The 220205-nt window shown below is 35.3% G+C and overlaps 1 long non-coding RNA gene across 2 annotated transcripts; it reads left to right on the top strand.

The window, feature by feature from the left end:
* The first annotated feature begins 55827 nt into the window (after positions 1–55827).
* On the top strand, positions 55828–207536 carry LOC140688791 (uncharacterized). Of its 2 annotated transcripts, XR_012063614.1 has the most exons (5): positions 55828–55980; positions 106251–106344; positions 181619–181679; positions 205156–205220; positions 206231–207536. It is a non-coding gene; the product is annotated as an uncharacterized lncRNA (long non-coding RNA). The 2 variants fall into 2 exon arrangements; XR_012063615.1 differs by lacking the exons at positions 205156–205220; positions 206231–207536 and adding an exon at positions 191864–192084.
* The last annotated feature ends 12669 nt before the right edge of the window (positions 207537–220205 follow it).

Genomic DNA, 220205 nt, shown 5'->3' with positions numbered 1-220205 from the left:
TTGAATTCAGTTACTGCTTAATTCTGAAAACTACAGGATTAGGTGTGTCTGGTATTTACAGATTGCTGTGTTCTGAGACTATAAAATATAAAACGATCACTTAAAGAGCGATCTTTAAAGGCATCAAGTTCCTTTATTATGCTTGGGCTGAGAATTTGAAGTCCCAGACTAGTGATTTTCCATCCACAGGCTACTCCTTATTGACAAAAGCAACCAGTCCACCTAGTCTCTCGTAGTCACTAATCCTTTAATACTGTTTTTTGTTTGTTTGTTTGTTTTTGTAACAGTTAGTCTCCCTAGGCTCGCCTTCAAAGAGCACTTTAGTCACACACACATGATAATTTAAAGAGTTACTTGGAATTCTGTGCCTTGGAAAGCTAGTAGGCATTTTTCACTCAGGATCATAATTCCCAATAAACAATTCCCAGCTGCCACCTTTGACACTCTAGTTCTTGGAAACATGGGTGCTCTATTCTGTTCCATTCATAGTTGTGTGAAGAATCTAGAAACTCTCTTAGGTACTTCAAGCAAAAAAGCATTTAATATAGAGAAATGATGCTCACAAAACCATTAGAAGTCTTAGATGAGTGGAAGTCTCTAGGTTACTCTGTGGGTTTTTTAGTTGTGATCTAAATAATCAGAACTTTGCTCTTATACACATGTCCTAAGTGATTGGAAATCCCTGCTGATTATTGCAACTACACTGATTATATCTGGAGTTAAGGGAGATTTACTTGAAACCTCTGTAATGTGTGGTTATAGGGATCACACAGAAGGGGAAGAAATAATTCTATTGAAATAAAAGGAAAATGAAAGAAAAGAAAAAGAAACCTCAACACTGACCCATAGTTGTTCTAGGGTTTTGATATAAAGGGACATGGAAAATATGATGGAGATTGTTGTATTTTGTTTCAGATTTTAATAAATGTTTTCCAAATGATATAATGATATATACACTAGTTAACTCTGAGACTGTCACAGCAAAGTAGCAAACGTTATCCTTTTCCTCCGGTATCGTGCTCTAGAGAGGAAGGCAGACAAGCAAGTAGAGCTACAACCTGATGTTGTAAGTGAATTGTTGATGAAGAGACAGAAAAGCAGGATTAGTTAGAAAGTTCAATTTTAATTTTAAAATCCTTCAAATTGCTGTTTTCATTTTTGTTTCTCCCTCACGTGGGATTGACTGGTTTTGAGAAAGGCCGGGTCCACAGACCGGTAAGATGTTGTCAGGACTCTGCCTGACACTTGCGTCCCATCTTTTCATTCTGTTTCCTGGCATTGGCTTCTTTGTGTAGTATTTTACTCTATCATTTTGGTAAAAATGTCACAAATTATTTTGACTGTCCATCCATGGACCAGACCCGGTCCCTTTTGTTGGAACAATCATTGACTTTGGGGAGATAAGAGACTCTTCACAGGTAGCCTGGCAAATACGCTTACCCAGGCGGATGAGGAACCACTTTATTATGAACAGACCCAGAATCGTACCGAGTGAGGGGAGGCACAGTTTACAAAAGGAAAAGTTCCACAAGGAGGGAATGGGAAAGGGAAACCGTGCAGACAACATCTAAAGATTGTCAACTGGAATCATTTCAGTGTTTTAGATGGCTTTCCAAAGTGTGAAAATGCTCAGATATTTGAGCTGTGAAGAGATGCTAATAGTTAATCTTTGAAATATAAGGCTCAAGGCAGATGGACAAAATAGTTCAGGCAGTCTGGACTCTATGAATTAAAGCAGAAAGCTGAAAGACAGAATTTTGTGAAAATCACAGCTGTGCATTAAGAAGGAAGGCAGAACCGAGATTAATATACGCTTTAAGTGAAAAATGATGCTGCACTGGATTACCAGACTGGAGAAACAGAGGTGGCTTTAAGAGCGCTTTACTGGGAAATGATTTCTTCTCTAGGCAAACTAGATGCTAACCACAATTACTATGCCCTTCCTTTACCCTGACCCCTGCATTTTAATTATTTTTATATTTATGCATATTGCCTCATCCTTAGAAGAGTTACGTATGAGGCTACCATAAGACCTTTATCTAATAACTCGCATTCATGTTTCTCCCCTCACTGTGGTCTGTTTTTCTTTTTGGTCCTTGCAAAACATTCGATCACTTTATATTCCATATTTATTTGCTTATCTGTTTGTATTTTCCATAATCCTTTTGGAAGCAAGATTTGACTACTTTGCTCACTGCTAGATCCCAGCTAGAACAGCACTGCGGCATGCTGCTTAGGAGAACAATGCCTCAAGTGGTGTAATCATAGGCTGCATCTCCAAAGACAGGCATTGCCAGACACCGAGGATGACAGCTAGTCATCGCCAGTGACGGGTGAGGGGCAGCCTCACCACCCCGTGGCTTCCCTTTGTCTCATGCCTGGAAGAGCTCCTTATGGCCAGTGGCAGTGGTGGAAAAATGACTTGGGTTTTCTGACCACTGGTGTTTCAGTCTTACCTCCCGTCGAGACAGCACTGTTCTGGTTCTTTGGAAACTCTGGTGACAAAAGTACATGAAAGGAATTCATCAAAATTGCTTTTAGTCCTCAGCATTGTGTGGGCAGAACGCGAGGATGGAAGGGACCCAGCAGCAGTGCGAGCAGGTCCCTCCACTCACAGCGGTTCTTCCCTGGACAGGAGGCAGAGGCGGGGACAGCCCCAGCAACCCCGCACCACAGTGCACGGATGACAACGGACCAGCTGTCGTGACTGGCACCTTGAAAATTAGGCAGTGAAGTCCTCTGCCTTCATTTCATATGGAAAATGACTTTTGACCAGCTTTTCTAAGCTCAGCGCTTTTTCAGGAACGCCTCCTCGGTTGTCAAAGTGTGCCTGGCTTTATCATACTTCGCTTCCCCCTATTTCCAGCCCTAAAGATCATTATTATGGATCTTCATTTCAATCCTTAATCCTGCTGCTTCAGAGACATTGTGTATTTACGGTTAGGCTGCAACTGGTAAAGGCCAAGCAAAGTCATACCAAAGTAGGAGTTTTTAAAGTATATTTTGAGGCTCTTTACTAAATGAAGAATTGATATTTTATCTTATATTCTTCAAGGAAGCTGCCTCTTTTCTCTCTTGCATTGATAATTGTTTATAATCAGAACTCATTTTATTAATTCTATGCCTGAATGATTATATGATTCTTATTGTCACATGTGAAAATAATATTTTCTTATAGCAAAAAATTCATCATGAATGCTGTGACTTTTTAGTAACTTGAATGTCAACTGCCTCTAAGCCGGTGAGTTTCAGAGCTCATTTTGAATAGGGTGTGTCTCTAACACCCTCTCCTATAGTATAGCTTATTAAACACATGCAACATAAACAGTGGTCTGGGGAGGTTTCTCATCTCCCAGCTTTTCAATAGTTTCTCAAGATTGTGTGCTTCAGTATGGCAACTGTCTTTTATGTTTTTAATTTTAACTCTAACAGCATTGTCGGGCTTAATTTGATTCAAATAATACTTCACTTTTTAAATGCCATACTGTCTTATCCTCAAATTAAAATATCATTATCTTATCAAATCTTCCAACAAAATATAACTAATTTCCTTTCATAATTATTGCAAATTAAGTCATCAAGGAAATATTTTGCTTAAGAAAAAAATACGTTTTAGGCTTCAACTATTCAAATATGAAACCTAACAGTGAAATACATTAGGGCTAAATTGAATTACTTGCAGTTTTGTAGACTCTGACATTAAAGACATTTTTATAAGTTTTGCTGCAATAATATTCTGCTATGCATATCTTAACAGATTTCATTCTTTAATACTACTTTAATCAGAATCAGCTATAATGTTCTTAATGAATTGATACACCTAAAATTTTTCAGGGATTCAAAACAAGAATCTATTCTGACTCTTTTCTTACAAGTGCGTGCATTAATACATTGAAATAACTCTAAATATGCTCAAAAGTAATGCCCTCTTTCATACAGATACCAGGTATTTTTGAAACATTCTAGTGGTAACCTAGTATCTAACAGTTCCTAATATTAAACTAATACCATAAATAATGCCGTTAGGTTAACTGTTATCATTAAGAATATTGAATTGTATGGAATAAAGAACACTCTATAGCAAAAGTGTATCAGTTAATAGCATCAGAAGAACTTGGCCAGCATCTGGAAGTCACGTTGCCTGATGCATGTATCTCATCGGGTGAGTTATAATCTTACCCATTTTAGGGGATTAAGGAAGAAAATATGAATAATGTTCTTCAGTCACTATGTGGAATTTCAAAGTTCTAATGGAGTATGTGATGTGACTTTACAAGTATCTCTCTGACCTCAATTTCCAACTGTGTTCTCTGGATTTCTGCCATTCACATCTCTGTGTATTTTTATTAGTGAAAACAAATTTTCTATACTTTATATAAAAGAAATACATTTGATTCCTGAGATGTGACAGCTTTCATCTTGCTTCTCTATCTCCTGAGTATGTCTGATTCTGCTGCCCCAAAAGACCTTGTGGTTCCAGAAGCTCATGGTTGTGTTGGCTCCACGCTTTGCCCAGGACCCAGGTCAGGGTGCTGGACCTCACTAATGCAGCCTGGTCCTCGGCAGCATGCTCGCCAAGCCAGCTGAGTGTGGCCCGACCGCTCTGACCTGCCTGGGTCTCCTTCCTTCACAGGATGCTCCTTTACCTTTTCTCTGTCTTCCAACTCTTTTCTTGCCCTTTTCAGACAAAACTTATCCCTCACTTGCCTGAATCATGGTTGGTACTCCTTATCTTCACCTTAGACAAGATCTCTTCTTTCCTTTATTCTTCTGTGATTGTTAACAATGTATCATTTGTTTATAAACTTATCAAAAATACACTGAAGCCCAATTTCATGTAGGAACTCCAGTTTCATGTATGTGTGGCTACCTCACAATGTCTTCGGATTCCTATTAGCAGACACTGCGGCCTCTTTGAGTGTGCAACTTCCTGTCTCTTTCCATTGAATTTCAAAGACCTAACACGGTTTCTGACTTTTACAAGTTATTAAATAACCATTTATATGTGTCAGGTATACATAGGTGAAACAATGTGGAGTTTTATCAAGGAAATAAGACTAATGGGAAGTAGTAAAAGGCAGAAATTTGTTTCAACATTTTTTTCTACTTGCATAGCATTTTAATGTAACTCGTTAGGGTAATGTTTAAAAAAAATTCTGCAAGGAGTTGAATTCTGCCACAACCACATGCACTTGGAAGAGGACTCCAAAGTTCCAAATGAAAATGTTGCCCAGATGACACTTTGACTTTGGACTTATGAGACTGAGCAGAGAATGCAGCAGTGAGCTGTCTGAACTACTGATCTATACAGCCGTGAAATAACGCATGTGGGTTACAAATCACAACGTGTGTGGAAATTTGTTATCTGACAACAAAACCTACTACACATGTATAAAGGAACAGTAAAAGAAGGAAAGTTGTGGGAGAAAGAGAAGGAGGGAGAAGGTGAGAGGAAGACTTAAATAGTGTGGAAAGAACTAACAATTCCTTCTGCATCTACTGAGGGAGATTCCAGCTGAGAGTGAGCAGGTGATGGAAGATACGAAGGCAATTCCTTCAGACATTCCAGTTTCTCCACAACTTTCACAGAAGGAGCTTCACACATTACTGAGACTGATCTTTTGTTTAAGAAAAGACACTTTCTATTAAATATGGTTGTAAATCCAAGCCAGTAGCATCATCTACTGTTTAAACTAAGACAAATTTATCTGTTTCAGTAATGGAGGAAAACAGGATTGAGTTGGATTATTAAGAAATGCACATGATTAATTAACACGAGGCCCGAGTATAGACACGCATTCAGTTTAGGTGATTTAATAAACTCTCAAGATAATTTTACTTAAACATACTCACTGCTTTATAAACTGAATTTATATCTATATCTTGAATTAGAGCTAACTTACTAGGGACCCGAGTCTTTTTACTGTTGTGAATTCAATACAGAAAGATGGTGCTAGTTAATTAAAATTATTTGTGTTTACAGAATTTATGAAGTAGAAAAAATATGTTGTCATTTTATGTGTAGAAAGACTCAAAATAAGCTCGAGAAGAAACATTTTTGCAGATGAATTTATTAATCTGTCTGATCAGAATGTTGTTTATAACTTGTTGAATTTTTACTTATTGACCACATTTAATGTGTCAGGAAACATTTTTCTAGGTCCCTGCTCTTGGTTAGGCTCTGTTTTATGTGTGTATGTAATGCGCAAACTTGTCCTGCCCTAGAACTCCTTACAATGTATTGAAATGACCTGTTTTCTTGATTTTCTCACTCACCAGGCTATAAGCTCATTGGGGAAAGGAGTCTGGTCTTGCTCACAACTGAATGTTTGACAAAAATATCCACTCAATACTCACTGAATGAGCATTATTTTAAAATTCTAAAATAAAATTTATCATGACTAATTTTTTAATTTTTAAAAATTTAAAAATTCTTTTATTTTTATTGCAGTACACTCAGTCTACAAATGTTGTGTCAATGTCTGGTGTACAGCATAATGTTTCAATCATACATATACATATTCATTCATTTTCATATTCTTTTTTATTATAGGTTACTACAAGATATTGAGTACAGTTCCTCGTATTATACAGTATAAACTTGTTTATCTTATATATAGTAGTTAGTATCTGCAAATGTCAAACTCCTAATTTATCCCTTCCCACCCCCTTTTCCCGCTGGTAACCATAAGTTTGTTTTCTATGTAGCATGACTTCTTTTTAATTGTTTGTTAATTCAGATATTTTCAGTTCAGTTCCGGGGGTAATGGGAAAGCAAAAAAGAATGTTACATTAGTTCTCCATTCAAGGTGCCATGGTCCCACACTTCAGTGCCATGAAGCTACAAATCAGGTTTGGAGCCCAGTTATAGTAAGTAGCTCATTCTAGGTGACTTGTAACACCCACTGCAATGTATTCACTTCGAACTGCTTCATGCAATTCCCTAATTAAATCATCTGTCAATCTAGCAAATGATTTCAAATCCTTCAGATAAGAGGCATGATAAAAAAAATTAAGAGATAGATTTAGTGAAATAAAGGGTACTGTGGCGAGATAATGTGCTTCCCTTGATTTATAAACCAGTTAATCTTGAATGAACATTTCGGTAACATTTCATCTGGTTTGTCACTGCATTTTACAAACACAAGGAGTTTACTTGGAAGAATTCTGTTGATTCCCGCTGGGTTTAAAACTTCAATTAAGTGACTACCATTCTACTTCCCATGAAAGTTAGCTTAACTTCTTCAATTTTTCTTCACAAGTCACATCTCTGAGAGCAGGAGCATATTGGTTGGAATAATTTTATATCCCAGTAGGAGCAATTATACATTTTTTCATGTGACTGATACTGCACACAAGTCTACTGGTGTAATTCCTTTAATTTCATTTATATTCAGCTGGGAGAGGAGCCAGATTTCTCCTGGCTGCCACACACTCGTTGATGGTTAGACGGTAAAGACGCTTTTAATTTTCCCCTCTGTAGTGGTAGGTTTGTCAGCTATAACACTTTCCTCTTTCTGTGGCATTTTCTGACACTACCTATTATTCACCAAGAATAATTTTTCTGCATATATCATGTTTACCCAGCAAACATTCTTATTCCATTACTTGCGAATGTAAGTTCATTTGAATCCCTTTTTAAAGAGCCTAGATTTGGAACCACAAATTAAAACTTCTTAAGATAAAAAAGTTGCCAAGAGGCTGTATTTTGGAAACACTGTATTTACTATGTATGTCAGAAATTTACATACTAGAGACTTGCTCCATTTATCTTAGCATCTGTTACCCAATTTCTTAACTATAAATGAACACATTTTAACTTTTCTGGCTGTTCTCCCTAGCAAACAGAGTGATTGATAGCTGGCCTTGTGATCTCGACTTTATAGGATGACATACCATTTTCATTTTTAATTGGGGTATGGCAGGGCTATAACTTGTATACGCAAACTTACTTATTTTTTGCTTTAGTTCTGCAATAATTTATAAATCTAAGCACTAGAAATAAATGTTATCTTTTCATACACACAAAAATAGCTTTGACTTACTAACATGATTACAATTTTCAACAGTAATTCTTGTGTTAAAAAACATAGTTTAACCAAGTGTGTCTGAAGATCTAAATGGCTATATTCAAAGATTCCTGAATCAGGGAGCGTCCCATCTAGTAGGGAGAAGGGAGCTCCAAGGAGCTTTTCTAGGCACAAGGGGGTGGAAAAGAAAGCTTTTAATAAAGAGTGGGCTGTTTCAGGCAAGGTCACCTTCCTTTGGAGGACGGTACCAGTCTATCAGGTAGGTTACCTCACTAGAGCTCACAAGGTCATTCCAGAGTCACAGGTTAAATTCCTTCCTGGGAGAGGCTGGAACTGTTAGGTACTAAGTCTTGGTTTGCTGACAGGGGGCTTAGCCCAAGTGGCTCCATTTTGGGCTTGTTGTTTCTTTTTGAACACTTGCAACTGAAACCTTTATGTAGTGTTTTTTCTTTATTTATAAAGTTCATCCTTTAGAAGTTTTTTACAGTAAAAGTCTACTGTTAAAAAAAATCTCAGCTCTTGTTTGCATTAAAATGTGTTTAATTTGACGTAAGTTTTGAAAGATAATTTCACGTAGTGTTGAACTCCAGAATGGCCGTTATATTTAAGTATAGTGAGGCTATTCTTTCATTCTTTTTTTTTTTTTTGAGAAAATATTCAACAAGGACAAATTATTTGTCTGCCTTTTACCATTCTTACCATCTTTATTTATTTATTTATTTTAACCTATAGACCTAAGCTACCATCATGTCTTTCCTGGTTTCCTGTGATAAACTTCTACCGTTACCTCCCCCTGCCCACCCTCTCCCCTATCCATGCGCTGTCTATTATCACACAGCAGTTGGATGGATCCCTTTAAAGTATAAGTCACCTCCCTGCTGAGAACTCTCCAGAAAGCACTCTCTTTTTCACACTGAGTCAAAACCAAAATCATTGCAAAGGTCTGGCCCCCACCTGCTTGGTTTCATTAACTCTCTGACCTTATTTCTCGTTTTTCTCTTTTGCTAACTTTGCTCCAGGCTCTTTGGCCTCTTTGCTGTTCCTTGACCAAGCTCTGTACACTGCAACCTTAGTGTCTTTTTACTGATTTTTCTTCTTCATGGATCAATTTTTGTTTCCCCAGACATGCAATGTTTAGCTTCTTCATTGCCTTCACTTAGAGTACTGTCCTGACAATGTCATGTGAAATCTCAATTTCAAATTTTTTACCACTCCCAGTATACCTGACCCTACCCTAATGTTACAGTTCTTACAGCCTTATAACCATATAATGCATTTATTTGTTATGCCTATAACTCATTCTCTTTCTCTTCTATATGCTGTGAGCTCCATGAGGGCCAGTTTTATCTATCTGATAATATTGCCACGTCTTGAGCAATGCCTGTCATGGAGTATGTAGTCATTAATTTGTTAAATAAATTAAGGAATGTTCAGCCTTCATCTTTATCTGTTTGTTTTTTTCCACAATTAGAATTGCTCAAGGTGTTTTTGCCACTATATCGAATTTTGAATCGTGGTTGAATAACCCACGTTAACAAATTCTTCCATGTAACCTCGTATCCCATCCACCCCTCCCATCCAACACCAACAAGACACATTCTCACACATGCAACTCCAGGTCTTATGGTAAACGCTAGCAGGTCCTACTACCCTTCCTTGTGTCAGGTGTCTTTCCAGAGCAGGCACTGCACTTCTCTGCTTGGGCTTCAGTTAAAACTGCCCTGGTTATTGGTTTATAGAAAGTGGTGTTTATGAAGATGGAGAAGAAAAAAAAAAAAAGCAAACCTCTTGAAACATCTTGCTCTGTGTTTTCCTGACAAAGGATGTCTGTTTTCATCACCAAAGGCAGAGGGGGACATTTTTGAAGCATTCACGGGAATTTGGGGATCAAATGCTTTTATTGCCATTCTGTTTCAGCAACCTACAGGTACCTTCATAGGCCTTGACTTTAACAGAGGAGATTATCATGCTTGAAAATTCTATCCCACTTGCAGTTCTGGGACCCTCATTATCATTGACCAAGACCAAGTACCTCCTTCATGAAGTTAAAGGCTGATGGACAAGGTAGAGAGAACTCAAATTATCCACTAGAAGAATGACAACTTTCCTAGGTGTTACAAGAGGGAGATAACTGTGCTCTCAGTATAAAGGTATTTGTTATGTAATAACAGTAGTAACCAATAACTATGATTTAGTTTCCACTATGTTCCCAACACTAGTCTAAGCATTTTATATGCAGTAACTCTTTCTTATCCTCAAAACAACCACTCTAGGAGGAAAACTGAGTAACAGAAATGCTAATATACTTACTCAAGGCTATCCAATAAGTAAACGGCTGAACTGGGAGCAAATCCCAGACATCTGCGGTCAGAGCCTGAGATCTTAAGAATTACCTAACACTGCATCAAAGCTGGTTGATGGCATCGGTGAATGTTTCTCTCAATAACAGTAGATGTGAAAGATGAAGGGAAAGTATTTAAGAAGAAAATAGGGTAATATATTTCAGGCAGGGCAAATGCTCTGTGCAAATGCCATGGGATGGAAGAGAACAAAGCATTTTAGAACAACTTAATGGAAAGAACAGCTGGTTGGGGTATCAGTAGAGTGGGACAAGCTGGGTGGGTTTAAGCTCCATTAGAGTCCCTCTTGAATAATGCACGTCTCTTAAAAGCCTGTTCTCTAGTCACTCCCTCCAATGCTATGTTTTACTGTTACTTATTTATATCTTGTACTTAATCACAGCCGTTAAGTAATCATTATCATCATCGATTTTTGTCAGTGTAATTGCCCCTCTTTTTCACATCACTACTTACTGCATTCCACTCCTGCATTTTTTAAAATAAAGAATATCTTTAAATATTTTTTTCAGATGCCAATGGTTATTATGGACTGTAGGATTTTATTTTTCCTTCACCTTAGAATGGTACTTTAGCACTGCATATAATTCTAGATTGAGTCCCAAAACCTTTGCCCCAGTCCCTGTGTGGGCAGTGGGGGCCGAGTACTAACTCTTGGATGCAGTAACTCCCCAGCGTAGCTGCAGGGACATTAGGTCTTAAGTCAAAGCCATGGCTTCCAACAGTTTATTTTTTTCTGAAATATGGGAATTTCCCTTTCTTTTGTAACTCCAGGCATACTTTTTTAATAGGCATTTTTGTTATATTTTATCTAGCATTATATATTTTTGTGAATATTACAGCGTGACATCATCTTCCATATTACAAGCACTGCAAGTCTCAGTAATACAATCTCTGTGAGGCTAAATCATGCCTATATAGTTAAAACAAGGTCACTGAGATGATACTTGAATATAAAAAGATATTGGAAGATAAACCATATTAACATTTTGATAAATCCTTTAAAACTTTTCTCTCTCCTGAAATATTAAAGTTATGAATTATTAGTACATTAGAATAATTATAATGGCACCCCAAATCCTACCCAACAATCCTCCACTCACTCCTAACTTTAACAAGAACACATTTGATAAAGTTAATTCTTATACTGGGACCCACAGAGTGGAGGCCCCCCGGAGGCACAGCCCACTTCACTAATCTAAACCTAAGTCGGCCCTGCTTACAGAAAACATCGCTGTCAAGGAAACCTGACACCAGTCACAATCCTCCAGGTCAGCACTAGCTGGCTCACCTTAGCCTAGAAAATGGGACCTCCCAGCCTTACCAGAAAATCGCGACCTTTTGGCCAATCATGCCCCATCTCCACGTTGCTTCTTGTCAGTCTCTGTGAAACTCTCTCTTGCCCAGAATCCCTCAGGAAGACCTCCCCACTGCTTGTGAGGAATGGTGCCCCCAATCCATGGATTGCTTCTCTTTTAATAAAGTACTTCAAATTTCTTATTAAATTGTGTTATTTTTGCCATTTGACACACCCCTGATGCTTTAAGAACTTAGGGAAAAGACCACATGTCAATACATATTTTCAGATTCTTGACATTACCAGCTATCTGAACATTTGCCAAGTCAGTGGTTGAGAGATGTTATTTTACTGTAGCCCTAGCGAGCATTCTCTTGCCTGTGTATCTTCATGAGGATGTTAGTCATGCTTTGGTAAACTGACTGTTCATGAGTTTTGTCAGTTATTTGATTGGTTTGTTTATATTTTCATCAATGTGTAGAATTTTTTCATTTATTTTATATATTAATCAATTTGTACCGTGTCTTAGAAAATATATATATTTTTGTATGGATCAAGCTCTCAGGTCTGATGTATAAAAGCAGAAAGCCAATTGTTCTGTGGCTGGAGTGCAGTGGGTTCTTAACCCTCCTTTTGGCTATTACTCCTTGTTTCCCACTTGTAATCAAATGACCCTGTCTGTCTCTACAAGAACAATTTTATTCACACATAGTCCACTAGCTGTTATGAAATGGTGCATGGAATCAGTGCCTCCTTCAGTTTTACTGCCCACCCCCTTTCAAATGCAGAATTTGTGAGCAAAATTTCTCTACAGACATTTTTCCATATGCCCAATGATCTTTCTTTTCTCCCACCTTTATTGAGATATAATTGTCACATAACACTGTGTAAGTTTAAGGTGTACAATATGGTGATTGAAATATGTTTATACTGCAAAATGCCTCCTGCAAACAAGATTAGTTAATACATCAATCACCTTATGTGGTTACCTTTTTTTTCATGGTGAGAATTTTAAGACCTATTGTCTTAGCAACTTTCAAGTTGACAATACGGTATTGTTAACTTTGAACAATGAAGGGGTTCATCTGTGTATAACTTAAAGTCAGCCCTCCGCATCCAAGGTTCTTCCACATCCTTGGATTCAACCAACCAGACTGTTTCTGTTTTCTATGGAACAGTATCTGTGTACAACTGGACCTGCACAGCTCAAACTTCCGTTTTCAAAGGTCAACTGTACAGTCATCATATTATACATCATATCCTCAGAAATTATTCATCTTGTAACTAGTAGTTTGTACCCTTTGCCCAGTAAATTGTGGCATCAATTTACCAAACACCATGTTCACTTCCTGAAAGTGACAAAGTAGCTCCAAATATACTTTACTTTCACCTTTAGAAATCTGCTTACCAGATTAAACTATTTTGAATTTCTATTTAGAAATGGACTTACATAAATCTGATCTATTAGTAATTTATATATTTGAGTCCTGTAAAATTATTTTACAAGGCTAGTCACAAAAGAAGAAAACATCTGATAGCAATTATGAGTTTAATGATGCAAAAAACACTTTTTTCAGAACTAATTAATAGTTTGGCATAAGATATAGTTGTAATATTGCTAAACGTCAAATATTGAGCTGCATTGTATTAAATAGTTACTATACACAGTGAAGTGGATTATTTTGTGTCGAAGTCAAATTCTACATGGAAAAGAGACAACTCATGTTGATGGAAATCAAATGACACTAACCCCACTAATCTAAATTCTACCAGCCCCTTCACTGTACATCTCATTTCAATACAATAATGTGGGGAATCTACAGAATTTTCTCTAATTCTTTTAATTGTAATTCTCTGATTCTCTTAAAAATCATTTGTATTTGAAGGCACAGTCCTCTCAGCTATTTACTTTTGTTTCTATCAGTCATGGGTCATAATTATTTAATTTCTTCAAGGAATGAACATAATGTTGTAGACACTGAAGCTAAAATTTATAAAATCTCAAACTATTTAAGTATACTTTTTAAAATGCAGTAAAATTTATCTCCTCACTACCAATTTTGAACTTTTAAATATGTTGGACAAGAAAGGATAAAAATTTCCCCAGATGTTACAAATAACTTGTAGACTGATATCTTCAACTCTGCATGTAATTATGAAGGATCTAAGGTTCTTACAAAAAAAAAGAAATCACCTATTTGCTTTAATTTTTCTCAACATATTCAAGTAGTCTTCCTTTTACTTTCAGCACCTGGCAGAACATGGGCGTGGTGGTGGAGACAGAGAGGGAAGAAGCCAGAGAATCATCATCTGTCAAATATTTTTTCCAGCAGTGTATCAGCGTCCTTCCTTAAAGGGACGTGGCCTTCCTCTTCATTTAGGGGATTCTTGTTCTATAAACTGGCTCAGTTCTGGGAGTTGACTGCGGGGTTGTGATGCTCTGTTCTTTTGATCTGAGTTAGACTTTTGCTCACTGGACCTAGAACTTTTCTGCTTATACAAATCAGGTAAGAATTTAGTAGGTTTTCCATCTGTTTCACTTCTGGGAACACTAATGATTAGCCGGCCAACATCAGAGGTCAGGCTATTATTTGCAGCTTTGACTCTGCGGTCCAGCATGGTAACCACGCCCACTCTGTCTTTGGTGGTTTCATGCCACCACTTGGCCTCTGCTGTCCATGATCCAATTACTCCCACTGCATTTAGGTCTCCCAGTTGAGTGGCTGCTGTTCCCACTCTAAGGTCTAGCCTACAGAGAAGAGTGAACACCGAGCTCTTAAAGTACGCCAGGACTGCCCTCGCAAACGTGTTTCTCAAAATATTGGCAGGAAGAATGTCTTCTGGATCCTCCCAGTGTGCACGAGGAAATCTGAATTCTAACAGTCCTATAATCCTGAACTGTAGAATCTCTCTCTCTCCATTAAGCCAACTTAGGTTTGGCATTTCCAGTTTGCTCGTGGTGGGCCTTCTCTTGGTCCATGCTTCAGCCAATCAACCAACCAAACTTTTGGAGTCCTTCTAAATCCCGGAGCTACATCACTAAATGACGAATCTCTGTTTAGAGCCCATATTAATCAGTTGACTTGATCCAACTTTATATTCCTCTCGCTGTTATTCTGTAGCCTAGCATCCCTTCCTGCACATATTCTCCAGACCTATGTTTGTAAAAATTGGAAAATTCAAGTTGCTCTTTTGGAGTGTAGTGCACTTCCTCATGAGACCCATTTGGTATCTCACCATTGAGGGTCTGCTTGAAGTTGAGGCTAGTTAGAAGTCTAGAAGCAGAGGGATAATAGGGGTGGGTCCTGCGGAGAATCTACACTGTCTAGCGTGGCAACTGTCTCCAAGGGAGCTATTACCATCTCCTCAGCCTATGCGTGGTTAACGCCCTCAGATGGAGGTGGGAAGACCAATACCACTGTAATGGATACACACTGTGCTTGGAGAAGCTGAAACACTGTGGGTGCAAAGCCAAGTTCTCTGAGGATGAGAAGTCCTCTTCCACTGGCAGAGAAGACTCAGCAGAATTTAGGGGCTGAACATTCCCGTCTTACCAGGGTCTTTAACCTGGTCGTCCCAACTTACAAGACCTCATTCTTTCCTAATTGATGCCTTCACTAACAGTTAATTCTGCAAGACTGAGAACTCAATTTGCATTGTAATTCAGCCAAATGCAGAATGAGGTTATGATTTTTTTTTTTTTAGCAATTTTAGCCCTGGGGCTACAGGAAATAAGGCTCTCTCCTTCAGGGCATTACCTAGAAGCTCTTAGGTCTTACATGGGGCTCTTAAGTGGGGAATGCAAATTCTTGAGCTCATTATTTTCCTTTTACCAATTTGTCCAGCAATATTAGGAGCAACCAACCAATATCATTATATTCCTTAGTTTTCCACCAATGTACAAACGTATCATATACAGATCACCTAGCTCATTGCTTCTCTTTTTAATTGAAGTATAGTCAGTTATTGGTGTTTTATAGGAGTAGTCAATACCAATATTTTGTGTATCTCTAAAACAGTTCACATCAAGGACAGTCAGTCTCTCTTTAATACTAGAAGTAGAAACATGAGGTTCTTTAAATCTAGTCAGACTAGACAGCTAATGCCAGAAAGCCCGGAACCAATTCAGAAAAATTCATCCTTAAAACTCACTTCCTCTAGAACCACTCTTGGTATCTTGCTCCAATTGTGTGTCTTGCTTCAACTTGAAAAGCCACCTCCTGTCATAAAGATTTGAGAAAGCTTACTTTTCCTTTATATAAGGCTGACTAGCAAACACAAACGGCTATGATCCATCCCACCCAAAAATTCTCCTACTCTTTGTTTCAGTGGATTTGAGTTCAGGCTATTTTCACACTAGCATATCTACTAAGTAATTTTAGAATTAAGGGGTTTATCTAGCAATTAAAAAAGCTACTTTTAAAAATTATCTAGATGGACAAAGCAAAATTGATGAACAAAATTATTCTAATGCTTTACTGTTGAACTTTATTTTGCCCATGAAGAGCAAATATTTAGAGCTCATTCATAGTGTATTTATATAATATAATCCAGTAAAAAGAAAACACTTATTTATTCAGTCAACTATATATTATTTTTATTTATCAATAAAATTTTTGATGAGGAGTTAATAGTTATCTACAAATTGCAACTTTTTTCCAGTAAGAATAAAATGATAATTTAATGTGAAATATGTATTATCATTCCTCCCTGAGATGGCCTTTTTATTGACTTTACTACAGGTTTCTTCCAAGTTACTAAAGCAACAGTATTGGTGTTTCATGATATGTTTATATTAGGTGAGCTAGGTTAGGCCTTAATTTTCATAATTCACTTATTTATAGATAATAAATATTTATTTGTATATGATACCATGAAAAAATGTTAACTACTTAAAATACTATATATGTAAGTATTGTGAAAGAATTTCAATCTAAAATGGAACTGAAGGATAAGAAATGGAGAATCTCATACATGCCCTCAAAAGAGTGAAACTTAACAACTTAAAGACTGATTTTCTATAAATGTCTGATTTTCAGAAGACCAAGACCTCTCTCCTGACCAATGAACACCTGCCAAGAAATCTCACCCCATCCTCAAGCCAAGGGACTTACTGCTTGAGCTCTGGCCAGTCTTCCCCTCTTCGCACTTCTTGCCCATAAACACAGCCCACCCCAAAACCTCAGCTGACTCCCTGGGTCTTGTTACAATATGCACTTCCCTTACTGCAGGTCCTTTCTTCTGGAATAAACTCAATTTCTGGTACTTCAAGTTTGCCTCAATTTACCTCTTTATTTAGGATGACAGAATATAGCATACTATCTATCTATAGATGGCAAGCAGAGTCACAGAAATGCGCTATAAAATAAGAAAATGCAGACTCTTACTTAGAAAAACCCAAGGAAGACAAAAGGGCACTTTTGGACAGTAAAGGAAAGAGTGATAGAGAAGACAAAGTAAATAGAAGAGTGAGAAACAAGCAAGTTTAGGAAAAAAATTTTTTTCTTCATGTATCTCTTGTGAAATAAGAAATGTGAAGTGACACTTAAACAACATAGCAGAGATTAGTCACTGTATTTCTATTTTTGATTTTCTCCAATGATCAACCAAGATATACATTTTAACTCCAGATAGAAAATTAACTTGCCTCTGTTAAAATGACATTTTTACTGCTGTAATATATGTTATATTATTTTAAACAATCATCAATGTAGGTCACATGTCCATTGCTATGAATTCCTTGTCTTAGAAGTTGATGTATTCAGCTTTAGAAAGTGGATAAAATGTACTACTCAAAAGAACTACATAAATAATGAATGAATTGAAATGGAACAAATGTATTTTTAATGGCTCTGATGAAATAAATATTAATTTGAAAATAACCCTCTTATTTTTCAAGTTTGTGAATGCATGCTGCATTAAATATCTTCAATAAAATAAACAGTAAGTTCTCATGTGAAGGTCAGAATACTACATTTGTATGGCATATACTTGTCTCAGTTTACTTTTTTGTATTTCTGAGATTTTCTGATTTTAACAGAGTTAGAGAACTATTACTGACAACAAAACAAACTAGCCTTTTCTATTATATATATATATTGATTAATAAATAATTCCTTATTCTGTATATTTTCCATAGCAATAGAAATCAAAATCCAGTCCTCTGAAAACTCAAAATTTTCAGATGCAATGCTTTTTTTCTCCATTAATATGTTTCAATAGAATCTTGTTTTATGCAGTATAATATCAATTATTGGAAAAAGAGTATTTATTGGTTAAAGGTAGAGTGCAGGGTAACAATTAAGCAGCTAGCCAACAACAATGATATTTACTTCTGTGAGTGCACCATGTTTCTTTTACTTACTTTTATATATTATATATATATGCAGCTTCATGTAACAAAATCAGTTTATATTACATAAATATATTCAAGAGTCACTGTGTCCTACATAGTGGATATATATGTGGATTTATTTCTGAGTTCTTTACTCTGTTCCACTGGACCATAGGTCTGTCCTTGTGTATGTGTGTGTTATCTAAAAAAAAGTTAAAAGAAGTAGAAATACTCTGATAATAATTACTTCCATTTGAGGCTTATCCACTTGGCCAAGAGATCAATCATGTTTGAGGGCAGAATAAAGACATTTTCAAATGGTCAACATCTCATAAACTAAATCCAACGTACATATTCTCTGGAAGTTAAAGGATGTGCTTAATCAAACCAAAGAGGAAAGCATTGGATCCAGGAAACAAAGAGAAATAAATGAAGATAATCAGAGATTACGTGTGAAGCAGAGCAAGAGAATAATTGGTCCAGGATTAAAGGGAAGGACAAAGAACTCCAGAAGTATGTCCCTAAGGAAAAAAAAAATTACAGATTAGTTGATTTATTTGATCTTATAAAAAAATAATTCCATAGCATTTGGCAACTACACAGAGGAGACTGCAAAAAACTAGTAACAGTTGTAAGCAGTCATACCTTCTTTTGTGGAGCTTAGCTTTACTGAGCTTTGCAGATACTGCATTTTTTTTTTGCAAACTGAAGGTTTGTGACAATCGTGCATCAAGCAAGTTTATGGGCATGATTTTTCTAGTAGCTTTTGCTTACTTTTTGTCTCAGTGGCACATTGTGGTAATTCTCAGACCATGTCAAACTTTTTCATTGTTATTATTTCTGTTATGCGGCTCTTTGATGTTACTGTTGTAATTGTTTTGGGACACCACAAACCGTGCCCGTGTAAGATGGTGAGCCTAATCAAAAAATGTGTTCCGACCGCTTTCGCTGACCGGCTGTGCCCTTCTCTCTCCCTCTACTCAGGCCCCCCTATTCCCTGAGACACAACAGTATTAAAATTAGCCCAATTAATAATCCTATCGTCCCAGGTGTCCAAGTGAATAGAAGAGTCACAAGTCTTTCATTTTAAATTAAAAGCCGGAACTGATGAAACTTCATGAGGAAGGCATGTCAAAAACTAAGGCAGAAATCTAGGCCTCTTGTGCCAAACAATTAGCCAAGTGGTGACTGCAAAGGAAAAGTTCTTCAAGGAAATTGAAAACACTACTCCAAAACAAACAAACAAACAAAAAATAAAACAAGCAAACAAAAAAGCGAACACAGGAATGATAAGAAAGCAAAACAGCCTTTTGCTGATATGGAGAAATCCTGGTCTTCTGAGTAGATCAAACCAGCCACATCACTGCCTTGAGCCAAAGCCTCACGCAGAGCAAGGATTTAACTCTCTTCAACTCAATGAAGGCAGAGCGAGGTGAGGAAGCTGCAGAAGAGAAGCTGAAGCTGGCAGAGGCTGGTTCCCTGAGGTTTACAGAAAGAAGCCGTCTCCATGACATAAAAGTGCAAGGTGAAGCGGCCAGTTCCCTATAAAGAAGCTGCAGCAAGCCGCCCAGAAAACCTCGCTAAGATAATTCATGAAGGTGGCTACGATAAGAAATAGATTTTCAATGCAGACAAAACAGCCTTACTGGAAGAAGATGCCATCTAGAACCTTCATAGCTGGAGAGAAGTCAACGCCTGGCTTCAAAGCTGCAAAGGACAGGCTGACGGCTAATGCAGCTGGTGACTGTAAGCTGAAGACAGTGCTCACTTACCATTCCAAAATTCCCAGGGCCCTGAATAATAATGCTAAATCTACTCTGCCTGTGCTCTGTAAATGCAACAACAGAGCCTGGATGACAGCACCTCTGTTTACAACATGGTTTACTGCATAGTATCAGCCCACTGTTGAGAACTACTGCTCAGAAAAAAAGATGCCTTTCAAAATACTACTGCTCATTATTAACGTACCTGGTCACGCAAGAGCTCTGATGGAGGTGGACAATGGGATGCATGTTGTTTTCATGTCTGCTAACACATCCATTCTTCAGCCCATTGATCAAGAAATAATTTTGATTTTTCAAGTATTATTTAAGAAATATATATTTTATAAATTATGTACATTTCAATAAAATATTCAGATAATACAAAATAACTTGCAGTCAAAAAATCTCAGTATGAAATTCAAAATTTACAAGAAAATCAACACGAAACATTTTTTTTGGACTATGTCAGTATTGCTGTATGATTTCTGAAGCAAACTGGAACTTTTCAATGATAGTTCAAAAATACAAAATTTAAACATATAGCAGAAGCATTTCCACACACCGGTTTGCACAATCCAGTGAGAAATACATTCTGCAAGGCCATGGCTGTTACGGACAGTGATTCCTTTGACAGATCTGGGCAAAGTAAATTGAAAACTTTCTGGAAGGGATTCGTCCTTCTAGATGCCCTGAAGAACATTCGTGATTCATGGGAAGAGGTTAAAAATATCAACACTAAGAGGAGTTTGGAAGAAGTTGATTCCAACCCTTCCGGATGAGTCTGAGGACCTCAATGTTTCAGTGGAGGAAGTCACTGCAGACGTGGTGGAAACAGCAAGAGAACCAGAATGAGAAGTGGAGCCTGAAGACGGGGCTGAACCGCTGTGATCTCAGGACAAGCTTTAATGACTGAAGAGCTGCTTCCTATGGATAAACCAAGGGAGAGGTTTCCTGAAACGGCACCTACTCCCGTGAAGATGCTGTGAAGGTTGTCGAAATGACAACAAAGGATTTACAATATTATATAAACATATTTGATAAAGCAGCAGCGGGGTTTGAGAGGACTGACTCCAATTTTGAAAGAACTTCTGCCGGGGGGCAGAGTACCATCCACCAGCACTGTGCGCTACACAAAAACCACCTGTGAAACGGAGAATCAACTGACATGGAAAACTTCATTGTCTTGTTTTTAAGAACTGCTGCAGCCACCTCAACCTTCAGCAACCAATACTCTGATCAGTCAGCAGCCACCAATATTCGGGCAAACCTTCCACCAGCAGAAAGACTATGACTCTCCGAAGGCTCAGATAACCTTCAGCATTTTTTAAGCAATAAAGGGTATTTTCAAAATAATAGTATTTTTAATAAGATGTGCACATTGCTTTTACAGACGTCATGCTACTGCAGACTCAGCAGACTACAGTATAAACATGACTTTAACATGCACTGGGAAACCCCCAAATTTGCGCAATTCATTGCAATTTTTTGCTTTACTGTGTATTTATTCTGGAAGCAAATGAGGACTATCTCTGAGGATAACTGTACATAGAAAATCAGCCCACCAGCATGAGAGGGAGACACATACAAGAAAAGGAGAGACTGTAAAGCTTCAGGGAAGATAAAATACTGTTGTTCTTTTTTTGAAAAAAGGAATAGTAATAAAAATTATCTCGTATTATTTGAGCAGTTATAATATTAACACAACTCTGTTGAGACATGTCCATCGTGGATACAGAGGATATACTAAGCAAGACAGGAAAGAAGAAAAAGCAAACCGAATACAACAAAAAAAGAAATACAAATTTATAGGTAATGTATAAAATGTATACATAACAATAGTACAGTATTTAGACATACTGAAATAAAGCCCAGAATAAACAACTGGAAAATTTTAAATAAAAGTCAAAGTGCCATTTAAGGTAGAAAAAACAATAAAAGTCCCTTGCCCCTTTCACCACGTCCAATTCTACTTCTTAGAGGTAACCATTTTAGCTTTCTACGTCCGTCTTCAGGCCGGTACCACACGATCGCTCTGTAATTTAAGAAGCTTGATTTTACTGTCACTAGTCATAAGAGAAATGTACATGGAAACCACAATGGGTTGTCACCTCACACCTGTTAGGACGGCTATTATCAAAAAAAAAAAAAAATCCACAAAAGATTACAGGTGAGAATGTGGAGAAATTAGAACCCTTGTTCTGTATTGGTGGGAATGCAAAATGGTAAAGCAGCAATAAGAAAGCAGCGTAGAGGTCCCTTGAACAATCAAAAAACAAACCTAGCCAATAATCCAGTAACTCCACTTCTAAGTATTTATTGAGAAGAACTGAAACCAGGATCTCAAGGACGTATCAGAACGCCCACGTTCCCTGCAACACCATCCGCAACAGCCAAGATGGTGAAACAACTCAAGGGTCCGCCGATGGACAATCGGATAAAGAAAGCGTGGTATACGTACACAGCACAATATTATTCAGCTCTTAAAAAGAAGAAGATTGTGTAAAATGCTACGACCTGGATGAAACTTGAAGACACATGCTAAAGGAAATAAGCCCATCTTAGAAGGACAAACACTGCATGATTCTACTTAAACTGGGCACCTAAAATAGTCCAACTCATGGGAGCAAAGGGCACAGTGGTGGCTGCCAGGGGCTGGAGGGAGGGGAAAAGGGACGGTTTGGTCCTCAAAGGACATAAAGTTTCAATTATGCAAGACTGGTAAATTCCAGAGATTAGCTATACACCACTGTGCTTATAGCTGTCAATACTTTATTTTACACTTAAAAACGTGTTAAGAGGGTATATTTCATGTTTTGTTCTGACCAAAATATTTTAATGAAAAAAATGCTTAATAAATGTGTGCATTGACACAACATTGTAAAATGATTATAAATCAATAAAAAATGTTAAAGAAAAAAATCAGGATTTTGTTGGTAAAAAATAAATAAATAAATAAATAAATAAATAAATAAATGGAATTAACAAAGACAAATCAGTTTGAAAATAACATTAATGAAACTATTTTTAAAACATGAATGTGTTCTCAAAAATGCATATTTCAATCTCATTTTCCTGAGAGAACATGTGCTTTTTTGAAATGTAATAAAGGAGAAAAACAGTTACACACACAATGTTATTGTCTTTCCCCTAAAAACAGATAACTTGTTAAAAAAAAAAAAGGAAGTAATTTTGTAATTAAAATTCAGCCCACCTAGCCATTGATAGAAAATTATTTTTCGGCCACATTCTTTAAATGATGGAAAATTATTCTAAGCAAGTACTGCATAGAATATTTGCACATTTAATTTATAGAAAAGGTTAATTACATTGCTCTGTTAGCATGGCCTGCTCGAGTGCTGAATCCAGGGAGCATAAATGATTTTTAAGTACACAGTGAGAGAGTGGATTCCCCTCAGGGTTATTCCTACGGCTTTTGTGCTCAGTCAACCAGCAAGAGATGGTACACATCTCCACAGTGATTGTTCTCAGCATCCCTGAAGTTTAATCCCTAAAGATCATGAGACAAAACTCAATAATAAATGGATTTCTGATGCTAGCATCCAAACAAAAATGGAGTATTACTGGCTTTCTTCCTCTTAAAAATAAAAAAAAAACACCTGTATCATAAACATAACTGTGGTAATTCCTTGGATCAATGCAATTTTATTCTTTTCCTTCAAATTATGAAGATTCTACTCTCCTCAAGATATTTTAAATTCTAATTGTATGTTCTTTCTTTAAGGGGAATTATTCTTCGGCAAAAATGTGGCTTACTGGAGTAAATGGAATTTGGGCTACTGTACATTACACAGCTGCTGCTAAGATTTAAGCATACAATTCCTGCCACTGATATACCTGACTTCATTGAAAATCTTGTATCAATATTTTTTGCCAGTGATTTTTTTTTTCTCGCCCATTAATTCTCCAAATCAATCCTGGCAAGTGATATGCTATTGAAAAACTTCGACTTTGAAACTTGGAAATTATATGAATTCAATGTGTATTACTGGAGGCAGGAATGAAAATACTAATTTGCTCCTTTTTTGGACTGTGGATCCTTCTTACTGTAATGACTTTAAATTGTCCACAGTGAACTTAAGGGTGTGATGAGCTGTTTGGTTGCGTGTTTCTTATGAGCGTATGCTGGATGAAGGGTAGCATCAAGAAGTCACAAATTTCATTATCATTGAAGTTTCTTTTCTGTATATCAAATCTTTATTCATGAACCCACTCAGAAAATAAACACACTTATTCTTAAAATATGAGACTTTTGCTTACCCACTAATCCCACATTAACTTTAGTTTCTTTTCTTAATGTAAAGAAGAAAATTGTAACATTGATCCCAGAAAACTTGTCTCTCTTTAGTGATACTTTAATCATCATATTAAAGATAAATAAAACATTCAAAATATATGATCAGTCTTCTTAGTTTTAGCCAGCTAGTGGGTGTTTTGTGCTATCATATTGAGAGTGTAATTTACATTGCCCTAAAGACATTGACCATTTTTCCATTTGTTTACTTGCCATGCATATATTTTTTGTTGTTGAAGCGTCATTTCAGATCTTTTATTCATCTTTGTATTGGGTTGTTTATACTCTCATTAAGTTCTAAGAGTTCTTTATATATGCCAGATGCAAAGCTTTTTTCAGCTATATGTTTTATAAATATTTCTTCCCAATCTATGACTTCCTCTTTCTCTTTCTTGTCAGAGATTATGAAAAGCAAACATCTTTTTAAAATTTTGATTAAATATAGCGTATTGATTTTAATATATGCTTCATGCTATGTGTGGCATATCAGGAAACATTTGCCAAAATGGAAGTCCCTAAGATTTTCTCTAATATTTAATTATAACATTCTTAAGAGTTTTAAGTCACGCATTTAGGTTTATGACCCACTGTAATTTTTAATTTTTATTTTTTATAACGTGAAGTATGACAACAAAATTGATTTCTATTCAAGGGAGTGATTATCATATTGAATCAATCAGTCTAGGGAGGGAGTGAGGATATGTGGAATGAATGTCTCTAATAAACTGTTATGATCAATGGATTTTTGGTTCCAGTGGAATTTTAAAATGTTCAGAGCTGGTTACTATAAACAGGCAAAAGGAACGATAGGAGGTCAAAGTCAGTCAGATGCTTGAAAGTGACATTATAGAGCAGAGACAGCTACTGGTAATGATGTGCCAAGGGCAATTTTTCTTAAACTTGCAGATGTGGGAAACACAGACAATGTTAATATTTACACAGCACAGAGGACAAACTGTAGGGGACTTCTGTTGTTATGCAGACTTGGCTAAATATTTAAAATGCACCTTAGATATTTAGAATGAGAGAAGATGCTAAATGTTATTAAATATTGAATTTGCAAACACTTCCAAAATTATATCTGAAAAATCTTAATTATAATCTGAAATCATTTTCATGAACATTCCCCATATCAAGTTTTTTACTTATAATATTTCCGAACAATAATGTAATCACGATCACTTGAAATTTTTGAAAATTTTCTTCTATATTATTTTTACAGAGAACAAAATACAAAATGGTAATCATTTCCCTTTTAAGTTGAGAAATGTAATTTTAAAATTTCTTGTGATAATGTGAGTTGGAAACAGTTGAAAATTTTCACATGGAGTATTTTAACTAATAACTCTGCAATTTACAAAATAATTAATTTGGAGCCATTGTCTTATATGTAGCCCAGAAGCCACGTAAAGCTGCACAGAGATCAGTGACTGTATGAACCACATGCTCACTTCTACTTCTTCAGTTCCCATCCCAGCTAGTGGTATACTGGGCATTGCTCTTCCTTCTTTAAGTGAATGGAAGTAAATTAACCCAGCCAGCCAGAGGCTTCTTTTCCATGCTGACCTACTGTCTGTTCTGCAGCTGTCTACTGAAGATACCCACGTTATAAGCATCTTCCTAGCCACACTCATAGTTTTTGCTGAATAAGTAATGCTGGCATTGGATGCTCTTGGCTACATCTTGGAACTATGTAACAGCATCATTCTCCCTCTGCTTAGACCATCCTTTTAAAGGGCCCTACAGGAGGCTTTTTGTATGCTCTGGACACCTTGACTTTTTCTATGTGCTCCCAAGTGTGAAGGAGATCACTGCATTAAAACAATGATTGGGACAATCTGGTGAGTGATGAAGTAAGTTATAATGCAAGACTTCTGAATAAAAAGAAGTTAAGAAACTGAGAAGCCCAAGGATGACCAATATGCTAAAATAATCAAGAAAGCTGACAGGCTATTTGCTGGAGCAATAGTAGAAATGTTATTCAGGGAACATAAGGTAGCGCCCCAAGGGGTCTGGAGACCACTGAGATGGTGCGTCCCCTTCTGAGTTTCTCTCGTAAGGATGACTACTTCCATTATTTCTCATGTGGCTTCACAGAGCTTTTTACTCCTCTAGGAGAAAGGGTGAATTTGTATAAATACTGCTTAACTCATGGTTCTCCCCACCTTGTCACAGTAAAATGGTGAACAAATGCTTAATAATGTTCTATAACATAACACATCAAATAATATTTTATAGCTGCCATTGTGAGAATGAAGAATTTGTCTTACGGAAAATACTTTTCTGGATTCAGACACATATATAAATAAACTGTTCTGGATATTGATTTCTTTTACTCCTCTTTGCTTTCACTTTTTAAAAAGTGTCTTTTGGAATATTGTTCTTTTCAAAATTAATAAGCAATTTATATTGCTTATTAGGAAGCTACACAACTGCAGAACTTAGAAATGTTAATGACAGTATGATGCAGATGTAGCTCACCCACACATGGGGTCTGCCACGGGCCAGTCTAAATGGTAATCCATCCAGTCTTCACAATAACCAAAATGGCATATTAGTATGGTTTCTCAATTTTGTAGGTGAGGAAACAGAAACACAGAGATAAAGATGTTTGCGTAAATTCACATGGTAGCATGAGGTGGGGCCAGGAATCAAATCTAGGCAATCAGTCCCTAAAGTCCATGTGTCCAAAGTCCCATTTTGTGGGGAGAGGGTATAGCTTAGTGGTAGAGTGCATGCTTAGCAAGCATGAGGTCCTGAGTTCAATCCCCAGCACCTCCATTAAAAAAATGCATATATATATATATATATATACACACACACACACACACACACACACACACATATATGTGTGTGTGTGTGTGTATGTATATGAAACTACCTCCCCCTTCAAAAAAAAACATATTAAAAAAAAGTCCCACTTCGTGACACTGCATCTCTAATATGAAAACCTAACAAGGCCTGAATGAAGACCTCCCTAACACAAAATTACTTTGGATACTTGAAATATCAAAATTGTTGAGAGAAAGAATATTATTTATTATATAGCTACTTCTTGAAACTTCTCTGTTAGAATTAGAGATATAATTTCCTGGACATTTTTTAATTTTAAGAAAAATAGCTAAGGCAGTCCCTTGGTTCTTGGTGTAGACAGTTACGAACTCCCCACCCATACCTGTTTTCTTCTTCTGTAATAAAATACACTTGGCATGGAAAATTGCTTTTTGTTAACTATTAAATTTTGCTATTAAGAAGTTTTATCTTTCCGTGTGGCTAGACATGTTTATAAGACTAACTTCTTGTTACTGAGCTGAGACGAGCAACAATTAGTGCTTAATATAGGATTTGTTTCTAAAATGATTGGTTTTTTGCTTCCCTGGTCCCTAGTATCTGCACTCAAATCCAGATGTTGAGAGTGTCCAAGTTCCAAAGTTACTGTCTTTGCGATCATTAGTATGCAGAATGCAAATCCAATCTATCAACATCTTTTCTATTTCTTACAATACAAATAATGAAGGAAACTTCTACACAATTTACTGCCTCTAACAGAGCTTCACTGGAATTTGATGTATTAGCAGTAGTGCGGTTTTGTATTCAGAGATGTATTAGAAGCAATCAGGAACTCAATTCTGCATTTGAAAGGTGTCACTACAAAAGGCAGGTAATTTTCATAGCTTTTAATCCATCATTGGTTATTATTCACAATTTGATGTCTTAATCAGAGGTTTATTTTTACTAAATACAGTGAAGTTGTGCTGTTTACGGATTATTTTCATATTTTTTTAAAACTCTATGCTCATTTAAGCATTTATTCTTTATTAGTGTTTACATTATCACAGGACTATGAAATCAAGACCATCAAGAAGCATGTTTTGATTGAAGTGAATCAAACACTCAATAGCAGCAGTGAATGAATTCAATTTGCCATTTACCCAAATATGTTTCATTAAGCTAAATTCACCACATTATTGAAATAAAGAAAAAAGAGTAGCAAACTTCTAATTTCCAAAGCATTCAAAAATGCATATATTTTATTTCAATCAATTGCATCATGGCAGTGTAACATAATCAGATATTTCAAAATCACCGTGGCATGTTCAACTCTATGCAGTATTGATTAGGGAGTGATGTTCTTGTTCTATAAAGTAGTGATTTGGCTTAGTCTGGAAAAGGGGACAAACTATGCAAACTTTGGTCTTCTGGATTCAAAGTATATTAGACGCCGAGAATGACAGAGAGAATGGGGGTGGAAGTCTTGTATCTACAAATGTGAACTAAAATAAGAGTATAAAATGCAAGAGATTTAGCTGTTTGCAGTCAAATGATTCTTCAAATGATTCGATTTATTTATTGTGGGGAGGCAAACTTTGCATTGGGAATTGCAGGAAACCTAGTCTCAACTTTCCAGAGCAGCCCATTTAGGTCAATAATGGCTCAAAATGACTGATGTGCATTATTCTAAGATCAGTAAGTGTGTGTGTATGTGTTCGTGTGTACATTTTAATTCTACATAAAGGGCAGATGCTGCCAATAATGTGATGAATATTCACTTTAGGATTAGGACACCCAAAGTCTTTTTTTAAAAGTCAGTTTCCTATTGGACAAAAGTTTAAGATAGTCAAAGGGAATAAAAAACATTAAGATGGATTTTGTTGGAAATTTTGATCGAACACTATCTACATTTAAGCTGAGAAATACAATAAAGGCCTATGCCTGTAGAGTGTACTGTGAATGAAACTGCCTTTGATTTTTAAGTATTCTTACATTAAAAAAAAAAACAGAAATATCACATAATTTTACAACGGCATATCTTTGGTCTAAAAATTAACTGCTGTCACTACGTTCCCATATCATGGATATTTCTTCATGTAGATTACTAAAAACAATTACTTGTCATTTGAGGGCACATTTCCCAAAACATAATTACTGGAAAAGTGTATTTCTTGACATGTAAAATAAAAAGAATCTTAATAATTGTAGTCTGATCATAATATAAGAGCAATGGGTATGCCTGATTCTTTGAGAACATTCAGTTTTCAGGTGAGCAAACAAAAATCCAAAACACCTCACTAATGAGTGGGTAACAAGCTAGGACCTTATCCTCTTTATTTTTGGAGCATTTTCATACCTTTATCTCAGAGTCATACTGTCCAAACCATAACCTGAGATACCCCATCACATTCACTGAAGTTCTCCAAATAAGATATGAAGAAATATCACAGAGAAATATTATATTTATAATCAATGGGAAGAGAAAATTCATTGTTTTCTAAAATGTTGATTCTCAAGCCAGAAGACCTTAATTGATCAACGTTTCTATTTCAGCATTTTACCCACTGAAACTTAAGGAAAACTTCAGTGATATGTCTCTGCTTAAAAAAAAACAGTCAAAAGTAATCAGAGTTTTGTTGTAAATCAACAATCAAAAGATTATTTTCTGAAAACCTCAAATGTAGACACATTGTTGAATTTACCCTAAACCCTTAATAGACTTCAAATATAAAATATTTATAGAAAGGAAATGTAAATGTCACATAAAATTTCATGGGTAAAAATTGACCATTTAAACTTTTCAAATTGAGACACAATTACAAATTATTTCAAGACAATAAGTATAAGTCATAATTGGGCGTGTAAGCGAGCAAACTGCCATGCAACATGTACATTAATTTGGCACATGTTATATACAAGGCGCTGTGTATTAAGCACACAGAACAAAATACGAATCAACGCCACACTTCACAGATTACAGAATGTCATCAACTGTTAGGATGCAGCATTTTTTTTTATACAACTTCGAAAGGAAATCCTCTGGTTACAGTACGATGTAGTACTTTAAAAAGAACCCTGCACAGCTAATGAACTGCCCCTATATTTCTCTCCCTGTTGTGAATTTTATTCCTTTTATCCCATAGACTTTCTAATTCATCTTACTTTGTTTGCATTGTTTATCATGTGATAGGCGATCTCTCTGCAGGTACCTCAGTAACAAAACATAACCCAGCTTTATTTACCTGAGAATGTGCACCTTTCTTCACTGACATAAACTCTTACTGTTTTTTTTTAATATATATGGGATTCTAATTAATTTTTAGAAAATAGATGTTTGCTTCAATTATATCAAAGTATGCTTCTTTGCTCTGCTTGCCTGACTTTTTATGCAATAACTCCCCATGATAATGGTTAAAGAGTCCAATCTCTTTGAAGGCTTAAATGTCAGTTTAATTTAACATGTTGACTGATGACAGTGCATGAAATTTAACTGAAGTCAGAATGACGTGAAGAGCATGTATGACCAACTTCACACATCACTCACATGCTTTTCAAACATAAAGAAAACTAATCTAAAATGCACACGTTTCCTCCTACATTTCTCTCCCAAATCGCAATATTCTCCGAACACCGGAGATGACTGCACCACCACAACCACAAGTCTAAAAAAATATCAGAAACAGAGAGTGACCATTGAAACAACTCTGTACAAAACATCAGGCATCAATTTGATTATATAATTACACGTTCAAAGAAAATATTCTCTGCTCTAGGAATAATAGGTACGTTAAGAGAGTTGTTACGACCTCTGTCAGACACATCTTCCTAGGCATGCTCGGAGGTGAAATTTTTCGACAGTTAAGTGCACCCTGGTTATGACTGAGTAACGCACAAACATCACAAGGAGAACCGCTGTAGAAGCCAGGTGAATTACAAACATGCTGACATTTGAAAGCCCCAGGAAGCACCCAAGACAGCTGATATTTAAGGGTCAATGCAGCACCAAGAAAATGCAGCAAGGTGAGCCTGATATTTTCTGCTGCTTTTTGCTTGAGACACATGCTGGCTCTTAATTGGTATGCAGCTTAGAGGTCAAGCAAAAGAAGATGAGAACTAGAGCTGCCTGACGTAGCCGGGCAAACGCTAGAGACCGAGGGTGTGCAGAAGCGCCGGACCTTGGGTCAAGATGCCCAAGAAAATGGAGCATCTGAAAGGTGAGCCTGACACTGCGCCTTAACTGTCTCCTTAAGCTTTTTTGTTATTTTCTCATATTTTGCTGCTCAAGAGCCTAATAAATGAAGCTGAATGTGATAATTAAGAAACTAGAAAAATCAGAAATGGTTCTGCTTTTGGATAGGATGAGGCAGGTGGCCCCAGACCAGCTACAGTGAAAATGACAGATTTCCAGAATGGCAGTGTCAGGTGCTTGTCAGACCCTCTCCCCAGTGAAATGAACATTTAACGGGCAAAAGTCACACATATGTAAAATGAGAGTCTCTGCAAATTGCCCTAAGAGCACACAGAAAGGAGAAACAAACATTCACACAAAAAAATCACTCAGTCTCAGTGACAGAGTCACGGCCTGCTCCCTCCTTCCCCCGCCCCTAGCTCAGTATGACAGAGCTCGACTCCAGGACAGAAGTGAGAACACAGAACTTCCCTGCCCCCAAGCTCTCAGTCTAAGGTTGCAGCCTGGCACCTTCTCAGAAACAGAGATTCTGTTCTCCTCCATGCCCAAATTAACGTCCCCAGCCATCTGGAATAGTAGCTGAACACGGGAAATGTAGTGAAAAAAGCTCAAAATATTAACTGTGGCAAGTTGCATAAATGAGGACTGCAGGTGGTCATGTGTCCTCCTCATCCCGTCTTATAAAGAGGTTGCATGCTAGAGGTGGTTTGCTAATCTTTGAATTACAGTATTAATAATCACCCACAGATGGATATAGTAATTAAAAAGACATTCAGATGTCCCTTGGGAAAATGTTTAAAGCATATGCGTGTGTGTGTACATGCTGGGAGGAAGTGCAGTGCCTCAGGTGGGAATGGTTGCTGTTTCTCTATATTGGCATTGTTGCATATGTGTAGCCTTCTGTGTAGACCTTCAGTGGGAAACCCAGTAGGATATGGCTCATTAATTCTCAGGATCCATTCTTATCCTCTCCTCCTGTGCCTTCCTGAACTTAGAGACTGATAAGCTCAAAATTATTACTTTTTTTTTCCTACTTGTGTCACGTCTGGAGAGATCAGTCCAGAGTAAGAAGCATGTGTTTGAGATCCAGAAGGAATGTTTAGGAAGAAGTGGAGCCGTTGGACACAGATGGCTTCTCTGGCAAGCAGGCTGGCATTTTGGTGGCCACTTTCTAGTCTGTTTACAAGCAAGCAGCTGAGGCTGTGATCTCTGGATCATAGCAATGACCATTTGTTCTTTTTATTTTAAAAAAAAATGACTAAATTTTTGGAAAAGTTTTAGGTTAAAAAATTTATAGGACGGCTTAAAGATATCTCTTTATACCCCCTGTCTCTACACGTGCGCAGCTTCGCCTACTGTCAACATCACTCATCAGAATGGTACCTATTTACCGAGGACGAGTCTACACTGACACATGGTAATCACCCAGAGTCCATCGTTTACCTCACAGTTCACTCTTGATGTTGTACATTCTAAGGGTCTGGACAAAAGTACAACGACACAGATCCACCATTATCGTATCACACAGGGTATTTTCACGGTCCTAGAAATCCTCTGTGCACTGACTCTGTTTCCCTCCACCCCTGGCAACTACTGATCTTTCTATTGTTGCCTTAGTTTTGTGACCATTTGTGCTTGAACTCATTAATTCTAGTGATGCGTCCTGATTCTCACACCTACGGATCATCTGTTGATTTTGTAAGTCTTATACATCTCGATATTAACACCACTTCTGCTTTTTACACTAGAATGTTTGTTTCCCACCACTTGTTTATACTGATACATGAGGGAAGAGCCCAGAGAACAGAGGTAATTAGAGAAAAACATGTAATTTTTAAGTATACAGCTATTGGACCCCCTAATTCAGCAAATTCCTTCCCATCTACACGTTGATGTGATAGGAGAGGAAATGATACAAAAGACATCATCTCAGGAACATGAATGGCTATTCATTTAATGATTGTGCATAACAAGAAACATGCATGGTTCTCCTTTGAATGAGCTGCTTTTGGAAATACTAGAATCAGTCAGAAATTCCTACTACCACATTCACAGACGAGAAGTAGAGCAATCAAAAATAAATTTTTAAAAATGTGATTTCTCTAGTAAAGCATTTCCATGTTTCCTATAGCAAAATACTATAATTATGAACCCTAGCTGCCTTCTTAGTGTCACATGTGAGGTGCCTTCAGGAAGCATTGTACATAATCTGTAAATCATTCCATTTCAGTATGCCAGTGTACCCTCTAAGTTCTAGTAATTACAATGCTGGGAATCTCGCCCAAGAGAAAAAAAACCGTAAGTATAAGTACGGCTTTATGCATCTCAATGTTCCTCCATTTCATTTGTATTAATAAAAGTGGGATTTATCTTTCAACACTCATAAATACGTTTGTGGTTAAGGAAGACGTAGGCTGATCCCTCCAAATTATGGAATCATCATTTTGAAATTGATATCCTGGGTTAGTAAGAAATTGTTATTCCAAATTGAATGAATATTAAAAGCGTGACAAATTGTATAAAGCAAAAATATTCTCATATGGATAACTGGAGGAAAGCATGATTTAAAAATAAAATGTATTCGTTTTTTTCTCATGTAAAATTGGCTAAACTGTTTTAGGGAAAATAAGTGTTTTGTTTTTAAAATAACTAGTTTATTGATAACTGGTATCATGAGAAAGATATTAAATATTACAGTAAATTTGACTCAGGCTGTCATGGAGCTAACAGTGTAGCTGGAAGAATGGACGATATTCAGACCTTCTCACAATTAATACAACTTTGATAAACAACCTGAGCGTTGACACGTGCTGTGAGATCATAAGTAAATTTTACTATCCACAAATGCCAAAGAAGTGTTCAGGAACAAAACGCGCTTAAAAGCATATTAAATTGACTCCTGAAAAAAGTACAGGAGGGCTCTGTATCACTTTCTTTAATTACCATTCTGTTGCGCCTCGTGTGTTTATTTTTAAGGTACGATCTGTAATCTGCCCGCTATAAACTTCTTGAGGGTAATGACCACCGACTCCATCTTTGTATCGTCTACAAGGTACAGTGTGGCTTCTACATACATTTGGTCCTCTATAATAGTGTTTGATTCAACAAGTTTAGACTTTGCAAGAAATATTCTAAATTGGATGCAAATTATGTGAGGGCAGATATCATACACTTTATTATCTCATATTCCCCTTTGGACCAAAACGGATTTTCTACATGATGCAAAATCTAGCAGAAACCCTCAGTATCTATTGTCTGCAGAGGAGGTGGTAATGCTTCCTGGTTGGGAGCACAGATCCCACGACCAGATGACCAGGGGACTTGAAAACTAATTTTACTGCTTTACTTGTTCTTTATCCCATGGAAAGTTGGCCTCTCCATGTCTCTGCACGCTCGTGTATAAAATGAGAATTACCAAGCACTTTGCTATGTAGGACTCAGGATCTGGTAAGGTGTAAATCTGTAGTCAAATTAGCCTGTAAGTAAAATTCTAACGTTGCCAAATAATTGATATGGGGTATTCTCAGAGAATATAGCTTATAAGGTGCATTTTTCATTAGGAAAATTGGGAGAAAACTAAAAAGCATATTTTCATTTTAGGGAACTCATTGTTTAAATAGCAATATGAGAATGCGTACATATGAATACAAAAGAAACTGGGATTTAAAAAAACTAATTTCGTTGAATTTTTCAGCATATAACCCATTGTTTCTCTTTGCCCATACTGATATTCATAAATAACAAAAATATAAATATTTTTAAAAGAATCTCAGTAGAGGTATTAAGCACCAGATAAAGCAACAGTTGAATCTGTAGGTAGCAATAAAACAATGACTTGGAATCCATTACAGAAAATTAAAAAATGTAAGTATGAAAGAGAAGTTAAGAGACATGATGCTCCAAGAAGTTCCAGAAGGAGAAAATCAAGAGAAAAGGAGATAGAAAATATTAAATATTAAAGAACACAATGTCAGAGAATTTCCTTGATTTTAAGGAAGTTGTGAGGTAGCAATAACAAAAACATGAGCACCTAAATCTGAATCAAATTCTCTTTCTGAGTCACCAATCAGATGCGACTCCAGCCTGAGTCTGAAGGATTCGTCTCTATCTGTTACCAGGCAAGGTGAGGATGCAGTATTCTCCGTCTCCTGGTTGTGTGTTAGCTGTACATACTGGATTTTTTCTCTCATCTCATGGTTGATCCGTTTTTCGTTTTGTTTTTATCATTTGAGGATGTGTTAGGAAATTCAGAATAAAAGAAAGTAGGGCTCCTTATAGAAGTGGCTCACCCTAACGGCTAGGCAGGGAGCAGGGGGCAGTCAGCAGTGTTACAGAGTTAAAAAGTGCTTATGAGAAAGCTTCCAAAGCTAGAAGAAGGTGAGCAACAAAACACAGTTCAAAATTATTTGCTTATAAACCAAAGAATAATATAAATAACTGTGGTAGGAGGATTTGGGCGCCTTTAATCCCCGTTGGCTGCAATGTGTTATGTTACATGGCAGAACAGAACTTGGCAGATTTAATTAAAGTTCTGAAACTTAAAAATAAGGAGATTAACCTCATTTCTCCAGATGGGCCGAATCTAATCACTTGAGCCCTCGACAGCAGAGAGATTTCCTCCAATAGGGCTGAGTCAGAGACGTGCAGCAGAAGAGGGAGGCAGAGAGACAAAGCACGAGAAGGACTCCACCACCACTGGGTTCTCAGAGAGGGACTCGGAGTCGGAAGATGCAGCTGGATGCAGGCGGAGAAGGACGCCTGGCTGACGTCCGGCAAGTAAACTTCAGACCTAAAGCCGCAGGACACTGAATCCCACCAACAACCTAAGTGAACTAGGAAGTGACTCTAAAAACGAATTCGGCCGTATGTGTACAACTGTTTTCTGTCTTGTGAGTCTTGGAGCAGAGGAACCAGCTGAGCTACACTGTGCCCAGACTTCCGACACACACAAACTGTGAGATAATAAATGGATGCTGTTCTAAGCTGCTAAATGTGTGCAATGTTTCTAAAACATCAATAGAAAGCTAGTACAATGAGTCCACCTGACTTAAATAAAGGGATAAAGGACAACTCTTCCTTACAAAACAATTTAAAACAACAAACGTAGAAGAAATGTGGGAAACAGAAAATGAGAATACCACACTAATGCTGCGGGCAAGACCAACAATGAATGTTAAAATTTGTGGACAAATATTTAAGGGGAAACAGTATATTTACAGAGCCTCAAAGTATCTACCAATAGATATATTAGTTTCTGTTGGTGATTTCAACACATCTACGGTTTTAATTATTCTCTCACCAGGATGGAGAGCTTAAGTTCCCCACTTCTTGAGTAAGGATACTTAAATATTGCATTTCCATTTTTGTTCATTTAAAGTAATATGTGATAAAATATAATTAAATAAACAGAACAAAATTCCACTGAGGCTGTACAGAACAGGAGAGATGATCATAACAGTAGAAACATATGTATAAAACCCAATGGGGTGCAATCTTAGTGTCATATATTAAAACCTGGGCCAGCAGTTACTCCTAAAATTTGGAATAATTGCATCATTAGGTAAGTAGACCAAAAATGTATCAAAGGCATCTGAAATCATGTAGCCCAGCAGTTGATGTAAACAGCTGAAAAATTATCACACAGCTTGAATAATGCTAAATTAATATCAAAGAGAACGGGGCCATGACAAATGAATTTGAGATGGGCAGTAAGAGAAACTGAGCATAACGGCAAGGTTAAGGTAAAGGTAGATGAAACACAAATGTATTAAAGTCACAAGTGTGTATGGCAGAGATTTGATCAAAAAAAATACCAAGCAAGTGTGCACAGCTGGTTGTAAATATAGAACAAGTAATATCAGTAGCACACCAGCAACAAAACGGAAAATATTTAAATAAATGAATCACAGGTCCAGCTGCTTATTTATTTTTCTTGGCTCCGGTAGATTTATCTTCACCTGAGGACTCAGAACTTGCAGTGGGATTCATTCTCTCAGTGATGTTTCAGGAGACCTTGAATGTATGTGGTGACCGGAAAAAATACATAAACACTATTGTTTAATGGGGAGTGAAACAACACTGTTAACCCCAAGAAAACGATGGAGAAAGGGACAGAAAAATAATGTGAAGAAATTAGTTTCAGCCATTGAAACAGGTTGGTTTAATCATTATATTAAAGTAAAATTAAAGTTAAATAGTCATTCTTATCCAGCCTTCTGTAAAATGTTGCAAAGGTCAAATAAAATCATACATAAACGATGCTTTTGGAAACTTCACTGTTTTTAAAATGAGGTCTCAGATATAAAATCTCCTCATCATTAATAAGATGTCCTTATTAATAATTGATTGAACTGGGAGCTTACTGTATTATTCAGAAACCCAAATCCCAGCTCAGGGGAGGAGCAAATTCTCAAGAGCCTATTGGGGATTTTTGTTGGCAACTAACAAGATTCATGGTCACTTAACAACCTCTGTAAGTCAGCTGGATGCGGAAGCCACTTACTAATTGCTGAGCCAGTACCTTTGAGGAGCGTTAATATAACAGGCCCTGATTCGTACCATGTACGACAGTGAACTCACAGCCATAGTGGAGATAATCCAGCCCAGGAAGCACTGAAGTGAGGCTCGAGCAAGTCTTACACATTTAAATCACCTCCTTTACAGAATGAGCTACAGTTACAGCTTGCTAAGTGGGAAAATGGCTCAGAGTTTAGAGGTCAGAGTTGACATCTGATTTTCTTTAATTTATTCATATAAAGTTTAACAACTAGAAGTTTGAGAAAAATCACAGTACATAGGTAAAGTCATATGTACCATACAAATAACTATATTGATATACATTTTAGAGCAATTCAAAATTTCTAATTTTAATAATACCTCACTGAACAGAGAGAGGATCATGGTTAAGAATTCATTTTATTAACACAGATTCCAATAGAAAAAGCCCTACCTTTTTATTAGCAACCATTCTTATTGTGTTATATAGTTTCAAATGCATAGGGTTTGATAGTTTTACTTTTTAACTGTTGCACTTAAGAATAGTAAAGATAAAATAAGTACCCAATATTCTATTCATACTTTACTCATTTTAAAGTGATTTTTCTTCTAATATTTGGGAAGTCGGAGCTATGTATTGGTATAAACACGCATCCAAGGGAGTCTTACACTTTGAAAAATGAATAATAATTATGAACCAGAATTCTCCTATTTTCCTCCATTGACATTCAGATTGACTTTTAGATTAGGGGTCATAATAAAAATAAACTATATGAATTAAAAATAAAATTATTATCATGTAGGCAAACTGCTATAATTTTTGGTTGAATGCATTTTTATTCAGAATTTACACTTCTGAGTTCTATGCATGATTTGTTTGGTTAATGGATTTTGTACATTCTTCCAGATTTATGTTTATTTATCTATTCATGTAATGCTAATGATGGACAGCTCATGAAAAGAACATTAAGACTTTGCCTAGTTGCCTTGAATAAAGATAAGTTCAGGATAGAAGATTAGACCTTCAAGACATAAAATATATTTCTGATCACAAAACTTAATTCCTTAGCAAATTGTAGAGGTTAAAAAGTTAGTCCTAATAATCCACAAGTGAATTAGAAATTCGTATTTTCATTGACTCAAAATTATACATTATAAAATGCTAGAGGTATAATATATTCCTTCAAGTTAAATAAAAACAGGAAGTAAAATATTGAAAACACAGTGATTTCTAAATAGCCAAGTCATTTATTCACAAATTTTTCTAGAAAATAGTGTCAATGTGAGATGTATCAATCACAGTTTATATAAAAAAATAAAAGTAAAGTTTTAACAAAAATTATTTAAATAGCAATTTGCATCTCAAAGTTTAAATGAAAGTAAATGGAATACTTTAAATTCCTGAGTATAAAGACAAATCAAAACATGAGATATATTCTGCATAAAAAATTACAATCAAATTGTACAGCAAAATGTATCTTGAAAGGTGATATAATTCATCTTTCATGTTAAGAATAGGAAATAGTAAATTTAAAAAGTTTTAATATGTGTTAGGACTCTTGAGTATGAAAATGTCATTATGAAAATAGTAAATATTATTGAAGTTACAAAGATTATATTTCAATTTTGTTTAATAATACCGATGGTAATTAATAAGTAATAGTAGATAATATACTATAAACTACAATATGCATATACTATATATTCCCATATTTATGTACTTATATATTCATAATTCTATGTATGCACATTGTAACACTTTGTCCATATGCAGTTCAGTATTATATGGATATATATTATTTAAGCATGTTAATATATTATAAAATAATGTTTGCTGATCTCCTGTATTTTGTTATACATTCTGAATTTTACTATCATTATATTTTTAAAAAATCTAAAATTCAATGGGATATGGGTTATCTGTAGCTATATTTTACCTTTGGGAATATTAGAATCAAAATAACAATTTTCTGGCCAGAAAGCCCATAAGCCGAGCACCTACATTAGAGGAAGGCAGTTTGACCAAATTACTCGGAGCCTCTGACTCTTATTTGCCACCTTTGCATAAAGGGTTTGAATAAAACAATGTACATTATTTTTAGGAAATCAGATATTACAGTGATTTTCACATTGTAGACAGATATCAATTACGTAAAACATTTTGAAAAATATGTTACGTGTACTAAGTACTCAATAGGAGAGCCACAATCGTAATTATTATTATTATTTTTGCTGTTAATACTCTTCTGGATCTTATTATACTCCTAGCCTAATGTACTATCATTTAAAATATATATAAACTAGATGAGTCATCTACAAAACAGAAACAGACCTGCAGACACAGTAAATAATCAGAGAAAGGGGATGGGAAGGGATAAATTCTGGAGTTTGAGATTCGCAAATGTTAGCCACTATATATATAAAAATAGATTAAAAAAATTTTTCTGAATAGCACAGGGAACCATATTCAATATCCTGTGATAACCTTTAATAAAAAAGAATATGAAAATGAGTATGTGTGTATATGCATGACTGGGGCATTGTACTGTACACCAGAAATTGATAGTGTAACTGACTGTACTTCAATAAAAAGTAAATTAAAATAAATAAATAAATGAAATATATATAAACTATATTTGTATTTAGTCATTTAATAAGTTTTATATAATATAAGCTATTTTAAAGCTTTTTAAACTATGGTGGGAGCAAACCTTTAGGAATTAAGATGTCTGAGTAAATGTCCAGATCCCCCTGAAACTCCTGACATCTTGGTCCAAGTTAAGTCTGTCTGACTGTAGCACAATAAAAATGAAAATTATTACAGTAGTCTCTTCGGGAGGGCTTCATCAATTAAAAGAAATAATGAAGCTTATTGTTAAAACCTAATGTCTTTATAATACCTATATTTTTTCTCTACTAGTTCTGGTCCCCAGTAAGTGTTCCAGTGTTGTGGACCTTTTTTTTTAATTGAATGTTATTTAAATTTGGTCATATTCTTTCTCTGCATCTTTTAAGAGGAATGACACCCACACACAACTACCCACACTCACACAAACACACACACACTAACGTAAAACAAATGGTGGTGGTAAAATAACATAAGGAAATCATGTACCTAAATCACTGTTAAATCACTGTCATGTATGTTCTAGATTATATCAACTCACTGTTCATGTATCATTCTCCTAAAGATTATTTTAAAAATATAAATGTCTAAATTTCAGGGTAATGCAATATATTTGCTATATGTAAAATTCATATATTTATAAATTACATAATTACAGGTTAAATCCATTTGTACTTTTGCTTCCACATAGAATGTAGTTGAAATGATTTGGAAAAAAATCACTTCTGCTGTAACCAATGGGAAAAACATAGGTTTAAAAACACAAATTAATCTAGTTTAACATATATACTTTATATCACAGCTTGAAATCAAGAATTCCAGGCTGGCAAAACTTTTCTGAAATGAGGTGGGATCACTATTTTTTTTCCCACAGGGGAATTTGTTTATTTGGGGCTTTGTCTGAAGATCTGTATTGATCATTTAGGGAAAGAGTGCAAAGCTGATTGAAAAACTCAGTTGAACTGGTAGTAGTCATGCTAAAAAAAAAAAAAAAAAAAAAAAAAGGTCTGTTTTTCCCCATGGGCATTTGCTAAATTCTGGGGTCTGAGGGAGAATAGGGACTAATGGAAATATTTCTTTTTTATATTTATTTACAAATTCACATATATATATATATATATATATATATATATATATTTGTGACAGCATATATATATGCACATAAAATTTAAGACAGGAAAAAAATATACTAGAGCAGATTTTACGTGTCTTGACTGATGTATAGTATACAACTTTCTGTCATGCTCAGTATTCTCTGATAAGCTTTTAATAAAACTTAGAAGAAGCCAAGCTCTTCCTCAATACAGGTTGCTTGCATTGTCACCCTATTTTGCACATGACAGGTGAAGAGGTTCAGAATGAGTCTCCCCACAACGTGTCATGTTTGAGGATGATTTTGAGCTAAAAGCAACTGAGACCCTGCAGATTCAAGATAATATTTGTGCACTCTTCGCGACCTCAGTTAATTAGCACTAGGGGTCTTTCCCAGAATAAGAGTTATTATCAGGGATAAAATTTATCTGAGTGGCAAACATCTCATGACCTGACATCTGCTCTTCTTACTGTCCTGCAAACTGCGTAACTTTCTGTCTTTGAATCTCTCATGTTATGGGTTCTTGTATGTTTGTTTTTTCTCCTCTTCGTCTGCCTCATGTCAATTTGATTATTTGAGCAAACAAAAGAAACTTTTAAGAGTGGAGAAGAATTCTTCCTCCCCTACATAGGTTTCTTTTCATCTTTAGACATTAGCTTTTCGGCCATATCATCTGAGGACCCTTTCTTGGTTGACCTATTTTTTTTTAATTTTTTTAACTGAACTTATTACAAATTGCATTGATTCCACACATAGAAACACTTTGTGAATGTTTCTCTACTGGATATAATACATTTTCAGAATTTGGCAATAGTATATGTTTAAAAATGTTATTTGATTTTCAGATTGTGAATGTTCTGTGTTACAAGTACAATTTCAATATTTGACTTTTATCACATGTTCAAAAATAGCATTTAATTTTTAGAATGTAAATGTAAAATGTAAGTTTTAGAATGTAAATGTAAAAATTCACATTTCAATTGTGTATTATCCACTGAATTTCTCCTGTGAAATGCCTTTTCAAGTCCTTTGAGCCTTTTACTTTTAGTTTTCTGAGTTATTTCCTTATTGGCTTATAAAGATAGTTTATATTTTTTGAATGTAGAGATGTGAAAGATTTGTCTACTTTGTGCATTACACATAAAAATTCACTTTTTGTCTTTTAAAAGTAACTTTTCATTTAACATATAATAGTTGTTAGAACCATCTCAACAAATATCTCAACTTCAATAGCTTTCAGGTTATGCGCTGCTATACCAAACCTTTACTTTCAAACTAACATAAAATATAAGTAGTTTCAAAAATATTTGTAAAAGTACTTTTGTGTCTATACAAATGTTTATTTTTATCCAAAATATTCATAACTAAAATACTGATTAAGACATATTCACATTATAATCTATATTAAGAGAAGCATTGATATGCATTCATTTTTAAATAAATTAACAAAAAATATAAACTGTAAAATTGTTTATGTGCATATTTCATTACTCAGAATATCACTTTATTGTGCATAATTACCAAATAATGAGAGATAATCTGACAGAACAGTATATTGTGATTACAAACTTTTAAATAGTGATTAAAATGGGAAACACCATACTAGCTGCATGATTATGTAACACTAGAATATGACATTTCCATAAAATGGTATAACTTATGTTTATAACTAATAGTAATACATTTCCTAGTCCAGTGGAAAGTAGAAGTATTGCAATTTCAAATATTAAGAATATCCTGAACAATGTTAGAGCTAGAAATTGAACATTCCCTCATTCTAAGGAATTGATGTGAGTTTGAAGATTTAAAGCAACAGATTGAAATTTAAGATCTGAAGCAAGTTACTAAATAGAATCATAGTAAGTTCTTTTCCAATGGCATTTTAACTTCACTGTTTGATCTAGTAACTTAGATAATTATTTCTTTTTGAGTATGTGTATTTACATCAAAATTAAATGAAAAGTAGAAAGCAAAGAATAATTTTTGATTAAATTGTAAGCAGAAATATTACCATAACAGTTCCTTGCTTTGTATGCATGTATGTGTACAAAATATTTATAATAAAACTCAGTTATAGTATGCATAGTAATTTATAATTTACACTTTCACTTTCCTGGTAACAATAAAATGCAAGTTTATTTCATTGCATCAATGGTTGTCTTTACAGAATGAAACTCAAAAAATTTAAAAAGGTATCATTGCAAATATCATGCCTTCAAGTAGATAAAATTTTTCCTCAAATTACAAACTACAAATTTATCTCCAAAACATCAATTGTAATGCAGTTTTGGGGCCAATAAAAGCAATTTGGGGTAAAAAAAAAAGGACAGAAATAAGCTTGTAAGTCAGCTAAAAATTTAACAGGGAGTTGTAGTAATCATGGTAGGATTATATTAGAATAATGTATAGCAAATTGACAAGGTTAAGTCTTTAAAATTTATATACATCAGCTTAATCACAAAATTGTAAAAGCTCTGTGTCCTTTTTAACATGATCAATTATTTAAATATATACTTATAAATCATGAATGATTAAATAGCTCACGTCATAATTTTTAATGGAGTACAAATGTATGAATGTGTTCTGAATCACAGAGGCCTGATACTTAAAGGTCCGTTTAATTTCCACGTTCATTTAATTTCTCATACAATTATTATATCCTGCTTAGACTGCGTGCTTAAACAGAAATGCATTCTGTGGACAAGAGGGTAATTGCAGTGTGCCAAGCAGCCACATGTTAAACACACAGGACCGTAGTCCAGGACATTGCAGTATAAATGCTCCCGTTGTTCCAGCCTCATTTCTAACACCTGTGGACACAGTTAAGGGTAAAGGAAGGGCTGAACTTATACTAGTGATGGGGGTGAATGAAGAAGTGACACCAGCAGGCCACCCACTGTCTCTTCCATTCAGTTCACCCTTTCATAACGACTGAGACTCTCTGCAGACAGCTGTCATGAATCCCTTTAAAATGTTAAGTAAAAAGCAATGTATGTCAGGAACTCACTGTAATTGTAGGTCATATTGGCGGCATTTTCTTTATTAGTGAATTTTCCTTTGTTTTTGCTCCTTAATGACCCGGAATATTAATGATAATTTTTAGTAAACATAATCGCATAAATTGCAAGTTCACTCACATACAATCAAGACACTCACAAAACGTAGCCATAAAAAAACCCAGTTAAAGTATTATTATATAAAAATTACATTTTTCATTGAGGATAGGATTAGTATTTGATAAGAAAAATCACATACCTCCATATTTCCTTTTCCTACCTTCTTTGAGTAGCCAAGTGTTATCTTGCTTTAAGGCAGGACCCCAAAGCACAATGGCTTCCTGCTGTAAGCTTCTGGAAGTACAGCTCTCTGAGCAGCAAACATTTTCAAAGCTATCAAGGAATTCCAGCCTTCTAAGCTTTATTTTTCTGAGTGTCAGCCATTGGCGATAATCTACAGAGAGCACAACGTTTTAAAAGAAAAAAATTAGTTTTAAATTAAAGATAAGGAGAACCAAAGAATACTAGGACCTGGGTCACCTTATAGATCATGCCTTCCTCTCCTGCAATCTTGCTGAAACAGAAGTGGTGTTCCACAGAGTCGAAATAGCTTGCTTGAAATAAAATGTACAGTATAATCATTGGCCAGGTCAGGAAATGTCTCCAGGATCCCGGTGCCCCTTTGCAATATTTCTTAAATACATGTACACACATATATTATATGTATTGAAGACTTTCTTGTCTCCCTGCTCTTGATATGACTCATGGAGATGACAAAAGGCACGTTTAATTTCTGTGATGATACAGAATATTGGCTGTTAATGCATTTATTTATCCCTTAAAAGTGCTTGAAGTCTAAATTCCTAATTGTTTTATTAAACTCATCAACTGGATCAACCACACAGTATTTCACACTGATCTCTCCAAAATGCTGATTTCCTGCCTTTTCTGTGGGTTTGCTTCTGACAGAAACAGAGCAAAATACTCTGTTCAAGAAGGAACTATCTTTGGCTCCCTTAAAAGACTTCTCTTTATTTCAAAGACCTCAAATGAATTCTTGAGCTCCAGTTCCACCTAAGTCATATACTCTTAATTTTAACTGACCAACTTGATATTTACCTCATTATGCAATAAGAAATGGAAGAAGCTATTTTCCAAACTCAGCAATCTAGAGTATATACTTTTATTCCCTAAAGCATTCAATCCTGCGTTTGAAATCTGCTTACTAATATTGAATGTTTACTCCCAACAACTCTTCTCTCTTATGTAGGTCAAGTAAAAGAAAATAGGTAACAGTTTTCCATTTGTGTTCTATTCTGAGTGAATCACAGCATTAAAATATTCAGTCACAAATTATGTCTTATTTGCACTATGTGCCGCCATGTACTATTAGGTCAGTCTTTATTCCTGGTGCTTCTACAACACTCCAAGCAGAAAGCTCAGACTCCAGATGTTACTGCTTCATGTGCTTTGGTGGTACATTATTTGACTGATATTAGAAGGTTTGCTAATATGGTTAGCGTTAATGAGTGCATATCCAAGTATGTGATTACTGGCTTGTATGGGTTATAAAAATAACACCTCTCTGTTGAGATTAAAAGTATAGGTAAACTGTTTAAAATATTTAGAAACATTTTTTATCTCTGAATGAGCAGACTTAAACATCTTGCAAACCATGTGGCATTTAACATGAGGAATGAAACCCAAGGCTTCATGACTACTTATTTCTGTGTCCAACCAATGGCTCTAGGTATTGGTGGCCCGATGTTGATCCTAAGGATAAGAGAATACTGTCTCTAGAATGTTTGTCCTCTTCTTAGAATGATTCACTTAAGCTTTGATCACAGCACATAAAAGAACAGAGTAATTGTTTTTAAATCAAGCTTCCAGAGTGGAATGTATGCAATGTTTTAATACCAGCTTTCTAAAAAATAAAGTGTGCTTAATAAATGTCAGCTCGGTGGAATGACTTGATACTCAACTTTCATTCATTAGTATCTGGAAGAGACTGTGGAGAATTGTAACTCAACACAGGCTATTTCTATGATATACAAACCCGACTCGGGCCAGTTCACAGCAGAATAACCTTGAAATCAAGAAACCAAGAAAGTTAATTTGTCCCAAGCTTCTTGAATCATGTTTTTTAGAAATAGGCAGAGAAGGCAGATACTATCAAGTATTTTCCTCTGACTCTGATTATTTCATGCAAATCTCCATTAAATAAATCCAGTATGTCCTTGAGGTATCTGCTTTCTGTGTTCAGAGGAGCAACAAAGCTACCACGATTTTCTAAGACATCAGTGGAGTCACGATTGTACAACAGGAATCATGTGAGAAATGAGGTGAGCGTGGGACCGTGGAATCATATTTAATGGTTAACTGGGGCCCCGTCTCTTAGTTGCTAATCCCAAGGCAGAAATCAGACATAATTGAAATCAATGCCATCGATTTACTGCACATAGTTAGGACGTTCCCGTCAACACAGCTTTATCTAAGTCTCTATTAACTGTGCAGATGCGCCGAAAGGCTGGGATAAATCCTCCTTCGTCCCAGCCACATTGCCACAACACAGGGTAAACTGACTTCCTTTTATAATGAAAACAATGCTTCAATAAAGTACGGGTTCAGAATGAGCAGTTTTGAGCTTTACTTTTAGTCTAATTTTTCTGTAATGTGCAAGACTTCGGGTTATATATGTATTTGATTAGTCTATGTTTTTCATTGGAATAAAATATATTTCCTTTTCACAAAGGGAATGCATAATTACTTTTAAGTATAAAATATTGGGGAATTTTTGTTGAAAATAAAAGAAAAATGACAAAATAACTAGGAAATATTTATCCTACATTTATTCCAGTATCATGAAAGTGAATGCACCTTCTTAAATAATAGAGAAAAATCATTATTTATTATTTCACCATAAATGTATATAATTCTTAAACACTAACGTGACATTTCCAGAAACAGCACCTGCTCCTTCAACTGGTTGTTTCAAACCTGTTTCTTCTAAATTAATTAAGTTCATTAAGTCTTATTTTATCAACAGATTCCCAAATTCATTTCTACTGAAAATATTCTCCCCTAAAGTTTCCCAAGTTCCTTTTTTGATTAAATACTCAAGCTTCACACATCTTACGGGAAAAGTTTAAAGTAATTAAATAAACACTGAATGATTTCTGACATTCTCTTGTTTAGAATGCGAGTTACTAGAACACAAACATATACTCCTATGGTTACTAATATGAAATCAGTACTCTTAATATTTGTAAAACTAAGTTCGTAGCTACTTTGCATAACAGACAAGAAACTGCATTTTACAGCACATACTATTTTCTTACTTGTTCTAGAAATCTATTAGTTATTTATGATATAAAACATATTACCTAATTTAATTTAGATTGAATCTGTAGAATGTTTGGAAATCTAAAGATTGGAATTTACTTGTAGGCATTAGCAGAAATCTAAATCAAGTGATACTTTATCTAAATGTACTAAGAAAGAGAAATATTAACTCCCCCCAAAATTCCATTATCACTGTTTCATCACTTCTGAATTAAGGGTTTGATTCAGATTAAAATTAAAATAGTAGGATGAGTAATATTTTTAACCAAGTATTAAACTCAAATTCCCAGCTGGTCCAAGCAGAAGTGATACAATACGTGAGTGAGGGTGAGTTTAGGAAACATAAAACGTATCAATCATTTTTAGAGCAGCAAATGCAAGAACAAAAATAAAACACCAAATTTATTTCTAGGATAGACAAAAAATAAGTATTTGCCAAATTTTAAAATCCACTCTCTAAATTATGAATAGCATTGATGTATAGCAAACTCTTTAAAAAAGGGAAAGTGCAATTTCTTTCTTTCTTTTTGGTAGATCTGTGAGAAGGTTCTGAGAGCTTTGTCACATGATTCTTTTGTTTGAAGAAAAAGGACTAGAAGAGTGAGGAGACCAGGGGAAAAGCCCAGTCTGAGGATTACTTTCACATTTAAAAAGCTTTAGTGAGGCTGGTATAAAACATGGGAGCCCAGAGGCTATGATTACTCTGACCCAAATGTTTTACTTAAAGTAATGAAAAAAAAAGTATGAGTTGATTCACGACACAGGATTCACTTATCTTTTCCAGAAGCAGCCTCCCTGGTAGATGACGGAACAGCCTACTGAGGTCTCTGCTAAGATATTACCTTTGAAATATCATTATGTTGGAGCGCTGCCATCTAGAATGCAGACTATGCACTGAATTGCCCACAGCCAGTGTGTGGTGTCCAACCCTAACCAGGAGCGAGGATCAAAGGAAAGGGCCCTGTCCTCCACAGACTCACTGCTCCATTAGGGATGCTCATTCCAACAACATTAGGGCAAGCTGGATTAGAAGTCCTGTTCCCTGGAAGTGAATTATTTCTGTAAGAAACACCACAGGAGGATACTGCCTGGAAGTTGCAGCTACCATCTGGAGCTCAATTATCAATAGGTAAATGAAATTATATTATTGGCTGGGGCACTCATCTGGCATTGCAATAAGGATCTAGGGTTTCAAATACAAAATGGGGCAAGGGGAACATGTCTGGAGTCTAGAAGGTTCCCTGGGGCCATCACTTCATATGTCATGCTCAGTGATAACTGTCAATGGATAACTACAGTAACCATAATCCAACAATGGCAAGACCTCGAGGCAACCCAAACCAGCAAAGTTACTGGTTGAAAACCAGGGGATACTATGATAGGTGGTAGAGAAAGAGATGAGATTATCAGTTATAGCCTCAGAACCAGTCGGCCTCAATAATTAATAGCTCAGAAAACTTTGTATTTGCTTTCCAGCTTTCTCGACTTCCTTTTTCCCTTTCTCCAGTCCTAAGATTATACCACACAATAAATAAAGCAACAAGATTAAGTTTTGTTTCAAGCTCTATTGTCTAGGGAACTCAGATAAAGACATTCACTAAGAATGAAACAATATTAGTAGATCGCAGTCAGTTCCATAACAAAGCACAGAAAATGAAATCCTATTTAGTATAAATCCAGTAGGTGGCAGCCTGGGGAACAAAGACTTACATTTAACTATGTTAATCAAACATCTGGTTAGGTATAAGACAGCTATAGTCTTAATAATCTTTGACATAAATTGCAGCAGTATCTTTTTGGATCTATCTCCTAGAGGAAGGGAAAGAAAAGCAAACAATTTCAAATGGGACCTAATTAAACTTAAAAGCTTTTGCACAACAAAGGAAACCATAAACAAAATGAAAATACAATCTATGGAATGGGAGAAAAAATTTGCAAATGATGGGACCAACAAGGGGTTAATTTCCAAAATAGATAAATAGCTCATACAGGTCAACATTAAAAAACAAACAAATAAACAAACAACCCAACTGAAAATTGGGCAGAAGACCTATAGAGACATTTCTTGAAAGAAGACAAACAGATGGCCAACAGGCACATGAAAAGATGTTCAACATCACTAATAATTAGAGAAATGCAAATCAAACCTACAATGATGTATCACCTCACATCGGTCAGAATGGTCCTCATCACAAAGTCCACAAATAATAAACGCTAGAGAGGACATGGAGAAAAGGGAATCCTCCTACACTGTTGGTGGGAATGTAAATTGGTGCAGCCACTGTAGAAAATAGTATATAAGTTCTTTAAGAAAAACCTAAAAATAGAGTTACCATATGATCCAGCAATTCCACTCCTGGACATATATCTGAAAAGATGAAAACTCTAATTCAAAAGTTACATGCACCCTAGTGTTCATAGCAGCACTATTTGTAACAGTCAAGACATGAGGCAACCTAAGTGTCCCTCGACAGATGATCGGAGATACACACACACACACCCACACCCACACACACACACAATGGAATACTATAAAAGTATTCAGCCATAAAAAAGAATGGAACAATGCCATTGGTAGCAATAGGACCTAGCAGTTATCATACTAAGTGAAGTAAGTCAGATAGAGAAAGACAAATGTCATATGGTATCACTTACATGTGGAATCTAAAATAGGTGGAATCTAAAAAAAAGACACAAAAGAATTCATTTACATATGAAACAGAAATAAACCCACAAACAGAAAACAATCTTATGGTTATCAAAGTGCAAAGGGGTGGGGAGGGATAAATTAGTAACTTGAGACTAACGGAAACACTACTTCGTATAAAATAGACAACAAGGACCTACTGTATAGCACAAGGAACTATATTTAATATCTTGGAATAACTCATAATAGAAGAGAATTTGAAAAAGAACACAGATATATGAATCACTTTGCTGTATGCCTAAAATATTATAAATCAACTATACTTCAAAGTATAAAAAAGAAAGCTATAGTCATTATTTATTAACATTCCTTACATAATAAATTCATTTTAAAGTTTTAATTCAAATATATTTGAAGCCCAGATTTTTTTAAATGTTCAATTTCAAGCACAGAAATTCTACAGAATAAAAAGCACATCTTCTATGTAACAAGCAAATCAAAGCATAATTAATACAGAACAGAAATGGAATCCTCTTTACAAAAGAAGTCACCTGGGATCATAAGTGCCTTTTTAACTATTGTTCATGTTATAATAGACTTCATTATGCAACCTCCAAAGATTTTTCTGAGGTCAAGAGAAGAGACTGTGTGTATGTGTGTGTGGGTGCTTTTCTTCCCTCAGCTTTTAAAAAGCTCATTTAAACTCTGTCCCCAAGATCTCTAGAGATTACATCCTGATTTAAGGGCTGATAAGAACTTTCATGTCAAATCACCTTATTGTAACACTCCACAAACATCCACTAATGCCAATAAAATGTACAAACTTTCAAGCAATTCTTTAATATTTAGAGTTAATATTTTTCAAGAATTAGGAAGAGGAAGAGTCAGAAAGTAAGGGAGGAAAAAAGGATAAAAAGTACATTTAATAACCTTAAGGATAATTTAAAAAGAATATGTCAAATAAAGCCCATACATATCTTTATATGGATAAATTTGCCATTAGAAGTATTCACCTGCAGAATATCCTGGGCATAATCTTTTATCATCTTGTTATTTGGGGAAGGATAGGAGTATCAGGTTATAATTTATCAACACTTAAAAAATTTCTTTCATGATTTGGTCTCCTTAATTATATATATTTTAATCATTTCAGTAACATATTTATGACAATTATTATTAAATAATTAAATAATATTTATTAAATTAAATTATTTAATATTTTAATTAAATTAAATAATTAAATAATTATTAACATAGGGCTATATAAAACATTTTATAATTACCATATTAATTTTCTTAACTTGGTATTATTTTCCAAATATCTTCTCATATTTCACATTACTAATTTTATCTTTATTTTCTCCATTTCTGGCTCTATTTATTCAATTGTATAGACTAGTGATTTTTTTCTTTAATGGTTTGTTTATCTGTAAATAGCATATTATTCAATTTGCTTTTCATTCCTTTTTGATTCATACGTTTATTTGAAAATGGAACTATAAGTGTATCTTTTGTCATATTATTCTAGACCCTGAAGATCAATGAATCTGAATTTGAATTTGATCAGATGAGAAGAATACAATGGAAGTGAGCGGGGCAGTAGCGAAATGTGTAGGTTGGCTGTAATGATAAGGAAGCTGGAAGGTCTGAAGCAGTGTTACAGAATCCATTTGAACTCTACCCTCGAAACTCCACTATATGATAACAAGATTTTTAAACTGAATAATTATAGGAGAAAATGTAGTTTCACAGTGAGTCTTGGTAGTGAAGTGAACGTAATTTGCATAACAATTATCAAGTAATGGCAGAATATGTAAGAACAAAAGATATGGCAGACAAAGGAAGTGAATTAAATGAATTAGGAGTTGTGGGGGGAAAGAAAAGTGTCATAGCACCCTAACAGTCAATAAGATACTATGCATTCTGTGGGGAAAAAAAAGTTTTTATGAACATTTTTGTCTCAGGAAAAGATTATTGAGAATTTGTAATATTATATTACTAAGGAAAGAGGAATTTGGCAATCCTCTTATCATGTTAGACAACTGAAGTCATTTTCTAAAATTTATAAATGAATATATAACAAAAAGCATATTATAAACAATAAATAATTCATCAGAAGAATGCGAAACAAAAGATATTAAAAGTACATTCTAAGTGAAGTAAGCCAGAAAGAGAAAGAAAAATACCATATGAGATCGCTCATATGTGGAATCTAAAGACTCATGGACAGAGAATACAGACTTGTGGTTACCAGGGGGGTAGAGGGTGGGAAGGGATAGACTGGGATTTCAAAATTGTAGAATAGATAAACAAGATTACACTGTATAGCACAGGGAAATATACACAAAATGTTATGATAAATCACAGAGAAAAAAATGTGACAATGAGTGTGTATATGTCCATGAATGACTGAAAAATTGTGCTGAACACTGGAATTTGACACAACATTGTAAAATGATTATAAATCAATAAAAAATGTTAAAAAAAAAAGTACATCTGGTGTGTAAGCTTAGGATTGGAGACGGAAGGTATTGGTCTATTCTCATCGCGAGCTCTTTTGTATCATTTGTCTTTGAATCTTGTGCATATATTACTTTGATAAAAGTTAAACATAAAAAAATAAACTAAAGTATACTGCAATCAAACACTTGTAAGGTGTTAAGTTTCTAGTGTGGATGGTTATATGTTTTTGTGGATGGTTATACCTTCTTGTGGATTTCAATCCATTTTCTTAACCTAAATAAATTCATTATTTAACTGATACATGGTAAAAATAAATTAATCCCACATGTACCTTAAATGGGTTTGTCAGATGCATTTATCCTGAAAAACATGTCTTTAAATTGCAATTAAAAATAAATCAAAATAATACATATATATTTAGATTATGAATTTGTATAAAATATTTGTTGATCACAACAGACTACAAATAGTCTTTTTTTACGCCTGATACCAAAATGCATTGTCAAAACAAACTGCATTTAGAGACTGTCTCCTCTTTTTTTGACTTCACAGAGCTCCAAAGATCAAATATGTATTTCAATATTACTTAACCTAGTGTAGATTTTAAAACTTTATTGTCCTATTATAGAAGTAATAATAGATTTTAATTATATACGTTTTTCTTGTTGTTTTCACTTAATGGCTCATATTAAATTTCACTAGAAAGCATTTATTTTTCTTCATTATTATGAACAACTAGAAACACTACTGAAAATGTCATATTGTGTTTACTTAATAATGTGATAACTTATTTAAATCCTATATATTTAAGTAAAATAATACTCTAATGAGGAACTGAACCTGTTATATTAAGTATATATATTATTAATTGTTATTATTATAAGAAAGCCATGGCTATATTACCATTCATAATTTATTACACATTAAAATACTCAAGTCAGTAAAACAGCCTTATAAGCATTTCTCTTGGCACAATATGTGCAAAGAAAGATGCAAATTACGTGGTTAGTTTTCTGCCAGTTCCCTTTAGCAAAGTGAGTAGCTTGTCCCTGTCTTATGTAATGACCAACTTTAAGTATGTGTTATTCAAATAAATAACCATTAAAATTTTTACATTAAAAGATATTTCCTTATAGCTATAAAATTTGAGCTGTGTTATTTAAGTACCAAATTTAAGCCAACTTTAAAAAAGTTCAAGATTTGTCACTGGATGAAATGTAAAACTTAATAATGTATTAAATGAACAAAAGGTATAATTCAATATATTAAAAGGTACTTTATCTTATGTGATGTTTTATCTCTATATTTTCTAATATTTATGTTTCATTGTTTTTCAAATGTATATTTCTTATTATGATGACATAAAATAATATGATGGCAAAAGTAAAACAGTGAGAACATCAGCAAAAATAGGGAGATATTAACCACTAATAAAATTGGAGGGTAGGTGGGAAGGATCAGCGAAAATAGAAATTTCTTTATTATATGAAAGAGGATAACTTAAGTGAGGCGGCACATGATTGACTTGTCTTTATTTCTGAGGAAGTGATGCCATGTTTGAGAATGATGGAGTTGATGGCAGGACAGAGGATTTGAGGAGAGAGTGTTAAATTTTTGGAACATGTTAGGGGTAACTGAAAAGTGTTATATAAAAAAGTGCTAAGTCATGATGTGGGTTAGGAAGAAATGAATTCAAGGTATGACTCCATGGACAGTGTGTGTGTGTTTGGGAGGGGGTGATGGAGGTGGGTGTTTGCAGGTATAAATGTGAATGTGTGTGTGTTTGTTTATGTATTTCCTTAGGATTTCTCATGTAAGTTAATTTCCATATGGTAGATTTTTATTAGGCTTGGGGTTTATTTGGGGGAGATAAGGTTTCAAAACGGCAGAGAGCAAAGGAGCTAAGGACAATACAGAGAAAGGATTGAAAAGTGTGATCTAGGCTACTTTGGGAAAGAAAAAAGATTAAGGAGAGACTGATTAGGAGAAAAAAAGGTGACATAATTTGGAGATATTGATGATGACAAAATATACTGAGAATAAGGAGGTTAGAAAATCATTGTCATTGTATTCAGAAATTAGAGTATTACAGGTTTTCAGAAGAAATGTGACAAAAATTAAAGCTTCTAAAGGAAGAGAAGGAAAATGTAATTGAAGTTACAAAAAAACTCAAGTAATGTGAGTCAAGGGTTTTTCTTTTTACCCTTACTTTATCACTCTTTAATTTTACTATTATTCTGTTGCAGGCCACATTCAACACGAAGATAGTGTATAAACACAATTCTCTTCTGTTTCAGAAGCAGAAGAGAAGTGGATATTGATGAACAATAGTATTAATGGCCACAACCAAGCCTCTTAAGATCCATGCCACCCAGCCTTTCCTTGCTGCCCAGAGAAGGCTTCCACAGCATTGACCTGGGTTCTCATCATGACTAAACGGGAAGCTTTCACAGTGTCCAGAGCCCGTGATACCCTCCAGTTCCCTGCAGCAGGAACCCACTCGGGTGGCATCAGCCTTGATTTCCAGATGAATCTGACACCCAGGAAAGGAAGAGTGATGGCCTTACCTCCTACGTCTGAAGACAACCTGGGAGAAGCTTCTGCTGGCAGCTCCCGCCTTTGATACCGATACTGAAAGCCGGGTTGCCGTTCTTACCGTGTCCTGCAGGAAGGCTGGCCAGCGAGCTGCGCTGACGTCGGCTGCTGCCCCGGAGCCACTGCGTCTGCTGGCCGGTCCCCTCGCCCCTGGAACCTCCCCAACCAGAGCGGGCAGCCTCCCGGGAGCCCGGACTTCCAGCGGCTGACCATCCGCTCAAGAGGCATCTTACGTTAACCCTCCCACGGCAGCTCTGGTAACGCAGACCCTGAGCTCTGCTGGCCCTGCCCCCGGGGCTACGACAGCGGAGCTGGGTCAGCCAGGGGGCCTGAGGCGGGGACGCTGGCGGGAGCTCTGCGCAGGCGCGGCCGCCGCTCCCGTCAGCACCCGCGGGGCCGTCCCGCTGGGTCGCTCCTCCTGCGGAGACTCTCGGGCGTCGTGAGCAGGAGCCAGCCGCGGCTGGCAAGGCTGTGGCTGGGCGGGCGTGGGGCGTGGGGCGTGGGGGCTGCGGCGGCTCCTGAGCTCACCGCTGCCGGGCCTGAGGTGGGAGGCCGGTCAGAAGGCGGCAGGTGCCCTCGGTGCCTGCTCAGCGGCTCCCCCTGAGGACCGGAGCCCCAGCCGGCCACGAAGACGGGCCCGCGGCTGCCACTGCGCAGGACGCTGAATGGGTAGGCGCAACCACTGCGTGGTCTTTTTTTTTTTTTTAATCGAGTTATAAATAGCATATAACGTTATATTAGTTTCAGGTATATAACATAGTGATGTGATTTTTTTTTTAATTGAAGTATAATCCTGAGGGAGGGAAATAGCCCAGTGGTAGAGCGCATGCTTAGCATGCATGAAATCTTGGTTTCAATCCCCTGTCCTTCCGTAAAAACTAAAAAAAAACAACAAACCCACACAGCTGAGGGATAGTTGCTATACAACGTGTTAGCTTCTGGTGTACTGCATGGTGATTCAGTTATACATATACATATCATGTAATATACATACACATATATATTCCTTTTCAGATTCTTTTTCGTTATAGGTTATTATAAGATGTTGACTATAGTTCCCTGTGCTCTACAGTAGGACCTTGTTGTTTATCTATTTCATATATAATAGTTAGTTTTCATATTTTATGTATTACACATTTTATATTTTAAATATTTTTATATATTTATATTAGATTTTCCTTAATCATTCATCTATTGATGGTCGTTTCAGTTGTTTTCGTATCTTGGCTATTACAAATAACACCACAAAGAACATGGGGGTTCATATATCTTTTTGAGACAGTGTTTTTGTTTTCTTTGAATAAATACCCATAAATTGAATTGCTGGATCATTTGGTGGTTCTTTTTTAAAATTTTTTGAGGAATCTCCATACTGTTTTCCATAGTGGCTGCACCAATTTACAGTCCTACCAAGGTGCACAAGTGTTCCCTTTTCTCCACATCCTCACTAACACTTGTTATTTTTTATCTTTTTGGTAATTGCCATTCTGACAGGTGTGAAGTGATATCTGGCGGTTTTGATTTGCATTTCCCTAATGATTAGTGATGTTAAACTTCTTTTCATGTACCTGTTAGCTATCTGTGTGTCTTCTTTGGAAACATGTTATTCAGATCTGCCCATTTTATAAATTGAACTGTTTGTGGTTTTTTGCCATTGAATTGTGTGACTTTTGATTTGTAATTAACATGGATATCAAAATTCTCAAGATGATGTGAACAAAACAAAAAATTTAACCAGGTTCTTGTTACATTAAAATTGCATCTTAAGCCTGTTGGTTGCATCAGCAGCCATGTTAAAAAAGAAACTGGTTCTAGATCTGCCTAAAAGATGTCCTGCTTGACGTTCACGCCACTTTACCTCCAAATCTGTCGCGGTCCTGAGCTACATCTAAGTATGAGGGAGGCTCTGATTCACCACTCTCCTGGTTTCATGGGAGATAGTGAAGAAGTTTCACTCTTTGCTGTATGGAAGCCTCCTCTTTTCCCAGTATTCCGCTACCACTAAATTCCTGGGGGTTCAGAGTTTCACTCTCTATTCTGGGCATCTTATAACTGATTCCTGGGTCACTAAAAAATATTTAGTCGACACAGGAAAACTGAATCAGTGGCCGAGACAGATCTCAGGACAAGGACAGGCTTCACTAATGAATGAAGTATACACTTCTGCTGAGAGAAGCCACGCATGACTCAGGGACATCTAGAATTAAGAAACCTTTGGCCAAGGTAAGGTACATTGAGCTCTAGGATGGAGACTAGTGGCTTCTAGACACTTACTCCTACAAGGCTCCCTAGTGTAAATCAGTGCTTGCTGACGTGGAACACTGAGTTCCTTCAAGATTATTACACCACACAGCCTTATTAATACTTCCTCTGAGGGCATTTTAAAGTCCTTGGAATCTTTATCTAGCCTCAAGGCAGAGAAAAATGACCTGATTTGTTTTGAAATATTTTCCATTTTATAGTTGGACCACAGCTCTAATATTTGGAAACCAAAAATGTATATGCTCTTTGATCTCTAGTTTTACTCTCATAATCTTTGCCTAAGGTAATATATGGCATAAATTCGTATGACTGGCTCAGGGCTCAGGGCAAGGATAAGTTAAAAAAGAAATCAGTGAAACACTCAAACACATTAGTTAATATTAATTATTAAAAATATAATCTTACCATATGTGTATTGAAGCTAGGAAAAAGAGAGCTAATTAGGATTGCTCTGAGTTGATATAATAGAAAAGGGTTCTACTGGGGTATTGTGCCTTGACTGATTAAGTCAAGCAGATAATGTAGAAGCCTTTGTCCCAAGGTGAAAGCCTCTTTTTAGCAGACTAGTAGTTTTTGGTTTCATGTCTGTTTGTTTCCTACACTTGAAGGACTACTTTGGAGATGCCACATTCAATGAGTACCTGGCTGGCTGAATACCCGCTCTGCTTGATGACTTGATTCACAGCAACGACGTAGGGGTTGGATCCAATTGATATTTGGACACTGGGAAGATAGGATGCCTTTGATAGGGTCAGGGAAGCTGTGAAGCACAGGTCTCAAAATTTTGTTTGTCCTGACACAGCATTTCTACAAAGAATACTGACAGAGACAAGCAGAACCAAGAGGTAGAGAGAAAGGCAGAAACTCCGTCATTATTTTGTGTTCTGGAATCTGGTTTCAGATCAGCTTGTCCTATCACTGGGCACTGAGGTTATTCATTCCAGGGCACACCCTTTACTGGCCAGAGTCAGAGTTGGATTTTTCACTTTGAACAGAAAACACTGTATGTAATATAGAAAACAGGTACATGGGCACAGATTGTGACAAGTGACAGACTTGAAACATATAACTGATTTGATTTGAGATACAGAGGTGACTGAGTATTGACGTTTAGAACACTGGAGAAATACGGGAAAATGTTGTGGTTGGTTAAGTTGCAGTATAAAATTTGGTCTTTATGAAAGCAGATCAAAGCACACAACAACATCCCTTTTTTTGTTTGTTTACGGCTAGGGATCTGGAATGGGTGCCAAATAATCATGTGACATAGAACTGATCTTTCCACTCCAAGATAAAGTTAGTGAGAGCAAAACTTCCAATGGGAATTGTGAGTGAGAGTGAGGGAGAAAAGTAGGAGCCAACGAAATGGAAAGGTTTGATCTCTGCACTGTCCTGTAATACCATACAGCCAGGGCTTCTGAGCACTTGAAATGTGTTTTATGTGTATGAAACACACTAGAGGTCAATAACTTTGGACAAACAAAGAATAATATGTTTTGTATTAGTTACATGTTGAAATGATGATATTTTGGAATTTTAGATATGTTGGGTTAAATAAAACATATTGGATTATATCATGGTTTCTAGACATATGCCAGTTAACTTTAGTTCTGGACGCAAACAAAAGCCAGCAAGCCAAGGAATTGAAAGGACAGAAAGGGCTGTGAAGGCTGATAATTAGAAATAAAACCACAAAGTTCATTATCAAGTTTCTGGTGTTGGTTACTAAAAGACAATTCCTGGCCTGGGAAAGAAATCTAGCTGAGATTCTAAAGGAGATGCCTTGCTGGAAAAACCCTCAAACTGTCAAATGTCTGACCCTGCTATGATCTGAATGTTTGTGTCCCCTCAAGATTGATGTGTTGAAATCCTCGTGCACAAAGGTGGTGGTATTAGGAAGTGCAATCTTTGGGAAGTACTTAGGTCAGGAGGGTGTAGCCCTCTTGGATAGGATCACTTCTCTTACCAGACTCCATAGAGGTCCCTCCCCCTTCTACCTTGTGAGAATACAGCAGGAAGGTGCCAGTTACAAATAAGGCAGACCTGCACCAGAGCATGATCATGCTAGTAACTCGGCCTTAGACTGCTCGGTTTCAAGAACTGTGAGGCATACGTGTATGTTGTTTATAAGCTACCAGTCTATGGCGTTTTGTTACAGCAGCCCGAACAGATTGAGACAATCCCTCTTTTCTCATCATCATGAAAAGTCAATATTCAACTGATATAACCCCAGGAAACAAATCTGGAGACAGCTAAATTCACTGATCAAAGCACCTACTATTCTATTGAGCAGAGAGGTATTTTTTTCCCCCCAGATTTCAGTAGAGAATGTGCTATAAGTTATTTTTCCCCCCAACTTCATTCTTTTTCCAAAGGAAAATAATTGCAGGTATTCTGTTCTCACTCGGCCATTATATTTGGGTGCATTGGGTAAGATGAAATTATCATTCAACCTTGGAATGACATGCCCATCAGAAATCACAACTTGCATCAAAACAGAAAGACTATGTTAAAATGCTTGGAGCCTTATAAAAATGTGCCTGCTATTCTTTAGGAAAGGATAGATATAATTTCCATTGCAGGTACAAACATTGTATTATGTTAGAAGTAAACATTATTGCAATTGAAAATAACCTATATGTGAAATGGAATGAATATATATTGGGCAGTAAGAGAGTAAAATAAATTCAGCTGTATTTTAAGTTATTTTTTATTTATTCAAGCAAACTTTCACTTTTGACTCTTCTAGTAATAGATATCTTCCCTTTCCTTTGAGCAATTTATGTTATAATCTATGTGTTTATACCTGTCTATAAATTGCAGTGCCTTCTTCTTTCCCAGGTAGAAGGCTGCACCCAAGCACATTTTTTTGTTATCTTCATCAGTTTGTATAAGATAGAGCTTATTTTTAGTAGCGTATATTAATATGAATATATGAATATATATGTCAGTATTTGGACTTTGCTTTGCCTTTTCATATAGGTACTAATCTAGGAAAGGTGGGGGAAAATAGACAAAGGAAAGAAGGAAGAGAAAAGAAGGAAGGAAGAGAGGGAGGGAAGGAGAAAGGGACATTTAATGAAGAAAATTCAACAAAAGAAAACTTCTAAATTGGTGTCTGTGGTTGCATAAATCATTCTCCTTTCACATATAATCAAATGGGTTCACAAAGGAGCCAATGCTGGTGATACCTCATGACCTCATCACTCCCTGAGGTCTAGCTGTTGACTTATTGAATAAAAGGTAAACCTTGCCCTGTTTTTCCAATTCCTTGCTCAGACTTATACAATTATATGACTGTGTTTTTGTATGTGAAAGTCTTATTACACATAAAAACTATGCTGTAACTAATTTAAAGTTGTTTTGTTACATTTCTTCGACATATCAATCCTTATGTTCTAGTAAATATTTCATTTCAGACAGCATCATCTTAATAGAGAGAGACTCCTAAAGAATTCATAAAAAAATCTGTTAAAAAAATGAACAAATTCAGTAAAGTTTTAGGGTTCAAAATCATCATACAAAAATTGGTTATATTTCTCTTTACTAACAACAAACTACCTAAAAAGAAAACTATGAAAACAACTCATTATATAATAGCACCCCCCCAAAAAAGTACTTAGGAATAAATTAAAGACATGAAATGTTTGTATAGTGAAAACTACAATACAAACAAATGGAAAGACATCTCATGTTCATGGATTGGAAGATTGTTAGAATGTTCATATTCCCCAAAAGCAATCTATAGTTTGAATTCAGGCCCTACCAAAATGCCAAGGGCATTATTTACAGAAATAGAAAAAACACTCTAAAATTCTAAACATATGGATTCATGTGGAACCACAAAAAACCTTGCCTAGTCTAAGCAATATTGAGTAAGAACAAATTTGGAGGCATCACACTTCATGATTTAAAAGTATATCACAAAGCTACAGTAATCAAAAACAAATATGGCAAGTAAACTCTAGAGTTTAACTGAGAGTGCAGTTCCAATGTGTTGGTTTTCTAGTTTTAACAAATGCTCCATGGTAATGGACACTGGTAACAGTAGGGGAAACTGGGTGAAAGGTACTTGGGAACCCTCTGTACTGCCTTTGAAATTTTTCTGAAAACCTTAAATAAATTCTAAAAAAAAATTTCAAAATAAAAATTTACTTAAAATTTTTTAAGCATAAAATTTAACCTTCTAACAAATATGAATGTGTGTGTGTGTGTGAGAGGGAGAGAACACAAAGCCTATTAAATCAATGTGATATTTGGTAATACTGAATAATAGTCAGGAGTCTACTTATTTTTTTCTAAAGATCTCTTGTTATCAAAGTTGCTGTAGCATTTTTGGTGGCTGCCCTTGAGTAGATGTCAAGCCAACATTCTATGTTAGATTTAATACTATCTCTAACCACTGACAGTTTTCATGTAAAAGTATATTGTTATTTTGGTAAATGATCCTTTTATGTACTGTGACTACATTCATCCAGTTATAGCAATATATATTTAATTAAATAAAGGTTCTTCAGATATATCATATTCTTTATATTTTCTAATAAACGGTATTTGAAATTTATAAATTACATTCCCTTCTTATTAAGTAGTGATTCAAAGAAAAATATATACTACTTTTTTTTGTCTTCAACATTCAAATTATTCAAAAACCTATTTTGAAATATAAGTGTAGGACACATTATATACTTCAGAATAAAATGTAAAGCCAGAGGAAAGAAAAAGAACTTTCAAAGGGTACTACTGACAAGTATCAGCCAAAAAAGGGCAGAAAAGGGGAAAAAGAGAGAATGGTGTTAATGTGAATATTGGGTTTAATAGCAGTAATGTCACCAGTAAGTCAAAAAAGAACTGAAATAGTTATTGAATTTAGCAAGAACAAAGTATTTGCAATCTTAGCAACAACAGTTTATGTGTGTTGAGAATTTTATTTGAACTGCAGTTAATGAGTTATTGGGAGGTGAGGAAATAGAGGAAGCACATGGTGAGTAGAAATGTGTCTAAAAGAGGAGAGACCCAGGACTTAGCTCCCATGTTAATTCTGACCCAGTCACACGTATACATAGTCTTGAAAATGTGCTGTATATATACATTTTCATAAAGAAAACACAGTGATCATCTTCAAGACAGTTCAAATAAAGACTTTTTCTGTAGTTAATATATTCAACTGATGTTTATCAAATTCCTATTTGCTCTAGACAGTATTCAAGTCTCTAGGAATTCATTAAGAAATAAAAACCCCCGTGAACAAACCTCTTTCTTTTTTGTAGAGATTACATTCTGGTGTTTGGGAGACAAACCATAATATAAATTATATATATATTATAAGTATAATATATAAAATTATATAAATACATAATTTATATATATTTATAATATAAATAAAATATAAAATATAAATAAAGATACATAGCTAATAATAAAGTGCGGTGATGATATATGCCATGAAAACAAATAAAATAGGGTAAGGGGCTCTAAGCAACAGAATATTGCTCATTAGGCTTCTGAGAAAAATTACCTGGAAAGCTGAGATTTGAGCAGGACCTGAGGAAAGTTAAGGCGTGAGTTATGAAGATCTGTAGAGGAAGAGAATGTCTAGAAAGAGAAAAATGCTAAGGCCCTCAGGTGGAGGCATGTGTGCTGAGATTCCTTGAATAACAGTAAAATCCTCATTTTTTAAGGCCTCTGAGGCCCCTGTAAGAACTTTGGGTTTTGCTCTGACAGAGACGCAAAGCCACTGTGGTGGCTCAAACCGCCGCGTGCTGTGACCCAGGGTGACACTGTGAACGCTTAGAGGCCATGTTCCCGCTCCGGCGTTGAAGAGAGCCTGTGGCAGGACGGAGGTGGGCAGGGGAGACCCGTCAGAAGCCTCTCCAGTAACCATTCCGGGGCAGACCCTGCGAAGTGGAAATAGGTCGGAGGAGATACCTTGAAACAGGTGTGGATAGGATTAGATGCTGGCCTTTGAAATGTGACGTAAGAGGGAAGAAACCAGAACGAGTCCAGTTTTGTTGTGGCGTTTGTGATGGTGGTTGTTTGTTTTCCGGTGAGAAGTAAGTTACTGTTTACTGAGATTTGTCAGACTGTGAGAAAAGTCTCATTGAGGTAGAAAATTAAGAATTCGGCTCAGCTTATTTTTGTGTGCATTCAAGAAAATGTTAGAGTCAGTAATTCACATATTAGTGTTTTGGAATGGGATTCTGAGATTCCAACACATAAAAAATATAAATAAATGCAAAATGTCTGCATTATGTATGGGAAAGGCTGCCTGCAAATTCATTTTAATAAAGCTGATAGGCCTAATAAAATAAACTCTCTTTTTAAGAGACAGAAGGGAGTTGGTTAACAACTTGAAAAGAACCTAAGGTGGGAGTTATATTTCTAAAGCTACACTGGAGGCAGTTGAATTAAAAATAGTATTTTTACCTTCGTTAAAACTTTACTATATATCCCTAGGTTTGAATAGCTTAGGAAATATGTATTATACTCTATGTTTAATATTACAGTTATGCATTGTATGTCTGCAATATAACATACAGAAATTTGAAGAGAGAGTGAGAATTTGTATCAATCATCACAAAATTATATACTCCATGTTTTACAGTTTTTAAATGTTTTCATATTAATTCCATTTTTCACTTGAAAAGTTAATTTATATAAATATGAGTATATTAGCAAAAAAATCTCCACATAATTGAGGACAAAAAAATTTCAACTTCCACATTTTATGTGCTCATTTAGTTTCCCTGTTGATAAAATACACAGATGATATTTTTAAACTGAATAAGCCTAAAAAGAAAAACGACCAGGTGCTTTTTACCCAGTTGCTTAAACAAGCCAGGTGAACCGCTGACATTCATAGTTATTATCTTATTAAAAACCAACTTCCACATTGATTGGTATATTTTTCTGAAGCTATGTTTGTATTCTCCATTAAATATAAATCATTATAAGAGACCCAGACTTTATCACCCTTTGAGGAATGAGCATGCTTTTGTTAATCCTCGAGTGAAAATTTATGAGGTAGGGGCTGATAAAACCGACATTAAATTACTTGAACAGCTTCTAGTGGATGTAGCTGTCTTCAGAGGCATGCTATATGACCATAGCAAAAAAGGAAAAGGAAAAGAAAAAAGATACTGAAATAATTACTTTATTTCACAAATAAATGTAAATCATGATATCACCATTTTATAATAAAAGTTTTTATTAATTCACAAAATAACAGAAAACAATACAATGGGGCTACTTACAAATATCAGATTCCTTCAAAGATATGATGTATTGTTAAGAGCAATATGCTTAAATTAGAAATGTATCATCTTTTAAAATTTTATTTTTATATAATATTCACATTGAACAATATATATACAAGAAAAATTTAGATATGTATATGACTATATATTTTTATATCTTGACAAAACAAAATATAAAACTATATTTATAATAAAATATACTTACAGAAGGCTTAAATCATATTGCTGGTTATTCTTAAATGTATAGATTAAATTATAAATTCTCTGCTCACAAATAAAGTACAATTGTTTAACTTGTCTTTTTTAAAAAATAGCTTTTGGGGCAACCGAGTTGAATTCATAATTCATCCTGACAGTTTTAATTTATAATTGTAGTCAGAAGTACAAAAATAAAACAACAAATATACCACAGAGTACACCTCACTTCTCAATGAGAAAAAAAAATCTCAGAGAGTAGAATATTGTACTACAATCATTAAATAAGTTATTATTATATAAAAAATAAATATTAAAATATATTAATATCTTTTACCTATAGTTTTTAACAGTTCCAGCAGGAAGGGTTTGTCAAAATATATACTAAAATAGCAAACTATGGAATTAAAAGAAGTGAATTATTTGTACAAAACATATGTTCATTCTGTACTTGAAATTTTGAGTGCTTGGCATTTTGATTTCCAGCTTTTTACAAAAGGAGAGTCAGATACAGGATAAGTAAGAGAGAAAAGGCACAGCCATGGTATTAAAAGTAACCGAAAACATGGTGCAGTCCTGATTTTACTCTTATGTACGGAACTAGATTAGATCGGGAGTTCAGGGTGGGGTAGTGGCTTAGTTCCACGGCATCATGGCATCATCCGTGAGGCCTCTATATTTTTGTACTATCCGCCTCTAAGTTACCATCCTTCTTTGCATAACAAGTTTTGACACTCTGTTGCTGTGTTCCAGCCCCTGGGGAAGCATAAAGAAAGTGAAAGAAGGAGACATCTAATCGTTTTAAGGGCATGCTTGAGAAATTACATATTTCAAATCCTTTCACATCCCACTGGCCATCATTTGGCCTTACTGAGCTGCGAGTGAAATGTGGTCTCAGTTTTGGTGTCCATGTAACCTACTAAATTTTGATGAGGGTTGTATTACAAATAAGGAAATAGGGGGAAGAATGAAGGTTGGAAGGTAGTGGGAGTCTCTGTCAAACTCTTTTCAAGTTCAAAATTTGTGTTTTTAAAGATATATAAACTTTTGTTTTGCACATGTGAGAATACATTATGCATTGATCCAATGTAAACAGTTAAGGACAGTAATTATATATCACAAAATTCCAGTCCAGTAGTAAAATACTAAATATCCTTAGAATGTATCAGTTTCTTATGGTTCAGTATTTATGAAAATTAAAGAAAAATAGTATACTTTGGAAAATAATGTTTCTTTAGGTGTTAATATAAGACAAAATAGAATTCAGGATAAAGAATGTTGCCAGATATTTAGAAGATGTATTAGTTTCATAAAACTTCCTAACAAAGTACCACACACTAGGTGGGTTAAAGAGTAGAAATCTCTTGTTTCAATTCTGGAGGCTGAAAGTCTGAAATCAGGGTGTCAGCAAAATTGATTCCTTTGGAGGAATGTGAGGGAGAATCTGTTCTATGACTCTCTCTTTGTTTCTGGTAGTTTGCTGGCAATTGTGGGCATCCCTTGACTTGTGATCGCCTAACTCCAACCTTCCAGTGACAGACGCTGTGCCTCCATGTCATCGTCCTTCTGTAGGTACCTCTTTCTGTGTACAGATTTCTCCTTTTTGTGAGGATGCTTAGTCTCATTGGATTAGGACCTGCCCTGATAACCTCCTTTTAATGAGATTATCCTTGTCAAGACCCTATTTCCAAATAAGGTCACATTCTGAGGAACAGGGAACTATGACTTCAGTAGATCTTCTTGGGAGTACACAATTCCAGCCATAACAAGGAGCATTTGAAACAATCATTTCATAATGATTAAGGATAAACTTTTCAAAAGTGACAGCAGCTGTCAGTGTGTTTTCACCTGTAACAGAGCTTCACAACACTTGAAGCAAAATCTAACTGAACTGAAATGATAAGTAGGCAAACGAACGATTATAGTTGTACTTTCAGCAAGTCTGAGTATGTGGACATACAAAGAAATAATAATAAGATGACAAACAACTCAATTAAAAATGATCAAAATAGACTAAAATAGGCAGTTCTCAAAAGAGGATATATAAGGTATATAAATGGCTGATAAGCACAGGAAAGGAAACCTAATATTTATCAGGGAAATGGAATTCAGATCACAATATGATTCTATTATACAGCAACTGGAGTGGTTAAATGGAATGGTGACAATACCAAGTGTTTATGAGAATGAGGAAGAAATCAGAGCACCTCTCCACTGCCGTAGGAAATTTACATCTTTAGAAAAAGCTTCTAAGAACTTGTAAGTGGGTAAGAAACTGCCACACTGTCTTACAAAAAATGTGAAAACTAGAACAACCCAATGTCCCACCAACAAGTGATTAGATAACAAACTAGGGTGTATCCATATCAAGAAATATTACTTAACAACAAGAATAATATACACTAAACCATGGATGAACTTCAGAACCGTCGTGCTAAGTAAAAGTCAAAAAATTGTACAGACGATATAATTTCATCCCTATAAAATTCTGAAATATGCAAATATAATCTACTGGGCCAGATTTGTCATATGGCATGCAAAGGACATGAGGGAACTTTTTTGGGATAATTAAAGTATTTCATATCTAGATTTAGGTGTTGTTACACAGATTGTATTCACTTTGTAAAATGTATTAAATAATACTATTAAATATTAAAATTCATGTATTTTATGCAAATTGTACCTAGATTAAGTTAATGAGGAAGAAGGAGCAGGGGTGGGGGAGGAGAAGAGGAGGAGGGAACAAGAACAAGGAGGAGTATATGGGTCACTAGGAAAGTAGGTGTTAGTAAATTAAAGGCCAAGTATATTGATTTTCTTGTACTCCTGACATTAGCTGCAATAGTCAGTTCATGCTTGAGTGTCAAACAATTTTTGCTTTAATACTCTCTTTTTCTGGGAGAAAAGACTTTTATTATATTAAACAATGGAATGTTTCCCAAACTCTAAATATAGAAAATCATTTCATGCTCTTGTGCATTTTATTGTATATTTTTGTATTTAAATGCATTGAAGTACAAAGGAAAATTCCAATTTCTAAGAACCGGGCATACATAATAATTGTATATAAAGTAATCTCTTAATATACTATGCATATTTTACAAAGGCCTTGTAGGCGGGAAAAACAAAATTTAATTCCTAAGTCTAAAAAGAAAATCTTTCATTTCCTTCTGCCAAAAATGCTGTGTTCTGCTGCGTCCTTCAGCCCTCCAGCAAAATAATCCTTCAGTTTGATCCTAGACAAGGACACATTATCTCAGAACATCGAGACCATTTGCAACCTGAAGTTTTATTCAAAACATTATGGTTTGTGGAGTTGTGTGTGTGTGTGTGTGTTTTAATTACTGAAACATTTCTTAAGGCATTTTCAATAGCAATTTTCCATTTTATTCTTCATATTATTTTTTTCCTTCCACTGAACAGGTCTCCTGATTTAATAACATTTTCACTAAGGGCATTTTTAAACTTTATTTGTTTTTCAGACTTTTAACTCTAAAGGTTGCAACAAATATAGGTGAAATTAGTTACAATAAAGTTAACAGGGAGGGTCTACAAAGAGCACAGGCAGATCTTGAAAGAGCTAGATTCACGCAGCCTTGCCAGAGATGAGAATAATCAGACCACCAGCAAGTTCTGTGTGTTCTAAGGCCGTGCTCTGAGGGGGATTTATATTACAGTGTGAAAACATTTTTAATCTTATTTTCTTATATTTTGAACTATGCCATGCAGATTTTTATATTATTTGAATAAATATAGACTATCTTAATTTATCAAACTTTATCTGGACTAATTGTCTTGTTATTATAAACAAAACATATATATAGTACTTATTCTGAAATATATAGTACTCATTACCAAAAAGTTGACCATTATCAGTACAACTCTATCAAGTATGCCAGATCTTAACTTAGCCAAGAAGACGCTGGAGTAACAGAGTTCCCATTGTTAACTGAAACATTCAAAACTAAAAGATTTAAAAAAAATCTAAAAACTAGGACAAACTGCTTTCTCAAGATTTTGCATTATCTTTACGCATTAATATTCCATCTTTTAAATTACTGTTCATATTGTTTGAAACAAAGTGATTGCCAAAGTGGCTTTTTAATTTAAGATACAGGCGGTAAACTTGAGTTACAAAGTCCAACTGCCTCATGATAAGTTATTACTATAGGACAAGAAGAATGAATCCATACATCTATCATTTATCTATCTAGCTATCTACCCATCATAACAAATACAGTACTTTTCATTAAAAAAAAACCTGCTGTTTTTATGGTATCCTTAGAGTGCCATGCTTTAATATTATAAAAAATATTGTCTAAATTAGAATTCATGTAACCATGTATTTTTGTGAACTAAGAAAATCAAATAGGTTTTAGAGAGTTAATTTTAACCTGAAATATAATATCAAAAAGCATTTCAGTACATACTCTACATTTGTTCTGCTCTAGTAAGTAGTATCTGTTCTATTTTATAAGTAATATCTATTCTATTTTACAAATACATACACATCCGAGTTAGAATGCATCTAGTCTTTGTAAGTAATGAGTGGTAGTACCTTGATCACAAAGTATTACTTTATTAAATCCCCTGCCCTATCAATGATCAGTTTTCTCTGTCACCTTAGCGAAGATCTATGGTTCCATATGTCAATGTTGTATCATCTATAAAAAGTTTCCTAATATGTAGTGATAATGGCATTTGTGCTAGCTCAAAATCTGCAATTACTCATGCAAGTTAACAAGCAAATACTAGAACATCTCAATGGTTATGCTTAACCTTTAAAAACCTTTACTTACCAGTCTGTCCCAAAGCTCAAGTTGCCTGGTATATAATGTCCTTTTAACATTCTTTTGTGGAAACTGTCAAATCAGAGTGTTTTGTGTAAAAATGTTGTTATCAATACCAAGTTGGCTTTATGTGCAACTATTTGTAGGAGAAAGCAATAAAATCAAATGCTAATACAAAGTTGGCTGTGTCAGCCTTGCTGAAAAAGTCATTGTTATAGTAAGTAAAGTAATGCTCAGCAATTTCATTAAAAAGCTGTCAGCTTAATAAGAGAAATAGATTTGAAAGTAAGTAAGTAGGAGGCAATAATAGCTAAAATAGATACTTTAAGTTTGTGATCAAAAGTAGTGTTTAGTTCACAATTGCTGACACTCTTGGTGAAGTCAAGAGTCAATAAAGAGGTAGTAGTATTAGAACTTAATGTTATATGGCAAATATAAACTTGGAAGTTTGGCAAGGATGGTGCAATCTCATCAGGACAGAAAACAAGCATCAAAGAAGGCAGGTAGGAAATGGCACAACACATCAACGAGAAACCCAGTTTACTTGAAAAGATTACATTGTGGATGAGACAGAAAATGTATTCGAATCCTATTCCTGCATCACAATAATGATACATACAATATTAAGACAAAAGATGGAGAATTAAAGAACACATAACTTAACTTTAACCAAACACATGATGTTTCATGTTCTTTGGTATGAATTTCTTAAGCCATATATTCTAATTTATGTTGCACAATTGCCCTCTGTATCAAGTCTCATGTGTTTTAAGACAATAATTAAGGTGTGACTGTAATGAGCATTTTTGAGGACCTTCTATCTGATAGATATAGTGCTAAGCTATTAATGTTTTACATTATTAATTATTAAGATGTATCTATGAAAAAGGTGTTATATTTGTATTTTAGAGTTAGAACATTTACTTATTAAGCATAAATAATTGCCTGTGGTTGCCTTGTTTATAGGTGAAATTTAGCAGGCCCATGATGACATAGCTGGTGTGTTTAAACTCAAGTGTATCCAATTCTAACTTTTATCTTTAAATATTAAATGAGACATATGTTCTGTCTATCATCACTTTGATCTCCATTAACATAAAAACATAAATAATTTAAAGTGTGGTTTAAAACAATCTAGGATTTGTCTGATTGTCACCTTTGACTTCTATTTTTCCTAAATCCATTTAAAGCAAATCAGTCCAAATGGGCATACTACTACAGAAGACTGGAGAACACAGTAGAAGAATCACCTCTTAAGGTGTAGTTTTATATCATCTTAGTGCAATTAAACTTTCTTTTGCAGAAGCATTATATTGCTAACTCAACTTCAGTGGACTTCTTTGCTCATAACGTATTTATTGAGCACGTACCATAGGTCAGGCACTCTGCTAAATATGACAGTAAACAAGTCAGTTATTTTCCCTCTCCTCATAGAGTTAGGAACAATGTCATCTATCTTGTATTTAGACTTGTAGACGTTGAGACCTTGAATGAGTTTAAGCAATCATAATCTAATCTTTCCATGTCATATTTTAGGATATATTAACTACAACTATTAAATACATTCCTAAATTATTACAGATTCCTAAAACCCAGACTTTTGACTCCCAGGTGAATTTTATTTCTTCTCTAATCCTTCTTTTTGTTTGTTTTGCTTCTTAGTAAGGGATTGGTGGTTTTTTTTTTTTTCTCCTCTCCTTAAGAACATGCCCTTTCACTTGAACATTAAAAAAATACTTTACATATTATTTTATAGATTATATTTCATATATGTCAGAATAATATTGAAACCAGAGGCTATTATGATGACTTAATTATGTAATTCTTAAAATTAGTAAAGATTTATGAAAGACTAAGGGAACAGCAGAAACATTGAACTATTTCTTTAGTGTGATTTGAATTTGGGGATAAAAAATAAATATAATAAAATTAGCTTTCTGAAATGTTAATATAAATGTGTTTTCAACTTTCAATCTTCTAGGTATAGATCCTTTAATTTGGTAGTTTAGAGTTATGGTGGAGTTGTAATCTATTAGTTATTTGCTGAAATATCTGCCATATTTAGGACACTGGATTTTGTGCTGTGAGTGAAGGTACATTGTGTAAAGCTGATTTGTGTTTGGTCTCCTATCTTAGACCATAGTAGTAGAGTTTGAAACCTCAATTTAGTTCATGTATTTAACTTATAAAAATAACACAAGTATCTCAAAACAATTTTCAATAATATAAAAGTCTAGATAAGTTAAAATGTGGCTTGAAAACTAAACATAGTTTGTCTCATTGTCTTAATTTGTTTTCTAAAAAAAGCCATGATATTTTATTTTTCTCAGAGACAATCATGAGTGTAAGAAACATTCTTATGAATGTCTTTGAGTGTAAGAGAGTGCATACTCTAAAAGCAAAGCATGTAGTTTTTACTAACATGCACCAAAGCATTTTGAGATATTGGGAAAAGAGGTCCTTTTGACAACTGAAAAACATTTAAACATCCCTAATTAAGCGGGTTTGTATCTTTCATTTTGTTTCTTTTGAAATACAAATAGAAACTTACTTATCCAATATTTTTACTAGAAAGTGAATGATAGGCTTTTTTAAAACGCAATGCCCAGAGATGATATAGTAAACTACGATGTAAGCAAAAACAGGAAACAGTTGCAAGGAGGAAACAAGTTGCAAACTAAGAGAAATCAATGAAGCAATAACACATTCTGCTGAAAATACACTGTACCTAACAAAGAGACCCACACATCCATTGATAATAATAGTAATAATATCATCACACTTTGCTGAGTTATGAAAGCAGATGTTTATTGGAAAGGCCTGGGACTCAAGGCTGTAGCTATCATGCTGACCATAAAAATCAATCTGAGATTGCATTTTGTATCATGCAAAGGAAAAAGACACATTTGAAACAGCTGAATAGTTTGCCTTCTTACTCGTGTGATTAGATCATGTTCAACCAAAATAAATGACCAACTTTTAAACTAGAGCTGTGTTATGTAAATAGGAATGAGATTATCTGAGAAATGTAATAAGATACGGACTTGAAGTTTGCAAACCAATATATAGCATACTATACATGAATTTACTGCCTGCTAAGCAAGCACTAAATAACTGGTTTATATTCATGAGTCTATTGAATTGGATTGTTCAGCAGAGCTGCAGTAAATGATACTATACTTGCAGCAATGTTGTGGGCAAAGCGACCCTGTGAAGAGCTAACAGGAAATAATTATTTATTCTTACTTCAGAGCAGTTTTAAGGTGGATATCATTAAAACTGAGGAAACAGAACAAGCACAATGATGACTGTTTCATTTACAGAAAGGAGACTGACAAGGTGATTGCTGATATTTCTAATTTTGAAAATAAAAATGAAAGAAACAAGAATATCAAGCCAAATAATTTTCAGTCTACATCAAGTAACCATTAATAAAAATACTGTGTTCTGATGATATACATTTTATAAAAATCGAATACATTTAAGTTTTCCCAGTTGGATATTGTTTGAAAACAAGCACTTTGTTGATGTTATTGTTGCTTAAATTGTCTCTTGATGCCTGTATGACCTTGCCTACAACTCTGGAACTAAAACAACCCATTCTGTTTTAGGGATAGCTCAGCTATCTAACCACTTTTAGGCAAAGTTTGTTATTTTGTTTTGCTTTTGGCTGGGCTGGGGTGGGGCTGTGTGTATGTGTTGTTTTTGAAACTGTTTGCCTGGAAGAGAACTGTATTCATCTTTTGGTTTTAGCTACTACTTATTTTTATGGTATGCATATAGTTGATGCTTAAAACTTAAGATCTTTTCATTTTAGATAGATAGATAGATAGATAGATAGATAGATAGATAGATAGATAGATGGATGAAATTTTTCATTTCAGAACAGATTGTTTTCCCCAACATTAGTTTAGTCTGTGGAGACTCCTGAAGAATGGTTGTTTTCATGCTCTGTGGGAGAGGGGATGATAACTCCAACTGTAGACCTCACAGAGCTTCAAAAGGTTGACTTGGTAGAGATTCTGGAACCTGAGACTCCCTTCCTGCTCCTCCTCAGGCTTCTCTACGTGTTTTCCCTTAGTGGTCTTTTTAAGATCTCTGATTCTAGAAGGAACCATTGAAACAACTGATAAAACTTCCAGGTCGTTTTGGGTACCGCCTGACATTCAAGCAAAACTCGATGGCATTTTAATGTTAAATCAAATACTTGGGAGCTTTTACTACTAGGTGGGCTACAGGGACCTTTTATTTTTGTGTAGTGCCCAAAGTAGGCTAATTATAACACTAAAAACATCCTGAAATAATTTAGTGAATGTAATTATTCCTTAATAAAATAAAGGGTTATTTCCATGAAGAAAGAATTATTTTTTCTGAACATATATGACAACCTATCTTTGAATTTTTAAAATATTTTCTTAAAAGATGAGGATTTAACATCACATATAAAATTGTTCTGCTCCAAGGAGACTGATTCTTTTTTTTTTAGTGGATTATATTCAGTGTATTGAACACTGAGTGAAAATTGATTATATTCAGTGAATTGAGAAACAATTGGGGCGTTCTCAAGTATTTCAAAACATACAAGTTGAATAATAAACATTTAAAATCATACAAATAATTTCTGAGTACATAATACTCAATGCATTTAATGTGCTAATTTGACATAAAATACGATGCTAATGCAATTAATATTACGTGGAAAAGATAAATCCCCCCAAATATGAAAACTCTAAATTTTCAATATTGAAGAATCAATTGATAACATGATTAATGGCAGGTTTCTTATACTTTTTTGGTCTCTGTTTTGTTTCAGTTTTTCTAACTTCAAACTTTCCAGTCAATTTGAAGTTGTAGGCTACAGAAAAACTGCTTGATTTATTTATTTTGAATAAATAAGTCATCCTAGAGCATCCAAATATAGTATTTATTGAGTATATAAATACATTATTTCACAAGGCTTATGAAATCCCATTTAGTTAGATACTATTATTACTCCTATTTCACTGAGGCTTAGAGAAACCAAGCAATTTAGCCATGATAATTCAAGCAACAAGAGGAACTGAAATTTGCAGCCCAGCTTAAGAGCTCAGACTTTTACCAGCTATGCTATGTCAAACGCTGCGATGTTCACATACTTTCACCATTGATGTTGGCTCACTTTTCCGTTTATAGATACACTGATTAGCTTATTTGGGTGATGTTCTTGTTAATAGTCAACACGTTAATGCCTCAGAGTTAAACATTAAAAGGGCTGCCGAATTTGACATATTTTACACTTTTTTCTTTCAATCATCTATGAGACCATCTGATTTCAGAGGAGATGAATAAGTCCTTAAAAATGCTTATTTTTAAAAAAGTTAGACTTAATAAACCATTTTGAATTACCATATAGTTAGTGTTTGATGAGAGAAAATTTTGTTTGAATATGCATTAACATTTCCCTGGAAGAAATACATAAAAATATTAAAACTGGCTATCATGATAACAGCTTTTTTAGTGTATTTCATACATATACAACTTTATTAAATTTAAACCGGACTCTCGTGTTACTTTTAAAATCAGGAAATTTTTTAATAGTTTTTTTTTTTTATATCCAACACTTTCAATAATAGGAAATTTGAATAAAGTGCACATGAGTGATCACTGGAATAAGAGAAACCACCTCCCTTGCCTGGGGTGATGTAACTGCTGTGTTTGGTGGTCAATGATTTGTTGGAAAATAGGAAATATTTTCAGAGACTAGATGATAATGCAGTTGGCAAATCCCCAAGTTGATTTGCTGCCAATAAATTCCTAAAATGGAAGTAAAAGAACGCAAGAACTTTAAGAATGAACGATCTTGACCTGGAAATACAGCTACATGTTGAAAAGCTTACTAATGTTGCTATTGATTTGTGGAAACCAAAATGAAAGTTACTGAATGGATTCATGAGTTTCTTGAGAGGCTATTATTTATTCAGAGCCTGTTTTTTCTTGCCAAAAGAATATCTATATTTGTTTTTAGCTTCCATGATACCAACAAATTATTAACATAATCATGGATATAATGATGATCTCTATTTTGATGCCTGTTTTATATATGGGGATTTGAAAAATCGTATCATTTAAACTTCAAATAGCCCTGTGAGTTAAATACTATTCTTGCATATAGTTAAAATGCTTATACACAGACACACACACATACACACTCACACAAAGAAACCAAAACCAAAACAAACAAAAAACCCTTTATTGTCAAATTTTGTTATACCGAATATTTCTCTATAACATTTGACCAGTCAACTGTCTATATTTCCAACAGGCTATTTTTCCTTATTCTATGTCTATCTTTTACGTAAAAGTAGCATTTTTGATTTGTTTCATGTATGGAACAAGCCCCAAAACAATGAGAAAGGACTGATTTTAAAAAGCCAACTTAAAGGCAATCTAGTAAGGCATAGAAAAAAGAAAGTTAGAATGTGTGTGTGTAGAAATTACCTCAGAGTGGTGAGGAGACCAAAAGGGCTGCATATCCTGGCTTATTTGGGGATGGGGGTGGCAAAGTGTTCTCCTCTGCGCCAGACTCAGCCAGCTGACCAGAGAAAACCACTATATCCCCACAGGCATAAAGCAGTATATCATTAGCCTCTTAGGTAAGACGTGTAATGTCCACGAGGCACAGAACACTGGAGTCGCGTCCCTAGTCATACAATACGCATAAAGAGAACTGCAGAGAATGGCAGGAGTTGCAAGTGGAAGCCGGAAGGAAGCCCGTGACATTTAGAAACAGCGAAGTCAGTCAGCCAAGGTGTTGTCTGTTCTGGTACAAAATGTTCTGGGCCAGTCTACAATTGAGGTCTTTCAGTCCTTAAAAGGATTTTTTCATTCGTCTTCCCACTAGCCCGTTGTCAGGGAGTTGAATTAGTTTCATGTTCACAGACAGGTGTGATCTTGCTAGTGAACAATGACCGAGAGCCAGGGGACCATCATTACTTATGTTTTCATGTCTTCTCTTAATAACGTTATTGTGCCCAAAGACAAAGGCTTTAAATTTCCAGGTATCCAAAAAGATTCTTCCATTTATCTCTCACAGAAGTTTACTCTTGGCCTAATTCTGTACTGCTCATGGGCAAGAAACAGAGGTGAAAATGTGAATAAACTCTCTTTTCCTGTTTATCCATTGTCACAAAGGCCATGGATTATAGTGTCACAAAGAAGCATCGTATTTTATTTTTAGTCTACCATCAGTAGCAGTATGGCCTTTTGAAAATTAATTTTCTCAGCTGCAATTTCTTTATCTGAAAGAGGGAGACATTCTTTTCCTTATAATTGTGAAATTCAAATGTCTAGCGTAGGCCCTGATACCCAGCTGTGCTAAATAAATGGTGGCTCTTCGTGCCATTAGATACTAAAAAAATAAACAGAACAAACAAATAAAATTAAATGTGTAATATGTTAGAATATGACAGTCTCCTATCTACACTCCCAGCATTATTTTATTTTAAAAAGTTGTCTTCCTTCTGTGAGAAGACTAGGAGTTACCAGGAAATTGTTTCCAAAATAAGGTTTCCTGAGGGGGGAAAAAAAGAGAGAGATCAGTCTATGGTTTGCACTTTATCTCAAAAGAATTTGACATGTTGTCGGGCCTAAATGCAGTGAAGGATGACAATGTTGCTTCATTTCACCCTGCGTCAAAAATGGGGCAGAAGAAAAAAAATTTTTTTTCAAATCATTAACCAGGCAGTCTTACAAATACAGAGTTACAAAAAAGTAGAGTTTGACACATTGGTAGCTTAACTTCTTCTCATTGCACAAGACCATTTGTCACTTTAAATGGTACATATACATAAATGGATTTTAAATAGAGACTCAAGACTATTTTTTGTTATAAAAAAGACTCAGACAGAAGCTGTCATGAATTTTCAAGAAGGTTGTGATTTTAGGAAGGTTTGACCTTTTATGTTAAAACATATTTTTTCTTTCTTTGAAGAGTCATATTCAAAAATTCTAGACTGAAGAAGTAGTTAAGAAACTAAAATGGTTCACTTGAAATTATAAATATACATTGCATCCATGGTTACAAGTGCACTGTTAATTTACAAAAACATGTGAGTGAAATAAGACACCATAAAAGCCTAATTTCTGAATTGCTCACATGTAGAAGTTACTGAATAGATCTGTGTTTGAAAGACTCTCTACTCCTTACATGTTTTATCTGCATTTTCCCTGATACGGCAGCTTATGAGTATATGCTTTTTAAGGATATATTTAAAGTTCTTCAGTATTTTCTTTGGGGGTAATATATGTTTCGAGATTTCTTCCAAATCATAACCACTTCTTAATGAAATCTGCTCTCTGTTCAACCTGGTCTTCTTATTTCCCCATGAGCCCCGAGGGCAGAATTTTAAATCAAGGAGGATTATTTCCAGGCCTTGAAACCTAATGAAGTTTTCCCTGCTTGAGTTTGAAGTCACTTGAGATCAATGACTCCTTTCTTGCCTTCCTTTTGGCAATGGGAATGTCTATAACTGTTAGCCTATGCCCGGCCAGCGTTGTATTTTAGAAGCAGGTAAATTTGTTTTCTAATTTCCTGGGCCCACAAATGGAGAAACAAACTGCCCCAGGATAGAGCATACTCAGAAACTTATCTATGCCTAAACTTATGATGCACTAATGGGTAGAGGCTTTTGGAAACTCTGGGATGGATTGAATGTATTTAGCACATGGGGGAAACATAAATCTTTAGGGGCCAGGGAACGGGCTGTAGTTGTCTAATAAATGCCAAACCCTCGACCCCCACGAATGATACTTGTGCTCTAATCCCTGAAGGCTGTGTATGTTACTTTATGTGGAAAAACAAATATTACAGATGTGATTCAATTAAAGCTCTTGAGCTAATCTTATCCTAGATTATCTGTGGGCTCTAAATGCAATCAAGTGTATTCTTTTAAGAGAGAAGAAGTGGATTTGACATGTGCATATGAAAAGGAGAAGGCAGTGGGACCTCAGAGACAGAGACCAGAATGATATGACCACTAGGTAAGAAGTGCCGGCAGCCACCAGAAACTGGAGGAGGCAAGGAACAAATTCTTCTCTAGAGCCTCTAGGAGTGTGGTGCTACCATCACAGTTCTTTCAGCACAGTAAAAATAATACCAAACTTCTGGCCTGCAGAATCATGAGAGGATGTATTTCTGTTGTTCTGAGCCACCAAATTCATGATAATTTATCCCAGCAGCCACAAGAAATGAGTACAGGGAGAGACCTGCCCAAATTTATGCTGCCTGTCTTTGCCCTGTGGCCTCAGCCAACCAGAGGCGATAGGGAGGAACAGGGGATCCAATTAGCCCCAGTCAGACACTCGTCCCCTGAAATCTGGCATAGGATCTAGGTAAATATCTAAGTTGATTCCTCCATTAACTGATCTATTTATTACGTGAGCATGGTAACTGAGACAAATGCTGCCACTTTGTCTAAGAGGGTTTCCATGCCCTATTTCTTGAGTAAATATTTCCGTAAACTGTAAAGCTCTGTGAGAGAAAGAGCTCACCTTGTATGCTTAAAGTTGAAAATATGTATATGTTCTTAGTAGTCTTTCTGTGTGGCTCAGATATACCTAATATACACATGATATTCAATCAGTAAGAGAGAGATTTGCAGGATAACTTTGAACCTGTAACTAAGGATATTGTAACAATGGAGTTGTCACACCCATCTCCAGAAGCAAAATAGGAAAGGTATGTGGCAACATCCAGTGTCTAGTATGGGTGGTGTCAGAGCGGTAGGTGTGGACTCCAGTATGATAAGGCAGTGGCAGTGATACCTTCACCAGATCAGTTCAGTTGATGAACTGAGCTCTGTTACTACTTTGACTGTGTATCTTTGTTTGTTCCTGTTTTCTAAGTCTCTTAGTACAATTACCAAAGCTTCTACAAAGAATCCAACCTCTTTTCAGTTGATTTCCTTTATTTGTACAAGTAGGAATCTAGGCTGATACAAGAGAGAGGTAGGGCCATACCACGCTTTCTGAACTATATATAGAAAAAAAAAAGTGTGCTAATAGAAAAGACTATGTCATTGAAAGATGAAAAAATTAGAGGCAAGAATCTGAAAAAGATAATTTTCCCTCTTCTGGTTATAGTTCCTTTATTTAAGGTACAACTGTACTTTTACATTGAGAGTTCTTACAAAATTTCTATACTCCTTAATTTTTAAGCTTATTTTGTTGGTTTCCATTATTGACATTTGAAGTGTGGTAACCACAATGGATTTTAAGTCTGAATTAGAAATGTAACTGCCTTTTACAATACAACTTTGTGAGATTGAGATTGTAGAATTTAAAATATAAAAAATCGATGTTCACCTACTTAGTAATTTTAACGGCTGAAACATTTAAAGTATAAAAAAATCAGGAAATTGCATTGCAATTTTGTAGTGATATAATTGTATGGGAGTGTCTACAGTTTTCAAAAATCACAATCTTCAGTTACTTTCATTTTATTTAAACATTTTATGGGCATATTCTTTTAAGTTTTAAATATTTTTTAAAAGTTTTAACTATTTTGTGATATCATATATCAAATGATTCAGTGTAGCATCATGTAGTAATTTTAATGAGATAATCCATTATAACAACATTGGGTGGAAATATTAGACTCAGGTACATCTTAATATGCTTATGAAATAGATTATTTTTGAAATAGCTTTCATTTCTTCAATTTATCATATAGAAATTATATTCGTATACACTTATGGATCCTGTTTTGGAGAAATATATTTAGATAACAGCTTTATCAAAAAGAGATAGAGCATGCTGTTGTTTTACAATTTTAAGTATTCAAAACATTTGATTTGATAATTTTATTCAAAATTGTGTTTAGTAAAACCTTTGAAAATGAACAAGAATGCAATTTATTTAAATTATTTCATAGATAACTAGTACATATATAATTAATAAATAATAGAAAAGTTCAAGTTATAAAAATTCAAACGTAAAAAATAATTATTTGGATTTTTGCTTTTTCTGGTTTTGCTGGTGGTGGTGGTAGTGGTGTGTGTGTGTGTCTGTGTGTGGCACACATAGAATCAAATGTGATAGAAGAAATAAAAATTCTTTCTAGAAATGCAGCTATTTTTGACTTTGTTCAAATCACTCAAATTCATGAAAATGTAAAAAGTGAGATTAAAAAAAAGACATGTTTGACTCAGATCATGATAGAAAAGTCACTAAAAAATGCATTTAACTGACAATGTCATGCTCTTGCCAACTGATTTTGGGCATCCTTGTTCAAGTGCTAGCCAGCTACTCTGGCAGTGATGGACAGGAGTAATGCTCAACAGTTCTAACGTGAGCTGAATGCAGTTGATGCTGAATATTTATCCTAACTTTAAGTTCTGTTGTATATTAATATTCAGTTTGTTTGCACAGAACGAAGAGATAGGTTTTATTCTTGACATGTTATTCTTTTTGATTTTAGAAAATAGTTCTTAAAACAGCTAAGAATACTATATAGATAATTTCTTTGTTGTTTCGTAAAGACCTGATACTATTCACGTTATTTAATTGAAATTTGTTATTTTTACCTGAGTTATTTGGTTTAACTGTCACCATAGCATGGAAAATTAGTTAATAAAATTATGACATTTTAAGATCCATGGATTAATATATTGTAGCCTTAAAAATGTTGTTTCATCAGAACAAAATTAAAAACAAACAGAAAATGAAATATAAAAGCATAAATATAAAGAAAGCGAACTAAGATTTCTTACCCAAGACAATACTAACAATTGGAGTCAATGAAATCTGTCAAGAGGCTACAGCCTAATCATTCACTAAGTTACAAGAGTAACTTCTACTTAGATAATTGAATTCATGTACAAGTTGTCATGAAAAATGACTGAAAGTTTATGATCTGAAAAGACCTGTCAGTCTGGAGATGGCTCAACTCTTTCCAGTTAAGTAAATGAGACTTTAGTTATTTCACTGTGCACAGTAGATATGAAAATGATGTGGATCTATGTAGGAGCAGAGATTTTATATGTCACTGAAGTTAAGTCAATGTCAATTCACACTAGATTTTGTAAATTTAGGGTATTAAACATAATCATACAGTCTCCATTTTAACCATTAAAAAATCTAAAAATATATACAAAAAAATATATGAAAAGGGAATGCAAACAGCTTGCTGAAAAAAAAATTAAAGTAAATATGAAAGAAGACAGTCCTGGAGAAAATGAAAATTGAAAATCATATAAGACATACAAAAATAGAAAAATGACAGACGTTTTTCTTATTGATAATTACATTAATGTAAATAGACATAATTCTTCAATCAAAAAACAGGAATAGGCATAATGAATTTTAAAAAGTGGCCCAACTATACTCTGTCTACAAGAGACACATTTTTAATCCAAAGACAAAATTAAGCTTAAAATAAAAGAATGAAAGAAGGTATTTTATCCTAATAGTAGTCAAAAGAGAGAAATAGTGCCTACATTAATATCAGAAGAAATACTCCTAATTTATCCCACCCTCTTGTTTCCCCCTGCAAGTTTTTTGTTTGTTTGTTTATCAGACAGATTCATGTATATCAATATATTGGTTCATGTTATTTCTGTCCTTATAAATCCCTGTACTTTTATACTACAAAGGAATTCATCTTGATATACCTCCTGTATTCTTATGGTTTCTTTTTATACAGATAATATTTTCTCTATTAAAATTTATTTGGTTTGTGGAATGACATATGATTACGATGTTTTCCCCAAAGCTTAGCCTCTTAATCAATACCTCTTAATATTCTACTATTTCTACCAATTGTACATGTCACTTTGTGATTAAGTAAATTATTACATGTGACTTTATTTTTAATTACTGAATCTTGTATTTTTCTCATGTTGCCAGTAACTGTCATATTCCCAGTAACTTTAATTATGCTAGCTTTAAAATGCCTTAAAATACCTAGTACAAAACATTTCCATGAATTATTAAGCTAGCAAGAACATATTCATTTAACATTCTTGCTGTAATTTCATTACATTTATATCTTAATTAAGAGTAAATTATTTCTTTAGAGTAGTTTTAAGTCCAGAAATATGATTATTCATGTCACTTTTTAAGATCCTTTGCAAACTTCTCTACTTTGTTTACGTAGATATTATACTTATGTTAAAGTCATTTCCAGACATTTATAGATTACTTATAAATTACTTTTTACTAGAAATTATTTACTTTTAGTTTGAGGACATGACTTTCCAATCAAAAAGATTTTTGTTATGTAACTAACTTTTTAAAAATTTGGGAATGACATTTACACTTTAGGAAATGATTTCTGGACAGAATGAACAGGCACATTTACTTTTCCTTGAAAGAAAATTGACAGAAAATTGTCTTTATAAAATGAAGTTTTGCAATATAAAAGTATCTATTTTAGACATTTATTTTATCTCTTAAGTCAAGTGTTAAATCTATAGTGAATGCTGTACAATGTTATAACCCACTATTAAATTTCCTGTCTTGAAGTAAACAAAACCAAATCTAAGCCAACAGTTTTTGCTGACCGTATAATCAACAAACCACCTTAAATCTGTGTCATAAAAGGACAGAGTTTAATGGAGATTTTAAATCAGATAGTCTGTTACAACAGCTTCTTTCCTGTACATCTGCAAGTATAGTCAGTTAGCCCTCCCACTCCATGAGTTCTACATCTATGAATTCAACAAACTATAGACCAAAAATATTTGAAAAAAAATTCCAGAAGGTTGAAAAAAGCGAAACTTGAATATGCTGCACATTGGCAACTGTTTACATAGCATTTACATTGTATTTATAACAATTCATGAGCATTTGCATTGTATTAGGCATTATAAGTAATTTGGAGATAATTTAAAGTATATGATAGATGTTCAAACGTTATAGGCAGACCTCATTTTATTGAGCTGTGCTTTATTGTGCTCAAAATATGTTACATTTTTGTAACAAATTGATGGTTTGTGGCCACCCTGCATTGTCAGATAATGATCAGAATTTTTCAGCAATAAAGCATTTTTACTTAAGATACGTATTTTTTAAGCCATAATGCTATTGAACAGTTAATATACTACAGTATAGTGTAAACATAGCTTTTATATGCACTGGGAAGCCAAAAAGTTCATGTGATTCACTTTATTGAGGTCTTGACTTTATGGTGGTCTGAAATCAAACCTGAAATGTCTCCAAGATATGCCTGTACATGCAAACACTACTGCTTTTTAATGTAAGGGATTTAAGCATCCTTGGAGTTTGGTATTCATAGGGGTCCTGGAACCAGTCCCCCCTGAATACAGCAGGATGACTGTATTTTCACTATCCAGTTATTCTTCTGATATATTCTTTCAGGAACAGTCCTTCAAAAGCATATTTCTGATTATGGCAATCTCTAGTTGAGAAAGTTCTACATGGGTTTCTGAAATAAGAACAAATTCTTTACTATGATACTTAAGTTGGCTACATGATAATTGTAATGAGTTTAGGTTTGTTTCTCATAATAAGCATCATTATGACGTCACAATGTGTCATAAAGATGCCACTGGTAGTGTCACTAGTGGTGTGTACAATAATTTTAGGTGAGTTCAGATAAATACTCTTTATGTACACATATACATATATACACATAAAGACATATATAATTATGTAAGTAAAAACTAGTTGATTAACGAAAACTATAAAGTAGATTTTGATACAGGTGTTATAAAAATATGTTCACTTAACATGATACTCAAAATATTTGTCTGTATGTAGTGATTACTGTCCTTTAATAACTCACCACTCCTAGAAGCTTATTTAGTTTCTGTCTTCTATATATTCTCCCTGCTTTCCTACTTCCAAAACTTTGATTATTACTCTGCCTGTAAACATCACCCTCTTTTATCACTACTCACCTGAACTTTATCTTCTTTAACCTTCAACAAACCCAGAGAACAAAGACGGCTTCTTTTATTAGCCTGGCACTCTGCCAAGTGCCTTACAGATATTAGAATCCTCAGTAAATGATTACTAAACTGAGCATATGTGTCAATATCCACGGTACAATTGAGCCAAATCCTTCTCTACTTTACAAGTTCAATGTCATTTCCCTTTAAACAAAGCACTGAGCCCAGATGACATCATTAGAAATTTTTATCAGAGAATTTGTGTTCTTTCAGAGCATGGAGGAGGGATAAACAATCTCAAGTCATCTGATGACATCAGTACATGACCAGACAGAAAATTAGGAGCCAACTATAGAAATATTCCTCCCCTAAACAGATGCAGTGATGCAATAGTGCCTACCGAATAAGCTAAATCAAACCCAGCAATATTCAGAAAGACGATATACCGCATTTAAGTCATTTACAATAAAATTAAAAAAAAATTAAGATTAATCACTTAAGTAAAGTTTGGCTTACTATTCAAAAATAAAGCAATGTAATTTAATATATCTCCAGGAGAAAACAGAAAAAAAAAAACCCATAATTATCTCAATAGATACAGAATGCATGTATGATAAAATTCAACACCATTCATGTTAAGAACTCTCTTTTGAGTTAGGAATAGAAGAGATATTCCTCAATTTCATAAACAAAATCTATGAAAAACCTAACTTCTTCAATGGTGAAAACCAATTTTATTCCCCCTCCAGGATTGTGAAGGAGACAGAGATTTCTGCTCTGACTTCTCCTATCCAATATTGGAAAAGCTAAAAAATGTAATAGGTGGAAAAATTTAGAAAGAAAAAAGGCATACAGATTGGAAAGAAAAAAATTCACCAACGATGTGATTGAGTACATAGAAAATTCTAATAATCCCACTCTAAAGATGCCAGAAATAATGGTTAATAAGGTCAGATATTGTCAGGCTCTGTAGCGCGATGGATAGCGCATTGCACTTCTAATAAGGTCAAATATTATAAGATCTCTATTGAAAAATCAATTGTTTCTAAAATACATTGGATTTAGTCAAGACAAATTTGAAAAAGAGCACATTTGAAGAGTTTGTACTACCTGATTTAAAGATTTACTTGAGACTAATCTTGACTCTTTAGGAATTGGTATAAGGATAAATATATTTAAAAATGCAATGTCTTAGTAAACCAAAAATTGAAAAGGATGATACTAATTTGGGAAAAAAATGAATGATTAAAAAAAAAAACAACAACCTCCCAAGACTCCTGCCCCCTAGTGTACACATCCTGTATAATCCCTGTTTTTAAGTATTTTCTAGAGCATTTTAAAATCCATAGCAAAATAAAGAGATACAGTTTTCCTCCTACCCCCATACATGCTTAGCTTCCCGCATTATCAATATTCTCCACCGGAGTTAACAATTCTCTATCCTTGACTGTGGATGGGGCATTGAATATGAAAAAATTCACTCTGGATTTATATGACAAAGGTGAAGGAATTTCACACAGGAAGATGTAATTCAGGTTTCAAATCCATTTACTTTTAGTTAACGAAAAAGAAATTTTCCTGGGAGCCTGAAGTATTCCAGTGAGCCTTTAGAGGAGACCGTGGCTTTCCTGTGGAAGTGATTCAGATTAGGAGAGTGTGTGGCAAGGATCTGAGATCTTCCCTGCAAGTCCTGCCAGCAGACAACTAGCACGAAACTGGGGGCTTCACTTCCACCACTGCAAAGAACTGAATTCAGCCAGCAACCTCGCTGAGCACAGAGCTTTCTCCAGTGGAGTTGCCAGATGACACAGTGGCCATCTCAGACTTTGATTTTAGCCTTGGGAGACCCTGAGCAAAGGACCCAGCTGAATCATGCTGGACTCAATTCCACAGAGACTGAGATAATAAATATGTGTTCTTTCAGGCCACTGAGTTTGTGGTAATTTGTTAAACAGTAATTGAGGATTAATGCAAGTATCAAAAAAAGTAAATAACACAAACCTATAGCAGACATCATTCATAATAGAAGAACATAAGGGATATTTATTTTTAAGACAGGAACAGAGAATCACTTTTTCCCAATACTTTTCTGGAGGTCCTACACAAGTCAATGAGTAAAGAAAAATCATTAGTCCTAATTAGGACTTAAAAAGGGACAGTTTTGTCATTATTTATAATATGAGTATCTTCCTGAAAAGGCTAAGAAATTTTATAAATGTATAATACTAAGTTTAGCAGGGTTGCTTGATTTATAGAAGGAAGAGACAGTGGCAAAAGTGGAATATGTTAAAACATAGTTTGACAAAGCAGCAAAGCCCATAATTTTCTGAGGAATGTATCTACATTACCTTATGGAGAAAAAATATAATATCTTATTAAAGACATTAAAGAAGCCCCCTTCAAAGTGAGAATAAATATAATGGCTGTAGATACCATGGCACATCAGAATGTTCCTTCTTCCCAAGTCAGTCTGAAACCTCATTGTAATTTTGAACAAATTCTAATGGGCTTTGACCTAGAGGCAAAAGAATAGTTTTTTAAAATAAATTTAGAATGTATAGGAGGATATCTTTATGACCTTTAGAGAGGAAAAAACTTTCTTAAACAAGGTATAAAACACATTCTGAGAAAAAATGTGAATACAGGCAAAAAAAAATTTTTTGTGAGCCAAAAGACACTGTAATAGTCACAGACTGAGAAAAAAATTGAAACACATGTAATTAAAAAATGATCAATAGCCAGAATAAAGCAGTGAGGATAAGACAGATATACACCTCTCTACCCACCATACTGTTGCCGATGATTAGGTTCTTGTCCCGTTGCAGAAAGAATTCAGAGACAAGACCTAGGTTAAGAAAGTCAAGTGAGGATTTATTAAGGGATGGACAGTACACTCTCAAGGGGAGAGTGGGTAGGCTATGGTGAGCGACTGCCCTGAGTTTCTTTGGCAAGTTGGTTACATGGAGTTGAAAAATGAATGGGTGAGAGGCAAGGATTTGGGGTCATATTCCCTGATTTTCATCTCAACTCCACCTTCCTGAAGGGAGGAGGGAGTTTCGTTCTTACTTAGTCTGGATCAGAAGTGTCATGGTATCAGTGCATGATGAGAACTTCTAATCTGCAAGGCTAATTTTATTGTAATGGGGGCATAATGAGCAACAGGTTACATTCAGACACGAGACTCCTGCCTTTTCCCGCCTTTCTTTGTCGGACTCCAGGCCACTTGTCAACCCAAAATGTGTGACCACTTACCAGCCCAGAGGTTCCTGCTTTTCTTTCCCTGCCCAGGGACCCCTGTTGTTTACGTGATGTGTGGTTTCCTGTATTTGGCCTGTGCCCTTCCTTTTTACCCAATTCTTGCCATTTGGCCTGCGTCCCCCTTTCTCTGCTCTATTCTAGCTATCTACCTGCTCTAACAATACATCATAAAGTTAAAACACAGCAAGAATTAATGTAAAGTTTAACCCATATCCTGCTGTGTGTGTATAAGTTGGAGTGACTTCACTTTTGAGAGCCAAATGTTGGTATCTCTTGCGAACTCCATGTTCAGTGACATCACCACGGCAGCTTGAAATTGGCCAGGGTGGGGTGGGGGAATATCAATTCAGGTGCTTGTTCAGTACATCAGGATCTCCTCCTAAACCACTCCCTCTGTCTCCCGTAGACTGGTATGAGGCGGGAAACTAGTAATATCAGCATGAAGAATTACAAAGGACAGTTTGCACTGTTGAGCTTGATATGAGCTTTGTCATTGCCGCACCAGAGGTTGTACAAGGGACTTGACCTTGTGACCATAGCTGGTGCTGGTTGGGCCAAAAAAGAAGAGAACTTCTCCTTTCCTTTGTGAGTCACTTGCTCTAGAGCCAAAGTTCATCTGACAGAAAGAGTGTAGGATGAGGGTTGATTCACTTGTATCACAGGGGCCCTCAAAGTGGTATTTTAGTTCCCACAGGTATAGCTCAACTTTGCCTCCAGTAAAATTCAGGAGTGAGGAATTCCCTAGAAGGAAGAGACTGGATGCCAGGAAGCTTAAACATGTAACAAATGCTTATCACACAATGAAATGTATATTAAGACCACAGGAGATACAATTTCACACCCACCAATTCAGCAAACTTTAAGAGTCTCATGTATCAAATGTAGCCCTGGGTATCGAATTTTGGAAAATCTCATATACTATGTGAGAGTGTTAATTAATATAATTATTTTAGGGAGCAAACTGGAAATACCTAGTAATATGGAAGCTGCTCAAAATGTATACCACGTGCAAAAAGAGGCATGTGTATTGGTCACAGTAGCATTGTTTGTAAAAGCAAATAATTGGGAAACATCCATCCAAATAGCTGTCTGCTATTGTAAGAGCATACAGTTAAGTTGTGATAGGTTTATGCAGTGAAATACTATACAACTATTACATACATCAGTAGGTATGAGTCTCCTTAAAATGATCAAGGTAATAAAGGAAGTTGCAGAAGAATATATGCAGTTTGATAACATTTTCATAAACTAATAAACAGCAAAACAGTATTATATGTAATTTATAGTATATATGCATACATATTATATATATTGGACATATGTACAGTAGGTCTGTTGCAGCCCTGAAAATAAGGAGACAAGATTATTCATCCGGGTCTGCATTTCCAACAAGGGGTTCCAGTTGTTCCTTACTCCTTGTTTATGGGGACTTGCAAGTGGCCAGGCTGTTGGCTGACATATTGTTCACATGTGACTTTTATTTTCCAGGTAGAGTTCCTGGTGGGGAGCCCAGGAACCTCCTCTGGGTCCCTTACGTTTTCCTTCCTACTCTTTTGTGATGTGAGTTTCATGTTTCTTGTCACTTTTAGGGTCGTTGTCTCTATATCCCTTCTCTCCAGTACAAGTTGCCACTCAATCAGATTTTAGTTTGAAGGGGATAAAAGCAGATGCCAGCAGGCATCTCTCCAAAATCTTCATCTGGCTATTAGATATGATATGTTTTGAACCGATTTTGCTTGTTTGTTTCAACTCCTGTCATTTAAGGAAAAAACAATTCATTATTAGTGAGATTTAAATGACTGATGTATACAGGTCAGTGAATCACACTTTGCATAATATCTATATTATATTAGACTGTGAGGTGACTGTGTTAAACATTTAGTATGAACATAAGTCATGTGAACATACAAGAAAAAACCAAACTAACAGCAACAGCAAAAACAGTAACAGCATGAAATTGAAAGTGAACCAGGCAGCAGAACTGATACACGATTAACATGCAGTTTCCTGAGGGCTATCTTAAGATGATACATATACAAGCATATATCAGTATAATCAATATGTTATCATTACTGCGCTGGATCTCTGCATAGATCAGATCATTGCCATTATAATCAGGGTAGAAACATTTAAAAACAGAAGGCCTGATTATCTAAATCATTGCTTGTGTCTTAATGAAAATCATTATTTTCAAAGGGTAAACATTTTAACTCTCTAAACTTTTAAAATTACAAAATAGCATAATTAGAATTAATCTTATAAATCAACTAACTCTTCTCTCTCATTAAAAGAATTCCTTATGAAAGATAGTTAAAAGATAACCATCCAACTTCCATTCTTTTTTGTGTGGATGGAAGAACTTAACATTTTGCAAGTCAATCCATCCTGTATTTTGAATTTTCCTATTGTCAAAATTTTTTTCTGATGAATCTAAATTTCCCTCGTTTGGACAACCACCTACAGATTTTAGATCTTCTTACCTAATAACCGAAGGAGTGGTAAAAACCCAGTGTTCTCCCTGTGCTCTATTGCCTGACTTACTATCTGTGCTTCTCCAGGGAAATGAAACATAAAAAATAGTTAGGAGCTAGAATTTATAATCTTAAAGAATCTTAAAGGTCATCACACATTCAGAACAACTAAAGAGTAACACATGAAAAGTCCAAATGATAAATAAAAACGTTCATAAAAAAAAGAAAGGTCAAAGCTCTTTGAAAGTAAGCTTCAAAAAAGTATTTTTATTTTCTTTCCATATGAACAGGGTTTATGACAATGAGAAATTTTTAATAAAGAGTATGATAATGAGGGTGATTGAAATGTCAAATAATGTATAAAAATGAGCATAGTCTTTCAGAAAACATTAATATTTTAATGTGATAGCTAGTATTTAGTAGATTCTTTATCTAGAGTATATCTAAATATTACAGTCTCTTAAATTGGATGGTATCAATAATGACTATTCTGGCATATTATAAAGCCTAAACATACACATTGCAGAAAACATCATAAAAATAAGTGTGTATAAAAAGAAAGTAAGAACTATTCAAGATGGCCAATACTAACTTTTTTACAGTACATGTCTTCATAAAGAAGTTTTGAGATAATACATTTCTGGGACCTCGCCTGTTTCTTCCAATAGCTTCTTTGAAAAACAGTTTGCTTCCTTTTGATAATTGTCTTTAAAGCAGTTAAAGACTGAAGGCTTCATACACATACACACACACACACACACACACACACACACAAACACACATCTACAGGTCTCTACAGATGCAACTAACTTGCAATAAAACAGTTTGAATTTAGGACTCTAAACCATGTTTGGTGTATTATTGACTGTTTTTTGAAATATATATTGTCCTGGAGAGGCTGTAAATGTCACTGTGTCACAGGCGCCATCTTGACACAGTTTTGAGGTCATGGCTAAAAACTCTCAAGTCCACTTGCACTTTGCAGTCAGTTTCCTAAATCTGCCCTTCAACCACGTCCCTTACTGGAATCTGATTCCTGGATTACAGCTTGCACACCCAGATGCCAAACATCTAGAACTAGGTATTTATTTCTTCAACCCGTGGAGATACTCGAAATAACCAATTCAGCTTGCCATACAGAAACCAGCTCCTTCAGTGCCAGCTTGCTGTTAACCCTTTCCTTGGAGACACCCCTCTGTGGTCTTCTGTGGCAGCCTTCTCCCCTCCAAAGCTGTGAGTGCTAAAACATTCTGCCTTTCATCTATCTTGGGGCCATTGTTTTGTGTCCAGTCTTCACCAGAATCTAACAAACACTGAAACAAAGAAAGAGTAAGGTGTCTCCCTCCAAATGCCTTGATAGTGTGGGAAGGGTGTGAGTTCACTCAGTTTGCCCAGTTAATTCTTTTTTTTCCCCCCAGTGTTTGGAAAGAGTGAAAATAGGATGAGGACACAGTACCTTTCTCTCTTTCACCTGGAGCAGCTTCTGCTACTAGAATGTCCAGTGGAAGTCCCTGTCCTTGATTTAACCAGAGACGTAGAGTTCAGCGTTCTAACAATGCGCGTGTCACTCACACAGCGCCGGTGCCCGGCCCCCTCTCAGCTATACGGAGGCACTAGGACCTGCTCGTGTAGAGTCCTAAGTCAGCGCTTCTCTTTGGCTGAGGATCCAGCCCAGTCTTTCCCAGTTTGTCTCAGCATGCTTAAGACACTAGAGCCGACCTATGTTTTTTCCAAATTCTGCCGATCTGTGATTCTGTGTGAAGCTTCATTTATCCAGGAAACAAACAAACACAAACACTACCCATTGTTTGCCTCTTCTTTTGAATAAGGAAATCCATCTTTAACAGACATTTGTTGTTTACGTATAGTTCTGTATATAGTACTGAAATTGGGACTCTAACCCTCTGTTCAATTTTGTATTCCTGTTTAATCAAATATTATGTGAACTTTTTTCATTTAAATAAGTACTCTTCAAAAACAGTTTCCATGGCTACATAGTGTTCCATCATTTATTTAACCTAACCTCTATTAATGAGTTGATTATACTTAGGTTTTCATAATTCTTCTTTCATAAAGAGTGATATAATAAATTATATTTAATTTTCCCTAAGATTTTTTTCTTTGAAATTGTATTTCTAGAAGTAGGTATACTGTGCTGTATATATTTTACAGCTTTTATAGTGTTTTCCAGGTAGATTGTACCCGTGTATACTCCCATCAGCAGACAGTAATGAGACTATCTTGAAGGTTCATTTTCAACTCATTTTTTATTCTAAAGTAAATGCTTGTGAAACTTAATAATAACCTCTCTTAAAAAAATACAATATGATACTAATGCTTAATATTAACAAGAAAAAAGGAGTTGATAAATAAGTACTAAGGACATGTTACCCTGTGTCTGTAGGTGACAAAATATGAGACAACTGTTTTCAAATAAGTCACAGACTCTATAGTCAGACAAACCTGGGAATAAATTTCATCACTATTACTCAGAAGTGTCTAACCTTGGATAAGTTGCCTAACTTCTTTATGCTTCAGGGTTTCATGTATAAAACTGATTATTCTAATCAATGTCATGAAATAATTGTCAGGATTAAATGGGAAAAGTTAGTGTCCCGGTGTCAGTCCTAGGTATATGGTAGTTCTACCACATCACCACTGTGAATTATTCAAAAGCAATACAAAAATCAATCTATAAAGTTTATCACCTTCTTCCGTGTAGAAAAATATCAACCACAATTGATTTGTAAACATTTCTCTCAGTTGCCGTAGAATGATGAACATGTTTATTTCTAACCTGGTGAATCCTTTTTTCTTTTCCTTTTAAATCCAGCATGGGCAGGGGTGGAGAATACAAGTGCTGGAAACACTGTGACAGAAATCATGCTTTCTTTTTCCCCATAACTCTCAGTAACTATGTTCAAAATCATTTCTAAAGTCAGTGCATTTGGGACAGATGAAAAGACTCAGATTCAGTGAATAATCACTCAGTCTGAATAATTATCCTGTGAAGGAGAATTCCATGTAGTTTAGGCACCATTTAAAAGTCAATGTTGTGTATAGATTTCAGGGGTCCTAATTTTCATCTCACTTCCTCCTGCTAGTATCTATTCAATTGTTTCTCACAAGGGTAACTTTATTACAAAAGAAACTTGCTAGAATTTCTACTGGAAGTGAAAACAGTGAAGATGGCAATGCACTGTCTGGTAATATGTCATTATTGTATAATTTGTTCATTTTGGAGGTTGTGAGAAGATTTGTTTTTCATACTGTTAACAAAAATAACCATTCTTTTACTAAAAAAGAATTTATTGAGTTTCTAGTGTGTGGTTATTCAGAGTAGAGCTGTAGAAACAATGTAAGTTCCCTCACATAAATGTGTCAACATGTTCTTGAGAAACACTGACCATAAAAATGAAAATACAAAACTAAAAAAAAATCAAACTTTGATAAATGCCATGAATGAAATAAACAGCTAAATGTAATAGAAAATAACTCATGAGTTGATCGGAAGTATGTTCTGTAGGGCAGTGACATTTTTGACAAGACTTCAAAGTACAGAAACAGCCAGCTCCTTAAATGGCCTGGGGAAGTGTAGAAGGTCATGAAGTAAGGATGGATTTGGTTAGGTCTAGAAGGAGAAATAAGATTAGTGTGATTGAATAATAGTGAATGGGTGAGGGGGTGGTAGGATGTGAAAGTTGAAGACAACAAAGTCAGAATAAAGTAAGAATGTGTTGGCAAAGGGAAAACATGCATTTTATTCTGATCTCAAAGGAAAGTCCTAGAAAGGTCTTAATCAGGAGAATGTCATGATCTGATTTGTTTATTGAGGAGACACTTCTTGCTGCTCTGTGGTAGATATCCCTTGAGGTGGGCAGGGATTCTAACAGGGAGAGCAAATAATGGTGTTGCATGGGGTGGTGTCCATGATGATGGAGAGAAGTAGAGATTCAAGACATGTTGTACAGGTGAGGCCAGAAGGGCTATGACAGACGACTTTTAGCAGTGACATTCACCCATTACTTATCTCCAGAACTATGTCGGCTTTTAAAACAGCAAAATGCATGGATACCAGCTGTATAGAGTCATCACTGTCTTTAGCTTCCCAAGTGTCTCCCTTCAATCACATTGAACACTCTCCGCCAGAACACGCCAGATGTCTCGATATTGCATCAAGGAAGCAGTAGTGTCTGAATCATTAGAAAGGCCAGCATCCTTTCTATAAGGTGTCGCTTCCACTCTTATTAAACAATCTCTGGTTATAGAGGAGAAAGCAAAAGGAGAAATCAATTAATTTTCAAATTTTAGCTTGAGAACTGAGTCCATGCATCTAGTGGAAAGGGAAGGGTTGAGAGAATTATCCCTTTAGGAAAATGAAAATTTACATTTGGGACCTTTTAGTTGACAGGATGAAGGTTTTAGAGAGTTGTACATGGGCCACTGATGCTTATGAAAGAGGTCAGGACTGTAGACATGATACCAGACAGGAAAACTGTCCACTCTCATGTCCCTCTTTGCTTCTCTTTTATTTATGTTGAATCCTAAAGGGATATATCTGAGTGGTGCATCTGGGTATACATAAAAAGGCACGATTCATCTACCCTTTAGAGGGTATCTAGTATCAATGAATTCTTTGTAAACACTCACATGATAACAAATGTAAGTGGCCAAGCAAAAAATGTTGTCTAGAGACCCAAGAATGTGGTAGGTTTGGGGTGCAGAGATCCTGAGGAAGAGTCATATTTAATTCCCCCTCTTCCCCTTTCCTCCTTGCTGTTTTCAGTGCTGTCATACGTTATCCCTGCAAATCAGTCCATGGAAAGTATAAGGAAGAGCTTGAGTTTTCCAGGCTGAACATGGAGCAGAGTATTCTCTAGACTACATAGCAGAGAGAGGGAAGGGGAAAATGACATACACCTCCTGACCCCAAACAGCATGCTGACAGGAAAAGGAACAGCAACAACCCCTCTTAGAAAGGGTTTCCATATCTAATGAGGAATTCCTATCAAGAAAGTGGTTATTGGTTCTTCCTTTCCTTAGTGAAACAGTCTATTTCAAGATTCTAGCACCCCCAGCTTTTCTCCAATTTGTAAAATTTTATCAGGCCACTATTTCATTTTATATTAGATTGATTAAGCATAAAAAATATGTCAGAATTGTGTAGCTTTTGTTTGCCTGTATCTTTGATAGGAGATATTCACTAAAATTAATGTATTCATAAGACATCTTCAAGGAATTTCTTATTATTCTCTGTTTATGAATCAAAACTTAGTTTGCAGTCAAAGAGAAGATGGAATTTTATGTTTTGGCATTATAACCAAGAAAGCCTTTATTTAAAGGAGAAGGTTTATGATAAATGTAATAGACATATACATCTTTGCATGATGCCTCAACAGAAATATATGTTGATGCTGGAGTTACAACTTGAAAACTAATCTCTGAAAACCTACATGTAGTACAATATCTAAGGAAATAAATAGAGTCCCAGTCTGTAATTCCAAAGGCATTTCAAGTAGTTTGTTGTCACTGACAACAGACTGAACCATCATTCAGCATGCAAACAGAGGAGTTTAGACTGTAGAATTTTGAGACAGACTAGAATATACTTCCAATGATATTTGAGAGTTAAAAGAAGGTAACAATGTTAGTGCTTTCATCGTATTTTGTCAATAGTTTCACCTGAAATTGGAGACTAATTCACAAACAGAATTAGAATGAAAAATAGCTCTTTACCTGAACTACATAACTTGGCAGAATAGTATGAAAGGACTTTAAAACGAAATCAGATATGAGTCCAAACAGGCTGCTGTCTGGCTGATCCAATAGGCAGGTACTGCACTTCTTTTTTTTTTTTTAACATTTTTTATTGATTCATAATCATTTTACAGTGTTGTGTCAAATTCCAGTGTTCAGCATGTTCAGCACAATTTTTCAGTCATTCATGGACATATACACACTCATTGTCACATTTTTTTCTCTGTGATTTATCATAACATTTTGTGTATATTTCCCTGTGCTATACAGTGTAATCTTGTTCATCTATTCTACAATTTTGAAATCCCAGCCTATCCCTTCCCACCCTCTACCCACCCCCGGTAACCACAAGTCTGTATTCTCTGTCCATGAGTCTATTTCTGTCCTGTATTTATGCTTTGTTTTTGTTTGTTTGTTTTTATTTTTTTAGATTCCACATATGAGCGATCTCATATGGTATTTTTCTTTCTCTTTCTGGGTTACTTCACTTAGAATGACATTCTCCAGGAGCATCCATGTTGCTGCAAATGGCGTTATGTTGTCGGTTTTTATGGCTGAGTAGTATTCCATTGTATAAATATACCACTTCTTCTTTATCCAGTCACCTGTTGATGGACATTTAGGCTGTTTCCATGTTTTGGCTATTGTAAATAGTGCTACTATGAACATTGGAGTGCAGGTGTCATCCTGAAGTAGATTTCCTTCTGGGTACAAGCCCAGGAGTGGGATTCCTGGGTCATATGGTAAGTCTATTCCTAGTCTTTTGAGGAATCTCCACACTGTTTTCCATAGTGGCTGCACCAAACTGCATTCCCACCAGCAGTGTAGGAGGGTTCCCCTTTCTCCACAGCCTCTCCAGCATTTGTCATTTGTGGATTTTTGAATGACGGCCATTCTGACTGGTGTGAGGTGATACCTCATTGTAGTTTTGATTTGCATTTCTCTGATAATTAGTGATATTGAGCATTTTTTCATGTGCTTTTTGATCATTTGTATGTCTTCCTTGGAGAATTGCTTGTTTAGGTCTTCTGCCCATTCTTGGATTGGGTTGTTTATTTTTTTCTTATTGAGTCGTATGAGCTGCTTATATATTTTGGAGATCAAGCCTTTGTCGGTTTCACTTGCAAAAATTTTCTCCCATTCAGTAGGTTTTCTTCTTGTTTTATTTCTGGTTTCCTTTGCTGTGCAGAAGCTTGTAAGTTTCATTAGGTCCCATTTGTTTATTCTTGCTTTTATTTCTTCTAGGAGAAAATTTTTGAAATGTATGTCAGATAATGTTTTGCCTATGTTTTCCTCTAGGAGGTTTATTGTATCTTGTCTTATGTTTAAGTCTTTAATCCATTTTGAGTTGATTTTTATATATGGTGTAAGGGTGTGTTCTAGCTTCATTGCTTTACATGCTGCTGTCCAGTTTTCCCAGCACCATTTGCTGAAGAGACTGTCTTTATTCCATTATATATTCTTGCCTCCTTTGTTGAAGATGAGTTGACCAAAAGTTTGTGGGTTCATTTCTGGGCTCTCTATTCTGTTCCATTGGTCTATATGTCTGTTTTGGTACCAATACCATGCTGTCTTGATGACTGTAGCTCTATAGTATTGTCTGAAGTCTGGGAGAGTTATTCCTCCAGCCTCTTTCTTTCTCTTTAGTAATGCTTTAGCAATTCTAGGTCTTTGATGGTTCCATATAAATTTTATTATGATTTGTTCTAGTTCTGTGAAATATGTCCTGGGTAATTGGATAGGGATTGCATTAAATCTGTAGATTGCCTTGGGCAGTGTGACCATTTTAACAATATTGATTCTTCCAATCCAAGAGCATGGAATATCTTTCCATTTTTTAAAGTCTTCTTTAATTTCCTTCATCAATGGTTTATAGTTTTCTGTGTATAATTCTTTCACCTCCTTGGTTAGATTAATTCCCAGATATTTTATTACTTTGGGTGCTATTTTAAAGGGGATTGTTTCTTTACTTTCTTTTTCTGTTGATTTGTCGTTAGTGTAAAGAAATGCAACTGATTTTTGAACATTAATTTTGTAACCTGCTACCTTGCTGAATTCTTCAATCAGCTCTAGTAGCTTTTTTGTGGACCTTTTAGGGTTTTCTATATATAGTAACGTGTCGTCAGCATATAATGACACTTTTACCTCTTGTTTTCCAATTTGGATCCCTTTTATTTCTTTCTCTTGCCTGACTGCTGTGGCTAGGACTTCCAGGACTATGTTGAATAGGAGTGGTGATAGTGGGCATCCTTGTCTTGTCCCAGATTTTAGTGGGAAGCTTTTGAGTTTTTCACCATTGAGAACTATGCTGGCTGTAGGTTTGTCATATATAGCTTTTATTATGTTGAGATATGTTCCCTCTATACCCACTTTGGCGAGAGTTTTTATCATAAATGGGTGTTGAATTTTATCAAATGCTTTTTCTGCATCGATTGAGATGATCATGTGGTTTTTGTCCTTTCTCTTGTTGATGTGATGTATTACATTGATTGATTTGCGTATGTTGAACCAGCCTTGTGTCCCGGGGATGAACCCCACTTGGTCATGATGTATAATCTTTTTTATGTGTTGTTGGATTCTGTTTGCTAAAATTTTGGTGAGGATTTTGGCGTCTATGTTCATCAGTGATATTGGCCTATAATTCCCTTTTTTTGTAGTGTCTTTGCCTGGTTTTGGTATCAGGGTGATGGTGGCTTCATAGAATGAGTTTGGGAGTATTCCCTCCTTTTCAATCGTCTGGAAGAGTTTGAGAAGGACTGGTATGAGTTCTTCTTTGTATGTTTGGTAGAATTCCCCGGTGAAGCCATCCGGTCCTGGACTTTTATTTGTAGGGAGGCTTTTAATTGCTATTTCTATTTCCTTTCTAGTGATCGGATTGTTCAAGTGTTCAGTTTCTTCTTGATTCAGTTTTGGTGGACAATATGCTTCCAGAAACTTGTCCATCTCCTCTAGGTTATCCAGTTTGGTTCTATATAGTTTTTCATAATATTCTCGTATGATATTCTGTATTTCTATTTTGTTTGTTGTAATTTCTCCATTTTCCTTTCTTATTTTGCTAATTTGTGCTCTCTCTTTTTTCTTCTTTGTGAGTTTGGCCAGAGGTTTGTCGATATTATTTACTTTTTCAAAAAACCAGCTTTTGGTTTGGTTGATTTTTTCTATGGTCTTGTTAATCTCTATTGTATTTAATTCCTCTCTGATCTTTATTGTTTCCTTCCTTCTGCTGCTTTTTGGGGCTTTTTGTTCTTCTTTTTCTAATTGATTCAGGTGGTGGGTTAACTTGTTTATTTGAGATTGTTCTTCTTTTTTGAGGAAGGCCTGTATCGCTCTAAACTTCACTCTTAGCACTGCCTTTGCTGTGTCCCATAGGTTTTGAGTGGTTGTGCCTTCATTATCATTTGTCTCAAGGTATTTTTTAATTTCAGCTTTGATTTCCTCATTGATCCATTGTTTTTTCAATAACATATTGTTTAATCTCCATGCTTTTCTTTTTTTCTCCTTTGTTTCTCTGTTGTTGACTTCCAGTTTCATGGCATTGTGGTCAGTAAAGATGCTTGAGATAATTTCTATCTTCTTAAATTTGTTGAGGTTTCTTTTGTGTCCAAGTACATGATCGATCCTGGAAAATGTTCCATGTGCACTTGAAAAGAATATATATTCTATTTTTTGGGGGTGTAATGCTCTGAAAATATCCACCAAATCTAGTTTTTCTATTGTAGTATTTAATTTCTCTGTTGCCTTGTTTATTTTCTGTCTGGAAGATCTGTCTAGTGATGTTAATGCAGTGTTAAAATCTCCAACTATGATTGTATTCCCATCAATATCCCCCTTTATGGTACTGCACTTCTTAACAAACCACCTCTTGACAAAGACTCTTAGAGACATTGTACGGAAAAAGGACATTTGAAAACATATTGCCAATCTTAAAAATAAGAAACAAGACAAAGACAAATACCTCAATTAAAATCAGTGAGAGTGATGCAAGGAAGGAAAAAAAAAAGCTGAATACTCTGCCTTACCCTTAAACATTCAAGGTGAATTGTCTATAAATATGGAAATTCAACCTCATCAATTTGCAGTAGAGATAGGTACTACTGGTCCTACTTTACAGTGCCACCTTTGCTTAACCTCTTCCTCAGAGTAAACAGACCATACAGGTCTTAGGTATTTCAGATAACTCAGATTTTCCCTATCTCGCAGCCCTCGATTGAAACACTTGGGGTCTTGGCAAAAATATATTTCTTTCTCCTCTGTGTTATATTCACTGAAAACTCAATAGAGAAAGACTTAACATTACAAACAAAATTGTAATGTTAAATACACAGCAGAGGGACAATTTTTTGAGATTCCAGGTAATTCCTCTCTTCATAAGCAAGTTATATCTATCTTGGATATATTATTGCCTTCTCCATTATAATTGATACACACTGCAGATGAAGTTGACAATGTACCTGACACTCTATGGACTGAAAAAAATTATTGCAAAAACTCAGAATAGCCAGCATAATATTGAAGAAGAGGAACAAAGTTTGAGGACTGTTGCCGCCCAACTTCATGACTTAATATAAATTACAGTAACCGAAACAGTGTGGTATGGGTAAAAGACTAGACAAATAGATCAATGGAACAAACAGGAAGCCCAGATATAGACCCTTCGAAGTATAGTCAACAGATCTCTGATAAAGTGCAGTGCAGTAAAATGTAATTAATATAGTGTCTTCAACTAATGGTGCTGGAGAAACTGGACATCCCATGGGAAAAAAATAGATAAATGAAAAAATTAGACCCTGACTTTATACTTTTTACACAAATTAGCTCAAAGTGAATCACACACATACATGCAAAAATGAAATACAGAACTATAACTCCTTGAAGATAACATGGAGAAAACCTAGATGATCACACTGTGGTGATGTCTTTTTAGATAAAACACAAAAGACATGACCTATGAAAGAAATAATTGATAAACTGGACTTTTTGAAAATTAAAAACTTCTGTGCAAAAGACAATACCAAAAGAATTAGAAGATAAGCCACAGACTGAGTGAAAGGCTCATGTAATAAATGACTATTATCCAAAATACATAAAGAATTCCTGAAGCTCAACTGTAAAGTAATAAACAACCTGATTAAAAATGGGCTTAAGATCTTAACAGATACCTCACCAAAGAAGACAGATAGATGGCAAATAAGCATATGAAGAGATGCTCCAAATCATATGTCTTTAGGGAAATGCAAATTGAAAACAACAGTGAGGTACCCCTGCATACCTACTGGAATGTCCAGAGTCTGGGACACTGATAATGGCAAATGCTGTGAGGCTGTTGACCAATGAGACATCTTGTTGAAATGGAAAACGGAAGACAGTTTGGTTGGAAGACAATTTTGATGGATTCTTACAAAATGAAACATATTTTTATCATATGATTTGGCCGTCTTGCTTCTTGCTTTTACCCCAAGGAATTAAAAGCTTATTTCCACACAGAAAGCTATTCAAAGATGTTTATGGAAGCTTTATTCATAATTGTTGAAACTCAGAAATAACCAAGATGTCTTTCAGAAAGGCAAATGAATAAATAAACTGTGGTATATCCAGAAAGTGGAATATTATTTAGTAACAAAAAGAAATTAATGATTAAGCCATGAAAAGACAGGGAGAGGAGATTCCTTAAAAAACTAAAAGTATTTCGGGAGCTGTCTCACATACCCCTGGAGTCTAAATTTTGCAGCTGTGACCTTCATGATGTTACCGGAGGGCAAGCATTAGGAGGTATGTTGGGTAGAAGAACTGGGTGACCAGAAACAGGCTCTGGTAGTCGGTTCTGTCATGCCTGGCATCAGACATTGTTGCCCTAATACCCACTCTCAGTGCTTGCCTGTATCCTTGATTCATTTGGCCAGCCATGCTTTCAAGAAAGATAGATATATATATGTGTGTATATATATATATATATATATTTTTTTTTTTTTTACTCACCCTGATACACAAATGCTCTTAAAAGTAGACTCCTAGGTGAAGGAAAATTTTAACCACATTATGTTCGAAGCCTAATAAAAGCCAAAGAAATACTAAACATCAATGTTTTGAAGCCTAAAGCAGATCCTAGAGATAATCTATTTGAAGCTAGATTTCTGTCACTTTTGACCAAAGAGTCCCAGTGACTGTATCCAGTCTTTTAGGCTGTTCTCATTGATCAAAACTTAGTTGTCCTATTTCCCTTCCTCTCAGAGTTCTACAGGTTTATCAGATCAGGAAATTGAAAATGATGGAGCTTACGTGGTTTTCTCAGTCATACACTCAGTTAGTGAAAAAACCTGGATTGGAATCCAGGTCTGTTGACACAGAGTGTACATTCCACTATACCATGAGTTCTATACTGAGACACTGGACTGAGAGAGTTATTGTCCAAGCTACAAAAAATTTTTGATACTAATCCTTTCATATATGTATGGTACTTAGAACTTCCCTGAGTACTTCTACATCGATTATTTAATTTCCAACTCACAGAAATTTTGTGAATAAATGATACCTATGATAAAGATTAAAAAATCATGTTTACCAAAAAAAAAAGTAGACTTACCACATGATCCAGAAGTCCCACTCCTGGGCATATATCTGGGGAACCTCTAATTTGAAAATATACATTTACTCCAATGTTCATAGCAGCACTATTTGTAATAGCCAATATGGAAGCAACCTGAATGTCCATCAACAGATGACTGGATAAAGAAGTTATGGTGTGTGTATCACAATGGGATACTACTCATTCATAAAAAAATATGAAATAATGCCATTTGCAACAACATGGATGGACCTGAAGACCGTCATTCTAAGTGAAGTAAGGCAGAGAGAGAAATAAAAATACCACAAGATATCACTTATATGTGAAATCTTAAACAAGGACACAAATAAACTTATTTACAAAACAGAAACAGACTCACAAACATAGAGAACAAATTTATGGTGACCGGGGGGAAAAGGGGTGGGGAGGGATAAACTGGGAGTTTGGGATTTACAGATACTAACTACTATATATAAAATAGGTAAGCAGTAGGGTCCTACTGTATAGCACAGGGAATGATCCTCAATACCTTGTAATGGCCTATAATGAAAAAGGATATGAAAAGAAATATATATATATATATATATATATATATATATTTATCTGAATCATTATGCTGTGTAGCAGAAATTAATACAACATTGTAAATTATCTTCCATAAAAATAAATAAATAAACATAAAAGACATGGAGAAAACTGAAATGCATATTATAGAGTAAAAGAAGCTAAACTGAAAATAATACAAACTGTATAACTGCCACTATATGACATTCCTGAAAAGGCAAAACTACGGAGACAATAAAAAGATCAGTGGTTTCCAGGGGTTGAGGGAAATGAATAGGCAGAGCACAGAATTTTTAGTAGTGAAATACTCTGATGTTACTATAATAGTGGATGTGTGTCATTATACTTTTGTCCAAACCCATGGAATGCACAACACAAGGTGAAATGTTAAAATAAACTATGCACTTTTAGGTGCCTATGATTTTAATATAGGTTCCTTGTTGGTAAAAAAAAAAATTATGCCACTCTAGTGAGTGATGTTGATAAGGGGGAAGGCTGTACATGTGTGGGAACAGGGGGATGTGGGAAAATCTGTCCATTCCTCTCAATTCTGCTGTAAACCTGAAAATGCTCTACAAAAATAAATTCTTTAAAAAATTTCATTGATGTAGAAAAAAAAATTGAAGCAGAATTCATTAAAGGTCAGATGGATCTTAACCAATTCATTATCCAAAAGTTCCTATTATCTCTTGAAGTCAGAAAAGATTTTGATTGCCTATGAAAAGGAAGTTGCTGATCATAGAAGACATGATCACTATAAAAAATTTCAAAGCATATTTAAGAATCAAGAGTAACATAAGTATCATTCAAAATAGCAATCAACACAGGTAATTGCTATTTGTTTTTGTGTATTTTTTTAGACATTTCTTGCAATGCAAAATGTCATCCTCCTCAATATACTATGGTTATCTTGCTTTTTTGTTATGTAATTTATGTTAGCATATTTCCTTCTATGAAATATTCTGTGAAATGTGAATTTTAAAGTATTTTACAGCATTCTATTATCTTGATGTGTCATGGCTTTTTTTTTAACGAAAAGTCGTGGTATCTGAATGTTGCTGTGTAAACATCACTGTCAGAAATCCAGAAGATGCCTTGCGATGAAGGAACTTGTGGGAGTGAGATCACTAGATGCTTGGTAACAGTTATGGTAAATGAAGGTCTAAACTGGCTAAGATATGCAACGCACTAACTTATTCATATTTATTGCCTCATAGGCTTTTTAATTACCATTCGTTTAAAGTTAGCAGCCGGAATTTCTTCCTACTTTTGGTATCTCCTTATTTTCACTATACTATCAAAGAAAGAGATGTTAAAACTAATCCATTCATCAACTTTAGACCATAAATGTGAATATAATAATAATAATGAATATGAATACAAATGCTATTATTTATGAGAAGCTTTTCAGTGAATATTCATTAAGGAGAAATTATTCATCTGAAAGTAATAACTATTAAGAACAATTATTCAGAGTATTGTGAGTCCAAAGTCTTCCAAGATGGATATTTAATGTGTTTTACTCTTCCACCATTTTGGCCTCATCAGTGAAATGAAGGAAAAGCGAAGTAGCACGTTCTTAAGTTTACGTAAGGGAGCTCTAGTTCTCTGGAAACTGTTCCTAAGGAACCGAGGGTCAGGGTACAGGAGTTAGAAAGAGAGCCGGGCAAGGGAGAATTGGGTCAGTTTTAAGGAAAAGATAGAACTTCCAGGGGAAATTTGGAAAGAGGGAAATATATTTATAGTGGACTTGTATGAATGTTATACACTCCAATTTTTTCATCTACTGTCTCCTTGGATTTCACTGATTAATGAGTAATCCTATATTTGTTTTAGAACATTGTGGATTTACGGTTCGGGTTTCTTTTGAATGCTTACCATGCCTAGCAGAGCCTTGATTTTCTACAGTTTGTATTTGTTGTAGAAAATTTCCTCTTTAGAATTTTATCAACCCAATGAAATAGAAACACTGACTTGCAGTTAATCTTGCTTACATTCCTGAGTTTGTAAATGTTTTCCTCTGTGATTAGGCCAACCATATTTGTAAATCGCAGCTTTTAGAAGTTAGAGTTCTTCCCTCCCACAGAAACTAGAAGATAAGGGTACTCCCTTCCTCGTTGATTACATTTCAAAGGGATGACTCCCAGACCACTGAGGAAGACAAGGGTTTTAAAACTGACATGGGGCTGGAAGAAGATTTATTTCTCAAAGAGACAAAGAAAAAATGTACCACTGAAAGTTTTTTGAAGTAAGGGCTTGAAGGAAAGGAAGTCAGCTGACAGGAAAAAACCTGTCTAACATTTAGTTAAGCTAAGAGTAATGTGAAGGCAGCTGTGATTGTGGTCAGATGTAGTAGAGTATTCTCTGTTCTGTCTTTGTTAACATGTGTTTTACGTTTAAATTGATCCATTCAACCATTATAGGAAGTCGTTAACACATCGAATTGCTTCCCTAAAACGCATTATTTGTAAAGGTTCCTTCAATTTCTACGTATTCACATTTTTTTAGAATTCCTGTTTGCTTCATGATCTCTGGACCTTCATGCGTTTCCCAAAATCTAAGTATGAGGCGGTGTCCCCCCAGTATAGAGGAAGGTAACCTTTATAAAAGGGGTCATAATCCACAGAAAGACTTTCACTTGACAGTTTTATGGTCCTAATTGTACTTAGACTTAGATAACACTTTTCCTAAGCATATGATAGCTGCGTGAGTGATTTTCACAATTTTGAAATCATGAGTAAGGAGAATTCATCCTTAGTTTTTACATTAGAAACAAATCATTCAATGATGCATAGCTGATAATTTTATAGTATATTTCAAGAGCATTGATCATCCACAACCAAAAATAATAGAAGACCCTTGAGACAAATACGGATAAATACTACCCTGCGGTACAGATACCACCTTGACTTTCTCAACTGTCGATTCCCTGACAGACGGCGAGAAAAACATGTTGATAATGTGTTGATCGGGGAAAACCGAGTTTACCTCCTGCTGTAAGGAAGGACATCAGCTTGACAGGGCGTTCAGGTAAGTCTGAAGCAGAGCATCAGAAGTGTGCCCTGCAGGGTTTTAGGTTCTGGGTGTGGCTGGTTCTAGTTATGTTAGTTTAGTGTGGGAGTATGATCAAAGGGTTTGCTATTGTTGAATGAAATTAAAATGTACCACATGAAAGTTGTGAGTTAAGCCTCATTGGAGGACCTTGTTGAGAACTACAGCCTGGGAGGCAGCCTCTCAGAAGGCTGGGAGGTAAGGGGGGAGCAAGGTGAGGACGGAGCTGGGATATATATATTTTTTTCTTTTTTTTTTTCCTCCTGAAAAAAAAGAGTCATGTAGTCGAACATCAAAAGATTACTGCTAATCACAGATCTCGAGTTAACGATTTTTGTGCTTTTCTGTGTATGGGAAGATGCACGAATTTGGGGTTGTTTGAAATGTTTTCCTTCGATATACATCTTAACTCTGTAAGAGCCCAGTTAATCCAAAGCCGAGAGTGAGTCCTGTCTTTCTCCAGCCTGAATCCCCCTCAGGGTACATCCATGGGTGACTGCAGTGGCTAATGGTTTGATCCTCGTCGGACTGGAACTGCAGGCAACTTCTCTTTCTTTAACTACTGAATGTTTAGGACTGATGGACATAGCGATGTAGGGGGCTTTCAAGGGACTCTTGTTTAAGTAATTTGTTTTTGATACGTCAGTGGTTTGCCCATGGAAGTGATCTGTTGTTCCTAGCAGATTTTTGTTTGTCCATACCATCAACTTGTTCCTCTGGGAATGTCTGTTTGAACAGTCAGATAACTTGATTTTTAGGAAGTTCTCAAAGTGAGCAATGAAGCTATCTACTGGTTTATAGTATAATCCTCCTGAGCAAGACTTTCTTGGAAAAATACTAAGGTCAGTGTTACATACAGGCAGTTTAAATTTTCAGCATTATCAGAATTATAGGTGGAATGCTCCATGGTGGATTAATATCATTAAAAATTTCTACATAGCCTGTGGTTTTAGCCACATAATTTGTAGTAATTGGTTAACTTTATAAATCTTAGTACTCTTATTACATTTTAGTGATTCCCAGTTATCGTACTTTATTAATAACAAACAAGAATCTGCAAATGAATATAATGGTTTTCCCTTTATGTGAATATCCTTTATATCCCTCTTTCTTTTCTCTTTCTCTTTCTGTGATATTTAAAACATATGAAGTTTCCACATTCATACACATATATTTTAACTGGTGACTGCAAAATAGCATAAAGCAATATAATCTTAAGTCCATTGAAACATTTATGAAACTTTTTATTTTCTTCTAAACAGATGTTATTTTTCCCTGAATACAGAGTTCAGACGTTTATGATATTCCTTAGTTCATATTTGCAAGTAAATGGTGGACATACATATATATGAGACAATTTCACAAAAATTGCTCAGTGTCATAAACAGAATGCAAAGTGTGCGCGCATAACACAAAGTCAATGCTACTAAAATGTTAATAAAATGGACTTTGAAATTGTGCCTTTAATTTCTCAGAGATATTCAAAATATGTTTGTTACTGTCATAAGATTTTTAAAATGATCTAAAGGTCCTAAAATGTTTACTTTTGATAGTTGCTTTATTACTCTTAAGGTGTGCATATAGAAAGCAGATTTGTCTTGCAAACAGCTCTTTTCTTTCTTCATACATTTATGGCATATTCAGTGCTTCCAAGGAGATTAAACTCAAAAGCCACAAGTTACTCATATGATGTCCCTTTATGGTTTTAAAACCCTTTGCTGAAGAACGAAATACAAAGAAAATAATGTAGATGTTTATTCTTTTTAGCTTAGCCTTAAGATATTTCTTCCAGTAGAAATCTTACAAATTAAAGTAGAACTTGTTGATTTTGGTTTGATTTGTTTTGGAGAGACTGTGATCTGAATTTTCCATACAGAGAGTTTACTATCTAGTTAAAAAGAGATCAAAAGCTACTAATTTATAGGAAACCAATTTCTGAACAAGGCAGATTTCTCTGATGCTTATTGGGCGATATATACAGCTAAACTCTAAAAAACAAAAAGAAAACAAAACAAAAATGAAACACATTGGCCCCCATTTAGACTATGCATCTAGATTTGTGGAGGGAGAATTAAAAAAAAAAGTCACATATCTCTTCCTATCTCTTTGTTTTATTTTTTGATATTTTCTAAAGTTCTTTTTCTCTCCATGTCAATTATATGTTTTTCTTGAGTGTCCTTTTCTAGATTTTTTTTTTCTATTCAGAGTCCTTTCCTACATAATCCTGTATACACCCAGGTCATATAAATCAAGTAGATACCTTCCATTTGCCACTGTCGATTCACCCTTGACCTGACTTCCTCTTCTCTGTTCTCTAAGAGGTTGAAATTCTATGGTCAGTGTCAACCCAGCTCTTTTGTTGTCCAGTATAGAGTTGGGTTCACCCTTCTGGAAGCATAGGTAGGTCAGAAAAGCAGAAGAGAAGTAACACCAGGTTTTTATTCCTTAGTTCTTGCTCTGCCAGGGTACTTTGGAATGACTGCACCTTTTCAGGCGTCCCTCCCTAGAGTTACTCTCTCCAACTTCCTGAGTCTCCCTGCCTTTTAACTCTTTAGGCCAGGCATTACTGACATTTTGAAACAGGTAATTCCTTACTCTGGAAGGGCAACACACCTACCTGGCCTCAACACCTTAAATACCAAAAGCAACCCCAGTGTTGCACAATCAAAAGTGTCTCCAGATGCCACAGGTCTCCTGGGGGCAAAATCTTCCCCTTTTGAGAATCACTGTTTTAGGCTTAGGGCTGTGCATTAGTCAGGGTTCCTGAGAGAAACAGGACCAACAGGAGATACATGGATAGGTAGGTAGGTAGGTAGGTAGGTAGGTAGACAGATAGATAGATAGATAGATAGGTAGGTAGATAGAGCAAGCGAGCGAGAGAGATGAGGTTTTCTAGATACATAAAGATTTATTATAAGAATTGCCTCACACAATTTGGAGGCCAAGGAATCCCATAGTCTGCCATCTGCAGACTGGAGAACCAGAGAAGCCAGTGGTGTTAATGCCGTCCAAGTCCAAAGGTCTAAAAAACAGGGTAGCTGATGGTGTCAAGATGTAGTTTGAATCCAAAGACTGTTGAAACAGGCACACCGATGTCTGAAAGCTGGGGAGGATGAATGTCTCAGCTCATGCAGAGAGAAGATTGGCCCTTCCTCCATATTTGTGTTCTATTCAGGCCCTCGGCAGGTTGGATGATGCCCACCCACACTGATGACGGTGAACTTTACACAAACGCTAATCTCTTTCTGTGACACTCTCACAGACACACCCAGAAATAATGTTTCACCAGCTCTCTGGTCATCCCTTAGCTCTGCCAAATTGACACATGCAAGTGTGTCCATCATAAAATGGTAATGATTCTTCTGATATTAGCACTGGCCTTTTTGTTTTCTTTGGTATCCTTAAACCTCCCTTGCAGCTTTGTAAGTTGTTTCTTAAGCTCTCTGCAAAGTTTCCCTTTGAGTGTGTGTTTCTTTTTTGAAGGGTCCATGGTAATGCAATAACTGACACCAGGACTGTCCTTGAGAAACATACCCTTAAAATGAGATTTACACATTTGGTGTTCACACAGAAAATGCCCTTGCTGGCTGTAAATAAAACCCTAGTCATCTGTGTGATTTAGTAGTATTTCTCAGCCCTGTCTGTGGTATTATGGGATAAAATGCAGATGGAAGGCAGGGACTTGGTAGACAAAGTGGAACTGGTACTTAGCACAGTAAATAAATAAGGGATTACAACAGCTGGGGTCAGCTGACTCCTCATGGTCTTAGAGATAAAAGGAAACATCGAAGTCCTAAAATGCATAAGTCAAAGCTTGAAAGAAAAATCAGGAAGCCTCTGTGACATCTTGAAAGAGTATTTCCATTTCTTTTATTAAAAAAATAAAAATAAAGAAGATGGTGAAGCCTAAAACCTGCTTTTGAGAATTACAGAATTACATCTCAGCCTTGCCAGGTGACATGAGTACAGTGGAGGGGGAGGAATGGAAGCCACTGATGAGAGGGATACGATTGAGATCTCAGTTAGCGAATTTCACTGACCTCGCTTATTGGAAAAGGAAATCATCCTCTGTACATCATTTTAGTTTTTGCTGTCTCAGACATTAACTAAAAACAAGCTAATTAATTTGTTAATTAATTGAAACCAATAAATAAAAACGTCTCAGTGGTGAAACTTAAGATAGATGCCTTCAGAAGTTGATGGTAATTTTCTTCAGAATTCAACTTCTCTCTCCTTCATTGTCTTTGGCCCTAAAATGAGAGAGAGAGAGAGAGGGAGTGTGTGTGTGTGTGTGTGTGTATACATATAAATAATGAGAGACACCGGCATAGCTCGGGCAGGGGAGTCTAAGGCCTACTCTATGGCAAGATAGTCTGTTCATCAAATAGCATCGTATGTTCACATGTAGACTTACGAGTTTATATGTTTGTGCAGACAACGTTACAGGACATCACCTGACAGTAAGAGGAAAGCTCTGGAGTACGTACACACATACAGGGGTAGGGTCTAAGGGCACAGACTCATAGCAGATCAAATACAAGGCTTTATTGGGCCAGATTTACCAGTTAGGAGATGCTTCTTCGAGATTAAGGATTTAACATTTTGATTTGAGCACCTGAGAGTGTTGTTACTAGTTTTCTAGTTTGGCTTATAAAACTCAGCTCATAGCTGTCTGTAGAAATTATGAAAATACCTTGGTGTGGAAGATGGACTCTGAAGGTGGCCTCATGATCACTGACTTCTTCTGTGCATGCCCTTCTGTGATGTCCGCTCCTTGAGTGTAGGTGAAACTGTCATGCATTTCTCATCTGTAGAATATGGCAAAAGTGACAGGATGTACTCAATTGTATGTCAATTGTATGTCAGTGGTTTATTACGTTACATGGGACTTTAATGTCAATCTTGCTAGAGTCTCAGTCTCTCTCTCTCTCTGTCTCTCTCTCTCTCTCTCGCTGGTTTTGAGTAAGCAAATGTCTATCTGGGTGAAACCCCCACCCCCATAGCAATGAAACGTGAGAGGCCCCTAGGAGCTGAGGGCAGCCTCTGAGCAGCACCAAGTAAGGAACTGAGTCTCTCAGTCCCGCAAATGCAAGAAGCTGACCGTGGAAGTGTCTTCTTCCTCAGTGGAGCCTCGGCGTAGGCTGCTGCCCTTCCTGTGAGCTTGGGAGCCTGCCGCAGAGGACCAGACCTATCCATGCTGGGACTCCAGTCCCACAGAAACTATGAAACAATGAGCTGTGCTGTTTTAAGCTACTAACTTCGTGGCAACGTCGTTACAGAATAGAAAACTAATCCTCTTGACATCCTGTGTGGAAATAAGTCTGAATGCTCAGGGAGATAACATGTTTGAAATAAATCAATTATAAGCAAATAATAGACTGCCCAGCCACCCTCTTACCGCGATGGGTCGGCCCCTAGGATATTTTAAGACTTTGAGAATTAATTAGTCCCAGAAACACTGGTACCCTCCAAGAGCTCCGAAGGGGCTTTTGTGCTAGAGAAGATGGCGAGGATGCTGTAATGGAATTGTTCTCTGATTTCAATGGGACGAATTGGATTTTTAAGTTCTAACGCAGCTTAATTGCCAGAGATAAGCCAGGCATCCCTTTCACCTTCATTGTCTTTTTCAGTTGGTGATTCAGCCATTCACCCAGTCACTTGAACAAAAAGCACAACTGACAGCTACTTTCCTTACCACCACGTTCAATCCATTCACATTTTTCAAACGTGTTCCACCTGCCCATCTGCAGTGCTGTTGCCCTGTGTGACTGCTTTCTGCTCATCAGTTTGCTAAGCTGAACTTTATCTCCTGAAATTATCTTCACTGAATGTTTACAAGTAAGTTTTGCCCACAAGAGAATTTTCTGTGAGATTTGGAAAGCAGAAATGGAAAACATCCTTTTTTATTTTTTTAATACTCTGAAGGTCAATGTTATGCCAAGTGCTTCTGACTTAACATGTTATTACTGATCTGCTAGCTTTCCTTGTTGGCGTGGGGCAGCAGCTGGTCTGCAGCTTCTCCAGAACCACCGGATCTTCTACATCAGCTCCTCTGAGTCCTGAGCCCGGCACGTGTGAAGTTCCGTAATAAAGGGCACCAGCTTATCCCTCCCAGTGGACAGGAGTTTGGGCGATGCATCTGATTGTTCATTTGCCTGAAGGGAGAGATGGCCAGATGCCTGGATCTAACGGTCAGAGACTCAGAGGATACTTGGTAACATGGAGGTCTGGCAGAGAGGTCTGTGTCTAGGTCATTCTGAAGGAGCAGAGAATATAAAGATATTTGCATTCCGTGTACATGCTCAAGAAAAATTAACAATTAAACAGGATAAATTATCCTGTGGATGAAAGTCAGACTTTTCCAGCTACCCCTTTCTTGCCTCTAGGGCTCATGTGCAGGATGGCCATTGTGTCAGGGAGGTATGTAATATATGGACTAAGCATAATGACTTCTAATCTCCAGAGCCTACCTAGCTACAACTGCTGCTCTATGTTCAACCTGCCAACATCAGAAAACAACTCTTAGGTTTCCACATCCCACCATCTTCCTAATGGCAGCTTGATAATCATAGACCAGTCTTATCACGGAAGGGCCATAACATTGTTCTCCTTGGAACAGACTTATTCTGGTTATAGTTTGTCTTCTCTTACCCAATCCTCTGTTGAAACCAAAGTCTGTGGACTTACAAAACACCATCTTAAGATTACACACAGGATAACTTCTGACCAAAAACTAACCTCCCAGCTAGTGAAGAGTGACAAAAGGATTGATAACTGTGGAGTTCACTGATCCTGCAATGTTCCCATTACCACATAGTAGCTGTCCTGATAAGCTGGAAGAACAGCTTCTCTAATAGTGTATACCCCCTGGGTGGAGAAACCTGGCTGGCATGAGGTAATGTCCCTTAGGATGCACCAATGTATGTGATGCCTTCCCTAGAGCTAGGATTCAGCAGTCCATGAGTCAGAGTATAGAAATTAGAGTGTGTCTTTTTACCACTCTCCGTTGATGTCATCATCTCAAGTCTGTTGGTCTAAAGTTCTTTGTTCCAAAAAGGAAAATTATTTCATCAGGGGAGCCAGCAAGAGTTCCATTAAGCTTGAAGACAAGACACCATCTGGCCAATTTGGCCTTCCCTTGACAGTGAATCAGCAGGCAACATGTTGACTACTATATTGGAAAGAGTGACTTATCCTTCCTAAAGGGAAACTGGATTGCTGCTACACATTGGAGATGGGAAGGATGTCTGGAATTCAGAAGATCCATAGGATGTCTCCAAATAATGTGGTTTCATGATTAGAGAAAATGGGAAACTATAGTAACCCAACACCAGGAGGACAGATAATAAAGCACGGGGTCAGCCCACCAATCAAGTATTTATGGCCACTGAGTTCCTTGTTGTGAGAAAAAGGAATATATATTGAATAGTAAAAGAAGAACGTCATAAATATCAACTGACCGCATTCCCAGTTGCAGAAATTAGGACTGTAATTGTGAAAATATTTCTTCCTTATTATGGTGAATATATTTAGACATATTCTAACCACTCCACCATTTTTTCTCTTCTTTCCATCTATCAGTTAATTTAAAACTGTAAATGTTAGGTAATTTTATATCAAGCATTTACATTATAGGCTATTAAAAGAGAAAGTGTAACTCAGCAGAGAAATGAACATCTGAATATCACGTAAAGAAAAGAACAAGAATTTGTATCTTTTGTGAAGAGGAGGTAACTGCATTTTGGTGATGTGTAGCCAAACTGTGTTATGTTAAGCAGAAGCATAATTCTTGTTTTCTTTATTTGAACACTAAGTTACAGTTGAAAGTGGTGGCTATTACTGGCAGGTTGACAAGTATGGACTTTGCTGGCTTTGTACTTTGTCGAGTTTGCTAAGCTGGAAACACATTTTCCAGAATTCCCTTCCTCACGGGGCTCAGTGTTAGAACTGGCCAAAAGGTTCACATGAGATTGAGAATGTGGACGTGGAATAGCAGCATTTTTGCATCCTAGAGATTGGTGAAGGCCAGACACCACTGCATTCTCATGCACTGTCACTCATCTGCTGCCTGACCTTTAGGCACGTGGTAGCTGCCAGATTCACAGATCCATAGATCCCACCAGATCTCCTTCCTTGGCTTCCCCAGATCCTGGGCCAACCACAGGACAGTGCAGTGGTGAAGGGTACCAGTTTAGTTGGTGGGTCACCTGAACCCCTGCAGTTGAAGATGGTGAGGGACAGATGCATATTTCAGTCTGTTCTTTTTGTTTCCAGATTGTCGTTGTGAGCTTTGGTGTATCCTTACTCTTCTGATTTTTATGTCCATCTTCCCTTTTCAACAACGGGCTCAGATTAGTTCAAGTCCAACACCAGATACAGAAGTAACATCCTTACCTAGGCTACTTGATCAACTCCCACAATGGTAACATGTTCCTTATTCCCTGTCACTCTAATTGGTTCCAATTCACTGATCAAACAGCAAAGGATATCCCCAATTTCAACTTCTCTGTCACCAGTTTTTTATAGCATCTCATCTCTGAATATTTAGGCATGTGTCCTTGTAGTGGGTAGAAAAGAGGAGGACGTATTCAGATTAATTCTGCTCTGGATTTTATGGGAAAGAGTAGTTTCCAGGATGAGTCTGTATCATTCCATAGTTATGAATCTTACGATACTGTTATTAAAATTATGCTAAATATCCCTCTGGCTCTAGCATCCCAGGATTTTACTATTTAATTATTCTATATCCCCTGTTATTTAGGCAGTCCTTAAAATTTGACCTTCACATGTGATTTGGTATATCAGTGGCTATATTTCAAATAAGAAATAATCATAATAAAATTTGGGGAATTGTAACTTTTTTAGTTTTTGTTTTTGTTTTCATGAAAATCCTTTGAATTTCTTAATCTTGAAATCACAAATTTTACTTCAGTTTATTTTTCCATTAAAAATGTGTTTGCTCAGAATACACCTACAGTCTATATAAAATCTGGGATTGTACCAAATGGTTACTGTTTTCATACTATACAATACTGGCTTCCTCTAGCACCACATTCTCAGACTTAGAGTAAAAAGATCATCTGGGGACCTTAAGAAACATACATTGTTCGGCCCTATCTCCTGAGGATTTGATTCAGTAGATCTTCTAGGGGTCCCGGATTCTGTATTACAGCAAACAACCAGGTGATACCAATGCACGCGTTCTGTGGGAACAGCTGAATCAATCAACTGAGTAAAGTGCATTAAATTTCTATTCAATTTTTTCCACTGCAATATGCAAAATTTCTATAAACACTACATCTGAAACTGAAAATAAAGGAGCCCATTGACTGTGTTTGTTTTTCTGCAACTTGCTCTCAATCCATACATTTTCGACAAAGGATTGAAATTAGAGTTGGTGAGAACACAATTTGAAGTAATAACTGTTCAAGGATAAAGGGAAAAATAATAAAGACTGAAAAATGTCCTTCTCCTAATACCAGTAACAAGGCCTTATATTTCCACGTGCTTTGTAGTTTTCAAAGCACTGTCACATATCATTTCATTTGATTCCCACAATTGAATAAGGTTAGGAATGGGGTTTGTATTGCTCTTTCTACGCCCCATGGGTGAAAAAGTGAAGTAACAACACAAATGCACTTCATGTCACCTTTTGGTGAGGGACCGAACCCATCCAATGCTGCAGGGCACCTCTGGGGACATACATGCATATATAGAAACAGAGACGTAACTTTTTTTTTTTTGGCAGATAAAAAACTTTGAAAGTCAGAGGCAGGCGGTTAGAATGTAACCTCCTTTAGAGAAGGGTGCTGAAAACAGTAAAATGATCCACCAATTTATAGAGAGCTAAGCGGGAGAATTTATGTTTCAACAATAAAGTAAGAAGATCACTGGAAAAGAAAATCCATTTTGATGTCCATTTTATAATTTATAATTATGTTACTAAAGAAGAATTAAAGATTGACAGTAAGCAGATTATATTTTGCGTAAGTGTGTGATTTATGATATACTTCTAATTACGATCTTTTGATAGACTGTATAGGTGAGACCACATAGGTGACTTGGTACCTCTACTTCTTTATTTTATAGTCAGTGTTAATGACTTGTTCCGAAGTGCAGTGGGAAAATAAATTGCATGAATTTAAGTGATAAAGATTAAAGTGTACGTAATTAAACTGATAACTTGGAGAAAAAAAATTGTGCTCTGTAGATTTTTAAGCATAAAATATATAATTTTTCAATATAATCATTTGTTCTTGAATAAAATATAGATTTCATAGGCTCATAATAGATGGAAAGATGGAAAGAATTTTAACACAAAATGACCCCTTGCAATAGTATTTCTAGGACTGAGTTTTGAAATATAAAATTATGTGAGAAATATTAGACTTCAGTTAATTTATAGAATATTATTCAATATGATTTAAAATTTTTTGTTTTCATTAATATTTGAGCTCTTAGAAAACAAATGAAATAATGACATTGGACAGGAAAATAAAAGCATTCTTTTTTTACTCTTAATTAGTACTAAAAGATTCCTAAAACAGTCCCAAAATTCAGTGTCTGCAAAATTTGACCTGTCATAAAAATAACTATTGATTTTCTCACACAGTTTAAAACTGTACAGATTAAAAATCAAATTAGGCTCTGTGAAATCTTTGAAACCATAAATGTCACATATGATGCAATTAAAGATAGCACATATTTCTGGATGATATTTACTATGTCCTCAGGAATTCTGTGAATGGGTTAAAGATCCCTAGGTTGTGTAAAGTGCGGCTTTGTTAACTGCAGGGCCCCAAGATTCCACTTACTGATTTAATAAAACAGAAATTCTTGGATCTCTTCACCTCTCAGTCAGTTCAGTTGTCTGAGTTCATTAAACCAATAAATGAACTAGTATTTGAATTGTGGATTTATGAATTCCATTTCAGTGTTCTTTCCAGGACACTCCTGTGGTTAGCAGAGAGCTGGTTATTCTGTATATATGGTGGTGCTCAACTTCAGAACCAAAAATCAGGGTGTGCTTTCCAATACCAGTCTCCCTATTCTTCTAATCAAGATGCCATTTTAAGTTGCAGTATTGTTATTGCATGGTAATTATCACACAATGCATCAATAAATTGTGAATGAGTCATTTTTTCCTACTAAATTCTGTCTCTTTGTGGTTAAGTTATGTTTTCTTTACCTTTGTGTTCTCAGACTATATTGTCCTTTCTGGAATATGATAGGGTATCAATAACTGCTTGTGGAATTAGTGAGTGAATAGACGTACAGAAATGAACTGTGTATTTGGGAGAGGAGTTACAAACTCGACAATCCACGTGATTTAGTTACTGGGAAAACTGGACTCTGCTTATTGAAGACACTTCTTTGACTCTTCCTCTGTCACTTTAATCACATGACTTCAGACACCAGACTGGTTGCCTCTACTCTCTAACCCAGTTATTCATTGTTTATCAAAATCAAATCAACAGGATCAATCTCAAATTATTTTCCTGTTAGGAAACCTCATCTGAATTTCTCTGCAGCCTGCTGTAATTCTCCTCCTTGAATACCAAAAGTGACATGTCACCAGAAGAACTCACTTACAGCCTAGTTAAGAAGAATTAATGACTATATGTGTCTGTGAGTGCTCCCCTTATGTGTGTTCACGCACACACACCCAGACACATATCATGGTTTGTTAAAGCTCCTTAATAACAGTTATCTTTTATGGCTTTCCATATTGTTCACTCATCTAGCTTTTTAAATAAGCCTGCATTACTGGATAATTAACACAAAAGAAGCTATAATAAAATTTGAGAATAGTTTTTCATGGGCTAAACATTTTTGAATGTTTATACTTGTATTTAAACGAGATAAATGCAATAGTTCTAATTTTAAAATGGGTTTTAGAAATCTCTGAGTAAAACTATGGATTTTTTTTCAGGGAAAAATAATTGCTATCAATTACATGTGATTACGTGGCTAAACATTATAACTCAATGTACTTTATGAATAGCTACCTAAACAGCTATGGAGTTTTTGTTTTAACTCACTGGTGCTGCATTTTAATTTTGTGTGTGTGTGTGTGTTTATACCCATTTGCCATATATCTTTTCCTATATAGTACCTGTATTCTTTTAGGAGCTTTTTAACTTTTTTCTTGCAATCTCTACATACTTTCTAATGACTAAACTGAGGTCATATATGTTTACGATGTCGCAAAATCAATCTGAGGTTCTTTTATGTCTCTACCTATAATATGAATAGCTTAGTTAAATAACTTTAATGTAAAATACTCACTCTGAGGGAATATAAAGACATTTCCCTTGTGACTTATTTTTCCTTATTTATTTGTCTTCTCCCACATTCATTCTTCAAAGTGTAGGCTAATTGTCACTCTTCTTAGAAGACTTTTCGTACCTTGTGCAGTGTAGAATACATGAACTTGCCCTGGGACCCCTTAGGAGGCTGTATTTGCCCCTATTACTGTCCCCAAAATATTCCCCGGCAGGTTTGATTGGACAGTGAGCCCTATGGCAGTAATGACTGGGGAGGTTTTGTTTGTTAGTAAAAGTTCACTCAACTGTGTAGTTATTAAGCAAAATATTTATAAGTAGGAGATTTATGTTAGGAAATAATAAAAGAGTTTTTTGATAGTGAAACATTTTTAAAGCTACTCTTTGCTGATAAATGATAAAGCTGTTCATTAGAATTCCTGCTCATTGTGTTATTTAATCAGTCTGCTTCCATTTATTGAAAAAATTTATTCCTGCCTAATTTAATCTAGTAAAAAGAAAAGAAAAGTATATACACACAGGAGATTTTCTTTTAAGTAAAGGAGAAAATGATATTAGGAGAAAAAAATATATTAGTTACCTATAACAGTCTTCTCTTTTTGCAAACAAGAATTTCCAAGGAAAAGGGGAACATGTTTTTCCAAGGAGACCTTTCTTCAGATAATAAATCCTGATACAAGCACCTTACTTGCAGTAGCATTTAGAAGACACTGGAACACAGAGTGATCAATGTCCTCAGCAGAACTAGAAATTATAGAGGTATTTTTGTGGCCCCTTCTGTGTGAATTTAGAGTATAATATCAAATATAGCTTAGTTAATGCAGAATTTAGGCTGAGTTAAATACCACGTTAACTTACTTTTTAATTGCCTCATTTCCATCTGCTCTTGAGCACTCAGGGACATCCAGCCAACAATTGCCCCCCTTCTGCCAGTGATCTTGCGATTTTCACTCTACTGATCATTGGCGTACAAATACAGATACGTTATACTAACTATAATCGTAATGTAAAGCAAATCAAGACAAAGCCTTCTGTTACCTTCAGATCCTCCTTTAGGTAGCTCATCATTTGTCTTCTTATGTTTACACAAAACTCCTCAAAGCATTTCTGTACTAAATTACTTCAATTTTTCTATTTCTGACATCTCTTGGACCAAAATCAGATTAGATTTTTTGTTCTATTTCCTGTCACTATGCTTCAACAGTTTTCTTTACAGTTACTTCTGACCTGAATGTTCTCAGTTCCAAGGTCAGTTCAGACCTCATCCACATGAGCCTTTCAGCATCACATGCCACTGTCTTTCCTTGCCTTTCAGGTCCCTATCTTCCTTTTTTTTTTTTTTCCTATCATAGTGGCAATTATTTTGACAGTTCCTCCTCCTTTCACTGAATTTCAAATGTCATCTTATTAAGGATGTGTCTTTAGACTTCTTCTTTTATCAATGTTCTGAGTAAATGGAGTCTCCTGGCTTTAAATACCATAAATGTCTACAAATTCCAAATAGTCCCAATTTCAAACACTGATGCTCAGATCATGTCTGCACTTTCAAATTTCTATATTCAGTTTCCTACTTGCGATCTCCCCTTGGATGAATAATAAAAGTATTTCACTTAACAAGCCCCCAGATGAACTTTGCATCTACTCTTATCCTAAAAAGTATGTTTTAAACATCTTCATTTTCACTCCCTTCACTGTTATAAGAAATGGCAATTATATACTTAAAGTGGGTCAGGCAAGGACACCAAAAGAAAGAAAAATTACAGACTATTCTCTATTGAATAATTTAGATGCAAAATCTTGAAACAATTAAATTGAATCAAGCAATATATAGGAAGCAGGACACCTCATAACCAAATGATGTTTATGCTAATAGAGTATATTTGTTTTAACATTTTATAACCATAAAGTTCAGTTCACTACATTAGGAGAATGAGGTAGAAATATCATGTGATCTTATCTGTAATAAGTATTTGAAAAGCTCAATGCTCATTTAGAAGAGAATGGAACTTAATTACTTAAGATTTCCTGCCAATCTCTACAGAACTGTGAAATATTGAAATTGAAAACAAGAAAGGTCACTGTCACTATTTTCATTCATCATTCTACTGGAGGATCTAACTACAAAATTAGTATAGAAAAAGAAAATAAAATGAATAATGATGAGAAAGGAAGAAATAAATGCCATTATTTTTGTTTCAGATGACTGTGTATATAGAAAATACAAAGAAACCTACAGGAAAAATATTCAAATAAATAAGTGGATTTGGTAAATTTATGGCTGCATATACAATATTAAAAAACTACATTTTAATACCAAGCGATTGGAAAATATCTTAAAAGTACAAATGACATTCATAATAGCATCAAAATGCACATTAGGCATGAGTAAATATTTGAAAAGTTGTGCCTGAATCTAGCAGAGATTGGACAGTCATTGTATAGAGAAGTCAAATGTGATGAAAAGTACATAGATCTAAAAGCCTATTATCATTGATTAAAAAACTTAATAACTTAAAGATGCTAATTTCTCACAAATTTATCTGTAAGTTTCTTGCAACCTCAAATAAAAACTCCTATCAGAGTTCTTTGTCAAACTGATTTAAAACATTTCATAGAAAACAAATAATCAAACTACAATGGTGGAGAAAAACCAGGAAAATAAACAAATTAGGGAAATTATATCTCCATAGATCAGGTCTTACTTTATAAAGTTTTCTTAACAGGTACATTATCATATTGCCAATAGAACAAGAATAGAAAAATAAGAAAACATGTAAGAACTAAAACTGTATGACTTAAAAGAATACAGGCATGTCTAAGAGATATTGTAGGATCAGTTCCAGACCAACCACAAGAAAGCAAATATTGCAATAAAGCAAATCACACAAATTTTTGGTTTCTCAGTGCATATTAGTTATATTTACACTGTAGTCTATTAAGTGTGCAATAGCACTACGTCTGAAAAAACAATGTACTTATCTTAATTAAAAATAATGCTGTTGTGTGGACAGAATAGAGAGCCCAGAAATAAACCCACACATTTCTCCAAAGAAGACGTACAGATGGCCAATGTGCACACGGAAAGATGCTCAACATCGCTAATAATTAGAGAAATGCAAATCAAAACTACAGTGAGGTATCATCTCATGCCAGTCAGAATGGCCATCATCAAAAAGTCTACAAATAACAAATGCTGGAGAGGATATAGATAAATGGGAACCCTCCTACACTGTTGGTGGGAATGTAAATTGTTGCACCCACTATGGAAAATTGTGTAGACGTTCCTTAAAAAAACTAAAAATAGAGTTGCCCTATGATCCAGCAATCCCACTTGAGAGAAAACTAATTCAAAAACATATCTGAATCCCAATGTTCATAGCAGCATTATTTACAAAAGCCAAGACATGGAAGCAACTGAAATGTCCATCAGTAGATGAATAGATAAAGAAAATGTGGTATATGTATATGTAAAATAGAATATTATTCAGCCATAAAAGGAGTGAAAAAATGTCATTTGCAGCAATGTGGATAGATCTAGAGATTATCAATACTAAGTAAAGTCAGAACAAGGCAAGTGCTGTATGATATTACTTACATGTGGAATCTAGAATATGACACAAATAAACTTACTTATGAAACAGAAACAGACTCACAGTCATAGAAAACAAATTTATGATTAGCAAAGGTGAAAGGTGAACGGGGAGGGATAAATTAGAAGTTTGGGATTAGCAGATACAAACTACTGTATATAAACTAGATATTGTTTATATTGTTTAGTACAGGGAACTATTCAATACCTGGTAATAAACCATAGTGGAAAATAACATGGAAAAAGAATATATATATGTGTACACACACACACACACACATACCTGATCACTTTGCTGTACATCAGACACTAACACAACATTGTAAATCAACTATACTTCAATAAAAAAATAAATAAATAAAACCACCACATCAGTAAAACAAACAAAAAATAATGCTGTTGGAAAAATGGCAATGATAGACTTGCTTGACCCTGGGTAGCCACAAACCTGCAATTTGTAAAAAACTCTGTATCTGCAAAGTGCAATAAAATGAGGTATATTTGTATATCAGAGTTTCTCTTCCTACGCTTGGATAGAAAAAGCCTTTTTATGTGTGATACCAAAAGCACAAGCTGCAAAAGACAAAAACAGATATATTGAGCTTCACAAAAAAAAAAAAAAAAAAAACTTTGTTCTTCAAATGACACCACCAAGAAACTGAAAAGTAACTCAGAGGATGGGTGAAATAATTTGCGAATCATGTATCTAAAAAGGAATTTGTGTCCTGATTATTTAAAAACACTTACAACTCAATAATAAAAGACAAATAACATAAGTAAAACATCATTAAATGATCTGAATAGAGATTTCTATAAGAATATGTAACAAAGACCAATACAGACATGAAAAGATGCTCAATGAAACATCAGTAGCCCTTAGGGAAATGCAAATCAAAACCATACAGAGACACCGCTTTACAGGCATTAGGATGGTGAAATAAGTAGTGAACTATGAACCTTCACACAATGCTGATGGAATGTAAAATGATGCAGCAGCTTTGACGTCTTACAGTTTCTTAAAAGGTTAAACAGAGCTGTTATGTGACCCAGCAGTGGCATTCCCAGGTATATACCTAAAAAAAATAAAATCATGCCCACACGAAAACTTGCATAGTCTATTATTTATAGCAGCATTATTCTTAATAGAAAAAAAAGCTCAAAGAGCTCAAATATCTAGCAACTTTTGGATAGATAAAGCATGAAATTCAGCTTATGTATTCATATTCATCCAATCTATAGTACAATTCCTTATAGAAAATACTGGTACCTTAATAGTATGATTAATTTAAATTATCTGAACACTTTAAAATTAGGGATGAGTTAAAATATTATCTTAATAATGACATATTTTACATATGAGTGAATACAAATTGAAGTGTTTTTGAATGCCATCAACTTCTTTCTTCTCTAAATGGTATTTACTGCCTTCAGATGATATTGAAGCAATATTTAATAACATTAATTCCTCTTATCAATTGAGCATCTACAGTGTGCTGTCAGTATCACATTAATATGATACCATGTTAATACTCTGTCCAGGAGGCATCAATAGCCCCATTTTACAAATGAGTAGAGTGGTCTCAAAAATTTACAGCAATCGACTCGAAACACAAATTGTCAAGTGATTGAGCGGAAGTTTACTAGCAGGGCTGTCAGTATCTAAGGCCCTGTATTTCCACTGATTAAGCTATGGTGCCTTTTAGAATATGTTTAGGAAAAGATCAGACCTTCACTGAGCTATACATATCAACTTAAGATAGTGAAAATGTATTCTTTATTGCCGCATAAAAATCCTTTTCATGTTTACTGAATGAATCTGTTTCACAATTTATCTTCACTACAGCTCATACAACTTTATAAAAATATGAGTTAAGACAATTTGGACATAAAAGTAAGTTACCTAGTGCCCTCTGCGACTTGTAAAGAGACAACAGCTGCATAAAGGAACTCATAATAAAGTTGGAAGGAAAAGAATACCATTCCTGACTTAATTTCCATCTTCCATTAATCATTGACACAGTTAAGAATGTTTTAAAACTTTCTTAATTATTTTTTATGAAAATAGGAGAAAGATATTTTTAAATATAAACTGTTCTGGAAAATGAGGTTGTTATGATCCTCAAACTCAAATAGCTTCCTTTGTCACACAGAATGAGAAAGCTCAAGAAAGAGAGACACAAGTTTGAATTAACATAATTGGAAGTTGCAGGCATCACATTTTTAAAGACATCTCAGCTAACAATACAGTTCCATTATTAAATTAAACAATAAAGTTTCCATTAAGCTTCCATCAAAGATATCTCCATTTTATGACCGTGCAGTAATTTCACTTATTCTGAGGGGACCACCTTTGTCCTGTCAATCTTTATTAATTGCTCACTGAGGCTTGCTCTTTTGAAAGGAGTTCTTTGATCTTTGCTGAAGTATGTCCCCATTTATACTTCCTTCTTCTGATTTACCCATTACACTATCGTTCCTTCTAATTCTGATCTCAGCTGGCAGATGGTCTCACGTTGTATTAACTTATATTAAGGTGACAACAAACAGGAAATTAATGCAGAAGTTCTTTTTTCCCTTTTTTTAGAAAGTACATCTTTGAGAGTTTCAAGAAGAAAATGTTAAAGTTCAGTCGTCTAATCCTTTCTGTAGATATCTCCATACTCACATACCTAAATTAGGTAAAAACATAGTGGAAGATGATTAATAATCTGGTTACTACCTAGATTCTCTTAAACAATAGTAGACAAAAGCCAAAGGTTGTGTGTGATAGTTCCTAAGGCTAGACTGACAAACAGGTGGATAATACAGAGTAGACTGCAGAATGAATAACAGGTCAATTGTAGTTTACAGCCTACTGTTGTTTGAGAATAACCTGATCAAGTAATTATGACATTCACAATGTAACTCACGTTGTATTCGGATTATAATTTAATATGGCATTGCAAAGTCTTTAGAGATCATTTTCATTCTTGATCTCCATATAAACCCATTTAAATGAGAGATGATATTTTTAGCATCAACATATTTGAGAATTTATTTGATCATAAGCTATTGAACATAAAGATATAATTAACTGACATAAGTGTGCTTTGTGCTTATAGTTTTTTATATACAGGTATAGGAATAATGCATAACAACAGGATATTTTAACAGCCAGTATTTTTAGGAAAATAAATCAACTAAGTTATTGAATTAAAATCCTCAATGCAGTATTAAATTTGGGTATGTACATCTTTGAATTGCATACTGAAAGTTATCATTTCAATTCGATTGAAACACATTTAAAAATAAGACTTCATAAGAAAGTTAATAAATACATTGACACATAAGACAAATCTAGGCAGGGGAGTGAAATCAGGAAGTATTGTCAACAAGAACTAATTATACTCACAGACGTAGAGAACAAACTTACAGTTACCAGGGAGTAAAGGGAGTTGGAAGGGATAAATTGGGAATTCGAAAATTGTACCTCTTGTGAAATGATAGAAATGTTAGCTATCTTAATTGTGATGGTGGCTTAATAGGTATATATACATCTATAAAAATTCATCAAGTTGTATACTTGAAATATGTGTAGTTTATGGTACAGGAACCATACTACAAAAAGGTGTTAAAAATAAAAATAAATAAATAACTCACTCAAAAAAAAAAAAAGAGCCAATGATCAGATATGAAATAAGACTGTTGAGGAAGGGGGCAAATTACTAAGACTACAAAAAACTGCAGGACATTTGCTCAAATAATTTTAGTGATTATGTTCTGAACCCATTTTCTAATCATTATAGCATCATATTTTGGTGATGTGCATGATGAATGTCAAAGTCAAAAATGAGATTTATTGGCTGAAAAAAATCATGGATCATCACAAAACAGTGCAATGAGGTCTGGTTAGCAATTGCAGGAAAGAAAATCCCTAACTTCCACCTTGTTTCAAACACCCCAAGAAATTACATATAGGAAACAGCCAACAGTGAGAACACAAAGGAAACCCAGAGGAGGGAAACCCATTTACCTAACAGACCTCTGAGGATGAAGTTTTTTCTGTGTTTCTAAATGATGGAAAACACTGTAAAGGAGATGACTAACAACAAGAGTTTCTAAAATTAAGATGCTGTAGAATTGAGAATTACCCTCTCCTCCTTTTAAGAGAAAGACTTTTTCTGATATATAAAAGAATTAATGTCTTTAACATAGCAAATTATTTTAATTAAAATATTTAAAAACTAAAAGCAATATTTACCTACAAATAAAAGGGGTTTGCCAACCTTCAAAATTAGAATTATATGTAAGAAAGTACCTGGAAAAATTTAAGCTTTTTATTAGAAAAACACATGTTAAAATAGGCAATATTTCAGTATTTTCTTGTAGTACTAAAACCATTGTACTAAATGTAGTTGAGGATATGGTAAAATAAAATTTATATTTTGCCAGTAATTTAGTTATTGTAAGTTGGACAACTCTTTTGAAGATCAATATGGTGGATCATTTCAATATCTAAAGTTATTTTGCAAGTTTTTGACCTCGTGAATTTTCCTAAGAAATCCTCATTATTATAAAAGGAAAAGATACAATCCTAATGTGACTAATAGCAAAAACATGGAAATCTTAAAGTTGCAAAATGTGCAATAGTGTACATATATTATGTTAGACTACAACTCAAGTTTTACAGACTTAAAGCATTATAGAAAATTACTTTTCATGTGTTGAGAAGAGAAAAATTTCTATATTTGCAAAAATTAAAATATAGCATTTTCGGTAAGGTTTTTCCCACCATTGTATTTAAAATTCCAGCTACTGACTCCAACACCACACACACACAGATGCACGCACACACACACACACACACACACACACACGGGCTTTCTTATCTTCTTACCTGCTTTATTCTTTTCCATAGTATTTACCACCATCAATAATGTTGAATATTTTACTTCAGATTTTGTGTATTCCGAACTTGACTCTCTGCCATGAGAGCATTATCTTTCATTTCCTGCTGGCTTTCCAGTCCCTACCATAATACCCAGCTCAAAACTATTGCTCAGTAAGTATCATTGATTTTGTAGGTGAAGAAATAGAGCAAATGGATGAAAGAACATTTCTTAGAACTTTAAGGGTAGGTCCACCAAGACAACTGAGTCTTAAGATAGTTTTTCAAATAGAAGTCGTTTAAAAAATCTTTGAAACTGTGCATATATTTTTGTCATTATGCAAAATTCTTAAAATTTTATATGAACTTATTTAGATAAAGCCAAAATAATTTGAAATATATTTATTTTTGATTAGCTAGGATTTGATTAGAAACTGGTTCGACTAATTCTTAGTTCAGAAGCCTGAGTGGTATATGTATATTTGCTAACTCCCTCTGTTTAACGGAATCATAGGAATAAGGTTTAATTAATTTCAACAAGTAATTAACATTTAGTTATTTTAAATTATAAAAATATGTTAAAAAATAAAAGCATTAATGCAAATGCTAAGATAACTTTTGGAGATCCTATTATATGTATTCTGATTTCTTTCAATGTCTTCATAACTTTGATTTTGAGACATGTGGCATTGTCCTGCTGAATTGAAAGGCAGTATAGCATAGCAAATGACACTACAAAATATCATCCAAATGCACTCTTAAGCCTGACTTCCCTTGGGCATCTTACATATTTACTTTTATGCATTATAGGGAAAAAGAATTCTTACTTCATAAAGGTGAAAGTATAGTAAGTTCTCAACAAACATTGACTATTTTTACTATGAAAGAAAAATATTCTCTGTGCGTATGATAGATTTTGAAAAAATACAAATTATATGTGTACCATTCAGTTATTGATCATCAGTGCACAATGCACTATCTGTATGTTTTCCCTTTGCCAGGGTAGCTATATCTGCTACTCATTCATTTATTTTAACTTTCCACCAGCTTGACAAGCTTCTTTTGAGCACATCTTAAAAATACTCAAGAGCTTGGTTATTTCACTTAAGCTATTTAACAATATTTAACTCTGTGAAGGGGAGATTGTTTTCATTTTCTCATGTTCTCAAAATTTACTCAGGAGTCTGTGGGATGAGTGAACAGAATAAAATTAAATCATGGAATTTGAGTAAAAAATTTATAACTATACTTCTAGTGTGCTAGTAGGCAAATGACTCATTTTTCAACATATTATGAAGCAGAAAATTTTTCATACAAATATTGAATGTTTAACAGTAGGAACTCTGCACTCCTACAAAATTAATTACATCCAAAAGAACCACAAAAATGTCAAATAAGTTAGTACAGAGAACCTTTGAGTTGATGGCTTAAAAGACAAATGTCACATAAAGAAAGACTTTTAGTTTTCATTTAACTTACCCCTCCCAAAAGTGCAAAATGCATTAGGATTATGGTTATGTATTAGTAAAATTGATTTGTTTTCTGACTAGGTAGGGGGTTAGGATTTCTACATACCTCTTAGAAAACACAGTTTAGCCCACAACAGATCCCGTCTTTTACCACTGAGTGCATAGAGCACCGGCGCTGGGCAGAGACACTGGTAATCATTGACACGTCAGAAGACTTTGTATATCGTCCCTTCTACCTATAGCCCGCTTGTGAAGCCAGAAAAGGTTCTCCTTGTGTCATCCCTTGAGATTCAAACAAAGACAAATCCCTTAAGACTTGACAAAGCCAGTGCAAAAACTCACAGGAAATTTTATATTACTTTGGAAGATGCTGTTTTCCATTCTGTTTTATACTAAATAAGTATCTCTGTGAATTCTTTAAATAAACACTTTCACTTTTAAATACAAAAAAATTGTTAGACTTTTAAGTTTTCTCCATAAACTAGAGTATCATTGTTTAAATAATTTTTAAAAACCATCTGTGTAGCAATAGTTTCTTTTTTTATCTTTGAAACAAAAATAACCAGTGTCGGTGGTGGTAAAAATCTTGTGTGCATACATGTATATTTATGATTCTCCCTCTGCTGCCCATTTATTAGTGAAAAACAGGGCCTTTGACAGTTTCGGGAGTTTTACACAATAAAGGATAATTTATTAATAAATAGGATAATTGTCACCAAACAGCTGACTATCTGACCATTTCTTTCACTATGTAACTACCTTGGCATATTTCAAAGAAAAAGAAAGGTAGTAGATTGATAGTCTTTTTAAAAATTCTTCATTTTCCTTCATGCCATGTAATACCTACAGGTTCCTTTTCAATATAACGAATGCACTCAATCATTTAGAGGGAAAAAGTTGTTTCCTTAAGCATATGGATATTTTGGGAATAACTATATGTAAACAGACAATTGCAAGCCTTTTTCTAGTACTCAATTTAGCTTGGTGAAGTTAACATAGCAATTAAAAACTTAATATCCTCTTAGTCTTCTTTCCTGTCTAGCTCATATATATATTTTTTTTAAATCACTATGTTCTTTTTACTTCCTATTTTATTTTTTTACAGCCCAGTCTAGAAACTTTTTGTGATTATCCTTGCAACTGTGTCATTTCATCTTTTCCTGGTGAAAACACATCATCCTTTAGTTCCACTTGATGCCTAGATGCCTACACAACTGTGTACACGTGGATTTAAGTGCTTTCTTGGATACCATCCCAGATGACAAAATTTTTCTGAAGTAGTTTATCAAAGGTCAGGAACATAATCTCAAGGTCTGCTCAATCAAGACTATGAGGTACTGAATTAAAATGGTATAAGCGAGTGAGTAAATATTCTAGTATGCTAGAAAGTGAAGGTGCTGTGGGGAGAAAAAAGGAATACAGGGTAGGGTAAAGAGAATAAGGAATATTTTCGCAAATATTTGAGATTGTTAAATAGGGCACTTGTTGAGACGACAAGATTTGAGCAAAATCTTTGGGTGACAGCCAAGAAGCAAAAGTGGATTATAAGTAGATGCAATAAAGACCTGAAGTCAGAAGCATCCCAGAATATTTGAGGAACAACGAGACCGTTGTGGCTGAAGTGGAATAAACTAAGCTTAGAAAAAGTAGCAGGAGAACACTGAGAGTTTGGGAGGCCAGAGCGAGTGGGGATTCAGCCATTGTCTGGATTGTTGACATTTATACTCAGTTATACAGGATTAGATAAAGGGAATGGCATTGTGTTATTTATATTTTAAAAGAATGACTCCATCCTCGGTATTAAGAAAAAATTTTCAGTATTAAAGCAGGAACTGCTCATTACAGCTATCCACATGTGGAATATGCACCGTGGTGTTACTGTGCATTTCCCCAACAGATTGATTATGGAGTTTAAGATGTGGGGTGTAAATGAGACAAAAAATTCTGCAAGAATCCTATACTTTTGGCTGAGAAATCCTGTAATTTCCTCCTTTCTTCTCACTTGATGATGGAGTTATCATCAAGTGAGAAGAAAGGAGGAAATTAAGAAAGATGAAGAGAAAATTAGAAATTTAATCTTAAACATATGACATTTGATATCTTAATTATCCAGTTTTATATGAGTTTGGAGTTTGGGAGAAAGAGGGGTAGAGACATATACTTTTTAAATTTGTTTGCATGTAGTAATTATTTAAAGCTCTTGGGCAGGAAGAGGTAACAAGAAGAGTAAATGTAAAGCAGAGAAAGAGTAAGAGTTGAGTCTGATACATTTCAGTATTAACATTCATGGATAAGAGAAGAGAAGGGAGCAGCAAAGGAGCTACCAGTGAGACAGAAGATGTGAGGTACAGAAAACCTGCTGAAGGAAATACATCGAGAAAGAAGGAATAAACATATTGTTTCAAATGCTAGGAAATACTTAAATGACCTGGACTTGGGTTAGGATGCTTTTCTGTCACCTTGATACCCTAAATGATGATGTCTGTGTAGGTGAAGTTAATCTAATATAGGGAGACAACGCAGGGGATGCATCTGAATTCCTAAATCTAAGCTATTAAGGCAAATTTATATCCTTTAAAACCTCGACTTTTGTTTCCTCTTCACAGTCTCTAAGAGAGAATTTGAATAATTGCTGCCATTCTCCTGGGATATCTACAAGGCTGTTGGGAAGTATAGATTTGAAAAGATAAGGGGGGAGAGAGACAGAATTTCTTCCTGCAGTTTTCTGTATGTTCCATGTGCATCTTGTTTTCTATATTTGCAACTGTAAAAAAATTGACTTTCTCATAAATACTTGGTTAGTTCAACAACCATCCTCTTTGAGACTAGAAAATATCTTAGGTGCTGATGGTCAATTGATGAGCAAAATTAGCTGACCTCAGAGAGTAGTACACTAATGGAGGAGCCAATATTCAGCAAATGATGGCATGAAAACATTTTTTAAAGTGTAATAGTTTATAGATAGTAAAGATAGGCATACAAGACAATATAGGGATACAGTTTTTTTTGAATGTCAATATAATTCATCATAAAATATTAATTACAAAACAGTAAACTTTAAGATATGAGATAATTAACCTTGAGGTTGTGGACAGGCTTCAAATGATCTGTCTCAGAAACATGCAAAACTTTGTGAATGTGTGAACAAGCAGTTTCCCCCAGTGATTAGGCTGATAGCTGTCATCTATTGCCAGGCATCCTTTGACCTCAAAAGTTTATGAACAATACTCCAGCTGAATGCTAAAATGCTATTTCAGACATCCCGTAGTTTCTCAATAGCCAGATGTTCGGAAGCATGAGGATACATAGATGGATGACTGACTGGATTTCAGTTTCATATGGATGTTTTGACAGCAAGTACTCAGTGTAAAAAATGCAAATTAGCTCATTAGTTTGGAGATGAAGCAATTAATGCTGGAATATGACCAAGCATTAAGACTCAAAGGATGAAATGAGGATTAAAATCCTCCTTTCTTGAAGGTTGATGGATTTTGCTTAAGATTCTGTAAGAGACATAAGCCAAGAGAATAATAGCTTCAGTAGGATTTAATTAAATGCCCTCTTTCTTCAAACTTTTATGTTAAATCTTAAACTAGGCACATGAATTAATACTAACAAATTGATAAATATACTTTAGCTATTGAAATTATGTAATTATATATAGAATTTCTAAGAACATAGAGCAGAAAAAAATTTGAGGTTCCATTTAGTTCTGTTTCCCCTACCCCCTTTTTTTAAGCCCATGGACAAACAGAGTCTCTTCGTTAATTTACTTTCCCACAAATATTTAACACTTGCCTGCTATATACATGTCACTGTGCTAGATGAGAGAATAAAGGAAAGGGAGGCAAAGTATAGATTCAGATTCCCTTCTCATTTTAGTAGCTGGGGATTCCTCCTTGACTACTTTTGAATGTTGTAATTTATACAGAACTTCTGTCTTTAAAGAAGGGTGGTTATGTCTTACATGCGCTCAGTGTGGCTTCTTGATTGAACATTTCAAAGAAGTTTCTTAAATCCCTAATTTTCTCAGTCCTCCCTCAAAGATCTAAATTTTTCCCTAAATAAAATGTTGTAATGTTTCCACTCTTTACTCAAACTTAGCTTTTAAATTTTGTTAATGAGTTTTTCTACATAGTCTTTTTTTTTTTTTTTTTTTTTTTTTTTTTTTCGGTGTGATTTGACTTCAGTTTCTGATGGCTCAGAATGAATCACAGCTGGCAGGTGGTCACACAAGCTGGTGTAACAAAAGTATGGAGCTGAATGTTAGTACCTTATCAGAAACCTAGCCTGTTAATCTTTCTCCAAAATCATTTACTTGTTCTGTATGAAAACCAGACTCTTCATTGGTTATACACATTTTTAAAAACATTAAATTAGCAATATTTTTGTTGCTGATGTATTGTGGTCTTTATTCATGATAAAAAAAAAAACACACACACAACAAGATGCACATGGAACATTGACTTAGAAGGTTGGTTACAAGGGATAGACTGTGTTCTGCCACCTCCTCACTCTCTGAACAGAGGACTTTCTTTCTTTCCTGAACTTTCGGGATCATTTTCACTGAAACTTCCCATAGAGCAATCAGTTAAACCTCATGTTTAACCTTAAATATAAATGTCATAAATTATAGAAAACTCTGAGAAAATTGATTGATATATATATATTTTTTTATTGAGAAGTCCTCTTGGTATCATCTTATGGGTAATTTACAAGAACAATGAGCAAGAAAGTGGTTAAGGTAATAATAATTTTTGTATTTTAATATTCGAAGATCTAGTCCTTTCAGCCAGTTCAGGCAAAAAAATAATAATTTCTCAATATTTTCCCACGTAAAAGAGACCAAAATTAGTCTATATTATGATCTGTATCTGATTTTATACAATTTTATTCAATTATCTGAAGTGAATACACATTTTAAATCTTTTTTCAGACAAAACATAATCTAATAAAATATTATTTATGTGTCTTAAATATTTTACTCACATTTTAATCTTTTGTTAATGCATTAATAGAAATTTCACTGTAGTTATGTTTATCTTGAGAATAACTTGAATCCTAAATACCTGTTTATATTACCATTGAGAGTTCCAGAAATTCAGACATGAACTCATCAGGGAAACAGATGAGTGCTTACAGGCTGAGGAGCACATTTTCTAAAAGGTTTATAGCGAACAGCCTGGCCTCTGAGCTGCTATATTTTTTATATGTTTAATCTTTAAAAATTCTGGGTTTGCAGTGGAAGTCAAAATTTGGTGAGGAGAGAACTTGATTGGTGCTTTATGAGTGATGTGAAAAGAAAATTTTTTTAACTGTAGGGATAATCCTCCACATTTTGGTAAATGACAACAAAAAGAGGCATAAATTGCATTTTTCATTACTTATTTTGCAAAAACAAATCCTTGCAGCAGCATATTCACAGCATTATACAGAGCATCATGCAGCTCTCTGCCATGGGGAGAAGCTTGTCAGGGAATACCAATGCTGAGAACTCTCAGCTCCCTGTGTGAAATTCTAGGCTTAAAAATTACCCTCTTCACATGGTATCATGTATGTGTTTCAGTTCTTGGAGATTCTATTTCACTACCATTTTCTAGAGAGAAAAACTCACAAGTGTTTTTCCAATAACAAAGTTAAACCTAAAAATAATATCTGTGAAAAGCTTTTGCAAATTGTAAGCTATCAATCATGTAAATATTTTAGTTTTTAGATATTAACTGATAACAGTAAAATATATTAATAAAACATTTTCAGAGTAAAATGCTAATGCTTCTTTGAGAAAAGAAGCCAAACATATCTATGTGTATGAATATGTGATATTTTTAATTTCCTGAAAACAAACCGTTATAGATTGGGCCTAACACATGGGGAAGGATGGCTTAGCAGTCTATTTCTTCTCTGGAATGAAATCTTTCTTCTCTACAACAGGAAAGATTAAAAAAATGAAGTCCTCTTTGGGTGCATAGGAACAAAATCTAGGAATATGATAGGAAAACATACTTATGGTTACCAGCAGCGGAAGGGAGTGGGAGGGAATAAATTGGGAGATCGAGATTTGCAGATACTAACTACTATATATAAAATAGATAAACAAGTTCATACTGTATAGTACAGGGAACTATATTCAATATCTTGTAGTAACTTATGGTTAAAAAGAATATGAAAATGAATATATGTATGTTCCTATATGACTGAAGTATTGTGCTGTATACCAGAAATTGATACATTGTAAACTGACTATACTTCAATAAAAATATTAAAAAAAGAATGATATTTCATTTCAAAATATTTGGAAGGAGTGCTATCTAAATAACTGGTTGACTGTTTCCCTAACATTTGTTAAAATATTTATTGATATGCACCTATAGTCTTAGTTTCAGAGAATATATAATATGCTTAGCATTGCACCTGCATCTTCTGAGTTCTTTTTTTTTCCATTGAATATAGATGATTTACAATCTTCTATTAATTTCTGATGTACAACATAGTGATTCAGTTATACATATGCCTATTTTTTCATATTCTTTTTCATTATAGGTTATTACAAGATACTGAATTAGTTCCCTGTGCTATTCATTAGGACCTTGTTATTTATCTATTTTATATACAGTAGCCTGTACCTGCTTATCCCAAACTCCTAATTTATCCCTCCCCCATGCTATTTTCCCTTTGTTAACCATGTTTGTTTTATATGTCTGTGAGTCTCTTTCTGTTTATAAATAAGTTCATTTGCATATATATTTTTTAGATTCTATGTATAACTGATATCATATGCTGTTTGTCTTTGTATGACTTAGTTCTCTTAGTATGATAATTTCTTAGGGCTATGCATGTTGCTTCAAATAGCATCATTTCATTTTTAATAGCTGAGTAGTATTCCATGGTATATATGGGGGGGGTGTGTGTGTGTGTATATATACACCAGATCTTCTTTACCCAATCATCTGTTTATGGAAATTTAGGTTGATTCCATGTCTTGGCTCTTGTAAATAGTTCTGCTATGAACATTGGGGTGCATGTATCTTTTCAAATTAAAATACCCTCTAGATATATGCCCAAGAGTGGGATTGCTGGATCATAGGGTAACTACATTTTTAGTTTTTTAAGGAATCTCCATGCCGTTTTCCGTAATGCTGCACCAAGCTACATTCCCACCAGCAGTGTAGGGGGGTTCCCTTTTCTCCACAGCCTCTCCAGCATCTGTCATTTGTGGACTTTTGAATGATGGCCATTCTGACTGGTGTGAGGTGATACCTCATCATAGTTTTGATTTGCATTTCTGTAATCATTAGTGACATTGAGCATCTTTTCATGTGCCTGTTAGCCATCTGTATGTCTTCTTTGGTGAAATGTCTATTTAAGTCTTCTGCCCATTTTTTGAAAGGATTATTTCTTTTTTATTATTGAGTTGTATGAGCTGTTTGTATATTCTGGAAATGAAGCCCCTGTCAGTCGCATTATTTGCAAACATATTCTCCCAATCCGTAGGTTCTCTTTTTGTTTTGTTTACAGTTTTCCTTGTTGTGCAAAAGATTATAAGTTTAATTAGATCCCATTTGTTTATCTTTTCTTTTATTTCTATTGCCTGGGTAGGTTGCCCTAGGAGAACATTGTTATAATTTATGTCAGAGAATGTTTTGCCTGTGTTCTCTTCTAGAAGGTTTATGGTGTCTTGTCTTATGTTTAAGTGTTTAAGCCAGTTTGTTTATTTTTGTGTATGATGTGAGGGAGTGTTCTACTTCATAGATTTACATGTGGCTGTCCAGCTTTCCCAGCACCACTTGTTGGAGGGACAGTCTTTTCTCCATTGGATATTCTTGCCTCCTTTGTTGAAGATTAATTGACCATAGGTATGTGGGTGTATTTCTGGGCTCTCTGTTCTGTTCTATTGATCCATATGTCTATTTTTGTGTCATTACCATGCTGTTTTGATTACTGTAGCTTTATAGTTAAGTCTGGGAGGGTTATGCCTTAAGCTTCATTCTTTTTCCTCAGTATTTCTTTGACAATTCTGGGTCCTTTGTGATTCCATATAAATTTTAGGATTATATGTTCTTGTTCTGTGAAAAATGTCCTTGATAATTTGATAGGGATTAAAATTAATCTGTAGATTGCTTTGGGTAGCATGGTCATTTTAACAATGTTAAATTCTGACTTGTCTTTTTTTTTTTTTTGATCCATCCTATCAAAATGAAAAATGTTACTTTAAATAAGACATATTCATATAAGTTTTTAACTTTTAAGTCAGGAAGATTGCAGTTAAAGAAATGCAGAATTTCATTATTTTTGTGAGCAATTAACTTTCTGTTATTGGAGAAGATTGAAATCTGTATTACCAGAAAACTGAAAACCAAACACAACAACAAAAGCAAACAAAAGCAGAAACAGAAACAAAACATAGTAATTCTGTTCTTCTTTGGAATTTCTGCTGCAAACTCCAAACAAGAAATTGATAAATTTTAGATCTAAAAGGAAAACAAAATATGCAATATTCACATTGACTTTCATTTAATCCCCAAACTTAAATGATGACAGCTGCTTTAGTATATTTGGAAAATATCATATAATAAGTTTGTATTCATTTTTATTTTTGTGTTCCATACCTTTTGTTCAATTTTTGTTACCTAATAGGTTTACGTTGACAAACATTAATTTAGAGTTGTACAGCTGCCCGTGATGTAAAAAATGGAACAGAAATTATGAAGTGTTTGTTAGAAGAGATACTGGGCAGAACCAAATCACTGTGAAATACTATCATTTTTGCCACTCAAGATCTAGTTTGAATTTCAGAAATGAACCATTCTTTAACTCCTATAGATCCTTCCCCATCATGGTAATTGGAGAAGGATAAGTAACCTTCTGGCGATATCCTATGTAGAATTTAGGTCATTGCCTTTTCTCAGGAACATAAATTTCTGTGGAAATGGAATTCATCTCTGAACATTATAGTCTAGATTCTTGACAGGTCTAATAATCTTTCCTATAATACAAATTTAAGGTGCAGGCTTGCATAAAAATTTTAGAGATGACAGAAATAGCACATAATAGTACTTCAGGCATAGTACAACAAATTTTATTTCCTAGGTGAGGGTACTGAGTCTAAGAAATTGAATACATTACATGAGAAAGGCTGACAAATTATTTTTAGAATTAGACAGAGGATTAATATCTAGTTTCCCTTTCTCTCATCCCATTACATCTTGTTGGATTCTTCTGCTTAATGTTTAAAGTATTTATTATTTTAAATAGATGATGCTTAAGATAAAAGTAAATATCAGATAAACAAGCAAGTACTGACTATGTAATCTTTACTTTGACATCACTAAATAAGCAGAGCAAAGGGCAGTGGGATACTGATTTTCCCATTTATTCATTCACCAAAAAAGCCACTAGGGAAATTTTAATCTTACTAAGAACACTTGACTGAAATACTGGGATGAAAATCGCTAAATTTTATGTACTTAACAATAGATAACTTCAGAGAGCTTAGGCAACTTTCAGTGGTCTTGTGAGGCAATAATTTTTTATTCATATATTTGTATTTCTACCTGAATAGTTTACAATAATTTCATACTATCAAAAAATCAAAGCTTAGTTCTGACTTGATTCAATATTATTCAGATTGTTCTTAACGTGATACACCTAAGGCATTGTACTCGCTTCTATACACCCATATGAAATTTGCATGAATGCCATACACACAGACATTGGGTCTTATTAGAATCACTAGAAATAAGTATTACTCTACCTAATTTGCAAATGTTGTTTACAATCCCTGTAATCCACCATTTCTGCTAGGTGCAGAGCTCTTCAGATGTATAGGACGAGGCTTTAAGGCTAAGTAAATTTTAATTATATTAAGTTCACATTTACTATCAGTTTCATTACTGATACATCTTTACCAGGTTTTCAGTTGGAATTTATCAGTGGAGGTTTTTTGTGTTTGTTTGTTTATTCCTCTCAGATTCTACAAGTTACTTTTAGCATTTAACATGTTTTCAAGGAAGTAGCTTAGTCTGCTTTCAGTTGCTATGAATTTCTATAATAATAGTAAACCATTATAAGGCCAGCTTAACTTGATGTTCCATTTCTGTTTACTATTTATCAATAAGGTAAGGATGCATAAGAAAAAAAATCCTCAAGGAAAAGTCAGTACATTATAAAAAATGACAGTATATATTAAAATCAGACAAAAATCAAACTAATAACATGAAACTTTGTTAAAAAATTCATATGCTGAAGTATAAAATTGATACAAGAGTATGTTGACAATTTCAACAAATTCTTAGAGTTACTATTTTATTCTAACTAATGAAAATAGGCCCAAAGTCAATATATGTAACTTACTAATCTATTTTAAACCTACCTACCCAATTATTCAGTACATTTTCTGATTTTGTATAGTGTTTTTAAATCAAGATTTAATAGGTAGGCGAGAAGGGATGTGCATTTTTCTTTTTATCTAATTTTTGTGTTAATTTTTTCTTTAAATGTAATCCACACAGATACTAAATGCAACCATCCTACAACTAGGATAAAGTTATATTTGTGGCATGATATAATTTCATCGATGCATATTATTATATAAAACAGCAAAAGAATTTTCTTTGAGCACTAATTGGTAATTATTAATTAAATATAAAATTACCATGCCAAAATGTCTTCTTGGAGAGACATCAACCTCATGGCAACATAAGACATCCCTCCTTTTTGCCTTCACTTTTAACAAGTAAAACTTGGCATCTGTCCATAAAAAATGTGTCTCTGTGGGAGTTGCAGAACTAGCGCCATGTGCTGAGGGACCAGGAGAAGTGTCATCTACTGTGCATCGGGTCATAGGCAGACAGACCTCCATTCAGGCTGTGGAACCAGCAAGATCCTGTGAGCTGGTCCCAGCACCTCTTCACCACAGTTGGGGGACACTTGTAGGTCACTTATTTGGAAAGACACCTGCAGACAAGAGAGCCCTTGTGGAAGAACGGGTTTCCCAAGAAGAGATTCCAGATTTCATTACAGCAAATAAAAATTTAGAGTTGGTACACACTGGAGAAGGGCTGAAGAGAAACTTTTCAAGGGCTGCCTGATCCCCAAGGTGACACAATGCAGGGCTGAACTCCCACAGGAGAAAAGGAGAACAAATGTCTCTATTTGCAGATAATATAATATTTATATAGAAAACCCTAAAGACTCCACCAAAAAACTATTAGAATTAATAAACAAATTCAGTACAGCTGCAACATACAAAATCATTACACAAAAGCAGTCACATTCCCATGTAATAATAACAAACTATCTGAAAGAGAAATTAAGAAAATAATTTCCTTTATATTTGTATCAGAAAGTATAAATACCTAGGAATAAATTTAACTGAGGAGGTAAAAACTGTACATGGAAAACTATAAGACTGATGAAAGAAATTGAAGATGGCACAAATGAATGGAAAGATTTTCCCATGTTCATGGATTGGAATAATTCCTATTGTTTAAATGTCCGTACTAACCAAAACAATCTACAGAACCTATACGATTTTTATCAAAATCCCAAAGGTGTTTTTTACAGAAATAGAAAAATTAATCCTAAAATTTGTATGGAAAGTATAAGAGACCCTGAATAGCCAAAGCCAACTTGAGAAGGAAGAACAAATCTGGAAGCACCACAATTCCTGATTTTAAACTGTATTAAAAGCTATTATAATCAAAGCAGTATTGCATTGGCATAAAAGCGGATACACAGATCAATGGAATAGAATATAGAGCACAGAAATAAACTCATGCATATATGGTCAATTAACTTACAACAAAGGAGGCAAGAATATACAATGGGGAAAGGATCATCTCTTTAATAAAGAGTATTGGGAAAGCTGGATAACCACATGCAGAAAAATGAAACTGGACCACCATCTCACACTCTCAAAAATCAACTCAAAATGCATTAAAAACTTGAAACTGTATACCTCTTAGAGGAAAACAAGGGGAAAAAAAAAAGTCCTCAACATTGGCCTTGGCAATGAATTTTTGCCTATGACACCAAAGGCACAAGCAACAAAAGAAAACATATCAAGTGAGACTACATCAAATTTAAAAGCTTCTTCACAGCAACGGAAGCTATCAGCCAAATAATCAAGCAACCTAAGGAGTAAGAGAACATATTTGCAAATCACATATCCAGTAAGGAGCTAATATTCAAAGTATACAAAGAATGTTACAACTTAACAGCAAAGAAATCAAACAGTCTAATCAAAAAGCAGGCAAAAAAACTGAATAGACATTTACTGCAAGAAAGACATTCAAATGGCCAAGGGTACATGAAAGTGTACTCAACATTATTAATCATCGAGGAGATGAAAATCAAAGCCACAATGAGCTATCACCTCAGACCTGTTAGAATGGCAATTGTCAAAGAAGATAAGAGATGTGGAGAAAAGGAAACCCTTAGGCATTGTGGGTGGGACTGCAAATTGGTGTAGCCACTATGAATAACAGTATGAAGAGTTCTCAAAAAAGTAAAAATAGAACTACATTATGACTCAGTAATGCTACTTCTGGGTATAAATCCAAAGGAAGGTTATTAATAAAACACTCTCATGTTTATGCAGAATTATCCACAATAGCCAAGGTATGAAAACAACCTAAGTGTCAGTTAGCTGATGGATGGAGAAAGACGACACAGTATATATGTATACAATGGTATATTATTCAGCCATAAAAAAGTAAATCCTGCCATTTGCAACAACATACATGGATCTTGAGGGCATTACAGTAAGTGAGATAAGTCAGATAGAGAAAGATAAATACTGCGCATACTATTAATATGTGGAATTTTAAAAAACCAGACTCATAGGAAGAGAGAGTAGAATGCTGGTTACCATGCGCTGGAGTGTGGGGGACTGGGGAGATGTTATTTAAAAGGTACAAACTTGCAACTAGAAGATGAATAAGCTCTGAATATCTAATGATCAACATGGTGATTATAGTCAACAATACTGTATGATGTACTTTAACACTGCTAAGAGACTAGATCTTAAACGTTCTCACTACAAAAAAGAAATGGTGATATTACAGAAGCATTAGCTAATGCTACAGTGATAATCATACTACAGTATATAAATGTGTCAGGTTAACATGTTGTATACCCTAAACTTACGTAATGTAATATGCCATTTATAACTCAATAAAAATTGCATAAAATACAAAGCTCTTTTTTCTCACAGAAAAAAATCCATCTATTGGCCATATGACAAATGGACAGTGAATGATTTCATCCAATATGTGGGCAATAATTAAATAGAAACACTGGGATGAGCATGAAATGCAAAAGCCATATTTATGTTTAGCCACTAATCCACTTCCACTCTTTCTCTTGTTTCATTATTTGCCCCTGGAAATTCAGAGTTCACACTGACAACAGCAGTGCGTGTATGAATTATTAGAAAATTGAGGTAAATACGAGGGGCAAAGACCAGCCTTGGGCAAAGCTACAAAACTATAAAGAAAAAGGTGTTCCTCTCTCCTCCCTCCCTACTGCCTCAGTTTTCTACTTTCCATACTCTTTATTGCTTGGAAACAAAACATAAATGCCCCTCATGTATATGACTTCAGTAATTGAATAGCAGGCAGTGTCATTTTTGCCTTCCGTTATTGATAGTGTGTTAGAAATCTCCTATTTTAGATTAATGAAAAACATAATGCAAAATGCCTATGAGCATTAACCTAGAATTAGTATTCAGGATTTATATTTTTAAAAATTTAGTAGAAGTTTCTTTTCATTTTCAAACCATTCTGTCAAATATGGGTAGAGCATTTATTGTTGTAAATGCAAATACTTGTTCTGCATGGTACATGAAAGGTCAAAGCAATTTATATCTGCTTCTACAAAATATTTTACTTCAAAGAGATCCCTTGATTAATATTTTATTCAAATAGATTTATTTCATAAATTTTATTCTTTGGAACTTTGCCCTTTCAAGTTTAACTGGCTCTGAGAAATTGCATTCTGCGACTTCTGAAATAGCAAAGTGTCAGGGGAGGGAGGCCGCTGGCAACGTGATCATAAAACCTGAAGAGCTCTGATACGTCTCAGATAAGCATCCGGGCTTCCGTGTGATTAACAGCTTTGAATTAGACATCCGATGTTTCACCAATTACTAGCACAAAACACAAAAATACATTGTATAGTCTTTGCTGTATTAGGTGTCTGCTGCATATTGGATATGCTTTTAAATTTTAAGAAGTAAATAACTTGATTTTGAACAAGCATACTTGATATATGGTAAATTTTTAGTAAGATGCAGAAATTTTAATACACGTTTGTGATAAGTTTACTATTCTAAGAATTCTAAGTAAGTGGTTATCGTGTTCCTGCTTCTTGGTGAGGTGCTGTGTGTTCGGAGACAAAGTGCATCAATTGCTTAAGGAAATGAGTAATATAAACAGAAGGAATAAAAAAATGATGCTCAGTGACACACTAAATTCCCAATATAGTTGTATTTTACAGCTAAGTAAATTGAGGCTCATGCAGGGTAAATACTTCCAAAGGGGAAGTTTTCATCTGAGTTAAAGTTTATATGCAATAATAATGATTATTGTCACAATTATTGTCATTATTGAAATATCGTTATTGTTGAAATGGTGACTTTAGCTACTATTTACTGAGACATCGTATCTGAGGAAAAATGCCAAGGGGTGGATGCACATGATCTCATACTCCTCCAACAAATTGAGAAAGTAGGTTATCATTATTTGTACAATCATTTTAAAACTTATATAGTATGACCAGTTTGATGCATTGTTTTAAGTCAGGATCCCGGTGGTTTTAATCATTACAATACGTTTCTAGGTATTATACTGACAAACATGATACATAAAATAAGAAAGAGATACATTTCTAAAAAGTGTCCTACATGTTGGAGAATATAAAATAATTTCAAGATTAATAAATGGATGAGAATTCTTTGCCAAGTGGATATTCTTTAGAATACAAAGGTGATTAACATAAAATTCAAGTGAGATCAGGAAAACATTCAAATAGAATGTGGCTTCAACTTTTGTATATGAAGAGGTAGCTGTGTAGCAGCTTTATAAACTTATTTTTTAAGCTTAATTTTGCACCTGAGACAACAGTGCAGAAAGCATAAGGCATTAAAAGAGCAAATTAAAACTTTAGATATCAACCCAATAAACCATGACATAGTGTGTCAGCATCTCAGAGAAAAGCCAAGTGCAATGAAGTGAAACATATACTCAGACCATGTTCTCCCATTTGTGGCAGGAGCATGGGAGACTGAGAGATAGCTGAATTTTAGGGCACATGGCTCTGTGACATAATTATTAAACCCCCTCTGCAGGGATATCTGGAGTCTGTATCAGCAATCATACACAATGACTAGCTAGGAAGTTTGTCTAGGAAAGAGCACTAAATGGCATAAACACAAATAAAAAATGGATAATGTAAACTGAATCATAACTGATACTAACATGCTAGATATCAAATATGATCATTATGATAAAAACTATGATTAATATATTAAGAAAAATACACAAAAATTAAGAATTTCCCCAGAGAACTCAAAAGGTATAAAAAAAGATGTCTTAGAACTAAAAAATGAGATAACTAAGCTGAAGTGTTATAGAGATAGGGTTGATGAACAGAGTAGATCCAACAGAAAATTAGTAAAGTAGAGGCTCTAACGGTACAAAATACCTAGATTAAAGCATAAATAGGGAAACATGATTAAAATGCAGAAAGATGTGGCAAACCATTATGGAACATGATGGAGAAGTACCATATGTATGTAATTTAAGTTACAGAAGGATGGACCTAGGCAGAGAATTTTCTAAAATTATTGAAAGAGATCAATCTACACATTTGAAAGGCTCTATGAAGCCCAAACTTCATAAATACAATGAAAACCACATTGAGCACAGCCTAGCAAACTGCTGAAAATCAAAGACAAACAAAAAATATTAGTCACTGCCATATGGAAAAAATACACTTTCCTAGTAAAGAAGCAGTTAAGATTAACTTTTGATTTCCCAAAAGAAGCCATGTAAACATGGAAACAAAAGAATGATACCTCTTAGTGATAAAATAAAATAATAGTCATCCTGGATTTCCTGTAGCCAGTAAAATTGTCTATTAAAATTTAGCAAATGAAAACTGAGATGTTTTCTGACAGAGACCTGGATTAAATGAAATACTAAAGAGAGCCACGGTTAATTATGCTAAGTGGATGACACCAGTACAAGAACGGAAGAAAAAAACCCAAAAAGCATTATGTCAGTAAATATTAAGGAATATACAATCTTTAAAACCATAACTTTTGGAGATTAAAAGATGTGGATAATTAAAATGTATCAAGACAGTAGAAAAAGTGTGAAATGGGGCAAATAGAGGTTAAGTTGTGTAAAACCCTTGCACTTTCTTAGAAGTAGTAAAAGGACATATTCAAGTTTGACTGTGAGTAGGGTGTCCATTCTATTCACTAAGTCAAGCACTGAGAAACTATTAATACATATTAATAGTCAGTTAAAAGTAAGTATCTCAACAAAATACTTAAGAAGACAGTAAATAAGACAAGAACAAAACCAGAAGAGACGTAAAGAAAACAATTAGTAACCAGGAAATACAGAGGAAATTCTATTAAACGTAAATAAATTTCAATGAAAATAGCTTTTAAAAATGGTGATCAAAAAACTAAAATTAAAAAAGAACAGCAAATGAAACTTGAATTAGGTTGCGCACAAGAGCTATTCTTCAAATAGAAGAATACTAAAAAGTAAAAAGCAAGAAGTTCAATATATGTGTATACCAACACACAGAAACAAACATGATTAAGACAAAAATACTATATGAGATAAAAGTGTGGCTTTATTAATACACAAAAGTAAGCTGTAAAGCGAGAAGAAGAGTCACACTGAGGGAGTCTGAGCAAAGTAGTGGCATGATTTTAGACGCTAAGGGCAACCAGATTTGCTTATAAACTGGATGAGAATGAGAGAAAAACAGAATCAAGGATGACTTCAAGGTGTTAGGCTAGAATAAATTTTAAAAACAGAGTCATCGACTAATGAGCAGTGATACGGACAGAGCAAATTTCAGGGAAAGGCCGGAGCCGCTGTGTTGTGATGTCTGTTAAACACACAAGAAGAGGCATCTGGTAGGAATTCAGATACACACTTTGGAGTTCAGAAAAGAGGTCAGGGTTTGAGATAGAAACTTGGGAGAGATCAGTATCGACATAATATGTAAAGTCACAAGACCAGTGATCATCAGAGGGACAACAGTAGATAGAAAAGAGAAGCGATCTGAGACCTGAGAGCTCTGGAATCCTGTGAAGTTAAAAGTTTAGAAATATATCCAGAATTAGCAAAGGAGACAAGGAAAATCTGGTGAGGGGGAAAAAGAAAGACCCAGTTTGTGCATATCCATTTTAAACGCATGAAAGAATTAGATGACGGATTAAAAAGGGTCAACATATGAACATATGACTTTACTGGAGGCCATCCTCTAAAATAAGCCTATTTTATAAACTTAAAAAAAGCTAAAGAAGACATTCAGCTGTCTCGGCGTGACTAGCTGGTTCTTGGGCAGCAGCACCAGCTTGCTGCCAATTAACTTACGACACAAATTCTTGCTGATTGCCATCTGATCCACCACCAAATAAGACTAAATTGAGAATTTTGTTTTTGTATAATGGGAAATCTCTCTTTTTCTGAAAAGTATCCTTTTTATTCAATGTTTTGCTTCAATATTTTTTCTGATGAATATGCCAAAATATTTTAAATATTTTTTCTTAATAAAAATTAAAAATATCATTTCTTTATGGAATAATGAAAAATACTCCATCCTTACCAAACAGGTATAAACACAAAAAGCAGTGTGCAACTAACACTCAAAATGAACTATCTTACATAAGATTCACTTAAACTCTCAAAAAAGTCCATTTTAATACATGTAACTTTTTAAAAAATTAATGATTTGTAGGCACATATTTAATCAATTCCCCTATCAGAAATAAGTTCTTGAAAACTGATTTCTGTAATACTGGCTTCTTTCCATTTAGATAACTACAGTTTCATTGTTCCTTTGAAGGGGATAAAACACTCCCAGTTTCTGCCCCTATGGCATAAAGCCGGTCTGTTACAGGCTTGGATTTTTTAGATTGTACTGTTAGATATTTCCGAGTAACAGAGATTAGACCTAATGTTATAAATTAAGATAGCTCAAATTTAAAATACTGAGCCTCCTTAAAAGGCAATATTAGAATACAAGTTACAGGTTAAGTAAATTTAAGGTGATTTGCAACTGTAAAGAAAAATACATTAGGTATTTTGAAATTTCCTAATGGAATTATCTATATTGCATCAGAAAAAAAAGCCATTTAAGAGTGGCGAGTCTTTCCTATATTTTATCAGATTCAAGCAAGCCCTGATGACTGACTGTCAAAATAAAAGAACACAGCAAAAATAGCCTTCTCAAGATAAATGACCCATTGACAGTTTTAGAGCAGCTAAAAATGATGCTTGAAAGCTATCAATGCTTACTAAAATCTTCACTTTCATCCTAAAGGCAATTATTCTATCACTGTTGATGGAATTATTCTGAGGGAATTGCATATGCCCCTTTCACATGAAACGTCTCAGTCACTGAATGTTACTGGGTATTTCATTTGTGACCGAGAGAAATAAAATGTCAAGTCTTCCTATCCATGAATATAGAATCTATCTCCACATATTCAGCTCTTTATTTTAATATTTTATCAGATATTTATAATTTGCTTTATATAGATCTTGCACATATTTTATTAGATTAATATCTAAGTAGTTCAAGTTTGGGGAACTAATATTTGTTTTTAAATTTCAAATTCTTCTTGTTCAGTGCTGGCGTATAAAAGGGCAACTGAATTTTGTTTTTTAACCTTACACACTGCAACTTTGCTATAATCACTTGATAGTTCCAGAAAATTTTTTCATTGATTCTGTGCAATTTTTTACATAGAAAAAAAATTTATATAATTGTATTAGCATCTTCCATATTTGTTACAATTTATTTGTTACCTTTGTTATTTCTTAAAAAGAATTTTTTTTACCTTTTTTGGTTTTAATTGAGTGCTTTTGTGCTTCTATTTTCTCTTCTCTTAGTATATCAATTATAATTTTTTTTAATTAATGGTTGCTCTATTGTTTGCCGTACAGATTTGCACCTAATTTAAGTCCTCTTTCAATTAACACTGTCATCCTTTATGGATGGTGTAGATACTATGAAACAGCATTCTCAGTTCCTCACTCCTACCCCTGATAAATTGTTGTTATTCATTTTTCTTACCCATAAGCTATGAGAATCCAGTGTACTGGATTTTTTCTCTATTAGATCAATTCAGAATAAGAAAAGGAACTATTATATATGTTCTCTTACTTTGTTTATGTTAATCTGCAGCTCTGGCCTTATCATATCTTTCTTTCTGATCATTTCTTTTCTTCTTGCAAGACAGGTCTACTGGTGACATATCCATTCTGTATTTATTTGTCTGAGAAAGTCTTAATTTCTCCTTCATTTTGAAGGATCATTTTGCCAGATATGCAATTCTATTTTTTTTCCTTCAGTACCAAATATTTCACCTTACTCTCTTCTTGCTTGCATGACTTTTGAAGGTAAGTCTGATGTAATTCTTATCCTTATTCCTGTAATGGTAGGATATTTTTCTCCCCTTCTGGGTTCTTTCACTATTTTCTGTTTTTGGTTTTCTATAATTGGAATCTGAAATTTCTAGGTAAAGTACTCCAAATTCTGCTAGTGTTGTTGATTAGTGTTTCATACTATTTCCAGGGTAGTATATGACATGGCTCTTGACTTTGAAATGATGTGATATAGAAGAAAGTTCATTGGATTATGAATCAGAGCTCTAATTATTAGCCTCAGGTATGCCATTATTAATTCTGTGAGCTTAGACAGACTTTTTAAATTCTACTTTTTTATATGCCTGTGTAAAATCAATAGATTGGCTTTGATAGTTCAGATTGTTTCCAAATCTAAAATTATATAATTATGCATATCTCCTTCAAGACTTCTAATTAGGAAATCTTCAATTTATTTGTGCCAATGTAACGTTCTGTTCTCTTTTTCCAACATCCACAGACAAGTTTCAGTTATATTTTAACTACATATAGATATTTCTCAGCATATGGCAATTCAACAGCTGAATGTCACTATCAAGTAATGTTTAAATCAGGGATGGATTTAATACAGGATCTTCATAAAATAAGATTCAGATTTTTTGAGAGTGGTCCCACTTCTGGTCCCAGCCTAATCCAACTGCCTGGGAGGAGTCCTGCTCCTGGTTGAAAACCTTTGTGTGATTTTTCGGATCAGATCAGGAGGAGTTGCAAAGACCTTACCTGCAGCTGCACTTGAGAAATTTGCCCTCCCCACGCCAGACTTGTGCACAGCCCTTGCTCTGCAGTCTCTGAAGGGAGCTGTGGTCAAGGACTCAGGCCCTCTTTGGGGTCATGTTCTTTGTGGTCCTGGGTTCTTTATCTGGGACCCATGCTGAGGTCTTTTTCTGGCTCCTCCCCCAAGCATTTTTATGCCAGATGGGGCGGCCTGGGAAGGGAAAGCCTTGAAGGTGGCTTTCCCCTCTGACTCAGCACTCTGCACGTCTCCACCTCAGCCCTCACCCCACCCCTCCCTCTGACCTCAGAGGCCACAGGGCATCCGGAGCCTTGGTGGGGGCTCCCTCAGTAGTGAGAGACCCCCAGTCTGCGCTGATCCATCTGACGCTCAGCCGTGCGGCTTCCATGGGAGACCGTGGAACGGGGGAGTTGGCACTTTCTGCACTTCAGAGCTGGCTTTACCATCACCACAAGGGACGAGAGGTTTAAGTCCTTCATCCCTGGCTTGCTGCTTTAACAGGCTCCTCTGGCACCTGGCAGCTCAGCACTCCCCGTCTCCGTCTCCGTGTGTCTGAGTCCCTCTCAGCCGCTCTTCTGAGCTTTGGCAGCCTGGTGAGTCGGGTTGAGTCCACGGTGTATCCAACGTGCATTTCCTGTTTAGGCAAGATGCTTGGAGAAACCTTTTGCCATTTGTTTGTTTTCTGTAAGATTAAACACACTTTTCATTCCTTACTCTCTAATGTTTAAGGTTGGAGCATTGAGGTGGTGGAAAGGAATAGAAGTAAAACCAAAGTCTCATTTGCTCTAATAACATGGAATACACCTTAAGGTGAAGAAAGGTCTTGGGAACATGAACAATAAATCTATAATGATTGAAAACCAATTGAGGAAACTAGTGTTTCAAGTAGTGGTGTGATTTCAGATATTTTCGTAGTGCAGTGATTACCAAGTTTTGAAGTCACTTAGTGTAACCACAAAACGAATTACACAAACCATTCTCTTCCATCTTGAATAGGAAGTCATTTTCTCTACCAGAACATTTCCAGTGAATGCACTATTATTATTTTCTAGTATTCTGTGAAGAGTTTAGGATCATTATCATTTAACTCGTAAAGACAAGGCTCTTGTGAAATGTTTTTGCATCTTTACTTATTGGAATGATCAAGGCCTTCTCAAGGGTATCATAAACCTACTAGTGTGAATCATAAACCTACTAGTGTGAATCATAAACCTACTAGTGTGAATCATAAACCTACTAGTGTGAATCCTGGGTCTTCTACATAGAACATGTCCTTGCTCATTTTTAAAGGTTAAACAATTCTCTTCCAACAACATAGTTCAACTTACTATAAACTTTCCAGCATTATGAGGTACCAGTGAACCAAATCTTTGTCAACACTTTCTATCAAAAGACTTCAGCTTTTTTCCTTTGTTTTAGGTTGTTGTAAAAGGTTTTTGGTTGTAAATGTAATTTTCTGGTTAACAACATGCTTCAGGAATGTTTCATGATTATTAGTCATTCATATTTCCTCTTTTCTCTTGAATTCTATCTTTTTTGTGATTGTGAGCTTTTAGTATAATTTGAGCACTTCTTTGTCAGTTATATATATATAACAAATATTTGAGGATTTTTTGTGTCTTGATGAAACTAAGTTCTTAATTTTATTATAATGAAATTAAATAATGGTGACTTTGTTTCCTTTTAGATAGGATTATCTTTAATATGGCCAGAAAGATATACTTTTCCATTTTCCTGTGACTATTTTGAAGTTTTGTTTTTAAATTAGACTTTTTAATGCACTTAGGGTTCATATCTTGTGTGTGTGGTAGGCATCTAATTAAATATGTTACACGACACTAACCAATTACTGAATAGCCCATTCTCAGAAACAATTTCAACTCAAAGTATTTGGACGTTGTGTCTGGCATAGGATTTCGCTTTGTTACAAATGGTTTTGGAGTGTTTTTTTTTTAAGTTGCTCAAATATTTTATAAATTTTAAAATTGATTATACTTTATAGAGTAAAGAGAGCATGTCATTAATTTAACTTTTTATTTTTGGAAGCAATTCTAGTCACATGTAATATACTGTGTAGATAATTGAAACATTATTAGTCAAGTATATATTCAGCATTGGAAAAGATACTAAATACAGCTGCTATATGCATTATTGATACAAATGATTTTATACATTTTCCAATATGTATGTGTATATGGGTCAGTAATCTTTCTCTCTCTCTCACACACACATACTCACACACACACATAGAAAAACAAATTCATCTTTTAATGATTCAAAATTCAAGTTATTTTATTTTAATGCTTTCATCATTCTTTCAGCAAGGAAATGTACATTTTTTGAGTCAGTATTTCTGCAACTTATTTGTTACTGGAACTTTGTTTTTGTTTATGTTTTGTGCTACATAACTGTTAATATTCAGTGGAATATTTATCCTTTTTAGGAATATTTGCTTAGGGCATTGTCTTTCAAACCTTCATTATTATTATTTTTTTAAAAAAGCTATGTAAATCCAACTAAAGTTATGATGCTGAATGACTGAAAGGAAAGAAAACAAGAAGTCTTTCATTAAACACTGTAAAGCCATGAAGATTGTTAACAAGAGCATCTTCCTCTAGGGTTGAAAAAGAGCAAGAGGTAAATGAGCCAATGAAGTTTCATCATAAATTTAGTTACCAGAGTGCTCCGTTTTGGCAGATCTAGTGACATACAAGCTTCAAAACTGTTCCTCTTTTGGAAACTGGTAGTAGGGCGTGTGATTTCACTCATTTCTGATTTCTACACTCTGCCGTTTGACTCTAAGCATTGCATATCCCTCTATATTGCATACAGGAAAAACTCAAAAATATATACGTGAATTAAAGAAAGAGTTCTTGGTAACATGCATTTTTAAAGATAGAAAATTATTCACTATGAAATATATTCTATCTCATTTACATATTGTAGAGTTTGGATCTTTTCACTTAGTCAAACAATATTAGACACTACTAGGTAAAAATATTATTTTTTAAAACAGATTGATAACAAGAAATCATTTGGTCCTGGAGACAAAATTGTAACAGATTGTGAGGCTTGAGTAAATGTCATAAATATTAATGTATTATTTTGAATATCTCTAAAATAAAACATCATATCCTTGCTGACATTAATATTCTAAGAAATTTTAACTTCCCTCTTAATTGGTTACATATTATGTAATTCACAGTTTGTTATATGCATATTGAAAAGCATGTAACAAATGCTATATGATATGCTAAATGATAGTAAGGCATGTATTCTTAAAGCAACAGAAGTCTCTGAAGGCAATCACCAAACAGTCGTTTTTATCACAAAGAAAAGAGAAAAGTGATATATAGAATCAAATACAGCTTTTTACTGTGCTTTAAATGGTGGTTTGCAAACAATAACTGTATAATTTCATGTCCAGGAAACGTTGAAGTTTTCTGATTTTATCTGAAAGAATCATAAACCAGTCCATATTACTTTGAAAGCAATTTAAAAGGGGAATATACAACATTTAGGTGTGTACTTTCCTGTTTATAGAATCTGGGGTGTAGAGAACGCACCAAAATGCAAACCCTTTTCCTGAAATTGTTTTGCATAAGAGATTTCTCTTTTCTTTACTATCTGCTTATTTATTCAATTATGTATTTTTGTTTGTTCAGGGTGATGGCTGTTCATTTTATATGTTTAATTATAACCCAACAGTAATTAATTTTTATCTCAAATTGTTCCAACTTTGGCTTTTGAGAACTCTTAGTTGGATCCTGAGTTCCTTCAACATACTACTACCTTTGAGGATTTTCTTAAAAAAAAAAATTACAATCCATGTCAAAAGGCAAGAACAAGCATGTCTGAAGAGACAAAACGACCACCAGAACCAGGTTGGGATACAACACAGATATTGGAACTATCAGATAGAGATTTTAGAAGAGCTATGATGAAGGCATTAATATTTCTGATGGGAAAGGTTGACAACATGTGAGTCCAAATAGGTCATGTCAGCAGAGGTGTGAAAGTCCACTTGTATTTTAAATTCCAGTCTATCAGGATACTTGGCTATATCAAGAGTTCTTGGTAATGTCTCTCAGCAACAGCTGTATAAAGCTGGTCTGTTTGACTTAAGGATGGTTTCTTTGTATTCTATAGCTCATCAAATACAATATTCAATGAAATTCCAGCACTGACCTGAGATTGCGGAGTTAAACTGTTTTTACTGAGACTCTGTTCCTCTAATTTCTGCGTTACATATATTCTAAATTATTTTTTAAAAGCTCAGTAAAGGATCTTGGGATATATTGGTGTATTCAATATATGTTAATTTATTGGGTTTTTTTAAATCTTTCTCCTTTTACAATGTTCCTTCCACATTGGGGACTTCATATTTTTTTCTCACCATTTGTCAAAAGTGGCAAGTTAAGATGAAAAATAATAAATATATTCGAACTCAAAAAAAAAAGACTTTTATAGTGCATCAAGTTCTTACAGGAAGCAAGTAGGCTAATTCATTTTAAACCAGTGTTTCAAAAAATTGTGGAGCAGTGACCACCAGTGTCTGGCTCCTCTAGATCACTTACTTTAACTGTGATTTCCTGGGCTCCACCCAGTCTTATTTTATTACAAGATAGGTGGAAATAATAAGATTTTTAAGAAGCTCTCTGGATGATTCTGGTGCATAATTTCAGAGCTATTACTTAAAATGTTCTACATGGCATTGAGGAGGGATTGAATATGGTGTATAGTGAAAGCTTTATTTCTTAAAATTTGCTAACCCTCATCTTAGGACAATATAAGAAATTGATGTTTCTAATTTGCTTTTATTTCTTCATGTTAAAAATACTACCCCAGACTAGAAATGTATTGGCTATTCGGAAAACAGGAGGTATGGTTTTAGAGAAAAATTAAAAGCTAAAATAAGAAGCAGGTTGATGTGAAATCCTGAAAAATTTTGTGACCACTTTTTGGCGCAAACAATTAAAGGGAGATAAGAAAAAAACAGACTGGAAAATTAGACGAGGTTTTTAAAAAAATATTAATGAGCTGGCTTTCAGAAGAAAGTTTTGACTTATTTTGAAATTAAATTAATTAGCACCATGAAGAATTGCTACTTTTTGAGAAAGAGCCACAGCAAAGAATCAGAATTTAAAATCTACATTTTTTAAGTCTAAAAGCATGTCACTAAGCCCACAACCCCCGAAATAAAACATTTGTTTTTACTCCCTCAGGATTAATCAGAAAATATTTTCTAAATCAATTAATTCTTAGATTCTTCTTTTCCAGGTAACTCATAACTGAAACACAGCAGTTTAAACATCTCCTTACATTTTCCTGCTCCTTTAGACTAGCGATGTCCCCATTAGTGGCAGCAAATGGCAGAAGGAACTTTCAAGGAGCAGGTTATCAGGGTCCTTAATAGCCAAAACCACTTCACAAAGTCCACTAGGAAAACGAGTGTCCCAGATCTCACTCTAAGGTTTCATCCGTGTAACAGTACCAACAGGCAAGAGCGATAAGGCAACGTGGTTGAACAGTGCCTGAGCTTATTTCCGTAGCCCACTGACACTGCAGCTCATGAAGTGAGGGGTGGGCGCTGTCTTCAAGGTCAGAGGCGCAAGGTGGATCCTTGTATCCATAAACCAAACACTCGCCTATATTGTCTCCATTACTGTCATTTATACAAACTCCTTACAAACATACTCAATGTCTCCCTCTCTCTTTGTAGTCTCAGCACTATCAAGGTCATCCAGTCCTTCCTCCTGTTTCATGTCTGCCTCTCCATGTGTTTTATCAATGGAGATAAACTTGGTGGCTGACTGAGTAGTCTCCCTAATTCTACTGTTATTTTATTCAACAGTAGAAACAAAGGACAGCTATTTCTACACACACACGTATACATAGTCATAGTCGTATGTCATACCTTCTTTTTACATGAAGTGATTTTTCCAATAATCCTTTTCATACATGTTCTTAAACCAAATAATTTTTTTCTGTAATCAGAAATAGCCCATTCACACTGCATTATTATTTAATCATTATTATTTCGTTACTAGTTTCATCAGTTGCATTCACTTGATACTGGATTTATAACCTTGTCATGGTTGTTCACAACTCTATATCCAACACACACATTTCTTTTTACTTTAAAAATACTGTTGGGCATGATTGTGTTTGGTGAAAAAGCAATTTTAAAAAGTTTACTGTCTTCACTTTACATAGCAGCAGCACATTAGACTGTACGCGCACATACTCCGTCTCCCAAATTGTGTTTAATGCAACAGTAGTGTTCAGAAAACATTAATAGATGGGCACAAATATAATAAATGCTATGTAACTGAATATATTTATATTTATAGAATAATAGTATTATTTAAAGCAGATTTTCCCCACATCCTTCAAATGTTTATAATCATTGTGAATTCCAAGAAGGGTATAAAGTATCCAGCATTCCTCACACTTATTATGATAGAGGAACACCGCATTTTCCTATAATCTTCCTCCAGAGAGTCCTGTAGCACTTCTCAGTTTTCTCATGAAATAAATTTGGAGGATGCTTTTCTGTTGCCACTGTTCTACTCCATGTTTTGTGCGTATTTTCTGATATCTGGCACATTTTATATTATAGTCTGAAAATTTGTGTCCCTGCAAAATTCGTATTTTGGAATCCTTATGTACAATGTGATGGTGTTAGAGGAGGGACATTTAGGGGGTTCTTTGGTCATGAGGATGGAACCCTCAGGAATGTTATAGCAGAGGGCCCTAGGTTCCCACAGGGGCCCTGGATTCTTCCATTGTGTGAGTGTACTAGAAATCCAGAGTCCAGCGAGGGCACTTACTCAATCTTGCTTTTACTCTGAGTCTTATCTCAGACTTCCAGCATCCAGGACTGCTGTTTGTTATCCAGCCTGTGGTGTTTTGTTGTGGCAGCCCAGCAGTCCAAGATATTCTGATACCTGAAGTTGTAGTTTTATTGACAATCCACTGACATGTGTTATCAGTAGTGATAATCTAAATGGCACGCTTTCTTTATACAGATATTTATTTTCATTTAATAACTAACTAAAGTCTTGTTATCTCTATGAAATTCTGATTTTTTTAATCTAAATTCAGTAAGTTTAATTATCTATTTTATACTCCTTAAGTAATAATTACAATTTGTGGCAAGGCCAATAGATTTTTAGATGTATCACAGGGTAAACCTACAGCTAACACCATACCCAGTGGTGAAAAGCTGCAAGCAATTCACCCAAGATCAGGAAAAAAGACAAGGATGCCCATGCTCACCACTTTTACTCGACATAGTATTGGAAGTCCTCGCCTAGTCAGAAAATAGACTGGAAAAAAAATTCATACAAATTGGAAATAAATAAAACTGTCACATTTTGTCAGTGATGCAGTTTTATATGTAGAAAACCATAAAGACCACCAAAAATGTTAGAACTAATAAATAAATTTAATAGAAGTGCCAGGTACAAAATCAATACACAAAAATCTGTTGTATTTTTATCCATTAGCAACAAAATATCAGAAAGAGAATTTTTTTAAAAATCCCATTTACAATTGCATCGAAAAGAGTAAAATATCTAGGAATAAATTTAACCAAGTAGTTGAAAGGCCTGTACATTAAAAAGTATGACATTGCTGAAAGAAATTGAAGGCGTCACAAACAAATGGGAAGACATTCCATGATCATAGATTGGAAGAATTAATATTGTTAAAGTGTTCATGTAGCCCAAAGCAATCTAGAAATTCAGTGCAATATGTATAAAAATTCCAGTCATGTTTCAAAGAAACAGAACTTCAAATAGCCAAAGCAATCTTGAGAATGAAGAACAAAACTGGAGGTATCAAGCCCCCTGATTTTATACTATATTACAAAGCTACAGTAAAAACAAAAACAAACACACAAAAAGTATGGTATTGGCATAAAAACAAGCACACAGTTCAATGGACCAGGAAGAGAGCCCAGAAATAAACAATGCATGTATGGTAAATTAATTTAAGACAAAATATGCAAGAATATACAATGGGGAAAGGATAGTCTCTTCAATAAATGATGCTTGAAAAACTGGACACTCACATGCAAAAGAATGAAACAGCAGCACTGTCTTACACTGTACACAAAAACCATCTCAAAATGGGTTACAGACTTGAATATAAGACCAGAACCATGAAACTCCTACAAGAAAAAGTGGATAAACTTCTTGACATCACTCTTGGCAATATATTTTTGGATCTTTTTCCAAAGCAATGGAACAAAAGCAAAAAGAAGTAAAACTACATCAAACTAAAAACTTCTGCAAAAGCCAAGAAAATGTTCAACAAAATAAAAGGCAACCTCCTGAATGGGATAGGATACTTACCAATCATATATCCAATAAGGAGTTAATATAAAAAATATGAAGAACTCATACAACTCAATATCAAAAATAAAAACAAACAGCCCAATTAAAAAATGGGCAGAAGATCTGAAGTCATTTTTCAAGAAAAGATATAATAATGGCCAACGGGGACATGAAAAGATGCTCAACATCACTAATCATCAGAGAAATGCAAGTAAAAATCACAATGAGGTATCACCTTATACCTATCAGAACGGCTATCATCAATAAGACAAAAAACCACAAGTGTAAGTAAAAACAAACAGCCCAATTAAAAAAATGGGCAGAAGATCTGAAGTCATTGTTCAAGAAAAGATATAATAATGGCCAACGGGGACACGAAAAGATGCTCAACATCACTAATCATCAGAGAAATGCAAGTAAAAATCACAATGAGGTATCACCTTATACCTATCAGAACGGCTACCATCAATAAGACAAAAAACCACAAGTGTTGGCCAAGGTGTGGAGAAAAGAGAACTCTCATGCACTGTTGGTGGGACTGCAAATTGGTATAGCCACTGTGGCGCTGAAAAATAGAACTACCATCTGACCCAGGAATTCCACATGTGGGTATTTATCTGAAGGAAATGAAAACACTAACTCAAAGAAATGGGTGACAGGGGTCAATTGTATGTTGACAGATGGTACTGGACTTAATGTGTGATCATCTCACAAGGTATACAGATGTCAAATTATTTGTCGTACACCTGAAATTAATAAACCGTTATTTGCCAATTATACTTTTAAAAAATTACAGCTATATATATGTATGGGACACATAATAGTGCTCTAGGTGTAAATATAAAATCATCAAAGATTATTTGTCCTAAACACACTACACAATTTTGTAAACTGAATCTATTAAACACAATAATGAATTCAAGAGTTTTATTACCATCAGTGTTTGTGAATATTAGAACAATTTACTTAAATGATATAAAAGTGCTATAATATTTTTCCAAGGTTTTGACATCTTTATATTTTGAACTATTGAAGTTGTAAAATCAGAAAATGAAACCAGGTAAAACTAAAATGAAATTGAAATATGTCTTAAAAAATGAATTCTCAGTTTTCTCAAACATGTGTATTTATCCATATGTGTGTGCACACACACACATGTGTATGTATGTGTAGACATATTCTACAGCACTTTTCCTCGTCCCTTTCTTTTTTTCTTGTATCAAGGTTATTAATAACTTTTTTCATTCTATTTGTTTAAAGATTATCACCGTTTTCTACTTAGATATATAATATTTGAATTCCATTGGTATTATTTGGTCATACTTTAATATTTTGTAAAGCAGTAATGACTAGTTGTTGTCTGATGTGCATGAAACTTGATTATATTCCATCCTGTTTTCAGATAAGCCACAGGTATACATTTCTCTAAGCTATAAAGATTGAATATTGAATTGGCTTCCTTCAAATGCATTAAGCTCTCCTTGTGATCACTCCTTAATGGCAGTGATCATAAATAATGTCCAACATTGCACTTCTGATTTTTTTCCTTTTTGTTTGCCTTTATATAATATTTTAGCAAAGTGTATTTATTAGTCAGGGTTCTCCAAAGAAACTGAACCAATTATGTGTGTGTGTGTGTCTAGAGAGAGAGAGGGAAAAAGAGAGATGAGAGAAAGAGGTTTATTATAAGGGATTGACTCATGCAATTATAGAAGTTGACCATTTCCCAAAATTTGCTGTGGGTGGATGGGAACCCAGAAGAGCTCGTGATGTGGATCTGGTCCAAAGGTCTGCATGCTAGAGACCAAGAAGACCCATGTTTCCATTCCAGTCTGAAGGCAGGAAAAAGTGATACCAGAGCCCAAAGGCATCAAGCAGAAGGGCTTCCCTCTTCCTCCTCTCGTCTTTTTGTTCTATGGGGTCCACCCACACTAGGGAGGCCAACTTGCTCTACTGGAACTACTGATTCAAATGTTCATCTCATCCAGAGTCACCCTCAGGGACACACCCAGGAAAACGTTTGGGCAAAGGTCTGGGCACTTATGGCCAGTTGACACATAAAATTAACCATCACACAAAGAAAAGGGATAAACTTATGCTATTTTAGTGTTTATAGTTGAATAGTAGAAAAATATGGAAAGACTTTGTCCTTTTAATTCATCTTACCCTGATAGTTTGATAAATACATTTGTCTGTGATTCTTTCTCCCTTCACTTTGCTGTTGTCAGTCAGCCTTCTCACCAGACTCTGGTAAAAAGAATAGCTTTACAAAGCCTTAAGGAAGCAGTGTAAGAACTCCTGAAATGACCTTGTGATCTGGAGAAACCTGGTCTTTACTGGTTCCCCCACGTTCTTCAGTATCAGCATTTCTGGGCTCTGGCCAGCCCAGTTGGTCTCGTCACTAATTTTCCTCCCTGCCACTCTTTCCCTAATAGCCTCCCATCCTTGAATAGTCTTTTCTTGCTGTTTAGCAAACTACATCTCTCACTAGTCCCGGAATAATGCACGCTGACACCAGACATCCTTTACATGCAGCCTTAGTCACATCGCTCACTCCGGCAGGGTTGGTGAAAAGAGCATGAACTTTAGAAGTAGACAGGTCTAGGAGCCATCCCCTGCTTTATAATTACTGGTTGTGTGATCTTTTGAAAAGGACTTAACTCTTTAAAACTTTGCTTTTCTCATTTGCAAGATGGAAACAAAAGGCTGCCTTGAAACTTTGTAATGAGAAGGAAAGAAATACTTGTAGAGGACACATAGTATCAGACATAGAGCAAAATCATTGTCTCCTTTCTCCCTTGTCCAGTATTACTGCACATCTATGATAAATAAGGCACTGCGGCTGTCACCAGCGATACTGGGTTAAAAGACATGGCTTTACTATCAAAGAGCTCCCAGGGTACTGAGCAACAACATAAAAATAAACAGCTACCATCCATGTGGAAATGCCAATAAAATAAGTAAGCCTACTGCAGTATGCTCATTTGGGGTTATGTGCCAATACAGGTCTGAATGGATCAGGGATGGTTTCATAAAGTGATAAAAATAAACAAAGATTTGGAATGAGCAGGGTTTTCCAATAGCAAAGGGATCAGAAGGTTTTAGCATGTGTAGCATACGACAGCTGAGGAGAGGCGCTAGCACACAGAGGATCTCAGGAGGACGGAAGTTTATTTTATTCAGAACAAGGCTTGAGGGATCCAAAGAAAGCTTGCAGAATTAAGAGGGCACCTGAATATTCAAGGTCCAGGCACAATATATACATTAGTGTATTTAAATTCTTTATTTTTGCTATCAGTGTTCTAAAGATGAAACGGAAACAAATATAAGCATGTCTCAAATCATTAAGCATTTAGGATGCCAAGCCAAGATTTACACCTCGGCACTCTAGCCCCAAGTCCAGTTCTTTAAAGCAGCCTGCGTTGTTCGTCTCCCCCTGGTTAATGCATTAAAGCGTCCGCTGGCGCTCTTCCAATTCTTCCCCTTTTTTCAGGTAAAGGTCAGTCAGATACAAAGTCCTCAGACCATGCTGCTCTTGCTAGTTATTTATCTCCAGGTTATTGCATCATTGTTTTGCATGAGACAAATTAGCTGTTAAAAAAAAATCTAGGAGATGCAACACTAATATAATTAGAATCAAAGAGAAAATAGTTCTCTGAGACGGATGGATTATGTATCACTATCCAAAAGGCTATACTTTTCTCTATGTACCAGCTCTAAACTGAGGAGTCCAGGTCCTGGTTAAAATCTCATGTGCAGTACTTCAGGTCTGACCACAGGCAGCTACAAGGCTTTCCTGGGCGGGTTGCTGGAAGTCTTTGGACACCAGACTTGGTGCACAGCTGAGGCACGGCCGTCCCTGAACGGAGTTACAGCCCAGGACCTGGGCCGGCCTGGCTGAGCGTGCTCCCCACGCACTTGTTCTCCTGGTGCTGGCGCCTCCATTTCCACATCTCTGTCTGTGGTCTTTGGCAAAGGTCCTCTTCAGGTGCTCCTGCGGGGACCTCCTCCCTGGGGAGTAGGAGGAACCCTTGAAGAAGCTCTTCCCCACCTGACTCGGGCCTTTGCCACCCCAGCCCTTCTCTCTGCAGCCCTCAGCCCCCACGTCAGTGTCCATCAAACTGCCAGGGCCTTTGCTTGGCTCCTTCAACAGTGAGATGCCCCGCACGTCTGCCCGGGTGCACCTGAGCCTACACCAGGGAGCTGTTCCCGGGGGGGACATGGAATCGGAAGAGTTAGTCTGATTTGATTTGATTTTATTTTTTACTGAAGCATAGTTGAGGTGCAGTGTTTCTGGTGTATATTGTTTCAAATTACTTTCTGTTAGAAGTTATTACAAGATATTGATTATAGTTCCCCGTGCTATACAGTGAGTCTCTGTTGTTCGTCTGTTTCATATACAATGGAGTGAGTGTACCTGTTAATCCCGAGCTCCCAGTTTGTCCCTCTCCCCGGGTTGCGCTGATTTTAAACTCCGGCTTACACCATTGCGGTTTGTGATGAACTCTTTCATTTTTGACTTGTTGCTTCAATCAGCTACTCTAACACCTGACAGTTTACCTTTCTCCAAATCAGCTGAGCTCCTGACACAAACAGAAAATACTGTGGATAACATACTTGTCAGTGCAACAGAAATGCACATATATAAACACAGTTAAAGGAGGAAAACTGCAATTTACATTAAAGACCCTTGAATGAATGAAGACAGATTCTTCTACCGAACGGCACTATTATATTCTCAGTATTGGTAAAAGTAACAATTCACTCCAAATGAATCTATAAATTCAGTGTAATCTCAATCAATATCCTAACTCTTTCCAAAGTGCAGTTGGATTAGGGAAGGCTCAAACAAGGTTAAGGCAATGTCATGAAAAATATGATACTTTCCAAAATTCTAATTCATGAAATTTCACGGATTCCCCAGTTATGGATTCTGATGATTTATTTTGTATATTTATTGCTAAATAAATACCTTTTAAGTTCTAAGTTCCAATGACAGTACATGCTTTATGTAGGGATTGAAAGAAGTAAGACTGCTTCCCCAGAGAGGGTCATGCTCTTCTCGATAAGGCCTATAAATTAAAATATTATATTATGATGCTTAAAATATGTAAAAATAAGACTGTGCTTTACAGAATTGATTTTTTTTTAAAAAAACAAGTGACAAATTTATGAGATAGTTTTAATTTTAGGGAGAATTTCAAAATAGGCAGAGCAGGGAAGAGAAAATTTATGGGGGACATGGAAGGCAAAGGGACATGGAGGTGGATTAAGCAGACTTTCCATCCTCTGGCATAAGGCTGAAACTTTACTGACCCTGTAAGCGAAATAGTAGAGAGACAGGGAGTTTATATGATGGCCTTGTCTTTGGATAGTTGCCTCAGTTTTTAGTGTGAAATCACCAAGGAAGTTTAGCTGAGAAGGTTAAAATGTAGTTACCATATTGGAGATAAAAGGCTTAGTCTGCATATATTTAACATCATTTACTAGTGATTCGGGTGGTGTGAAACTAAAGCAGTTTCAAAGCATCAACCAGAGATTGCAGTTCATTGAAAATGACACATTTTGGTGGGGGGTGGGGGTAAATTAGGTTTATTTGTTTATTTTTGGAGGAGGTACTGGGGACTGAGCCCAGAACCTCCTGCATGCTAAGCATGCACTTTACCACTGAGTTTTACCCTCCCCCCACCCCTGACACATGTTCTTTTTTAAATACAGAAACGATAATTAGGAATTTGTGAAGATGGACAATTCTGCAGTTGTCTACTTTTGTATGCAAATTGGATTCTAATTGTATAATTTCTCCAATATTTAGTTGTCATTGTTATTGCTAATTGGTGTGGTTAATTGTTTTTACAAGGGAATTATGTATTCTAAAATTGTGTTTTCTACAATAAAAGCCAGCTTTGGGTTAAAAGCACAGATTGTGAGACCAGACCGCTTGGGTTGAATACTGGCTCTGCTCTTTGTGGACATACATGAACCTCGAGCCAGTGAGCGGACCTGTGTGCCTATTGGCTCATCCTCATCCCAGGATTAATACTAGTGTCTGTCTCATCAAGTGGTCATAAGGTTTAATGGTTAGCTGTGCTCAAAATTTTCTTGACATCCTTCCTAAATGTTTAAATGGTTTGGAAAAGTTTTCATCACAAGGATGTCTTAAAGATGTGTTGGTGCTTGCTACAGAACTCATGTACCTGTCATTTCCTTGCTGTGCTCTTTTCTGCTGAGCTCTGATTGTGATTTTTAAGTCCATACTTCTTACTATTAGGATGGATTTGTGCTGCACATACTGATAACATTTATAAGTAATAAACTCCACTCCATGTTTGATGTTTTTCATCAATATAAACAGTAATGTTTGTTGCTAATATTTGAGACTGAGGTATTTGAACTCGTTTATGAGTCGTTTGATTATTTACCACATTGATATTAAAAAAATCATAGAATTTGATAAAAGCATATGAATGTTCAGCATCCTACGAGGTGTAATTACCTACAACAGTATTTAAATGACTATAATTTAGACCATGTTTCTAGTGTATCTGTCACTCTGCCTTAGAGGAAATCAGTCAGATAAATTAAGTTAAATAGTGTGCAAATGATACTATAAAGAAAAGTTATGCTTTCAATCCCACTAGGCTTGTAACTACAAATGTGTGGTTAGCATGCCTTATTCTGACATTCAAGCACACCACACCTTTCCAATTAGATATATGTATTACTGCTTTATTCCAAAGACCCAAGTTACTTAAGCTGTTTGATCTCTGTGCCTTCTGTGTGTGCTGGGTACACTTCTGTGACAGCCCATCATGACTGCCACCTCCTAGAACTGACAAGCTGTGTAATCTTGTCCCTTTGCATTGTGGCTGAACTGATAGAAAAAGGCAAAACTTTACTTCATGACCAGGCTACACACTTGTGGCTTCTGTCCTGGAGACAGACTCTACTGACTTCTTGGTTTACAGCTTCAATGAAGGAAAGAGTCGCATCTGAGAGATCACGTGATGAGAAACTGAGGGTAGCCTCCAGCCAACAGCTCTACAAGGCGGTGAATGCTGCCTTTAGCCAGTAAGTGCACTTAGAAGGGGATTTTCCCCATAGATGCTGGGCTGACACTGAGATTACGCCTCGGGGGAGACGGTGAAGCAGAGAACCGGCTAGGCCCTGGCCAGGTTCTTGAATCATAGAAACCATGAGATGATAAATGTGTGTTGTTTTAAGCCACTAGTCCTTGGGGCTGTTGGCAGCTGAGCAATAGATAAGAATACACTATGCCACATAAGAATAACAATAACAAGAGTAACAAGAGTAACAATACTTCCCAGTGCTGTAAGTCATTGCCTTACAGTGGAATGCTACTTTGTAATTTCATCCCTACAAATTCAATTCCAGTCATAAAATCAGTATTGACTATGAAATATTTATGGAATTAAGTGCAAATATATTTTCGATGCATTATAAGTTATGTGTACATTAAATGTTACGAACAGATCACACTACATTTGGGGAATTTTTTTTCACAGAATAGTTTGGATTAGGCTTCTTAAAGCAATGAGTCAAAAGAAGTTTTTACCCAAGACACATGGTAATTTTCCTGTTACTTTACTTTGAGTAAGCATACACAATTATCATGTTCCCAGGACTTTCCCAGTCATACTTCTCAAATGTCATTATATAATCAAAATCGCATATAAATACTCTTAAGCGTAATAACTTGGCCATGACCTAGTCACCCTAATTGAGAACCAGAATAGCGACATCACTTTGAAGGTTTCTGTTATTGTATCTCTGTTTCCTCTACAGAAGTAACAGCGATTGGAAATTTTATGGTTATTATCTTACTTTAAAAAGAGTTTGTGAGATAGGTCTGTCTTCTTCAAATGTATTTTTTTCGGTGAATATGCATAAAACAACAAAATGTCATTTTCTATGACTGGTCTACATAAATTGACTACATGGCAAATTAATGAAATGTACTCTTCCCAACATCACTGGTAAAATAAACATCCATATAATATTTATTACAGCAGCATAGACATAATTTAATATTTTATGTCTGGGGGAAGTAAAGGACAACTGTAACTGTTTTGTTTTATTAGACTGAATTTCCAACAAGTCTCCCAAGACTATGGGTACAGTATAACAATGAGGAGAAAAACACCTAGAATATACTTTAGAAATATTTATTAAACATTTTAATGTGCAGTATTCTTTTGGATGCCTCATATTCTACTTGGTGACTACTGTACTGGGAAACTTGGTGCAAGTATTAGTGTGACCTGGAGAAATAGCTGTTTACAACTTGTAACAGGTCATGTAAGAATAAAATTAAGTTACTTTGAATGGCTGGTGGGGCTAGAGCTAACAGAACATGACAAAAGTTACGTGTCACTTCCATGACTGAATAGAAGTGTTTTAGTATCATCTGGGTTTTCAGTTTTTAATATACTGCAATTATGTAGCAGTATCAACTTATTACTGAGAGCAGATTGACAATTTAAGAGGAACTAGCTGCATCCAGAAGCTGCAACCTCCACGAAGTTTACTTAGCAGTAAGAAAGGATACACATCAGGAAAGCAAACAGCATCCATAACAACAGGCTTACAAGTGTGGGGCTTGTGGCTCCCAGGCAGTGCTGATGGCCTGAAGACAAGCATGGTCACGGAAGTGAGGTCTGAGTGTGTGTGTGTACCACCTCTGCTCATGAAAGCCATAAGATTGGGGTTCTTACCGCTTTGATATCTTGTAAATCATATAGCCCCCATGGGATCATTGGATTGAGCCCATTTTCTGAGTCTGCCTCTCCTTCATGCTGGACGCTCATTACTGGATCTTTACAACAGAATGCAGGTACTTAATCCTGTAGGTCGTCCTTGGCCAGATTCTCACTGAATTTAGGCTTGAGAACTCGTAACAATTTCTTTGGTTACTGCCTTCAGAGAACCTGGCCAAGGGTCATGTCCTAAGACAGTGTTGACATTAGAGGAATGGCCAGGGAACCAACTGTCCAATCTTTTCCTGTATATATTTTGAAGATACTCTGTTGTAAAACATTTTTAAAGACCAAGAGTTGGTCATTTTCCTTATATAACAATTCAGGAATATAATGATAGACTCTACTGGTTCCTAGCTCCAAGCTTTAGTTTTTAACCATGTATCTTTGGACCATTATTTGATTTTCTTTAAGGCAGAAGAAACAAGATATGATAAAAATGAAGTTGTAAAGGAATTGTTAAAGGAGTAGAGATTGTTCAAGAACCTTAAAGTAGTCCTGTTATGTGGGAGTGCAGTGAATGAAGAAAGGGTAGAGTAGATAAAGCTGGTACCTGAAGGGTCATTGCATATAAGAACATTAAAATATTTTTGTGCTGTAAAGAGCCATTAAAGGAGTATAAATAGTAAAATGAGAAAACCAGATTAGTTAAGCTGTGGCTAGACTGCAATAAATCTCCAAGGAAACTGATGAAGTGAAAGAAATTCAGAGAATGAAGGTATTAGCCAAGGAAAGAATTCACTGGACATCTCAATTAATCTGCTTATTTATATCATACGTATAATCAGTTTCATTGTAATTAGGATCACTAAATAACATAGTTCTTTACATGATACATAAAATAATAAAGATAGCATTTAACCTTAATAGAGTTGTAGGAAAATAGCAAGGCACACAGAATAAATGATCTGGTAAATGTTGGTAGAAGGTGTGAAGGAAAGTGTAATAATTTTAGTTGTATTTCACAGTGCATTATCAATGGGAAATATTTAGATTTACTAGTTAAGTAATCAAACATTGTCAAGAAAACCAAAGAATCTACTGAAATGATATTTTTTTCTGCTCTATTGTTTCTTAAAATACATTAACTGTATGTTTCTAGTGTATCAAAATGCAGTTGAGTTTTCATAAATAGATCTCATCAAACACATAGGGTGAATTAAACCTCTTATCTTAATAGTGTACATTTCTTTATTCTTAAGAATGCTTTTTGAGTTAAAGTCTATGCTGTGTGATATCTTTGCCTTTATATCAAAGCATGTAATACTCAGCTTCACAGGGAGTATCATACTTATGACTGTCATTGATATACAATGATATATTTCAGCCATCTTATTTTATGAATTTAATTAGTCCCATTTTATGCTTATTCATCACGTCTCAATTTGCAGTAAGGTTTTCCCTTATTCTATTAGTCCACTTTGTCAGTTTAAAAATAACAACCTCTACTTAATTATTGCCCTTGGGATTTTACCATACCATATTAACAGAATATAAAACAATCATAAAATGAATCACTATCTAATCCTTGACCTCACAAAAAGCAGAGCCTTGGAATGCTCTAATTCCCCCTTCTTTCAGCTTACATGCCAATATAATAGCTTGATTTTCTCCAAACATTTTTAAAAAATTAACTATATTGTTCATTGTTCTATAGGAGAGTTTGTGGTTTATGAAGTTTAATTTCCAAATATTCTGTTGTCACCAAATTAGATAGAAGTCAATAGCTCTCTTCAGCTAGTAAAAACATTAAGTTAATAAAATATATGAAATATTTTAAGTCTTTTAAAATTAATAAATTAATAGATTAATTTTATTTCAAAATTTAAAGAGTCAACATAAATAAAAGTGTCATGATAGATTAATCATGACAGTAATATTAAAATGAGATACATAAAAATGTTTGGTGATGATTCTCAGAAATAGCCACTAAAATCTTTAAATATTTACTTAATGTGTTTGAGAATTATATACGTCCCATTCTAGCCTTTCACAGTTTCTACTTCTTTTTTATTTAACTATATATTATGTTTTTGAGACATGGTGGCTTGTAGGGAGCAACAGCCTTTCACTTCTAACTCTGGCCAACTGCAGAAACATCATTCACTGTATTTTTTTGATGCTCATTTCAGAGACAACCTGTTTGCAGAGAAAGATCCTAGCTCCATGCTTCCCAGACATCTTTTTCATTTTTACTCTTGGCTTTCTGTGATTTCTTAAATTCAAAGAAAGCCACAACCTGCCAAACATAACTATAACCAAGAGGCTTAAATTGGCTCTTCACCAGGTACTTAAGAAAACATGTTCATCTCGGGAGAAAGTATTTTAAAGATACCATATCTTGAAGCATATCTTTAACTGCCAGTTCCAAATGATGTCGAGCCTGGAAGTTTATGGTGATGTTGTAACCCTAGGATCTTCCCACAGAGAAAGTCATTAAGAATTTAGGGAAGTACTTCACAAATCAGGCAGCACACATAGGGCCCATAACCTCAGCACTAAATGTTTTGACAAGGGTGTGATTGGTGCAGTCATATATCCCAGACGTTAGACACCAGGGAATATGTATCTTCTGCGGTGTCAGAAAAGAGCACGCTGGCAGAGCGAAGGCTTTGATTTATTATACTTGAATTTCAGCTCTGAAAATTAGCCTCAAGATAGTATTTCATTAGATATATTATAACCTTTTGTGGGCAACTGTAACAAGAGAAGAAAATTAGGAATTTACGAGTATTTTTAGTGCATTTAGCTCCAAATTTTGGATTTTCAAGAAATACAGAAAATCCATACTCAATGTCACAGTGCGTTTAATTTCCTTTATCAAATTAACTTTCTTTAGAAAGTGGAAAAATATCACTTATCTTTGGCCATCAAAAATGCCCATTTAAGTTTGAGGAGCTATATATTCATATTGATAGAAATTTATTTACTGTCATAAAATTCCATAATTTTACCAAAGCCAGGCATATTGCCTATCAGCACTTTACTAAGAAACAGTGACACAAACTTGTTCCCTATAGGCAAGGGACTTGTATTTTATTTCCAGTACAATTTGCATTAGGAAACTCACTGACGTTTAATTCAAACTGGCTAGCTAGATAACATGAAAAATTAACATATATCATGGTAAAGTTTTAAGTGTGACTATATAAAGTAAATAGGATAAACATATGATAGATTCCTAAAAATGGGGGATGAGAAATATATGGACAGCATTGATGTCAAAAATATGTATGAAAATCATCACTGCTATTCAACATTATTTTAAAATGTATAAAGCAGTGCAATGAGATAAGAAAAATAAACTACAAATTATATTATACAAACTAATATTTGTGAAATTTTCAAAAGTGTGTCTCATGTAGTAAATGCTACTTCAGAGATTTTAATTGCCATCATTATTTATAGCTGATTAGATTCACTCTCAAAAAACCTCATGGGATCAATTTAAACATAATTTTATGTTATAATGCTTTTTGAGAAGCCTGGCTATCATTTTCCATGAAACAGTTACTGATTGTTAACACTGGTCGACAAATGAAGTCGATTCTGAATTTTTAACCCATATTACTGTGAGCCACAAATTTCCCAATCATAGCATCCAATCTGTAGATTTGCACTGTTTGCTTGTATGTATGCTGCCATTTGGTTTGTTTTGTCTTTATACTTCTACTTCCAGTTATAAAACTTTTCCAAAGTGACTTAGATTATCTTTTCCTTCCCCATTCCGTCTAGTGTGGTAATGTAATTTGTTAAGTGTGATATGTCACTGCCTGTATCCTTATTTACCATTACATCCCTGTTGATATTTTTTATTCACATACAGTAAAATTAACTTTTCTTGTAGAGTTTTATCAGTTTTGTCAAATGTATAGTGTTATGTACCCACCACCATGTTTCCATCACTGCCATGTTTCCTCTTACTGTCCTTTTATAGACAAACACTGTCCCTCTCTTCAGTTCTTTGTAACCATTGATGTTTTCCTTTCCTTAAGTTTTAATTTTTCCAGAGTGTCATAAAAATCCAGTCATCCAACTTGCTTGTAACCTTTTGGGTCTAGCTTCTTTCACTTGGTAAAAGGGTTTTCAGATCTATCCATGTTATGTGAATCAGTAGCTTCTTTTTATTGGTGAATCATATTTCATTGAATGGATATACCACAGTCTATTCACTAGTTATTTTAAATAATTGACTTTTTAAAATAAAGTTGCTGTTAAGTATCACATATTTATTTTTGAGAACATAATTTTTCATTCATTTTAGTGATTACCTATGGGTAGATTTCTGAATTAAATAAAAGTGTGTAGTGATACCTTATTGTGCATTCAATTTAAATTTATTTAATGATTGATAATATTGAGCATTTGTTACATGTTTATATATCATTTTTGGTAAAATATCTGTTCAGATCTTTGCCATTTTATTTTATTGAGTTGTTGAATTTTCTTAGGGTTACATTTTGACGGTAATTTACTATTTTTGTGATTTGCAAATATTTTTCTCACCTGTGGACTGTCTCATTTATTTTAACAGTATCTTTCACAAAGCAAAAGTCTTTACTTGTAATAAAATCACACTATCCATTTTTGCTTTGCTGGACCATGCTTTTGGTGTATGTCTAAATACTCTTTGTCTAGTATAATACACACAATTTTCTTCCCTCTTTTGTAGATGTTTTACAGTTTTAGACATTCATTCAATTTTGTGATTTCAGTTGAGTTAACTTTAATAAGAATGAGGATAGGTAGAGGGTCTTATTTGTGCATGGGTATACAGTAGTTCTAAACATCATTTATTGAAAAGACTACCCTTTGTCCATTTAACCCTGTGTCCTTCTGTCAAAATTGCTTTGACTGTATTACAATGAGCTTTGTTCTTTTCTGCTCATTTGATATATGCATTTGTCCTTTTGCGAGTCCAATGCTGTCTCAAATGCTATAGTTTTATGACAAATCTGAAAGGCAAGTACTATGTATTTTCTACCTTTGTTCTTCTTTTACAGAGCTGTTTGGCCATTCTGGTTCCTTTTCCTTTCTATTCACGTTTTAGAAACAGTTTTTTAGCTTCCACAATAAAGCCTTCAAGGATGTCAATTGGAATTGTTGAGACTATGTAGGTAAATTTGGTGAAGAATCATTATTTTAAAATATCATTAAGTCATCCAATCCCTGAACAGGGTATATGTCTCCATTTCCTTAGGTCTCTTTTATTTTTACATTAATATTTTGGTAGTTTTCTATTTTTAAATTTTGCATGTATTCAATTCAGTGCTGGTTTAAGTGACAATTTATTTTCTTAATTTTGAATTCCAATTGTTAATAGCAAGTATATAGTAACATATTGATTTTTGCGTGTTTACTTTATTCTTTGAGCACTTGTATATTTTTTGTGTTTTTTTCTACCTAGACAACCATGATACTTAGGAATAGTGATAGCTCTCTTTTTTCCTGATCTGTATGACTTATTTCACAGGCGAAGTCTACCAGTTGTTTAATAAATAAGAGCAGCAAAAGAGGATATCTGTCTGGGCCATATTCCCTATTTTTAGGGAAAAGTATCCTTATTTTTTGCAATTAAATGTGATAGTAGCTGCCGAATTTTTGTAGGTAAGCTCAAACAGACTGAAATTTCCTTTTAAATTCTTTTAAAAATTTTTTCATCATAAATGGATGTTGAATTTGACAAATGATTTATTTTGCATCATCTTGCTATATAAATAAATTGTATAACAGTAGTTTTGTAAGTCATCTACATTTTAAAAAAGGCAAGAATGGCATTACATTGCTGAAGTGATGTCTTCATCATTTATCTCTCTGAAGCTTCTGTTAATACACTCTGAATAACATTACCTTGAAAATAAGTATTCTAGTGAATACTATACCTAATAAATTTGAATATTTTTTCACTGCTGTTATCATGATATACTTTTTCAATATTACTGCAATGTCTACTTTGTTCATTCAATATGAGCAAATAATATTTTTGCTATAATCTACAGTTTTATTGTTTCATGGATAAAATGATATTTTATATCTAGAAGAAATCTTAAAATAGATGCAAATACTGCTGGAGTTTATATCAATATGTCTAGTGAAAATAGTTAATGGAATTTTAAAGTTTAATAGCCTTTGGAAGGTCCATTAAAATTTTAAACCCTATCATTCACTGGAGTCAAACTAACATTTTAAAGAGGTGAATTTCACATTATGAAAGGCAAACTGGAAACCTAAGAATTTCTTTTCACTTTTGAAATGGCAAGCATTTTATGTGTGTGTGTTTTGTTTGTTTTGCTCACTTTGAGTTCTAGTGTGTATAACAGTCTTTTGGAATAGAAAACTGCTCATGCACTCAGTAATATGAAGAGAGTTCTTACCTCTTACTGAACTAGGTATTTCCGTAGATAATTGAAATACTAAATTGAATAAAATTAACTCTTCTTGAGGTTTTTGTCCAATGCCCAGGTTGTCGGGGAATAAACAATTAAACTTCTATAATCTAATACATGATATCTTATCTTAATTATATTGATTAATGCATTGAATTTTCTCACTCATATAATTTGCATTTCATCAAGACAGACCTAACAAAAGCATACATATGGATATTTCAATAATTGATTGCAAGTTTTACAATATGGGATACAAAAGAGAATCAGCTGCATTGTTACCAACTATAAATTTATGAAATTTAGATTTTCCCAATGTTCTGTTCTTTTTCACGAGCTTCTAACTGGCAATACCATCTTCTTTTATATTCTGATATCTACTGTGTTGTCCTCTGTCATTTCTGACATGACATGACTTCCTATATAAATCTCATTTGTAATTTTCTTGCATCAATCTTACCATCAGTCTTTGTAGTTATATTTTTCCCTTCATAAGCTCTTACTTTCAATATCAAGCCACTAAATAGGGCAACATACAGGTATAATTTTATTATATCTCTATTTCAATCATTTAACTTGTCTTGTTGTTTAGATTTTTTTATTGTGAATCCTCCTGAACTCTATCTGTGCCCCTTTGGAAATATGCACATGTTCTCCAGAGCATATGTCAAAGAATAATTTAAAAGTTACTGTCATGTAATTATCTCAGATTATTTCAAACTCAGATTATCTCATGTCCTATACAGTAAACTTTAGTCATGGTTGGGCACTTTGACTCTGTCTCCCTTGAGATGAGAAATTTCCATTTCCATCTGGCAGATTATCTGTTATGTAAAAGATGATTGTTGAGCAATTTTGTGAAAAATCTTCATCCTGGTAATTACTAATAACTTGTAGTCTACTCCGGTGGTTATCAACTGAAGGCAATTTTGCACACCAGGCACCTTTGGAAATGCCTGGGGACATTTTTAGACATTTATCACAACTGGGAGTGCAACTGGCATCCAATGGGTAGAAGCAAGAGATACTGCTAATTGTGTTACAGTGCACAGAACAGTTCCTGACAGTAACAGGTTCTCTCTCCTGAAATTTAAGAGTGCTGAGATTGAGACATCCTGGTGAAATCATGTATTCGTCTGTGAAACTCACTTTTTTTCAATTGGGGTATTGTTGATTTACAGTGTTGTGTTAATTTCTGGTATACAGCATAGTGATTCAGTTATACATATATGTGTGTGTATGTATATATATAGACACACACATTCCTTTTCATATTCTTTCTCATGAAAGGCTATTACAAGGCATTGAATATAGTTCCCTGTGCTCTACAGTAGAACTTCATTGTTTATCTATTTTATATACAGTACTTATTATCTACAAATCCTAAACTCCCATTTTATCCCTCTCCGTCCCCTTTCCCCCTCCATTAACCGTAAGTTTGTTTTCTATGTCTGTGAGTCTGTCTCTGTTTTCTAAATAAGTTCATTTGTGTCCTTTTTTAGGATTCCACATGTAAGTGATGTCATGTGGTATTTGTCCTTCTCTTTCTCTTTGTGGCTTACTTCACTTAGTATGACGATCTCCAGGCCCATCTATGTTGCTGTAAATGGTATTATTTTATCTTCTTTATGGCTGAGTGTTATATATAAATCACATCTTCTTTATCCAGTCTTCTGTCGATGGACATTTAGGTTGCTTCCATGTCTTGGCTGTTGTAAATAGTGCTGCTGTGAACGTTTCGAATTAGTTTCCTCAGTATGTATGCCCAAGAGTGGAATTGCTGGATCATAAGGTAACTCTATTTTCAGTTTTTTAATCTCTATAATGTTTCCTATAATGGCAGCACCAAACTACATTTTCAGAAACCTTGTAGTAGGTGAAATTCATTTGATAATCACAAAAATAAAACACTTCCACTCATCCCTCGTGGCCTGAGCAATACACCAATTTCAATGTGTGAGAAAGTCTAGCACAACTTTTGTCAGATGATACAGCTCATTAAATAACTTATGACTAAACAAATGTCATGTATGCTTTTCCAAGAAAGAGATCTTGGTACCAAAGAATGCCAATAGATGTTTTGAAGCAAATGCTAAAAGATTATTACCTTCTGTACTATCAAAATGTTCTGTGTACTATTGGCCATATTCTCTCATTGCATAAAAATATCAGTGAATACCTTATTGCAGAGGTAAGCTTTACAACCATGGTCAATTAAGTTGCAAAGAGTAACTGTTTATATAGGTTAGTGATATTTATTCAAATAATAGCTCCAGAGGGGAGCCTCGTGGGCTAAACTTTAGGGAAAGAGGCATTCTCAAGGGAAAAATACACAAAATAATGTAAGAGACTAAGCATATGTTAGGAGTCAAATCAATCCGATAGTACTTAAGTTACTGCATTTAACTTATACCTAAGTTGTGTTTTATAGTACTTATGGCATATTTTTGTCTTATAATTATTGTACCTCTGTGTTGTTTGTATATTTCATGTTTAATATTTCATAAGAAATATAAAAATAATAAAATAAAAAAGTTAATGATGTAACTGTGTTCAGAATCTAATGAATAGTGTGTAATCTAGTTAATGTAACCTTTCCTCCCTCCTCCCACCTTCCAACTTCCACCATTGCCTCCTACTGGCCAACTGGAAGCCAGCAAGGTGTCTGGAAAATGTAGTGTACAGACTTCCAGTGTCACAGAAGAGATGTGGGGGAAGGGAGGAATAGAGATGGGAGGCAATAAATTGTCTTAAAATCTTTGGTACGTATTATTCTATCGTCTTCCAGAAAGGCTGGACTAACTTACACTACTACTAGCAGGATATGGAAACATCTAGTTGTCCAAGCTCAGTAATACTGAATATTGTTTAAAACTTTGTTCAGAACTTTATAGGGGAAAAAAATACCTTGGCTTCTTTTGCAACTCTTTGATTTTTAGTGATGCTGAATTTATTTAAGCTTTTGACCATTATGTTTATTACTTGTTCTGTGAATTGTTGAAATATAAGGCTAATTAAAATGTCAGATTTTATGTTTTTTAAACTGTAATCAACCATTATTTTAAAGTAGGAAAAATAAACATTTTACAATAGTTATACTTTTAATAGAAAAAATCGGAAAATAGCACAATTTTATTAAATTCAACGATTTTTCCTGAGGTGCTTGCTGTCAAATAATTTAATAGAAAAGTCAATTATTTATAATTATATGGCCCAAAATATACAGTAACTTTTCTGTAAAAAGTGAAAATATCCAATATATGACAAAAGAAACATTTATTTTTTTGAAAACATAGTAGGGAAACCCTGTAAACTGTTTATCATCACTGCATATCAATTTATCTGAGATGTATCACTCTAGCCCAGTCCTGTCCAACAAAAATTTCTGAAATGCTGGAAATGTTTTACTGTTGTACTGTCCAGTATGGAAATCCTTCACCAAAAGTACCTCCTTAGCACTTGAAATCTGACTTTTATGACAGAGGAACTTAATTTTTATTTTTATGTAATTTTAATAAATTTAATTTGTAATAATATGTGTCTAGTGGTTGCTGTATTGGACAGCACAGATCCAGAATATTAGCTTAATTTTCTGTCCCTCTATCAATAAATATTTTTCATAAATTAGTAAAATAACTAGTGAATTTGATTTTACCAATTTTCATGAAAATTCATTGATTTATGTAGATATATTTTTAAGCATTTTATGGTTAAATTTTTTTTCCGGAATTAGATAAAATTAGCAAAGGGTCTAAAGCAAATTTAAAAAAGACCACTATTAATTTGGTCTTACATTCCTTTTAAGCAGACATCTTCTTATGGGGTGGGAGTTTTCCCTGTGTCAGAGCTGCAGAATAGTGCTTTTAAATTGAACAGCCCTATCTGATAACTTTGTGAGCAGTTCGTATTTTGAAGAGCATCAAAATCATAATGTTATTGCTTTTTTTTTCCTTTCCCCCTCCTTAAGGGAGGCACTAGGGATTGACCCAGGACCTCATATGTGCCAAGCGTATACTTTACCACTGAGCTATACACTCCACCCCGTTATTGCTTATTTATTTCACAGGTCTTCTTTTGTTAGTGGTGTGTGCTATTTTTATATGAAACTTTATTTACCTTTCCTGAAGCTTACTGGCATAAATCTTTCCTGCTTTCTCTGGAAATGAGACACATTAAGTGCTTACAGAATTTCCCTGGAAATTTTGCTCACGACACTGCTTTTGAAATTCAGTTGGATGCATGGTTCAGATACAGCATTTAGTTGTGTTCAGCCGCTCTTAACGTGTAAAATGACACACCCCCTTTCATTTTCCTGAGTTAACTTACAGCTAGAGTCCACAGCAGGGATTCGGTAACTTTGGACAAAATCCCCTGAGCTCTTTGCTTATCCTGTGCTTCTCCTTATACTCGATAAATACTGAAATACACTCATTAGAATTTAAATAAAGCATTGAATTCATTCAAAGTGACTTTATCAGGAATAAGTACATTTACTTTCTATGACTGGAATGCTGTTTGCAACAAAATCATAAACTAGTAAAATGGTCTTAAAGTTAGGTTGGGCCCTCAGCAACGCTTGACAGTAATAGTGTTTTCCTTTGACCCAGCTGTTCCTGCGATCTTCAGCATCCTCTGCAGGTCAGCTTCATCATTGTGATTCCATTCATCCATGTAGTTGAACTTGTCTTTTGTCTACTAGAGACAATTAATGATGAAACACCATAAATCGCATGTTGTCTGTCAATTCAGAGACCATGCCACCTCCTTTATACTGCTGTCCTAAATGCTCGGGATATTTTTTTCCAATATAGTTCCTTAATTGTAATTTTATAGGTGATTCCATCGTTACAAGAATCAAGGTGTTTCTGAAAGATGGGCTATTTCATATGATCAGAAATTGCATGGCCAATGGTTTGTTAACTTACTTATTTTACTGTAGAGTGAATTCCTTATTCACAGCAATAGTCAGTGGCATGACATGAAAATTTATTAACTATTCAGTAAGGAATAAAAAACACAACCGGAGGGGAAGACACGTCAAAATGCTGAATGACTCTGATTCAGTAAAACAAATTTTGGACCACGTCATAGTTTATAGTGAAATGAGTCCAAGGTTTGTCAGTCTGTTCCAGTAACTGAGTATCATACTTCAAATCAAGTTTTGTTGCTTCTTCTTGAAAATTTGAAACTTGAAAGTGGTATACCTATGTTTTGAGCTCACGGCAGCCATCAAGGCTAATATTCATTGAATCCTTTTGGTGAGCTTTAAATGACACAGATATGTGTCTGTTTCCTAAGTAAATTGGCTTACTCTTACTTTAAACCATATCTTCTTCCAGAAACCATAGATAATGAGATACATAACCAAGTTTTCTCACTGGAAATATTTTCTTTCTCCAGAGTCATTCATGGGTCTTCTGTGCAATGATCTAGTGGCACAGAGCGCTATTAGGACCTCTGATAACAAGTGCTGTGGACCCATTTGTAAAGGAGCCTTGAAATTAATCCTACAACGTCCAATGAACAAAAATGTTCCTGATACTGTCCTAAGTGTTGGCAGAGTGAAGGATCAGTATGGGTCAGGAGGGGACTTGGTAAGAGTTCTGTGAGTTCCAGCAACTTTTCAGTTCCCGTTCTGCGTATAAGATGCTCTTCTCTCGTGGATTAAACATACTTCATTATTTTCTACACTTATTCTTTAGATCCTTGCCTACATAAATTAGAAAAGTTCTAGCATTCTTTATGTTGACCTTCCCTATAGAGGACTTTTGATGGTACGTCTTCCCTTCTCCTTTGCCTCCTTGAGGGAACTCAACTCTATTAAAAGGATTTTAAGCGCTGAGAAGTGAGACTCATAGGAAACGAGAATAGTTTGCCACTCCCCACTTTTTTTCCCAGAAAACTGGCTCTGACAAGCAGCATCTTCAGCCCCTTCAGTAAGAAAGGGGAGGAGGGAATGCAGGTTGCAAGGGAGACTTAGTGGAAGCTGTCTGTGGGTACTGACACTAGCTAAACCATTCCAATTCTGAAGATCAGTCTTATCCTAAAGATGGCCTACTTTTCACAAAGGATACCTGGCAGGACTGTAAATGTAACTGACATTGTAATTTGCAGCCCAGCAGGATCAGGATCAGCAGATCAGTGTTTGATTTTGGTTGTCAGGTATCTCAGTTTTGCAGCTTCATGAGATAAGAGATCCGTTTGTCACTGCTGTAGAAAGTTTCTTGGTTTCCACCGATGCCTTGACCTGATATTTGAACTTTTATTCTCTTTTTAAAGTTTTGTGATTTTTGAGGCTGCACCCCCCTTCACAGGCCTTGATTTTCTCATTTGTTCACTTTGCTGAGTGGCAATGAATATGCAGTCCTTAAAATTCTAGATCCCAGGGGGTTCTTTATTCCAGATGATTACTAAGGATAATTGTATTTTCTCTTGCTGCCATGGAGCAAGGTTTGTTACAGCCTCATTGGGAATAGTAATGGGAATCTGGCAGCCTAGCTAACCACATAATCAATCCTAGATTACCTACATTTGCTCAGGGATCTGTTCCCTGTAATGCTCTCTAGTAATTATGCTCCCGCAGTAGCTGTCAGGGAGATGAGCAAAAGGTGTTTCTAAGCTCTTTCTGTTTTTTGTAATTAAAGATGGGTCCTTACCTCTCATTAAGTCTTAGCTATTACGGAATTCCTCCAAATGGAGAAGGTGGTTTGCAGTATTAGACAAACAAAAATATCAAACATTTACAAATACCACACTGCTTTGCATGACAGATCAGCTCTTTACTACCCAGCACCCGTTTGCAGGTCTTAGTTTACCTTCTACCTCGTACTATGTTGACTGAAGTTCAACTCCTTGAAAAGGCAATGGTTTTTTATGCCTTATAATCTTTGTCCATATTGTTTCTTTTTTTTCCCTCAAAGTCCATTCAGTATGTAAGGAGGTATTCTCATTTGTGATGATTTAACTCTAGAAAAGGTCTGCTGTTGTCATCTTTACCAAATTATGTGATTGATTTCTCCTGTAACACAGCATCATGATCAGGCCACTGTTATGCTGACCATATTGATGTACAGTTATCTCTTTCCACTTGCTTCTCTCTCTTTCCTAGCTCCCCTCTATTCTTTCTTCCCTCTCTCCTTTAAGCCCTTTAAGAAAAAAAAAATGTGTTTTACATATTCTCAGGTCTCCAAGCGTATAGCACAGTATCTGGCACTCTCTCAGTACTTAACAAGAGTAGAGTGGTTAATATAGGGTTAATTATTTACTTAACTCTCTCATATTAAACTGAAGACGCTGATGAGGCCTGCTAAATTGTCCGCCTTATATTAGGTTACATGGGCAAAAAATCTAGTACTCTCTCGTAAAGGCTAGTGTTACTTCCACAACACAGAGCTAAACCATTTGAATCAATTGAACAAAACAATAGGTCCAGTCAGAGAAAGCAAGAAACTGCCGATGTGTTTGCATCTAAAAAAATCTAAGAAAATATCACCCTTGGTCAAAGTATATTTGCTAATAATGTTGGGAAAGTTTTTCTGATGTCAAATATCTTTTTGAAAGACTTTGGCAATACTTACAAGAAGCAAACCAATTTAAAGAAATAACTTAAGGAGTATTATCAAAGGGAAAATAACCATCTCATATTTATACATGTGGGAAAATGAACTGAAAAACACAGTGATGCAAATACATTAAATTAGCATAATTTTATTTCACTATTTAAATTTATAGTTTGGAAATTGATTTTCCTTCAATTACTGCATTCTCTGGATTTTATACATTGTATTTTAAATCTACGCTTCTCTTTGGATTTGATCCTTTTCCTTGTTTTCTGTAGATGTTTACCATGTTATATAGTTGTGACTGAATTTTGCCTATTAAGTTTGCTATTATTTAAAAATAATGCATAATTCCATTTGGCTAAAGTAGATAATTAATAGATTTACTTTTATTATGTGAGAATAAAATTTATATTGGATTTTTTTTTACAACACATCAAAAATAATGTTTGACTAAAATTTCCAACTTTTTATAAAAATCATTGATTTACATAATCTTAATAATAGTAATAATAGTAGGCATTTATTATCAAGCATTATAACCCAAATTCTACTAAAAAGACATATTTTTTAAGTTTTGAAATTAAATTTTTCCTCCATTTTTAAACTCAAGCCAAAAATCCTCTCAAGAGAAGAACAAAAATTAACAATTTTGCTTTCTAATTTGGGTTTTCAGAGAAAGTTGGGCGTACCAATTCTGAAAGAAAAATTCTCTCAAATTACAGTCATACAAGTCACTTGTTACATATTTTAAACTAGATTTTTAGTAAACCATAGTAATTCAAGCAAACGAAGTGATATCTGGTCACTCCTTTTTTTCTTATAGTCTACAAGTGATCATGCCAGCAGTGAAACTAGCAATGTTTTGTACTGTTAAATTCAATACATATTTCTTTACATCCTCCTCACATAATGCCTTGGAAAGAATAAATATTAATTAAATGAGGCAATTGAAAATATACTATTAATGATACTATTTTAAATAATATCACTCAAATGTCTTAATATTAAATAATGGAAAATATCATCAACTTTATAGAATCTGATTGTCACGTTGGCCTGCAGAATCACAGTATAGCAATCAGAGTGGATATAAAAGCTCTGCTTGTTAGTTATCTCACTTGATTTATTTTGCTGTATCCTTTCTGATTTAATGTGTTAAATATATGACAAAATTTAAAGTCCCCTGACAACTAAAGTTAATTCTTAAGCTTTTTTTTAAAAGTTCCTCTCTGTGTGCTTTCTAATTAGATGTGTAGGTTGCAGATAAGAGGAGGTATGGTTAAGTGTTTAGTTATAATTAGCTCTAATAAATGAGGTTCACTAGAAAAAAAATTAGCTTCTTTAATTGCTAGGTACCAGCATTAGTTGGTGTTGATGACTCTAGGCCAACCATGTGAAGTATCTTTATCAGAGTAATGAAAGAATCTCCTCTGTAATTGCTAGTAATTGTTAATATTTATTAAATACTTAATAAGTACCAGCCCCTTATGCTATTCAGCTTACAAATTTTATTCATTTAATTATTACAGATCCGTAAGTTAATTTCTATGATTATTTTCATTTTACAGATGAGAAAACGGAAGCACAGAGACCCTGACTTACTTTCTTAAGTTTCACACTTCTAAGTGGGTAAGTAATGATTTGAAATCATACAGTCTGATGCTAAAATCCTCCCGCTTAACTGCATACCAGTCTGCATTACACCAAAAGAAAATGATAAGAAGGAAATAACTACTCAGAAGTATTGGGAGTTTGATATTTACAAATGTTAGCCACTATATATAAAAATAGATTTTTTAAAAGTTTCTTTTGTAGAGCACAGGGAACTATGCTCACTATCTTGTAATAACCTTTAATGGAAAAAAATATGAAAACAAATACACATATGTATATGCAAGACTGAGACATTGTGCTATACACCAGAAATTGACACATTGTAATTGACTGCACTTCAATTTTAAAAAAAATGAAATAAATCAATCAATAAATTTATGAGGATTGCATTAACTTTACATTTTGGGAGGATAAATTAATCTCTTTGGGAAGTTTTGCTAAATATGAAATTATGTAGAAGCAATGGTTCCAGGTTTTTTTCTATAATGCTCCATCTCAGTGTAGGAAGAGAAAGCACAATATATTCTATGAACTACATAGGAAGTAGTGGAAAATTCACACACACGTACAAGCACACAAGAAGTCATGGATAGATATGTTTGCTACTTACAAACACTGCTCACAAAATGACTATGAAAACTCATTAATTTTATTCCTAGTTTTCAATAAAATACTAAACAGTGAAGAGAATCATCAATTTTTGTCTCTGAGAGCCATTTACTTCTCCCTTTAATTTTAGTAATTTCCCCATATTAAAGTTTTAAACTCTGTAGTTTTATGGTTGATAATAGAATCATAACATTGTTTTGCAGGATCATACTTTTTCTTAATAATATATCAAACTAGTAGCCATGGCTATATGCTATCTCATTCAGCCTCATTGCTTTAAACTCTACTGATAATTGAATAAGTCCAAGTTTATAACCCTAATCTAGAAATTTAACTACAAGTCTATACTCATTTGTATGACTATCCCTTATCCAACTTAATGTTCTGCCCACTGAATGCATTTCCATGAAAATTCTTTTGCTCCTGCAGGTACATGCGGAGTAGATTCTGCAGGTATTTGAGATAGTTTACTTATTCCTTAATAAGGATGAGCATGTCTACAGTGAGGTTATGTTGTGACTTAACCCTAGTCACTGGACCAGTGAGCAGGACAGAAGTTATTATCAGACACTGGGTGAAGCCTTACTTTGTCCTATAAAAGGGAAAACTTTGCACTGTCTTCAAGCAGTGTGGCCCTTAGTAGCAAACTGTGGTCCACATCTCCAGGACCAGAATGCTCCAGGGAATCTGAGGATTCAAGATTTTCAGGGGCATAAACCTAGAAGTCCTCATTTCGTGTATGTGGGGCCTATTTTTTCCCCACCAATGCCCTGACCCAGCCATAGCTCACCTACATCGATTGAGAGTTCAAGCTTCTAGGAATCTGCTACTTTTTTTATTAGGTTAGGGGTCTGGTACTCAGATTTCTCCTCCTTTCAGCTGAAGTAGACCAGATCCTCTTTAAATGCTACTAAAAGAGGGCTTCTGGCTTTTGCATTTAGCTATTAGTTGCTAAATAATCATGCTCAGTTTTTTCTTACCTTTTTTCAAATTCGTTATTTACACTCAGCAAAAGCCATGAAATCCCACTACCTTTATAGTTACTCTATCTCTCCCATATTTTTCAAAAACCTAATTCATTGTACCTAATAGCACACCCCCGCCACTGGAATCCTGTCTCACTTGAACACAGATAAACTTTTTTCCATTGCAAATCTTCTCGTACCAGGATCTGCCTGTGTTCTCTCCATCAGTGATGAGGGAGTCCTCCTTGCCAGGGAGTCAGTAGGTGCTCTAACGCCAACATCCCATCTCAGTGTCTGCTTTCTCACCCTGCTGCAGGATGAGTTTGGAATAGGCTTGGAGAGGGAGAGAATCTAGACTAAGTTTCAGTCCCACACAAGGCCTTATACTGACCCTACAGGGAGCCCTGGAGCTGAGATAGTCCTTTAAGAAGACCCAATTTCAGTCTTAACTGGTATTCCTCCTCCCATTTCAAACAGTCAGTAAGTGTGGACTTCCCAGGAAGAAGTGACACTTGAGGAAATGCCTCTTTTCAGAGGAGAGCTGATGCTAGCAATCCTCACAGGTCATTAAGGGAATAAACTCTCTGTCTTGAAGCTAGATGTGGTGGTGCTTCAGATACTCCACATCAGGGTTAGTGAAGGGGAGTGTCTTAACAGGTGACCTACAGTGCTGCTGTAAGAAGAAACAAGAGAAAATAGTACACCTTCAGTTTTAATACCTTAGTTTCAGAGTTAACTGTGCGGTGTCTGAGGGTAGATGTACCACAGGAAGTTAGATACGGGTCAGGGTCCCAACAGAGAAGCTTGGACTAAAGATACAGATTTTAGATTTAGAAATGTAATAGCTGTTATTGTGGTTTAGGTGAATTTAATGAGGAACAATCCACAGACTAACAGTTTTGTGGCAAACACTAAAATTTAAGCACGAAGAAAGAAGACCATGGGAACCCCAGGTGTGAGTTAGCAAGATTGTTATAGACAAAAACCAGCATTCTCATCCTTAGGTTTATTCACATGCCGGAAGTTTGATATTTAAACAAGAGTTACAATTCATTTTGATACTTCAGTAGAATTTTAAGGATGTTTTATTTTATTTGTTGAAATTAGAATAACCAAATAATGCTAAGATATAAACTGCAACTTGAAGTAAAAGTTTTTAAGTGTGGTATTTTAGAAAAAACTTATTTTATTTTTTATAAATTTCTGTAACTCAAGTTGACTCTTATTCGTTGATTTATGAGAAAAATGTGCCAGTGTTACTTATATTGCAGTTATCTTTTATAAGTCTAAAAAACCCGCATGATCCCATATATAGCTAACAAATGGAGATAAGTGAAATAAAGGCATGTAAAACCTTTCACAGATTTCAGTTGCATTCTCATTATAAGGATGCCTCTGAAAAAGACATTCCTTTCTATTAATCTGTTTGCTTATTGGTATCACAATAATACAAAATAACTAAGCAAATAGGGACTAATAAAACCATCAAACCAATGAGCCTAAAGAGCAAATAAAAGTACAATTACTTTTGTCATAAACTCACATGACTCCCTAGATTATACCGCTAAATTCTGGCCTGAATACATTAACCTTATATGCACAATTTCTCATGGTGGCTAAAAAGGCAAGATGACATGAACAAACAATTTCATTTGTTTAATATCTTATATTGAAATCCAGTGCACAGACTTACACAAATAATTAAAGTAGAAATGATGATGTCTTCCAAGGTCAGGTACTCTTTTTATTTCATTTAATTCTGTGCTTTTCAGTAGACATTTGTCAAATTCCATGTTTTCACACCTTCCTTTTCTGTTAAACTTTGCTACTCAAGTTCATGTGCAGCTTTGTACTGTGTTATATATTAGCCCCCTCCCCACCCATTTGTACAGCTAATTGCACCAAGGTGGTATGTTACTATAAACACTTAAGTCATTGACCAATCAGGTTCTTAAACTTGATAATTTCAACTAAAAGACAGAACCTACAATGAGATGCACTTCAATTAAAAGGTCTTTTAAAGTTAGGTTTAGAGCAGTTTACATGGTAACGTGAGAGCAAGGCAAACCCTTTAGAGGGATTGGTGAGGAGAGAAATAAGATGACAGGCCAGGAAGTCTGGTGCAAGAAAATGTTCTTGTTTCCTGATATCCTAATGTTCAGTTTAGTTCCTGTTTGTCCTTACTCTATTTTTTTCCCCTTTTCTTGCTTGGATTTTATTTAAACAAATACTTATTTACATAAATATTCCTCTTTACTCAAAATATTTTTGTGGTTTCTGTTCTTTGCAATAGTCATGCTATATTTGGAGGCATTGCTGAAGCTCTTAAAAGCTAAAATATGAGCAAAACTTCTGCTCTTCTCTCAAACATTTGCAGTTCATTTTATACAAAATGAGTTGAGAGTGGGATGCCAGAAGTTCACAGAAGAGCTTACTAGAAAACCATTTTTAGCAGCTGCCTAAGCAAACTGAGTAATGACACTCATTATTGGAAGAGAGGGAACAAGAAATAAAATCAATAAAAAGTAAATAAAAACTTTAGGGTGAATTATAAATAAAACTGGGACTTTGATGAATGGTTATGGAACAGAGATGAGAATGTGTGTCAGGAGGATGAATGTGAGCAAAGATGCCAATGAAAAAGGTCTCAAGGAATAGTGAATCTTTAATCTGGCTTACAGTGGAAGCCATCACTGAAAGCCTTTTACAGGAGGTAAAAGATCATTCACATATGATACTAGAGTGTGGTGGCATTTGGATGCTAGTCTAAGAAAGCGGACCTTCATGCCATAGAAAAGAGGGCTACCATGATACATGAGTTTCTCATTGCTGCTGTAATACATTGCCACCAATATAATGGTTTAAAACAAAAATTATTATCTTAAAGTTCTGGAAGTCAGAAGTGCAAAATCAGATTAACTTAGCTAAAATCGGTGTCTGCCAGTCTATTTTCATTCTGGAGGTGCCAGGGGAGAATGGTGGCCTTCTTCAGCTTCAAGCAGCCACCTACACTCTTTGGCTAGTGGCTTATTCCTCCACCTTCAAAGCTTCAGAGTAGCATCTTCTCTGCTCTCTGACTTCTGCCTCGCTGCTTATATGTTCTCAGACACCGATCCTCTTGCCTCCCTTGTGATCCTTATGATCAACTTACATTGGATCCATTCAGACAAAATAGGATAGTCCCCCTTCTCAAGATCCTTAATTTAATCACACTTGTGAAGTCACCTTTACCTTATAAGGAGATATATTCATGGGCTATGGATAGTAAGACATGAACATCTTTGGAGGTCATTATTCACCCAACTACAGAAGGGATCAAGCCTGCCTCAAGGAAATAATATAGGATATATTTTAGACAGGGTAATATAGAAATTAGGCAAATGCACTTTGACATAAAAGAGAACTAAAGTTTAGTCCCAATTCTGCCAGTATCTATCTAAGTGACCTTAGATATAGCATCTTAAAATCATAAGTTTCTTTAAATATGTAACCGAAATAATTTTCATTTATTTTTGGAATATTACAAGGTATGTATATATGATACACAAAATACATAGACATAATGCATGTATATATATATATATATATATATATGTATTAAGTGGGCCATAAATTAATCATCACAGGGAATTTCTGTCAAAATTCCTAAAAGAGTTATTGTAAATATAGGTAAGGTTATGCTAATTTTTAATAGAATTGTTAAGGAATTGGATTAGCTAAAATAGTTTTGATAAAATATAAATATAAGGAATCACTTTACATGTATTCAAGACTTACTATATAGATGCAGTAATCAAAACTCTGATAATGTTAGAGAGAAAGAAACATAGACTAAAGGAACTGAGTAAGGAAATAGACTTATGTAAATACATACAAGGAAAGATTGACTTTTCAACCTTTTCAAGAGATGGTGGAGCAATTGAACATCTATAAGCAAAAAAAATTTTTAAATGAACCTCAACGTAAGACTCATATCTTATAAAACAGTTAACTCCTACTAGATCACAAAGTTCCATGTAAAATGTCAAGCTATAAAACTTTTTTTGGAAAAAAATACAAGAAAAAAATTAGAATTAGGCAAAGAACACAGACTTGATACCAAAAACCCAATTCATAAAAGAAAATTTGATAAATTAGATTTCATCAGATTTTTTTCTCCCTTTGTGAAAGATTCTGTTGAGGGAATAAATAGACAAGATACAAAGGGAAAAAAATATCAGCACACAGCATACACAGCAAAGGGTTAGTATACAAGACATACAAAGAACTCTCAAAATTAAAAGTAAAATTTTAAGGAGAGGGGATAGCTCAAGAGGTAAGAGTGCAAGCTCAGCATGCAGGGGGTCCTGGGTTCAATTCCCAGTACCTCCTCTAAAAATATAATAAATAGATAAACCTAATTACCCTCCCCCCAAAGTTGTCTATAATATTCAAACATAAAAGTGTAGACTTACTCAAACAACCATAGATTTTTAAAAATTTCAATAAATATATGACATTACTGAAAAAATAATGAAATATTATTCAGCATTATTTTGAAAAGAATGATTTGCATTGACCAAGTTAGTTGTTACTCCAAAAACTGGGGGATGTCTCTGTATTAGACTATGTATTAGTATAATTGACTGTTAATAAGTTAAATAATAATGACTACATACATCTAGCAATAAATTGTTGAACAAAAGATGATAGTATCAGAATGTTACTTATGTTAAATATTTTAAACTAAAAGTACAGATATCATGTATGTAACAATATACACTTACTTGAAATCAACATAATGTACGTAATAGAAAGTGGTGAATCACTAAGGACATAATTAAACAAGGAACAATTTAGAATTATGGTTAAAAATGTATTTTACAACTTCATAATGGCCATTTAGAGCTGATGCAACATCCTTTCAAATAAAATGAGCTTATATTTTAGAAAACTTGAGAAGCCAAAATATTATAATTCCTTATAAATTGACTTATAAAACATTAGAGCCAAAATTCTCAGAACTAATATTTTAGAATTTTACTGCTTTCTTTGTGTCAGTCATAACTATTAAGATGCAAACATATGTTAAAAATTATTTGAAGGACAACACTCACTGAAAATATGTAAGTGGGGCATTTTAGCATGTGAGGGAGGCCTGTCTATACGTGTGTGTATATGCACATGTACCGATGAGGTAATATGTAAGGAATCATTTAAGTAAAATTAAGTGAAGTGATAAAACAGTAAGTAAAATACTATAATATCATTAAAAATGAGGAAGAACTGTAAGCATCCACTTGGAAATTTACTATAGCCATGTTGCCAAATGGTAAAAGTACACTTCCCAAAAATATTACTTAGGACATGGTTTTATTCATATCAGGAAAAACAAATTGTACCTCTACTAATTTAAAAAATTCTAATGAATTAAATAACATTTAAAACATTTTTAGGTTACAAGAACTTCATAAAATCAGCATTAGAATTGTAGGTCATTTAGCCCAGCAACAGAATTAAAACAGATTTTGCTGTGTTGGCAGAGCTTAATTTTGCTGCAGTTTGAATTTGGTGTCTCTAAGTAAAATTCATTCACCCCAAATAGTGCATTTTCTTATTCTCCAGAATATGAAAATACATAATGAATAGCCAGTTATATAGTAATGCTTGAACAGCAGTAACACTTGGCATGATTGTAATAAATTAAAGTTAGCCTCAGTTTGGTTTAAATAATATAACAATTGCCATTATTATTCCTATGAGGTGTGTTAATTGTGCAAACATAGATTACATTTTTAAGTGCCGTTTATTCAGCAGTTAACATTGTAAGTTATTAGAACAGTTTTTCAGCTATTTATAGCTTTTCCATAGTCACTCATAATTTTAGAATATTCCCATATTTAATAAACTAAAATCTGAAAGTGTATGCTATGCAATGTGCTGGCTCAGAGAACTGATTTTGTTTAATGTACGTGTTTTTCATGAGAAAACATACTTCTTTAAATTGAATGATTATAAATAGTTTTCTTTTAAATTTTAAAAATATTTTTGCTACTACATATTAATGAGAAATGATGATAATCAATAGAACAAATATTTATGGACATACCTTAATCCATGATGATTTTAGCATATTTTCTCTTATTTAAATTCTAGAAAGATAGTATTGAAAATAGACTACCAATATGTTTCAAGTAAATCAAGATATTTTTAGAAATACTTTTCTAAGTAGATACAGGGTGGTGGTTACATAACATTGTGGATGCACTAAATTCCATGGAATATTCACTTTTTTTTCCCTTTTTTCAGCTTTATCGAGGTATGATTGACAAAAGTTGTAGATATTTAAGGTGTGCAACTGTGATGGTTTTATATAAATATATGTTGTGGAATGATCACCACAATCAAACTAATTAGCATTTATTGTCTCATGTAGTTTTTTTTTCTTTTTATCCCTCTACCCACCTCACTTCTGTCAACTACCTGTTTGTTCTTTGCATATATGAGTCTGTTTCTGTTTTGTTATGTTTGTTCCTTTGCTGTATTTTTTTAGATTTCACACATAAGTGAAATAATACAGTATCCGTTTTTCTCTGTGTGACATTTCACTTAGCTTATTACCATCTAGGTCCATCCATCTTATCACAAATGGCAAGATTTCTTTCTTTTATGGCTGAGTAATATTCCTATATAAATGACAGGTGTGAGATTTCACCTTATACATTAGGACAAATACCTCTTTTTTCAAATTTCAACCCACTCATAATCATTCTAATTTTACTTCCACTCACCGTTTTCAGTTATTGTCACTCTTTTCTGGATAATCTAGAGCAATGTGCAATTGCATGTTCAAATATGACTTAAAATCACCAAACCTACTCAAAGCCAAAATGCAATCCAAGAAGTAAAGAAAAGGAACAAACAGCCTCTCTCATCTCATTCTTTTGCCGTTACCAAGTTTTTCATATTAATTTTACAGTAGATACAAGAGATTTGCCTACATTAACTGCCTTCACTTTCCATATATCGTTTTCACTTAATTTCAGTATCATTTGTAATAGATTTTACACCAGTGAACTTAAATGATTGATCAAGGAAAAAAAAGTTTGGACGAAGGGAGGAGAAGATATAAATAAGAAGAAATAATGATTATGAAACGAACCCTTTTTTCCTTAAGTGTTAAATGGGTAATTTCAAAGTTACAACTGAGCAACACTGCTTAAAAGATTTAAAACTTTGATGAACTGTTTATTTTATGCTATAATTTTTATATATATATATATTTTTAATAATGTAGTCTTCAATTAGAAATCACTTTGTAAGTTATGGATCCAGGATTGATTCAAATATTCAGAATTATATGGCATAGCCCCTAAACAAAAAACAGATTATGTCATTCTCAACAATCTTACATCACAGGTTAAGGTTTCTTAGTAAAGTGGAAAACCAAAAAAAAAAAAAAAAAAAAAGAAGGAAAAGAAAAGAAAAGGAAAAAAGGAACCAATGAGAGCTGCAATGTAACCTATAGTTTAAAATATGCATTGTAGAGAAACCGATGATTGAAAATTAAAGCAATCAAAATTTTTGTTATCAACATTTATTTATTTTAATGGTACCTTCAGTTGTTGATCACATTTTGTGCAGAATCTTCATATCTTACATGTTTGAGACTATCTAGTGTCACGTTTCTGAATCCTTATGCAAGTTTGTTATACTTTACCACCCACTTATATAGGCCCCTGTTCCCAAAACTGATGATACTATTCAGTGGCTAAAATTTATGACAGAATATTATAAAGTATGTAGTTATAGATAGCTTTATGGAATTCTTGAGACAATTAGCACATGGTGGGTCTAGAATGAGTCCTAGTAAAACCTTTAAGAGTGTCCGTTCTTCAGGCTCAAGTTCAGGAAGTTATCACTGATTCTTCTCTTTCTTGTGCAGCCCACGTCCAGACCATCAGAAGGTCTTTTCATAAATCCAAAGCATCTCCAAAGCTCACCATTTCTTAATATGTCCAATATTATTCTAGGCATTTTCATCTTTTATCCTAGATTATTTCTAGAGGATTTTTGTTTCTCTTTTACCCTCACCACCCTTCCCCCCAACCCCAGACACAATTACAACTACCCAGCAACAGTCCATCATAAATATAACAAAATAATAAGTGTCTCATTACCTAAAAGAGCATTCCTGATGTGGTCATTGCTTATTTCCATACTCTTTTTCATCCCTGCCCCTTCTCATCCAGTATTACTGTTTGCTACCCTTCAAAAACACCCAGTGTTTTCTTTCCCTAGGCCCATTGGCTCTGAGTAAAATGCTCTCTTCCACAAAATATTTAAGAGGTGGCTGCCTTATCATTCATGGCTCAGCCCAGTGTTCAATAAATCTTTGCTTTACAAAAAGTGATCTCATTGGCTGTACAGATGCAGCTTGTGAATAACAATCGCTTAGTGTACCTTTTAGTATCCTTTACACCGTATGGACATAACTGGAGAGATTATTACCATCCAAAATGGGAGCCTTAGTACCAATAATTGTAATTACCTTGCAGAGGTGTGACATTTAAATGAGAAAACATAAAATCGCAATACGATAATAATCAACAATAATTATCTCTTTCTCTTTAAACCTTGCCTCAGATGCCCTAAGGAAGAAGAAATATTGCTGCAGTCGATAGCATTCAGAGATGCATCTTCTTTTTCATATATAAAGTTTGACATGTGGCCATGGTACAGGGACTAAACATTCAGATTTAGGATTATATCCAGCTACCCCTGCTGGCTCTTGCATGGGTCCTGAACCAAAGGGGAAGAAACAGCACTATGGAGACATTCTTAGTTAAATGAAACAAATGCGCGCATTTGTGATCCTCTGTATGGATATTTCTTAAGCGCCTTCTGTGCTCCAGGCACTACTTTAGGTAAAAGGAATGCCAGGTTCAGCATAAGGAACATGAGAACTGAAACTAATATGTTCCAATGTGATGTGTTTAAATCTCTGGAGGTATTAATAAAGTGATAGAGTTAAAGAACAATATTTTAGCTTCATTTAATAAGATTCTGGTTGTGAGTGTACTCCACAAAGAGCAGGAAACCTAAATAAAACAGAAGAAGTAGGTCAGCCTGAGATCCATTAAACTAATCTAGTTTTATGAAAGGTGTGTTTCTCTATGTGTGATAGAAGTTATCCTGGGTAGCACACTGTATTTCTCTCTGTGAAATCACTATGGAAACTGCCACAATAGATTATAAACTCCAGGACCCTCTATTAGAACACTCATTTTGTGTGTAGGGTTTTTCCCCTTTTGCAAATCATTCGATGCAGCATTATCAGGGAGTTCTCACATACCCTTCTTAATCTATTAAAGCAGATAATTTAGATAAGTTCAGTTATAAGAAAAGAAAGCCTTTGAACTCTGTGACTGATTAAATTCTGGACAATTTTCTTTCCATTTTGAGTTTTAAGGTCATGGGTTATTTTTCTTTGAAATACTGTCCTTTCTCAGAACAACCAATACAGGTTTTTCCTGGGCTGAAAGGGTCACAAATGCATGATTGAGAGTAAAGGCGAGCGCAGAACAAGGCGGCCAAGCCCACCGATTACCAGTGGACGCAGGTCAGGACTTTGCCGAGGATGGTGGCTAATTAGCTACACGTATAGATAGGAGTTATTTTTCATTTAAAAACATTAACAAACTATCCAAATGGAGTTAAAGCAGAGAATGACCTTCTGAATCTCCTCTCTAAATTGAAAGTCAGATAAGTTCAAATGTAATATTTTTATTCTATGCATGCTTTATATTCTAAAGTATATGTTTAACATTTCTTAAAATGGCAGTTGGTTTAGAAGCTATTACTCCATACAACATTTTCAGCTTTATCCTAGAGTGTGTGTGTGTGTGTGTGTGTGTGTGTGTGTGTGTGTGTGTGTGTATGTGTTTTAAACGGTATATTTCACAGAGATGCAGTATTTCTAGAGCTTAACGTTTTATGGTTTATATTACATTATCTTAAATCTTAACATGAGTTACTATTTTAAGATTGCATATTGTTAACTTTTCAAACTTAAATCTTCAAATTAACAATTTAATGTCAGTAACCTGTGATGTGTTAAATATCATCATGAAACATGATGGATACTGAAAAATTCATATCTAATAGACTTTAAAAGTGATTCTCTCAATCAAGGTCAATCATTACTGTACCTTAAACAGACCTTCTTTTTTTCTGCTGAATTAAAATAATTTTCCTCCTCTATGATTATTTTCAATGGTCGATTAATGTTTGAATTGAAGACAAGTTTATCAGTCAATTGGCATGTCCATTGTTAGTAAATCCTGATGTCTATATTTTAGGAAATATATATATATATTTGATATCAAATTTTATAATATTTCAAGATAGCATAAAAATTTGGGAATATTGGCTTAATTTCCATAACTATATTGTTATTCCAACTGCAATAGAATCTACATTTATTTAGCCTACATAGATTAATCTTTGTTTGAAGCCACATACTGCTTCCTAAATACCCTCTCTTTGAGGCAGAAGACTATTAGGAGATTCCCAAAGTTAAAGGTAAACATCATACCCAGAAGAAGGAAGGGGACCACTGCATCTGCAAAAACAAGAACAAGTTTGCAACAGTTTGTTACCCTGTGTATAATCTCTATGGAAACCAGCTCCGCCCCTTAAACTCGGACTTTTACTATAAAACCCCCTGCCTTCTTTCCCCAGCAAGCTCCTGGTCTTAGAGGCATTAGACCACTGTGATTTCCTTTACCTGGCAAAGAAATAGAGCTGCCTTTTCTACTTCATCCAGAACTCTGAACTCGAGTCTCAATTCAGTGATCGGGGTATAAAGGATGTGTTTAGCAACGCCTTCGTGCTTGGCCCTGGCCCTACCGGAGCTCAGCCCTGATAGAATCCCTAGTCCAGGCAGGCCAGCTGGATTTCCTGAAATGAGATTTTTGGAAATGAGATATAGAAAGTCATGTGTGCAACTGTGAGGGACTGGAAGAGTAGGGAGACCAAGGAGCTGAGGCTGCCATCTAGGGGGAGAAGCATGGCTCACCCTCTGAAAGCTGAGCAACAAGTGGGGTGTGCAGCCTTCAGAGAGAATGTAGTGAAACACTGCAGAGAGGCAGAGCATCCAGCCCACGAGGCCCCAGGCAGAAGAAGAGGGACAGATGTGAGGATTTTCCCATGAGGCCCCACTGCACTTGTGCTCTGAAATTTTGAGAGATTCTCATACATTTTTAAGATAATCTCCTCTTTTTAGTGTTAATGTGCTTTTTCCGTTCAGACAAAGCAAGCCAAATTAGAAGCATACCCTTAAAAAATGCAATGTGAACAGATTTTTTCAATAAATTGTGTTGCTTAAATTGTTTAATTCGAGGCAAGATCTGAATACTGTGGAAACAGAAGTGTCCTGGATTCTGCTACATCAGGCTCTTTCAATGCAGGGCTGAAAACCATGCACTTTTAAAATCTCGGCACATTTGGAATTATTTAGAGCGTAGCCACCTTTAGTCTGGCAAGAAAATAAGGCAAAGGCTTCCTGGGGGAACTTAACTCTTGGAATGTGTTGCATCTAGTGTCAGAGATACTGATACCCATGAATAAAATGTCATAAACACTACCCTTGTCCTAATTCTTCACCTATCCTCAGTGAACAGCCTAAGTCCCTGCAAAATTGGGCGTTCATATGTCCTTCTCCAGTTCCTGCCACTTACTTCTGAAGAAAGCAATAAAATTTAAACATTTTTAAATTTGTGTTTATACACATAAGCACTTTAAATACTTAATAGTGCAGGAAGCTAGACTCACGATATTATATAAAATATAAAATATTTCTTGATTTAAGCAAAATATATTCTATTTGGTTTTATCTTTAGTTTTCACTGTTTTAGCTGTTTGTAGGGCTTCCCTTCAGGGAGTGCCAGCCCCCTCTTTGGTCTGAGCCAGCAGCAGATCACTAATCTGATAACCATCACTCAGCTAACTGTGCAGGAGCCCCCAGATCATGCAGGAGAGGCACATTGTTGAATTCAGGAATTTATTGCTTTCATCGTGACCATAAGTCTGAGGAAATTGCTTTAAGGCTGTGTTTCCTGATTTGATTACCCCAGATTTTACACTGCTGTGCACAAGTGTCTGGAGAACAATTGCATGCATTTGTCATCTCTGTTTTAAAAGTATTAGGTGTCTTGGAAACATTTGGACCCTCTCAATGAAAAATACCATGCAAGTTATGGCCCAGGGCAATGATGTGCTGATATAGAATTATTCTGCTGAAATTCATGCTGAAAAACAGCATGCAGCTTTGAGAAACTCAGATTTATCCCCCTCTTTTCATTCTCACAGCCTCTGCTTTAGTGTGAGACTTCATCAGTTGAAGGGTTCAATTGTCCATTACTATTCTAAGCAGTTTAGAAATGCCAGATAGGGAAAAAAGCAAATTCACAGGCCCAAGGTCTAACTTCTAGTTAGGATAAAACATGGATTTTAAGTAAGCAGTTGTTGGATAGGTCCCTGAAAGGAACGTTATAAATGTGGTCTTTAAAAAGATGAGTCGGTGTCACTGAGGAATTTCAAGCAAGAAAGTACAAGAACATACATGCGTTTTTAGGAAGATTCCTCTGTATACTCTGGAAATCAAGTTATCAAATTATATTAACACTAGATTATATTCAATACTGTATAAATTTACTTTCAAATTTTTTTTCGTAATTTTAATCAAATCTACATTTTAGGTCATTTTTCTGAGTCCATGTTTTCCTTGCTTTTGAGTTTTCTTTCTTCTGATTATTTTAAAAGAATGTACATGCTTATTAAAACAAAAGACAAACCAACAACTACAGCATTTTCCAGGCGGGGACCTGGAAGGAGAGGAGGACATGGGTTTGAGAAGAAACAATTCAAATTCAGGTCACCAAGTCCCCAGACTCCAAAGTCCCTCAGGATCAGGACAAAGTCCTACGGAAAGATTTTTAACCTTGCCAACTGTTTTGGAGGGGCCTGGAATATGAATGTTCATTTCACGAAAGATCAAACAGGTGTTGACTTTGCAACATCCAGAGAAAACAATGGATCAGTATCACAAGTAACAGGCCTTTCCCTTTCAATCCAACAACATTAAACAACCACAGCATTCAACAGATCTCTACTGTTAACACATGATATGAATAAGACAAAGCTTTCTCCCCCGGAATGTACATGCATGTAGGTAAAACACACAAAGAAACATATAGATGGGTATGTTCGGTGGTAATACACATTCTTTATAGCAGTTCTTTGTTTAGAGAAAAAAAGAAGGTAAAAATATAGACTGTGATAGGGGTGACTTAGACGCTGTTGCCAGTGGAAGCTCTGATAAGGGGTGATCTGTACAGTACTGAGCAGGGGTGAGGGGGTGAGTTAAGCTCAAGTAGGGGAAGAGCGATCTAGGGGGGAAGAGAAGTTAAAATAAAGGGGGGATTAATCAAGAAAGTCTTTATACAAATTATTTCCTCTGAAGTTCTAGGAAACACTAACTTGCCAACTCTAGAAAAGATCCTAAGTTTATTCCCTCATCTGAGCCCTAATGGCAATGGAAATGGTATGAGAAAGATGTCTGTTACTTTAAATGGAAAAACATTAATCACTTTTATTATCATCTGGATAGTATATGTGATAAAAGAGAGGTCAAAAAGGGAAATTTGGGTGCAGTCTAATGTTCGTGTTTCAAGACATTTTTACTAGGATATTTTTTTTAATGTATCATTTGTTCTTGAATATAAACTATGAAAATGTGCTTTTTTTAACATGAATAAATGACAGTCTTTATATTTTTTCTTTTGTTTTATCTGACATTCTGTATGTACTAATTTACAAGAGTTGCCACGACAGAGTACCACAGACTGAGTGCCTTGAACAATGGGAATCTCTTCTGTCCCGGTTCTGGGAGCAGGAAGTTCAGGATCACGGTGTGCCCGGGGTGGTTTCCTTGAAGACTTCTGTCTTTGGCTTGTAGGCGGTCACCTCTTCCCAGTGTCTCTTCGCTCTTAAATACCTGTGTCATAATCTCCTCTTACGAGGACACCAGTCACATTGGATTAGGGCCCAGCCAAAGAACCTGATTTCACCTTAATTACCTCTTTAAAGACCAAATTCCAGTACAGTCAAATTCTAGGGTTAGGATGTCACCATATACATTTGGGGAAAGGTACACAATTTAGTCATAACACTACAGTATTTGCGCCATAATATGTTTTCATCTCCAAAGTTAGATTTTTCTAGCTCTAGATAATGGTTTCAAACAATACAAGAATATCAGTTTCAATATTTCTAATATTCCTTTTTATGTTATCATACAGACATTTCTTCACTGCCCATCAAAAATCTAAACTATTAACAGGAGTTGGAAAAATCTTAACAGGAATGGAAAATATGTTTATAATCGTTTCATGTAGTCTGTATCATTTAGCCCATGATGGTTGCCTTTTGTGAGTCTATATATACACACTTATATTTGTACACACACATATGTATTTGTACACACATGTATATATGCTTGTAAAGTGTAATAGACAATAAAAGGGCTAAAGAGAAACACTCACATTTCATGAAAAGATACGAGTGTTGTTATGTTCCCAGTATTGGTGTGCTCCTGGAGGTCACTTTTCCTCTCAGCAGATGGTATATAAGAAACAGACTTCTGTCTCAGTGAAAGTAATTGTCTTCCACCATTGCAAGAAGAAAACAAATACAATTTCCTTTTAACTGTTATCTATGTATGTGTTGATTTCCTCCACCTAGAAACCTACTCTCTGCTTAAAGTTCTAAAAGAAATCATAAGGCAAACCATTATCACAGGCAGCAGAAGTGAGACTAGGATTGTTCCAGATACGGGTCAGTGCTAGTCACCTGTCTTTGTGACTGTTTCTTTGAGTCACAGATCCCTGTGCAAAACTGTCCCCTACTCTTCTTTCTTTGAACATCATCTCACCAACTCCTATAATTGAGCTTTCCTTACATTACATTTTGTAAAGTTCAGATTACATTCTTTAAAATTATGTTATCAGCGAACAAAAGTTACTTTATAAAAGTTTTGAATTATTTTACCTTTCCAAACTCAGTTTTGTCAAAACACTTATAGAATTGCTTTAGAAATCACTATGTAAATACCTTTAAACTAAAGCAGGGAAAAGTAATTAGTGTAGGGAAATTGAAGGAAGGTAGGAAAAAGACATCTGCTAGCAGGAGAAGACATGGAGACAAAAATCTGTGGGATGAAGATAAAATACGGGCTATTTTCTCTCCAGGCGTGCCCCAGGCACTCTCTGACAAGGTGGGGAAATTTACGGCAATCCACAAGAGAAAGTCCCCAATTCTCCTTTCTCTTTCTACTTCATATTCTTAGACATTAAACCATGGTGATATCTGAACCCTAGAGTGACTGAATTTCAGAAACTAGGCATGCCTTTGAAGTCTCTCTTTATCAGGGGATAAATGCAGGGTCAGCAAGTTCATGCTGCAAATTTTCAAAGGAAAGAAATCCAGATATTTTATGCTATTTAAAATCTATCACTCATTAACCTTTAACTTTTGATGTGAAACCATATGTAATTTAATTCAGTTGCAACAGAGTGTAAGATTGCAATTTTTGTACTCCTTTATTAGTTAAAAAATGTTACATATTTGAGGGAGATGGGAGAGAGGCTGAGGTGGGAAGGGTATGTGTACCGAGTTCAGGGTTCTGAGCAACCTCTGTTACCTACACACTTCTCTGTGGAAAACTTCTCTTCAGTGACCAGAGGTTATAGTTCTGTCTGACAGCCTACTCATTTACAACACAAGTCCTCAAATTTTCTTCTATACTTAATAGTTTCCCCATGGTCATTATTATTTCAAAAGCTAATGATGCTGTAGAAAAAAAATACCTGTGGCTTTAGAAGGACACTATCTAAATGAAATATTCACAGACAACTCTAGAATGTTATAATGTCAGAACAAACCCAGCCACTGAAGACCTGTGAATACGTACTGCTGGCTTTTTGATGTTCTGTCCAAACAGCCTGGACTCTGTATCTGCAGGTTCCACATCCACGTATTCAGCCAACCACAGATTAAAAACATTCAGTACAAAAACCAGAACATTTCAAAAAGCAAAACTTGAATTTACTATGTGCTGGCAACTATATACCTGGCATTTACATTGTATTTACAACTATTTACACAGCATTTACATTGTATTAGATATTCTAAGTAATCTAGAGATGATTTAAAGTGTGTGTGTGTGTGGGGGGGGGTTATTCATAGGTTATATGCAAATATTATGCCATTTTGTATAAGGGACTTGAGCTTCCAGGGATTTTGGTATCCACATGAGGTCCTGTGGTTACCAAGGGTCCACTGTATCGAGTTGTTCTTTGGGGGTTTCATAGCAGTTATTCCCAAGGCTAGTCTTCCTTCTTGGTGAGATAAGAATCAGGCTGTGTGATTAATTGTTTTGTTTGGGGAATTGCAGACCTTAAGTCAGAAAAATGGATGTGATGACCTTAGGAAATTCCTTCAGGTCGTATTGTCCTAGGAAATCAAATATATTGCAAGCAGCTGATTCAATAGCAACACATTAGAATTGTAAATACAAATATTTTCTCTACACATTGTTTTCATGTTGTTTTATATGAGAGAATACTAAATTATAAGCTAATCTAATTTTCTTTGGCATATTTTTTTCCAATTTTGCTAGCATGCATGTTTTAGATTCACATTCTACCAGAATTACGAATAATATTTTTTCAGAATTAAAGAAGTCATACACTCTTTGTAATACAACTGTGTACCACCCTCCATTTTCCCCAGAGAACAATAAACAGCCACACACTTCCCTGATGCTGATCATACTGTTTACACACAGCAGCTGCTGGCATAGTTGTAAACTGGCAGGTAAGAATTAAGATGCATTACCGCATGTTAGAATGTTGCTGAGGCTGTGCTGCTAAAATAAAATCTAATATTTTAACACGCCATATGCTACATTTGAGCAAAATAAATGTATGCTTGAAGAAATACATTTTTAATTTTTTTCCTTATGAAAAGGACTAAACCATTATTTTAATACTTTCCTGAGTTCTCTATTTATTCATCTTTACAGTAGCTTTCTCCTTTAAAGATTAAAAAATAATTTTGCCTTGAAAACAATAGGGAAATAGTGTAGCAGCTCTCACTCTCTTTCACTGAACAAGCTTAAATGTTAAAAGGATTTCTCACCTATATTCTCCAAAGTATGTGACAACCTGCTTGTAATATCTTAATTTCTATAGTGCGGATCCTCACAATATATGAAATAAAACTATGTTATCCGAAGCAAGGAGTACACTGTAAAAATAATTCTAGAACTAAGGACACCAACAATTAAAAAGTAAAATCCCCTCTAGCATGTGGGCTGCCTTGAACCCTGCTACCTGCAGCAGGGAGGTGCCCGTAGCCTGGACACTGGGGTGGGAGATGGTCAGACATCAGGAGGAAGCCTGTTTAGGTCGTCCTCTTGCCATCCCACCTGCGTTGTCCTGCCCTATAAGAAAAGGCAGTAGCAGTGGCCCAGCCCACTGGGCGAGTTTCTGTGAAAACCAGTGCAGATAAACAGGAGCTCAGAGGAGTTCCTTCTTCCACGTCAGCTTCCTCTAAATGCCAAACTTCAGCATCATCACTTAGAAAAACTGTCTCTTCCAAATCCTTTCTCTCCCTAGGATTTTAAGATGGAACTCCGTCCAGAGGAGTTCCCTTCCCTCTTGGATCACGGTTCCTCTCGTACCGTTTGCACAAACATTTCTTTTATGTCTTAAAATGGTTTTCTTTTATTCTTACAACTTGTCTGATTTTTCCAGTTATTCTTGGCAGGAATATTATCCTGGTTATAGATATTTCATTATACTAGAAACAGAATCCTGGAAGAAAATATTAAGTTGCAAGATATATAATAAAAATCTAGGATATATCAGTAGAAGTAAAAGTGCCAAAATATTTATTAGTCCCAGAAGAGGAAAAAAAAAAAACCCACAAAGAAAAAAATAATTGAAGAAATTTCAGGGTTTTTTGTTTTGTTTTGTTTTAGTTTTAGTTTCTAAAGTAGATGGTGATTTTCTGGCTGTTTCTCTTTTTATTGATTTCTACTTGTGAACCTACCAGGACAACACTTGTCCCCAAACCACATAGACCAGCAAGGATAGTGTATTAGTTTTCTATTGCTGCTAAAACAAATTAACCTAGACTTGATGGCGTATACAATGCAGATATGGTCTCTTACAGTTCTGGAAGGCAGAGGTCCAAAACCAGTTTCATAGGCTAACGTCAGGTATCAGCAAAATCAGTCCTTTCCGAAGGCTCCAGCAGAAACTCATTCCTGGCCTCTTCTGGCTTCTCGTGGCTTTATTCCTTTTGGCTGCATCACTCCAAACACTACTGTGAGCACACTGCCTTCTCCTTATAAGGATCCTTGTAATTGTATCGGCCCACACAGATAATCCATGACAATCTCCACATCTCAACTTCCTTAATAAAATCCCACGTGTAAAGGACTTTTTGCCATAGAAGGTAGCATATTGACTGGTTTCAGGATTTGTATGTGAAGATACTTTCTAGGGGGAGTGAGTGTCATTCAACTTACCACAGAGAGCAAACAGCCCTCTTTAACAAAACACTACAAGGCAGGCGTATTCAGCCAATCATCGATTACATCAGCGCACGCAATGCATCACCTCCAGTGGCACAGTGGGAGATAAAGGCGACATCCGATACTGTCCATAGGGACTAAAAATTGTCAGCAAATACACACTTCATAAAGGGTGAACCCCCATCCTTAATGAAAGTGTGAATGAACAAGTTGGACATGGTCAGGAAACTGGCAAAATTCGCTGAGCTTCTAAGTTGGTTATAACTGCCAACAGTTTAGTAGAAACTAAGAAAGACTAAAGGCTGTGGTAATGATTCAAGGACTTTAGATGAAAAAGAGATTTAGCAAATGCATGCTCGCCTGGAACAGAGGCTTATGCTGAAGAAAAGCTAATGGACACAAGTTTATTTAAACAATCAGTAACACTAGATTAAGAAAAAGAAAAGGATCTGATGCGGCAGATGGGTGGAGAAAACTGATACCAGACAAGACTTGAGACCAAATAGAACATCTCTCTAAGGTGGAAAGATACAGCCATGGCTCAGAGATAAGCAACCACAGCCCATTCCACTTGGACAAGAAGAAGCCTTACCTTTACTATCCAGAAAAATCTATTCTTTTAAGAAGGGCTATAAGTGAGGATTTGCTAAAATAACAAACACAGTTATTAGAAGAAGTAAAAAGATGAAAATGAAGTAAGGTCTAAAGGGTAATAAAATTACCAAAAACATTTGAAATTTTTAACCTAACGTTTTAGTTGAAACCAAAAACAGACAGTTTATTGCTCATAAAAGAACAGTGGGGACAAAAAGTTTAATAGTATGACTAGAAATAAGTAGAATATGAAATATGACCTAAAAAAACTTGGAATTTAAAAAAAAATAAAATGGAATATCATCTTCACAGAAACACCAGTAAGAAAACACTAGTAAGGAAAAAAAGAGAACAGAAAAGGAAAATAGCAGATGAGAAAATGTTGGATGGCCTACATTATGGGTTGAAAAAAAGTTTATACGTTTTTAACAAAGTTTTTATAAAGTTTTATAAAGTTAATACTTTAGATTTTGTGGGTCACAGGGGTCTCTGCTACACATTCTTCTTTGCCTTCACAGTTTTTCGAAAAATGTAAAAAGTGAAACTCTCAACACTCAGGCTAGACTCAGGTCTGAATCTGGCCCTCAGGCAACAGTTTTCTGACTCCTGTGCTCGAGAGGCAAATAGTGCCTCAGCTGCATGATGTGTGTATAATTGGGTTCCTTATGACCAAAAAAAAAGAAAAGGAAGCAGACATTTTACTGAAAACTATAATATCCTCCTCTACCTCTGCCATCCCCCACAAAATTGTTTTTGAAAAAACATACTGAAAGGTTGAGTGCCTGGGACTTGCATGGACTTACTGTCTTACATCACCATTAAAGATAAGAAGAAAACAACACTGTATACATACACCAAAAATTCCAAGTCACATATAAGGAAAAAAACACCAGAATGCCGTTAGTCTTCTCAACAGCAACATTGGTACCAGACTCAGTCCTTTCAGATAATCAAGAAAGAAAACATGAACCAGGTTTCGTCCAGCTATGTGAACTTCGAGCTCGAAGCCCCGGAACAGTAATTCTGAAGGAACTCAGGGAGTATTTTTCGCTTGAGATCACCACCATCATCTCCGTTACCATAATCCTCATGGTCACTGTCATCTCCCTCATCAGGGCTGCATTTCCATGCACAACTGTGAGGGTGTTTACACAATCAAATGAGATGATTCCTGAGATACAAAATTCCTGAAGTTGGAAACGCTTTAAATGTGTAAAATACTGAGTTCATACAACTCATAGTTTCCTCTTTCTCAGGCTTTCTTCCACTTACCTTGCTCATTTGTTACCTCTTGCTCACTCAGCGTAGAGCAGTTTCCAGAGTAACGGAATGTAGCCAGCACGTGTCCTGTTCAAGAGGTCTGCACTGCTGTCAGTATTACATGGATTCTTTTTTTATTGAAGTTTAGTCAGTTTACAATATTATATTAGTTTCAGGTATATAGCAAAATGGGTCAGTTATTTTTTTTTCAAGTTTTTTCCATTGTAGGTATCTACAAGCTATTGAATATAGTTCCCTATGCTATACAGTAGGTCCTTGTTGTTTATCAATTTTATCTTTAGTAGTGTGTATATGTTACACAAATTCCCAACTCACCCCTTCTCCCTTTCCCCCTTTGGTAACTATAAGTTTGTTTTCTATGTCTGTGAATTGATTTCTGATTTGTAAATATGTTCATTTGTGTCGTTTCTTAGATTACACATGTAACTGGTACCATATGGTATTTGTCTTTCTCTGTCTGACTTACTTCACTTAGTATGATAATCTCTAGGTTCATCCATGTTGCTGCAAATGGCATTATTTCATCCTTTTTTATGGCTGAGTGATACTTGGATGGTAGTTGAGAAGTGCTAATATTTGCATTGTTCAAAGCTTTCTGTTGTCACTTGGGCTTGAATATGGATCAGTGGGAACGATGACATTTCAAGGCAAGCCAGTTATCATAGTCCTATACAAGTGTGCATACCTCATCACAAATAAAGTGGTGATTTCATAGTATTAGGATAGAATACATTTTCATTCTGTCTGTTGCTGCACAGTTCTAGGCTTGTCCCTGAGACGCACCTCTGCAAATCAGCATAATTCATTTGGGCTCATTCATTCCTGTTCTCCCTTTCCTGTAACACCAGAGAGGATGCGTGAATGAGGGGAGCTCACAGGAGAGCTGAAGTATAGAACGCGGTTCAGAATGTGTAGTGACCTGTGGCCTCATCCAACTTCTATCGCTGGCCCCTTAGACCTTTTCTACTCACAGAGATTCCTCCTGGTTTCACCATTAGTACCCTCATTCGTGCTGTTCCTCAGTCATGTTCCACGGGAAGGTCTACAGTCATCACATTCCTGGTTGACGTGCCCTAGAAGTACTTGCCAAATAACCAAATCACTCATCTGTGTAGTGATAGAACAGCATAACTTGAGTGTTTTTTGAGAATCTAGATCTGGGTTGTCTGGTAAAGAAGTCCTTAGCCACAAGTGCCTATTTAAAGTTTGATTAGAACTAAATAACACTGAAATTCCATTCCTCAGTCACACTAGTCACATTTCCAGTATTCAAAAGCCACTTGTGATGAGTGGCTATTCTTTTGGGTTTTGGACAGCACACATATGGGACATTTAAATCACTGCAGCAATGCCTGTGGACAATGCTACCCTAAATTCACATCAGTCTCTTTGCAAATAGGGTCGTAGGATCAAATATATTTGGAAAATGCTGCACATTTCACTGTCTTCTTGGAGACTTGTAAGGTATGTTTTTAAATATGTTGTAATCATTTTAAACCCAGTGTTTCCCAGATGAAATGAATTAGACAATCATTTTTCCTTCCTGTCTGGATTCAGGAAAAAACTGGTGTTCTGTGGAAGGCACTTTGAGGGAATATGATAGAGGATTTAAGAAATGACTTATTTCACCAAACAGCAGTAAAAGAAACTAATTCTCACGTGAGATGAGTTTACTGCATATAAAGAGTTTTAGCTTATAAACACAAATTTAATAACTTTTTAAAACCACATTTACCAACATATGCTTTATAGCACATAAGCAGATTAATGGAAACTCTGTGCTTAGTTAAAAGCTAATTCAAAAGTGCAAAGACTCTTCTTGTTTGTTTTTCATGAGGGAATTATGCAAAACTTCACAGGTTTTAATTTATAATAAAAGCAAACGCTTGTTGGTTGTTAGAGTTACTAAGGCTAGTTGACATGCATTAATATTAACTCATGGCTGGAAGTTCTGATTCAGTCCTCTAAAAAGTGGTGCATTAACAAAGGAATGCTTTGAAAGATACATAACTTCTAATGTTTACGAACATGGCAAGTATGTTGAACTACCACAATTTGAGTGATAGCAGTTTAGTATTAACACGGTATCATTGCGTGATGCTGTTTAGGATTTTGCTTTGACCTTCTTTAATATTGACATTTGCTTAACACATTTGTGGAATAGCTCTTAGTGATTACACTGGCTGTATATGTGATTGTGAAAAATTGCAGATTATTTTGACATTCTGATCAGAATGTGTTCTGCCTCAGTTCTTCAATATGATCAAGTTCTTGGGCCATCTTAAGTTGGCCACCAATAAAACAGAGTTTTCGAACACTCTTCTACTAAAGTCCTGTCACTAGGGAATGATGGAATCAGGATGCAGGCACAGTTATTCTGAAATACAGTCTATTCTTCTTTGCTTTATAATATATCTGTCTCAATACTGAATCCAAGCATTAAAATAATTGTCTTACGTGTGTATTTTCTGTAGGAAAAAATACAAGGTACAACATTTGCAAAAACAAGGGCAAATGCAGGACCAAGGGGAACAAAGAAGCTTTTATCCTGGTAGACAGACAAAAGTGGCAACCTTTCCTTGACGAGGTTAGCATCTCAGGAGGCGCAGTGAGACGGTGTGTGCGCACTGAGTGTGTGAACAGCAGTCTTTTTGTGGAAGAACAAAGCCCGTCAGAAACCAGGAGACACAAACCACGGCTCACGCGGCCCTTTCTGGCTGGTGTGAGAGTCGCTGTGAATAACCAACAACTTGGAAATATAAGAAGAAATAAGAAATATGCAGAATATTTTACCCTTTTGCACAGGATAAAAGTTGTTTGTGATAAGAATAAGCCTGCCTCACAGATATTCACCCTTAGAAGTAAAGATGGTGTAAAATGAAGCTAAACTGAATGTACGCAGTGGAATGCGAGCAAGTAAGACTATGTGTAAAAGGCACATGCATATGAAAGAAAACTCCTGAGTGATAAAATATATTCCACAGGCACTGCTCCATGTATAGCATGAGCGAACGTATTCCCTGGGACACTCTCAAGCAGCTCATGAAATGAGGTACCACCGTCTCCTTTCATCTTATCTCAAAGATTTTGCTTATCAACGTTTAACCTTCTTTTGCATGATGACTTGAAGGGCAGACTTACTGGGCGCTACCATTTTATTCCCAGCCACATGTTCTAATACAGCAGCTCTTCTTGAGTCCCATAAATCTTGCTACGCTCAGAGTTTGTCATTTCACACTGCGTGAACGCCTCTCAAGTCACGTGTCTTATGTAATTTACAATTTAACTCAAATATAAAAATATAAGCAGTTCAAATATGCAGATCAGGAATTGTCACTCATTTAATAGAGTGGTACCAAATTTAGCCGGTTGACAATATGTGCTCCCAGAGTACTGTAGGTATTCAATAGTGCTGTTATTTCCAAGTTAGGTTTTTAAAAATCATCTCTAAAGGTTGTAAATCAGTGATTTTTATTTCTTTTAGTATTCTTGTTTGCTGTTTATATAGCAAACTCATGTGTGTTTTGCTCTTCATTATTTCAACAATGACTGTTCAATCTTTATAAATACTTTCTCCTAAAAGTGAAGAATGTAAGATCAAGGTAAAAATAATGGCTGGAAAACATTTTATTTAAAATGTGACACTTGATATAAAGGCCAAAAATAGTTTAATGTAATATTTCTTGGTTAGCCATTGTGTTGAATACAATTACTGTACAGTAAACAGACAAAAAGAAAAAAATGATAAAATAAAACTTTGTAGCTGAGATTTTTATTTTATTTTACTCTACTGAGTACTTTGATCTATCATTAAAATAAATGTATTTTGAACTATTAATCAAATTATGAATATATTGAATTCAAGACTACATGAGGGTTAAGAGTACATTTTTTAATTAAAAAAAGATATTTATAAACATCTTTCTGCAGTGTGACATTTAGTATCGGTTTGTGGAAGGTGATTGAAATATGAGGATGTACCTAATTCTAAGTCAGGGTTTTTCATAAGAGGAAGTGTAAAGAAATTGAAAATAAAGAAGTGTTGAATACGAGTCGTGAGAAAGAGATTAAAGTCTTATTATATGGCCTCCCTAGGACATAAGGGAGGAGAATTACCATAGAAAATAAGTAAGTGAGAATGCACAGGAATAGAAACGGAAGGTAATAGATTCACAGGGGTAAGTAAACATGGGAATTAATGGGAGCTAAAACGACTTTGTCAGAAACCACAGTGTGTGAGTAATTCGGGCGGAGAGCTGTTCTAGATCACGGTAAGATGCAGGTTACAGAGTGGGCTTTCCGGAGTGGAGGTGAAAATCATTGGGTTAGAGGAATCGGGGCCAGGGTGTGGTCCCTTCTGTGGAAAGTCCACGTATTTACTGAAGTTACTCATATTACAACTTAGAAAAGGTGGCACACATGAACTGGTACCAGAAGAACATGGAGATGTACATGCCTGGGAGGTGCGAGCTCCAAGGGGACTGTTTTTCTCAAACTAGAAATGACATGTGTGGGTAGGAATTAATTTTGAGCAAGAAAAATGGTGATGCACGACCATCTGCAACACCTCTTGCAGAAGATAGCACAGTAAGCAATCTTCCCTTCAGAAACTACAAAGAACATGTTTACTTAGGGAGAGGTATGTCCAAGGTACTTTAAGAGGCATGAAAAAGAAAATATTCTAGAATGAGGTGAAACGTAACAGGAGTGAGCTTGCACAAAACAGAGACGAGGACATGGGGCGAGGATGAGCAGGAGCATTGAGGCCACTTTGTTGAGTCAGGAGAAGCAGCAGAGTCAGGAGGGGAGGCACCTGTGAAGCCCGACACCCGGTGGAATTTGGGTTCGGATGGATGTAATGGATGAGCGGACAGAACAGTGTGGTTTGGTAGAAACAACTGGATGCCATCTCTAAGTGGAACCCAGGTGTGGAAATACTTCCAAGCTGAAACATTAAAGATAATGACTGGTTTCAGAATTTAGATAATATTCTCCATTTGCAGTGCAGTTACTAGCGTGTATGTGTGTATTCATGTAGTCTGTAGTCATTAGATTAAAATCAAAACAGAATGCTGGTGTTCAGAGTATTAGAAAGTGTTAGTAAATGCGTTGTTTCTCCTTAAAATATGAGAAAAAGTCAAATGAGCCATACATAGTATTTTTAAAAATCCATCAGAGAGCTGAGGAGGCAAAGAAAATATAAATAAATTCCTAGAAAGTTTAAGGGGAAAACTACCCTCCATTGCGTTTAACACTGGCAGAGCAACAGGCTGAAAAGGAACCTGCTCTTCTGAGAGATGTGGACAAATGACGCACTTTGAACAGACTGTCCCTGGCCGGCTTGATGGCTGTAATTGTGAGAGGCCAAGTCCCAGCCCCAGGAGGCACTCAGTCCCACACTTGCGCTTTCCCACAGACCTTCACTGCCTGCAGGAGGTGGAGGCGGGCCAGGCCTGCGGGAGATGCCCCAGGTGCGAGGCATGTTTCTGATCCCGGGACATCAGCGTGGGCTGGTAGGAGGCCCGTGCAGGAAAGCCCTGAGACGCATGTCCGGGAGCTGCTGAGCTCGTCCCGGCAGGCAAGGCAGGCGTCTCCGCAGGGCAGAGGGGAGAGCAGGGGAGCTGAAACCGTCCCTCCCGGCGATAAAGGTAAGACCTTCGCTGCATGCACCCCAGCCACCCTCTGTAGCTTTCCTTCCAGGGACTGGAGTGGGAAACTGAGCTTTTATCTTTGGTCTGAAAGTTATTTTGTTTTCAGACATACTGAATTTCTTTACCTACACTCATATCCTTGATTTCTACATTTATTGACTGCATTGCAGTGAAGTATAAGAATATTGTCTGTGAGAACACGATTTTTTTTTTTTTGGTGGTACGTTGATAATTGTGGCTTCCATGGTGTAATAATGACTTTACTGTGAATATTTCATATATACCACTTACTATAAAAGAATGCATTTCTGGTTTTATCATATACAGTTTAACAGTCTAAGGTTGTGAATTGCATAATTCAGATCTGTATTTCTGCTTTTACTGGCTCATTGAACTATCAGCTTTTGAAAATGAAGTGAAAATTTCCAAGTGCAACTGTTGCCGAATTGGTTTGTTTTTTGGTTTTATCCATGGACGTAAAAGCTGCACAGGTGTAGACAGTTTTACCTGATACTGACCAATGTCTTGAAGCTCCTAGAAGAGGGCCTGACGCGAAGTAAGCCTTCAATAAGTGTCCTCTGATTAAACTAATGTGGCTTTACATCCCATATTTTGACTTATGCATATCAAAGTACGTATGTCTTCATGATCATTACATACGTTGATGAATTGCTCTGGTAATCAACATGTAACACTTCTCAGTATACATTTTTAACTCATTTCTTAGAATAAGATTTTGTGTGGTCTTGAAATTGTGATTCCTGCTTGCTTTCTGTTCAAAGTGATGGTCTGTTGTGGGTCATGAGGCTAGTCTGTCTTAAGTCCAGGCGGTGGGGGAACACATTGTGAGTAGCAACTTAGCAACAATAATAGACACTGGTTAAAATTCCATCTGCTTTCAATGATCATGAGAAGTAGTCACTTACAGGCACTGTCGGTGATGAAGCGCACCTGCTCAGCAGGGCACGTGGTTCCCGTGACCCTGGCACTTGAAGCCTGACCTTCCTACACCTGCTTATTTTCAAGCTTTATATAGTCTGTTTTCTTCTGGGGGAGAAGGATTGGATCTTTTTTTTTTTACGAATTAAGTACCTTGCTTATTAATAAAAATCTTTATTGTTTATAATCATACAGCTGGATGAACTGTCAAAAGTTTAACAGACATATGTAACTAATAAAAAAAACATATAGACTATTAACAGCAACCCAGAAACTGTAACGTCCTGTTAAAGCCAATCGTCTCCACCCAGGAGAAAGCACTGACTTGATTTCTATCACCATGAACTCATTTCATCATGATGTTATTGACATGAGTGGAATCTTACTGTGTATACTTTTGTATTGGCTTCTTTCAGATAATACTATGTTTGTGAAACTCTTCCTTGATGCAAATAGCTGTAATTTATTCATTTTTATTGAAGTGAGGGATGATAATACATTTATCTGTCCTACTGTAGAAAGATGCATTTGCTATTTCCAGTTTGTATTATTATTAATAACACTGCTATGAACAGTCTCATTTATGTCTTTTGGTATAATATGGGCACAATTATCTTGCTAAGTCCTGGTTCAGTTTTAGTAAATACTTCCAAATATCTTTCCAAACTGATTATACAAATTTACACTCCTTGGAGCTGTTTCTGACAAAGCTCTTTTCTTTGAATCATTCTTGTTATTATTCTCAATCTTTCCTTTTAGTATTTGTTATGTTAGTGGCTGTTTAATAGAACTGTATTGAACTTTTAATTCCTACTTCCCTGATGATTAATGATGTAAGAAGACACCTGGGGCTGAGATAAATATTAGTTACACCTGGAGATGGTCTTGTCTCTTCTGCTATATTAAGTGTGTTGGGTGAATCTCATTAGGGCCTCAGTTGGGTTAGAGTTGATTATGATGACCTTTAAGGCCATTAGCTTCAGATTCCTCTGGGCTTAAGTAATGCTGAAGCAAAGGGCTGGTGTGCTGGAGTTTTGTTCAGGTTTCTTCATCTTCCATAACCCATGGGTTTTCTTGTGCTCCTGAGCCTTGAAGAGGGTCTCTTTTTAGGATTCGATTTGTTCTCTTCCCAGGGCTAGATGACAATTCATGTTACTCTGTGCTTGGTAACCTGCTGACAGGGGTGGGCGATGCTTAAGGCCACCTGTAATCTTAGCTCTGGGTGCTGGGACATAGGTAGCGTGTTTTCTCAAATATCCTGCCTTCCTCAGTGTCAAGAAACCTTCCTGCAATAGATCTTCAGGTGTTCCCTGGGGGCAAAGTGATTTGTTGCCATTTCCTCAGTGTTTTGTTCTAAAACTTTTGTTCATTCACCATGGCATAGAGAGGGGGTCTATGAGTTAAAAACCGCATCTGCTTCTGTCTCTTCAGCAGAATCTTTGTGTGACTTAAAAATGGGCTAAGGGAAGACTTTATATTAGCACTTGTAATGTCATCACAAAGAATTATTCATTTAGTAGTTAGCTTGGCTTGGAAATATCTGTGAGTATGAGCCTCTTCAGATTTGAGAGGGAAAATAAATTAGGAGAATGAAATGGTAGAACCATTTGTTTTTAACATCTCCTCAGCAGAAATGTTAAAAGTAAGCATCTTCTCACTGTGACTTGACAATCTAGCTTTATTTTCCCCTACTTTTCCTTATAAGCTTAATAAAAATTTATTATACACTTGGCTTGACAAAACAGTGTGTACCATCATCGCTATAAAGGTTAAATATAGCAGAAATAAACCTGCTTATTAGATTTTGGTATGGATATCAGTCTCTTTAAAGCATGTCTTCCTCAGACTGTAATGATACAGTTCTCATGATTTCTTTTGTTCAATGCCCTGACAAAAAGTGATGAAGAAAAAAATTCCTTAGGATTTTCTAAGATTTGTGTTCATCTGTCAACATCTATTAGCCTTCCTTTCTGCCTTGTGTAAATTTTTTGTTGTTTGTTTGCTTTCTTTTTTTTTCCCCTTTTGGTATTTGGTGATTATTCCCAGTGGCCTGTAGCTGCGGTTCATCTGTTTTTACTGCTCTGTATATTCTGTTGTGATGATGCCACGATTTATTCGTGTATTCTAATGTTGATGAATATTTGGGTTGTGTCCAATTTTTGGCAATTGTAAGTGATGATGCTATGAATATTCCTCTGCATGTTTTCTGGATGAGTTGCACCGTCATTTTTCTAGGGGCTGTAGCTGGAAGCAGAATTGCCGAGTTGTGGGATGTGCACATGGTGCCCCTTAGAGAAACTGTCAACGTGCTCTTAGAAAGGTTGTCTGATTGACCTGACTTCCAGCAGAGTATGGATTTCTTACAGATCCACATCCTCACCGACACTGATGCTGGCCGACTGTCAGGTTAGCCAGCCACTCCTGCGGCAGTAGCTTCGCCGTGTGGCCTCGATTTGCTTTTGCCTGGTTATCAAAGAGCCTGAGGTCGTTTTCATACACTTACCAGCCATTTGGAGTCTCCTTCTTGTAGTTTCTGTTTACTCACTTTTCCCTTTTATCTCATGTAGCACGTAACGCTCTTTGTATGTTCTATGTAGTCACCATCATTGAGCTTATTTTTTCCCACAACTTTTATGTGTTCCATATATATATACGTTTCTTTTGGGTTATTTCTGTGTTTCATCTTAGAAATTATTCTCCTAAAGGTCATGAAGATAATCTTACCTTTTAAATGTTTTATGTGGTTAACTTGCACATTTAGGACTTCAATCTACTGGGCATTGATTCTCTTTTAATCATGTGATGTAGAGGTCCAATTTCACCTTTTTTTTCTTTTAACTGTGTATGGCTAGCCATATTTCCTAGCACCAATTAATAAAACTTCGATCCTTCCCTAACTTAGGCTGCAACGTCTGCATCAGGCTTCTGTGTGTGCGTCTCACTCTCAGGCTCAGCCCTCTGTGCCATCTGCCACCTTGTCCGTACCTGGGATAACACCGTACTGATCCTGTTGTCCTTCAGTAGGACTTCGACTGCGGTTGGTCCATTGCATCTCCATACAAATTTCAGAATCAGGAAATAAAAACTATCACTTCTATCTTAAAATAAGATGTATACATGTGTATTAATGTATTTCCAGCCATCCTGTTAATATCTTGCTAGCTCTAATAAAGGTAATTATTATTAACTCAGTTGTTTTGGATGTTTTAATGTACTCAATCATATAACCTGTCATTATTAACAGGTTTTTGTTTCTTGTAATTTTGACTTTTTTTTTTCCACTGAGATTTTGGACTTATCGGTTCCAACACCTGGTTTCTCTAGCTAGTAGCAGACATGATGCTTACTGGATCTGCTTGGATTTTGGAGGTCATAAAGGATATCTGGCTGAACGTTTGGCTCTAAGCCATGAACTAAGTAACACAGAATAAGAGGAAGCTGAGCGGCTGTCCTGGCGTTGTTCATGCTGTTGTGTGGACGCTGCTGCCGCCGTCACAGCAGATCCAGAGGGGGAGGGATGTTTCTCTGATGGGTCAGGATTCCGGTGGGCATCTGCGGAAGTCCTCAGTCAGAGACGCACAGGGCAGAACAAAGCTATGCGAAGAATCACTCTTCTTGGAGAAACACTCTCAGACTCCTGTTCTTGTGCAGCAGGACTCCTTAAACATGTAGAGATGCACAAATGAGGAGGGCCTGACCCTGTGCTAGAGCCGGGAATGCTCTGTGCACATCTGTAGACCCACAGAAAGATCGCATCGGCAGTTGGCTCAGGAAATCAAACATAAGCCTGACTGACGGTTTATTTGGGCTTACTGACTGGGTGCTGCTAGAAACTAAATGCTACTCCGTTTCACCTGCACAGCCAGGCGTGGACCTGAAGGCTGGTGGGAAGATCAGTCCCTCCGTCCAGTGTATCTGCAAGTGTACTTTTCCTAAAGAAAGACGTGCCAGAGGTACAAATCTGCAGTGATTTATGGGCAAGGACTAACCACATGGTGAGGAAGTAAGGACTTAAAAATAATGGCTGGTGGGTTCCTCATAAAAGGATCTGGGGAAGAATTAAATGTATAGACGTTTCAGAATCAGGATCAAGTGAGATGAGAATCTGTTTGTTCCTGTGTGAGTGCTCCCAAAAGAGTATTTACTGCAGAAGCAGCTCAGTAGTCAGAGGGACAGGTTTACCCACCCTGGTCAGCGTCTCTTACTGATTACCATAACCTCAGAGTCAGTAAGCTCACAGGGCAGCCGGGATGAGGATTATTCCTGGAACAAGTGGCAGGGACCCCACCCCCGCTGCGTCTAAGCTCATCACTGCCATTAATGGGACACGGTTTCACATATCACTGTTACTTCCTTTTATAATATCATTTCCCTGCAGAACTGGAAAATCACCCAGCAGAAGTTTAATTATGTCTGGTGACGTCTTCTAAAGAAACAACTCCTTTTTTTCACTTGAATAAAAATTATGCTGGATATGGATCTGTCTTCTCTGACCCCATTGCTTCTCTAAGCATTGTCCATTGTGGGTTTACTGAATGTCTGCTTCACTACTGTGATATCATGCACAACATTGTTTTTAAATAAACCAGTTTATTTTACAATAACAGCAATAACAAAATTAATATGAATTAGTCGAGTGGCTCAGGTCTAGGGAGTTTGTCCTGTCTTCATATAAATTTAAAGGGATCTTTTGAAGATTCAGTAATGGCATCACCCCAAGCTGTTATTGTCCTACAAAAATGTGACCTAGCCCAGCATGTATTTGTATGTACTGAAGTAAGACTGATGCTGGGCATGAATATCCCTTCCCTGGGCAACATTTGGTACTATTTCTGCCACGGCCGCAATATACATTTCTGGTTTTCAAGATTTGTAAGTGGTTTTTCCTGATACTCCACTAACAGATTTTTGTTCTCCATCTCTAGAAGTTTGTGCTCTTCTGGTTTAAAGGTATAAATTACCCAGAAAACAAAACACTGTTTTCATACAGTCACTGAGTCATTTTGGACCCCAATGCCATTGAATCAGCAAGAGAAGCTGTTTATCATACTGTGTGATGTGCTTTATTTATTTCTTTGTTGTAATAATCCACGTGCTTTATTCACAAGGCTGTGTTTATAGACAGCCAGTGTCCCTGGTTGTTAACCCGAACTCTGCTCCTACCCAGGGGCAAAGCAGAGTCCATGCCTCGGGATCTCTGAACACCCTTTCTGCCTTCGGATTCCAGCACCTCCAAAAGCCTTTTGGCCAAGCTGTGCAATGTGCTTAATCCTGGTTATCAAGAAGGAAGTGGAGAGGAGTGTGTTTTGAGAACACAGGCTCCTCAGATTAATTGGTCAACTCCTTCATCATTTGTGATAGTAGAAAAAAAGTAGGAGCATTAATGACTCAAGGTGCTGAGTAATAAAATTTCAAGTGCTGAGATACTGAGTAAAGGAAAAGGCAATGTGGGGTATGTGATGAGATAAAAATAAATAGCCCTGTGGACTGAAATGCAGGCTTTAGTAATTGAGAATATTCTCTCTTTCCTTCAAGTACATCTAAACTTACACCTGTGGTTACATTTCCTGGTGGCTTTTCCCTAATGTAGTGACTGAATATTTTCTTCTTTTCCTTATTAAAAGGGATATAATTTTGTTCTTCCTTTTCCTTAATACATTATATGTAGTACATTTTTTATAATTGACTTTAAAAATTGGTTTTCTATTTAGAGGAAAGGAAGGCAGAATTTTGACTAAATAAGCAGAGAATGGATGTCACTTTGAGATGGCTGCCATGACTGCTGGTGCTTTGGTTACCCTCTTTGCTCCGTCTTCCAGTACAGATGGACATTTATTACGCATAGACAGAATGAATGGAATTTGAGTAGCCACAGTGATGGAGTTGGATGGATGCATTGATTGACATTCATAACCTTTCTTTTGCCTTGGGTTTCTAAGGTTGGAAAGCTAAGTACTGCGTTTTTTCAGACACTCTCAAACCTAGAGTTCTAAGTGTAAACTAGGAATTGCATTTGTAAGTTGGAAGTGAGGCAGATCCATACTTCTCAAGTATTATTGACAGATAACCTGCTCTGACAGAAATGAATGTTAACAGAAGCTAGACTCCAGGTCTTACTGTCTAATTACCAGTCTCGTGTTCCAAGAAAACGGTAACGGTGGCAGCACTCTTAAAAGAGGAGAAACTGTTTCCTAAACTCTAGGAGTCAAAGTCATGTCGTCCTGGCTTCTTGATCCTGGCTATCGTGGTGTGAAATTAAAGCCAAAGCAGACTGGCAGCCACATGTATTTAACTTCTCCATTTCCTCTAAGAATTGTGTAACATCTCATTGGTCTTTCTGTCCTGCATAGAATCTTGACTATGTTGGTTTTATTACTGTTGTTCTCTTGTCATATAAAACATACAAACACACACCTTCAGAACTTACTTATAAATTATATGCAAGATGTTTTCTTTGTCTTAAATCTAATTTTTGAGCATACTGATATTAATATAACGTTTTCTACAGGAGTCAGGAAAAGCTACTTTATGCTGTAATTAAAAAATAAATAAAAACAAACAAAAAACCAACTGTGACATCTACCTCTGGCCAAAATGCAGTAACAGGGTAAGATGTGCTGTCCTGTCTCAACAACTAAAGCACTAGGGGAAATATGTGAGACAGTGGCTCTAACGACATTGGACATCAAGCAGTGAAGGGTAGTAACCGCTGAGAAATGGGAGATAAACAAAGTAAAGCCTGTCGTTCTCCCGGCTTACTGCTCGGAGACATTTCCGGGCTTTGGCTCAAATCTCAGGCAGTAGGAGCACAAGCAGAGCCGGGAAGTCTCCCTTCCTCGAGGAGACACGGATCGGAATCCAGGCAGACCATGGTGGCCGGAATTTTGGGGAAAGAGTATCAAATAGAAGATGGCTTCACCAAAGGAGAGCCCGGGGATCCTCAGGGAGACCCCTCAAGAACTGAACTGAGCATTGATCAGTGCACACCTGGGAGGAAAGTAACCAAGGATGCGGAAAGAACTACTGAGTCAACAGGGAAAATCAACTCCTGGGGCTCACAAAATGCCAAGAATGCTGCCTGCTGTCGCCAACCATATTGGGAAATCTTATGAGTCGTGGGACATCAGGTAGAATATTCAGAAGGTCTTGCCTCAGTAGTGGAGAGGAACTAATTCCAGATTAAATGATCTTCCATTCCTGCCTAAAATATTAAAACAAGATTGGAAAGGAGCAAATCATCTTCAAGATTTAATGACAACCCAGACAAAGCTCAATAATACTTGTAGGTATAAAAAAAGTATCCATCACCCACGAAGGTGAAACGCACAGTGCTTGATGTCTGACCGCTTTCACTAGGCATGTGAAAGTCCAGGAAAACATGATCCACAATGAAGAGAAAAACAGTCCTTAAACATTTGGGAATATCAGAGCCACAATCAGCTATCATTAGGCTATTAAAATGTCCGATATTAGAATGACTCCCCACACCGGAAGTTGGTAAGGATGTGGCACAAAAGAAATCTTCACGCACTATTGGTCAGAGTGTAAAATGTAGCCAACGCTGACAATCAGTTTCTTAAAAATTTAAACAGAACCCAGCATGTAGATTAGCCATGAATTTCAAAATAATTAGGTTGAATTCAATACTTATTCTGAGTGAAAAAGCCAGATAATAGAGGGAACATTAAATTTGTCTTAACATGGCAGAAAATGCAAACTTTCTGTAGTAGATCAGTCTCTTTCTGGGGAGGAAGGGCACCATGAAGAAGCTGTGTACAGAATGCTTCTTGAGTAGCATGGTGCAAAGCCTGAAGTGAACTCACTGTGAAGTGCTTCCATGACATCAGGAGCTTGGAGTGCCTCAGATGGCCTTGGTACAAGTTTCCCTCCCCAGATCCACTCCTGTGATTAAGATCCTCGAGCCAAAACGCCTTTAGCTCCCCACCAGCCAGCAAAATTATTCCAACCAGGCATTCACATCCTCCTGTGGGATCCAGGAATTCATTTATCTTCTTGTTGGTTACCATAAAACCTACCCCCAGAGCCTCTTCTCGCTCACTCTGTACCAAGGGCAAACACCATGAGACCCTGCACAGCACAGTGTCCTCCTGGTTGTGAGTGTGTGTGACTAATAAGCTGCGGTTGATCTCAACTGTCCAGTGTCCTGGGGGAGGTACTTGGCCATTCCCATAACCCTGGATCGGAAATGCCTCCTTCGCCAACAGGTTGGGAAAAGATGATCAAAACAGTTAGTCCCTGAGTGTGGTACTTGTGAAGAGCTCCCTTGTGAATTTTTATCTGTGATCTCCAGCTGCCTGGTCCCCTCCTGCCTGGTGGGAGGTGTGACAGCTTTTCATGATATTTTGGCCGCTTCTGGGGTAGGCATCAGTGAATGTGTCCTTTCTGTGCTGTGAGCATCATTGTCAATTTCCTACCATAACCAATAGACGCTCCCAAAGTATATTTAATGCACAGATAGTCACAATCACTTTTAGTCCAGATTTGTAGATATTTTGGTACTATAACTTACTCTATAATTTTATAGTACTACTGAAATATTTTTGTGTATATATATATTTTTATTGAAGTGTAGTCAGTTTACAGTGTTGTGTCAATTTCTGGTGTACAGCATTATGCTTCACTCATACATGAACATACATATATTCATACATATATTCATACATACATATATTCATTTTCATATTCTTTTTCACCATAAGTTACTACAAGATATTGAATGTAGTTCCCTGTGCTGTACAGTATAAAGTTGTTTATTTTATATATAGTAGTTAGTATCCACAAATCTCAAACTCCCAATTTATCCCTTCCCACCCCCTTCGCCCCTAGTAACCATAAATTTATTTTTTATGTCTGTGATCTGTGAGTCTGTTTCTGTTTTGTAAATAAGTTCATTTGTCATTTTTCTTTTTAGAGTCTGCATATAAGTGATAGCACATGGTATTTTAATTTCTCTTTCTGACTTACTTTACTTAGAATGACAAACTCCAGGTCCATCCATGTTGTTGCAAATAACATTATTTTATTATTATTTATGGCTGACTAGTATTCCATTGTCTAAATATACTACAGCTTCTTTATCCAGTTATGAGTTGATGGACATTTAGGTTGTTTCCATGTCTTAGCTACTGTAATTAGTGCTGCTGTGAACATTAGGGGGTGTGTATCTTTTTGAATTAAGATTCCCTCTGGATGTATGCTCAGGTGTGGGATTGCTGGAACATATGGTAAGTCTATTTTTAGTTTTCTGAGGAATCTCAATACTGTTTTCCTTAACAGCTGCACCAAACTGCATTCCCACCAACAGTGTAGGAGGATTCCCTTTATACCACACCCTCTCCAGCATTTATCTTTTGTGAATTTTTGAATGATGGCCATTCTGACTGGTGTGAAGTGATACGTCATTGTAGTTTTGATTTGCATTTCTCTAATAATTAGCGATATTGAGCATTTTTTTCATGTGTCTATCAGCCATTTGTATGTCTTCATTAGAGAATTGCTTGTTTAGGTCTTCTACCAATTTTGGATTGCATTGTTTGTTCTTTTTCTTAAGTTGTATGAACTGTATATATTCTGGAAATTAAGCCTTTGTCAGTCTCATCTTTTGCAAATATTTTCTCCTATTCCATAGGTTGTCTTTTTGTTTTACTTATGGTTTCCTTTGCTTTGCAAAAGCATGTAAGTTTAATTAGGTTCCATTTGTTAATTTTTGCTCTTATTTCCATTGCCTGGGTAGACTGCCCCAGGGGAACATTGTTAAGATATATGTCAGAGAATATTTTGCCTATGTTTTCTTCTAAGATGTTTATAGTGTCTTGCCTTACGTTTAAATCTTTAAGCC

Source organism: Vicugna pacos, chromosome 23 (assembly GCF_048564905.1).
Source record: "Vicugna pacos chromosome 23, VicPac4, whole genome shotgun sequence".
NCBI lineage: Eukaryota > Metazoa > Chordata > Mammalia > Artiodactyla > Camelidae > Vicugna > Vicugna pacos.
Note: the sequence above shows the minus strand (reverse complement) of the source record. Positions and strands in the feature narration are given on the sequence as shown.